Source organism: Oncorhynchus mykiss, chromosome 23, assembly GCF_057628025.1.
Source record: "Oncorhynchus mykiss isolate SJ-2025 chromosome 23, ASM5762802v1, whole genome shotgun sequence".
In the NCBI taxonomy this organism is placed as follows: Eukaryota; Metazoa; Chordata; class Actinopteri; order Salmoniformes; family Salmonidae; genus Oncorhynchus; species Oncorhynchus mykiss.
The window spans coordinates 18,682,222-18,970,579 of record NC_143044.1 but is presented as its reverse complement, the minus strand read 5'-3'; the positions used below and the strand labels follow the sequence as shown (position 1 = coordinate 18,970,579).

Below are 288,358 nucleotides of genomic sequence, written 5' to 3'. Positions count from 1 at the left end.
CATTCAGGGAACGGTAATCAATACATGGACGGAGACCACCGTCCTTTTTTCCATCAAAGAATAAGCTGGATACAGCCGGGGAAGAAGAACAAATGAAACCATTTGAGTGTTTCATCAATGTAGTTCTCCATTGCCTCATTTTCCGGGATAGATGGGGGTAAACACGGCATAATGAATCCCATGCCCAATGGCTACCCGTCCAGGGTGTTAATCCTTAAGGGAGGGGGTGACAGGTGTTAGATCAATATCAAGCTCTTGTACTAGCTGGTGATCGATAAAATTACCTGCTGCTCCCATTACCTGCTGCTCTTAAGCCCTGTATGTACTTAGTAACCCCCATCACGGTTATCAATACTGGGATGGTTGCTTCTGGGACATATTTAGAAATAAGAACACGCCTACCTGCGTGGCAGTGGAGGGTCCCTTCTCATCTCTCTGTGGGGGGCGAACAGGGCAATGGCTGAGTAGATGATATTTTCCTCCACAGTAAGGCAGAGCCCTTCTTGGATCTGCCTTTGACGTTTGATACACGGGAGAGGAGCATAGCCCAACTGCATGGGCTCTGGAAGACTCGGACGGGATGACGGAATCATGGAAAGAGAAGGTTTTGGGTTCCTGGGTGGCAGAGTTCTTCGGCAGTCAGCGATTGATTTAAATCCTGAAGGTCACCTCTACAGGCCAGCTCCGCCTGAAGTTCCTGTTGAGCCCTCTTCGGTAGATGGTAAGTAAAGCAGCCTCACTCCATTGACTCCCTGCAGCCATGTTACGGAACTCGAGGGCATACCCGGCAGCTGAATTGCGTCCTTGTTGAAGTTCTATGAGGAGGTCTCCAATAGGATGACTGGAAGGAGTGTGATTGAATACCTCTGAAGAGGGTGTGGATCCGAGTTCTGTGCTGTTGGCCAATCCAGGGCTTTGCCTGTGAGTAGAGACACAACAAAATCCACCTGGCTCTTGTCGGTGGCGAAGTTAGTGGGGTTGTGCTTAATGTATATCCCTGACATTTCCCAGGTGAACTGTCATATTTTCCAGGCATGGATATGAATGAAGGAGGGCTATGGGTTACGATACCTGGCATCGGAGGAGTAGGGAGAGGCTTGCGGAGAAGATGGCAGATTTCCTCCATACTCTCGTCTTGCTGGGTTAGGCGCTGCTGTAGCTCCGCTGAATACATTCCGTTTTTTTGGGTGAGATATTCTGTAGTGAATACTCAGGGAGAAAAGGGTGTAGATTCTCGCGCAGAGCACGGCAGGTGTTAATTTCATACACAAGTGGGCAAACAGGCAGGTTTATCAAAACTAGGACCGAAGGCTATAACTGGTTCTCACAAATGAGCTAGGAAAAGGCTTAGTAGAGTAAAAACTAACAATACCTCACAAAGGCACAAACAGAATGAAATTAACGAAATAAGGATCTGATGAGACCAGGTGAGTAACTAATACAGGTGAAATCAATGAACAAAAATGAAAGACAGGGCTATGTTCAAGAACACAATGAAGCAGAACACAAGGTTGACAAAGAAAATAAATACAGAACCTTACAACTCTGGAGCAGGTTTTCATCAAGGATCTCTCTGTACTTGCTCCGTTCATCTTTGCCTCGATCCTGACTAGTCTCCCAGTCCCTAATGCTGAAAAACGTCCTGCCACCACCAGGCGTGCTGCCACCACCATGTTTCAACGTAGGGATGGTGCCAGGTTTCCTCCAGAAGTGACGCTTTGCATTCAGTCCAAAGAGTTCAATCTTGGTTTCATCAGACCAGAGAATCTTGTTTCTTAGGTGCCTTTTGGCAAATTCCAAGCACGTTGTCATGTGCCTTTTACTGAAGAGTGGCTTCCGTCTGGCCACTCTACCACAAAGGCCTGATTGGTGGAGTGCTGCAGAGATGGTTGTCCTTCTGGAAGGTCCTCCCATCTCCACAGAGGAACTCTGGAGCTCTGTCAGAGTGACCATCGGGTTCTTGGTCACCTCCCAAATCAAGGACATTTTCCCAGATTACTCAGTTTGGCCTGGCTGCCAGCTCTAGGAAGAGTATTGGTGGTTCCAAACTTCTTCCATTTAAGAATGATGGAGGCCACTGTGTTCTTGGGGAGCTTTAATGCTGCAGACATTTTTGGTACCCTTCCCCAGATCTGTGCCTTCAATCCTGTCTTGGAGATCTACGGACAATTCCTTCGACCTCATGGCTTGGTATTTGCTCTGACATGCACTGTCAACCGTGGGACATTATATAGACAGTTATGTGCCTTTCAAATCACGTCCAATCAATCAATCAATCAAATGTATTTACAAATCCCTTCTTACATCAGCTGATGTCAAAGTGCTGTACAGAAACCCAGCCTAAAACCCCAAACAGCAAGCAATGCAGGTGTAGAAGCACGGTGGCTAGGAAAAACTCAATAGAAAGGCCAGAACCTAGGAAGAAACCTAGAGAGGAACCAGCCTATGAGGGGTGGCCAGTCCTGGTGGAGATTATAACAGAACATGGCCAAGATGTTAAAATGTTTATAGATGACCAGCAGAGTCAAATAATAATAATCAAAGTGGTTGTAGAGGGTGCAACAGGTCAGCATCTCAGGAGTAAATGTCAGTTGGCTTTTCATAGCCAATCATTCTGAGTATCTCTACCCCTCCTGTTGTAGAGAGTTGAAAACAGCAGGTCTGGGATAGGTAGCACGTCTGGTGAACAGGTCCCTGGTTCCATAGCTGCAGGCAGAACAGTTGTAGCTGGAGCAGCAGGTGGACTGGGGACAGCAAGGAGTCATCAGGCCAGGTAGTCCTGAGGACAGGGCCAAACAGGCAGGATATAACCCCACCCACTTTGCGAAAGCACAGCCCCCACACCACCAGAGGGATATCTCCAACCACCAGCTTACCATCCTGAGAAAAGGCCGAGTATAGCCCACGAAGATCTCACCCATGGCACAACCCAACGGGGGGCGCCAACCCGGACAGGAAGATCACCTCAGTGACTCAACCAACGCAAGTGACGCACCCCTCATAGGGATGGCATGGAGCACCAATAAGAGCACCAATAAGCCAGTGACTCAACCCCTGTAATAGGGTTTGAGGCAGAGAATCCCAGTGGAGAGAGTGGAACCGGCCAGGCAGAGACAGCAAGGGCGGTTCGTTACTCCAGTGCCTTTGAATTTACCACAGGTCTCCAATCGTTGTAGAATCATCTTAAGGTGTCACGATTCTTCAAAATCGAACCCAGAAGCAGACCAGGACAAGGAGAGTAGGAAAAAGGTGAGTATTTATTTACAAGTGAATGTGAATGGGTAGATATATCCAGGTGGTGTAGCGGGTAGCGGTGGTGAGTTGATGGGAGTAAATAGGTGGATCCAATGGGGAAGCGGAATCCTCTGACGATCAGGCGGGAATGGGGTAAATGATCCGGGTGAGTAACTGAAGACAGAACAAACAGAGGTAAGTTCAAGGCAAGCAATACGTAACAAACAACAAAACAAATTCTATCCAACTTGAGGCTGATACTCTGGCACAACATACTGTTCATGGCTAACGATCCGGCAGGGAATGGATGTCAGGTCAGAGCTTTTGAAGGGGAGAGGTGATGATCAGGACAGGTGTGCAGATTACTGATGGGATACAGGTGCGGGTGAACATCGATCTCCCAACAAGCTAATTCGCCCGGCAACCAGACAGGGTGCGTTCCAGGACACCGGAAACACACTCCAGGACAGAAACACAGGCAAACACAGACTCAGGAAGCGGGATTCGTGACATAAGGAGGATCAATGGAAAACAGGATGCACCTGAGCTCAATTTAGAGTCTCGTAGCAAAGGGTCTGAATACTTATGTAAATGTTTTATTTTTATTTCTAAAATACAGTTTTCACTTTGTCATTATGGGGTATTGTGTGTAGATTGATGAGGAAAAAATGTATTTAATCAATTTTAGAGTAAGGCTGTAACGTAACAAAATGTAGAAAAAGCCAATACTTTCCGAATGCACTGTACCCTCAAATTAAACCTGACAGTCCGCACTTTAAGCTTCTAGTCATTGTATCATTGAAAATTCAAAGCATTGGATTACTGAACCAAAACAAAAAAAAAATCACTGTCCCAATACTTTTGGAGCTCACTGTATATGGGTGGCTGCAGGGGTGGATACATACACACTCCTAGGACTCCTTATTCAGGATCGGTGTCCCTTCCACGGGACGGTTGAGCTAACGTAGGCTAATGCGATTAGCATGAGGTTGTAAGTAACAAGAAAATGTCCCAAGACATAGACATATCTGATATTCTTGTCAATTTAACTGCGCTGTCCAATTTACAGTAGCTAGTGCAGTGAAAGAATACCACGCTACTGTTTGAAGAGAGCGCACAATTTTGAACATGAAAAGTTATTAATAGACAAATTAGGCCTATTTGGGCAGTCTTGATACAACATTTTGAACAGAAATGCAATGGTTCATTTGATCAGTCTAAAACTTTTCACATACACTGCTGACATCTAGTGACCAAAATCTAAATTGCAGCTGAGCTGGAATAATAGATTATGGCCTTTCTCTTGCATTTAAAAAATGATGGTACAAAAAAATACAAAAAACGGTTGTTTTTTTCTATGTATTATCTTTTACCGGATTTATTGTGTTATATTCTCCTACATTCCTTTCACATTTCCACAAACATCAAAGTGTTTAATTTCAAATGGTACCACGAATATGCATATCCTTGCGTCAGGGCCTGAGTTACGTGTAGTTAGATATGGGTATGTAATTCTTGGCAAAAATTGAAAAAAAGGGGTGGATCCTTAAGAGGTTTTAAGGTCAGGGTGCTAAGCTGACACGGTTTGTCTTTCCCCTCTCTACAGTGACGTTGATAGGGTCGTCTACCCCTCACGCGGCCATTACATTCTCACGACCACACTAAACACTTCCCACATCGACTCGACTGTGGAAGTGTCCAGCTGGTAGACATTTATTACACAGCTTATAGCTGAGTCCCACTGACTTTCTGCAGTGTTGACACGGCAAAGCACAGGACACTTCCTTGACAACTTGGGTCAGCCCTTTATCAGAGCCCCACTCTTTTCCACCCAGACCTCTGCTAAGCTTTTTCCCAGTCTTTCTTTCTCGTTAGTGCTAGCTGTGCTTCTATTCCGGTCAGCCGTAGTGGACAGCACTAGCTCAGCAATACTGCAGGTTAGGTTGGAGGAAATGTTCAGGCGGCAAGATAGTTTATGGTTATAAATGCTTATTGTTCCCTCGAGTAAGGTATTTTACTTGGAATGGCCTCAGTGGTGGATATGTCCAGTAATAGAAAGAAGAAGGGTGTAAAATGCGAACCATGTAAGTGGCCTAGGGTAAAGGCAAGTGTAGAAATATAGAGAGACTGGGTGAGTGAGTCTTTGTGAAAGAAATCAATAGGGTCCGTCTTCTCTAATGGAGCACAGATGAGAGAGGGCAAATTGTTAATTTCTGTTAGCCCCAATAAAATATACAACCATATTAGTATATAAAAAATATGTATTTCTACCAGAAATAAGCTGCTGTCTAATGACTCATTTTGTAGTCCTTTAAAGGTGACTAGTGGAAAGAATTTGGGCAGTGACCACCATACACACTCTTTCCTGTTATGGAAACCAACTTTACAAATGTCTAAAGGCTTTATCCTCCTCTGGGCAGGAGATTTGATGCCTTCCCTCCACTCTCTTTGTGAGACCCCTTTTTCCCATGAATCCCAGACAATGTCTGTCTGTCTGTCTGTCTGTTGATAATATAATGGCGCTGGAGGAGATGGCTGCCGTTTTACAGGTTCTAACCAATTGTGCTATTTTGTGTGTATTTGCATTATTTGTAACTTATTTTGTACATAATTTGTCTCCACCATCCCTTAAGACTGAAAAGAGCTTCAGCATATCAGAACAGCAACTATTCACCTCACACTTTTCTTTAACGAGTAGGACGCAAAGGATTTACTGCTGATACCAGACCAGGCCCAAATCTTCGTCATTCTTATGAAGAAGAGACGCAGGGAACGCAGGTATGGGTGTCTTGTGAGAATTTATCTCCGAATGGGTAACCCGCCTCAACCATCCATCCTATTGGCAAACATTCAATCATTGGGGAATAGACTGGATGAGATCCGTTCAAGACTAACCTAACTGTAATATCTTATGTTTCACCGAGTCGTGGCTGAATGACAATATGGATAATATACAGTTGGCTGTATTTTCCGTGCATCGGCAAGACACAACAGCTGCCTACGGTAAGATGAGGGGTGTTCTTCAAGGGAAGCAACACTGAAGCATACATGAGAGCACCAGTTGTTCCAGATGACTGTCTGATCGCGGTGTTTGATGTGAGAAAAACCTTTAAACAGGTCAATATTCACAAGGCCGCAGAGCCAGACAGACTAACAGGATGTGTACTCAAAGCATGCACTAACCAACTGGCAACTGTCTTCACAGACATTTTCAACCTGTCCCTGACCAAGTCTGTCATACCAACATGTTTCAAACAGACCACCATAGTCCCTGTGCCCAAGAACGCCAAGGTAACCTGCCTAATTGACTTCGGACCCGTAGCACAAATGTCTGCCGTGAAGTGCTTTGAAAGGTTGGTCACATCAACACTATCATGCCAGAAAGCCTAGACATACCGCCCCAACAGATCCACAGAAGACGCAATCTGTATTGCACTTCACACTGCATTTCCCACCTGGACAAAAGGAACACCTACGTGAGAATGCTGTTCATTGACTACAACTCAGCATTCAACACCATAGTGCCCTCAAAGCTCATCACTAAGCTAAGGACCCTGAGACTAAACACCTCCCTCTGCAACTGGATCCTGGACTTCCTGACAGGCCGTCCCCAGGTGGGAAGAGTAGGCAACAACACAACTGCCATGCTGATCCTCAATACAGGGACCACTCAGGGATGCGTGCTTAGTCCCCTCCTGTACTCCCTTGCTTGGCCACCCATGACTGCATGGCCAAGCAAGACTCCAACACCCTTATTAAGTTTGCCAACAACACAACCGTGGTAGGCCTGATCACTGAGAACGATGAGACAGCCTATATGAAGGAGGTCAGGAACCTGGCAGTGTCATGCCAGGACAACAACCTCTCCCTCTACATGATCAAGACAATGGTGATGATCGAGGACTACAAGAAAAGGAGGGCCGAGCACACCCCCATTCTCATCAACGGGCCTGTAGTGGAGCAGGTTGAGAGCTTAAAGTTCCTTGGTGTCCACATCACCGACAAACTATCATGGTCCAAACAATCCAAGACAGTCGTGAAGAGGGCACGACATGCCTGTTCCCTCTCAGGAGACTGAAAAGATTTGGCTTCGGTCCTCAAATCTTCAAAAAGTTCTACAGCTGCACCGTCGAGAGCATCCTCACTGGTTGCATCACCCCCTGGTATGGCAACTGTTCAGCCTCTGACCGCAAGGTGCTACAGAGGGTAGTGCGTACGGCCCAGTATGTCACTGGGGCCAAGCTTCCTGCCATCCAGGACCTCTATACCAGGCGGTGTCAGAGGAAGGCCATAAAAATTGCCAAAGACTTCAACCACCCTAGTCATGGACTGTTCTCTCTGCTACTGCATGGCAAGCGATACTGGAGTGCAGCTTCTACCCCCAAGCCATAAGACTTCTGAACAGCTATTCAAATGGCTACCTGGACTATTTCCATTGGCCCCCTTTTTTATTTTCTTTAATGCTGCTGCTACTCGCTGTTCATTATTTATGCATACTCACTTTACCCCTACCTACATGTACATATTACCTCAATAACCTTGACTAACCTGTATCCCCGCACATTGACTCGGTACCAGTACCCCTTGCTATTTAGCCTCATTATTGTTATTTTATTGTTACTCTTATTTTTTTTACGTTTGTTTATTTAGTGAATATTTTCTAAACTCTTATTTTTCTTAAAACAGCATTGTTGGTTAAGGGCTTGAAAATAAGAATTTGTACCTGTTGTATTCGGCGCATGTGACAAACAAAATGTGATTTATTTTGAATTCATAGCGCTCTAGAACCCAGCCGGCCTGCTGGATACCCGTCTCCATGGAGACAAGGGTGGGAAGGAGAGTGATGATGTTGCGTAGAACAGCACAGCAGCCTGCCTGTGTCTGAATGAACTGTGTTGTTGTGTGATTGCTTCGCGTCTTGCTCAAAGAGGGCCATGTAATTGGCCCATGGCTGACTAGCACCATACAGTATGTGAGCCATGTCAATCCACACACAATTGCTTGACTTGTTAATGTTTAATTTTGAAAACTGGATAATTTTGTGAGCAGGGCAGAAATTGTGTCAGTGCAGAAATGACATGCATGAAGCATCACTAATTTTGAAAGCTTATTCTGTATTTTTCTTCAATCTGAGATCTCAATGCACCAAAGAAAACATGATTGATCATCTGTGTCTTGACAGTCCTACCCTGAAGGATAGCTGTCAACACAGCACACGCAGTATTCATTTTAGTACCAGCTCTGCCGCTGTCATATTAGACAGTGATGACACACAGACACGGTGTCTGCAGCAGTAAGTACCAGAATACAAAGCCCAGCCATTATTTGGATGATTATGCTCTTCTGCCTTAGTTCCTATAATACACTCTGGCCATCAAACACAATGCAGATGAGTCTGTTTCCTTTTCTGTGACAAAGACAAAGATTTTATAACGACCTGAAATTGTTGTCATTGGTGACCTATCCTCAACCCAGCCAACCAAAATGAGGCACTGGATACCATGGCGACAGTGGCTCTGTGCGTAGAGAGGTGATAATGGAGATTTTAGAGGTGGGGAGAGGGGGGTTCCGAGGAATTGCCACACTGTCAGTGGTGTCACACGGTCTGAGGGGTTTCTGAAAGGACTAAAGGGGGGAAAACGTCCACTGATCAGAAATGAGCCAACCAAATGTCTGAGTAACAGCAATATTATGTTTTTAATAATGGCAGATGTATAAAGGCATTTAATGTAGCCTCTTCTGTACCATTTGTCCTATTGTCAAAATATGTATTGAATTGTGTTAGCCTCTCAGGTATAGGGCCTAAATCATTTCAATATAATTTTAAGACTAGCCAAACCAGCGTAATGTAATTTTTGGCCAATCATGCTGCCAGTCAGGCAACAGATGCTGGAATTTGTTGTGGATGATATTTGAAGTGTTCGATGCTGCTGAAGAGACAAGACTGGAATGATGTGCTGTGATTGCTGAGGTTTATCTTAGTCACTCTCCTCTCAGTGGCTCTCATTGCTGTGCTGGATTCTTTCTGTTTGAACACAACTTATTTATGACGACCACTGTCTTCACCATCCCCAGTGCCCCACATGCTATTTCATGCAATGGCACAATTAGGCACTAGGAAACAATAAAAGTATCAAATAAAAACATAACACCTTGGTTAACGCCTAACACGAGTGGCTGGTATCCAATATACTTCAACAATAAAATGCTTGTTAGACCATTTTGGAATTATTATTATTTATTTTTGGAGGATGGTAATTATCACAGTTCAGTTATTATTCTCTTCCATAGCTTTATAATAAAAAAAACTCTAACACATGAAACAGTTCAAACCAAGAGAAAAGTTTCAAAACAATACAAACATACAGTGCCTTGCGAAAGTATTTGGCCCCCTTGAACTTTGCGACCTTTTGCCACATTTCAGGCTTCAAAAATAAAGATATAAAACTGTATTTTTTTGTGAAGAATCAACAACAAGTGGGACACAATCATGAAGTGGAACGACATTTATTGGATATTTCAAACTTTTTTAACATATCAAAAACTGAAAAATTGGGCGTGCAAAATTATTCAGCCCCTTTACTTTCAGTGCAGCAAACTCTCTCCAGAAGTTCAGTGAGGATCTCTGAATGATCCAATGTTGACCTACATGACTAATGATGATAAATACAATCCACCTGTGTGTAATCAAGTCTCCGTATAAATGCACCTGCACTGTGATAGTCTCAGAGGTCCGTTAAAAGCGCAGAGAGCATCATGAAGAACAAGGAACACACCAGGCAGGTCCGAGATACTGTTGTGAAGAAGTATAATATCCTCTTATGGCTGCGATCCCCGTACAGGGATCAACATCAGGGGACATTTCAGAGTGACTAACTAAAAATACAATGTCGTAACATTAAACATTCTTGAAAATGCAAGTGTCTTACATCCTTCAAAAGATTAGAATCTTGGTAATCAAACTACGTTTTCCGATTTAAAATAGCCATTACAGAGAACAAATGCCATGCTTTTGTTTGAGAAGAGCGATCATCAAAAACAAACATTTTCCGCCATGACAGTTTTGTCACATTCCCATCTGAAGGTAAAATTATGACTTACATTCTGATATCTTGCTCTTATTTCTCTCCCGGAGGGTCCCAGTGATCAAATGAAGTGCCGTTTTCTTTGATAAAATCAATTTTTATAGCCTAAAACTAAACATTTTGTAAACCGCTTGTGTCGTGAATTCCATCTCTACTTTTGACGGAGCATTCAACGTAATTACACACACTAAACAATTGTTAATCTAGTCATAGTTGGTTTCAGTGCAATCCTCTGGATGTTTGCAACACAGCCAAACTTGATAGTTTTTTTTGCGGGGAGTATTGACCTGAAGTGAACTGATTTGAAGACAATAAGCAATCACTTCATTGAGCACCAATAATATTAGCGAAGCTTTGTTGATTGACTGTATTTCTGCCCAATGACCACTGATCTTCTTGAAATCTAACTGGGTAGATAGCCAATGAGCTGAGGTAAATGCCAGTATGTGATGGTTATGGGTTGGACCACCATCCCTTGTTTGTAAACGCACACGTAACGAACTTCATTCTCGCCATTGACCATCAGAGTAGTTGCAGTCACGCTTGTTACACACAGCAGTGTTTTGGAAAGTAGTATAATGCCGTTTTATGAAATATAATTATTATTATTTTATTTTTTGCAAAAAAATAAATACATATATATTTTTGCATTTTACAATGAAATGTGTGATGAAATGTGTAAAGTACACATAGACTATAGTGTGTGTGTGTGTATCTATGTGTACGACCCATAACTTGTGTGTGTGTGTGTTGTTTGTTTGTTGGTGTGTGTGTGTGTGTGTGTGTGTGTTTGTTGGTTTGTTTGGGTGTGTGTGTGTGTATATATATATGTTTTATTCAAATGGCATGGAGTAGAACAGCAAACACACACATGGCCACTGCGCCTGCTACTCCTCTCCATTTCCATATGAAATAGCCATTGGGTGCTGTTGGGGGAGGGCAGGCCCACAACAATGGCCGGAGTTGAATGGAACAGCACTTCACCTTAGTGACTGTTCCCTCTGTCCTATACAATACATATCTGTTTATTTTATGTAATGATAAAAGGCTCATACAATACAAATATTTTTAAAATGTTTTCTTTCACAGTGATAGCGACTCCGACTGGGAGCCCCCGGTGCCAAGCTGCCCGCTCTACCTCTGCCCCTTCTACACCTGCCTCCAGTGGTGTTCATATGCCACAGTTCATTACTGCAGGCATGACTGTGACTCGGGGCCAAAAGGGCACAGCATGGATGTGTCGTTGTGTTCTGTGTCGCATGAAGTCCCCCATCACCTGCACCACTTGTTCAGTTTGCCTCTGCATCAGAAAGAGACTGCTATGGGACATGGCACAGGAGGCAAAATATTGTGTAGAGGACCAAAGGGTCTACCTCTGTTTTTTTTAAATATTTTTTTAATAATATTTTAAAAAACATTTTTATAAAAAAATATTGTGTGTTAGAATTGCTTTTTTATATGTTGTATTTAGTTATTTGCACTGTTGTATATAGTTATAGGTCATTTCACCAATTTGGCACATTGGGTACATTTGGGCAACTTTTGTGGGACACCTGTGTGACTTCATGCTAAATGTCATGTAGCTCACCCATTCCTGAAGTTATCAGTCTGAAACATTGCACACCTACAGTTGCCCTCTTGTGTTATCCATTAAAATTATCTCCAGCACCCTATCTGACTGTGTGGCGTTTCTAGTACATGTGAAAGATGATGCTGCAACAATAAAAAAACAGAAAACGTATGCTCTTTCTTTCTCTTTTCTTCCACCAGATATACTGTGTTATATTCTTCTACATTCAATCAACATTTCCACAAACTTCAGAATGTTTCCATTCAAATGATACCAAGAATATGCATATCCTTGCCTCTGGGGCTGAGCTACAGGCAGTTAGATTAGGGTATGTCTTCAGGCGGAAATTGAGAACAAGGGATGCAGCCATAATAAGTTAAAGTGACTTGTGATACATTTATTACATACATTTTTCCATTATTAAAGTGACTGGAGTTGAGTCAGTATGTTGGCAGCAGCCACTCAATGTTAGTGATGGCAGTTTAACAGTCTGATGGCCTTGAGATAGAAGCTGTTTTTCAATCTCTCGTTCCCTGCTTTGATGCACTTGTACTGACCTAGCCTTTTGGATGATAGCAGGGTTAACAGGCAGTGGCTCGGATGATTGTTGTCCTTGATGATATTTTAGGCCTTTCTGTGACATCGGGTGGTGTAGGTGTCCTGGAGGGCAGGTAGTTTGCCCCCGGTGATACGTTGTGCAGACCTCACTACCCTCTGGAGAGCCTTACGGTTATGGGTGGAGCAGTTGCCGTACCAGGTGGTGATACAGCCCGAAAGGATGCTCTCGATTGTGCATCTGTAAAAGTTTGTGACTGTTTTTGGTGACGAGCCGAATTTCTTCAGCCTCCTGAGGTTGAAGAGGTGCTATTGCGCCTTCTTCACCACACTGTCTGTGTGGTTGGACCATTTCAGTTTGTCCGTGATGTGTACGCCAATGGAACTTAAACCTTACTACCCTCTACACAACTGTCCCGTTGATGTGGATAGGGTGGTGCTCCCTCTGCTGTTTCCTGAAGTCCACGATCATCTCCTTTGTTATGTTGACATTGAGTGTGAGGTTATTTTCCTGACACCACACTCCGAGGGCCCTCACCTCCTCCCCGTAGGCCGTCTCGTCGTTGTTGGTAATCAAGCCTACCACTGTAGTGTTGTCTGCAAACTTGATGATTGAGTTGCAGGCATGGCCACACAGTCGTGGGTGAACAGGGAGTACAGAAGAGGGCTCAGAACGCACCCTTGAGGGGCCCCGGTGTTGAGGATCAGCGGGCTGGAGATGTTGTTATCTTGGTGTTACCTATGGTGTTAAATGCTGAGCTGTAGTTGATGAACATCATTCTCACATAGGTATTACTCTTGTCCAGATGGGTTAAGGCAGTGTACAGTGTGATTGCGATTGCGTCGTCTGTGGACGAGGAGGTTAGAATAACAATGATCTAGGGTTTTGCCAACCCTGGTTGCGCAATCAATATGCTGATAGAATTTAGGGAGCCTTGTTTTCAGATTAGCCTTGTTAAAATCCCCAGCATTAATAAATGCAGCCTCAGAATATGGGGTTTCCAGTTTACATAGAGTCAAATGAAGTACGTTCAGGGCCATCGATGTGTCTGCTTGGGATATGTGGCTGTGATTATAATCGAAGAGAATTCTCTAGGTAGATAATGCGGTCGGCATTTGATTGTGAGGAATTCTAAGTCAGGTGAACAGAAGGACTTGAGTTCCTGTATGTTGCTATGATCACACCACGTCTTGTTAATCATAAGCCAGGACCAAGCAGAACCTCCAACGAAGGTCAACGGTCCAGAACCTCTAGCGAGGGTCAACGGTCAGGAGCTTCCAGGAAAGGCGCCCAGTCCAGCTCCAGGGCAGGAGCCTTCCTTTGCGCCAGTGGCCAGTCGAGGCATGGTGTCCAGTCCAGCTCCAAGTGCCGGAGCCTTCCTCAGCACTGGTATCCAGACCAGGCACGGCCACCAGCCGAGCTCCAAGGCGGGAGCCTTCCTCTGCGCCGGTGCCCAGTCCAGGCACGGCGGCCAGCCCGGGTCCATGGTTGGATCCTCGGGATGAGCGGGTACTTCGCCCTGGACCGGAGCCGCCACCGACGCTAGATGCCCACCCGGACCCTCCCCTATAGAGTCAGTTTTTGCGGCTGGTGTCCGCACCTTTGGGGGGGTACAATCAAGCCCTGACCATAGAGAGCCTTTTTATTCTCTATTTTGGTTAGGTCGGGGTGTGACTAGGGTGGGTAATCTAGGTTGTTTATTTGTATTTTGGCCTGGTATGGTTCCCAATCAGAGGCAGCTGTTTTTCATTGTCTCTGATTAGTGCGTTTCATTCTATAAACATGTGGAACCCATATCACTCTACGCTTTGGTCCGAATGTTATTTCAACAATCGTGACACCTGTCAGCAATGGGTGTGGCTGAAATAGTCGAATCCACTAATTTGAAATGGTGTCTACATACTTTTGTATATATAGTGTGAATGATATGTAGTGTGATGAATGCATCGTCAACTGTGTGAAGTGGATCTGCCTGTTTTCCTACGGATGTAGCGTTTAGGAAATATGTCTCAGCGCCGTCAATACTTTCAGAAAATCAGTAAACCTTCTCACCCTAACAGCATTTGTCTTTTCAATTGTCAGACAGTAGGTACATCCTAGTTAGATTTATCATAATGGTCTCTGCGTTGCCAGTTCAATTTGCACCTTTTTGGCATCTCAATGATTTGTATCTGGAATAGGAACATGGGGATTATTGTATCTTTCTGTTTCTTATGTGTCAAGAGATATTCAATAGAGTTGTTTCTCTCCCACAACTGGGAGTTACTTATATGCCAAAATCCAGGAAATTACCTTTTTGACTAATTTCTCCCTTTGTTTATGGAAATTCAGCACATGTTCTCCAGGCCTGCTCTAGTCCCCTCAGCTGCTGCCATTTTGGGAGGGCAGTGAGGCAGACAGTCCTATGCTGTTCCTTTTGGCATCTCTGACACTGGGAGACTGAAGAGTACAGTCAGTGTGGTGCTGGACATTGCTGAGTCAGCTGGGTGCGCTGCTTGCCTGTTCCCAGATCTGTTTGGGTGGTTTAGCCAATTCCTATGGTCATTGTCATACCAGCTTTCCAAGCATGACTATGACTGTTGGAGTTTTCAATACAGCACAATCAGATCTGGCACCAGGATAGTGCAAGGACACTGACATATCAATATCACATAGTCCGTCAGAAACATTCAGCACTTAGACAGTGCAGCACTGTGTATGGATGTTAGTATGTTGTGAAAACTGTACCAGATCTAGCCATATACTGGTACCAGGCTTAAAATGAAATGAGAATCCATTTTGAAGGCTACTAAGGAAAGCAGATCTTTCTGCATGCTGAACATAATTACTCATGACTGTCCTATGGGGAAATACAAGAAAATCAATGATACCTTCGTCATGTTTTGCCTAGTGGTTAGAGTGTTGGACTAGTAACCGAAGGGTTGCAAGATCAAATCTCCAAGGTAAAAATCTGTCGTTCTGCCCCTGAACAAGGCAGTTAACTCACTGTTCCTAGGCTGTCATTGAAAGTAAGAATTTGTTCTTAACTGACTTGCCTTGTAAAATGAAAAAAAATATGTTTGCTTGTTGTAACCCTATTGATTCATACAGAGTGAGGAACCTACGTATGAGCAAGCCTACAATAGTCAGAACAATGACATACATACATACATAAGCAATAAGGCCCGAGAGGGTGTGGTATATGGTCAATATATCACGGCTAAGGACACAGCCCATATCCATGGACTATCGGCCATATATCACAAACCCTGGAGGTTATTATGAACTGGTGACCAACGTAATTACAGCAGTAAAAACAAATGTTTGTCATACCCATGGTATAGGGTCTGATATTTCACGGCTTTCAGCCAATCAGCATTCAAGGCTTGAGCCACCCAGTTTCTAAAACAATATAGATCATCTTGTCAAGATGAATAACAAAGCTGGAGAGTTTTATGGGTTCATATTTATTGGCTTTCACGTTGGAATTACTTTCATGAGCAGATATGTCATCTTATCACTGACTATAAATGTTACCGAACAGATTCTTAATACCAACAGGAATTGTGTGGAGGATTTTGGCAAAGTACCAAAGCTCAGCAGAAGCCAAGTATGGTGAGAACTGGAGATGTTTGTGTTCGTACCTTGACCCTTGTATGTATGCATATACTTGTTTATGTGTGTGTGTGTGTGTGTGTGTGTGTGTGTGTGTGTGTGTGTGTGTGTGTGTGTGTGTGTATTGATCTGCATGCTTTTGTGTGTTTTTCTCAATTATGTAAGTTACTGTTTGATTAATGTTGACCCTTGTCAGTCTTTTGTGCCTTGCAGGCTAGGAGGGAACTTAAAACAAAACAATAGTTGGTGAAGCCTCCTTTGTGAGCATGCCAGAAACGTAGTTGTGGGTTACCATATTGTTAATCAACCAAGCTTAAGCAAATGCATTCTGACTTATTATAACATCTCAAGTGGATATCAGTTTCCTCATCTCCTCTCTGCCTATTATGTAGCTCATCTTGTAGCTTGAATGAGTGTGTATGTAATTCATCCAGTGTCGTTGAGAGCTGAGCTAATGGCCCTCAGTGTGTTCCTCTAACAGTCTGTAACCGTACCTCTTTATCAGCAGGGAAACACTTGTCCAGGAGTGACCTCCTTAGTGGGAAAAGTAGGTCTGAGTTTAACCTGCCTTGTGTTAGACTCTCAGCGGACCTTGACAGAGGCTAAATTAACTCCTCCACTGTACAGAGGGCTAGCAGCTAATAAAGTTGCATGAAAGATAGTGGGAGAGAGATAGGCTATACCTCTCTGGAGGAGCTGAGGAGGTGTGGAGGGGTTGGGGTCTGTGTGGGGAGGGGGGTGTGGGGGTGTCTACCTGTCCTCGTTTTATTAGACTCTCTACATCTGGAAAACGTTCTGCTCGCTATCTGAGCAGCTGAACCATTTCCAGGGTTTCCAAGGGAAGTCCCATCAGATTTGACGTTGCCCTACACACATGGACCTTTATTATCTTGATCAAGGACCTTTTACAAGATTTAATTCACACGTTGACTTCCCTTAAGTTTTAAGACTGCACTAAAGAAACACAAGGTCTTAGATCAGTATGTGCACCATGTCAAATCTTGAAGACTTGCCATCTCATCAATACAGTAAATACCTTATGTACTGCCAAGGAGTCATCCGTAAATAACAGGACACGTCACTGCCAAACTGCAGATACAAGGGTTAATGAATTAGTGCCAATGAAGATGTACCAGAGGTGCCAATGTGTGAGGCTCTCAGTACAGCTTTATGGGTCTTTTAAAAGGGTGGTTTTTAACACATTTTGTTACGAAGCCATACTGCTTATGACGCCACTCAAGATGCAGTGGTTGCAGTGGCCTTTAGAGAGACAGCAGCTGTTGAAGTGTCAGTGTTAGCATAGAAAAACGGTAGTGGCTAAACAAAATTCCCCAACTGAGTAAGAAGAATCCCTTGCTGTCACTCACAAATATGGATTTCAGATAAACTAATATGAGATTCATGTTTTGTTGTTGATTGTGCACTGACATCCTCATTTACTTCAGGTTAGGTGAGGTGATTCATTTGAGATGGTTTCATGGGGAGAATGCAGTTAAGATGATTGATGTCTAGTGAGGGCTTTGATTGAATTGAGCCCCCTCAGTCAGTGTTGACTCTAGGCGCTGAAACCCCCTAGCAAGCTGTCTGTCTGTCAGCACCAACGCCATTACAGTAACTCTTTGTCTTTATCAGAACTACAGTATATGAGTCTTGTGTTTTGGTGCGTGGGAAAGACTGCATATTATATTTTAGCATTGAAGTGAATGAAAACTACAATGGCCTATATGCTCAGACATGTAGGGAGGATGTTTTGTTTGTGTGATGGCACACAATGATCAGTAGAGGGCAGACAGGAGAGTCAGTGTGAGAGATAGCAAACGCATAGAAGTGAGGGCACTCCCTCACGTCCACAACCAGCAGCAGTATCATCATCTTACTGAGTATATCTATATTAATACTGTGAACAATTATAGATATTTTTTAACATTAAACAATATTTGAATGTCATAATCCCCTTTAATTTGTGTCACATCATACAATCCTCATGTAAATGGCACCTAAATCATATACTGTTTGCTAAACTTCCAAGATGAATATTTCCATATAGAGAATGTACCATGTAGTTGGGATAATCTTCTTCCTTTCGAGCATAGAAGAGTCCATTTATACTGGAGGAAGTCGTTTAGAGACGGGCTACTCTGTCTGTGCGTAGATGAGTCTCCCTCTCTGTCTCTCTGTGTTGTTTTCTAGCCTGCTAATGCCACATTATCTGAAGGTGCTACGCTGATTACGCCACGCCAAGCTTTCACAGGATTACTGCGGTGGGGGGAAAAAATCCCCCCTTTGAAATGGAAAAGAACATCCAAAATGAAAAACCACAAAAACTGTAGTGAGTGGCTACAGGTTTAGGTCAACTGCCAGATGCATAGTAAACATTCATCTTCTGCCAGTAAAATAAGATTTGTTTTAAGAACCGGACGTTACCCAATAAGAATATTAACTGGCAAAATCAATAACCCTTCCTCGATCTCCCTAGACTTAGTAAGAGAGGCCATGCCCTTTGACATTAAAACAGTGACAGAGGTAAAATGATCGTCCAAAACACAGTGTAACCCAGCCCCTTTCCTAATTCTGTCCCCGTCTGTCTCCCTTTCCACTGAGTGTAGGTCTGCCACAATCTGGATAGCTAGCTCTGTATCTCCGCTCTCTCTCACTGGAAACACGTGGTTTGAGGGGCAAGGTGGAGAGGGAGCGTAATGGTGGTGCTGGTGGCTGTTTGTTTGGGATATTGCTGAGGGATGGTAGCTCAGTTTTGGCACACTTCCCTCTGCTGGTGTAATGTTTGTGATAGGGGAGCATGGCTGGTGGATGACAGGGGAGACTGTAGTTGATAGTCCCAACCCAGAATAAAGAACATGCTGTTTACTGTCCACTGAAGGAGAACAAGCTCTCTCTCTCTCTCTCTCTCTCTCTTTCTCTCCTCCCTCCCTTTTCTGTCTCACTCTGTCACTTTCATTCTCTGAGACTGTGTGTATTTTTCTTTCCTTCCCACACTTTCTCTCCTCTCATCACTCTCTTAATTTCTCAGTCTGTGTAACCTGGGGCTTTGTTCAAATATTGCTTCCTTGAGGTTAAGAGGGTGTGGCCCCTCGTTCTTTTTCTTCCTCTATTTCTATCTCTTTGTCTGTCTCTATTGTTGTATGAACATTGCCTCCTGTGGTCTGAGAGAGGGTGGGCTCTTTCGCTCTCCTCAGTAAAGCTGATCTTGCTGGCACAGGGTGCGGGGAGACTTGCTTTTCTGGAAGGACCTGATGCATCATGCTAATGATCCGCTCCTCACTCCTCTCTCTCCAGCCTGCCAGAGGAGCAGGGGTCTCATTTGATGTCGCCGCCTCATCCGGGAACAACAAAAGCAGCTTTTACCGCGCAGGAAGCACCCAACGTTGGAGTCAACCATCCACTGATGATTTGGCTCTCTGTGTTCTATGTCTAGCTCTGTTTAGGTCTCTTTCCTCTCTCTCTCACTGTTCTCTTTCTGTATCTGTTTGGATCACGCCCCCTCTTCTCTCTCACTTTTGCATGCTCTCTGTCTCTCACTAACTCCTTATCATTCATTCACTCACTCACTCACTCACTCACTCACTCACTCACTCACTCACCCTCTCTTTCTCTCTCTCTCTCTCTCTCGCTTCATCAGTTTCTGCATCAGCTTGTCAGGCTAGAAGGGAGTTATATGCCGCTGAGTCTACTGTCAGGTAGGCAACACTAGATCCTCCAACCCACAGGATTATTCACATTTTCTTTCGGTCTTCCTTCCTCAGCATCTTCTTACTCTTCTTCTCCCTCCTCCTCATCCTCCTCCTGCCTTCTTTCTCTCTCCTACTTCCACACCCTGCCTCTGAGTGTGTTGGAGATCGGCACCATTCGTGTGGTAAAGCAGTGGGAGTGGACCTCAGCGTGTGTATGAGTGTGTATGTAAGTACTCTTGTGTGTGTGTGAGAGTACTCTTGTGTGTGTGTGAGAGCGAGGGAGCATCAGCCTCTCCAGTCCTCCACACTCTCTCCGTGGAACATCCCTTCTTAAATGGACTTTTATATGGGTTTGAGACTTTATCACCACTGAAAGCAATGCCACTGCCGAAGCTCTACATGTTGGAATAATATATAGCTCAGGAAAGTCCCAAGATGAGTGAGGAAGCTAAGGAAAAAAGCACTGGAAAACCAGCACATCGCAAGAAGAAAGGAAAAAAGGTATGTGAAGGAAAAACCTTTTGGCTGTCTTTGTAAAAGCTTTGAATGTTGTGTTTGTATTGCTGTGGTTGGTTTACATACATTACTCCCACAAGTTGTGTGTCTATGATCTATAGACTAAGTATAAAGAGATCATTGTGTTACGTTTCATAAATAAACAAGCCTCAAGGAGGACGGTGTGAGTGCCTGCGCTCGTATTCCTGCGTGTTTACTTTGGTTTAGCATCTTGTTTCTTCAATGCAGAGATAATGTTCATGAATCTAAACACAACATTCATCAACAAAACATTTTGTACAGAGCAGTTCTGCATATTTGTTTCTATGTGTGCATATTTGTTGTGGTATGAGTATTTGACTCACCTCGAATGCAAAGTCATCAGAACAGATACTGTCACAAAACACTTTTTGGGACCACTTGTTGTTCTGGTATTTCCACTGCACCTGATTGGCTAAAGCAACTAGATGATTACCTAAGCAGGCACTCTAGGGGTGAAGGGGCAGCCTCAGGGTTAGTGTGGGGGCAGCATCTGTTGTTGTTTCCCTACATCACCATCATTGTGAGTCCACAGCTGTACTTCTCTGATGTTGTCCTCCTCCTGTCCCCAGGGGCTGTGATCAAGCCTTTTAATTAAAGGTGTTCTTAGGCGCAGCACAGTGTTTATGTCATGGAAGGCTAAATGGTTTTGTGTGTGCGTGTGCGTGTGTTTGTGCATGTGTGTGTGTGTGTGTGTGTGTGTGTGTGTGTGTGTGTGTGTATATACCTGCATGCATGCTTGTGTGTGCCTTTGCATTTTCACTAAGTGCTGTTGTGCTTCGCTCTGCTCCTGTGGCCATGTTGTTTTGTCAATGGGGTAAACCCATGATAAATGGGATTCAGCAGGTTCCACTGATCCCTATGGGGCAGGACTCAGAGGGAAGGCCTGGGTCCGGTACGTGAGGCAAGAGACTGAAGACCGGGATAGGGGAAATGCTAAAGGATTAGGGAAGCTTTGGGTATGGCTTTGAACAGGGTACCAGGCAGAGTTATCAGTTTGGGATAATTGTTTCGCTATGAATCTATTGACAGGGTCAGGGCCATGGCTGATGTTGGGATTAAGCGATTCCTTGTTGCCACTGATGTCCCTTTGTGTTTGATATGAGACCTGATATCACTGGACTTTGGTTTAATCATACTTCAACCTGTTGTTTTGTATTCCCAAAAGTAATGTAGCCACATGGGAACACAAATTAAATATTACTGGCATTTTTCTTTGTCCCTCTAGTAAGCTCAAATCTATTGGAAATCCATTTTGGTTACACACACACACACACACACACACACACACACACACACACACACACACACACACACACACACACACACACACACACACACACACACACACACACACATTCATTAATATACCACAAAACTTTCAAGCAAAGGAACGGGTAGTTTTCATGCCTAAGTTACTCTGGCCAGGTATTTGTTTAGTTTCACATTCGCATTAATGTACTGTAATGTATAGTAAAACATGTTAATCATCACAGGAAATACTGATGCTCTAAGGCTAGGAAAGTCCTTTACCTCTTGGCAACTATGCATGTCAGTAGCGCTTTGGAGAATGCAAGCACCTCCCCTACTGCATCTAACCAGACACTTCACTCTCAATGTTTCCTACGGTACAAGCAAACACCCAGTATAGCATTGATAACATCAGGACCTAAAGCTAGAAGATTGTCAAGATTAGTCACCTCACACCTCACGATCCACAAATAGGAACCATTGGGAGGATAATCAGAACTACTGGTGAATGATCTCTGATGAGTGAATTGAATTGACTAGTGATGATACCCGAAAATACATTCTCTACTATATGCATACAAATGTGTTTCCGGTGTTGGTATGTTTATGTGTGCTTGTGTGATTATGTGTGCCTGTATGTGTGTGTGTGTGTGTGTGTATGTGTGTGCATGTGTGTGTGAGTGTGTGTGTGTGCCTGCGTGTGAGAGAGTGTCAGTGTGAGCGTCAGATAAACATGCCAGATGTGTTAATGATTGTAGCCATGGCAACTACTTTTCTGTTCCGAGGACGAGGGATATTGAGGGCGAGAGTGAGCGAGGGAGAGTGAGAAGAGGGGGCTGGAGTTCTAGTCAACCCTGTGGCAATCAGGCCAAATATATACACCGAACAAAAATATAAACGCAACATGTAAAGTGTTGGTCCCATGTTTCATGAGCTGAAGTAAAATATCCCAGACAAATTTGTTTACATCCCTGTTATTGAACATTTTTCCTTTGTCAAGATAATCCAGCCGCCTGCCTCCCAAGTGGCGCAGCAGTCTAAGGCACTGCATCACAGTGCTTGAGGCGTCATTACAGACCGGGGTTCGATCCAGGACTGTGTTGCAGCTGGCTATGAGAAGGCACTTAATTGGCCCAACGTCATCTGGGTTAAGGGAGGGTTTGGCCGGACAGGATGTCCTTGTCCCATTGCGTTCTAGTGACTACTGTGGCAGGCCGGGAGCATGAACACTGACACGGTCCCCAGTTGTACAGTGTTTCCTCCTACACATTGTGCGGCTGGCTTCCCGGTTAAAAACAATGTGGCAAGAAACAGTGCGGCTTGGTAGGGTCGTGTTTTTCGGAGGACGCATGGCTCTCGACCTTCGCCTCTCCCAAGTCCGTGCTGAAGTTGCAGCAATGGGACAAAACTGTAACTACCAATTGGGGAGAAAAAGGTGTAAAAAGTAAAAAATCCAATAAAATAATTAATCCACCTGACAGTTGTGGCATATCAAGAAGCTGCTTAAACTGCATGAGCAATAAACAGGTGCACCCTGTGCTGGGGACAATAAAATGCCACTCTAAAATGTGCAGTTTTGTCACACAACACAATGCCACAGATGTCTAAAGTTTTGAGGGATCGTGCAATTGGCATGCTGACTGTAGCCATGTTCACCAGAGCTGTTGACAGAAAATGTAATGTTAATTTCTCCACCAACATTGTTTTATAGAATTTGGCAGTACGTCCAACCGGCCTCACAACCGCAGACCACGTGTATTGCGTCATGTTGTGAACAGAGTGCCTCATGGTGGTGGACAACGAACACAATTGCATTTTATTGATGGCAATTTGAATACACAGAAATACCTTGAAGAGATCCTGAGGCCCATTGTGAGGCTCATTTTTTTAAGGTATCTGTGACCAACAGATGCATATCTGTTTTCCCAGTCATGGAAAATCCATATATTAGGGCCTAATAAATGTATTTAATTTGACTGATTTCCTCATATGAACGAGAACTCAGTAAGATCTTTGATCTTTGTTGCATGTGTGCTTACATTTTTGTTCAGTACATTTCATGAGACTGCTGATGGAAATACTCAAGGATACAATAAAGTATCTTTTGAGCAAAGGCTTCTGAACTATGGCGATTATATGACAATGTCATAAATCAAACTGAAATGTATTTTGTGTCTGAGTATCTGTGTGCAGCTTCAGAGGACAATGCCTGGCATTCTTATCAAACAAATTATGTAGGGTCCTTGAGAGAATTTTGGTATACAGTAAAATAATGTGATTGATAGATGAAGATTACTAATATGATACTCCTTTCTTCTTTCAGCATCTAGTCATAATTTATACATGCAGGTGAAGGATACACATACAGCTGTGATGTTTCTGATCAAGATACATTCCCTCTCATTAGAGGACAGTGTGGACCTCCTGTCCTGTTACCTCACATTACAAGTGGGGACAACAGGTCAGGTGTCTGCCTCCATTGTCATGGCAATGACCCAACTGTGTGATGATAAACGTCTGTATCAGACTGGGCGTCGTCCATGGTGGGAGAGAGGGGGAGCAGGGGCGAGGAGAGGGAAGGAGGGCGAAGGGTGGTCAGGTTACTGTCTCAGTCGGTTTCCTGTGCCTTTCCCTTCAAAGACAGGTCTGTAGATGACGAGAGAAGAGAACTTTCTTAACCCCTGCTGTATGACTCACATGACATCAGTGTTTACTGAGACTCATAAAGGCCATCATCCACTGTGTGATTGGTTGTTATTGTCTGACTTCGACATAGGCAGTGACACTCGGAATGGTGTTTATCTATGACACAAAATTATCTAATTTTGTGAGGTCGAAGGTGAGGCATTGGTTTATTTAGGATTGAGAAATATTGAGGAGTGTAGCAGTAAAAAGTCACTGAAATAATATTGGGGACTGGACACAGTCATGGAATTTCTCTGTAGAGTTCTGTCATTTGTTTCTTCCATCTTTTGTTTTAAATGATGCCCCAATGTCTTCCTCCGTAGCCGTGGGACTGATATTGCAGCGCTCTGGTCTTTGTCTTGTGAAATAATTCAGTCACTAGCTAAGAGCCTTGTGTTTAGAGGATTGGTGATACACATGTAAGCTCTTTCGTGATGTAGCTTTCAAAGAAGACTCACACATCAGAGCATTGGCATTAACATCCCGGCCTTTCTGAAAGCGCTGACAGAATTCTCCCATGCAATACATTGGAGAACCAGTCTGTGTTTTGTTTTCTAGATTAAGTTAACGGACCTGGGACAGAGTATATCCTTAAGAGGAATAGGTTTACGCTTTAGATTAGAAAGTATATCAAGAGAAAATCAGGATGTGTGTGTCTATGTATGTTTGACAGAGAGAGATAGAGTAGACCAGACCAATGACAGATAAGAGACGAGAAGATGGTGTGTGCATACTGTGACATACCGAGGTATCAAATTAAGACATGGGGAATTTTTTTATGTGTAATGGTGGATAGGTTCTACTAAGATAACATATGGCATATTTTAAGATGGTCATATCAAAGATATCTTAGGTATTAGATTTTTTAGGTATCCCTAAATAAGTCAACTCATAACTTGCAGCTGATTGTTGACACATCAACCAGGATTAGGGGCCAGGGCAATTTGTGACTGTTGATGTTTTGGTAATCAGGGGCTGTGTTGGAGGGGGAGTGGTTTCTCCTCCTAGGCAATCAGCAATTAGTACTGGGTGGTGTGCTCTTACCTCTGCTAGGCAATTAGCAATTAGTGTTAGTATTTCAGTCTCTCCTATTTTCACAGCAGTGGTCTTGTTGCCAAAACTAAAAACCAATTTATGCTTTATCCGAAAATGTGGTCTGTGGCGCCATATAGAGGGTGTGACGCAATTGCGGAGCCTCCGGAGGCACGCAGAGACCAAAATGAGCTTCGTACCGCATTTCCGTGCACCTCCCAAATTTTGTAACAATGAGGAGGGCTCCATATAGATCCGCATTGACATGATTGGTTGACGGTAGGTGGGGGCAGGAGCTCCAGTATAAAAACAAGCTCACTTCCTTCACAACAGCTCTGCTATGCGAAGTGCAAGAAGTAAATGCTGTATGGCCACTGCAGAAGTCGGATTTACCATGCAGAGCCTTTAAGACAGTTCTGTCGAGTTGTTCGGGCAGAGTTAGAGGAAGGAAAGACAGGAAGAATCCACACCATACTCACTTGAGTATTTTACCTAGATATTTCTCAGATCAGTTTGCTCTTTTGTAGATTTGTTAACTATGTGTGTGTTTTCTATACTATGTGTGTGTTTTCTATACTTGTTCACTCCTCTCCCTGTAGGCTTTACAGATGCTCCCCACCCCTTGGCCGCAACTCTTCTAAATTTAGTGTACCCTGCCCGCACAACCCATGTGGAATTCCTGGTGCCCTTCAGTCCCTAGACTTTTTGGCCCTGACAGAGACATTAATAACCGCAGAGAACAGTGCTACTCCACCTGCACTCTCTTCACTAAAGAGGCAACTGGGCAAAAATGAATGAAAACTAAACTTCCACAGGACCTATCATTCTTTCACTTCCTCCCCTCTACCTTCTCTTCCTTTGTATCTGCTGCTAAAGCCACTTTTTATCACTCTAAATTTCAAGCTTCTGCCTCTAACCCTAGGAAACTTTCCCACCTTCTTCTCCCTCCTTAATCCTACACCCCCTCACTCTCTGCAGATGACATTGTCAACCACTTTGAAAAGAAGGTTGACAACATCCGCTACTAATTTTCTCAAGCTTATTAAATCTACTGGTCCCACTCACAGAGAACTACCCTACGCCATGGCCTCTTTCTCCCCTCTCCCTTTAGATGTAACCCTGCAACTAGTGAGTTCTGGCCACCCGACAACCTGCTCGCTCGGTTCCATCCCCTCCTCCCTTCTCCAGACAGTCTCTGGAGACCTTCTCCCATTCCTCACTTTCCTCATCAACTCATACCTGACCACTGGCTGTGTCCCATCTGACTTCAAATTGGCCAGAGTCGCTCCCCTCTGACTTCAAATTGGCCAGAGTCGCTCCCCTCTTCTAGAAACGAACACTTGACCCCGCTGACGTCAAAAACCCAGAACTGTATCCCTCCTTTCTTTCCCAACCTCTTGAGCGTGCTATCTGACCAACTCTATCTCTCTCTGAACAATCTTCTTGACCATAACCAGCCAGGCTTCAAGATGGGTCACTCAACCGAGACTCCTCTTTTCTTTATCACTGAGGCTGTCTGGACTGCCAAAGCTGACTCTCTCTCCTCTGTTCTCATCCTCCTGTATCTATCTGCTGCATTTAACAGATATCCTCTCCACCCTCTCAGAGTTGGGGGTCTCTGCACGCTCTTGGATTGCCTCCTTTGTGGCAGGCCACTCCTACCAGGTGACGTTGAGAGGATCTGTGTCTGCATCACGTTCTCTAAATACTGTTGTCCTCCAGGGGTCGGTTCCAGGTCCTCTTCATACACTAAGTCACACATATCCTCACATGGTCTTTCCTATCATTGCTATGCAGATGACCCTCAACTACTTTTCTCCTTCCCCCTTCTGACTCCTAGGTGGCGACACGCATCTCTGTGTGTCTGGCAGATATCTCAGCTCGGATGTTGGCCCACCACATCAAGCTCAACTAGACGGAGCTGCTTGCCCACTCCAAGATCTCTCTATCATGGTTGACAACTCCACGGTGTCCCCCTCCCAGAGTGCAAAAAACATTGGCGTGACCCTGAGCAACAACATGTCGTTCTCTGCAAACATCAAAGCAGTGACTCGCTCCTGCAGGTTCATGGTCTACAACAGAGTATTACACAGGAAGCAGCGCAGGTCCTAATCCAGGGACTTGTCATCTCCCGTCTGGACTACTGCAACTCGCTGTTGGCTGGGCTCCCGCTTGTGTCATCAAACCCTTGCAACTTATTCAGAATGTCGCAGCCCACCTGGTGTTCAACCTTCCCATGTTCATCCATGTCACCCCACTCTTCCGCACACTCCACTAGCTTCCAGTTGAAGCCCAAACTCGTTCCTGGGGCCATCGCTGGGAGCATGTTTAGCTTTTTGCCCTATCACTACACAGCTGAATCAAATTACCAACTCATCATCAAGCTTTGATTATTTGAGTCAGCCGTGTAGTGCTAGGGCGGGTAGCAGGACCGAGTTTGGGAAACCCTACACTACAAGACCATGGTACGGAGCAGCAAGAGGAACTTCCCCTCCTACCTTCCGACTATGCTCAAACCCTACATCCCAACCTGAGCACTCTGTTCTGCCACCTCTTGTTGTCCCACCTAGCTATCTTAAGAATAATGCACGAAATGTAAGTCGCACTGGATAAGATAGTTTGCTAAATGATTCAAATGTAAATGTGTCCATCCACGCTGCCTAGAGTGAGTGAAAATGCGCCTAGGTGATAAAATGTCACTCCCTTATGTTATACATTTTACCAAGACAATATCCAAAAAGTCAGATTACGTAACCTAATACAGCCAATAATAAACACGGAGCACTTAACAGAGCTTGCTTTTGAGGATTTTACACGTTGTGGTGGTCATCTGCAAAGTTGTTTCCGTGGGTTGCAAAAGCCTAATTAACATGGCACAAACTGAATTAAATGCTCAGTGCTCAGTGTTGACATTTCACAGAGAGAAATCTTCTAAAAATAACAGTTTTTTTTAGCATTATCAAAAGCATATACTAAAATATGAAAATACTGCATGTCATGCCTGCTCCCGCTGCCCCTCTCTGGCGCTCAAGGACACCAGGGGACCCATCATTACGCACACCTGTCACCATCATTATGCACTTCTGCGCAATATTGGACTCACCTGAACTTCATTACTTTGTTGATTGCCCCTCTATATCTGTCTGCTCCTCAATTTGTTCCCACTTGTCAGCATTATTGTCATTATGTTTTCCCTGTCCAGATGCTGTCCTTGTTTGTTTTTTGTCGATTTTATTAAATGTTCACTCCCTGTACTTGCTTCTCGACTCCCAGTGTCTGCCCTTACAGAATTTTGACATCACTATGTGAAGCATCAGGGAGTTTTTAGTATTTTGGTTGGTTGGTGATTGGGAACTGGGGGTGCCTCAGCTGGCTCGTCGGGCTTTCACACCTTAGCTGGCTCGAGAGGTTTCCTCACCTTGGTTGGCTCGGCAGGCTCCCATCCCACGTCATGCCTCAGCCGGCTCGTCGGGCTCCCAAGCCTCAGCCAGCTCATCAGGTTCCCATCCCACTTCATGCCTCAGCCGGCTCGTCAGGCTCCCACGCCTCAGCCAGCTCATCAGGCTCCCATCCCACGTCATGCCTCAGCCGGATGATTGGGATCCCACGCCTCAGCCGGCTCATCTGGCTTTCACGCCTCACCTGGCCCTGGTGGGATGCCGGGTGTCACCCCTAGAGGGGGGGGGGGTCGCTCCCCCTCTCTGGCACTTGAGGATGCCAGGCGGCCCGTCATTACGCACACCTGTCACCATCATTATGCGTATCTGCGCAATACTGGACTCACTTGAACTCCATTTCTTTGTTGATTGCCCCTCTATACCTGTCTACTCCTCAGTTTGTTCCCCATGTCAGCATTATTGTCGTTATGTTTTCTCTGTCCAGATGCTGTCCTTGTTTGTTTCTTGTCGGTTTTATTAAATGTTCACTCCCTGTACTTGTTTCTCGTCTCTCAGCGTCTGTCCTTACAATGTCTCAAAATCTATCTTAATTCCGATATTGTTTTATGTCCTCTGGATTCAAGAAGAAAGATTAGTTCAACTTCAGCTTGTCAGTTAGCCTTAATTCTCTCATGTATCTGGAAAATAGTCAGCTTATTTACCACTTTTTACCACTTTTTTCCCTCTGGCCTCTTGATTTAGTCACCCTAATTTTGGGCATCCTACCAGGGTAAAAACTCCAATACATTTTGAACAGATTATGATAGAGACATTAGGTCTGGTCCATTGGTTTACTTAGAGTACCTACACAATTACAGTGCATTCAGAAAATATTAACAACCCCTTGACTTTTTACAAATTTTGTTGTGTTACAGCCTGAATTTAAAATAGATCAGGGTTTTCAGGTTTTTTTTCTCACTAGCCTACACACAATACACCATAACATTTGCTTCACTGACATAATAAGATGACTCTATTCTGTGTGCATTAATGGTGTTTAACCTGGCTGGCATGAAAATTAACCACAGGAAAAGTGTCCTCCATTCGCTATTTAAGTGCATAGATGACATGTATTTATTTCCCTTGCCACGAGACAGGTGCATGATAATGGTCCATTCAAATAAAACAAATTTCACACAATATTATTTAGTATATGGAAAGACAAGATTAAATTAGGAATAGTCTGATGGGTGACAATATTAGCCTATCACTTGTGAGTGATGTATTATCACTTGGGAATGCTGCCCAGCATATGCAGTAAGGCAAGAAACAGTGCATGCCTTTTTGTGTGTTTTTCGTATCATAGTCGCACACTTCATGTAGCCTAGCTCATGCGCATATTTGTTTTGGTAAGGTTTGTATCACAACTAAAGTGGCCAAATAACTTCTTAAAATTAATCACATTCATCCTTTACAACCGGTGTAGAGACTAACCGGCAGACATAGTGTGAGTTTCAAGTTTAGGAAAGATAATTTTCAATATAAAAAGGCATCCTTTGAAATAAAGCAATCATGCATAATCGCATTTGCGGTGACTTCTGAGAACAGTGTTTTCCTGCTAATTGATTGTATTTTGTAACATTTGCGCTTATATTCTACTGCCGTGTGCACAATGCTGCACTTATAATGTGAAGAAAATGCCTAATATTTCTTTCTTGCACAGAAGGACAAGTTGACCAATAGAATAGGTTAACTTTTGTACTATGGGGGATAGTAGATTGACATAGGCTAGTGCTTTTGCTGTTCGCTAGACCTACTCATCTTATTGGCTGACAAAAAGTATGCTCTGCCCAAGGGCACAATGGCCACTTTGGCCGCAAAAGGCATGCATTTTTGAGAGACTGATGAAGTGGGTGCAACCTCCACAAGAAAGAAAGCAGTGCCTTTCATGTCTTTCATGTGACTTTTTTAAAACCATCATTAGTCGCATCATGCAGCCTTAGAATGTAATAAAAATCCAAACATGTATCCCAATGGTTGTATCACTAAAGTTCCATAAATAACTATAAATGTAGCATATAGGAGGACATGTTTCTTTGTTCTGCTCAACACAGAATAGCCACATGTGCACACTCCCTTGGAAATCGTTTGGAGAAAATATCCTTTCTATTTTATTCAGCTATGTTCAATTGTATTCTTTATAAAATAATGCCACGGAATTCTAAGCAAAACTTGTCTGCTAAATGAACTAGTGTAGCCCACAGCCATATTACATAGCTAGATCAGGGCCTAACATAAGGAAAATCTGAGTATGCTATTCTGTTCTTCTGAAATAGACTACATTTTCTTCATATCATGTTTCTTTAGACCTGACTAAAATAAATAATGGATTTATTGTGATGGTGTAGGCTATATTAAATGGATTTATTAGACTTTTTAAAATGTAAATGTTCCAAATGTCTGCATCAGTGGCTTGTAGGTTATAGGTGGAAGCCAGGAGATGGTAAATGTGTTTATGTTAATTAATGGTCAATTAACGTGATACCAGTAGCTATGTGCTTGACAATCACCGGCTGACAAAATGTAATGACCGCCACAGCCCTAAGCATGGTGAAGTTATTAATTACACTTTGGCTGGTGTATCAATACTCCCAGTCACTACAAAGATACAGGTCTCCTTCCTAACTGATTTGCCTGAGAGGAAGGAATCCACTCAGGGATTTCACCATGAGGCCAATGGTGACTTTAAAACAGTTACAGAGTTTAATGTCTGTGAGAAAACTGAGGATGGATCAACAACATTGTAGTTACTGCACAATACTAACCTAATTGACAGAGTGAAAAAAAGGAAGCATGTACAGAATACAAATATCAAAAAACATGCCTGTTTGTAACAAGACACTAAAGTAATGCTACAAAAAATGTAGGAAAGCAGTGAACTTTTTGTCCTGAATACAAAATGTTATGTTTGGGGCAAATCCAGTACAACACATTGCTGAGTACCACTCTCCATATTTTCAAGCATAGTGGTGGCTGCATCAAGCTATGGGTATGCTTGTAATTGTTAAGGCCTGGGGAGTTTTTTAGGATAAAAAATAAACGTAAAGGAGCCAGGCACAGGCAAAAATCCTAGAGGAAATCCAGGTTCACTCTGCTTTCTACCAGATACTGTGTCACACTCTGACCATTATTTGCGTTGTTTGTTTCTAATGTTTTGTTTGGTCAGGGTGTGTTATGAGTGGGCATTCTATGTTGCATGTTTAGTTAGTCTGTTTCTATGTGTTTTGGCCTGATATGGTTCTCAATCAGTGGCAGGTGTTTGTCGTTGTCTCTGATTGGGAACCATATTTAGGTAGCCTGTTTTGTATTGTGGTTCGTGGGTTATTGTCTATGTGATGTTGCATGTTAGCACTCAGTTTCTTTAGCGGTCACGTTCGTCTTGTTAGTTTGTTTGTTTTGTTGTAGTGTACTTCGTGTTTTTTCGTCCAGTCATTAAAGTATGCATTCACACCACACTGCGCTTTGGTCTCCTCAATACGACGATCGTGACAGAATAACCCACCAACAATGGACCAAGCAGCGTGGTAACGGCCAGCAGCGGCAAAGAACGCAGGACTCATGGACTTGGGAGGAGATTCTGGACGGCGAAGGACCCTGGGCACAGCCAGGGGAATATTGCCACCCCAAAGCAGAGCTGGAGGCAGTGAAAGCAGAGAGGCGCCGGTATGAGGAGGCAGCACGACAGCGTGGCTGGAAGCCCGAGAGGCAGCCCCAAAAATGTATTGGGGGGGGGCACACAGGGAGTGTGGCGAAGCCAGGTAGGAGACCTGCGCCAACTTCCTGTGCTTACCGGAGAGAGAGAGAAACCGGGCAGGCACCGTGTTATGCGGTGGAGCGCACTGTGTTCCCGGTGCCTGTGCATAGCCCGGTTCGGTACATTCCAGCTCCTCGTATCGGCCGGGATAGAGTGGGCGTCGAGCCAGGTGCCATGAAGCCGGCTCTACGCATCTGGTCTCCAGTGCGTCTCCTCGGGCCGGCATACATGGTACCAGCCTTACGCATGGTGTCCCCGGTTCGCCAGCACAGCCCAGTGAGGGCTATTCCACCTCGCCGCACTTGCTTGGCTACGGGGAGCATTCAACCAGGTAAGGTTGGGCAGGCTCGGTGCTCAAGATCTTCAGTGCGCCTTCACGGTCCGGTCTATCCGGTACCACCTCCACGCACCAGCCCTCCGGTGGCAGCCCCCCGCATCAGGCTTTCTCTCCGTCTCATCCCTACAGGTGCTCCCGCCTGCCAGCACTGCCAGAGCCTTCCTCCTGTCCTGAGCCGCCAGAGTCTCCCGTCTGTCCTGAGCCGCCAGAGTCTCCCGTCTGTCCTGAGCCGCCAGAGTCTCCCGTCTGTCCTGAGCCGCCAGAGTCTCCCGTCTGTCCTGAGCCGCCAGAGTCTCCCGTCTGTCCTGAGCCGCCAGAGTCTCCCGTCTGTCTTGTGCCGCTAGAGTCTCCTGTCTGTCCTGAGCTGCAGAGTCTCCCGTCTGTCCCGAGCTGTCAGAGCCGCCAGTCTGTCCTGAGCCGTCAGTCAGCCAGGAGCTGCCAGAGCCGCCAGTCAGCCAGGAGCCGCCAGAGCCGCCAGTCAGCCAGGAGCCGCCAGAGCCGCCAGTCAGCCAGGAGCCGCCAGTCAGCCAGGAGCCGCCAGAGCCGCCAGTCAGCCAGGAGCCGCCAGAGCCGTCAGCCAGCCAGGACCTGCCAGAGCCGTCAGCCAGCCAGGAGCTGCCAGAGCCGTCAACCAGCCAGGAGCTGCCAGAGCCATCAGCCAGCCAGGAGCTGCCAGAGCCGTCAACCAGCCAGGAGTTGCCAGAGCCGTCAGCCGGCCAGGAGCTGCCAGAGCCGTCAGCCAGCCAGGAGCTGCCCCTCAGTCCAGAGGCGATCCTCAGTCTAGTGGGGCCTTTAATTAGGGTCTTTGACCCAAGGTCGGAGGTGAGGGTCGCCACTCTAAAGAGGCCCTTGAAGAGGGAAATGACTATGGTGGAGTGGGGTCCACGTCCCGCGCCAGAGCCGCCACCGCGGCCAGATGCCCTCCCAGACCCTCCCCTATAGGTTTAGGTTTTGCGTCTTGGGGGGGGGGGGGGGGGGGGGGGGTTGGTACTGTCACACTCTGACCATTATTTGCGTGGTTTGTTTCTGTTTTGTTTTTTCAGGGTGTGATATGAGTGGGCATTCTATGTTGCATGTCTAGTTAGTCTGTTTCTATGTGTTTTGGCCTGATATGGTTCTCAATCAGTGGCAGGTGTTTGTCGTTGTCTGATTGGGAACCATATTTAGGTAGCCTGTTTTGTATTGTGGTTGGTGGGTTATTGTGTATGTGATGTTGTATGTTAGCACTCAGTTTCTTTAGCGGTCACGTTCATCTTGTTAGTTTGTTTGTTTTGTTTTAGTGTACTTCGTGTTTTTTCGTCCGTTCATTAAAGTATGCATTCACACCACACTGCGCTTTGGTCTCCTCAATACGACGATCGTGACACACTGGGAGATGAATTCACCTTTCAGCATGACAACAACCCTAAACACAAGACCAAATCTACACTGGCGTTGCTTACCAAGAAGACAGTGATTGTTCTGCGTTCCGAGTGGCAAAGTTACAGTTTTGACTTAAATCTGCTTGAAAATCTAGGGCAAGACCTGAAAATGGCTGTCAAGCAATGATCAAGAGCCAATTTGACAGAGCTTGAAGAATTTTGAAAATAATAATATGGCAAATGTTGCACAATACAGGTGCGGAAAGCTCTTACCCAGAAAGATTGCTACCAAAGGTGCTTCTACAAAGTATTGACTCAGGCTTGTGGATACTTATGTAAATGAGATATTTCACTTTGTTTTTATGGGGTATTTTGTGTAGATGGGTGAGAAACAAAAGTCAATTTAATCAATTTTCAGTTGAGGCTTTAACACAACAACATGTGGAGCAGGTCAAGGGGTATGAATATTTTCTGAAGGAACTTTAATATATTATTTTACCCATTGGTCAAAAATGTGTTTTTTATTGTCTTATTATAATAATACTATAGGGTGGACAATCTGTAGACCATCTACAGATGGACTATCCAAATATATTGTGACCCATTGTAATTAGCCAGCCGATTTGTAACTTTTCAAGCTAACGTTAACTACATTAGGTTATGTTAGCTACAGCCTACCAGACTGTATCTAACCGTCAACTTTGCTAAATCTTTCCGTGACTTCATGATCAACAAATAAATATATTGGAGCTAGGCATAAACATGGTCCTTGTCTTGTTGTTATTGTCGGTGTGTTTAGAAGTAGGCTACAACTTCTACTGTAATTTTCTGTATTATGGAGGCTTAGTTGATTGCTCATGCATTGTTCAGGGGATGGTGTGGGTGACTGACTGGTGTCTTTTGGGGGTGGGTATTGTGTGCAAAGGTTAGTGTTCATGATCTATTGACATGAGGGGATGGGGGTTATAGTACCTTGTTTGAGCGTGTATTGATGGGGACAAAGTAGTAATCACAGACTACTGTGTCCTACAGTAATCCTGCTGCTGCTAATGACAGTGACCTTGACACCAGCTTTAGTAGTACAGAGCCGGAAGACCCTTTGGTTGAAAGTTTAGCTCAAGCTAAACATCATTTAACTAGGAAACAAGCCAGGACAGCAAAAGGTATTTATAAAAGTGAAATACCCTCTTGAAAAAATAAAATCACAAGCTAAGTGCTCCTCAAACCTTTCACACCCTTGCAGTCAATTATTTTGCATGTAGGAGGGGGGCTGTTAGTATATTCTTCTCGCCTATTCATTCAATTGTTGGCAGTGCTTGCCTACTCAAGACAATACACTACTTTCTACAAGTCAAGCCCCCTTCAAACTTTTCAAACATTTGATAACAGCTCACCTCAATGCCCCATCATTGACTCTGAGTGTAACAAAACACATACCATCTACTGTACCCTTTTTTGTTGACAGAGTAACATGGTTTCTTGTATTGTTACACATCCTCATGATCAAATCCAATCAAATGTATTTATAAAGCCCTTCTTACATCAGCTGATATCTCAAAGTGTACAGAAACCCAGCCTAAAACCCCAAACAGCAAGCAATGCAAGGTGTAGAAGCAGTCTTTATGTTTTACACATCCTCATGATCGGTCTTCATGTCTTTCCAGGAGACTTGCAGTACAAACAAATCTTCTGAGGTCAAAGCAGTAGGTGATGAAGGAAGTGTATGAGCCTCGAACCCACCAATTCAGGGAGAGGCTTGTCCACCTGACTGTGGAGTGCAGAAAGGACAAGACAGTTGTTTACAAGGAGCCAGAGTCACAGCTCCCAAAACCCAACATCGCTACAGCGCCAAAGCCTGCTAAACCAGCTGCTATTAACATTAATATAAGACGAGGTTCACCAGCTGAAGAACATTCTGGAATATTATATATATATATACCGGACTCCGGACTCAGATATACAGTATATGTTTTTGTATTGTTTTGTATGGTTAGGTATTATTGCACTGTTGGAGCTAGAAACATAAGCTTTTCTCTGCACCTGCGATAACATCTGAAAAATAAGTGTACGCGAGTCATTTTCCCTGGCTTTGTAAAGACTCCACCCTGATGGGATCCCTACTTCCTTGTCCAGTTGTGTAACTTTTAAAATATTTTCGAGAGTCATCAACTTCTTTGTTTCCAAGCAATATTGTCTTAGAGAAAGACATGGGCGATTGTTGTGTACTGTCTGTATATGTAGAAAATAAGACATCTTAGACAACACTTTATCTAGCTTGCTACAACACAGGTATAGTTACTCAAAGACTAATATGAGTCATAAAGCCAAGGTCATTCCTTTACTCTTCATCATCAAAACATTTCTCCAGTTTTACACGTAATGAGATACACTGAGGCTCCCTTGGATGTTTAGCTAGCTAGCTATAACGTTAGACTACAGTATATTTTAGGTATAGCAAAACTTGGATAGCTTGCCTTGCAGTGGTATTAGCAAGCCCCGTTATGTCCGAATTGATCACGAAATTGTACTGAACAACACTGCCTTGTATAAAAAGATAGCTTACATTGTAAGCTAGCTATGACAGCAAAACTAATTATTTATCATTTGCCCTCCCATTCCAGGTGGTCTAGGCTGCCACAGCCAGTTGATCTAGACAGGGCTCTCCAACCCTGTTCCTGATGAGCTACTCTCCTGTAGGATTTTACTAGTTCACCTGATTCTAATAATTAGCTGGTTGATAAACTGAAGCAAGCTAGTTACAACTGGGGTTAAAGCAAAAATCTACAGGAGGGTAGCTCTCCAGGAACAGGGGTTGGAGAGCCCTGATCTAGTATGTTCTAAAGAGCCAGCCTTCGAGGGTGGGAACACAACTGGACAAGGAAGTAGGGATCCCATCAGGGTGGAGTCTTTACAAAGCCAGGGAAAATGACTCAACCTAGATATCGTGCAATGTCCTGGCAAATAGGAATATCGTCCAATGGCTCTATTGAACAAGGACCAACATACTTGCTGCTAGTGTGATCCAATCGTTGAAACAAAGGCTACAATAATTGTTGCAAAACATGACTCCGTACAATTTTAGATCAGACAGCAGGCTCAATCAACCAAAGAAGTCATTGGTAGAACTCTCCTGGCACGAAAATTCTAAATTACCGCTATAGTGCATAATTATGTCTGGAACACCTCATCACTCAGAATTATGTAGGGAGACTGGAAAAACACCCCAAGTAGTGTCTATAAGTGAAGTTTCTCTTTAAGCTCACGGGTGTGGCATGACAATAATACACCCCCATCCTTAAACATTCGAACACACGCGTCTTCCTCTGGGATCTTCCTGGTGCTCCTCCAGACAGGGGCTGTCGTCACAGGGCCCGAGCACAGCTGCATGCCCTGGGGAGAGGGCAGAGGGATCAGTCTGTCAGGAGAAAACCAGACACAAATGAACTGTCTCCCACACAGCGAGAGAAAGAGATAGAGGGCAGAGCATAGAGACAGAGATAGATAGAAAGCACAGAACATGGAGAGAGAGGAAACGGCAAGAACATGAAAGAGTGAGAGGAGAGTGTAGAGGGAGAGACTGAGCAAATGACAGTGAAGAGAGAGAGTGTATTTACAGCAGCAAACGGGCACTAAATCAACTTCACAGTGTGTGGGTCTGTTGCCATGGTTTTGGAATCATTTCTCTAGAGCGAGGTAGGGGGGCTTAAATACTCTGAACCCCACCCAATGGCATTGGTGACATTTTCCGCTGGTGATGTAAACCAATCCCAGAGGAGCAGAATGGCTTTTTTTCTTCTCCTGCGCCCCAGGCCTTCAGGGCAGGAAGTGAGTTTGAGGAGTTCTGGCTGGTAGCTGTAGAAACCAAACCACTGGACCAGTAATATGACTATTGTCAAACACAAACAAACGCACAATCATAGGTACCCAACGCATACTGTACAGTATCAGATCTAATAAACCAATGCCAGGAACAGGTGTCCTTCACCCACAACAGTCTACCTTTTTAACCTTCTCTCTGTTCTCTTCTCCATCACTGCTGCAGGACAATTTGGAAAAATGTCACGCTTTAGTGAGTTTCATATTCAGTGCTTGAAATAGTGAATGTACCAGCTTGTACTCAGCTCAGTACAAACCTGTGTCTCTCTGTTCCTCTCTATGCACGATCACGAAACATTAATGCTGAGTCAATGCATAACCTTAAATGTTGCTGAATGCTTTCCAAATCCGAGGGCCACGAGGCAACTAAAAGGCCCACATTTCAACCTGTGCTGGCTCAGGCTTGGATGTCTTTGAGCCTATTCCAGAGAGCTCTTTATGTGTTCCATTGGCAGTGTTGCTGAATCTCTGGCTTGCATCTCCCAGAGCAAAAAAATGTATTTATGTTCAATGTCTCGCTTCTTGTTTACCCTGCCTGCCACCACATCGACTCCAAAGAACTGTCAGTCCTGGTCTGAGTCACCAGGACGTGAAAACCCTTTTATCAAGTCTGAGATCTTCTTTAAGCTCTCCTGAGTGTCACCATGGCAACTGTAAAAGCTCTATACCAAAAGACATTCATCCAATTCTGTACATTGAAGAATTTCAGCTTCAGAATGATTTAGCAGGAGGCATTGTCTATCATGATAGCAGTCGATCCATATTATTTTATATTGTATAATTGTTTCCAATCTCAAAACACAATGCCTCCTCCTTTGGGAAAGATCACATTTGGCTAATACAAGAGTAATATAGGAATGAAGGAAGGGAAGGAAGGGAAGGAAGGACAGAAAGAGAGAGAGACAGGCATACAGACAGAGAGAAAGAGAGAGACAAACAGGAAGGGGATAGGGAGAGAACATCTTAAAAAGAAAGGGATGTTGTCAAAAAGAGAGAAAGGAAGTTGAGAGAATATGAGATCAGAAGCTTACAAAATACAGAATTAACTGCTAACGACACAGTAATGTCACAATATTCATAGTGACTTTTTAAAGATTAGCCTTTTTTCAATTTTCATCTGATACAATTTTCAGATTCAAGGAGCCTAACAAATGGTGTTGTTATTGCAGACTGGCAGTAGTGACGCTGATTATGATATTTGGATCTCTCTTTGGAAAACTGAATAGAACAGGAGAGGAGTCGCCCTTTTATGGTGTTATTGCGTAATCTAAATGAGCGTTTTGCAGAGCCATATTGAGACTTCACCGAGTCACTGACTTTATATACTGTGTTTGGCATTGAGTTCACAGACACACACACTCTCACTCATACTTCACAATTATTTTCACCTCACAATTCATAATAGAGTGTCTGTGTCTGTGCTCGTGTGAGAGAGACAGAGAATGACAGAGACAGAAAAGATCCTAACATGATATCTATTAAATGACAATGGGGAGAACAAGTCTTTGATACGCTGACGATTTTGCAGGTTTTCCTACTTACAAAGCATGTAGAGGTCTGTAATTTTTTATCATAGGTACACTTCAACTGTGAGAGACGGAATCAAAAACAAATATCCAGAAAATCACATTGTATGATTTTTAAGTAATTCATTTGTATTTTATTGCATGAAATAAGTATTTGATCACCTACCAACCAGTATGAATTCTGGCTCGCACAGACCTGTTAGTGTTTCTTTAAGAAGCCCTCCTGTTCTCCACTCATTACCTGTATTAACTGCACCTGTTTGAACTCGTTACCTGTATAAAATAAACCTGTCCACACACTCAATCAAACAGACTCCAACGTCTCCACAATGGCCAAGAGCAGAGCAGGACAGAGGAGCCTCTTAAAGAAGAAGTTACAGGTCTGTGAGAGTCAGAAATCTTGCTTGTTTGTAGGTGACCAAATACTTATTTTCCACCAAAATTTGCAAATAAATTCATTAAAAATCCTACAATGTGATTTTCTGGATTTTTTTTCATAGTTGAAGTGTACCTATGATGTAAATTGCAGGCCTCTCTCATACTTTTAAGTGGGAGAACTTACACAATTGGTGGCTGACTAAATACTTTTTTGCCCCACTGTAAATTGAGCCAGTCATCTCAGACCCGCCCTGGCACAGTACCTGGACTTCACCCCCACGCCGATGACCTCCGATCTCCAGAAACTTGGCTGACCTCTGAGTAATTGGACTTCATGGAGGCGCCCGAGGAGACATTGTTTATGAAGGTGTGGTACCTTGGGAAAGACTGAGGAGACCAACACTATAAAGCCAGGTGGGAGATTGCTGGAGAGCACGGAAATCTGCTGGACGATGACAACTGGTGAAACCACACATGAAAGACAATCATGTTGAGTGAACAATTATCTTCACCTCATGATTCATGATAGTGTGTTTGTGTGTCTGTCTAGAAACATTAAAATATGTTATTTCCTTAATAAAGATGCATTTCTTCATCCCTGTTATTCTTTAATATTCTTTAAAAGGAAATGGATATTCGGCCGGCAGATCCAAAAATGTACTTACATAATAGAGAGGGTTGGAGGAATGAGAAACAGGATGAGAGAGAAAGTGACTTCTCTGGTAAGCAGAAGTGATACAGATAGAAAATTAGAAATAAGAATGAAAGGTAGCGGATTAGGGTGAATACACTGATCTACACCCACTCTGTGCTGACATGCTTTTAGCATATACAGATGTAGGATCTTAATTTGAGCTACAACATGAAAATAATCCTGCAGACGACAGGAATTTTGAATTATTATGTGGATTATAATGATTGGACATTTTTCATTAGGGCAAATCAAGTCTGACATTTTAAATTGGAACGTACAAACTTTAGAAGCCTTTTCAAATCTTGAAGTTTGCATTTCCTGGTGGGCAGAACATTTCTCAGTAACAAGAGTGATCAAATTAAGATGCTTCATCTGTCGATTTGATTCACCAGATTTTCCTTTGAACCTGGGATAGTCCCTTCCCCACACCATTGGCTTTAATGAGGAGCCCAGAGAATGGTTGTGCTTATTCTGTAATTTCCCTTCTACTTCCCTCTTTCCTCAGCGAACAAATTTGAGCTGGTATTGCTTCTGTAAAAGTGCTTGGCAAAAACGTACCATTACGCATCTGTTTAACACATAAAGAAACATGCTATACTGAACTAAAGCCATCAGCTCAATCACAGAATAGGAACGTTTCTGAGTACTTCTCCCTCAGTTTATTCTAGACAAGCCTGTTTTGTGTGACAAAACATGTTATTTGTAGAGGAGTGAGGCGAGGTTGTCTGGGTGTGAAATTACTGCTGGAATAGAAGGCTGGGCCAGGGATGGCTGTAGAGGGATAGTTTGGTAGTTAGTTGTTGTGGTCAGTGACACTATTCTGGAGCATGTGGTCAATAGTTGTGACAACCTCCCACCGAAATACTTATCTCGATACCCCAGAGAGAAAATCAACGGTAGGTGTAAGCGTGTGTGTGCTTGCATGTGAGTGTGCATGTGGTGAGCTTGCATGTGTGAGTGCATGAGTGTTGTATGTGTGTGTTTGTTTGCTATTGAAACTACTCAGAAAACGGGCGTCATCTCTCAAGAGGACTGACGTGTGTGAGGGTGTCATTTCTCTATGTGTGTGTGGGTGTCAGAGAGACAGCAAAAGGGAGCACGCCATAGATCTATCCTATTTTACAAATAATATGGATGCATGTTGGCATGTTTTGTTGGTGTGTGCGTGTTCACTACATCTGTGAGCTTATAGACCAAAGATAGTTTCATCTCTGTATTACCACACATACATAGCAGGGAAGGGTGCTGGCAGGTGAGTATTAACCCGGCCAACCCCTCAGCCAGACACTAATTGAACACAAGGAGCCAGGCTGTAGCCCGAGCAATTCGAGCAGCCTTTTGTAGCACGTTGCACTAATAAAGGGTCCTGAGCTGTGCCTCGCACACATAGACGGTGAGAATTCATTCTCTCTGACACTTAATGATATGTGATTAATGTGAGTGGAGAGAACAGGGAGGGAGGGTTGGAGGAAATATCAGAAAGGTCTGGCGATGATGTAATGGAGTCACAAGAGCAGCTGGGGGGGGGGACTGGCAGAGAAGGGAGGTTCTTATCCATTTGTGTCATGAATGATCACAGCAGATATCAGCAGCAGCTCAATTTAGCCCAGCCACGCTTAGCTCAGTCTCCAGTTTGGGGATAGAAAGATAACTTTCCCCCTCACAACACTGATCTAAGGTTGTCTCTTCATGGGATTGGGATTTGGGTAGGGTTAACTGATCCTCTTTCTGCATTAGACAGGTAACCTTTACCCTAAGGCAGAGGCTGTCCCTTTCCACGGGCAGGCCGGAGGGAGATCCTGGTGGGGCCAGTTTAAGAACCTGGCAGAATTCCTGCTCCAGATCTGATGGGTGGCTCTCCAGACTCTGGGCAGAGGCAGGGTCACTGGAATAAAAATAAGTGACCAGTCTCTCAGTGGATGTGTAACGGGTGTAAAAGTCTGAGTGGGAACATGGGGAGAGGTCTTTGCATTTAGGAGACACTCTTGCCTAGTGTGATATACAATAATACATGCATTCATGGAGGAGACAACACATGGCTTAATAATTACCATCTTCGATATAACGCAGAGGAAACACAGTGGACATTTCTGACCTCTGGAATTAGCACATCAACAAGGTGTTACATAAAGCCATGTGGGAAGATGTGATCAACTCTAAGTCAGTCCACATTATGAAATACAGTAATTTCAGCTAGGAGCTGAGTACAATGCTGTAGCAGAACAAAGACAAAAATACAATTTTGCTCAAGTTGAAAGGGACTGTGTCATTAATCCTAAAAGACATCTCATATTCCAGTCTCTCCAGCATCACAGAGAGAGAGACAGCGTAAAAAGGACAGCCGTCTCTCATTATAGCTTTGATTGATAATATATCTGCTGAAATGATGATGACCTGGGATTTGTCTCTGTGTGGATATGATAGGATAACCTTTAATGTCCCAAGGGGAAAACTGTCTTAGACAGTACTGCTGTATGCAAAATAGACACTGTCAAACAGACCCAACATAATACATGCATTGCATGTTACCCTTATGATCATACACTTCTCATATAGCCACATACATAATACTTAGCATATTCCCTTATTCTGTTAGTGGCGTACTAACACAGCTCAACTTTATTTATTGCTGTTTAGGTATTTGTTGAACATGGGAATGAAGGTGTGCTTATACCTGTTCAGCTTACATGTAAGGACCCTATAGCGTCCGCCTGAGGGGAGGAGGGACCCTACAGCGTCCACCTGAGGGGAGGAGGGACCCTACAGCGTCCACCTGAGGGGAGGAGGGACCCTACAGCGTCCACCTGAGGGGAGGAGGGACCATACAGCGTCTGCCTGAGGGGAGGAGGGACCCTACAGAGTTCGCCTGAGGGGAGGAGGGACCCTACAGCGTCCGCCTGAGGGGAGGAGGGACCATACAGCGTCCGCCTGAGCTGTGTTCGAATACTCATACTAACCACACTAATTGTACTATTTGTGACGTGAATTGAGTATATAGTATGCTTGTTGGTCATAGTTCCAAAAGTTCCATGATGTCGTACTAAATTCGCCAAAATACAAAATATACAAGCATTGTACACTAGGGCCCATAATGCAATTCTTCAGAAAATGGGCATGGCTTCAGATTTGAAGAAAATGGCGAAACATATGCAGCCGAAGTCCGACAAGAGCGAATACAAATTCATTGAACTAATGAATGACAACTGTTAAGAAAATGTTGAGCAATAGTAATAACTTTTCAAATAAGTTAAGTTACACATTATGTTGACAGACAATTTGTTAGCTACGCTATCCATACAATCCGCATAGCATTACAGCAGTATGTAACGGTATTTTAGCTAGTTACCTAACGTTAGTTGGATACTAATACATCGAACATGCCAGGCAGTATATAAACTATCTGTTATCTAACTAACTAACCAACGTTTATTGACTTGATTATTCACATCATTCTTAGCTAAGTGGTTATGCGTTTCAATGGATGTTGTTCATGGCTATCTACTCCAATTTCAGAGCATTCTCGCACACTGTTGAATATGGCCGGTGTCCGTAAACATCTGAAAAAAAAGTATAATAAATTGCTGCCAGCAGCACAGTCACCAACGCTCTGGATAACATGAAAACAGTCTAACCAGCTCTGCTATGGCGAGTAAAATAATTAGAGTGTGGTATTCTCTCATTTGTGTCTGCAAGTAGCAAGCCAACGTTAGCCAGTTAGCTTGGGTGCTTGACTGCTGTTGAATGCTAGGATCAATCCTACTCCTCGGCCAGAGCATCCAGTGTGCACTCTGAACACTCCGAGAGCGAAATGCTCTGAATTTACAATCTGACAACGCTCTGGATTTACGAACGCCCAGAGCGCACTCTGGCATTGCAGATTGAATTTACGAACACACCTGAAATCGTAAAATGTTTAGCTAGTCATATGTTATGCTAACAAGCTAGCAATAGTATATAGTATGTAGTATAAACTCATTAAGTATGTTGTATACAGTATGTTAGTATGGGTATTCAAATACAGCCCCGGTTTGCACTGCCAACTGGGAGATGGAGTGTGGAAGTGTATCCATGTTCTCAGAATGTTCAGATAACGTTAAGAAACAACATTCTTCTGTGGGGTTTTCAGTACTTCAGCATAACATTTTCTGAAGGTTTCCTCATGGTTCTGAGAACGTTAAGAAAACTTTCCACAAAAAAACAAGAAAACTTTTGTAGTGTTCAGAGAACGTTCTAAGAATGTTATTTACAAACATATACATTCCCTTCTCAGCGTCAACAAAACCTTCTCTAGCCTGTTGATGCCAGGAGTTCCTCTAGAGGAACACACCCCCCCCCCCCCCGTTCAGCTCAAACCGTGGCGCATGGAACGCAAAAATATTCTTAGAAATATTTAACCTCCACACATTAACAAGTCCAATAGCTCAAATGAAAGATAAACACCTTGTTCATCTACCCAGCATGTCAGATTTTTTAAATGTTTTACGGCGAAAACACACCACACATTTATATTAGACCACCACCGAAACCAAGACAAGCGGCAGCCATTTTGTCCCAGAAAATATAAAATTATAAAAGCAGGATTAAAAAATAAATCGCTCACTAACCTTTTGAAAATCTTCATCAGATGACAGTGATAGGACATGTTACACAGTACTTTTTTTTTTTTCAATAATATGCCATATATATCCATAAATGTCCATTTACAATGTACTCATGTTCAGAAATTACTCAAAAATGCCCGCAGGAAATCTAGGTAGCTCGGCAAGATAACGTAAATAGACATCATAAACTTTGGCTAAATATACATGTTCTACATATAGTTAGAAAGATACACTGCTTCTTTATGCAACCGCTGTGTTAGATTTATTTTTAACGTTACAGAAATCGCACACTATTCCATATGCTGAGACAGCGCTCAGTTCCAAGCTACATTTCCACGTAATGTTGGAGTCAACAGAAACACAGATTTAAGCATAAATATTCCCTTACCTTCGATGGTCTTCGTTCAGAATGTTCTGGAAGGGTTCATACTTACCCAATACATCGTTTGGTTTCAAGTCTTGCGTCTTTGTATTAGCTACTGCTAATAACATCAGCTGAAATGCACCCAAAACGTCCTCTGGTCAGGAAACGTTGCGCATCAAAACTTCAAAATTACATATTATATGTCGACTAAACAGGTCAAACTAAGTGCAGAAGCAAGCTTTATGATGTTTTTAACACACAAAACAAATTTCAATTCAACCGGGCATCGTTTGCTCTTCCCAGGAGTGCTGGAACAAAGGAATGGCTGTGACCAATTTGCGCCCTAACGCACAGGTTTTTTTCTCGCGACACTTACTCAAATCACTCCCATAGGGCCAATTCTCGCGCAATTTGAACGATTGAACGCTCTAAAGAAAGAGGACATCTAGTGGAAGAGATGGAAAGTGTCCCCAGATCCATAAGTGGTCGGGAAGGGTGGGGGCCATGACGTCAAAGTTGCTCCAACTTTCATGGCCACAAAAACTAGTTTGGAAGAATGCATGCCCTGTGAGTTCTGCTATACTTACAGACATAATTCCAACGGTTTTAGAAGCTTTAGAGTGTTTTCTATCCAATAATTATTATTATATGCATATATTAGCAATTTTTGATAATTTTTTTTTCAGTTTACTAGGGGTACCCAATTTCTCCAAAGGGGGCGTAAATCTGCCATGCCCTCAAAAGGCTAGCCTGTATCTTGTTAAGTGTATTCAGGTGTGTTGGACACACCCACTAATTGGCCACACCTGATCTTAATGACTGCTTCTTTCCTTTGAAAGGGGGGTCTGTTTGAAGATAAAAAAATTAACAGCTTTGTATGAGTAAAGAAGCATGGCATGCTAGCGCCATGCTGGTGCTGCAGTGAACTAATTCCATTGGCAGAGAACAGAAGATCCTAGGTTAAGGTATCATTGATGCTGTGGCACAATAAAAAAAATATATATGTATAATAATTCCTAAGCAACTTAATTTACATGTGTCCTAGCTGTGCTTGGAGTTCACCTAAGCTAGCAGTGGTATTGAAAGATCTGATACATGTTCTCAGAACATTTTCTTTCTCTTGAACTACAATGTTGGTTAAGGGCTTGTAAGTAATAATTTCACTGTAAAGTCTACACTTGTATTCAGGCGCATGTAACAAAGTTTGATTTGATTTGAATCTAACAGATCACTTGAAGGAACCAAATCCATTATCAGATCACCAAAGACCGTCTCCCCTAAATTGACACATCAATCAACCTCATCCTGTCTCAGAGACACACAAGAACCACCTTATTCACTAGGGAGAACTATTTCCTGGAAACCACCGCCTAGTTTGGCAAGGAATGTTTCCTCCGAGTTCCCACACAAATCATCCTCCTCCCATGGCTTGGATAAATTGGTTTATGGATATAATAGCAGTAATTGGTGGTTTTGCAAGCCAAGTCACAGCTGTGATTAGCTAAAAACCTAATTGTTATTGATGGGGCTTCGTCCTGTGAATTGGTAACGTTATGAGTGTTCTCCTTAGGAGATGGGGCTGATACTGAGACAGCCAGAGAGGAAATTTAGTTAGCATGAATTCCGCTCACTTTAAAATCAGTTTTAAGTTTGGTTTATGCAAAGAACCTATGCAAGACCGAAATATCATCATATCCTCATAATCTTCAGACAATAAAATATCCCTTAAATGCACGTGTCAAACTCCATTCCATGGAGGGCCAAGTGTCTTCCGGTTGTTCGCCCCACCCTTGTACTTGATTGACGAATTAAGGTCCCTAATCAGTAAGTAACTCCCTTCACCTGGTTGTCTAGGTCTTATTGAAAGGAAAAAGGAAAAAACCTGCAGACACTCAGCCCTCCGTGGAATGAGTTTGACACCCCTGCTTAAAAGGATGTGTTGTGGCTATTACATAATGCTATCTAAACTCTTCCATCAGTCTGTTTTGGAGGGGATATACTCTGGTCTCTCAAAGGATAAAAAGAGGAGAGCAGATTCAGTTTCTATAGTTGGGATTTACTTTATTAATCTGCCTATAATGTTAGCTAATTGGAGCTGTCGAGCTGCTGCTAATTTTAAGTATGGAATGCTGTCTGAAGAGCCGAACAAATCTCAGCTTTTCTAGGGATGATTAGGTCCTGTTTGAATGTGCTGCTGAGTATCAGTAGATCACACAAACACTCATTGTGGATAAAGGCAACCCCAGAATGAGTCTGACAAAAAATGTGATAGATCATCATAGAATTTGATTTCTTCAAACAAATTCTTAGAGTTGACTCTGTCAAAAGGGAAATAAAAATTTATGGAAAAGAATGCCTTTACAAATATTGTCAAATCTCATCTTAAACTCCTTCACACCATATATTCCTGGCTTTTCACTGAATAGCGTAAAAACAATTATCTAAACCCATACCCTCACTTACTGTGTGGTAAAATAAGGGGACATGTGTATCATATCTTAAACATGGGAATTCTACAGAAGTAGTGTAAATGGCTGTCCCACCCCCATTAAACAATGAAAAATTATATTTTACATTTCCAAACTTAGGACATTTGTTCTAATTCAGTCCAAGGCAATAACAAACATTAACTACATTAATGTTGCATTAATATAGTACAAAGTCATTGTTTATACACCTATTTATATTGAGAGGTGGCTGTCCCAAACCCTCCCAACTAAACTTCATGTTTAAAAATAAAGCAATTCATGATTTTTGTAATTTTTTCAGAAATATTATTTCAGTAGAACATATTGAGTTGTTCTATTATCACATTTAAAGATACTGATCAAATTATTAGTTGTTTTTAAACATCTTTCTCTGAAAAACGCTGTCCCCACTTTTGATGTCACTACATAAACACACACTTTAGTGCTCCCAAGTGGTGCAGCGGTCTAAGGCACTGCATCACAGTGCTTGAGGTGTAACTACAGATCTGGGTTCGATCCCGGGCTGTGTAGCAGCCGGATGCGACCGGGAGACCCATGAGGTAGCCCAGCATCGTTAGGGCAGTGTTTTGCCGGCCGGTATGTCCCATAGCAATCTAGCGACTCCTGTGGCGGGCTGGGCGCATGCACGCTGACATGGTCTCCAGTTGTATGGTGCTTCCTCTGACACATTGGTGCGGCTGGCTTCCGGGTTAAGTGAGCAGTGTGTCAAGAAGCAATGTGGCTTGGCATGGTCATGTGATATGCAATGTCTAAATCTGGCTTCTCTATGGCTCTCTGCATAATCAATCATCAGGTGGGGACCCACAGCCCATCTCAGTATGGAGTGCATTGTATTATACTGGATTGGAACTATGCACCTCGTTCCAACCATGATAAAGTTGGGAGAGAACATCCAATTCTGGTGCAGCACATGCAGCCCACAAAGTTACAAGTATAGGATAGTGAATTGTATTTTAATTTTGAAATATAATAGTGCCTATTTCTAGAATTAGTAGGCTGACCATATATACACTATCTATACAAAAGTATGTGGACATCAAATTCGTGGATACGACAATTTCAGCCACACCCGTTGCTGACACGTGTATAAAATTGAGCACACAGCTAGACGCGCATTCGGTCCTTATAGCATGGGCTATGCTGCAGCAAATGTAGGACCTACCTAGGGTAGGTCTGTAACGGCGTTCTTCGTTTGTTGAAAGAGAGGCGGACCAAAGCGCAGCGTGGTGGTTGTTCATTGTATTTATTGACGACACTATACATGAACAAACTAACGGAAAAAAACAAGAAACGTGAGAACTCAAAACAGCCCTGTCTGGTACAAAAACAGGAACAATCACCCACAAACAAACAGTGAAACCCAGGCTACCTAAGTATGATTCTCAATCAGAGACAACTAATGACACCTGCCTCTGATTGAGAACCATACTAGGCCGAAAACATAGAACTGACCCAAAACATAGAAAAACGAACATAGACTGCCCACCCAACTCACGCCCTGACCATACTAAATAAATACAAAAAACAAAGGAAATAGAGGTCAGAACGTGACAGTACCCCCCCCCAAAGGTGCGGACTCCGGCCGCAAAACCTTGACCTATAGGGGAGGGTCTGGGTGGGCGTCTGTCCGCGGTGGCGGCTCTGGCGCGGGACGCGGACCCCACTTCGCCATTGTCCTAGTCCGCCTTATTGTCCGCCTCCGTGGCTTACTCACCCTGCCCACCCCTCTCAATGACCCCACTGGACAGAGGGGCTGCTTGGGACAGAGGGGCAGCTGCTCGGGACAGAGGGGCAGCTGCCCGGGACAGAGGGGCAGCTGCCCGGGACAGAGGGACGGCAGCTGCTCGGGACAGAGGGACGGCAGCTCGGGACAGAGGGGCGGCAGCAGCTTGGGACAGAGGGGCGACAGCTGCTCTGGACAGAGGGGCAGCTGCTCGGGCGGCCCCTGGCTGACTGACGGCACTGGCGGCCCCTGGCTTACTGGCGGCACTGGCGGCCCCTGGCTTACTGGCGGCCCCTGGCTGACTGGCGGCCCCTGGCTGACTGGCGGCACTGGCGGCCCCTGGCTGACTGGCGGCACTGGCGGCCCCTGGCTGACTGGCGGCACTGGCGGCCCCTGGCTGACTGGCGGCACTGGCGGCCCCTGGCTGACTGGCGGCACTGGCGGCCCCTGGCTGACTGGCGGCACTGGCGGCCCCTGGCTGACTGGCGGCACTGGCGGCCCCTGGCTGACTGGCGGCACTGGCGGCCCCTGGCTGACGGGCGGCACTGGCGGCCCCTGGCTGACGGGCGGCACTGGCGGCTCCTGGCAGACGGGCGGCACTGGCGGCGCTGGGCAGACGGGCGGCACTGGCGGCGCTGGGCAGACGGGCGGCGTTGGCGGCGCTGGGCAGACGGGCGGCGTTGGCGGCGCTGGGCAGACGGGCGGCGTTGGCGGCGCTGGGCAGACGGGCGGCGTTGGCGGCGCTGGGCAGACGGGCGGCGTTGGCGGCGCTGGGCAGACGGGCGGCGTTGGCGGCGCTGGGCAGACGGGAAGCTCAGCTGGCGCTGGGCAGACGGGAAGCTCCGGCAACGCTGGAGAAAAGGAAGGCCCTGGTAGCGCCGGAGAGGCGGGATACTCCGGCAGCGGCGCCGGACAGGCGGGAGGCTCCGGCAGCGGCGCCGGACTGGCGGGAGGCTCCGGCAGCGGCGCCGGACAGGCGGGAGGCTCCGGCAGCGGCGCCGGACAGGCGGGAGGCTCCGGCAGCGGCGCCGGACAGGCGGGAGGCTCCGGCAGCGGCGCCGGACAGGCGGGAGGCTCCGGCAGCGGCGCCGGACAGGCGGGAGGCTCCGGCAGCGGCGCCGGACAGGCGGGAGGCTCCGGCAGAGGCGCCGGACAGGCGGGAGGCTCCGGCAGAGGCGCCGGACAGGCGGGAGGCTCCTGCAGAGGCGCCGGACAGGCGGGAGGCTCCGGCAGATGCACCGGACAGGCGGGAGGCTCCGGCAGCGGCGCCGGACAGGCGGGAGGCTCCGGCAGAGGCGCCGGACAGGCGGGAGGCTCCGGCAGAGGCGCCGGACAGGCGGGAGGCTCCGGCAGCGCTGGAGAGGAGGAAGGCTCTGGTAGCGCCGGAGAGGCGGGAGACTCCGGCAGCGCTGGAGAGGAGGAAGGCTCTGGACGGATGGGCCGGAGAGACAGCCTGGTACGGGGAGCTGCCACCGGAGGGCTGGGGTGTGGAGGTGGTGACGGATAGACCGGGCCGTGCAGGCGCACTGGAGCTCTTGAGCACCGAGCCTGCCCAACCTTACCCGGTTGAATGGTCCCGGTCGCCCTGCCAGTGCGGCGAGGTGGAATAGCCCGCACTGGGCTATGCAGGCGAACCGGGGACACCGTGCGCAAGGCTGGTGCCATGTAAGCCGGCCCAAGGAGACGCACTGGAGACCAGATGCGTAGAGCCGGCTTCATGGCACTTGGCTCGATGCCCACTCTAGCCCGGCCGATACGCGGAGCTGGAATGTACCGCACCGGGCTGTGCACCCGCACTGGGGACACCGTGCGCTCCACAGCATAACACGGTGCCTGCCCGGTCTCTCTAGCCCCCCGGTAACCACAGGAAGTTGGCTCAGGTCTCCTACCTGGCGTAGCCATACTCCCTGTTAGCCCCCCCCCAAGAAATTTTTGGGGCTGACTCCCGGGCTTCCATCCACGACGCCGCGCTGCCTCCTCATACCAGCGCCTCTCCGCTTTCGCCGCCTCCCGTTCTTCCTTGGGGCGGCGATACTCTCCTGGCTGAGCCCAAGGTCCTTTACCGTCTAGTTCGTCCTCCCATGTCCAATCCTCCTCGCGCTGCTCCTGCTGCTGCTTTCTCCTTTGCCCATTACCACACCGCTTGGTCCTGTTGTGGTGGGTGATTCTGTAACGGCGTTCTTCGTTTGTTGAAAGAGAGGCGGACCAAAGCGCAGCGTGGTGGTTGTTCATTGTATTTATTGACGACACTATACATGAACAAACTAACGGAAAAAAACAAGAAACGTGAGAACTCAAAACAGCCCTGTCTGGTACAAAAACAGGAACAATCACCCACAAACAAACAGTGAAACCCAGGCTACCTAAGTATGATTCTCAATCAGAGACAACTAATGACACCTGCCTCTGATTGAGAACCATACTAGGCCGAAAACATAGAACTGACCCAAAACATAGAAAAACGAACATAGACTGCCCACCCAACTCACGCCCTGACCATACTAAATAAATACAAAAAACAAAGGAAATAGAGGTCAGAACGTGACAAGGTCCTACATAATTCTAGAAATAGGCACTATTATATTTCAAAATTAAAATACAATTCACTCTTGTCAGGTGGATGGATTATCTTTGCAAAGGAGAAATGCTCACTAACATGGATGTAAACAAATTTGTGAACAAGACTTTAGAAAAATACATTTTTTGTGCCTATGGAACATTTCTGGAACATTTTCTTTTATTTCAGCACATGAAACATGAGCATGTTGCATTTATATTTTTGTTCAGTATATATTGTGCGTAATGTGTATATATCATAGGCCTATATTTATTGGATAATGGCACAATCATTTGGGCTTGGGCTTATAAAATGTATTTAATGTATGGCTCATTAGACTCAGGTAGAATTAGGTTTGAATTTTCGATCAAATCGCAAAGGCTTTTGAATTACACTTCTGGTTTTGGCAGGGAAATACCTGGTTACCTGGGAGAAAAGTGATTTATGTAACCCCCACCCCCAAACTACTTCCTGCAGCTATGGGCACCTTCAGACCTTTGAGCAAGAACAGTGCTATGCCATGATCAGGACAGCGCAGAGATTTAGCACGGATGCTGGGATTTTTGGGGGGGTTACACACGGCTATATTGGTCCATGAATACAGGACTAGTAAAGGCCTAGTGCACTACTTTTGTGAAAAAAATATTTTAAAATATATATTTTTGTTAATACATTTTTCAGGGGGTGCTACAGCACCCTCAGTACCCCTACTTCACACGGCTATGACACTGCCAACTCCCGTCCCTGGATTGAGTTACGTTTTCTGGAGGCATATCTGGCACTGTCCTGATCATTGCATAGCCCCTTTCCAATTAGAGAGAGAAGTAATGGACATTTAGTTGGATTCTTATGGCTATGTGTAGTCATGTCAGGGAAATACAGGTAAATAATAATTTATCATGCCAGCCAGTGTATCTGTCTTTGTGTCTCAGACAGTCTCAGACTGTAGTTCCAACATGAATGTCTGTAGTTGCAGAATGCCAAACACACTGGAAAAACTCTGTTTGGCTTCAAGACTAAGAATAAGAACATACTTTAAAAATCCTGTAATCACAGGGGATTAAAAAGACTGGCAGCCGATTCAAATGCACTATAAATGTCACCCTTGTGTCTGAGCGTGTGCAAACAATAGGAGCAGGAATCAAGTATTTAATTTGGTAGGCCAGACTAATAATGTGCGCCAAACACACGAGTGTGAAAGACGCTTGGATTATTTTTTTCTCTCTCTCACAGTAGGCTACACGTCTGTCTTCTATTTGCGGCTCTGTGCCTGTACTTCTCTGTCAATTGTCTAGGAGACCGCACGAGGCTGAGCTCTTGACCCCAGCAAACAAAAGCAAGCAGTGCAGTTGATGTAAGCTACAGGCCTAACCACAACAACTGTGTATTAATTCACAGCAACACATTGGTGCATGGATTCAGCTGTTTTACTATTTCTCAACATCCCTTTTAGTAGATGAAGGGAAGGTAAACGAATGTTGTCATATCAAAGGTCCAATGCAGACGTTTTTATCTCAATATCAAATCATTTCTGGGTAACAATTAAGTACCTTACTGTGATCGTTTCATTTCAAATAGTAGTAAAAATGTTCTTGTTAGCAAAGAGCAATTTCTCAAACAAGACTTTTGCAAGGACTGTCTAGGGGAAACTTAACATTAGCTGTTTTAAGATTAAGGTCACTTTACTGGTCAGTTGGACACAAGGTCCAACTGAAATTTGCCATCCACTTTTAACCCAACCCCTCTGAAAGACAAACATACCGTTTTTTGGGGGGAGAGGTACAGGGGGCAGCCACACTGGGCACCCAGGGAGCTATTGTTGTGGGGGGTTAAGTGCCTTGCTCAAAGGCACAACAGCAGGCAATCCCATCAAGGATTTGATACAGCAACCTTCCAGTTACCAGCTCACTTTCCCATCAGACCCAGGATTCGAACTGGCAACCTTTCAGTTGCTGGCTTGTCTCTCTAACCGCTAGGCTACCTGCCGCCTAGAGGAATTCTCTTTCATATTGGTCTGTTAACTATTGGCAGAAAGGTTTAGAACTCATTATTTTTGGTCGATTAACTCAGTTACCGCCTGGTGGTGGCACCAGGCAGGTCATAACTCCATCTCACCAAAACAGTCTGAAATTTGTCGGTCTTTTCAAATAGCTCTTACACTAAAAGGGCATTATCATAATTTTCACAATTTCACAGTATTATTCCAACCTCATAGAGTGGAAAGACATAGAAAACACTAGAAAATCTCATTTTTGACTGCACTGGGTCTAATGTATACCCCTACCTCCTTCATTCATACAATGGCGCTGACCCACTCTGTTGTCTCACGGGTTGCGTCCTCCTTTCAGGGTGAAGCTCATTTGTTGATCTCCTAACCCGATTAGCCGTTGGGTGATTAACTCACTGTAACCCTTCTGTCACTTGTTGCTAAAGTGTGTTAACAGCCTGTACACTCTCTCCTGGTAAACACAACCACACTTTCCCTTGTCAGTGTGTCCACTAGTCTACTCTCATGCTTGCCTCACCCCTCTCCCATCTGATGACGTAGACTGACACTTGACCTCCATTGACTCAAAGATGAAAAGAGGGGTAATATGGGTAAGTCATAACTAATTATTTGTAGCTCTAACTATTCTACTATCCATTGGTCATTTATATTTATTTCAGTCTCTTGGCAAGCCATTGCAGTCTCCTTCCATCTCTAAAGGATGGAGTGTGGGTGATTGACTCTAGAGTCAGGGAAAGGAGTAGTCAATGTCAGGGTGTTGAGGTTGACTCAGGAGAGAGAAAATCTGCTTTTGCCAATGCCAATACTTGAGTGTAGGCCTTACAGGTTAGGCTATTGTTCTGATTGTAGCCTAGTACCATACAAACGTTGGTGTTTCATTTCTGCTCTGATGTGTCTGATACTGTTGTAGGGGAATGTTAAAAATTAATCTTATTTTTTCAGATTCTATTCCGAACAGAAAGTCTCCCTATGTGATGTTAGTTTATCTATAGGCCAAAATCAATGGTGTGGTGGAGGAAACAATAAGATTCCTCTGTGGGTCCGAGTTTGAGTGCTCACCTTTGACCTCTTAGCTTTTCATTTTCCCTCTGGCTGAGTAGCAATGACAGTATGAGGTCAGTGGAGAAGGTGAAGGTACAGCCAGGACGGGGGTGAGGTTATGGGGACTTAAGAGTGATACACGCATCGGTGCCCAAATGTTATCTTAGCGTTGAGGTGGAGATGACAGCTCTTGTGTGGGGGGATGGGAGGAGGGAGAATGAGAGAGAGGTCTTATCCCCCCCCCCTCGCAGAATGACTGCACTGACATTTGAGGAAATGTCTACTGATTTGAGGCTGGAGTCGCAGCATTTGACAGGAGTAAAAGAGGATGGAGGATGGAGTGAGGGAAAGGAGGGGATGAGGAAGGGTGTTGCTTATCAGCTTTGCCCTGGATCTCATCTCAGAGCTATAAGGCTTGTAGGGAACAGTGATAAGTGCTCTTCTCTTTATCTCTCTCTCTCTCACTCTCTCTCTGGGATATTGTGTTTCAGATATGGAGAAGATGATTGGATCTCATTTATGCATGACTTGGTTTAGTGTTGTTGCTGTGAAATGCATCAATCACAAATTGTTAATGTACTGATGTTTACTTAAGGTCCGATTTCAGATCCATATAATATGATAAAACATTATGCATATGTACTTTTATTAATGTTATTTGTTTATTTAATGCCAAGGCTTGAAAAGTGATAAGATCATTGTATTGACTAAAGTTCAATAGCAATAGGTTTATTGTAGACCTCATACAATAAGCTAGGCTGAATTGCAGCCATTTCTGCAGATCTCATGTCTAGCACTCCTCACTGTGTTTTTCTTGATTAAGGAAAGTCGTCTGTGTGGAGATCCATAATTAGTTACCAAAGTGCTGGGAGTTGATCATTTCCAATCAGCAGACTCCCTGATTAGTGGACTTGTTTATCAGTTTTCAGTCGTCAAGGACCCGGATAGTCAGGTAACGATTGGTGTTACAATTCATACAATGGTAAACCATTAATTCTAATTATAGCTGTGCTGATTGATGCATGATTACTGTTCCTCTCCACAAGTGCATAACCCTATATTCATTATAATAGACCTCTATTTTTGATGCAAGGTCTTGTTAGGTATGCATCTAACCAATGAGGCTAAAAGAAGCCGTGCTTGTTTTGATCAGGCAGTGAAGATGTTAACACACACCCTTGCATGACTTTGCCATACAGCTGGATTAACTTTTCAAACTGTAATTGACATGATTAACTGTTACAATTTTGTGATATTCTCATTTGTCCTCTATTAAGTATATGGGTATGAAGCAGGAAGAGGCCTAATGGATCCGTATTAGCTACAGATTTATATGCATTAATTCAGTTTTTGTGGATTACAGCCGTATCCGTAACTGACATTAATTGGCTATGGCATTTCCCCCTCATCTGAATAGTGTTGATTGACACATGCACACAGTCTAATGTGTGTGTGTGTGTGTGTGTGTGTGTGTGTGTGTGTGTGTGTGTGTGTGTTATACACAGTGCATTCTGAAAGTATTCAGACCCCTTGCCTTTTTCCACATTTAGTTAGGTTACCGCCTTACTCTAAAATGGATTACAGCTATTTTCAGTTCTCTCCAGAGATTATTGTCTTGGCTGTGTGCTTAGGGATGTTGTTGGAAGGTGAACCTTCGCCCCAGTCTGAGGTCCTGAGTGCTCTGGAGAAGGTGTTCATCAAGGATCTCTCTGTATTTTGCTCTGTTCACCTTTCCCTCAATCCTGACTAGTCTCCCAGTCCCTGCCTCTGAAAAACATCCCCACAGCATGATACTGCCACCACCATGCTTCATTGTAGGGATGGTGCCAGGTTTCCTCCAGACGTGACGCTTGGCATTCAGGCCTAAGAGTTCAATCTTGGTTTCATCAGACCAGAGAATCTTGTTTCTCATGGTCTGAGAGTCCTTTAGGTGCCTTTTGGCAAACTCCAAGTTGGCTGTCATGTGCCTTTTACTGAGGAGTGGCTTCCATCTGGCCACTCCACCATAAAGTCGTGATTGGTGAAATGCTGCAGAGATGGTTGTCCTTCTGGAAGGTTTTCCTATCTCCACAGAAGAACACTGGCCCTTCTCCCCGATTGCTCAGTTTGGCTGAGAGGCCAGCTCTAGGAAGAACCACCAAACCACCAAACTTCTTCCATTTAAGACTGATGGAGGCCACTGTGTTCTTGGGGACCTTCAATACTGCAGAAATGTTTTGGTACGCTTCCCTAAATCTGTGCCTCGACACAATCCTGTCTCGGAGCTCTACGGACAATTCCTTCAACCTTATGGCTTGGTTTTTTCTCTGACATGCACTGTCAACTGTGGGACCTTATATAGACAATCAATTGAATTTACCACAGGTGGACTCCAATCAAGTTGTAAAAACATCTCAAGAATAATCAATGGAAACAGGATGCACCTGAGCTCAATTTTGAGTCTCATAGCAAAGTGTCTGAATACTTACTGTATGTAAAGAAGACATTCATTTACGTACATATATATACAGTTGAAGTTGGAAGTTTACATACACCTTAGCCAAATACATTTAAACTCAGTTTTTCACAATTCCTGACATTTAATCCTAGTAAAAATTCCCTGTCTTAGGTCAATTAGGATCACCACTTTATTTTCAGTATGTGAAATGTCAGAATAATAGTAGAGACAATTATTTATTTCAGCATTCATTTCTTTCGTCACTTTCCCACTGGGTCAGAAAATGACATAAACTCAATTAGTATTTGGTAGCATTGCCTTTAAATTGTTTAAATTGGGTCAAACGTTTCGGGTAGCCTTCCACAAGCTTCCCACAGTAAGTTGGGTGAATTTTGGCCCATTCCTCCTGACAGAGCTGGTGTAACTGAGTCAGGTTTGTAGGCCTCCTTGCTTGCACACGCATTTTCAGTTCTGCCCTCAAATCTTCTATAGGATTGAGGTCAGGGCTTTGTGATGGCCACTCCAATACCTTGACTTTGTTATCCTTAAGCCATTTTGCCACAACTTTGGAAGTATGCTTCGGTCATTGTCCATTTGGAAGACCCATTTGGAACCAAGCTTTAACTTCCTGACTGATATCTTGAGATGTTGCTTCAATTTATCCACACACTTTTCCTGCCTCATGATGCCATCTAGTTTGTGAAGTGCACCAGTCCCTCCTGCAGCAAAGCACCCCCACAACATGATGCTGCCACCCCCATGCTTCCCCCTTTTCCCTCCAAACATAACGATGATCATTATGGCCAAACAGTTCTATGTTTGTTTCATGAGACCAGAGGACATTTCTCCAAAAAGTACGATCTTTTCCCCCATGTGCAGTTGCAAACCATAGTCTGACTTTTTTATGACGGTTTTGGAGCAGTTGCTTCTTCCTTGCTGAGTGGCCTTTCAGGTTATGTCAATATAGGATTCATTTTACTGTGGATACAGATACTTTTGTACCTGTTTCCTCCAGCATCCACACAAGGTCCTTTGCTGTTGTTCTGGGATTGATTTGCACTTCTCGCACCACAGTACGTTTATCTCTAGGAGACAGAACAGTCTCCTTCCTGAGCAGTATATATATATATATTTTAACCTATTTTGGCTTTGTCATGATGGCGTACTGTGTGCAGATTGATGAGGAATTATTTTTATTTATTCCATTTGAGGGATTAAATTGAATTGGGATGATTTCTCACCTGCCTGTATTATGCGAGTAACATTAGTCTTAGTGACCGTGTGGACACTTATGCTAAACCTTGCTGGCTACTGTAAGTATGTTTGAGGCAGTACATAACTAGTTTCTGTTGTTGACAATGACAAACTATGCTCTCTCACTGCTCTTTACACTTTCATTTGATCTTATTAAGTTTCTTAATCAAAGACAATCGCTGTTAAAAGCGCAGTATTTTTATTTATTTATTTTTACTACCAATAAAGTGATCTTAGCCCACATTGCAGTTTGGCCGCATTTAGGTCATTTCGGATACTAATGTTACTCGGTCTAATCCCAGAGCACTTACTCCTTCCGGGATGGCAAAAGCTCTCTCTACATTTACGACCCAAATAGGTTGTGTTGATCCATGGCGCTTCCTCCACCCTGTTAGAAAGGACCTCCTACTTTTCAAGCCTACCTACGCATAGACTACTTTTTTTTAGATAGAGCCCTTCTCCCCTTAGTTGAAACTGCAGAATATTCTGCTATAGTAATTTTGGACCATTCTGTCAGGCTTCGAAGAGTGATGTGTGTGGAGTCAGGCGCAGAGAGCAGAGGATTCGGAAACACCATTTATTCTGGAACAATCACCGCAAACAAAAGAGGGTAACGCCGAACACAGGCGTCAAACACTCCAAAATGTACAACACCGGTACATACGCTGTACAGCGGAAATAAATAACAGGACACTCCTGAACCAAAAACAGCAAACAAGCCCGCACAAACACAGGCGGGCTAACTGAACTTAAATAACCCCAACCCAAAACCCCAAACAAGGATCAGGTGAAACCAATTAGACCAAACAAAACGAAAAGGGGAAAAGGGATCGGTAGCAGCTAGTAGACCGGTGACGAACTCCTAGCGCCACCCGAACGGGAAGGGGGGCCACCTTCGGTGATAGTCGTGACACATTCCCCCCTCATTCTGGTCTTAGCTCTTACTCCGAATGCAAAACAACTGTTGAATTGGAGATTTAACATAGCCCTATTGTCTAACAAATAATTCTGTGACTTTATTTCAACCAACGTAGATGTATTAATTCAAACAAATAAAAATGATGACACCTCCAGCTTTCTTCTTTGGGAGACGTTCAAAGCTGTATTACAATGCCCATTATGTCAAATAAAGACAACTGAAAAGTCAAGAACTTTTGGACTCAATCCTGGCAACAGACCGGCAATATTCAACTTCACCATCTCCTGAATTATATGCAGAGAGGCGGAAACTTCAAACTCATTTTAACCTGTCTACGATATTGGTTCCCAATTGGGAATCAACCCTCCCACGTTCAGCTGAAACGGTGGCGCATGGAACGCAAAAATATTCTTAAAAATATTTAACCTTCACACATTAACAAGTCCAATAGCTCAAATGAAAGATAAACACCTTGTTCATCTAGCCAGCAAGTCAGATTTCTAAAATGTTTTACGGCGAAAACATAGCACATATATATGTAAAACCACCACCAGACACAGCTCATTTGAATAGCCAAAACATGCAATCAACAAAACGCAGGATTAAAAAATAAATCGTTCACTAACCTTTTGAAAATCTTCATCAGATGACAGTAATATGACATGTTACACAGTACATCTTTTTTTTTTTCAATAATATGCCATTTATATCCATAAATGTCCATTTACAGTGAGTTCACGTTCAGAAATTACTCAAAAATGCCCGCAGGAAATCTAGGTAGCGCGGCAAGATAACGTAAATAGACATCATAAACTTTGACTAAATATACATGTTCTACATATAGTTAGAAAGATACACTGCTTCTTTATGCAACCGCTTTGTTAGATTTATTTTTAACGTTACAGAAATCGCACACTATTCAATATGCTGAGACGGCGCTCAGTTCCAAGCTACATTTCTACGTAATGTTGGAGTCAACAGAAACACAGATTTAAGCATAAATATTCCCTTACCTTCGATGGTCTTCGTTCAGAATGTTCTGGAAGGCTTCATACTTACCCAATACATCGTTTGGTTTCAAGTCTTGCGTCTTTGTATTAGCTACTGCTAATAACATCAGCTGAAATGCACCCAAAACGTCCTCTGGTCCGGAAAAGTTGCGCATCAAAACTTCAAAATTACATATTATATGTCGACTAAACAGGTCAAACTAAGTGCAGAAGCAAGCTTTATGATGTTTTAGACACGCAAAACAAACTTCAATTCAATCGGCCATCGTCTGCCCTTCTCTTGAGTGCTGGAACAAAGGAATGGCTGGGACCAATTCGCGCCCCTACGCACAGCCTATTTTCTCGTGGCACGCACTAATTTCACTCCCATAGGGTCAATTCTCGCGGGATTTGAACGATTCAAAGCTCTACTGAAAGAGGACATCTAGCGGAAGAGATATAAAGGTAACTGGTTGGGAAGGGTGGGGGCCATGACGTCAAAGTTGCTCCAACTTTCATTGCCACAAAAACTAGTTTGGAAGAATGCCTGCCCTGTGAGTTCTGCTATACTTACAGACATAATTCCAACGGTTTTAGAATCTTTAGAGTGTTTTCTATCCAATAATAATTTTTATTTGCACATATTAGCAATTTTTGACAGATTTTTTTTTCAGTTTACTAGGGGTACCCAATCTCTCCAAAGGGGGCATATGTCCGCCATATCCTTAACAGGTTTTAATCTGCTTTCCACTGATAAAGCAGAGTTTCTGTTGCAACAAACAAAGGGGACATACTACGAATATGGTGACAAGGCCAGCCGCCTTTTGGCACACCAACTTAATAAGACAACTTTTTAGATAACTTGGATATTCCATCCATTGATATGAACATGAGTAAAGTTCTGGACAACCCTCTGCATCTAGATGAGATAACAAAGGGTCTAAAATTAATGCGAAGTGGCAAGTCCCCAAGCACCGATGGCTTCCTCGTCGATTTTTATTTAAAAAAATCTCTCTCCCCCAACGACAACTCAAATCTCCATCTCACTTATACTCAAGAATTATAAATATCCGGCAGAATGTGGTGGATATCGGCCTATTTCACTTTTGAACGCTGATGTTAAACTATTAGCTAAGGTTCTAGCATGTCGGTTGAAACCCTGCCTTCAGGATGCCATCTGATGATCAAACGGGTTTTGTCAAAGGTCGACAACTGTTTTCCAATGTACGCCGTCTTTTGAACATTATATTCTCTCCTTCTGTCTCTCCAGACCCTGAAATTGTTGTTTCTCTTGATGCGGAGAAGGCTTTTTACCGGGTGGAGTGGGATTATTTAGTTCAGATTTTGGGAAGATTTGGTTCAATTTCATCTCATGGATACATCTGCTCTATTCTGCTCCTACGGCTAGCGTACACTCCAGAGGGACCCGTCAAGGGTGTCCTATGTCCCCACTCCTTTATGCACTTGTGATCGAACCACTTTCCTTGGCCTTAAAATTATCATCATGATTCACTGGAATCCACCGAGCTGGTGAAGAACACAGTGTCACTGTAGGCAGATTATCTACTATACATCACTAACCCTGTGAACTCTGTTGATAATATACTGCATATTTTAAACACATTTGGATCATTCTCAGGTTACAAATTGAACATTTAGAAATGTGAATGTTTTCCGATCAACTCCGCTGCCAAGCAAATGTTCCCTGGATCCCTGCGTTTCCATCTGTCACTCTCTGGTTTTTCCTATTTAGGTGTGAATATAACACATTGTCTGGCTACCCTCCATAAAACTAACTTTGCAAGTCTAGTCACACTAGTTAAAGCAGACTTACAGCGCTGGGATAGTCTTCCTCTCTCCTTAGCTGTCAGAATCCAATCTGTTAAAATGAACATTTCCCTAGGTTTCTATACCCTTTTCAGTGTCTTCCGATCTTTCTTCTATTTTTTTTTTACCAAGTTGGATAGGCTCATCAGTCATTTTATCTGGGACCTAGGATACGTAGAGCAATACTTCAAAGAAGGAGACAAGATGAAGGATTGGCACTTCCAAATGTACTGCTTTACTATTGGGCAGCCAATATTACAAATATTAAGGTATGGTGCTCATTAGAAGCACATTCCTGCCAATCATCCTCCCTTTCTGCTCTTATTTGTGCCCCACTGTCCTTGTGTACTTCAAAGTTTACTGGAAACCCTATTGTGCGCTCTACTTTGAAGATCTGGAGACAATTTCGTCAACATTTTAGACTTTCTTCCCCTTCTCTTCTCAGCCCTATCTGTAACAACCACCTATTGTCACGAGATACTAGGAGTGGTGGGTGGAATCAGGCGCAGAGAGCAGGGTTCAGTAGAGTGTCAATTTATTCTCCGGTGCACAAAAACGGTCAATTGACCAGCCCAAAACACAGGACCAAAATAGTCCGGAGAATACATACACGAAAACCACCAAACACAGAGTAACAAAAACAATCCCGCACAAAACAACGGCGGGACAACCTACTATATATAAGGACGCTAATTAAACTAAAATACACACATGTGAAACTAATAAGACAAAACCAACAGACAAACGAAAAAGGGATCGGTAGTGGCTAGTAGGACGGTGACGACGACCGCCGAGCACCGCCCGAACAGGCAGGGGAGCCAACTTCGGTGGAAGTCGTGACACCTATTTGTACCCTCCAAACTCCACCAGGCTTTTGTTTTGTGGCAAGAGAGAGGTTTGGTATGTTTCAAAGACTTATTTGTAGATGGGAAGTTTTCCAGTTTTAATTGTCTCGGAAACAAATTATAATCTTGCTCATTCGAATCTTTTCTGCTATTTTCATGCATGCAACTGTGTTCCCTCTCATTTTCCCACCTTTCCTCAACTACCTCCCAAGACGTTGCTAGAATATGTTTTGTCCCTGCCGTGGATTCGGGAAGGTCTGATTCCTAGATTATATGACATTATGCTTTCCTTGGAACCCTCTCCAATAAACAAAATCAAGACAGACTGGGGTAGTGAACTTGACCTTCCAGAAGACTGGTGGGAGGAGGCCCTTCTTAGGGTTAACTCCACATTCTCTTGTGTTCGGTTAAGTTTCATTCAGTTCAAGGTCTTGCACAGAATTCACTACACCAAAGAAAAACGTAGTAAATTCCTCCCAGACACAAATGACGTGATAGATGTTAAATCACTCCGGCAGACCACACCAATATGTTTTATTAATGTTCTAAGCTGTCTGAGTATTGGTCATCCTTTGTTAATACTCTCTCTAAAATTGTAGATATTGACCTGCAGCCTTGTCTTTTGATAGCTATATTAAATATTTAATATAGCTATCAAAGGAGTTCCATCTTTGTTGCCTAGTCTCACTAAAAGTATAGCAGACGTTGTAGCGTTTGCTTCCCTCATAGCCCGCCGGCAGATCTGGTTTAATTGGAAATCTTCCAAACCTCCCACTGTATCATCCTCGTTGAAACATTTCATGTCTTTTCTACACTTACAAAAAAATGTATACACTTTGAGAGGTTGTACTGAAAACTTTTCTTGAGATGGCAGCCTTTAATTTTCTTTTTTGAACAGTTGCCTTCTATTTATCAGGAGTAAGAATTTTGGCCAACAGGGGATATACGAGGGTGTGAGAGGGAAGGGATATTATGTTGTGATATTTTTGATTTATTTTTGTGTATGTGTTTATGCACAGTGCCAGTCAAAAGTTTTGACACACCTACTCATTCCAGGGTTTTTCTTTATTTGGACTATTTTCTACATTTTAGAATAATAGTAAATACATAAAAACTATGACATAACACATATGGAATCATGTAGTAACTAAAAAAGTGTTAAACACATTTTTTTATATTTTATATTTTTCAAAGTAGCCACCTTTGCCTTGATGACAACAGCTTTGCGCACTCTTGGCATTCTCTCAACCAGCTTCAAGAGGTAGTCACCTGGAATGCGAGCGGGAGGGAGAGAGGCTCCCCGAGGTCTCTTGACTTGTCACCACTCTGTGATCCCATTGTGATGGGAAACTGAACTCCAGATATTCCACTGGCCACTGGCTTAAACAAGCTTATAAGAGTAATAGATTTGGTAAGAGTACACTTGCACTAATTCATGCACATGCGCTCACACATTTTCACAAATACACACTCTCACAAACTAAATGTCTGCAATCATGCACAAACACTGGCATAAACGTGAATACATTAATTTGTCAAATAAGCACACTTTCAAACACACATTTAGGCACACACACCATTCCTAACTCGTACAAATGAAGAGTCCCATTCAGAAGCAGAGAGATGATTGGCACAAAGAAAGCATTACACCAGCAGAAAAAGGCATATGGCATTGCGACCCACTGATGGGCACACACATATGGTGCTAGTGACTTGTGCTATGCACAGTACGCAAAGAGGAAGGTGCTATGCTCTGCTTATGTTTGATGTGCCTCCAAAACTCAGTGCAGCGTGGCTAAAGTCTGCACCATTTTGCATTATGTCATGTAGCTACCAACTTCAGTTATCAATTCAAAATGAATGCATTTGCATAGCATGTGGCATCCTCCCCATTGCAATAAACTGTTCCCTACAGTGTGACTGTTTCCAAAGGCCTGTCTGAACAACAGTATTCTACTGTATGAATTGATTGTCTGAAACATTTTCCGTATACTCAAAATAAATATTTTCCTGAATAGTATTTGCATAACAGATGCATTGCTGATTGTTGAAGAATGCTAGCTGTACTTCTACAGCAACTTGACGGATAGACTGGACTGGGCTCAGTTTTAATATGGATTCCACACAGTGGACCTGAGGTGGTAATGGATGGATGGACTGGACTGGGCTCAGTTTTAATATGGATTCCAGACAGTGGAGCTGAGGTGGTAATGACCAAATTGGGCTTGGATTGTCATGGCAATCATTGTTTGCCTACTGCTCCTTTTTGAAGAGGTTCTGGAGTACCCTGGTGACAGTGCCTGGTCCCCGCTGTGACTCTGATGTTTTGTGACTGTTTGTTTGGTGACTGTTGTCATACTGTAGAGACCAGTCGCCATGGAGAAATGCTCTCCGAGAGGTACCTGAGTGTAGGGGTAAACAGCTCTCCCCTGGGGTGTTGGTCAGGGTCGTGAGTGGATGGAGTGATGGGGTTGTGACCCACCTCCCTTCTGGCCTACACTGCTGACTGTACTCTAACCACTGTACCCTTCAACATGCCCATCGCACCCCTCACACCCCTGTGGCCATTTGATCCACATTCAGCTTGCCTGAGCTCACTCCCCCCCCTCTCTCTCTCTCTCTCTCTCTCTCTCTCTCTCTCTCTCTCTCTCTCTCTCTCTCTCTCTCCATCCTTTATCTATTAAATAACCTCAGCTCCTTGCCTGACAGCTTCTGTCATTTTGTTTTTCTGACTCCAGTTTAAAAACAATCAGACAATCCTCTTTATGATCATCATTAGGATGTGACTTCTGTGGTAATGACTTGTGTTTTAATGCACCCTGATGTTTTCCCATCAGAATGATCTCATCCTGTTCTGAGAGCCTGTCCTAGACAGTTGGCTATCATTCAATTGGACCCAACACATTACTTCTGTGCCTTATGGAAATAAATTGTGTAGACGTGTAGATGAAGTGCAGTTGACTACCGCTCTCTCTCAGCCTTTTTCATGGCGTCTCATGTTTTATTCATTCAGATGTTTGAGAGATTATAGCCAGACTCTTTTGAAATGATCCATGGTAACGGACCTCTGTTTTATTGCAGTAGGAATCTTTAAATAAACCTGTGTGGAATCATACATTTTTTAAACCTAGTATTTGAAGTTCAGAGAAATGCTCTATAGTTACTAATCAACTGAAGCTGAGTGCTTGTTTCATCTCATTGATCTAACAGTGCTGAGCTGAGGTCCAGGTATTAGATATTCAGGTATACTATTTCTCTTAGAGCAACCACCAATGTTTACATTTGATAATTATCTTGAATTATCCCTTGGGATAATTAGGCTATACAATACTTATTTAGTTCTGATCCTGGATGCTGACAGTCTAGTGTAGGTTGGACCTCAGCTAAGCACTGCTATTTCCGCTTACACCTTTAACCACACTGACCTGAATGTCAGACTGTCATTGTCACTGACAAACAGAATGGATCCTCCCTCTCTGAGGAGCTGACTACAGTGGCCGTGTGTATACTGTGTAACTGCCCCTCTGTGGGGAAACCTGGGAAATACATTTTGGTCTGATTTCAAAGGGAGCAATTGTGACACACATTTAGGTAGGTTACTGGCTTTTAACTGGGTTAAATTTCAATTGCATTATTCATGTACGCCTTTCCAAATGGAGACATTACAGTAAGATGTATAAAACTAAGAATGGCCTCCAGGAGATGTTGAGTGGACCCTGACCTATATCTAGTTCCAGATGACCACAGTGGAAGTGTTAATCATGGGAAAACCCTCAGCAAGGAGATTGCCTGAATGTTTCTACATAATTTATACAACACAACTGCAATTGTTGCACCAGAGTTTGGGCTGACTGAAAATTGATTAGCCTAGATTTTGACCCCCCCCCCCCCCCCCCCCCTCCCTCTCGCTGTCTCTTTTTCTTTGCTCCCTTCATCTTCATCAGCCTCTTATTTTTGTCTCCTTTATTTTCAGGTTTTTTAAAAATTATCTTATGTCTTTCCCTGTCATTCGCTGAGCCTTTTTTCTTTCTCATGCTTTCTTTTCTTTTTCCACCAATCTGAAAAGCCATTCAGGTCCGAATGGTTAAATGTGTAAGTGGATCTTGGTCCAAGCTAACTAACCTTTCACCTTCAAACTCTTTCCCTCGACTGCAGCTTTACTCTGTGGCTGGTGGTCCATTCATACCAGAGCTATAATTATAGCATACCTGAGTTGCATTTGGTTGTGTGCAGCCAACAGTTGAATCTGTTAGCCAAACTAATTAATGAAAGAGTTCTGTAGAGAAGCCCAATCCAAGGAGTATTATAAACATTTTATCGTACTTTAATCAAAATTACTGAGTGTGTAGAACTTCAATGCTTTCCTGGATATCAAAGGCAAAAACATCATCTGTCAGCAGTGACTGTAGCCTACATACTGAGAACATTTACGATTTGCCAGCCTGTTTGCACCATTAACCACTAGAGGGACTCAGAGAATAGACAAAGAACAAAAAGTACCTTGTTTCAAAGAGAGCACAATTTGCTGTTTCCCTCGTTATGTAGTTGAGAAAAGTCAGTGACCACAAAGAATAGTGAGTCACATTTATTTTTTTTTTTGCCATTTCACTTATTAGGGGTTCACAGCAAAAGCAGTTTTTCCTTGACATGGTCAAATAACTCAAGCAGAGAGTTCTATACTTTTTTTCTAATTTGGCACACAAACTAGAGGCCATGAATAACTTGGTAAAAAAGAATGTCCCTGATTGGCCTATGGTGGTGCTGTTATAAGCAGTCTCTCTTAAACCTTCATATCCACTACCCCATTTGACTTCAAGGCATGAAACTTTATATACTGAACAAAAATGTAAACGCAACATGCAACAATTTCAACGATTTTACTGAGTTACAGTTCATATAAGGAAATTATTCAATTGAAATAAATTCGTTAAGCTCTAATCTATGGATTTCACTTGACTGGGCAGGGGCGCATCCATGTGTGGGCCTGGGAGGGCATAGGCCCACCCACTGGGGAGCCAGGCCCAGCCAATAAGTTTTTCCCCACAAAAAGGATTTATTACAGACAGAAATACTCCTCAGTTTCATCAGCAGTCCAGGTGGCTGGTCTCAGACGATCCCGCAGGTGAAGAAGACGGATGTGGAGGTCCTGGGCTGATGTGGTTACATGTGGTCTGTAGTTGTGAGGCCTGTTGGACGTACTGCCAAGTTCTCTAAAATGACTCTGGAGGTGGTTTATAGTAGAGAAATTAACATAAAATGATCTGGCAACAGCTCTGGTAGACATACCTGCAGTCAGCATGCCAATTGCGCACTCCTTTAAAACCTGAGACATCTGTGGCATTGTGTTGTGTGGCAAACTGCACATTTTAGAGTGGCCTTTTATTGTCCCCAGCACAAGGTGCACCAGTGTAATGATCATGCTATTTGATCAGCTTCTTGATATGCCACATCTGCCAGGTGGATGGATTATCTTGGCAAAGGAGAGATGCTCACTAACAGAGATGTAAACAAATTTGTGCAACATTTGAGAGAAATGCGTTTTTTTGTGCATATTGAACATTCCTGGGATATTTTATTTCAGCTCAAGAAACATGGGACCAACCCTTTACATGTTGCATTTATATGTTTGTTCAGTGTACAGTATATATCCTCCATCTTAGGAATTTTTGAAAACCTTTGAAAAAATATTCTCATGAACTATAATGAGACGGGCCAAATACATTTTATGCTTGTTTCAAGGCAAGCAACACTGAAACATGCATGAGAGCACCAGCTGTTCCGAACGTCTGTGTGATCACGCTCTCTGTAGCCGATGTGAGTAAGACTTTTCAACAGGTCAGAATTCACAAGACCGCGGGGACAGACAGATTACCAGGATGTGTACTCAGAGCATGTAAATACCTACATGTTTCAAAGCAGACCACCATAGACCACCATAGTTCCTGTTCCTGTTCCAATTCGCATACCGCCCAAACATATCCACAGATGACGCAATCTTAATTGCAGTCCACACTGCTCTTTCCCCCCTGGACAAAAGGAACACCTACTGTATGTAAGAATGCTGTTCATTGACTACAGCTCAGTGTTCAACACCACAGTGCCCACAAAGCTCATCACCAAGCTAAGGACCCTGGGACTAAAGACCTCCCTTTCCAACTGGATCCTGGACTTTCTGACGGGCCGCCCCCCAGGTGGTAAAGGTAGGCAACAACACATCTGCCATGCTGTTCCTCAACACGGGGGCCCCTCAAAGGATTGTGCATAGTCCCCTCCTGTACTCCTTGTTCACCCACAACTGCGTGGTCAAGTACGACTCCAACACCATCATTAAGTTTGCTGATGACACAACGGTGGTAGGCCTGATCACCGACAACGATAAGACAGCCTGTAAGGCGGAGATCAGAGACCTGGCCATGTGGTGCCAGGACAACAACCTCTCCCTCAACGTGAGCAAGACAAAGGAGCTGATCGTGGACTACAGGAAAAGGAGGGCCGAACACGTCCCCACTCACATTGACGGAGCTGTAGTGGTGCAGATTGAAAGCTTCAAGTTCCTCGATGTCCACATCACCAACAAACTAGTATGGTCCAAACACACCAAGACAGTCGTGAAGAGGGCACAACAGAGCTTATTCCTCCTCAGGAGACTGAAAAGATTCGACATGGGTCCCCAGATCCTCAAAAGGTTCTACAGCTGCACCATTGAGAGCATCCTGACCGGTTGTATCACCGCCTGGTATGGCTCAGTGCATCACTGGGGCCAAGCTTTCTGCCATCCAGGACTTCTATGCTAGCTGGTGTCAGTTGAAGGCTCAAAAAATTGTCAAAGACTACAGCCACCCAAGTCGTAGACTGTTTTCTCTGCTACTGCACGGCAAGCAGTACCGGAGCGCCAAGTCTAGGTGCTGCTCGCTGTTTATTATCTATACATAGTCACTTTACCCCTATCTACATGTACATATTACCTAAATTACCTCGACTAACCTGTACCCCCACACATTAACTCGGTACCGGTAACCCCTGTAAATAGCCTCGTTATTGTTATTTTATTGTGTAACTTCATTACGTCAGTCTTTAACCTTTTACTGTAGTGGGCTAACTCAGGGTCACACAGAATGTTTCTTGGCAGTCTTAAAAAATCTACTTTGACAGAAAAGTATACACCTCACCAAAAAAAAGTATACACTTCACCAAAAAAAAGTATACACTTCACCAAAAAAAAGTATACACCTCACCAAAAAAAAGTATACACCTCACCAAAAAAAAGTATACACCTCACCAAAAAAAGGTACCTCACCAAAAAAAGGTATACACCTCACCAAAAAAAGGTATACACATGGTTATGGGCTTAAAAAAGAAGATACTTGTATCATATCAGATGTAGAGATGACATTTTTTTTGTTTGCATCCCAACATTACACTTTATTAACATCACAGAAGACTGAAATATAACAAAACCGTTTGACACAGAAACATCGGATTTCTTGTTTTGAGATTTTTGTTGTTGTTGCTGCATTCAAATATGGCCACACTGTACCTATAGATGCATGTTAGCACATATGCTAATGGTAAAAATACTTTCATAATCTTCTTCTCATGAACCATGAATCAGATTGACTCCAGATTTGGTAGATAGACTCAATAAATTAGCCTCTAATGAATTTGAGAATGATTACCTGCATTCAAAAACAACCAACCTACAGCACTAGACATAGAGGCACTAGACATGTGTAGCGTAGAGGTTAAAAGCGTTGGGCCAGTAACCGAAAGGTTGCTGGTTTGAATCCCCAAGCCGACTACGTGAAAAAGCTGTAGATGTGTCCTTGAGCAAAGCACTTAACCCTAATTGTGCCAGTAAATCGCTCTGGAATATAGTGTCTGCTAAATGACTAAAATGTGGACTAAACTTCACTTGGGTCATCTTTGTGGTATTGAGAGATAAATATGGTAATGCTTTCACTGATCACACACAGTATAAAGGAAGATAGTTCCTACATGACAGATGCTTGCTTTGATATCCAAATGATCTTGTGTCCTTTCCGTGAACCCTGTTCATTCCTGCTTGCAGCTATATATTTCTTATTACAATTGAATGGAATGATTGAAATGAATCAAACTTTTAGTGTGTTTAATTTTCAATGAATTCTGAAATGTATGGCAATATTCAAGTGCACTTTAAGAGCACTTTCAGTTTAATTTGGTGAGTATCTGAGGAATAGCCTTACACCTTACATTGTTGTCCTTGAGAAACAGAGTTGTTGTGGACACGCAGGTTGTACAATAGAGTTCCCACAATACTGACATAATGATTTCCTTCCAAAGACAAAGGAAACTTGTCATAGTAAAGGGCCCATTGTGCAGGTGTAAGCGACTCCGGTATCTTCCTCTAGGTTTTTGCTGTGAGAGTTCTGGCATTTGACCAGGGAACCTTTGCTTCTTTCCCTCAATTAGACCTTGTGAACATATTCAGTGTCAGAAACAAACTTTATGCCTCTTTGAATGCTGTCATCACCACCTTCTATTTAGAGAATGTCTCTTAACCTCACTTTGACCTACTTCAGCCTGTAACGGATGCACAGCGTTGCTGCCTTTGTCTGAGGCTGTGTGCTCGGTGTCACTAGTACAAAATGTTGTGGCTGTGGAGGTCCAAAGGTCAATAAGACTGAACACAGGGAACAGGGAACGCTTCTGTTACACCCAGGGGAGCAATCACACGCATTCATGGTGAACAAAAAAATAAGAGAGACAGCAAGCTAGGGACTAAATACAGCTGTCACTCTTCGAGGTACATGTTTCAGTAAGAGTAGATCATTTTTTAAGATTGCCTTTACATCAAATGAACGTTCTCTGAGATATTTAGCTGTTAGTAAGTTGTCGTTAACGTGGCAAGACATGGCATACCCTAATCGATTTGCACACAGCCGCAAGTAGCCTATTTCCTCTATTGTTGTTGAGTCGTTTACTGTCCTATTAAAACTCTTCAGTTCAGTAGCTGTATTGATATGGCTTGTTGCCTAGAGTGAAGGTGAAATGGGTCTATTAAAAGTCCATCACTGGAATCAACCCAGCTCTGCCCAAGGTTGTTTTAGTCTGGACAGTAGACACATTTAGTCTGATGCCAGCTATAAGCTATTGGGACTATTGGAGCCCTTCTATGTGACTTTGACCACTGAATATGGGTCTGTCTAATGGTTATGGATGTTGTATTCACTTAGCAAGCATTTCTCAATATTCATCTTTACAATGATAAGCTGTTACATGACATACTGAAAGGCTATATATTACAACATACGAGTACAAATTATATTTATGTCTCATATATCATTCCAGCACAAGCGTTTCATTGTATGGATGATCTTTTCTTATCCATTGGGAAACATTTCCTTTTCTCTCTGTCTCTCTGCATGCTTCTCATTGAGAAAGGATTTTTAGGAATGGTGGTTGGTTTTCTTGTGATTTCCTACATGCAACCCCCAACTGGTGTTGTTACATTTCTGTGCTCCTCAACCACCAGCCACCCCAAGCAACACCATTGGTCCTCGCCTAGCAACAACATGATAATGTGGCATAATGTGACACCCCCTGATGTATGATGGGGAGCTAGGGCCCCGCCCCTGAAGCTGGTGTCTGCGTCGCTATAAAAAAGAGAAAGGGATAAAAGAAATAGAGAAAAGGGATTTCACGCTCATATCGTTACATGGCTGGTGTCCGGAGAATAAACCTGTTATGTGTCCCTTGTGTGTGTGGCAGCCCTCTTCCTGACAAGAAAGAGGGATGATTATTTTCTCTCTTTTCTACTCTTCCTCTCAAATACACATACGGTCACACACACACAAAAGCAAAGGCAGAAACAGCCAGGCATGCGCCGGTGAAGGACCGGGGCGCAAGCGCTCAGGTGTTGAAGCAAAGCCAGAGAAAACAAAGATGGCCGTTCCCTTTTCCACGTTGCCATGTTTGACGTGAGCAGTGGACCTGAATGACATTGTAAATAACATGTTTCTGTACTTTCTCTCCCAGTCTGCTCTGGATATCATCCTCCTTTCTCTCCCTTCCTCCCTCTTCCTCTGTCTCTCTTTTCAACAAAGAGCCATTATGTTTGGTGAAACAAAAGGTCCCCTGATCCCATTTCACCCCCCATCAAAATGTCACTGGCCTCAGATGGCATAATGACCACTGTGTGGGGACAAAGAATCTCAGTTATTTTATCAGCACATTTGAAGAACTGGTATAGGGGGGGAAAGGAAACCAGCTTTCATTCATTTGTTTTCTCTCGGCATAAGCATTAGTATGTCGGTGATTAGGACCTTTTCTCCTTTCTGTCTGATAATATGTGACCCAATAAAAGTGATTGTTGTCATTCTTAAAAAGACACAGACCTCAGTTAGTATTCCAAAGCTATACAATCAGCCATCTTTTGTACAATAATAGAGTTAAATAAAAAAAAAAGTCTCAGCTCTGAACATGATTGGATAGGTCTTTTACTTCCTCCCCCTCCTACCACCGGGCGTGTGCGTGTGCATGTGTGTGTGTGTGTGTGTGTGTGTGTGTGTGTGTGTGGGACAGAAAATTACCATCAGGGCCATCCCACCTCCCCCTCCATCCCACCTCCCCCTCCATCCTCTACACTGTCTCCCCTATCCCATCTCTCACTTGGGCACTTCCAGCTAGTGGGTTGGGGGAAGTACACACACACTCACAGCCGTACACACACCCGCACTCTCCCTCACATTCCCCGTCCCTGCCTACCCCAGCTGGCTCCCTCACACTCCATTCAGTCACTCACTCACACTCTCTCTCTCACACACACACACACACACACACACACACACACACACACACAGATCCACGCGGAGCACCGACCCAGGTGCCGCCATGGACCAAGAGGGGAACGTGAAGAGGACAGCTAGAAACAGAGGGTGGTTACCGTAGTAACTGGATCTCTCCTCTTCACCTCTGTGCCTGGTGATGCTGTCTCTCCATCTGGCTTCTCTTCTCTCGCTTCTAGATACACTACCTCTACACTGATAGTGGATGACACAGAAACAGGAGGGGCTGGTTTCTCATCTTTTCACCCTAACTGAGAAGGGAACCTTATTCTCCGACACTCTCCTTGTCAGGACGGAACCCTACACTTTTTCCCTTTCCTTATCTTTTTCTCTGAGATCGTTGGCTTCCACTTCCCTGGGATTTCTAACGTTTTTATTCCGCCATGGCTCACGCAGCCTCCGCATTGAAGAAGAACCGGGACGTGGATGTCAATGCTATCGAGGATGAGAAAGAAAAGAAAAGGAGAATTAAGAAACTTGCGTCCCGGGAACAAAAGAGAAAGGTACTATCCCTGGAGCGAGACTCCCGGCTCAGCCACATCCCCATTGTGTTTATATGGGCAGCACACACACACACACACACATGCAGCATGTGTGTGTTTGAGTGTGTGCTCGAGTGCGTGTAACCTTGTTGAATTTCACCTGTTAGTAAAGTATCTGCCTGGGCCTTCGTGGTGCGCAGTGATAAGGTCACATTTGGAATTTCTAACAGCATTGTCTGATTTACAGCATAAGCACGGGGCTCCCCTAAATACTACAACATCACCACCACTGCCTTACTCCAAAATCAGCATCTCTTAGTGTGCTGATTCAAAAAACCTTGATCTTACAGCTTTTAAAGAGGACAGGGGGTATTCCACTGATCCAAACTATTCCAGGTTCCTTAGTGATTGAAAGAGTTCTGCACTGTTCTTGGCATGTGGTTGTGTTGTTGTCCAGTTGAGAGCACCTGTGTAAGGCTGGATGGCTGCACAGGCGTCCATGTATAATGCATATTGATGTCATTTATTGATGACAAAGCGTTTCGTATGATGGAGGAGGATCCACGTGTTTTAATGCTTGTTATTTTACCTGCTGCATGCACATCACTGTGGTGTTGCTGGACAAAGAGCTCGAGTTCATAAATAGCGAGAACCCGTCGTGGGTAAAGCCTCCACTGCTTGATATTGACTGGATGCAATTATTTCACCCATGAGATCTATTCAATAAGGCTGACATTTATTGTCAATGGTCTGTCGGTTTAAATTATGGCCCATAGATAATGTTATTGGACCCCAGCATAAACAATTATTTTTTAAAACATTTTTTACAGTTCTGAAAATATTATTTATTTAACAAAAACCTTTTAGGTGACTGACTGAACTTCTTTAATTGTGTACATTATCATTGTGTACATAATCTTTGCGCGTGTGTTCGAGAGTGTGTTTGTTCCTGATGTCCGCGGGAGACATTATTATCGTTATTATAAAGACTCATATTTCATGTGAGGCTGAGGGAGCTCTTCTTTATTTATTGATTGGTGCAAGTTTGGCAGGCTCCACTCTGATAATCCGTTTCCCCTTTCCCTTCGTCCTGTCCTCATGCTTCGTTCCCCCTCTTTCTCTCTGTGACTTTCTCTCTCTCTTTAACTCTCTCTCTCTCTCTTTAACTTTCTCTCTCTCTTTAACTCTCTCTCTCTCTTTCCTCTCAATGTCTTTTTCTCTTTCATATACACAAACAAATGCATAAAATGCATAACAAATGCAACACCTAATTTGCTCCTTTTGTTGATAAGCGGAAATGGAAATGTGTTTAATGCACACACACCACATGCCTGATAACAAACACACAGAACCCTCAAACATTTCCTTTTTCATTTTTTTTTACACTACTGCATTAGCCTAGTTGTTTTTTGCTTCAGAACATCCAGAACATCCAGTCTATCTCCTATCCTGTTTTTATTCTACGTTATGGGCTTGGCTGAGCTTAGACTGTTGTTTACAGTATTCCTGTCTGGTGGGCCTCCGATGGGAGAGAGAAAGAGAAGGATAGAGAGGGGAGAGATAAAAAGACAAGGAGTGAGAGAGAGAAAGGAGAGAGAGGAGGAGAAAAAGAAGTTGAGAGAGAGAGAGAGAAGTTGCTGACTGAGGAGCCTGCCTCTCTTATCAGCCTTCACTCAGTGTTGTATGGGCCTAATGGAGTGGAGGTGTTGGTTGGATTGTTTTTGGCAGAGGAGACCACTAACCTTCCTCACCGCCGAAGGATATGCTGTGCATGGGGGTATCGCAGCCTGCCAGTGAATGAGATACATCCTACTGACACAGACACAGTGAGGGGGAACATGGTAGAGGTCAGGCAAATCAAGCCCAGACCTTATACTAGAAGCAAAGGAGGGGGAGGGAGGGGTCATTGTTACCTTATCACACAGTTATCATACCCCCTTTACTTACAATGTTATTATCGCAGAGATTCTCTTAGAGCTCGGTTATAGAAACAGTAGTAAGAAGAGACTCCTGTAGGTGTTAGAGAGGAAAAGGAGACCTAGGAGGAAGCAGCCTTTAGGGATGATGGGAGACACTCATCTTCCTCTTACCAGACTGAGCACGTGTAGCTCACAAAATGGGAGTCTCCCCCACCCTCTCTCTTCTCTGTCTATCTCTCTCTCTCTCTTTCTCTGTCTACCCCCCCCTCTCTCTCTCTCTCTCTCTCTCTCTCTCTGTTTCTCTATCTCTCTCTCTCTCTCTCTGTTTCTCTGTCTACCTCTCTCTCTCTTTCTCTCTTTCTCTGTCTACCTCTCTCTTCTCTGTCTACTTCTCTCTCTCGCTCTCTTTCTCTGTCTACCTCTCTCTCTTCTGTCTGTCTTCCTCTCTCTCTCTTTCTCCATCTACCTCTCTCTCTCTCTCTCTCTCTTCTCTGCCTACCTCACTCTCTCTCTTTCTCTGTCTACCTCTCTTTCTTTCTCTCCTTCTCTCTCTCTCTCTCTCTCTCTCTCTCTCTCTCTCTCTCTCTCCCTCTCTCTCTCTCTCTCTCTCTATCCCTCTCTTATTCTCAGTCCTTTCCCTCCGTTTTGGGGCAAGCAAAACGAGCAGTCATTCCTCTGTCAGGCAAAACGAGCAGTCGTTCCTGTCTTTCCCTCCTCCCCATCCCCCCTACCCGTCCATAAAGATGGAGGTTAATGAATTCTGCACTCATGCATACCTAAGCTAATTGGATTGGCATTAGGAACACCACCCAGTATTACACAATTGTCACCAAGATGGCTGCCGGGAAGTGTGAGTTTAAAAATCCTGCCAAATGCCGGGTCGTAATTGTTACATAGCAGTGCTGCATGATTTAATCTACCTGATGGTAACATCACAGATTTTGTTGTCAGGCCACATGTTGAAGTGTTATGATGTAGGCTCTACCACTTTCTTCTACTCAGAAACGTGAATTAATGATAATTATCATCCTAATCCGAAATATATGATTGCTGTAAGAGGATTCAGATTCAGACTGATTTAGGAACAGTCCTTATCTAACACAAGAGATACAGTATGTGTAGAGAGAGAATGATCCTTTCTTAACCCGCTAAAGGATAATTGCTGTGTGTGTTGCGGCTGATCCAGGACCAGTCCCAGGGGTGCAGTTGCGACCTAGAGAAAGCACTCATCAGTCAAATGGGCAGGCCACTCATCAAACTAAATGCTAAACTGCTAAATTGAAACCCTCTGCCCAGCTTTGCTTTTCAGGAACATCTACGCTGCTAGTGTAGTTTAATAATTCTGGTTAAAAACGAAGTAAACACTATTTGATCTGACCATTGATTGCTTTTGTTCAGTTGCATTCAATACGCTGGCACCTACAAAGTCTTAAGCCATTGATTTCTGGCGAACAGTAGACTGTTACACATAGTTCTCAACCCTTCAATCTACAGTATACTGCCCTATTCTGAATGGCTACCCAAGTCATCTCTATGGTACACCATAACCCATGTCATCTCTATGGTACACCATAACCCATGTAATCTCTATGGTACACCATAACCCATGTCATCTCTATGGTACACCATAACCCATGTAATCTCTATGGTACACCATAACCCATGTCATCTCTATGGTACACTAGAGATTGTAAGTGACTGGAAATAGTGGAATAGAACACAGAGGGTTCTACTTCAAAAATATTAGGCTCCAGTGTAGCTTTCATGTTATTGTCAAAATCCACCATGTTCTGGGTGTCATCTCAGAGCTGGACAGTGTGAGACAGAGAGAGAGAGAGAGAGATGTTAGGCCTTAAGGTCATTTGAAGGTGAGTGGCGTCCTCTTCTCTTCTCCCAGCTCAGTGGTAGTCCTGTAGTCTGTTGCTGCTCTTTCTCATAGAGGCAGTCTCTGTCTCCGAGGCTGTATTGAGCATTAGCCTAGATGCTTATGCAATGTGTATAAACTCTGAGTCTCTCAGTTTGGTGTGTTGGGTAGCAGACTTTGATTGTACATGAGAGTTTTAATGCCAAGATTTATCTTGTATTATTCTCTAGTAATTTATTAAGACATATCAGCATGCCATTTTCCCTCTTGGTCAAATTCACAGAGAATAGCATAGTCTTTTCATTCTTAGCCTACATAGCAACAGAATAGCATAGTCTTTTCATTCTTAGCCTACATGGTAACAGCTAAGCATTATTACATTATAAATGCAATATGTGCATTAGAAATTCCACTTACTATAAACATTTAAGGACAGGCAGTATGGTTAGAGCCTTTTAAGGAAATATCATTATAGCCTTGCTTTGAAGCCATTGCTGCTCTACATACAATCCTGTAGGCGACTGTAGAATCAATCCTAAGGCATGAGATGATGTGTTTATAGAACTCAGAGAGAGCGAGAGACAGAGAGAGAAAGAGAAAAGAGGGAGAGGAGAGAAAGTTGGAGGGAGGCCTGGCTCCTATTATTTATGCTGTTTAATGAAGTGCTCAGGGTTGGGGATGACATGGGCAAGAAAGGAGGAGAGGAGAAAGGGGGGATGGTGGAGGAGAAGAGAAGGCAGGACAGGAGACGATCTGGAAAGGTGAAAAGGAGGGGAAAGAAGGAGAGGTAAGGACGGGTGCGGTAGTGAACTAAGGAGAGGAGAGAATGGGATAAAGGAAAGATTAGAACTGACTAGAAATGGGTAGTGAAGAGCTAAAGGAAAGCATTAGGAATAGGCTGCTGAAGTGCCATGGGGATGCTGTGCATTTGATGAGTTGAGCTCCCACCCCCACACAATACACACACACATTAATGCAGTGATGAGTCCCCATCTTTCATCAACAGTAGCTAAAAGCTAAAGCCCACCTCCTCCCCCACAGCCTGCCTGCGCTTCCCAGGATGGCCCCTCAAACCCCCCTTCTCCACTCGCCCCTCAAACGCCCCCAATAGGATTGTCCCCCATATGCACTCACTCATACACACACAGAAGTATAGTTAAACACGTCCACCCCCCCCCCCCCCCCCCCACACACACACACACACACACACACACACACACACACACACACACACACACACACACACACACACACACACACACACACACACACACACACACACACACACACACCAGCCAGTTGGGGCCAACCACCAACCATAGCAGCAGGAGATGTGCACTGGAGTGTGTGTTGTACAGCCTCCCTTTCTTCCCCCTGCCCGGCATCGTCACACTCATTAATCCCCCGCTGTGTATCAAGGCCAGGCCTCCTCCATCAGGCTCTTAACCCCCCGTCCCCCGTCCCCGTCTTCATCCCGTCCCTGTCCCCGTCTCCCCCAAGAACACACATAGCCTCGACCATGCTCCCCATTCCCCTCGCTCTCCAGCAGAACCCTTCCTCTCTATTGTGTGTAATGGAGAGTGTGTGTCTGTTATTGGCTTCTTAATTGATCTGTGTCATCCCACGAGGTGGAGGGAATAAATACAATATTTTTAACTAAACATCTCTACTAGAGCCATGCATGATAATGACAAAAATCTCAAAGGATATGCACTATCTTTTGTGTCACTTGAACAATGTTTAGATTCTAGGCCTATATTTGATTTTTTGAACTTTTATTAAGACCCTGGTTCTACCACCCACTCTGGCCATCCTTGGTCCCCAGAAATAGGCCTCTCTTTGTGGGCAGAGTCAGCCAGTCGAAGCCTAGCTCTGTGTCCCGGCGGGCTGGAAATGGGCTGTGTTGTGTGCAGATCGATGACAATCACAGAGCAGACACTCCTCCATGGTCAGCTCTCTCAGAGACACAGATTGATGATTAAAGACATAGATTGATGATTAGAGAAAAATGCATTCTGTCTCTCCAGCTACCCCCTTATTTACCCCCACGTGTTGGTGTCACACAACAGTCAGTATGTCTCACATAAATGGCATCCAGTGTTTCAGCATTTATTTGGTTAGTCTTTGTTCTATTTTAAACATGGAAAGCTTGTTTTTCTATTTGGTTCTGTGATCCTAGTTCTTCCTAGTACTTGACAGCTCTTAAAGTCCATCCATATAGATGTTTCATTTTTTATATATTTGTACCACCTTATTCACCGGTCCTTGACAAATCATGTGAAATAGAGAGCTGGGTCCATTCTACCTGCTCCATATCTATGGTGCCTTCCTCTATACCAGACTGACGGAATTGATTGGACATTTTTGGACTATATGATTACCTGGTTTTGAATGTTCTGAGAGAATGAGTGGCATAGAGTGTGAATACTCTTTGTCTCAGACACAAACTGCTGTATCACTGCATGGACAAAAGCTTTGTTTTGTCTACAACGACCCCTTTGGAAAGGAATAATGTTTTCTCTTGGATGCAATTGAGCATGAAATGAACAGAGTCTTTGTTGCGGGGTAATTTGATTCTGCATGGAAATGTTAACATTTCTAGAATGTGTGTCACATGAGAGTACAGTGAAAGGAGGAGAAACAGAAAAGCAGTGGATAACACTGCCCACTAAACTATCTTGTGCTGTTCTGTGCTGCAGTGGCAATTTTAGCATGTATATCTTGGTGGGGCAAAACATAAATAAAAGTGGAATTGTCATGTATTGTCATGTTGTGTCTTGTTTCTGTCCTTTCCTTTCACCCTGTCTCCCTCTGCTGGTCGTACTAGGTTACCGTTTCTGTCCCTCTTTCCCCCAGCTGTTCCTTGTCTTCTCTGACTACCTCATTCACCCCTTTTCCCACCTGTTCCCTTTTTCCCTCTGATTAGGTCCCTATATCTCTCTCTGTTTCTGCTCCTGTCTTTGTCGGATTCTCGTTTGTGTTTCTCATGCCTGAACCAGACTATCGTCGTGTTTGCTGCAACCTTGTCCTGTCCTGTCGGAATCTGCCTGTTCATCTAACCTTGTCCTGTCCTGTCGGAATCTGCCTGTCCATCTGAGCCTACGTGTGTTCATCATTAAAGAAACTCTGTTTGTTAATTCGCTTTTGGGTCCTCATTCACGCACCTGACAGAAGAATCCGACCAAGAATGGACCCAGCGACTTCGGATCCTCTCCACTCAGCCATCGAGATCCAGGGAGCGATGCTAGGCAGACACGAGCAGGAATTGTCTGCTGCTCGACATGCCGTTGAGACCCTGGCCACCCAAGTCTCCAACCTCACAGAACAGGTTCACCATCTCCGCCTCGATCCACCGGCCACTTCCAGGGCTTTCGAATCTCCGGAGCCCAGAATCAATAACCCGCCGTGTTACTCTGGGGAGCCCACTGAATGCCGCTCGTTCCTCACCCAGTGTGATATTGTGTTTTCTCTCCAGCCCAACACTTACGCCAGGAGCACTGCTCGTGTCGCCTACGTCATATCTCTCCTTACTGGACGGGCTCGTGAGTGGGGCACGGCAATCTGGGAGGCAAGGGCTGAGTGTACTAACCAGTATCAGGACTTTAAGGAGGAGATGATACGGGTTTTTGATCGATCTGTTTTTGGGGAGGAGGCTTCCAGGGCCCTGTCTTCCCTATGTCAAGGTAATCGATCCATAACAGACTACTCTATTGAGTTTCGCACTCTTGCTGCCTCCAGTGGCTGGAACGAGCCGGCTTTGCTCGCTCGTTTTCTGGAGGGTCTCCGCGCAGAGGTAAAGGATGAGATTCTCTCCCGGGAGGTTCCTTCCAGCGTGGATTCCTTGATTGAACTCGCTATTCGCATTGAGTGACGGGTTGATCTTCGTCACCGAGCTCGTGGAAAGGAGCTCGCGTTCTCCGTTGCCCCCCTCTCCGCATCACTACCATCTTCCTCTGCCGGCTCGGGAGCTGAGCCTATGCAGCTGGGAGGTATCCGCATCTCGACTAAGGAGAGGGAACGGAGAATCACCAACCGCCTCTGTCTCTATTGCGGTTCTGCTGGTCATTTTGTCACTTCATGTCCAGTAAAAGCCAGAGCTCATCAGTAAGCGGAGGGCTACTGGTGAGCGCTACTACTCCTGTCTCTCCTTCAAGATCCTGCACTACCTTGTCGGTCCATCTACGCTGGACCGGTTCGTCAGCTTCCTGCAGTGCCTTAATAGACTCTGGGGCGGAGGGCTGTTTTATGGACGAGACCTGGGCTCGGGAACATGACATTCCTCTCAGACAGTTAAGGGAGCCCACGGCCTTGTTCGCCCTGGATGGTAGTCCTCTCCCCAGGATTCAGCGTGAGACGCTACCTTTAACCCTCACTGTTTCTGGTAATCATAGCGAAACCATTTCTTTTTTAATTTTTCGTTCACCTTTTACACCTGTTGTTTTGGGCCATCCCTGGCTAGTTTGTCATAATCCTTCCATTAATTGGTCTAGTAATTCTATCCTCTCCTGGAACGTCTCTTGTCATGTGAAATGTTTAATGTCTGCTATCCCTCCTGTTTCCTCTGTCTCTTCTTCACAGGAGGATCCTGGTGATTTGACAGGGGTGCCGGAGGAATATCACGATCTGCGCACGGTGTTCAGTCGGTCCAGGGCCACCTCTCTTCCTCCACACCGGTCGTATGATTGTAGTATTGATCTCCTTCCGGGAACCACTCCCCCCCGGGGTAGACTATACTCTCTGTCGGCTCCCGAACGTAAGGCTCTCGAAGATTATTTGTCTGTAGCTCTTGACGCCGGTACCATAGTCCCCTCCTCCTCTCCCGCCGGAGCGGGGGTTTTTTTTGTCAAGAAGAAGGACGGGTCTCTGCGCCCCTGCATAGATTATCGAGGGCTGAATGACATAACAGTGAAGAATCGTTATCCGCTTCCTCTTATGTCTTCAGCCTTCGAGATCCTGCAGGGAGCCAGGTTTTTCACTAAGTTGGACCTTCGTAACGCTTACCATCTCGTGCGCATCAGGGAGGGGGACGAGTGGAAGACGGCGTTTAACACTCCGTTAGGGCACTTTGAATACCGGGTTCTTCCTTTCGGCCTCGCTAACGCTCCAGCTGTCTTTCAGGCATTAGTCAATGATGTCCTGAGAGACATGCTGAACATCTTTGTTTTCGTTTACCTTGACGATATCCTGATTTTTTCACCGTCACTCCAGATTCATGTTCAGCACGTTCGACGTGTCCTCCAGCGCCTTTTAGAGAATTGTCTTTTTGTGAAGGCTGAGAAGTGCACTTTTCATGCCTCCTCCGTCACATTTCTCGGTTCTGTTATTTCCGCTGAAGGCATTAAGATGGATCCCGCTAAGGTCCAAGCTGTCATTGATTGGCCCGTCCCTAAGTCACGCGTCGAGCTGCAGCGCTTTCTCGGCTTCGCGAACTTCTATCGTCATTTCATCCGTAATTTCGGTCAGGTGGCAGCTCCTCTCACAGCCCTTACTTCTGTCAAGACGTGCTTTAAGTGGTCCGTTTCCGCCCAGGGAGCTTTTGATCTCCTCAAGAATCGTTTTACATCCGCTCCTATCCTTGTTACACCTGACGTCTCTAGACAGTTCGTTGTCGAGGTTGACGCGTCAGAGGTGGGCGTGGGAGCCATTCTTTCTCAGCGCTCCCCCTCTGAAGACAAGGTCCACCCATGCGCGTATTTTTCTCATCGCCTGTCGCCGTCGGAACGTAACTATGATGTGGGAAACCGCGAACTGCTCGCCATCCGGTTAGCCCTAGGCGAATGGCGACAGTGGTTGGAGGGGGCGACCGTTCCTTTTGTCGTTTGGACTGACCATAGGAACCTTGAGTACATCCGTTCTGCCAAACGACTTAATGCGCGTCAGGCGCGTTGGGCGCTGTTTTTCGCTCGTTTCGAGTTCGTGATTTCTTATCGTCCGGGCTCTAAGAACACCAAGCCTGATGCTTTATCTCGTCTCTTCAGTTCTTCAGTAGCCTCCACTGACCCCGAGGGGATTCTCCCTGAGGGGCGTGTTGTCGGGTTGACTGTCTGGGGAATTGAGAGGCAGGTAAAGCAAGCGCTCACTCACACTCCGTCGCCGCGCGCTTGTCCTAGGAACCTTCTTTTCGTTCCCGTTCCTACTCGTCTGGCCGTTCTTCAGTGGGCTCACTCTGCCAAGTTAGCCGGCCACCCTGGCGTTCGGGGTACGCTTGCTTCCATTCGCCAGCGTTTTTGGTGGCCCACCCGGGAGCATGACACGCGTCGTTTCGTGGCTGCTTGTTCGGTCTGCGCGCAGACTAAGTCCGGTAACTCCCCTCCTGCTGGCCGTCTCAGGCCGCTTCCCATTCCCTCTCGACCGTGGTCTCACATCGCCTTAGATTTTGTCACCGGACTGCCTTCGTCAGCGGGGAAGACTGTTATTCTTACGGTTGTCGATAGGTTCTCTAAGGCGGCTCATTTCATTCCCCTTGCTAAGCTTCCTTCTGCTAAAGAGACGGCACAAATCATCATCGAGAATGTTTTCAGAATTCATGGCCTTCCGTCAGACGTCGTTTCGGACAGAGGTCCGCAATTCACGTCTCAATTTTGGAGGGAGTTTTGCCGTTTGATTGGGGCTTCCGTCAGTCTCTCTTCCGGCTTTCACCCCCAGTCTAACGGTCAAGCAGAACGGGCCAATCAGACTATTGGTCGCATCTTACGCAGTCTTTCTTTTCGCAACCCTGCGTCTTGGTCAGAACAGCTCCCCTGGGCAGAATACGCCCACAACTCGCTTCCTTCGTCTGCGACCGGGCTATCTCCTTTTCAGAGTAGCCTCGGGTACCAGCCTCCGCTGTTCTCATCTCAGTTCGCCGAGTCCAGCGTCCCCTCCGCTCAGGCTTTTGTCCAACGTTGCGAGCGCACCTGGAAGAGGGTCAGGTCTGCACTTTGCCGTTATAGGACGCAGACTGTGAGGGCTGCTAATAAGCGTAGAACTAAGAGTCCTAGATATTGTCGCGGTCAGAGAGTTTGGCTCTCCACTCAGAACCTTCCCCTTAAGACGGCTTCTCGCAAGTTGACCCCGCGGTTCATTGGTCCGTTCCGTATTTCTCGGGTCATTAATCCTGTCGCAGTTCGACTTCTTCTTCCGCGATACCTTCGTCGCGTCCACCCGGTCTTCCATGTCTCCTGTATCAAGCCCGTTCTTCGCGCCCCCGCTCGTCTTCCCCCCCCCCCCATCCTTGTCGAGGGCGCACCCATCTACATGCGTCCTCGGGGCCGTGGTCACCAGTACCTCGTAGATTGGGAGGGGTACGGTCCTGAGGAGAGGAGTTGGGTTCCCTCTCGGGACGTGCTGGACCGTGCGCTGATCGAGGATTTCCTCCGTTGCCGCCAGGTTTCCTCCTCGAGTGCGCCAGGAGGCGCTCGGTGAGTGGGGGGGTACTGTCATGTATTGTTGTGTCTTGTTTCTGTCCTTTCCTTTCACCCTGTCTCCCTCTGCTGGTCGTACTAGGTTACCGTTTCTGTCCCTCTTTCCCCCAGCTGTTCCTTGTCTTCTCTGACTACCTCATTCACCCCTTTTCCCACCTGTTCCCTTTTTCCCTCTGATTAGGTCCCTATATCTCTCTCTGTTTCTGCTCCTGTCTTTGTCGGATTCTCGTTTGTGTTTCTCATGCCTGAACCAGACTATCGTCGTGTTTGCTGCAACCTTGTCCTGTCCTGTCGGAATCTGCCTGTTCATCTAACCTTGTCCTGTCCTGTCGGAATCTGCCTGTCCATCTGAGCCTACGTGTGTTCATCATTAAAGAAACTCTGTTTGTTAATTCGCTTTTGGGTCCTCATTCACGCACCTGACAGGAATGCATGGAAGCAAAGCCACTACACAACACAACACTAAACAATTCATTAATTGCACTATAACGGTGACAAACGATGCCCAAAAACTGTTAAGGCCTACATAAAGCTGTCCCAACAGCTGTCCCAACGTTAGTCAATATTTTTTATTTTTATTTTTTTATTTCACCTTTATTTAACCAGGTAGGCTAGTTGAGAACAAGTTCTCATTTGCAACTGCGACCTGGCCAAGATAAAGCATAGCAGTATGAGCAGACAACACAGAGTTACACATGGAGTAAACAATTAACAAGTCAATAACACAGTAGAAAACAAAGGGGGAGTCTATATACAATGTGTGCAAAAGGCATGAGGTAGGCGAATAATTACAATTTTGCAGATTAACACTGGAGTGATAAATGATCAGATGGTCATGTACAGGTAGAGATATTGGTGTGCAAAAGAGCAGAAAAGTAAATAAATAAATAAAAACAGTATGGGGATGAGGTAGGTGAAAATGGGTGGGCTATTTACCAATAGACTATGTACAGCTGCAGCGATCGGTTAGCTGCTCAGATAGCTGATGTTTGAAGTTGGTGAGGGAGATAAAAGTCTCCAACTTCAGCGATTTTTGCAATTTTTGCAATATAACTATTTGTTCAGCACTTTTGAAATGTGCGCTGACAGAATTCAGAACATGGGCCGTTCTTACAGTGCTCTCCCTGCACACCAAGTTAGAACCGTAGCATAAATAAAGGGGGTAAATAGACAGACAATGAAAGCTCTTACAATATTCGATGATTACATTCCTCTAAAACAGGTTATAGGCTACAGTAAAACAGTCAGAACAGTAGGCAAAATTAAGAAATAGACGTGGACTACTAACATCTTACTACACAACATACACTTAGTATTAGTTTCTTAGCTACAGTGTACATATCTCCATGGCATATTACATAATTTATGAAGCAGCATACAATACATTTTGGACTCACATTGGCTAACTTAAACAGAAAGGTGGCGTGGCTGTCCTCCGAGTTAACAGTTGTTTTGAGCGCGGCACAAAAAATGCTTAATTGACATTATGGCCAATGTTGAATGTTTATCATTTTAAACTTGGAAAAGGAGCCCCTTAATCCCAGATTTGGGACTACACAGCCACTGTCACTGATTCCTTCCAAACCACTCGTTGAATTTGCGATTTCCAACTTGTGTAATGTTTATACCCAATGGCCGATGAGCACCGATACGTTTTGTCTATAATCTCTTTTCATTATTACTCTTCATATGACAAGAATTAAAAAGGATTTGCCAGTAGATTGTCGACTTGATTCATGATGATGACTGCTTCTCTAGATTGTTAGCTAAGATTGTGAAAGTATGATGTTGACATGATCAGTCCAATCAAAGCTACTGTAGATATAACATGATTTGACGTCATTTTATCTGTGGCCAATGACCTTGAGCCTTCTTGAATGGGCACTTCTATGGCAGCAGCCGAAGGGCTAGAATTTTCAGAGGTCTGCTCTTACACTTGGCAGTGACGTAAAGTCCCCATGAGTGACAGAACACTGAGCCATTCACGGCACACCGCTCCGTATTTTCTGCTGGCTTGCCCCACCACCACAGAGAGCAAAGAGCTCGGCTGAAACACCTGCCTTTTGGAGCTGCCTTACTCAAGAAAACAATAAAGAGATGCAGCTTTATTAACTCAATGATGTATATTCTTTTTTTACATTGTTTGCAAACTGATGTGTGACATGTATTAATGCCAAAACAACACACTATTTTGATAAGAAATGTGCGGGTCGCCACTGCTGTGCTGTAGTGCATTTGGCTATTGGCAGAGAGTAAAAGGTTTAGTATGGCTTCAAGGTGGGAATGGTATTACCATTGTTGTGTATAAATTATGCATCCTTATGTCATACCTGTATTTCCGCATAATGAGCCTGTGGTCACTGCAGTGTGTGATGCCTTATTATACACACACACACACACACACACACACACACACACACACACACACACACACACACACACACACACACACACACACACACACACACACACACACACACACACACAGTACGATGTATCATAGTACAATGCCCAGTGCCATTGAACACATTCACACAGAGTCCCAGCCCAGCTCCAGCCTCACCAGCTGTGTTGCATACTCACACGTGCTGGAACAGCATCTGCCTGAGACAAAGACAGAGAAAGCAAAGCACTCATGCTTATTAATGGTTGATGCTGAATTATTTAATACAGGCACTTTCAAAACATGCTACAGAGCCTCTTGTCAACAGTCAGCGATTATTGTTTGATGGTGTTTAAGAGGTGCAGGTCACAGTCAGCAAAAAACACACTGAAATCGATGTAAGAAATTACTGTACAGAATTTTCTCTGGAAAGTAATGACAGTTATTGAGTATGTACATTTACTAAAAGGAGTGGTATAGGTTCAACTTTATTTAAATGTTTTATTACAGTCGTTCAAAACAAACTGCCTGTGTAGACTGGTTCTATGGTCTCGATAGGTTTGACGGATGTTTGGTTCCCTTGGCTGTACAATTACCAGAATTTATGTTTGTCTTTGAGTTCAATTGCCCTCTGAGGTCACTGGCCTGTGTTAGGAATCAATCAATGAGAGCAAGGGCAAGAGTGTGGAAAGAGGGAGAGGAGCATGAAGGAAAAGACTTGGCAAGAGAAAGGAGAGAAATGGAGAAATAGATAGTATAAGGAACGACAGAGAGAGGATCAAATCAAATCAAAATGTATTGATCACTCATATGTGTTTAGCAGATGTTATTGCGGGTGTAGCGAAATGCTTATGGAAATAATACATAAAAAAAAAAAATCCTGCAACATTTCCTAAGAGCTAGAAGCGAGGCAGCCCTCTCTGTCGGTACCAAAGGAGATGGATAAAAGGAGAGAAAACCAGGTTGAGAGAAGGAGAAGGCGAAGGGAGAGAAAGAAATAGTATACTGGTAGGCTTTATTGAAATAAATGAGAGAGAAAGAGAGGAGAGAGGGATGGGGGAGTGAAGGCCTTCCACACACACTGGAGAGTAGCTACAGTAGCCACACACACTGGAGAGATGAGAGTGATTGGTCTCAGCAGAGATACTGATGATGATGAGGAGGAGGAGGAGGGAGACTCATTTCTCTCTGGACAGTACACCACAATATCTACTTGGCAAAACAGCTATTTCTTAATCCTGCTGCTACTCTACAATTCCACAAATACAGCAAAACATGTCCATCCACATAACTCAGTAAAATGCACACTTGTCAATTCCTCATTGAACAGGGCACTTTTGTTATGATCTTTGATTTCTATTATGATCACATACATGTAACTGCCAACATAAAGGAAACACTTGAGTAAATGAGGGATACAAAGTATATTGAAAGCAGGTGCTTCGACCCAGTTGTGATTTTCAGAGTTAATAAAGCAATTAAGATCCCTAATGCTTAGGGTCATGTATAAAAACACCCAGTTGCCCATTACTTTGGCTACCATGGCTAGAAGAAGAGATCTCCGTGACTCTGAAAGAGGGGGCTAGATTGAGCATAGGGGGTTTAAAGGGTTTGTGTGTGTGTATGGGTGTGTCTCAGTCACCAGTTCTCAACCCAATTGAACTCTTACTGGAGATTCTGGAACAGCGCCTGAGACAGCGTTTTCCACCACCATCAACAAAACACCAAATTATGGAATTATCTCGTGGAAGAATGGTGTCACATCCCTCCAATAGACTTCCATGACACTTGTAGAATCTATTCCAAGGTGTATTGAAGCTGTTCTGGTGACTCATGGTGGCCCAACGTCATATGTATACACTTTATGTTGGTGTTCCATTAATTTTGTTCATACTGACAAAGAAGAAATCCCTTACAAAAAAGATTGCAGTTTTGAAACTGCAGTAAAAGTGCAGTAACTACAGTCGACTGGGGTATTCAGGACGCAGCAATTGCAGAATAACTGCAGGGTACTGCATTTGAACCTCATTTATACTGCACTCTGAGTGCAGTTCAGTGGAGGCTGCTGATGGGAGTACGGCTCATAATAATGCCCAGAATGGATTCACTCCATTCCAGCCATTATACTCCATTCCAGCCATTGTTATGTTCTGCCCTCCCCTCAGCATCCTTACACTGCAAAATTACTGCAGTAAAAAATACTATGCATACTGCAGTTATGCTGCACTCTAACTGCAAAAAAGGGATGTAACATTATCCCTGTTAATAGTATGATTATTGCAGAGCACCCTGCCCCAGACGGTCTTGATGTTCATTTTTTTAGCTCACAAACTACATAACTTTGTTGTGGTGATTTATTTGATTCGTTCTTGTCTCTCACTTTTGTCTCACATGATCTATTCAGCTCTCCAGTGTCCTGCTCCCAGATATCAACCAAGTTCTGTTCACTAAGCATGGGCTGATTCACTCCCCTGAGAGGATAACCATCCTACTGCAGTTTTATCCAGCCCTACTGTCTCTATTTAGATATTGGGACCACATATGCATTTGCCTTTTGCCTTTGTGGATTTTGTCTTACACAGTCTGGTGCATTTTAGAGTTGAAGAACACCCGCTATGGATACACATGCTTGCTTGAGCATCTTTATTCATTATTGTCTCTCACTTTTGTCTCCCATGATCTATTCACCAAGTCCTGCAGTTTGAACTAGCCCTGCTGTCAATATCTTGACATTGAGACCACATATGCATTTGCCTGTTGTCTTTTCTGTGTGGGTTTTGTCTTATACATTCTAGTGAATTCTAGAGTTTGAGAAAATCACCAACAGATAGACATGCTTGTTTGAGCATTTTGAAGACTCAATTCAATGTAGAATTAGTTTGACAGGTGACAAACAGATGATGTTACTATTGTAACATGCAGTGGTGATAATTCTATTGTCCCCGTCAGGAGCCAAGGCTTTTGCCATAGATGGAGTTCTTGTCTCTGGACCACACAAACTGTATATTGTATTCTGCAAAGGCACTTGTCTCTCTCTACATCAGTCAGCTATATTGGTGACCAGGGTGGGATCCTTTCGTTACGCCTATGGGGCCTGGGCACACAAATGCTCCTAGAGAGAAGGGGGAATATTGAAGCATGCGTTGATGACAGTTTTACCGTCTCCATCAGAGGCCCAGTGTCAAGGTATGCGTGAACGGCTGTAGGAAGTCAGGTGCAGGAGAGCAGATATTTGGTAGCAAAATGGAGCCTTTCATTTGGCGAACCAACAGCACACGGCACAAACTAACATGAAATACAAATACAGGTTGAACATAACCCAGCGCAAGCAGTCTAACGTGCGCATATATGAAAACAGATAAACAATTCCACACAAAGACATGGGGGAAACAGAGGGTTAAATACACAACACATAATGAGGGAAATGAGAACCAGGTGTGTGGGAAAACGAGACAAAACAAATGGAAAATGAAAAATGGATCGGACACCGCCCGAACAAGCAGAGGCATTGACTTCAGCAGAAGTCATGACACCCAGGCTTTTGGCATAGATGGTATGCCTCTCATTTCTGAACTGAAACATAGTAAAATTATGCCTTCAACAGCACTTGATATGCATTGATTGGTAGGTTACACCATACCCAGCTAGCAAAGAGAAATCGGCCCAGAAGCGGCCCTATTCCGGTGACTCATGGTGGCAGATATTTGGTAGCAAAATGGAGCCTTTCATTTGGCGAACCAACAGCACACGGCACAAACTAACATGAAATACAAATACAGGTTGAACATAACCCAGCGCAAGCAGTCTAACGTGCGCATATATGAAAACAGATAAACAATTCCACACAAAGACATGGGGGAAACAGAGGGTTAAATACACAACACATAATGAGGGAAATGAGAACCAGGTGTGTGGGAAAACGAGACAAAACAAATGGAAAATGAAAAATGGATCGGACACCGCCCGAACAAGCAGAGGCATTGACTTCAGCAGAAGTCATGACACCCAGGCTTTTGGCATAGATGGTATGCCTCTCATTTCTGAACTGAAACATAGTAAAATTATGCCTTCAACAGCACTTGATATGCATTGATTGGTAGGTTACACCATACCCAGCTAGCAAAGAGAAATCGGCCCAGAAGCGGCCCTATTCCGGGGGGCCGGAATTTATTGAATCAGCCCGGAATCGTGCGTCGGACTCGGCCCGGAATCAAAATGACTGTCTGCCCACAATCGGCCTAAGTACATCGGGCTGTTTCCGTCTACCGGAAGTCAGCCGACATTGCCGGCATCTTACCAGAATCCCTGCAGAAGCGGCCATATGCAAATTTAAATAAAGGTATAAAAAATTACCCGACTGGGTAATTTTAAATATTAATATAATTATTTTATGCATAGAAATGATACCCATCCACAAAAAAATGTCTAATGTTATTTATAAAAAAATGTATCCCCTTTTTGCCATATCGTCTTGTCCCATCGCTGCTCCTCCCTTATGGCCTCTGGAGAGGCGAAGGTCGAGAGCTATGCGTCCTCCGAAACACAACCCCGCACAGCCGCACTGCTTCTTGACACAATGCACGCCTAACCTGGAAGCCAGCCGTACACCTGGTGACCGTGTCTGCGTGCATGCACCTGGCCTGCCACAGGAGTCACTACAGCGCGATGGGACAAGGACATCCCAGCGGCCAAACCCTCACCTAACCCGGATGACGCTGGGCCAATTGTCCGTCGCCTCATGGATCTCCCGGTCGCGGCCGGCACGGGTATCAAACCAGCATCTGTAGCAACAAAGTTTTTACAGCGAAGCAGTGCCTTAGACAGCTGCACAACTCGGGAGGCCCCAACCATAAAGTGTTGAATGCTTATCAATTGCCTTGCAGAAAGTAACAAAATACTAAAATACTACTTAAACAAGAATTTTATTTAAATGTTAATTACACTTTTTGATCACAGAAACAATGAGAAAATATGGGAAAATAAATAAATAATGACATTTTCATTATATACAGTGGGGCAAAAAAGTATTTAATCAGCCACCAATTGTGCAAGATCTCCCACTTAAAAAGCTGAGAGAGGCCTGTAATTTTCATCATAGGTACACTTCAACTATGACAGACAAAATGAGATAAAAAAAATCCAGAAAATCACATTGTAGGATTTGTAATGAATTTATTTGCAAATTATGGTGGAAAAAAATGATTTAGTCAATAACAAAAGTTTATCTCAATACTTTGTTATATACCCTTTGTTGGCAATGACAGAGGTCAAACGTTTTCTGTAAGTCTTCACAAGGTTTTCACACACTGTTGCTGGTATTTTGGCCCATTCCTCCATGCAGATCTCCTCTAGAGCAGTGATGTTTTGGGGCTGTTGCTGGGCAACACGGACTTTCAACTCCCTCCAAAGATTTTCTATGGGGTTGAGATCTGGAGACTGGCTAGGCCACTCCAGGACCTTGAAATGCTTCTTACGAAGCTACTCCTTCGTTGCCGGGCGGTGTGTTTGGGATCATTGTCATGCTGAAAGTCCCAGCCACATTTCATCTTCAATGCCCTTGCTGATGGAAGGAGGTTTTCAATCAAAATCTCACGATACATGGCCCCATTCATTCTTTCCTTTACACGGATCAGTCATCCTGGTCCCTTTGCAGAAAAACAGCCCCAAAGCATGATGTTTCCACCCCCATGCTTCACGGTAGGTATGATGTTCTTTGGATGCAACTCTGCATTCTTTGTCCTCCAAACACGACAAGTTGAGTTTTTACCAAAAAGTTATATTTTGGTTTCATCTGACCATATGACATTCTCCCAATCTTCTTCTGGATCATCCAAATGCTCTCTAGCAAACTTCAGACGGGCCTGGACATGTACTGGCTTAAGCAGGGGGACACGTCTGGCACTGCAGGATTTGAGTCCCTGGCGGCGTAGTGTGTTACTGATGGTAGGCTTTGTTACTTTGGTCCCAGCTCTCTGCAGGTCAGAACCGTGTGATCATTTTGACCCCATGGGGTGAGATCTTGCGTGGAGCCCCAGATCAAGGGAGATTATCAGTGGTCTTGTATGTCTTCCATTTCCTAATAATTGCTCCCACAGTTGATTTCTTCAAACCAAGCTGCTTACCTATTGCAGATTCAGTCTTCCCAGCCTGGTGCAGGTCTACAATTTTGTTTCTGGTGTCCTTTGACAGCTCTTTGGTCTTGGCCATAGTGGAGTTTGGAGTGTGACTGTTTGAGGTTGTGGACAGGTGTCTTTTATACAGATAACAAGTTCAAACAAGTGCCATTAATACAGGTGACGAGTGGAGGACAGAGGAGCCTCTTAAAGAAGAAGTTACAGGTCTGTGAGAGCCAGAAATCTTGCTTGTTTGTAGGTGACCAAATACTTATTTTCCACCATAATTTGCAAATAAATTCATTAAAAATCCTACAATGTGATTTTCTGTAATCATCTGCCAGAGAGTAGCATAATTTTGCACGCCCAATTTTTTAGTTTTTGATTTGTTAAAAAAGTTTGAAATATCCAATAAATGTCGTTCCACTTCATGATTGTGTCCCACTTGTTGTTGATTCTTCACAAAAAAATACAGTTTTATATCTTTATGTTTGAAGCCTGAAATGTGGCAAAAGGTCGCAAAGTTCAAGGGGGCCGAATACTTTCGCAAAGCACTGTATTTGAGATTGTACTGTTGTGGGTGTGATATTGCATTGTGACTACTACAGCTAAGCTCTCCCATCATCAATATACAGGTGGCCTATATTGAGTGACACCCTGCTGTGAGAGAAACAACAGTATGCTTGGCTAACATCAATACTACTGTAAGTGTGGATGTAGTTTATTCAGTGTGACAGTGAGATATGAGTCAAGGCGTTAGTGCTGACTCTCTCCATGTCAGCTGTCAGCCATCTTGAGAGTGTGAAGGCTCTTGACAAGTAAATGGCTGGGCCAGTAGCACATTGGAGATGCATGGGGGGGGCTGCTGTGTTTATTGCCTGCGGTGCCTTGCAAAAGTATTCATCCCCCTTGCCGTTTTTCCAATATTGTTGCATTGCAATTTAAATGGATTTTTATTTGGATTTCATGTAATGGACATACACAAAATAGTGAAATGAAAAAAATAAGTTGTTTAAAAAAAATGTAAACGAAAAAGTGGTGCGTGCATAAAGTTGAAGTCGGAAGTTTACATACACTTAGGTTGGAGTCATTAACTTGTTTTTCAACCACTCCACAATTTTCTTGTTAACAAACTATAGTTTTGGCAAGTTGGTTAGGACATCTACTTTGTGCATGTCCTTTTTCCAACAATGGTTTACAGACAGATTATTTAACTTATAATTCATTGTATCACAATTCCAGTGGGTCAGAAGTTTACATACACTAAGTTGACTGTGCCTTTAAACAGCTTGGACAATTCCAGAAAATTATGTCATGGAGACCTCAGAAAAAAATAGTAGACCTCCACAAGTCTGGTTCGTCCTTGGAAGCAATTTCCAAATGCCTGAAGGTACCACGTTCATCTGTACAAACAATAGCACACAAGTATAAACACCATGGGACCACGCAGCCATCATACCGCTGTTGAAGGAATTCTAAATTCCTCTGTTTTAATTCCCAATCAAAATTAAACACTCAGTCAATGCATTCGAAGGGTTTGTAAGACCCTTATTTTATAAGAATGGACAGAGCCCCGGTCTTAAAAGTCAGGTAACAGCGTTTAATTCAAGAGAGTACTACCTTCATACACATTTTACCACAGGTTATAAACTGAAAATGACGTCAGCGTTTTCTAAATGTTCCGTCTCTTCTTGACACTGGTAGAGAGGCCCTATAGTTCGAGCCTTCCCTCCTCGCCTAAAGCCAAGGTCAATCAGTGTAGATAAGCATTCTAGACAGTCTGGAGATAGTCCGTCCCTGCCATCTGGAGATAGTTCATTAATTTGTACAAAGGAACAGACCGTCATTGTTCCAACTTTTGCCCACGTTCACCCACCTCCGGTTTTCTTGTGTAGATAAGCATTCTAGACAGTCTGATTAATTTGTACCAATGAACAGACTGTCATTGTTACTAAACTCCTGACCACATTCACTTCAGTACTGGGATCAGATAAGAAAATTCATACATATACAGTAATATTTTGTATTTTGATTAGTACATATACAGTACCATAATTGTATTCCTATTAGTACATCCTGATTGAAATGTATACATAATTAGTCATTATAGATAAAAATTCCCTTAACAACCGCTCAGGAAGGAGATGCGTTCTGTCTCCTAGAGATGAACATACTTTGGTGCAAAAAGTTTAAATCAAACCCAGAACAACAGCAAAGGACCTTGTGAAGATGTTGGAGGAAACAGGTACAAAAGTATCTACATCCACAGTAAAATGAGTCCAATATCAATGTAACCTGAAAGGCCGCTCAGCACTGAAGAAGCCACTGCTCCAAAACCACCATAAAAAAGCCAGACTATGGTTTGCAACTGCACATGGGGACAAAGATCCTACATTTTAGAGAAATGTCCTCTGGTCTGATGAAACAAAAATAGAACTGTTTGGCCATAGTGACCATCGTTATCTTTGGAAGAAAAGGGGAGAGGCTTGCAAGCAGAAGGACACCATCCCAACATTGAAGCACAGGGGTGGCAGCATCATGTTGTGGAGGTGCTTTGCTGCAGGAGGGACTGATGCGCTTCACAAAATATATGGCATCATGAGGATGGAAAAATACGTGGATATATTGAAGCAACATCTCAAGACATCAGTCAGGAAGTTAAAGCTTGGTCGCAAATGGGTCTTCCAAATGGACAATGACCCCAAGCGTACTTCCAAAGTTGTGGTAAAATGGCTTAAGGACAACAAAGTCAAGGTATTGGAGTGGCTATCACAAAGCTGTGACCTTAATTCTATAGAAAATGTGTGGGCAGAACTGAAAAAGCGTGTGCAAGCAAGGAGGCCTACCAACCTGACTCAGTTACACGAGCTCTGTCTGGAGGAATGGGCCAAAATTGACCCAACTTATTGTGGGAAGCTTGTGGAAGGCTACCCGAAACGTTTGACCCAAGTTAAACAATGTAAAGGCAAAGCTACCAAATACTAATTGAGTGTATGTAAACTTCTGACCCACTGGGAATGTGATGAAAGAAATAAAAGCTGAAATAAATAATTCTCTCTACTTTTATTCTAACATTTCACATTCTTAAAATAAAGTGGTGATCGTAACTGACCTCAGACAGGGAATCTTTACTAGGATTAAAGGTCAGGAATTGTGAAAAACTGAGTTTAAATGTATTTGGCTAAGGTGTATGTAAACTGTTGACTTCAACTGTATATATTCACCCCATTTGCTATGAAGCCCCTAAATAAGATAAGATGCAACAAATTACCTTCAGAGTCACATAATTAGTTAAATATAGTCCACCTGTGTGCAATCTAAGTGTCATATGATCTGTCACATGATTTCAGTATATATACACCTGTTCTGAAAGGCCCCAAAGTCTGCGACACCACTAATCAAGGAGCACCACCAAGCAAGTGGCACCATGAAGACCAAGGTGCTCTCCAAACAGGTCAGGGACAAAGTTGTTGGAGAAGTACAGATCAGGGTTGGGTTCTAAAAAAATATCCCAAACTTTGATCATCCCACGGAGCACCATTAAATACATTATTACATTTTTTTAAGAATATGGCACCACAACAAACCTGCCAAGAGAAGGCCACCCACCAAAACTCATGGACCAGGCAAGGAGGGCATTAATCAAAGAGGCAACAAAGAAACCAACGATAACCCTGAAGGAGCAGCAAAGCTCCACAGCGGAGATTGGAGTATCTGTCCATAGGACCACTTTAAGCCCTACACTCCAAAGAGTTGAGTGTAACGGAAGAGTGCCCAGAAAAAAGTCATTGCTTAAAGAAAAAATTATCAAACATGTTTGGTGTTCACCAACAGGCATGTGGGAGACTCCCCAAACATATGGAAGAAGGTACTCTGGTCAGATGAGACTAAAATTGAGCTATTTGGCCATCAAGGAAAACGCTATGTCTGGCGCAAACACAACACTTCTCATCACCCCAATAATACCATCTCCACAGTGAAACATGGTGGTGGCAGCATCACGCTGTGGGGATGTTTTTCATCGGCAGGGACTGGGAAACTGGTCAGAATTGAAGGAATGATGAATGGCGCTAAATACAGGGAAATTCTTGAGGGAAACCTGTTTCAATCTTCCAGAGATTTGAGACTGGGACAGAGGTTCACCTTCCAACAGGACTGCTAAAGCAAATATTTTGCATCTTCCAAGTAGTAGGCATGTTGTGTAAATCAAATGATACAAACACCCCCAAAAATCAATTTTAATTCCAGGTTGTAAGGCAACAAAATAGGGAAATTGCCAAAGGGGGTGAATACTTTTGCAAGCCACTGTATAGGAGGCATTTGAAGGTGAGCAGAGATAGCGGTGGGGTAGAAAAAAAAATGTGACCTGACAATTTGAGTGTCTGTTTATGCTAACAGTGGCATTTGTAAAAATGTATGCTCTTTGTAATTCATTTTTTGAATGATATGGATAGATTTGGTGAGCAGACCGATAGACATTACGTAACAAAGATTCCTGACGTCAAAAGATAAACTTAATGTGCTCCAAATGTACCATTGCATCCATGCTTGACTGGTTGGTGGTTGTAATTAATGTGAGGCAGTGTGTCTCATTATAGGTCATTACACTTCCCTCTTAGCTCTGACCTTGACGGTGTAACATGGCGTAGTAGACAGAACAGACACTATAGGTGCACATACAGTGCCTTGAGAGAATATTAATACCCATTGACTTATTCCACATTTATAGAAAATGAAACACATAAATATCTCATTTACGTACAGTACCAGTCAAAAGTTTGGACACACCTACTCATTCCAGTTTTTAATTATTTTTTAAAATTATTTTCTACATTGTAGAATGATAGTGAAGACATAAAAACGATGAAATAACAAATATGGAATCATGTAGTAACCAAAAAAGTGTTAAACAAATCTAAATATATTTTATATTTGAGATTCTTCAAAGTAGCCACCCTTTGCCCTACTGGCAAAGAGGGAGGGAGTCACCTGGAATGCATTTCAATTAGCAGGTGTGCCTTTTTAGTTAATTTGTGGAATGTCTTTCCTTCATATTGCGTCTGAGCCAATCAGTTGTGTTGTGACAAGGTAAGGGTGGTATACAGAAGATAGCCCTATTTTGCAAAAGACCAAGTACATATTATTGCTTATTTCAGCTTTTCTTATGTTTTATGTGATGCCATTTGTCCCATTCCAACCATGAATATGAGCCGTCCTTCCCTCAGCAGCCTCCTGTGGTGGAGTGTGTGGAGGATGTTACTCAGTCTCGTAGACATACTCACAGGACTGATCTCTACTCTTGATGAAGGAAGGTACCTTCTGCTCCAATATCATACCATGCTGTTAGAGACAAGCAAGTGGCTTACATCATCTAGCTAAAACCATCATTAGGCATAGCCTACTCAGCAGCATGTAAGTCTCAGCTTAAAGGGATTAAAGGGAAAATTCACTCAAAAACAACTTTTGGTAATTTTTCATTATTCCACTGTTGATAAAGCTCATTTGGAGAAACATTGAACTCAAAGTGTACACAGATTAAAGCACATTTGGAGAAACATTGAACTCAAAGTGTACACAGATTAAGCAGGTGGATGAGGCCAGCAGAGAGAGATAGAGCATTAAGAATGTGAGACAGGAGGATTCATCCTAACCAGGGCTTTTTCCATTGAAGCTGCTGGGCTGTGACTGTGCGGCTGTGTCAGGTGCTGTTCATCTCATTGGGTTTCTTTAAAAGACAGGATTATCGTTTTGGTGCATTGTCCTGTTCAACATGTCAGAGTGTGGCTTAGTTGCCCCTTGACCTGTCAACCTAAATAATTGATTATTTAGCTATGATGAGACATCACTGTTACCATAATGGAGAGTGACTGTAGCTATCGAGGTTGTGGAGGCAAGCAGCCATTTAAGGTCTTCTCACACATAAGCAATGTAAGACCGTTCCAATCATCCTCAAAATAGCATAGGAATTGATCAAATTGATAGCTCATGGTACACATATTTGTTATTTGGACAATGCTGATGAAATCCCTTAAAACGTATTGTTGGTCATGAAACTGCCCTACCCTAATTGAAGGCATGATGTTATTACAAGCTTTGTGCCTCACACATCGAATAGCTTATTATATTCTGTAGCCTAGGGGCTAACTGTTACAGACAGCCATTATCATACTTGAGCTGCTTTTTGTTGATGTTCGGGTTGCTAAAGCAGCCAGAACCCAATTTCTGTCCCAGGTGAATAAAAAAGGCTGATAACCTAGCCTATGTAAGGTTATGAGGGCTGATAGCTGTCACCCACTTCCCCTGAAAAACAGTTTGCCCTACAACCAAATCTGTCGAATGAAAAGATTTTGCAAAAACAATCAGATTTTGACAGAAATATGGCTGAGACGCAAAGTACAGAAATGGATTAATACTGCCATTGAGAAAATCCTAAATAAATCGAGACATGATCTCTTTCAATGACAGTCTTGCAAAAAGAAGCATTCTTGCATTCTTACTACCCGCTATTCAAAGTGCTCTGAACCAGTTAAGCGAATCGTTCACAAAAATTGGCACATTCTAAGATCCGATGACAGTATCGGTCATGTGTTGGTCGCATTCTCGAGGGGCAGAAATCTCAGAGATCAGTTGGTAAACTCTGATTTACCACCCCAAAATAGCCCTGCACAGCATCTATTTGCGCCCCTGCCAGATGGAAACTACAAGTGTAATGGCTGTGCTCAACGCAATGGCACTTACAAATGTTTGATCCTTCAAACACCCCCAAACAGGGAAACAAATCCCAATCAAAGGTGTTATAATGTGCTCCACTAAGGCAGTTATTTATCTTATAACTTGGCCTTGTGGTAAAAATGTATGTGGGTAAAATAAAGCGCAAATTAAAAGTATGAATCTTGTATGCAAAAACTCGAAGTACCCAGTTGTGGCCCACTTTTTGGAAGCGAACCACTCGATTTCGTCCCTACGTTATATCGGCATCAAACATGTTAGGAGATGGGGTGACCCTGACAATTTATTGTTAAAATGAGAGGCTGCCTGGATCTGTAATTTAAAGACCCTTGCTCCCTTCCTTCTCAAAGTAGACTTTGATCTGAAGAGATTCTTGTTATTATTGTGATTTTGCTGTTCATTGAAAATGTTTGTAGGCCTCTGTAGCCAAATTGTATCTATGATCGTATGCCTTCCATATGTCGTGACTTTACTTTCATTAATCTGATGGCTGATGTTAATTTAATCCAGTTAAACTATGTTTAATTGTTACCCAATTAAATTAATCATGTAACAATTAACTCATTAGGAATTTGGCCACCACGGAAGAGGCTGTTTAAAGAGTAAGCATCTCCCAAATTAAACTCTGTAAGGTCTTTACCTATAACATCCATAAAACAGTCAACATATTGTGGCAGACCAGGGGGTTTGGTCAAAACATTTACCCAGATCAGACACGGACAGAGTAGGATTAGCTCGGATTCAAGGTAAAATAAAGCGCAAATTAAAAGTATGATTTTGTTTTTTGCACCATTAGGTGCAAAAACTCGACATACCCAGTTGCGGACCACTTTTTGGAAGCGAACCACTCGATTTCGTCCCTACGTTATATCGGCAACGAACACGTTACCCTCCCTAGAAGATGGGGTGACCTTGACCATGAATTGTTAAAATGAGAGGCTGCCTGGATTTTTAATTTAAAGACCCTTGCTCCCTTCCGTGTTTATTTGAATAACAAACCAAAATAAAATATTAGGTCTTCCCATGAGACCCTCGCCGGGATACCGTCTTCTGGGCTCCAGGTGTTGCTGTATCCTGTGGGGAACAAAAAACGGAACTCCCTCCTTTTACCTCTGGAACCATTCCCAACTATACGAGAGTAAACTCTCTTCCCCTAGTCCCTTCTACCATGTGCTGCCCTTCTGGAGGCTTTATGGGACCCATCCAGCTGGTAAGCAATCAGCCCTTGATTACTCACCAACCACAATCAGCCCCAATTAGTCCTGGCCGGAGAGCCCGTCGAGACCTGGCAAGTGCAGCAGAGGGAGCCATCACCTCGTGATGTATACTCCGTCTGTCACCAGGCCTCGACGAGTCTCCCCCTGGTGGCTGACCTGATGATGCCCCCACCTAGCTCTGTCAGAGAGGGGACTGTCATCAGTGCGATGTATCTCTCCCTTCTCGATATGGCATCCGCGTTTCCTTGCTTCGCCCCTGACCTGTGCACAACAGAAAAAGAGAAGAGTTGAAGAGACAAGAACCACCTGGTGACCCGATCGTTTGCGTCCCTTCCCCTGGCCATCCAGACCAGGGGAGCTTGGTCAGTGGCCAGGGTGAAGTGGGTACCTAACAGATAATACTTGAGTGTGTCTAACGCCCACTTCACCGCTAGACACTCTTTCTCAACAATAGAGTATTTTTTCACACTGGGTATCAGCTTTCGGCTGATGTACATAATGGGGTGCTCCTCCCCATCGTGTATCTGGGACAGAACGGCCCCTAGCCCCATGTCACATGCATTAGTCTGGACCAACATAGGCACCTGGAAATCGGACGTTACAGGAATCGGATGGGAGACAGCGCTTCCTTCAGGCGCCTGAACTCCGCTTCTGTCTCGTCCGTCCATTTCACTGTTTTCGGGAGGCAAGCCCTGGTTAGATCGGCGAGGGGGGAAGCTATAGCCGCAAAGTTGGGAATAAACTGGCTATAGTATCCTGCCAGTCCCAGGAAGGACTTGACCTGTGTCTTGGTGCATGTAACGGGCCAGTGTGAACCTTCCTCTTCTGGGGCTTGACATTCCCCTGTCCGAACAAATACCCCAGGTACTCCACCTCCTCGAACCCTAGTTTGCATTTCTTGGGGTTCACTGTAAACCCGGCTTGTCTGAGCGTGTCTAGCACTGCCTGGAGGCACGTCAGGTGCTCTTTCCAACCTTGGCTGTGGATGATGATATCATCCAAATAGGCGTACTGCTGGTGGGGTCGAAGTACTTTGTCCATCAGGTGCTGGAATGTGGGCGGGGCTCCGTGGAGACCGAACGGGAGCACCCGGTACTGATATAATCCATCTGGTGTCAAAAACGCTGTCTTCTCCCTGAGGAGGCTTCAAACGGTACCTGCCAATATCCCTTGGTCAGGTCAAGGGTGCTGATGTACCTGGCTTTTCCCAATCGGTCGATGAGCTCGTCCACCCTCCTCATGGGGTAGGCGTGGAACAAGCTGATGTTGTTCACACCCCGGAAATCATTACAAAAGCGCAGGCTACCGTCCAGTTTGGGCACCAACATGATGGGAATGCACCATGCACTCATGAACTCTTCAATGACCCCAATCCTCAGCATAGCTTCCACTTCCTGCTTCACGGCCTTCCTTCGGGCTTCAACACCCTGTCTCCCACCTGGAATTCTCGGGGCTGGGTTCCCCGGGGTACACAGCGGTGGAGCTGTCCGGCTCCCACTCAGCAGGGCCTGAGTGTTCTGATGCATCTCCACTGTTTCCAGGAGGCCCTCCAAGATCTGGGGCGTGCATAGACTCGCTGCCCTCATCATGTCGTGGAGTAGTGCATGTAAGAAGTGATCCAGGAACACTTTGTCTAGGATGGAGATTGTGGATACGTCGGTTAGGAGCCATGCCCTGGTGACGCGCAGTAGGTCGCTCATCTGGGCTCGGGGGGATGTGTCAGTTACGAACCTCCAGTTGTGGAACAGTTGAGCCCGATGGGCCAGGCTGTACCCGTGGCGGCTGAGTATCTCCCGTTTGAGTCCGTCGTAGTTAGCCGCCTGTTCGTTATTCAGGTCCCAATATGCCTTTTGGGCATTCCCAGAGAGGAACGGGGCCAGCAGTCTTGCCCACTTCAGCCTAGGCCATCCTTCCCATTGTGCTGTCCGTTCAAATGTACAGAGTTATGTTTCTATGTCGTCATCTTCCGTTAGCTTGATTAAAAACTGGTTTGGATGTGATTCAGTAGAAGCGCCTCCTTGTAGCTTTTTGATTTCATCAACGAGGCGGACGTTTTGTAGCCGCTGTTCCTCCAGCATTCGTTCCTGAACCGCTTGTTGTGATTGTTATGCCCGGACGAACTGAGCTATCAACTCGTCAATGCTGATGCTGTGTAAACGTCAACCCTGATCTGACCACGTTATCAGATTGCCCACATTCTCCACTACTTGTGGCAGACCAGGGGGTTTGGTCAAAACGTTTACACAGATCAGACACAGACAGAGTAGGATTAGCTTGAATAACAAACCAAAAGAAAAGAATAGGTCTCCCCCATGAGACCTGACCTGGTTTCCCCCTCACCCTTGAAACCTGATTGCCACCAACCACAATCAGGCCCAATTAGTCCTGTTTGTAGAGCCCGTCGAGACCTGGCACGTCCAGTAGAGGGAGCCATCGCCTCGTGATGTATACTCGGTCTGTCACCAGGCCTTGACGAGTCTCCCCCTGGTGGCTGACTTGTGGACTCCACAATATTAATCATAAACACTTCATATCATATCATATCATCATTCTGAACAGTCATAACCTCATGCATCTGCAAAAACTACAGAGTTGCTCATAATTCAGTACTACACAAATGAGTTTAATGATTTATTTACTAGCTAACTAAAATGAGAAAACAGGATAACATAGACACATAATACATGAGAAGAAAGTCCCTAGCAGACAGACAATATGACGGCTTATTACACAGAGATTGAGAGGGGGAAAAAAAGTGACAGAGAAAGATGGACACTTATCGTGGACATATTCAAGAACTATTCTCATATTAATCATATACTTTACACACGAACCACCACCAATTTGGAGTAAGAAATCATGAATGTACAGTTGAAGTCAGAAGTTTACATACTATCACGCCCTGGCCTTAGTTATCTTTGTTTTCTTTATTATTTTGGTTAGGCCAGGGTGTGACATGGGTGATTTTATGTGTTTTGTCTTGTCTAGGGTTTTTTTTGTAGATTTATGGGGTTGTGTTCAGTTTAGGTGTCTAGGTAAGTCTATGGTTGCCTAGATTGGTTCTCAATCAGAGGCAGGTGTTTATTGTTGTCTCTGATTGGGAACCATATTTAGGCAGCCATATTCTTTGGGTATTTTGTGGGTGATTGTTTCCTGTCTTTGTGTTTTATGCACCAGTTAGGACTGTTTCGGTTTTCACGTTTATTATTTTGTATTCTGTTCATGTTTAGTTCTCTTATTAAAAAAAACATGAACTATAACCACGCTGCCATTTGGTCCGCCTCTCCTTCCCAGGAAGAAAATCGTGACACATACACTTAGGTTGGAGTCATTAAAACAAATTGTTCAACAAACAAATTTCTTGTTAACAAACTATAGTTTTGACAAGTCGGTTAGGACATCTACTTTGTGCATGACACAAGTATTTTTCCAACAATTGTTTACACACAGATTATTTAACTTATAACTCACTGCATCACAATTCCAGTGGGTCAGAAGTTTACATACACTAAGTTGACTTTAAACAGCTTGGAATATTCCAGAAAATTATGTCATGGCTTTAGAAGTGGCAGGAAAATTACATGGATATATTGAAGCAACATCTCAAGACATCAGTCAGGAAGTTAAAGCTTGGTCGCAAATGGGTCTTCCAAATGGACATTGACACTAAATATACTTACAAAGTTGTGGCAAAATGGCTTAGTGACCACAAATTCAAAGTATTGGAGTGGCCTTCATAAAGCCCTGACCTCAAGCCTATAGAAGATTTGTGGGCAGAACAGAAAAAGCGTGAGCGAGCAAGGAGGCCTACAAACCTCACTCAGTTACTCCTGCTCTGTCAGGAGGAATGGGTCAAAATTCACCCAACTTATTGTGGGATGCTTTTGGAAGGCTACCTGAAACGTTTGACCCAAGTTAAACAATTTAAAGTCAATGCTACCAAATACTAATTGAATGTATGTAAACTTCTGACCCACTGGGAATGTGATGAAATAAATAAAAGCTGAAATAAATTATTTTCTCTACTATTATTCTGACATTTCACATTCTTAAAATAAAGTGGTGATCCAAACTGACCTAAGACAGGGAATTTTTACTATGATTAAATGTCAGGAATTGTGAAAAACTGAGTTTAAATGTATTTGGCTAAGCTGTATGTAAACTTCCGACATCAACTGTATTTACTTGTGAGTGTCCTTGTTCGCTGTCTATCTCTATCGGATCGAGGCCTTCTTAGGAAGGAGGTTGGTTGGCCTTTCACAGGCACGCTTGTAAGGGTCCGAACCTCCCTCTTCTACTGTTGTTCACTCTGGAATCCAGCCAGTCATGTTGACGATTCCCATTGGTGATGATTCTCTCAGAATACGGTGATTTGAGGCTCGTAGTAGCATGGGATGGTTTGAAGCATAGTAGAATGGTCCCTCTCTGATTCACTTTCCTCAGTATCTGACTTAGGACAGCTAATCAACTGTAGCAGTGATTGTCAGAGAGGGGAGTTTGTCGCTTCTTCCTCCTCGTGTTGACAGTCAAGATTTAAATCACTTTAGTTGTGGGCTGCAGCTCCCTGTCTTTCCTGGTCTAAAGAGAGGTGAGTCTATTTCTTCACCTCGTGTTGAGGTTCAAAGTTCCAACCAATTTCAAGCATGTAGATACCGCTCCACGCTTTTCTGGTCTAATGTTAATTTCTTTACCAAGGCTTTTCATGCACTCTGGCCAAAGGGGACGGCTCACCGACCTCACTCTGGGCTTGGCTACTTACATATGCACAGTTTATAGGAGATAGATTATCTTATACCTCCTAAAAGCACATTCCTGTCTTAACCAAAATATGTTCATAATTGTTCATATTATACGCACAACGTATTGAATGGAAACTTGACAGATAAAGATAAAGTTACAGTATTTAATCCAAAATGGTAACCTGTATTTCATTCCTTTGGTTGATGCTAAAGGGGGAGAAAGAGCCCACCTTCTCCTTAATTTACAACGGGGTGTGGAGGTGTCAAAAAACTCACACCAGTTCCCTCCTCCCTCTGCGGGTGAGTGGAGGTTGTAATTGTCAACCATTGCCAAGTTGATCTGACCCATTGTGATCCTTACAGGACAGTCATGACACATTGCTGTTTTGTATATGTTCTATTTATATCTGTAATTAACCAATGATATCAAGCCACACCCAGCCATGATTACAGACACCTGTAAGTGTCCTTTTACACTATATAATCTCGTGACCCGCAGTGTTTGTCATCTTACCCTGATGAAGACAGCTTGTCTCTCGAAACGTTAGTTATTAGGTTATTAAATTATTGCATCTGAGCTCCTAGTGTGCAGCTCTCCTAGCCAGCACCTCGCTTAAACAGGTGTGTGTTTTCTTTCGCCTCCAGATTAACCTAGCCTATGTATTCATGAAAGTGAGAAATACATTGTCATGTAACGCAACCTATATGGAAGGTGTGAAGGATGAAGTCCTTGTGACCAGTTTACAGGAATAGATGGATAAGGTTAATAAGATAGAGGTCTCTCTGCAGATGAAATCCTATGACTAGTGATGTCCGGGCCGCCGACAACCTGTCCACTCGACCCCATCCCTTCCTCCCTTCTCGAGACCATCTCTGGGTACCTTCTCCCATTCCTCACTTCCCTCATCAACTCATCCCTTTGACTGTGTCCCCTTTGACTTAAAAATGGCCCTTCCCCTTCTCAAGAAACCAAAACCCAACACTTATAACATAAAAAACTACAGACCGTTATCCCTTCTTTCTTTTCTTTCACAAACTCTCTCGTTATCTCTCTCAGAACGATCTTCTTGACCCTAACCAGTCAGGCTTCAAGACGGGTCAATCAACCTAGACTGTTCTTCTCTGTGTCATGGAGGCTCTCCACACTGCCAAAGCTGACTCTGTCATGACACATATTTAGAAATGTTTTGACATATATTATTGTATTTTATGGCTGGTTTTGACACATAAAAGTGTGAAAACCCCCAAAACCTACCACACAAGGCAAAACATTCCATTACCCCATAGACTACATGTCAACGGTATATTTATGTTCTATAAATGTATATATATATATATATATGTTTTTTTATTTATTTTTTATTTATTTTTTATTTCCAATTTTCAGTGTCCTAAAGTATATGTTCGTAGTCCAAGTAAAGTGGCACTGGATGGTCAGAATGTTTCATGACAGTGTCATGAAGTGTATTTTCTACAAGGTATTTAAAAAAAAAAAGGGATTTAAAAAACAAAGTTTCAATGGAAAGGAAACTTCTTGGCAGGGAAAAAAAAAAAAAACTCATTTGAATCTTATGTAGGTGTCATAACCAGCCATAAAAAAACTCAATGTACAGTGCCTTGCGAAAGTATTCGGCCCCCTTGAACTTTGCGACCTTTTGCCACATTTCAGGCTTCAAACATAAAGATATAAAACTGTATTTTTTTGTGAAGAATCAACAACAAGTGGGACGCAATCATGAAGTGGAACGACATTTATTGGATATTTCAAACTTTTTTAACAAATCAAAAACTGAAAAATTGGGCGTGCAAAATTATTCAGCCCCCTTAAGTTAATACTTTGTAGCGCCACCTTTTGCTGCGATTACAGCTGTAAGTCGCTTGGGGTATGTCTCTATCAGTTTTGCACATCGAGAGACTGACATTTTTTCCCATTCCTCCTTGCAAAACAGCTCGAGCTCAGTGAGGTTGGATGGAGAGCATTTGTGAACAGCACTTTTCAGTTCTTTCCACAGATTCTCGATTGGATTAAGGTCTGAACTTTGACTTGGCCATTCTAACACCTGGATATGTTTATTTTTGAACCATTCCATTGTAGATTTTGCTTTATGTTTTGGATCATTGTCTTGTTGGAAGACAAATCTCCGTCCCAGTCTCAGGTCTTTTGCAGACTCCATCAGGTTTTCTTCCAGAATGGTCCTGTATTTGGCTCCATCCATCTTCCCATCAATTTTAACCATCTTCCCTGTCCCTGCTGAAGAAAAGCAGGCCCAAACCATGATGCTGCCACCACCATGTTTGACAGTGGGGATGGTGTGTTCAGCTGTGTTGCTTTTACGCCAAACATAACGTTTTGCATTGTTGCCAAAAAGTTCAATTTTGGTTTCATCTGACCAGAGCACCTTCTTCCACATGTTTGGTGTGTCTCCCAGGTGGCTTGTGGCAAACTTTAAATGACACTTTTTATGGATATCTTTAAGAAATGGCTTTCTTCTTGCCACTCTTCCATAAAGGCCAGATTTGTGCAATATACGACTGATTGTTGTCCTATGGACAGAGTCTCCCACCTCAGCTGTAGATCTCTGCAGTTCATCCAGAGTGATCATGGGCCTCTTGGCTGCATCTCTGATCAGTCTTCTCCTTGTATGAGCTGAAAGTTTAGAGGGACGGCCAGGTCCTGGTAGATTTGCAGTGGTCTGATACTCCTTCCATTTCAATATTATCGCTTGCACAGTGCTCCTTGGGATGTTTAAAGCTTGGGAAATCTTTTTGTATCCAAATCCGGCTTTAAACTTCTTCACAACAGTATCTCGGACCTGCCTGGTGTGTTCCTTGTTCTTCATGATGCTCTCTGCGCTTTTAACGGACCTCTGAGACTATCACAGTGCAGGTGCATTTATACGGAGACTTGATTACACACAGGTGGATTGTATTTATCATCATTAGTCATTTAGGTCAACATTGGATCATTCAGAGATCCTCACTGAACTTCTGGAGAGAGTTTGCTGCACTGAAAGTAATGGGGCTGAATAATTTTGCACGCCCAATTTTTCAGTTTTTGATTTGTTAAAAAAGTTTGAAATATCCAATAAATGTCGTTCCACTTCATGATTGTGTCCCACTTGTTGTTGATTCTTCACAAAAAAATACAGTTTTATATATCTTTATGTTTGAAGCCTGAAATGTGGCAAAAGGTCGCAAAGTTCAAGGGGGCCGAATACTTTTGCAAGGCACTGTATGTCACAAGAGTTGGAAATAAATGGGTCAAGACCAAATTTGAAAATTGACTAATAAATTCAATAAATCCATCAATAAATATGGTGTAATAATGGATGATGATATGGTTATCCTGTCTCTTTATGACAGTAGGGTTAGTGAGATAGAGACAAGGCAGATCAACTGTGGTGCTGTTGTTGTGGTGAGTGGGTTCAAAGGGGGACAGATGGCTCACGGTCCGCTCTCATCTGCTGCTTTATCCGTGCCAAAGTTCAGGGAAAAACACTTACACACACTCCACTTCATTCGCTTTCACTGATCCACATAAACAGATTTCCACACAGTCGCTGACACGATGTGCGAAGATTAACAAGTCGATGTCGAAAGTAAGAGGGTTTTTGTTAGTGGAGTTTCAATGTTTCTATTCCGCTATTATAACATTTATTAAGCAGTAATTGTACTCAAGGTAAAAGGCCTCAGTGTGTACCTAGATCATTAGACTGTCAAAATATCAGTCCTGCTTATCTATTTGTCACGCCCTGACCTTAGTTATCTTTGTTTTCTTTATTATTTTGGTTAGGTCAGGGTGTGACGAGGGTGGTACTGTATGTGTGTTTTTGTCTTGTCTAGGGTTTTTTGTATATCTATGGGGTTTTGGGTATTGTCTAGGTAAATGTAGGTCTATGGTGGCCTGAATTGGTTCCCAATCAGAGACAGCTGTTTATCGTTGTCTCTGATTGGGGATCCTATTTAGATTGCCATATTCCATTTCGGTTTTGTGGGTTATTGTCTATGTGTAGTTGCATGTCAGCACTCGGTTTAGCATAGCGGCACGGTCGTTTTGTTAGTTTAAGTATTTTTATCACACTGCGCCTTGGTCTCGTCATTACGACCGTGACACTATTTATCTACTCTAATCTATAAAAAGGAGCATTCTGTTGGTGCTGTCTCACAAGGGACTGCTGCTTCGCAACTCCTGACAGTCTCAGACTAGACACAACTCTGAATGCTCGCTCACGGTGGCGTCAAGAAGCATGTGATGTTCATTGACGTTGTCACCATTTCAGTTACTTTTCTTTCCCTTCATTTCATGCTGTTGGATTCAACCAGTGAAGAACCTTCATTTTTTTTTATTTTTCCCAGATGACCGATAATCTGCAACATCGCACAACACAATAGCAAATTTCTCCATGATCCTTTCTCCTTAGCGGAGATGTGATCTTTTCAGGCTGTAAAGTTGTCTAAGTTCCTTTCATCCCTGTTTCCGAATTGAATTCAAACAGAAAAAGTTTCATCCTCTGCTGTAGCGTCGTAGACAGATGTTATGCTTGATGTAAGATTGACCTTAAAACCTTTTAATGCAGTGTACTTAATTATGGTCACACAGAGTGTTTCTTGTTAGTCTTAAACAAATCTATACTCTACAAAATTATAAACGCAACATGTAAGGTGTTGGTCCCATGTTTCATCAGCTGAAACAAAAGATCCCAGAAATTTGCACAAAAGCTTATTTCTCTCAAATGTTGTGCACAAATTTGTTTACATCCCTGTGCGCATTTCTCCTTTGCCAAGATAATGTGTGGCATATCAAAAAGCTGATTAAACAGCATGATCATTAAACAGATGCACCTTGTACTGGGGACAATAAAAGGCCACTTAAAATGTGCGGTTTTGTCATACAACACAATGCCACAGATGTCTCAAGTTTTGAGGGAGCATGCAATTGGGATGCTGACAGAATTTAATGTTAATTTCTCTACCAAAAAAGCCTCCAACTTCGTTTTAGAGAATTTGTCCAACCAGCCTCATAACCGCAGACCACGTGTAACCATGCCAGCCCAGGACCTCCACATCTGGCTTTATCTCCTGCGGGATCGTCTAAGACCAGCCACCCAGACAGCTGATGAAACTGAGGAGTATTTCTGTCTGTAGTAAAGCCCTTTTGTGGGGAAAACTCATTCTGATGGCTGCGCCCATGCCCAGTAATGTGAAATCCATAGATTAAGGCCTAGTGAATTTATTTCCTTAACTCAGTCCTTCATTTCGTTAACTCAGTTAAATTGTTGAAATTGTTCGCGTTTTGCTTTTATATTTCTGTTCAGTATACTTTGAAACAAAAGTATACAACACACATATGGTTAAGCGCTTAACAAAGAAGACACCTGTACCATGTCAGATATAGAGTTGAACGGTATTACATTTTGAGTTTGCATCCAATATTACACTTTATATCACAGAAGACTGAAATATAACAAAACTATTTGACATAGAAATACAGAATTTGCGTCGTTTTTTTTTTAAATAATGAAAAATCTTAACGTTCTACCCATGAAAGGTGATTTGGTCATTTGACCGCATTAAAAGATTACTGTATGATTCAGCTCGTCCGTTTCCAAGTTAGATTTTCTCAATTAAATCCAGCCAGAAAGGAGCTTTTTCATTGGCTAGGGTCTCAGAGGATAGGTGATTAGCATCAGACAGACCCTCTCCAACAGAAGATTATAGGAGAGTGTTGCACAGTAAGTCTGAAAGCCTTGGGCCTTAGTCTACTCTGTATGTAGTAAGGTTAGTGCTCTTATAGAGTCTCATGTATCAGAGAGGAGAGTAAAATCTGTATTCTACGTCAACTCTAAAACCCATTCTTCATTGGCAATGCCAAGAAGTAGGCTAGATGGTCTGTTGTTTGACAGAGACAAAAGAGAGAGACTGAGACAGAGATGGAGACATACAGTCATCGGTTGGATAAAGAGTTCAGTGGATCCCGGTTGCTCTGCTCTCTCTCACACACATTTTCTCTCTGATCCAGTTCAAATGACCTGTGTAGAGACTTTTGCCTCTGAGATTGGAGTTCCTGGTGATCAGTTAGCAGACAGACGAGAGACCGACAGACACTGGAGTCAACACCTTTTTGGCACCTTGACTCACTTTACCTTCAGACAGTATCTAGTGTGTTGAATACTTACAGGAATTATGGTCTAACTCACACTAAGACTCAGTTCAATCTGCTGCCACGTGTAGCTGTCATGTATTGTCATGTTGTGTCTTTCTGTCCTTTCCTTTCACCCTGTCTCCCTCTGCTGGTCGTATTAGGTTACCTTTTCTCCCCCGCTTTCCCCCAGCTGTTCCTTGTCTCCTCTTGACTACCTCGTCACCCCTTCTCCCACCTGTTCCCCTTTTCCCTCTGATTAGTCCCCTATATCTCTCTCTGTTTTTGTTCCTGTCCTTGTCGGATTCTTGTTTGTTGTGTTTCATGCCTGAGCCAGACTATCGTCATGTTTGCTGTAACCTTGTCCTGTCCTGTCGGAATCTGCCGGTCTATCTGAGCCTACCTATGTTTGGTTATTAAAGAAGCTCTGTTTAAGTTAGTTCGCTTTTGGGTCCTCATTCACTCACCGTAACAGTAGCTGGGGAGTGCAGCCAGAGAGTTATCATATGGAGGCTAGCTACTGTACTGTATGTTATTGCACCTGATCCAGCTGGCCTAGCCTGACCTCTGCCTCCCCACAACATATTGACAGACTTTGAACATCACTCTCTGCCACAAACATAATTAACACTGATCCGCCTAAAGTTTCCATATGAATACTACAGAGGAAGGACTGCTATTACTGTACCTTTACTGTCTTAGAACTGAGGAGTGAAACGTAAGAAAAACTTTGTGTCTGTGAGCGTTTTGGCCTTATCAACTCCAGGCGGTCTCATCTGTGTTGAAGAGTGAATCACTAAACTCTTCATCTCCCTGACAGCTTTTTGTGTGTGTGTGTGTGTGTGTGTGTGTGTGTGTGTGTGTGTGTGTGTGTGTGTGTGTGTGTGTGTGTGTGTGTGTCTGTGTCTGTGTCTGTGTCTCTTGTGTCCACCCCCTCTCCTATCCCCTCCATAACCTCCCCTTCATCATTGTGGGCTGTGCCCCATCGGAGAGGCAGCAGTCTGGGACAGAGAGTACTGTGATGGCCCTGGAGAGAGATCTAGGTGTGCGTGCAGGGAGGGTGCGGACGTTAGTTAAGGCATCATCTGGAGTTGGGCACATCCCTGACACACCACTTTACTTCCAATTGGGACAGCCAATCAGCTATAAGATGAGTAGCAGGGTGTATCTAGGCTTGTGGCAGAGCTGTATGGCCATGTCATCTGCTGTGTTCTTGTTATGCCATACATATATGGCATCGAGTGACAAATGGCTTGGCAAACGCACAGTACAGATCTGAGACCAGGTATATCTGTGATCTTGGTTGAAGTTGCCCGTACACACAGATACATACATATATAAGGTCAGTTTAGCATTTCCCCCAATGGTTAACGTGGATTTGTGAAGTGTAACCTGATCCTATATATCTCTCTCTCTATATATATATATATATATATATATAGGATCAGGTTACACTTCACAAATCCCCTTTAACCATTGGGGGAAATGCTAAACTGACCTTAGATCTTCAATCAATCAATCAAATTTATTTTATATAGCCCTTCGTACATCAGCTGATATCTCAAAGTGCTGTACAGAAACCCAGCCTAAAACCCCAAACAGCAAGCAATGCAGGTGAAGAAGCACGGTGGCTAGGAAAAACTCCCTAGAAAGGCCAAAACCTAGGAAGAAACCTAGAGAGGAACCAGGCTATGTGGGGTGGCCAGTCCTCTTCTGGCTGTGCCGGGTGGAGATTATAACAAAACATGGTCAAGATGTTCAAATGTTCATAAATGACCAGCATGGTCGAATAATAATAAGGCAGAATAGTTGAAACTGGAGCAGCAGCACAGTCAGGTGGACTGGGGACAGCAAGGAGCCATCATGTCAGGCACTCCCGGGGCATGGTCCCAGGGCTCAGGTCCTCCGAGAGAGAGAAAGAAAGAGAGAATTAGAGAGAGCATATGTGGGATGGCCAGTCCTCTTCTGGCTGTGCCGGGTGGAGATTATAACAGAACATGGCCAAGATGTTCAAATGTTCATAAATGATCAGCATGGTTGAATAATAATAAGGCAGAACAGTTGAAACTGGAGCAGCAGCACAGCCAGGTGGACTGGGGACAGCAAGGAGTCATCATGTCAGGTAGTCCTGGGGCATGGTCCTAGGGCTCAGGTCCTCCGAGAGAGAGAAAGAGAGAAGGAGAGAATTAGAGAACGCACACTTAGATTCACACAGGACACCGAATAGGACAGGAGAAGTACTCCAGATATAACAAACTGACCCTAGCCCCCCGACACATAAACTACTGCAGCATAAATACTGGAGGCTGAGACAGGAGGGGTCAGGAGACACTGTGGCCCACTCCGAGGACACCCCCGGACAGGGCCAAACAGGAAGGATATAACCCCACCCACTTTGCCAAAGCACAGCCCCCACACCACTAGAGGGATATCTTCAACCACCAACATACCATCCTGAGACAAGGCTGAGTATAGCCCACAAAGACCTCCGCCACGGCACAACTTAAGGGGGGGGGGGGGGGGCGCCAACCCAGACAGGATGACCACGTCAGTGACTCAACCCACTCAGGTGACGCACCCCCTCCAGGGACGGCATGAGAGAGCCCCAGTAAAGCCAGTGACTCAGCCCCTGTAATAGGGTTAGAGGCAGAGAATCCCAGTGGAAAGAGGGGAACCGGCCAGGCAGAGACAGCAAGGGTGGTTCGTTGCTCCAGAGCCTTTCCGTTCACCCTCCCACTCCTGGGCCAGACTACACTCAATCATATGACCCACTGAAGAGATGAGTCTTCAGTATTGACTTAAAGGTTGAGATCGAGTTTGCGTCTCTGACATGGGTAGGCAGACCGTTCCATAAAAATGGAGCTCTATAGGAGAAAGCCCTGCCTCCAGCTGTTTGCTTAAAAATTCTAGGGACAATTAGGAGGCCTGCGTCTTGTGACCGTAGCGTACGTGTAGGTATGTATGGCAGGACCAAATCAGAGAGATAGATAGGAGCAAGCCCATGTAATGCTTTGTAGGTTAGCAGTAAAACCTTGAAATCAGCCCTTGCTTTGACAGGAAGCCAGTGTAGAGAGGCTAGCACTGGAGTAATATGATCAAATTTTTTGGTTCTAGTCAGGATCCTAGCAGCCGTATTTAGCACTAACTGAAGTTTATTTAGTGCTTTATCCGGGTAGCCGGAAAGTAGAGCATTGCAGTAGTCTAACCTGGAAGTGACAAAAGCATGGTTTAATTTTTCTGCATCATTTTTGGACAGAAAGTTCCTGATTTTTGCAATGTTACGTAGATGGAAAAAAGCTGTCCTTGAAATGGTCTTGATATGTTCTTCAAAAGAGAGATCAGGGTCCAGAGTAACGCCGAGGTCCTTCACAGTTTTATTTGAGACGACTGTACAACCATTAAGATTAATTGTCAGATTCAACAGAAGATCTCTTTGTTTCTTGGGACCTAGAACAAGCATCTCTGTTTTGTCCGAGTTTAAAAGTAGAAAGTTTGCAGCCATCCACTTCCTTATGTCTGAAACACATTCTTCTAGCAAGGGCAATTTTGGGGCTTCACCATGTTTAATTGAAATGTACAGCTGTGTGTCATCCGCATAGCAGTGAAAGTTAACATTATGTTTTCGAATAACATCCCCAAGAGGTAAAATATAGAGTGAAAACAATAGTGGTCCTAAAACGGAACCTTGAGGAACACCGAAATTTACAGTTGATTTGTCAGAGGACAGACCATTCACAGAGACAAACTGATATCTTTCCGACAGATAAGATCTAAACCAGGCCAGAACTTGTCCGTGTAGACCAATTTGGGTTTCCAATCTCTCCAAAAGAATGTGGTGATCGATGGTATCAAAAGCAGCACTAAGGTCTAGGAGCACGAGGACAGATGCAGAGCCTCGGTCCGATGCCATTAAAATGTCATTTACCACCTTCACAAGTGCCGTCTCAGTGCTATGATGGGGTCTAAAACCAGACTGAAGCATTTCGTATACATTGTTTGTCTTCAGGAAGGCAGTGAGTTGTTGCGCAACAGCCTTTTCTAAAATTTTTGAGAGGAATGGAAGATTCGATATAGGCCGATAGTTTTTTATATTTTCTGGGTCAAGGTTTGGCTTTTTCAAGAGAGGCTTTATTACTGCCACTTTTAGTGAGTTTGGTACACATCCGGTGGATAGAGAGCCGTTTATTATGTTCAACATAGGAGGGCCAAGCACAGGAAGCAGCTCTTTCAGTAGTTTAGTTGGAATAGGGTCCAGTATGCAGCTTGAAGGTTTAGAGGCCATGATTATTTTCATCATTGTGTCAAGAGATATAGTACTAAAACACTTGAGTGTCTCTCTTGATCCTAGGTCCTGGCAGAGTTGTGCAGACTCAGGACAACTGAGCTTTGAAGGAATACGCAGATTTAAGGAAGAGTCCGTAATTTGCTTTCTAATAATCATAATCTTTTCCTCAAAGAAGTTCATGAATTTATCACTGCTAAAGTGAAAGTCATCCTCTCTTGGGGAATGCTGCTTTTTAGTTAGCTTTGCGACAGTATCAAAAAGGAATTTCGGATTGTTCTTATTTTCCTCAATTAAGTTAGAAAAATAGGATGATCGAGCAGCAGTAAGGGCTCTTCGGTACTGCACAGTACTGTCTTTCCAAGCTAGTCGGAAGACTTCCAGTTTGGTGTGTCGCCATTTCCGTTCCAATTTTCTGGAAGCTTGCTTCAGAGCTCGGGTATTTTCTGTGTACCAGGGAGCTAGTTTCTTATGAGAAATGTTTTTAGTTTTTAGGGGTGCAACTGCATCTAGGGTATTGCGCAAGGTTAAGTTGAGTTCCTCAGTTAGGTGGTTAACTGATTTTTGTCCTCTGGCGTCCTTGGGTAGACAGAGGGAATCTGGAAGGACATCAAGGAATCTTTGTGTTGTCTGTGAATTTATAGCACGACTTTTGATGATCCTTGGTTGGGGTCTGAGCAGATTATTTGTTGCAATTGCAAACGTAATAAAATGGTGGTCCGATAGTCCAGGATTATGAGGAAAAACATTAAGATCCACAACATTTATTCCATGGGACAAAACTAGGTCCAGCGTATGACTGTGACAGTGAGTGGGTCCAGAGACATGTTGGACAAAACCCACTGAGTCGATGATGGCTCCGAAAGCCTTTTGGAGTGGGTCTGTGGACTTTTCCATGTGAATATTAAAGTCACCAAAGATTAGAATATTATCCGCTATGACTACAAGGTCCGATAGGAATTCAGGGAACTCAGTGAGGAACGCTGTATATGGCCCAGGAGGCCTGTAAACAGTAGCTATAAAAAGTAATTGAGTAGGCTGCATAGATTTCATGACTAGAAGCTCAAAAGACGAAAACGTCATTTTTTTTTTTGTAAATTGAAATTTGCTATCGTAAATGTTAGCAACACCTCCGCCTTTGCGGGATGCACGGGGGATATGGTCACTAGTGTAGCCAGGAGGTGAGGCCTCATTTAACACAGTAAATTCATCAGGCTTAAGCCATGTTTCAGTCAGGCCAATCACATCAAGATTATGATCAGTGATTAGTTCATTGACTATAATTGCCTTTGAAGTAAGGGATCTAACATTAAGTAGCCCTATTTTGAGATGTGAGGTATCATGATCTCTTTCAATAATGACAGGAATGGAGGTGGTCTTTATCCTAGTGAGATTGCTAAAGCGAACACCGCCATGTTTAGTTTTGCCCAACCTAGGTCGAGGCACAGACACGGTCTCAATGGTGATAGCTGAGCTGACTACACTGACTGTGCTAGTGGCAGACTCCACTATGCTGGCAGGCTGGCTAACAGCGTGCTGCCTGGCCTGCACCCTATTTCATTGTGGAGCTAGAGGAGTTAGAGCCCTGTCTATGTTGGTAGATAAAATGAGAGCACCCCTCCAGCTAGGATGGAGTCCGTCACTCCTCAGCAGGTCCTGTTGAGGGTGAGTCCCAGAAAGAGGGCCAATTATCTACAAATTCTATCTTTTGGGAGGGGCAGAAAACAGTTTTCAACCAGCGATTGAGTTGTGAGACTCTGCTGTAGAGCTCATCACTCCCCCTAACTGGGAGGGGGCCAGAGACAATTACTCGATGCCGACACATCTTTCTAGCTGATTTACACGCAGAAGCTATGTTGCGCTTGGTGATCTCTGACTGTTTCATCCTAACATCGTTGGTGCCGACGTGGATAACAATATCTCTATACTCTCTACACTCGCCAGTTTTAGCTTTAGCCAGCACCATCTTCAGATTAGCCTTAACGTCGGTAGCCCTGCCCCCCGGTAAACAGTGTATGATCGCTGGATGATTCTCAAGTCTAATACTGCGGGTAATGGAGTCGCCAATGACTAGAGTTTTCAATTTGTCAGAGCTAATGGTGGGAAGCTTCGGCGTCTCAGACCCCGTAACGGGAGGAGTAAAGACCAGAGAAGACTCGGCCTCTGACTCCGACCCGCTGCTTAATGGGGAAAACCGGTTGAAAGTTTCTGTCGGCTGAATGAGCGACACCGGTTGAGCGTTCCTACAGCATTTCCTTCCAGAAACCGTGAGAAAGTTGTCCGGCTGCGGGGACTGTGCCAGGGGATTTATACTACTATCTGTACTTACTGGTGGCACAGACGCTGTTTCATCCTTTCCTACACTGAAATTACCCTTGCCTAGCGATTGCGTCTGAAGCTGGGCTTGTAGCACAGCTATCCTCGCCGTAAGGCGAGTACAGCGACTGCAATTAGAAGGCATCATGTTAATGTTACTACTTAGCTTCGGCTGTTGGAGGTCCTGACGAACCGTGTCCAGATAAAGCGTCCGGAGTGAAAAAGTTGAGTAGGAAAAAACAAAAATATAAACGGTAATTAAAAAGTAAAAACCGTAAATTTGGTAGCAAAACAGGTTGGCAACAAAACGCACAGCAACTCAAAAACAAGTCTGCAAGTCGTGACCGGAGTCGTCTTCCAACTCCTATCTCTGCTGCCCAGAACTAGAGCCTCTGCATTTGGAAAGAAAGTCAGTGAACCATAGTGCTCCACCTAGGCTAAGGAAGTGCTGCTACAATATGGCTCTGCTCTGCACTAACACGGAAGCTTATAGGAAATCCCGCTATGCCCTCTGACAAATCATCAAACAGGCAAAGTGTCAATACAGGACTAAGATTGAATCATACTACACCGGCTCCGACGCTAGTCGGAAGTGGCAGGACTTGCAAATCATTACAGACTACAAAGGGAAGCACAGCCGAGAGCTGCCCAGTGACACAAGCCTACCAAATGAGCGAAATAACTTCTGCGCTTGCTTCGAGGCAAATAACACTGAAACATGCATGAGAGCACCAGCTGTTCCAGACGACTGTGTGATCACGCTCTCCACAGCTGATGTGAGTAAGACCTTTAAACAGGTCAACATTCACAAGGCCGCAGGGCCAGACTAATTACCAGGACATGTACTGCGAGCATGCGCTGACCAACTGGCAAGTGTCTTCACTGACATTTTCAACCTCTCCTGTCTGAGTATGTAATAGCAACATGTTTTAAGCAGACCACCATGGTCCCTTTGCCCAGGAACACCAAGGTAACCTGCCTAAATGACTACCGACCCGTAGCATTCAAAACCATAGTGCCCTCAAAGCTCATCAATAAGCTAAGGACCCTGGGACTAAACACCTCCCTCTGCAACTGGATCCTGGACTTCCTGACAGGCAGCCCCCAGGTGGTGAGGGTAGGTAACAACACTTCCCCCACGCTGATCCTCAACACAGGGGCCCCTCAGGGGTGCATGCTCAGTCCCCTCCGGTACTCCCTGTTCACTCATGACTGTATGGCCAGGCATAACTCCAACACCATCATTAAGTTTGCCGATGACACAACAGTGGTAGGCCTGATCACCGACAACAACGAGACAGCCTATAGGGAGGAGGTCAGAGATCTGGCCGTGTGGTGCCAGGACAACAACCTCTCCCTCAACATGATTAAGACAAAGGAGATGATTGTGGACTACAGGAAAAGGAGGACCGAGCACGCCCCCATAGGGTAGTGTGTATGGCCCAGTACATCACTGGGTCCAAGCTTCCTGTCATCCAGGACCTCTATACCAGGCGGTGTCAGAAGAAGGCCCTAAAAATTGTCAAAGACTCCAGCCACCCTAGTCATAGACAGTTCTCTCTGCTACTCCACGGCAAGCGGTACTGGAGTCTAGGTCCAAGAGACTTCTAAACATGTCCGACCCCCAAGCCATAAGACTTCTGAACATCTAATCAAATGGCTACCCAGACTATTTGCATTCCCCCCCCCCCCCCCCTTTACGCCGCTGCTACTCTCTGTTATTATCTATGCATAGTCACTTTAATAACTCTAGCTACATGTGCATATTACCTCAACTAACCGGTGCTCCCACACATTGACTCTGTACCCTGTATATAGACTCTCTATTTTTACTTTACTGCTGCATTTAACTACTTGTTACATTCATTTCTTATTCTTATTCATATTTTTTAAACTGTATTGTTGGTTAGGGGCTTGTAAGTAAGCATTTGACTGTAAGGTCTACCTACACCTGTTGTATTCGGAGCATGTGTCTAATAAAATGTATTTGATTTATTCAGCCTTGATTATTAGTGTAGAAGTGAGTATATGAAAGCACCTGGAAGACTGTCTTCTTGCTGTGGAACAACTACCATTGAGAGATATTACAGTCCCCCAACTGTATTCTTGTTTTGGTATAGCACTATATATGCAAGGGGTGCATGACTGGCTGCATGGAAGTCAGGTGCAGGAGAGCAGAACTGGGTAATAACCGGAGCAGTTTAATATGCAAAACCAACGGCACCCAGAACAACAAATATGGATACAAATAACCCGTCGCGAACCAGTCAGAGTGCACAAACACTTTACAACAAACAATTTCACACACAGACATGGGGGGAACAGAGGGGTAAATACACAACAAGTAATGAGGGAATGTAAACCAGGTGTGTGGGAAAACAAGACAAAACAAATGGAAAATTAAAGGTGGATCGGCGATGGCTAGAAGACCGGTGACGTCGACCTCACCCAAGGGTGAACAGTAGTGTAGAGAGCCAATGGGGGTAAGGGCAGAGAAGGGAGATGATGTGCGATTCATTGACGTGTGTAATGGGAAAAAAGCAGTGGGCAGCTGCAGCTATGTAATATCAGAAGAGCTCTGTCTTTTTCACTGTCTCCTCTCACTCTCTCTCTCCCACACACACTCACAGACACATGCTCATGTATGCTCCCTACTCACCCAAGATTGGATGTAATTATTGTGGCTCCTTTCATCTTCATTTTAAGTAGTGTACCAAACCTTCCTGGTTTTACCATGTTATTGTCACAGCTAGCCCATGTGTTGACCTCCTCTAAAAAGGTATTGAAAGAGAGTGGTTTTGTGTTTATAACTTGTTAATACAAGAGGCACAAGTTCTCATGCATGACTGTGTGTTTGGCCCCTAGGAAGTATCATCCATGGGAACATCAGACCTAGTAGGAGCAGTGCACAGCATCTGTGTTACTACCGCACAGTGTCTGGCTGTTATTATGTTATGTTAATGGTGGCATTGTCATGGATCCTCCACTAGAGTCCTGTGTTCCTCCACTCAGCACATACACTGCCGTGAGGGTCTCTGCACAGAATGTGATGATGTCACTGGATTCCTACCATACCATACCACAATTCTAGACTATCTTCTCTCTCTTTCTCTCCTTCCCCAATGACAATGGTCCAAAAATACGGACCATCCATTCTCAGTTTTCTCTCTTTCCTTCTCTCTCTGTCTGAATCTGTGTAAAGCTACATAGTGAGTGATGTGTGTAGGTTTGAAATATTCAGAGTTAGATTTTTCTAGGAAATCCAATATGACAACCAGATCCCCCCCCCCATGTCAGTGGATTCCCCTTCTACTCACACTCAGCCTGCAGGTGTATTGACAGTAGAATGGGTCCCCCTGTCTGAAGGTTTTCTCATGGTCCAGCCTATTATTCTCCTTCCCTCTCGTTTGCCCTCTGTTGCTTTGCGTCCCCCCATCTCTCTCTCTCTCTTCTCTCTCTCTTCTCTCTCTCTCTCTCTCTCTCTCTCTCTCTCTCTCTCTCTCTCTCTCTCTCTCCCCTTTTCACCCACATCTCTGATGTTTTCACGTCCCAGGTGACTTAGTGTTGTTGTGCCCTTGAGCTAGATCTCTGCAGTACATATCTTGCTCCTTTGGTGGCTTTTCTACACAAGTGCTCCACATGGTTTTCCTCCTGGACGGCTTCTACATTTTTACATGTAGATGTTATGTTTTATCTTATAGCCTTAGACTATCCTATCATGTTCTATAACTTGGTTTCATGTTTGTTTAGCCAAGGGGTAAAGCGATCCCTGAGGAAACTGACTTTCTGGAAGATCGTACTGGTAGAGCCTTTATTAAGCGAATGTGCTTTTGCTGTGAGATTCATTTCATGTCAACTCATTTGGAACACTCATGGTTTGTCTGGTCTCAGAAGACCCATGCTGAGCTGATACTAAGAGCTGTACAATACCAAGAAAACAGTATTTTCTTCTTAGCTCTGCATGCTGTTATACAGTGCATGCTCTCAATTCGCTCTGAAGGCAGACCCTCTTCAGTCATTTGTTATCTGGGTTCAACACACCAAAGGCCACCAGTTAATAAAACATTTGTTTTTTAAAGGCAATGTTCTGTTTTAGGCCTTTGATAGCCTTTAAAAAGGGGTGTGCGTCATGTGATTTTATTGATCATTATTGCATGATTTTCTATGTAATTTGATCAGACAGGCTACAGTACATTGAAATCATATGACATGATACTTCATGTTGTCTTCAAGGCTCCTGTGCAGAGTTGATTCGCTTGTGTAATGGTTGTTGATGTACAGTGTGTGAGTGTGTGTGTGAGAATTTTTTGCAAGTGGGCTTGACTCTCTTCCTCCTCCACTGTAACCTCACGTGTTGCCATGGTAACAGCCCGTTCCAAAGCGGATGCTGTTCCTGGGAAGGACCTGTGATCTACCAGTCACGTGTTCCAGCTGACTGTTCCATGGCACATCACGGTGCGTCACTCACTCCATTGTGTGCTTTTGAAGTAGACATTGTACTTACCCAGAATGCAAGGGAGGCTATTCCTCTGGAGCTGTGACAGCCAATGACAACCCAGCTTGGATGTGTGTGTGTGTGTGTGTGTGTGTGTGTGTGTGTGTGTGTGTGTGTGTGTGTGTGTGTGTGTGTGTGCGTGTGTGCGTGCGTGTCTTGTCTGCAGAGTTGGCAGAACAAAGACTTGCTGGCCTATAAATAGTTGCCTCTTGTCTCATGTTGATGAACTGCGTTTGTCGTATCTCCAAATACCAGGGGCAGTCCAACAAAATCATATTTGAGAGAAGATCAAGCTATTTTGAAAAAAAGGGGTACATTTCCCAATCTTGGAGCTTTGCACTTATACATAGCAATACAATAGTGATGACTTACAGAAAAAAATAATGTTAAAGAATCACTGTTTTCAGGATGAATATTGAGGCGTCAGTGTCTATAATATGGTGACGGGGGAGGGCGTGTACAAAGCCGTCCGAAAGGGATAGAGATCAACTGGGGGGGTTCATGCCAGATAGTGGGACCCAGGCTGTCTCCTGTCTGATCTATGTGGGGCGTGTGTTAAGGGGGTGGATGTGGGAGGGGGAAAGTCCCCTTAATCCCTCCTCAAACTGTCCCCATTGACTAGTTGTGCCCCCCGAAATAGCGTCTGGCGGCATTGTTGTGCCCTGCAGGTCCCCACCAGCCCTCCACCTCCCTGTTGTTTGGATAGGAAGCCCCCTTATACACACACATACACACATGCGCACACACACAAACACACACGTGCATGCATGCAAACAAACACCACGCACACACACACACTCTTTTTGTGGGGGAAAAGAGCTGATAAGCAGGATGACAATAAATAGCCTCGTGCTGGCAGTGGCAGAGGGAGGGAGAGAAAACGACAGAGTGAGGAGAGTGGGTTGACAGGGTTGACCCCTTTTAGCAAAAGTATTTGTTTCAGCTGCTATTTTCAGTGTCCCCCTCCCTCCCTATCCTTGGATATCACGATTACATTTACCCCCCCCCCTCCCCCCTCTGAGAGAGCGTTAGAGTAAGAGACGGGGGAGGAAGTTCTATCTACTAGTATGGTAAGTCAGGGTGTTCTCCCTGTCCTAGACCCTGCCATTTCTAGGGAACTTTCTGAGTGAGATCTGGGAGATCTGGGATGACATAAAGAGTGGGCAAGAGGGAGGGAGAGGGAGAAAAGGATTTGGCATGTGTCATTTTGTATGTCGGAGACAGACAAACACTTACAGAGGGGATTGTTAACTTCTCTTGGAAGGTTAGATACAGAAGCTAACCTATCTTCCTCTTTACCTCTCTGCCTCCATCCCTTCATTGCGTGGATCATCAAGGAAGCGTTATTTTGGGTGTCCTGCTCGGTTGGGATTTGTTCTTTTTTTGCCTTGGTCACCTGACATAATGGCATCTTGCTCTTCCCTGTCCCTCTCCCTGTGCTGTGCTGTGTACTGAGCGTGGTTCTGCTTGGAACAGAGCTAATTGAGAGCTCAGGTTTCACTCCTGAACTGCAGAGAGAGAGGGGGAAACATGGCTGTGGAAGAGGCAGCAGACTTCCTGACAATAGTAAGTGTTCCCTGGAATTGTTTCCATTTTTGTATCACTACTGCCTTGTGAGGAGTTGTGAAAGGGGATTGTGGTGAGGAGTTAGTATGATAGTTCGATTTGATCATCACTCAGAGGTCACCAGTCTCTATAGTATAGCCTTGTGGTGCAGCGTAGTGCATGGACGCAGGATGGTTACGGGACACAAACACGTAGCTATCTGTGTTGGAGAGGCTGGTTCTCCTACTACAGAGGACATTTTGTTTGTTTGGCATAAGGGCATAAGTGAATAACACTGGTGGCATCATGGGCTTTGTAATTTCCAGTTTGTGTTTGCACTAGAGCGAACTATCTAAAGGATGCTCTTTGTCAGGGATCCAGTGCAAACCAGCTGACCTTGACAGGTAATGTGATAAGGGAAAATCAGATGTGCAGCGTAGAGCATCCTGCTGCTTGCATAGGGAATTTCTTAAGACTTTGTGGATGGCTTGAATTTGGTGAAGAATCTCTCCACTGATAATTGTCCTCTGATCTGCTATACGTGTGCGTGCGCGTGTGCATGTGCTGGCTTCCGGGTTAAGTGGGCGGGTGTTAAGAAGCGTGATTTGAAGGGTCATGTTTCGGAGGACGCATGACTCAACCTTCACCTCCCGAGCCCCGTTGGGAAGTTGCAGCGATAAGACAAGATCTAAATTTGGGATAAAAAGGGGGTGAAATACAACAGCAATATAGTGCCTTCGGAAAGTATTCAGACCCCTTGACTTTTTCTACATTTTGTTACGTTACAGTCTTATTATTTTCTTAGAAAAAAAAGAAACGTCCCTATTTCAGTACCCTGTCTTTCAAAGATAATTTGTAAAAATACAAATAACTTCACAGATCTTCATTGTAAAGGGTTTAAACACTTTTTCTCAGGCTTCTTCAATGAACCACAAACAATGAATGAACATTCACCTGTGGAACGGACATTAAGACACTAACAGCTTACAGACGGTAGGCAATTAAGGTCACAGTTATGAAAACGTAGGACACTAAAGAAGCCTTTCTACTGACTCTGAAAACACCAAAAGAAAGATACCCAGGGTCACTTCTCATCTGCGTGAACGTGCCTTAGGCACACTGCAAGGAGGCATGAGGACTGCAAATGTGGCCAGGGCAATAAATTGCAATGTCCGTACTGTGAGAAGCCTAAGATAGAGCTACAGGGAGACAGGACGGACAGCTGATCGTCCTCGCAGTAGCAGACCACATGTAACAACACCTGCACAGGATCGGTACATCCGAACAGCACATCTGTGGGACAGGTACAGGATGGTACAGGATGGCAACCCAACTACCCAACAATCCCTCCATCAGTGCTCAGACTGTCCGCAATAGGCTGAGAGAGGCTGGACTGAGGGCTTGTAGGCCTGTTGTAAGCAGGTCCTCATCAGACATCACCGGCAACAACGTCACCTATGGGCACAATGTCACGTTCTGACCTTTATTTCCTTTGTTTTGTATTTATTTAGTATGGTCAGGGCGTGAGTTGGGTGGGCAGTCTATGTTTGTTTTTTCTATGTTTTGGGGCATTTCTATGTTTCGGCCTAGTATGGTTCTCAATCAGAGGCAGGTGTCATTAGTTGTCTCTGATTGAGAATCATACTTAGGTAGCCTGGGTTGCACTGTTTGTTTGTGGGTGATTGTCTATGTTGATGGCTTGTTTCAGCGCAGCTCGCATTAGCTTCACGGTTGTTATTTTGTTTACTGGTTTTGTATAGTTTTCAGTGTTCAGTACTTTCTTGATTAAAGATTTACCATGGACACTTACCATGCCGCATATTGGTCCTCTGATCCTTTTCGCCTCTCCTCTTCAGATGAAGAGGAGGACGACCGTGACACACAAACCCACTGTCACTGGACCAGACAGGACTGGCAAAAGGTGCTCTTCACTGAGGAGTCACAGTTTTGTCTCACCAGGGGTGATGGTCGGATTCGTGTTTATCATCGAAGGAATGAGCGTTACACCGAGGCCTGTACTCTGGAGCGGAATCGATTTGGAGGTGAAGGGTCCGTCATGGTCTGGGGCGGTGTGTCACAGCATCATCGGACTGAGCTTCTTGTCATTGCAGGCAATCTCAATGCTGTGCGTTACAGGGAAGACATCCTCCCCCCTCATGTGTTACCCTTCCTGCAGACTCCTCCTGACATGACCCTCCATCATGACAATGCCACTAGCCATACTGCTCATTCTGTGTGTGATTTTCTGCAAGACAGGAATGTCAGTGTTCTGCTATGGCCAGCGAAGAGATCTCAATCCCATTGAGCACGTCTGGGACCTGTTGGATCAGAGGGTGGGGGCTAGGGCCATTCCCCCCAGAAATGTCCGGGAATTTGCAGGTGCCTTGGTGGAAGAATGGGGTAACATCTCACAGCAAGAACTGGCAAATCTGGTGCAGTCCATGAGGAGGAGATGCACTGCAGTACTTAATGCAGCTCGTGGCCACACCAGATACTGACTGTTACTTTTGATTTTGACCCCCCCCCCACCTTTGTTCAGGGACACATTATTCAACATAATAGTCTGTGGAACTTGTTCAGTTCATGTCTCAGTTGTTTGAATCTTATACAAATATTTGCACATGTTAAGTTTGCTGAAAATAAACGCAGTTGACAGTGAGAGGATGTTTCATTTTTTGCTGAGTTTACACACAATACCACATAATGACAAAGCAAAACACAGGTTTTAATTTTTTGCAAATGTATATATACTTTTTTAAATACCTGATTTACATAAGTATCCAGACCCTTTGCTATGAGACTCGAAGTTGAGCTCAGGTGCATCCTGTTTCCATTGATAATCCTTAAGATTTTTCTACAACTTAATTGGAGTCCACCTGTGGTAAATTCAATTGATTGGACATGATTTTGAAAGGCACACACCTGTCTATACAAGGTCCCACTGGAACCGTCCGTAGAGCTCCGAGACAGGATTGTGTTACGGCACAGATCAGGGGAAGGGTATCAAAACATTTCTGCAGCATTGAAAGTCCCCAAGAACACAGTGGCCTCCATCATTCTTGAATGGTAGAAGTTGGGAACCTTCAAGACTCTTCCTAGAGCTGGCCGCCCGGCCAAACTGAGCAAACAGGGGAGAAGGGCCTTGGTCAGGGAGGTGACCAACAACCCGATCGTCACTCTGACAGAGATCCAGAGTTCCTCTGTGGAGATGGGAGAGCCTTCCAGAAGGACAACCATCTCTGCAGCACTCCACCAATCAGCCCTTTATGGTAGAGTGGCCAGACGGAATCCACTCCTCAGTAAAAGGCATATGACAGCCCGCTTGTAGTTTTCCAAAAGGCACCTAAAGACTCTCAGACCATGAGAAACAAGATCCTCTGGTCTGATGAAACCAAGATTGAACTCTTTGGCCTGAATGCCAACCGTCACATCTGGAGGAAACCTGGCACCATTCCTACGGTGAAACATGGTGGTGGCACCATCATGCTGTGGGGATGTTTTTCAGCGGCAGGGACTGGGAGTCAAGTCAGGATAGAGGCAAAGATGAACAGAGCAAAGTACGAAGAGATCCTTGATGAAAACCTGCTCCAGGGCGCTCAGGACCTCAGACTGGGGTGAAGGTTCACCTTCCAATAGAACAATGACCCTGAGCACACAGCCAAGCCAATGCAGGAGTGGCTTTGAGACAAGTCTCTGAATGTCATTGAGTGGCCCAGCCAGATCCCGGGCTTTAACCCAATCGAACATCTCTGGAGAGACCTAAAAATAACTGTGCCCCAACGCTCCCCATCCAACCTGACAGAGCTAGAGAGGATCTGCAGAGAAGCTTGTGGCGTCATACCCAAGAAGACTGAATGCTGTTATTGCTGCCAAAGGTGCTTCAACAAAGTACTGAGTAAAGGATCTGAATACTTATGTAAATGTCATATATATTTTTTCATAAATTAGCTAAAATTTCTAAAAACCTGTTTTTGCTTTGTCATTATGGGGTATCGTGTTTAGATTGGTGAGGGGGAAAAACTATTTGATCAATTTTAGAATAAGGCTGTAACGTCACAAAATGTGAAAAAAGTCAAGGGGTCTGAATACTTTCTGAAGGCACTATATATAGTTGTAGCCTATATTAGAGCTGAGAGAACAGCATGTGCAAGTACCAGTGTTTTTGTTGTATTTTTCGAGAATCCTTCTTAGGTTAGAACCAGAAAGATGCTCTCGCTAGCCACATTTTCAGCCAATCACATGTCGTCTAACTTTGTGACTCAGAGATAGGGACGGAAGTCCACAAAGAGATGTGTAGCGTAGCTATTTAGATCAATATTATTGAAGGAAGCTAATTCATTTATTTCAATTGACTGATTTCCTTATATGAACTTCAACTCAGTAAAATCTTTGAAATTGTTGTATTTATGTTGCATTTATATTTTTGTTCAGTACACATGTGGTATAATCTCTCATTTCCCTTCCATCCTTTACACTTCAACATTATATATACTGTAGGCCGGATTTTCTGTTTTGTCCATTTTTTTTCATGGTATTAACCATTATCAACCATTATTAACCAAAATGACTGTGAGCATGACCTATGGGGATGATTTGCTAACGGTAAATAGAAGTGCTTACGATCCTGCTGTCAATACTTTCCCATTATAAGCCATTAACTATTCTAGTACTGGTCCACATCTACTGTACACCAATGGCCCTTTGAGAAAAACATAATTTGCAATGATATCTGTCTAACTAGTAGCTCCACAATGAATGCACCAACCTGTCAATAGTGTTGTTTTTCCCCAATGGAAAGTGCGTGTCTGTGTGGTGGTTGGATGCTTTTTGGCACCAATCGGCATTCTCAGCTCATGTGGCCCTAGGCTGTGTTTTTGTATCGATGGAGGCCAGGGGATAAATGAGACAATGATGCGGGTTCTGGGCTCAAACTGAGCTAACCAGCAGCCTGGAGCACAGACATCAACATGCCGTGTGTGTGAGTGCGAGTGTATTTATATGTAGAATATAGAAGATACGTGTGTGTGTGGGTGGGTGGATGCTTTGCAGTGCCTCTGTGTGGGTATGTCTGTGTTTTTGTTCTACTACCTACTTGTCACATTGACATCATGTGGGGGATATTGCAAAGAAAATCACTCCACACAAAACAGTAACCCCCGGACTCAATGATGTCATAAGTGATATCTGGGCCAAACACTAATTCAACAAAACTCTTTGCAGCGCTACTCTGCCTCAATATTAGATTGTCATTTTTATATCAGCTTAACAGAAAATGTGCCACATGTTTTCTGTTGAGATGCTGTTGGCCTAAGTGGAGCTGTATAATAATTCAGACTGAATTAGTAAATAAGTGCTTTCTCTTTAACAGGGAATCAGTCGTCAGTCAGAGCGACGGAGCCTCAGTCCCTTTAACTATCTAACAGTAGATTAATGCTATTCCTTCAGGCTTAGCCTACTCTTTAATGGCCTAATTTCTTTGAACTTCTGATCTGCAAAGTTTAATCATATTTTCAAAGCTAATCTCTCTCCATCCTCTGTAATGCCTTACACACAAAGACGATTTTCTCTCTCCGACTTGAATGCGATGGGATGGTATTTGAAATGGCGGTCACCCGTGTCACTAGTCATTTGCCTGTGATGGAGAGACTGGTTTTAAAAGACTGTTGCCTCGTAGCTTTATATACTGTACTGTAGTCTGGCCAATTCTGTGTTGAGCCAGGGCCACTTGGGTCACTGAACTCAGTGTGACTTCATATTGAACGTCTTATCTTTGGAGGCCTCTACTCCAACTGCCTTGACAGTGCATCCCCTTTAGATACGCTGGAGCAGAATGTCGAAGAACATGGGGAATCTGGGTGATTCCTTTATGATGAATGATAGACATGCAAATCACCTGAAGTAAAAACTCCACAGGATCACTCCACCGTTGTCTTGGTGAGAGTGGTGACAGTGGTGAAAGTTATTGCTTAGCTTGGGAAATAAAGGTCAGACAAACATGAGTCAGTTATGTAGGCTTGAATGGGAGGGCTCTTCAATGAAAGTTGTACTTCAGAGGAGCACTAGCACTGTATCCACGATACCACCATCCGTGATCCTCTACTTTGTATGTTGACATGGGTTGAGGCATAAATGGATGTTTGGTTGTCTGACTGTCAACAGCAATGAGACACCATAACGCTAAGTGGCCTCACATGTTGATGGCAGAGGTCTGAGTTAAGAGTCAAGCATCTGACACTGACCAAACCTCAGAGCCAGTAGCCACTTTATCATAGACTTTTCTCAAAGATCCTTGACAGTCACCTACAGCATGCGCTTGTTATGTAACCACCACACACTGTGGGAAAGTGTGTCTGCTTGTGCGTTTGCGCTAGAAAAACGCCCGAATAATAGACCTATGACACTTGTCCTCATGTTTTGTTATGAGGATTTCTACAAATCATTGAGATAATGTGTTGTCTCTAACTGAGAAAATAAGAATTGGAAGAAGGGTGCTAGGAGTAATTTATTAATGACACGGTCTGGAATGGATTTTGTTCTGAAATGAGGGAAGGAGTCTGCCAACTAGCTGAGTCTGGAGAGGAGCCAGCAGTACTAACTGTTCACAGTGAAGGACAGGGGTTACCAGTGTTCTAGGTCAAGGAGGAGTTGTCCTAAGCTTTGTATTAGAGAGATATACCTTTAGAGGCATTCGAGTCATCGGATGGAAAGTTCTCACCTGTTTTGAAATTACCCCTCCTCAGATTCACATTGCTATTGAGAATCACTGCCTCAATGTGCCAAACAATGCCCTTTAGCTATGTTAATATTCATAGTTACAGCACTACGATTTTATTACAGAAAATGCCCAGGTGTTTAAATGAGAAACATAATGGCATTTGTCCATATATACTGTTACATTAGTCTCTTCAAAGACCAAAGCAATGAAATTGCACTAATAGTTCACTGCCACTGTTCTGCCATAGAGGCTTGTGTTTGGAAAAGGAAACAGGCATTTATGTATCCTATGATACTAAGATCTTTGGTAATGTGTTGTTCTCCCACACACTCTTCTGACATTGCTCCCACAGTCCACTCTGAGTCCCTATCACTGGAGCAATCTGGAAGAATGTCTTGTTCATTTGTCAAGCCATCAGAGCTATTCCTGGAAAAGTATGGGGGTGGGGGATAGGTTGTGGCACTCATGTTGTTTGGGTCTGCCAGTTTACTGTAAGTGTCTCTGGAAACGGGCTAAATTTAGAAGGTCTGGGCATTGGTTAATTCAGGGGAATTTTGCCTCTGAGACCATTTTATGTAGCAGACTATCTCAACTGCATGCTCCGAGGGCATGTGTACTGGTGCTGGGTTTTGGAAATCGACTTCATACAATTACAGCAAGCAAAGGTGCAGACTTTGCTATGTGTCTGTTTCTGTTGTGTAATGTCCCAGACACAAACAGAACAATCTGACGTGAGCTGGCAAGACAGACACGCACACATAAGCACACTCATACATACACAGACACATGCATGCACAGACACAGACACACATACCCGTCCGTCCACACACAAACAATTGTTACATGGGCAAACCCCAAAATGGCTTGTGTCATCATTTTTTTTGGTTCACAAAGCCGTCTCTATCTTAAAATAAAGAAGAGCAAAGCAGAAAGGAGGGATAATACAGTACATTCTCTGTTTCTAGAAGAGGAGGACTGAGAGAGTTGTCTCCTGAGAATGTATTTTCTTATCTTTACTGTTAGAGAGAGGTCTCTGTATTGACAATCAGGACCACCCACCCTTGTCTTACTCTGGAGTCGTGAGATATTTGGGTTTGTCGCTGCTGGCATCTTAAAATAACGAAGAGCAAGAGGAGTCCTGGGATCTGATACGAAGAAAGGATGACGTAGAAGGCCAGTTTGTTGGGATAATAGCTCAGTTTGTTTGGCTGGATCTTTGGGATGTGTTATTTCTGTCCACCGTTACTCTACTTTGCAATACAGTTCAAATGTAGCTATGGTTCTACACAAAACAAAATACCTTTGGGTTTTTGGGATTTGAGAAAGACATGACTCTGGTACAGTATCTGAGATGTTTGGTTTGTGTGTAATGCGTGTGTTTACGTGTGTGTGTGCTTGCGTGTGTGTGTGTTTACATGTGTGTGTGTGTGTGTGTGTGTGTGTGTGTGTGTGTGTGTGTGTGTGTGTGTGTGTGTGTGTGTGTGTGTGTGTGTGTGTGTGTGTGTGTGCGTGTGTGTGTGTGTGTGTGTGTGTGTGTGTGTGTGTGTGTGTGTGTGTGTGTGTGTGTGTGTGTGTGTGTGACTGTTTATCGCAGTGACTCCCTGAGAACGTGAACCGGTGTTTTCATTCTAGCCCTCTGCTGTTGAGCAGTAGACACGTCTGTATAGCATGTGGACTGTATTTGACCTATATTTCTCTCTCTCTCCATCCTTAGTCGGACAGCAATGCCAGTTACCTGCGAGCAGCGCGGGCTGGGAACCTTGAAAAGGCCCTGGACTACCTGAAGTCTGGGGTGGAAATCAACATCTGCAACCAGGTGGGTGGCTTAATATCTGCTGCTCAGTTCATTCATTTTGTACACAAAACATTACTTTAATGTAACTGAAACGATATGCATCAAATACATTTAATCCTGTGGCTGTGTGATAATTGTGTGACATTCATTTAACAAGGCCACAACACAAATCACTAATTTCAATGGACTTGAAAGGCATAGCAGCTCCTCATCTGAATAATCTCACGCCACGTGTACAATCTGTCTGTTTTACAGAGAATATATGGGTGCCATAGATGTATATAAACACTTTCTGTCATTTCTTTCAGAATGGATTGAACGCTCTTCATCTGGCCTCTAAGGAGGGTCATGTGGAGGTGGTGGCTGAGCTGCTGAAGCTAGAAGCCAATGTGGACGCAGCAACCAAGGTTAGTCCAACTCTGCATCTATTACTGCTTTGTTGCTGTCGGCCAACACTGTAGGGCCACATGTAGCAGAGGTGGTTTAGTGAACCACACAATCCGGCGCCGACAGAGATGGCCGCCTCGCTTCGCGTTCCTAGGAAACTATGCAGTTTTTTGTTTTTTTACGTGTTATTTCTTACATTAGTACCCCAGGTCATCTTAGGTTTCATTACATACAGTCGAGAAGAACTACTGAATATAAGATCAGCATCAACTCACCATCAGTACGACCAAGAATATGTTTTTCGCGACGCGGATCCTGTGTTCTGCCTTACAAACAGGACAACGGAGTGGATCCTATGCAGCGACCCAAAAAAACGACTCCGAAAGAGAGGGAAACGAGGCGGTCTTCTGGTCAGACTCCGGAGACGGGCACAGCGCGCACCACTCCCTAGCATTCTTCTTGCCAATGTCCAGTCTCTTGACAACAAGGTTGATGAAATCCGAGCAAGGGTAGCATTCCAGAGGGACATCAGAGACTGTAACGTTCTTTGCTTCACGGAAACGTGGCTTACTGGAGAGACGCTATCCGAAGCGGTGCAGCCAACAGGTTTCTCCACGCATCGCGCAGACAGGAAAAAACATCTTTCTGGTAAAAAGAGGGGCGGGGGCGTATGCCTTATGACTAACGTGACATGGTGCGATGAAAGAAACATACAGGAACTCAAATCCTTCTGTTCACCTGATTTAGAATTCCTCACAATCAAATGTAGACCGCATTATCTACCAAGAGAATTCTCTTCGATTATAATCACAGCCGTATATATCCCCCCCCAAGCAGACACATCGATGGCTCTGAACGAACTTTATTTAACTCTCTGCAAACTGGAAACAATTTATCCGGAGGCTGCATTCATTGTAGCTGGGGATTTTAACAAGGCTAATCTGAAAACAAGACTCCCCAAATTTTATCAGCATATCGATTGCGCAACCAGGGGAGGAAAGACCTTGGACCATTGTTACTCTAACTTCCGCGACGCATATAAGGCCCTGCCCCGCCCCCCTTTCGGAAAAGCTGACCACGACTCCATTTTGTTGATCCCTGCCTACAGACAGAAACTAAAACAAGAGGCTCCCACGCTGAGGTCTGTCCAACGCTGGTCCGACCAAGCTGACTCCACACTCCAAGACTGCTTCCATCACGTGGACTGGGAGATGTTTCGTATTGCGTCAGATAACAACATTGACGAATACGCTGATTCGGTGTGCGAGTTCATTAGAACGTGCGTTGAAGATGTCGTTCCCATAGCAACGATTAAAACATTCCCTAACCAGAAACCGTGGATTGATGGCAGCATTCGTGTGAAACTGAAAGCGCGAACCACTGCTTTTAATCAGGGCAAGGTGTCTGGTAACATGACCGAATACAAACAGTGCAGCTATTCCCTCCGCAAGGCTATCAAACAAGCTAAGCGCCAGTACAGAGACAAAGTAGAATCTCAATTCAACGGCTCAGACACAAGAGGCATGTGGCAGGGTCTACAGTCAATCACGGACTACAGGAAGAAACCCAGCCCAGTCACGGACCAGGATGTCTTGCTCCCAGGCAGACTAAATAACTTTTTTGCCCGCTTTGAGGACAATACAGTGCCACTGACACGGCCTGCAACGAAAACATGCGGTCTCTCCTTCACTGCAGCCGAGGTGAGTAAGACATTTAAACGTGTTAACCCTCGCAAGGCTGCAGGCCCAGATGGCATCCCCAGCCGCGCCCTCAGAGCATGCGCAGACCAGCTGGCCGGTGTGTTTACGGACATATTCAATCAATCCCTATACCAGTCTGCTGTTCCCACATGCTTCAAGAGGGCCACCATTGTTCCTGTTCCCAAGAAAGCTAAGGTAACTGAGCTAAATGACTACCGCCCCGTAGCACTCACATCCGTCATCATGAAGTGCTTTGAGAGACTAGTCAAGGACCATATCACCTCCACCCTACCTGACACCCTAGACCCACTCCAATTTGCTTACCGCCCAAATAGGTCCACAGACGATGCAATCTCAACCACACTGCACACTGCCCTAACCCATCTGGACAAGAGAAATACCTATGTGAGAATGCTGTTCATCGACTACAGCTCGGCATTCAACACCATAGTACCCTCCAAGCTCGTCATCAAGCTCGAGACCCTGGGTCTCGACCCCGCCCTGTGCAACTGGGTACTGGACTTCCTGACGGGCCGCCCCCAGGTGGTGAGGGTAGGCAACAACATCTCCTCCCCGCTGATCCTCAACACTGGGGCCCCACAAGGTTGCGTTCTGAGCCCTCTCCTGTACTCCCTGTTCACCCACGACTGCGTGGCCACGCACGCCTCCAACTCAATCATCAAGTTTGCGGACGACACAACAGTGGTAGGCTTGATTACCAACAACGATGAGACGGCCTACAGGGAGGAGGTGAGGGCCCTCGGAGTGTGGTGTCAGGAAAACAACCTCACACTCAACGTCAACAAAACTAAGGAGATGATTGTGGACTTCAGGAAACAGCAGAGGGAACACCCCCCTATCCACATCGATGGAACAGTAGTGGAGAGGGTAGCAAGTTTTAAGTTCCTCGGCATACACATCACAGACAAACTGAATTGGTCCACTCACACAGACAGCATCGTGAAGAAGGCGCAGCAGCGCCTCTTCAACCTCAGGAGGCTGAAGAAATTTGGCTTGTCACCAAAAGCACTCACAAACTTCTACAGATGCACAATCGAGAGCATCCTGGCGGGCTGTATCACCGCCTGGTATGGCAACTGCACCGCCCTCAACCGTAAGGCTCTCCAGAGGGTAGTGAGGTCTGCACAACGCATCACCGGGGGCAAACTACCTGCCCTCCAGGACACCTACACCACCCGATGTCACAGGAAGGCCATAAAGATCATCAAGGACATCAACCACCCGAGCCACTGCCTGTTCACCCCGCTATCATCCAGAAGGCGAGGTCAGTACAGGTGCATCAAAGCTGGGACCGAGAGACTGAAAAACAGCTTCTATCTCAAGGCCATCAGACTGTTAAACAGCCACCACTAACACTGAGTGGCTGCTGCCAACACACTGACACTGACTCAACTCCAGCCACTTTAATAATGGGAATTGATGGGAAATTATGTAAATATATCACTAGCCACTTTAAACAATGCTACCTTATATAAATGTTACTTACCCTACATTATTCATCTCATATGCATACGTATATACTGTACTCTATATCATCGACGGTATCCTTATGTAATACATGTATCACTAGCCACTTTATACTATACTATGCCACTTTGTTTACATACTCATCTCATTTGTACATACTGTACCCGATACCATCTACTGTATCTTGCCTATGCTGCTCTGTACCATCACTCATTCATATATCCTTATGTACATATTCTTTACCCCCTTACACTGTGTACAAGACAGTAGTTTTGGAATTGTTAGTTAGATTACTTGTTATTACTGCATTGTCGGAACTAGAAGCACAAGCATTTCGCTACACTCGCATTAACATCTGCTAACCATGTGTATGTGACAAATAAAATTTGATTTGATTTGATTTGATTTGTATGCATGATGAATAGCATTTGCCTGAGACCTGAAGACTTGTGTTAGCTCCTAGGGCTGATATTCAGTGGACTTAGCTTTGAGGTGTGCAGATGACACAGGTTCTGGACCCAGTCGGTCACAAGCATAACATGAGCCGAGCATTCAGTGGTTAGCATTGGTGTGGCCAGCAGCATGTCCATGTTTGTTCATAGACAGACTTGGAGACTGTGGCTACCATTAGTGTTCCCTCTCTCCCATTGAAAGCAGACACAGGTTATATATAAACACTGAGCACTATGAAAAATACAACACTAAGGACAGTCTTCAAACTACTCAAACACTGAGCAGAGACTAGGAACTCTCACAAAAGCGGTTGTCTTTACCAGCTGTTGTCTTTATCCATAGGTCAAACATGCTCACCTCCTCATGTTCAGTACTGTACTCTATGTGAGTTATGTTGATATTGTGCAACAGTGTTGCTGACATCAGAGACTCCATCACGTGGATGCTCGGGGGTCAACACACCGCTCAGAACCCGCTTGCAGTTTATTAAAAACTACACCGGTTTTATTTATGGTGGTGGTACGAGGGCCGCTTGTTTATGTGTTGGACGTGGTACATCGGAAGTGACACATCAATGGCAGCCAGGGCCAGAGGGAGGCCAAAGCGAGAATGCCAGCGCTACAAAGGCATAACTGAGGTTTGGCAAGGCGGTGCAGGGAATGGTACACTGGGACAGGTGGGGGAGAGATTAACTGGCATGCCGCTCATTCTCCTCTCTAATGCAGAAAGGAAACACCGCTCTTCACATAGCCTCCCTGGCCGGCCAAACGGAAGTGGTGAAAGAGCTGGTCACCAATGGAGCCAATGTCAACGCACAGTCTCAGGTAGGATATCCATAACACACACACACATAACTCAGGTCAGAGATACAGAACATATCAGAACACACCATTAAACACACATTCAAACGACAAGGAGTCTGTATAGGACTCACACTGTATTCCACGATGTGAAGCTTTTAACATATAAACATTACCATATAATTATCATTGAAACATCCACACAATCATATCTTTATATATCTGTTCACCACTTGAAAATCATTCATTTGAGAGATCTGCCAGATCAGCGGTATTAGTCTGTCAGGGTCTGTCAGGGTTGTAGTCTGTCAGAATATACTCTCTAGGATTGTGCTGTCCATGCGTTTCACAGGGGGAAATATCCTTTCATCAAAAATCCCAATCTTGCCCCGTTGAGACATTCCTCAGATCAATAGCAATAAACTGGGCTGACAAAGATCACCGGAATGTTTCACTCCACCAAAGAGTGCTTTTCTTCCACTGCACACTATGATAATGGAAGTTGTGTAATATACTTTGTATAGTACTGTATGAATTGTCTGAGCTGTGGAATGATAAAGTATAATATATTTGTTTGTCTGTCATAAGATAGGCTACTCTGTGTGCTTTGGGATTGATTGTTGAGTTTCCTGTTGGTCCTTTCTTGTAGAATGGCTTCACCCCACTGTACATGGCTGCCCAGGAGAACCATCTGGAGGTGGTACGCTTCCTCCTGGGACACAACTCCAGCCAGAGTATGGCCACCGAGGTGTGTGTCCCCACCCACCCTTCCTGTTATGTTGTTCACTGCTCTCCTCCCCCTCTCTCTCCCTGCCTCCATATAACCTCCAGCTCTGCATGCTTACCTCCATCCTCTCCCCCACACCTCTTTTACTCTCTCTATACATCCCCTCTTTCTTTCTCTATTTCCATCTCCCTCTTTCTCTCTGTTACTACCTCTCTCTCTTTCACTCACTCGCTCCCATTCTCGCTCTATTGCTCTCTCTCTTTCTCACTCACTCGCTCTCTCTCTCTCTCTCTCTCTCTCTCTCTCTCTCTCTCTCTCTCTCTCTGTGGTGGATTCAGGGACTCCAGCAGGCAGCGCCTCAATTGATTGGTAGTGTATAGTAGAGCTGAATGACCTTGAGCAGGCCAGAGATAAGGTCCCTTATACCCATCAGCCTCTATGGTCTGGTTTACACTGAGAGCTGCCTGCTGCTGGAGCCAGGATCTGCTGCCTGTAAGGAAACGCCACCAGTACAACCAGTTAAAACCACTGGTCCAGTCCACAAAACCTGTCCATGAGAACCCCCCCCCCCCCCCACACACACACACACACACACACACACACACACACACACTGTAAAGGGGAATTATGTAAGGGAAAAGACGTGGGAGAGAAATGCTCTATACTGTGTTATGTAATGTATACAGTTTATCCTCCTGCACTCTGTCAGATGTACTGTATATAGAGTGAAATGTGAAGTATCTGTTTGATGTTTGACGAAGTGCAATAGATTTGGGGATTTTAGGCAAGTAAGATATTTGGTTAGACTTGGTTAGAATATACTAAAGATTAATTATTTAAATTGATTTCATGACGTCATCTATCCGACATTTGATACATGTGGACATGTAGCATTGTGTCCTTAGTAACACAGTTTTATAGTCCCAGGTGGCCCAGCATTGCTGTGGAAATGTGGGATGTCTATGTCACTCACTTCCCCTACCCCTCTAAGTTTCCCCCTGCCTCCCTCTAACAGGACGGGTTCACTCCTCTGGCGGTGGCCCTGCAGCAGGGGCATGACCAGGTGGTGTCTCTGCTCCTGGAGAATGACACCAAGGGCAAGGTGCGTCTGCCCGCCCTGCACATCGCCGCCCGCAAGGACGACACCAAGGCTGCAGCGTTACTTCTCCAGAACGACCACAATGCAGATGTCGAGTCCAAGGTGACCACTACACTACATTTCTGCTAATGTTATCTTTCTCCCTTTGCTTCTCACCTCTGTCTTTCTGGCTCTTTTCCCATATGAGTAGGTTCATCCATTTTAATCTATTTAAAAAAAAAAGAAAGTTTTTCTTTGTTGTTTATTTAGTTGTTTTGTTATGTTTATTTTCTTTGAGGTTTTGTGTAGGTGCATATGTAATAATGCATGACATTATTCTGAGTCAGACAATACAGAGAGGAGAGAAAGAATAACGCAGATAGATATAAAGAGATATGGCTGATGCTGTACCGTGACCTTATATCTCGTGGAACAATTTAACCACAACTGACAGTTTGGTTTGGAATTTAGCAACTTTTAATCTTAACATCAGCGGGGCAGTTTCTGTATTGTAAAGTTGAGTGATTCACAACTTCTCTGGCCAACTAAAGACCTACTCGAGTAACTCCACCTATAATCTCTCCTTGTTGTGTGATGATGTGTGCACACTAACCACCAATTCTCTCCTCTCTTGGCCGGTCTTGTGCCCTCTCCCCTAGATGATGGTGAATAGAACGACAGAGGTATATCTGTACATTGTACAGTACTTACTCTATCCATTGCAGCCCCCCCAAAAAAACAGAAACAACCCCCTATACCATATACTAGTGTTGCTGCAGCCCCATATCTCCCCTCTCTTTCAGTTTTTTTTTGCCTTTTCCCCATTGCTTCATTCATGTAGTGTGTCTCTTATTACTGATAGAAAGAGAGCAATCGTTCTGTAATAATGCAGCATGTCTTACTAATACTGATGTGGACTGTGGATACCTGTAGCTGGAGGCAAGAAGGGTTCCAAGTGTTCTATGGGTTCCAAGGATTCCACGAGTTCCAAGGTTTCCACGGGTCCCAAGCTTTCTTTCCAAGGATTCCATGGGTTCCAATGTTTCCATAGGTTTCAAGGTTTCCACAGATTCCATGGGTTCCAAAGTTACCATGGGTCCCAAGGATTCCATGGGTTCCAAGGTTTCCATGGGTTTCAAGGATTCTATGGGTTCCAAAGGTTACCATGGGTCCCAAGGATTCCATGGGTTCCAAGGATTCCATGGGTTCCAAGGTTTCCATGGGTTTCAAGGATTCTATGAGTTCCATGGGTTCCAAGGAATCTATGGGTTCCAAGGTTTCCATGGGTTTCAAGGATTGTATGGATTCCAAGGTTTTAATAGGTACCAAGGTAGATATCCTGCCATAACATTGTTAATGATAAATCACTTTATGGCTCAAGACAGACAAGTCTTACTGTTTAGCAGACTGTACTTTTACTATAATCTGGCCTTTTAGATTTAAGGAACCCAGCCTCCCAGCAGCAGAGAAATGGTCTACTAGTCTGTTTATTAGACTGCATTTAGATATTAATTTCCCAACCCCAGCCCCTTTAGGCTTGTGCATGGGACATTAGTTACGTCTGTTAGTGCTGTTTCCAGAGTAAAAACAGAAGGACCTCACCCCACCAAAAACAATGGCAGAGCAGGCTGCCCTCTCAGAATGCCTGTTTTGGTCAGCATGGCTACCAGGCTGGTGGATATGGCTAGTATCTTTACTTGGCTCTGTATATGTTGCATGATAGTAGATGCTAAAAGCATTGCCAATAAATAGTTTGGGTAGTTCCTTATAATATGTTTTAAACTTAATGGAACCATCTGTGTCCCATGGTGAATGTCAGATATATTACATTTATGATTAAGTGTTTAATGCAAAAATATCTCTTATTTGAATGAAACCTCAAGCTGATTTGTTTATTCTTAGAACAGAAATAGAAGAGTGTATAATGCTCACAACTTAATGGTTTATGTGCTGGAAGCTTGGTCAACCACCTGCCTTGTATTGGTTTATTGGCTAATTGAAATGGGGATCTCTGTAAATTGACAGCTTTATCTAATTTGATCTCTCTGATTGGATACCTTTAGCTGAGATGTGCCATTTCCCTTATATTCCTCTTGCTTGGAATGCTGCTTCCCTCTAAGCCATGGTTTCATTAGGAAGCCCCCAGTGAATTAAATAGGTTACATTCACATGTGAAGACACCATCTATTTATGATACATGGGGTCAACAGGCTGGTGTAATGCTACATAAACTACAGTCTGTAACTGCAGACTTTATGTCCCTATGTCTATCCTTATTGTGTGGTAGTTAATGTGTTACGGTCCAGTATAAAACTGTTGTAAGGTTGAAATAATCATGAAAGCTCATGATCACTTTGAATGGTATGACATATGAACATCAACATACCATTCACACTCGGGTTTTCAAAACAAAGACTTGCTCTGCCACAGTGAGAAAAGTCATGTTTGATTGTTTATGTGTACAGTAGTAGCCCGTATACTTATTAGAGTATAGACAATGTGAGAGACTAATATCAAACCCTTGGTTGTCTCTGACTCCTGTGTCGTTGTTGTGTGCTCTGCTCTCCTGCTCCCTCAGAGCGGCTTCACTCCTCTCCACATCGCTGCTCACTATGGCAACATTAACGTGGCCACGCTTCTGCTGAACCGAGGGGCCGCTGTGGACTTCATGGCCAGGGTAAGGCTGCTCTGCCCTCTGCTGGACAGGAGGAGCTACTAGCCACACTCCACTACACTCTATGGAAAATTACACACGACAGACTGCATCCTCTTTGCATCATATAGTGCTTCAAATCACCCCACCCTCCCACTGCCAATATACTGTACTCAGATCATACAATGATAGTGTCAAAATCATAACAACACATATCAAGGAATGTAACAACAGACCGCCTATTTGCGTCAACATTAGAGCTTAGCCTAATGGGTAACAATGATAGCTTGTAATTATATGAAATGGCAGCGTCAAGCTGTAGTGTTTGTGTTTCTGTTGGAAGTCGACAGTAATGAATGATTCGCTCCACAGTAAATTACACAAAAGATGGAGTATAATACTCAATAATGAACAGCTTTCCACCCACTTAGTTAAACATACCACATGTGATATTCAGAATACTTTGAATATCAGTTTGTCAAATTGTTGTTTGTTTCTCAAATGATGTTTTTGTAACAATATAAGGCTGGCGTCTTTCCCTTGCTGGAGTCAGATGCTGTTTAGGTTTATTAGTATTGCCATATGGACAACATCCAGATAATATTCACAGCTCTGTACTGTGTGGCTCACTCCGACCTCCTCTCTCTGTTCTAACAGAATGACATCACACCTCTCCATGTGGCATCTAAAAGAGGAAATAGTAACATGGTCAAACTGCTGTTGGACAGAGGCTCCAAAATAGATGGCAAGACCAAGGTGAGTGCCTTCACAGAATTAAATAGAACATTGTTCATATATATATATATATATATATATATATATATACAGTACCAGTAAAGGTTTGGATACCTACTCATTCAAGGGTTTTTCTTTATTTGGACTATTTTCTACATCATAGAATAATACTGAAGACATCAAAGCTATGGAATAACACATATGAACACATGGAGTCGTGTAGTAACCAAAAAAGTGTTAAAAATCAAAATATATTTTATATTTGAGATTCTTCAAAGTAGCCATCCTTTACCTTGATGACAGCTTTGAACACTTTTGGCATTCTCTCAACCAGCTTAATGAGGTAGTCAACTGGAATGCATTTAATTTAACAGGTGTGCTTTATTAAAAGTTAATTTGTGGAATTTCTTTCCTTCTTAATGAGCTTGAGCCAATCAGTTGTGTTGTGACAAGGTAGAGTTGGTATACAGAATATAGCCCTATTTTGTAAAAGACCAAGTCCATATTATGGCAAGAACAGCTCAAATAAGCAAAGAGAAACAACAGTCCATCATTACTTGAAGACATGACGGTCAGTCAATCAGGAACATTTCTAGAACTTTAAAAGTTTATTCAAGTGCAGTTGCAAAAAACCATTGAGCTCTATGATGAAACTGGCTCTCATGAGGACCGCCACAGGAAAGGAAGTTACCTCTGCTGCAAAGGATAAGTTCATTGAAGTTACCAGCCTCAGAAATTGTAGCCCAAATAAATGCTTCACAGTGTTGAAGTAACAGACACATCTCAACATCAACTGTTCAGAGGAGACTGTGTGAATCAGGCCTTCATGGTTGAATTGCTGCGAAGAAAGGACACCAATAAGAAGAAGAGACTTGCTTTGACCAAGAAACACGAGCAGTGGACATTAAACCGGTGGAAATCTGTCCTTTGGTCGGATGAGTCCAAATTTGAGATTTTTGGTTCCAACCATCTTGTCTTTGTGATATGCAGAGTCAGTGAATGGAAGATCTCTGCATGTGTGGTTCCCACTGTGAAACATGGAGGATGAGGTGTGATGTTGACACTGTCTGTGATTTATTTAGAATTCAAGGCATACTTAACCAGCATGGCTACCACAACATTCTGCAGCGATACGCCATCCCATCTGGTTTGGGCTTAGTGGGACTATCATTTGTTATTCAACAGGACAATGACCCAACACACATCCAGGCTGTGTAAGGGCTATTTGACCAAGAAGGAGAGTGATGGAGTGCTGCATCAGATGACCTGGCCTCCACAATCACCCTACCTCAACCCAATTGAGATGGTTTGGGATGAGTTGGACTGCAGAGTGAAGGAAAAGCAGCCAACAAGTGCTCAGCATATGTGGGAACTCCTTCAAGACAGGTTGAGAGAATGCCAAGAGTGTGCAAAGCTGTCATCAAGGCGAAGGGTGGCTACTTTGAAGAATCTCAAATATAACATATTCGTTTATTTGTTTAACACTCTTTTGGTGATTATATGATTCCATATGTGTTATTTCATAGTGTTGATGTCTTTCACTATTATTCTACAATGAAGAAAACAGTAAAAAAATAAAGAAAAACCCTTGAATGAGTAAGTGTGTCCAAACTTTTGACTGGTACTGTATATGCCTAACATGCCTAGCATGCAGCACTTTGTCATTGATGACAGCTCATGTTATATTTTTTTAACCCTGTTCTATTACAGTATGTATGCACTCACTTACATATTATCAAGACTTGTTTTTTTCAGAATTTCAGTCTATAGTGGGCTGAATGTTTCATGACCTTCCACTCTGTGGTCCTATTGACCGTGTTGTTGTGTGTAGGACGGACTGACACCTCTTCACTGTGGAGCGAGGAGCGGTCATGAACAAGTGGTTGAGATTCTGCTGGACCGCGGAGCACCCATTCTGTCCAAGACAAAGGTAACACCTGCTCCTATCGTATACTTTGTTGCTCAAATTATAATACTTGCATCTAACTTGTAAAACACATGTTCATCCATGTAACTTTCAAGGCGCATTGATCTAAAATTGTTTGCAAATGTCTCCTACCATTGATAGAATTGTGATTGTCACAAAACTTTTCTATAATGTTCCATTTTAAACCACTACAGATCATTGATATAACATTATGTCTGTAACACTTCTAGAACGGGCTGTCCCCTTTGCACATGGCCACTCAGGGCGACCACATCAACTGTGTCCAGCTACTCCTCCAGAATGACGTCCCTGTCGATGATGTCACCAATGACTACCTGACAGCGCTACACGTGGCTGCCCACTGTGGACACTACAAAGTGGCCAAGCTCATAGTGGACAAGAAAGCCAACCCAAACGCTAAAGCACTGGTGAGAAAGAGGGATAGATGGTTGGGCTGCATGTGTAAGAAGAGGGAGAGATTTTCAGGGTGTACAACTTCAGGTTTCAAATGCAAATGCTGTGGGTACAAACAACCTTTCATAGCAGCATTTCCGTGCACACAGAACCCTGAACCTGCGACCTGAGGGCGGGAGCTCAAATGAGTTGTGGAGAGGGTGGGACGGATTTTTCATGTCACTCTGCTGACTACTCTTGTGTAATGTTCTGGTAGTTGTTTCTGTTTGTGTCCTGTTTGCGGTGATGATGAGAGGAAAATCTCAATTGCAAGTGACAACGAGATAGAGTGAGGATGGGGGAATAGGAAAGGGAAAGACAGTGAGATGGAGTTATGACTTCGTTACACTTTGGCGCCCTGGGTGGGGTCGGCAACTGTCTTTTTCTTTAGCCAGTCTCATTTCCTGATTGCACAGTAACTTCCCCTTTCCATACTGATAAAAGTAATCAGAGACAATACACGCCCATCCCTCAGTTATGTGCCATTCACAACAACACAGTAGGTTGAGCTCTCATAAAGCTCTCGTATAGATAGATGTTTCTGTGTGTGTTTGTGTTTGAGAGTGCACATATGTGTGTGTGCCTGTGTTCTGAGAGAAAAGACTGATTTGGGACACATCACTGAGTAAGTTGTTATACTTTGTGGTGACTGAAACCGTGGTTGTGGTGACTCTGAGGTTTACTGGCAAGGAGAAACTGTGGATAATTGTTACACGACTGTGGCATAAAACTCCGGTAAGGTTTACAACAGGAGCTTACTCTCTCACATGTTTAAACTATTACATAAAAATGAGGGGTAAATACCTGAGGAGTTGAGTAGTTTCTGTTTATAGACTTGGTTTTGTGGTATTCTGTTTCTAGAACGGCTTCACCCCGCTTCACATCGCCTGCAAGAAGAACCGCGTCAAAGTGATGGAGCTGCTGCTGAAACACGGCGCATCGATCCAAGCTGTGACCGAGGTACGCTAGGGTTAGAAGGCTGGGCTCGGCCGGGGGTAACACACAGGGCGTTAGGGGTAGGAGGACAGACTGGGTTGGGAACTTCAAAGATCTTAGACAAATTAATAATTTTGTTTAGGTACAGTTGAAAATAATTAATGTGAGCATTTATCTTACTATAAGACAGAAGTGTCAAACTCATTTTGCCTCGTGGACTGCATTTGGTCTTCAACGAGGTCTGTAGGGCCGCACTGAAAATGTGTTATATTTCCTTGGTGTCAAAATTTGCTAAAAAATAGTCCCTTATCCATCGTTTTGGGAATATTCCATGCTCCCTGAATGTCTAGGTTTCATTTCAGTGATTATTAGCAAGCTGGACACAGTAAAGAAACTGTTTGAATGTAGGTCCATTATCATTTCTACACAGTTTCGATGTTGGGACATATGTTTGACACCCCTGTTAGAATGTATACAGTACAGTTGAACCCATGCTATTGGTTGGTAACTATCATTGTGATTTGCTTGCAGTCTGGACTTACTCCTATCCACGTGGCAGCCTTCATGGGACATGATAACATTGTCAACTCTCTGACACATCATGGAGCTTCACCCAACACCACCAACGTGGTGGGTGTCACACTACACTCAGCTCTTCAGAAATTCAACATAAAATGATAAGCTAGTCAAAAATGAGTAACACATACTATGCAGATTACCAATGTCTGTCTGTCTGTCTGTCTGTCTGTCTGTCTGTCTGTCTGTCTGTCTGTCTGTCTGTCTGTCTGTCTGTTCCAGAGGGGTGAGACAGCACTGCACATGGCAGCACGGGCGGGTCAGGCGGACGTGGTGCGATACCTGCTGCAGAATGGAGCTAATGTGGAGACCAAGGCCAAGGTGTGCAGGGGTCAGGGAGCCCTCCACACACACCTTCGTTGTCTAACTGGGTTGAGAACCAATGTGGTGTCACTTTTTTGCACATTGTGAAGAGAATGGACAGAATATAATAGTATTTGTCTCCCCCAGGACGACCAGACGGCGCTGCACATCTCTAGCCGGCTGGGGAAGGCTGACATCGTCCAGCAGCTGCTGCAGCGGGGGGCTTCTGCCAATGCTGCCACCACGTCAGGCTACACACCCCTCCACCTGGCTGCCCGCGAGGGCCACGAGGACGTAGCCGCCATGCTGCTGGACCAGGGTGCATCGCTCTCAGCCTCCACTAAGGTCTGTGTGATTGGCTTAGGGTCCAAACAGAAAACTAAAAGCAAGTACTCACAAATAACAGTTCAACCATGGTCGTTGTGGTTTAGTCAGTTGATGATCAGCAGGGTCAGGCTAAGGACAGTGTGGATTGAACATTTCTACCATTGATTGGAGAACTATAGCCCTTTTGAAGACACTTTTCCTTATCACTGGTGTTTCTTTTTCATTTCCTAAACGTTATCAGGATGAAAATGACATGGAAGCTATTTTCCTTACGCTTTTACTCATGTAATTGAGCTATGATCTTCTTGAAGGTCAAATAAGACCTTGGGGAATTGGTGCATTTGTACGTGATTTTGTGCCTCTGTCTCTCTTCTCTATCTATCTATCTATCTATCTATCTATATATCTATCTATCTATCTATCTATCTATCTATCTATCTATCCATCTATCCATCTATCCATCTATCCATCTATCCATCTATCTATCTATCTATCTATCTATCTATCTATCTATATCTGAGGGATTGTACCTTAGATACCGTATCTGTCCAGAGGCATGACGTCAAATCATAGTGGGACCAGTTGATTGGCTGTGCTGACTAAACCAGTGACTGCAGAGGGCGCCAAACCTGCCAAACCAAACACACATTCATTTTGTTTTAACAATAATACCATTTAATGTTTTATTTATTGATTTAACCTTATTTACAATGACGACCAACAATAAGTATAATTCCTTTGGAGATGTTAGAAAATAGAGAACAGCACCTGAAGAAAAATAGGCCCTGACGACATCACAATCGCATGGCAATTTTGAGTGTGTATTACAACATTAGGAAAAATTAGGCCAAACGTTGCTGTGTGTGATATGGGAGTTATCTGTAGGAGTTCCACATTCCTCTGGAAAATATGACCTAATTTCTTAAAATACCCTCCCTAACACAGAGGGACTTCGCCAAGATGAACATGATCACATTATACGCTATCCTTTTATAGATGACGAATAGGATATGAAAAACAGACCCAGTGACATCATTTCTCAGGTTATCACAACGCACTGAGCAAGCCAAACACCTTTCCCACCCACCATACTTCCTTTCACATGGCAATGAATCGAAAGTGAACGAGACCCTGCTATAAGGTTATTTAACAGTATGCCGTTGCAGTGTCCCCCGTCTGTTGCTGTTTGCAACATTGCAGAACATTGCACATCTTGAATGCACTTCAGCTCTCCTGTTTAACAGACAGTGCTGTCAGTTAGGTTGTCAGAGCAGGTCGGTTCTCCCTGGCTGTCTCATGTTGATGCTGTGTCTCCTGATGTCTTCTACAGAAAGGGTTCAGTCCTCTTCACGTGGCAGCCAAGTATGGGAAGATGGAAGTGGCCAGCCTGCTTCTTCAGAAGAGAGCAGCTCCAGATGCAGCTGGAAAGGTAGGATATGGGAAGAGAGCAACTCTTGAAATACAATAACGTTCACTTGGCCGTAGAATTGGAATGGCTTCTAGTTCTATGGGATTGGTTGTGGTGTTTGAGAGCAATATAATTCATTCTAATAGAGTGAGTGAGATAGTAGAGGTCCACTCTCCTCTCGCCTCTGTTGGAATGGATGTCATACGACATCCTGTAGGACTTTGGTCTCCTACCATGGTATTACCCGCGTCTCTCTGAAAAGTAGCAGAACCCTACTGAAGATAGACTGTAGGAGCTGCAGGGCGGCTGAGGGAAATCATGACTTCTCCCAAGACGGCACAGCAAACAGATGCTTGTCCATCCATCTGAAAGTGCTAAATATAAAAGCAAGCAGGTATCATAAGGAAGATGGAGTCTCCTAAAATAACTTTGTTTGTGGTTTGTGGTTTAACAGTGTTTGGTGGTGTCATGCTTAAACAAGTTCCCATCTAATGGTGTATCCACACCAAAATAATATGCAGCCTGTCACGCACACACAATACCATAATTTGGTTTCCTGGGTGAGTGTATATCACTGGAAATATATTTCCTGCTGGATATATTTCTGTAGAAATATTCTTTATTTTGCTAGTTGTGTGGATGCACTGTCAGTGGGTTTCATTCAGCTTTGTGTGCTCATTGGTGTCACGCTAAAACAGGTCCCCGTCTGAAGTGGGTTCCATCAGCTCCATGGCTTTTCCGTCTGTTCTGATTATGTTCTGGCTTCCCCCCTGCTGGTGCTTTGATGTTTGTGCTCCTTCTAATGTCGTGTTGCATGTGTGTGTGTTTTAGAGTGGGCTAACTCCACTGCATGTAGCTGCTCACTACGATAATCAGAGAGTGGCTCTACTGCTTCTGGATCAGGGAGCATCTCCCCACGCCTCCGCCAAGGTACTTCACTCAAACACACAATGTCATACACAGTCAGCATAATGGGACTAGTACCATACTGATTTGGATTCATTGATCTGATTACAGTTTTTTTTTTTGCGCTTTGGTACAATTTTCAGAAGTATCTGGTGAATTTTCTAAACTCTTAGTACAAAACTACAAACTGGTAACACTTGCAACACAGCCAGTCTCGCATTCAACACCTTTCATTCTGTATTCATTTTGTTTGTAGACATCATGCACCACACAATCATTGATCTAAAATATACCTTTAATCACCAAAATACAGCATATATTCTCAATTTAGTTATTTTAACAAGCAGTTAATCCAATAGCAACAAATGCAACATATTGTACAGTCTCAACGTCAACAGTGAAGAGGCGACTCCGGGCTGCCTTCTAGGCAGCAAAAAAAAAAAAAAAAAAAGCCATATCTCTGTCCAGTGTCTATGTTCTTTTGCCCATCTAAATCTTTTATTTTTATTGGCCAGTCTGAGATATGGCTTTTTCTTTGCAACTTTGCTTAGAAGGCCAGCATCCTGTTGTCACCTCTTCACTGTTGACGTTGAGACTGGTGTTTTGCGGGTACTATTTAATGAAGCTGCCAGTTGAGGACTTGTGAGGCGTCTGTTTCTCAAACTAGACACTTTAATGTACTTGTCCTCTTGATCAGTTGCTCAGGGGCCTCCCACTCCTCCTTCTATTCTGGTTAGAGCCAGTTTGCACTGTTCTGTGAAGGGAGTAGTACACAGCATTGTACCAGATCTTCAGTGTCTTGGCAATTTCTCACATGGAATAGCCTTCATTTCTCAGAACAGGAATACACTGACGAGATTCAGAGGAAAGGTCTTTGTTTCTGGCCGTTTTGAGCCTGTAATTGAACCCACAAATGCTGATGCTCCAGATACTCTACTAGTCTAAAGAAGGCCAGTTTTATTGCAGTTTTATTGCAGTTTTCAGCTGTGCTAACATAATTGCAAAAGGGTTTTCTAATGATCAATTAGCCTTTTAAAATGATAAACTTGTATTAGCTAACACAACTTGCCATTGGGACACAGGAGTGATGGTTGCTGATAATGGGCCTCTGTACACCTATGTAGATATTCCATAAAAAATCTGCCGTTTCCAGCTACAATTGTCATTTACAACATTAATAATGTCTACACTGTATTTCTGATCAATTTGATGTTATTTTAATGGACAGAAAATGAGCTTTTCTTTAAAAAGAAGAGGACATTTCTAAGTCCCTGTCACGCCCTGACCTTAGAAATATTATTTATTATTTACCTTATTTATTCTCTATGTTTGGTTAGGTCAGGGTGTGACTCTGGTGGGAGAATCTATGTTTTCTATTTCTTTGTTGTTGTTGCCTAGTGTGGTTCCCAATCAGAGGCAGCTGTCTATTGTTGTCTCTGATTGGTGATCATATATAAGTTGCATTTTCCGTTTGGGTTTTGTGGGGTGTTGTTTTCCGTTTAGTATCTGTGCCTGACGGAACTGTTCACTTTCGTTTTTGTATTCGTTATTTTTGTTTGAGTGATTCTTGACAATAAAGATCATGAACACTTTCCAAGCTGCGCTTTGGTCCACTCTTCCTTACGTCGACGAGCGTTACAGAACACCCCACCAAAAAAGGACCAAGCAGCGTGGCCAGGAGGAGTGGGGATCCTGGGCCCGGGAGAAAAGGGAGTGGAGGACATCCTGGACCTGGGAAGAGGTAATGGCAGGGGACAAGACCCTGCCATGGAAGCAGGCGGAGGCAGTGAAAGAGGAACGGTGACGATACGAGGAGTCAAGGCAACGACGGAAGCACGAGAGGCATCCCCCCCCAAAAAAATTTGGGGGGGCACACAGGGAGATTGGCGGAGGTAGGGTTTAGACCTGAGCCAACTCCCCGTGCTTACCGTGGGCACCGTGTTATGCAGTGATGCGCACGGTATCTCCAGTATGCATTCAGAGCCCGGTGTGCTCTGTTCCAGCTCCCTGCACTTGCCATGCTATAGGGGGGATTCAGCCAGGACCCGTTGTGCCAGCTCTGCGCTCCAGAACCCCAGTGCGCCTACACAGCCCAGCATATCCTGCGCCGGCTCTACGCACTATGCCTCCAGTGCGCCTTCATAGCCCTGTGCGTCCCGTGCCAGCGCTCCACACTCACCGAGCTGGAGTGGGTATCCAGCCAGGATGTGTTGTGGCAGCTCCCTGTACCAGGCTTCCAGTACGTCTCCTCAGTCCTGTGAGATCTGTTCCGGCTCCACGTACGATGCCTCCAGTGATGATCCGTGGCACGAAGCCTCCAAATCAAATCAAATCAAATCAAATGTATTTATATAGCCCTTCGTACATCAGCTGATATCTCAAAGTGCTGTACAGAAACCCAGCCTAAAACCCCAAACAGCAAGCAATGCAGGTGTAGAAGCACGGTGGCTAGGAAAAACTCCCTAGAAAGGCCAAAACCTAGGAAGAAACCTAGAGAGGAACCAGGCTATGTGGGGTGACCAGTCCTCTTCTGGCTGTGCCGGGTGGAGATTATAACAAAACATGGTCAAGATGTTCAAATGTTCATAAATGACCAGCATGGTCGAATAATAATAAGGCAGAACAGTTGAAACTCGAGCAGCAGCACAGCCAGGTGGACTGGGGACAGCAAGGAGTCATCATGTCAGGTATTCCTGGGGCATGGTCCTAGGGCTCAGGTCCTCAGAGAGAGAGAAATAAAGAGAGAATTAGAGAGAGCATATGTGGGATGGCCAGTCCTCTTCTGGCTGTGCCGGGTGGAGATTATAACAGAACATGGCCAAGATGTTCAAATGTTCATAAATGACCAGCATGGTCGAATAATAGTAAGGCAGAACAGTTGAAACTGGAGCAGCAGCACAGCCAGGTGGACTGGGGACAGCAAGGAGTCATCATGTCAGGTAGTCCTGGGGCATGGTCCTAGGGCTCAGGTCCTCCGAGAGAGAGAAAGAGAGAAGGAAAGAATTAGAGAACGCACACTTAGATTCACACAGGACACCGAATAGGACAGGAGAAGTACTCCAGATATAACAAACTGACCCTAGTCCCCCGACACATAAACTACTGCAGCATAAATACTGGAGGCTGAGACAGGAGGGGTCAGGAGACACAGTCTCCAGTGATGATCCATGGCCCGAAGCCTCCAGTGATTATCCATGGCACGAAGCCTCCAGTGATGATCCATGGCACGAAGCCTCCAGTGATGATCCATGGCACGAAACCTCCAGTGATGATCCATGGCACGAAGCCTCCAGTGATAATCCATGGCACAAAGCCTCCAGTGACGATCCGTGTCCTGGAGCCTGCAGTGATGATCCATGGCATGAAGCCTCCAGTGATGATCCATGGCATGAAGCCTCCAGTGATGATCCATGGCACGAAGCCTCCAGTGATGATCCATGGCATGAAGCCTCCAGTGATGATCCATGGCACTGAGCCTTCTGCGAGGGTTCCAAGTCCAGAGCCTTCAGCGAGGGTTCCCAGTCCAGAGCCTCCGGCGATGATCTACGGTCTGGAGGTCCGGAGTCTCCAGTGGCGGTCCGGAGTCTCCAGTGGCGGTCCGGAGTCTCCAGCGACGGTCCGCAGTCCAGAGTCTCCAGCGACGGTCCGCAGTCCAGAGTCTCCAGCGATGGTCCGCAGTCCCGAGCCTCCGGCAGCAGTCTGCAGTCCCGAGCCTCCGGCAGCAGTCTGCAGTCCCGAGCCGCCAGCGGCGGTCTGCAGTCCAGAGCCTCCGGCGATGATCTACGGTCTGGAGGTTCCGGCGGTGATCCCGGCACCGGAGGCTTAGGTCAGGGTGGTTAGGTTTGGTTAGGTCAGGGTGTGACTCGGGTGGGAGAATCTATGTTTTCTATTCCTTTGTTGTTTTTGCCTGGTGTGGTTCCCAATCAGAGGCAGCTGTCTATCGTTGTCTCTGATTGGGGATCACATATAAGTTGTCATTTTCCGTTTGGGTTTTGTGGGGTGTTGTTTTCCGTTTAGTATCTGTGCCTGACGGAACTGTTCGCTTTCGTTTTTGTATTCGTTATTTTTGTTTGAGTGATTCTTGACAATAAAGATCATGAACACTTTCCAAGCTGCGCTTTGGTCCACTCTTCCTTACGACGACGAGCGTTAAAACTTTTGAACGGGTAGTGTATGTCTCGATTGAAATCATTGCATGCTTAATCTATGGCCTGAAGGAGGGTGGTACACTCGTGGGGAAGGCAATCATACATCTTCCAGCTGTATTGTAATCGTGTATTGTATTCTACTTATGTATTGTAGTGCTCCCACTAGGGTCACATACCAAAATGTGTGGACTGTTGACACTTTGGATAAAAGTCTGCTAAGTAATTGGAATATATTACGTTATTACAGTACTGAATTCTAGTGCAACCTCATTTTGGATAGATGTTTACTGTATAGGGGATGCATTTCTTTCTTGTTTTGGACTTTCAGGATTATTTGCGTTTTGGTATTGATATTGTATTACTGCATTGTAGGAGCTAGAAACGTATTTCGCTGCACCTGCTGTAACATCAGCTAATTTGTGTACGCGACCAATACACTTCCACTTGATTTGTGACTGAAGTAAAATCATAATAGTTACTGTACCTAAGGTTTAAGTGATCATCAATTAAGAGCAGTAGGATTAAGTAATGGGAACGTGTATTTTTAATGAAAGTGAAGAGAATCATATCAAAAGTAATGAAACATTGCATTACGAAGGCAAAGACTTGATATGAACCTGTATTGAAATGTGGAACATGTATTTGTAGATGAAACACTGATTAAGTTTGGTGAAAAAGTGACTGATTTTGTCGGTTTGACTTAGTCAATTGAAAATGTGCTAAGAGTTTTGAAACAACTGTCTTTTTGATGATGTGTTTGAGTTTTGTAATACGAGTTGTGAAATGCACCACAGACTGTAAAGCAGGCATAATGCAGATGCTTGACCTTTTGGTCCACAGTATTGGTTTGTTGTCTCTTGTCCTTGACCTGTCTTGTCTTTGACATTGTCTTTGAGAGTTAGGTTTAATCTTTGGATTGGCTTAACTTTAAAGACATCTAGTAGCTGAAATAGTACACTTCAGTAAAAATGTACATCATGCTACAAACTGATGTGTTTTATTAACCAATGATGATGTGAATAGGAGAGGATAGGAGTGACTTAACTTCCAGTGCCGTCTTTCAAAGAGCAACCATGGATGATATAGGCTAGTAAATGTGCTATTGTGTGATAGGATTGAGTGCAAAGTTGACTGCTTCATTTTGCTTGTTTGTCAAGACTGTCACAGGCTTCTGTGTGGTCCCATAGAAAAGCATGGTAACTAAGTTATTGCTGTTGTTGAACCGCATAACAGTTAGACAAAGCTCTTCGTGTGCCAGAGTGGACCATGCCCAGTGACTTAGGGTCACCTTTTGGTTGGCTTGTGGTTGTACAGGCCCTGCTGTAGTGTTGGAAATTATGCTCAGGCTATCCACCCACATCCAATAAAACTGTATTGGATGAAGGAAGCCTTGTAAAACAAGGCCTTGTAAAACAACTCTCTTTCTATTCACACCCCTTGACTTTTTCCACTTTTTTTGTGTTAAAAAGTGGGATTAAAATGGATTTAATTGTCTTTTTTTGTCAACAATATACACAAAATACATTAATGTAAAAGTGGAAGAAACATGGATGGAAAATAAAACACTAATATATCTTGATTAAGTAAATATTCAACCCCCTGTGTCAATACATGTGTCAATACATGTTAAAATCACATTTTGCAGTGATTACAGCTGTGAGTCTTTCTGGGTAACTCTCTAAGAGCTTTGCACACTTGGATTATACAATATTTGCACATTATTCTTTTAAAAAATCATTTAAGCTCTGTCAAGTTGGTTGTCGATCATTGCTAGACAGCCATTTTCAAGTCTTGCTATAGATTTCCAAGCCTATTTAAATCAAAACGGTAACTAGGCCACTCAGGAACATTCAGTGGTATTCTTGGTAACATTCTTGGTAAGCAACTCCAGTGTATATTTGGCATTGTGTTTTAGGTAATTGTCCTGTTAATAGGTGAATTTGTCTCCCAGTGTCTGTTGGAAAGCAAACTGAACCAAGTTTTCCTCTAAGATTTTGCCTGTGCTTAGCTCTATTCCGTTTCTTCTATCCCCTCAAAAAACTCCCTTGCCAAGGATAAGCATACCCATAACATGATGCAGCCACCACTATGCTTGAAAATATGAAGAGTGGTACTTTGTGATGTGTTGTGTTGGATTTCCCCCAAACATAACGCTTTGTATTCAGGACAAAAAGTTAATTTCTTTACCACATTTTTTGAAGTATTACTTTAGTGCCTTATTGCAAACAGGCTGCATGTTTTGGAATATTTGTTTTCTGTACAGGCTTCCTCCTTTTCACTCTGTCATTTATGTGTATTTTGGAGTAACTACAATGTTGTTGAATCATCCTCACTTATGTCCTATCACAGCCATCAAACTATGTAACTGAATTAAAATCACCAAGGCCTCATGGTGAAATCCCTGAACGATTTCCTTCCTCTCTGGCAACTGAGTTAAGAAGGGCCCCTGTATCTTTGTCGTGACTGGGTGTAATAATACACCATCCAAAGTGCAATTCATAACTGCACCATGCTCAAAGGGATATTCAATGTTTGCTTTTTTACCCATCTACCCAATAGGTGCCCTTCTTTGCAAACCATTGGAAAAGTCTCCCTGGACTTTGTGGTTGAATCTGTGCTTGAAATTCACTGCTTGACTGAGGGACCTTACAAATAATTGCATATGTGGGGTACAGAGATGGGGTAAACACTATGATTGCCCACGGAGTGAGTCCATGCAATTTATTTTGTGACTTGTTAAGCACATTTTTACTCCTGAACTTATTTAGGTTTGCCACAACAAAATGGTTGAACTCAAGACATTTCAGTCTTTTATTTTTTATTAATTTGTAAACATTGTAAACAATTTGTCAAATAATTCCACTTACGGGGTATTGTGTGTAGATCAGTGACACAAAATCTAAATTTAAATCATTCAAAATTCAGGCTCACAAAAAACAAAATGTGGAAAAAGTAGGCACTGTAAATCTGTGTTAACAAGCTTCAGTCAGTGTCTCTTGTCTAATTTCAGTGTTTTGGAAATGAACTAAATCTTCTCTTGGAGGCTCAGGTTTGGCTTGGTGAGATTATAAGAGTTATAAGTCACATGACAGAAAACAGTTGATGTGTTTCTCAGCTGCCTGCCCTTCTGGCTTCAGTCACAGCAGAAACACACGCACACAGACAGACAGACAAAGACAGATAGACAGACAGAGAGATGGAAAACTGTAAAATTATACAGTCTGAAAATCTTTGCCAATGACCCAAAACAGTCGTAGAATACAAAAAACAAATCTGATTTAATACATGTCGTACTGTGATATGATATGCTTGTTATCATGGTATGAACTAATATTACTGCCTTGCACTGAGTTACCTTATTTATTACAGTGGGGCAAAAAAGTATTTAGTCAGCCACCAATTGTGCAAGTTCTCCCACTTAAAAAGATGAGAGAGGCCTGTAATTTTCATCATAGGTACACTTCAACTATGACAGACAAAATTTGGAGAAAAAAAATCAGAAAATCACATTTGTAGGATTTTTTATGAATTTATTTGCAAATTATGGTGGAAAATAAGTATTTGGTCACCTACAAACAAGCAAGATTTCTGGGTTTCACAGACCTGTAACTTATTTTTTAAGAGGCTCCTCTGTCCTCCACTCGTTACCTGCATTAATGGCACCTGTTTGAACTTGTTATCTGTATAAAAGACACCTGTCCACAACCTCAAACAGTCACACTCCAAACTCCACTATGGCCAAGACCAAAGAGCTGTCAAAGGACACCAGAAACAAAATTGTAGACCTGCACCAGGCTGGGAAGACTGAATCTGCAATAGGTAAGCAGCTTGGTTTGAAGAAATCAACTGTGGGAGCAATTCTTAGGAAATGGAAGACATACAAATCAAATCAAATCAAATGTATTTATATAGTCCTTCCTACATCAGCTGATATCTCAAAGTGCTGTACAGAAACCCAGCCTAAAACCCCAAACAGCAAGCAATGCAGGTGTAGAAGCACGGTGGCTAGGAAAAACTCCCTAGAAAGGCCAAAACCTAGGAAGAAACCTAGAGAGGAACCAGGCTATGTGGGGTGGCCAGTCCTCTTCTGGCTGTGCTGGGTGGAGATTATAACAGAACATGGCCAAGATGTTCAAATGTTCATAAATGACCAGCATGGTCGGATAATAATAAGGCAGAACAGTTGAAACTGGAGCAGCAGCACAGTCAGGTGGACTGGGGACAGCAAGGAGTCATCATGTCAGGTATTCCTGGGGCATGGTCCTAGGGCTCAGGTCCTCCGAGAGAGAGAAAGAAAGAGAGAATTAGAGAGAGCATATGTGGGATGGCCAGTCCTCTTTTGGCTGTGCCGGGTGGAGATTATAACAGAACATGGCCAAGATGTTCAAATGTTCATAAATTACCAGCATGGTCGAATAATAATAAGGCAGAACAGTTGAAACTGGAGCAGCAGCACGGCCAGGTGGACTGGGGACAGCAAGGAGTCATCATGTCAGGTAGTCCTGGGGCATGGTCCTAGGGCTCAGGTCCTCGAGAGAGAGAGAAAGAAAGAGAGAAGGAGAGAATTAGAGAACGCACACTTAGATTCACACAGGACACCGAATAGGACAGGAGAAGTACTCCAGATATAACAAACTGACCCTAGCCCCCCGACACATAAACTACTGCAGCATAAATACTGGAGGCTGAGACAGGATGGGTCAGGAGACACTGATAATCTCCCTCGATCTGGGGCTCCACGCAAGATCTCACCCCGTGGGGTCAAAATGATCACAAGAACGGTGAGCAAAAATCCCAGAACACACGGGGGGACCTAGTGAATGACCTGCAGAGAGCTGGGACCAAAGTAACAAAGCCTACCATCAGTAACACACTATACCGCCAGGGACTCAAATCCTGCAGTGCCAGACGTGTCCCCCTGCTTAAGCCAGTACATGTCCAGGCCCGCCGGAAGTTTGCTAGAGAGCATTTGGATGATCCAGAAGAAGATTGGGAGAATGTCATATGGTCAGATGAAACCAAAATATAACTTTTTGGTAAAAACTCAACTCGTTGTGTTTGAAGGACAAAGAATGCTGAGTTGCATCCAAAGAACACCATACCTACTGTGAAGCATAGGGGTGGAAACATCATGCTTTGGGGTTGTTTTTCTGCAAAGGGACCAGGACGACTGATCCGTGTAAAGGAAAGAATGAATGAGGCAATGTATCATGAGATTTTGAGTGAAAACCTCCTTCCATCAGCAAGGGCATTGAAGATGAAACGTGGCTGGGTCTGTCAGCATGACAATGATCCCAAACACACCGCCTGGGCAACGAAGGAGTGGCTTCGTAAGAAGCATTTCAAGGTCCTGGAGTGGCCTAGCCAGTCTCCAGATCTCAACCCCATAGAAAATCGTTGGAGGGAGTTGAAAGTCCATGTTGCCCAGCAACAGCCGCAAAACATCACTGCTCTAGAGGAGATCTGCATGGAGGAATGGGCCAAAATACCAGCAACAGTGTGTGAAAACCTTGTGAAGACTTACAGAAAACATTTGACCTCTGTCATTGTCAACAAAGGGTAAATAACAAAGTATTGCGATAAACTTTCGTTATTGACCAAATACTTATTTTCCATAATTTTTCTCATTTTGTCTGTCATAGTTGAAGTGTACCTATGATGAAAATTACAGGCCTCTCTCATCTTTTTAAGTGGGAGAACTTGCACAATTGGTGGCTGACTAAATACTTTTTTGCCACACTGTATATGACAGTTGAAGTAGGTGTCAAGAGCTTGTGTCACTTTTTCACATCTGCCTACTGCCTCCACCCATGGTCTCAACTCTGTCTGCATTACACCCCCCCCACCACCCTGCACTCCTTGGACTTTTTATGGCGTTAAAGCCTCCCTGTAATGTCATACCAACAGTGGAGCTCCTCTAGCTGTCCTCTCCAGGGAAACCCTTTGGGAATGTTGGGATGGATCCGGCTTTAACATCCAGCCAAATACTCTCTTTCTGCCTGCCTGGCTCTATTGTTATTTAGTAGTGTGTGTCTAGTGAAGGGAGAAGAGGGTGAAACAGGTTGTTTCTGTTAACATCATCCTGGTGCTTGAAATTTGTCTGACAAGACTATTTAAATTAAATCAATAAAACTAACGATATCCCTAGGCTAAACAAGGCCTTAAATTAAATCTTGCACCTAGCTAAGATTATGGAATGTTTAATGTACTGTGTGTTATCATCTCTTTATCTAGAACCCTAATGAGGACCCATGCAGATAAATATTTGGAAAAATAATAGAAGAGAGTAGAATAGAGCAGGGGGCATAAATACACTGTAATTTTAACTTAAGAACTGCAAATGACACGATCTGCCCCATGGCAAAATGTGTAGAATTGCAAGAAAATAGCTTAAAAACTGTTAAATGCCCCAAGGCAAAGTGTTGTCTCTGATGGCAAGCGGGCCTTTAAAATCTTATTTGACAGGGCCTGAGCCTTGATTTCTCTGGTCATGCACTGCAGAAGTCATAGTAAAATGCTTGTATGCTATTTACATCGCACTCTAAAGTAGGAGTTGTTTTCTGATATTATGAGGGGGTCCCTGATGAATTTGCTATCACAAAAGGGGTCCCGATGCTAAAAGCTAAAAAGTACCCTGGAATAGAGTACACTCAGAGAGTGCTGAATACCTTTCCCCTGTGTCTCTTCTTCTTAGAATGGCTACACACCCCTCCACATAGCTGCCAAGAAGAACCAGATGGACATAGGGACCACGCTACTGGAATACGGGGCGGACACCAACGCTGTGACCCGCCAGGGCATCAGTCCTGTTCACCTGGCTGCACAGGAGGGCAGTGTGGACCTGGTCTCTCTGCTCCTCTCCAAGAACGCCAATGTCAACATGGGCAACAAGGTAACACACACACTGTGTATACACAGACAGACAGACAGACATACAAAGCACACATACAGCACACTATACTACATTCACGTAAACACACACACACACACACACACAACAAACACACACTCTCACCTGGCCTCACAGGATGGTAACTTATGTGGAAATTACATTTCAACACTCATAGACCTCAAGACCCATCAGTACCTTGGACACACAGACACTCATACTTTACACTACTGTTCAGATACACACATGCACAACAAGATGGCACCGACAAACATGGTCGCCCTGTTTCTAGCTCCTAACTAACTTTGCTGTATATTTTTTTTACAATATTTGCTCAAAACGTTTCTTGAATTATTACCGACAGCTGAATTTGTTTTGTTGATATTACTGTATATTGGCAGTCACTCACCAGGATTTCGACCAGAAATGTTAATTCCCTGAATTGGATTCTTTGTTTGAACTTCCTGAGGCAATTCTGTTAATCCTGAGGGCTGCTCCAAGTCGCTATCACCTGAGAAGAGAAACATATAGTAGGCTCTTAGTCAGAGTAGGCTCTTAGTCAGGAGGTGTGCATACCATCCAGCGCTTCCGAGTATATTACTCGCTAATGTTCAGTCCCTGGACAATAAAGTAGACAAGCTCAGGACGAGGATCTCCTTCCAGGCAGACACCAGGAACTGTAACATACTCTGTTTTACTGAATCATGTCGATCTCCGGATATACTGTCTCCATCCATTCAGCCAGCGGGGTTCTCCGTCCATCGCACGGACAGGAGGTTGGAGGTGTATGTTTCACGTTTAACTACTCATGGTGTGATTGTGGTAAAGTACAGAAACTCAAGTCCCTTTGTTCTCCCGATCTGGAATACCTCACCATCAAATGCCGAACGAATTACCCCCCGAGATAATATTCCACTCAAGGAACTACACTGGACTTTGTGAAAACTGGAAACCGTATATCCTGAGGCTACATTTATTGTACATGGGGACATTAATAAAGGAAATCAAGAAAACGCTACCAAAGTTTTATCAACCCATCTAGTGTGCTACTCGCTCATCGAGCACTCTTGACCATTGGTACTCCCCCGCCCGCCCTTTGGCAATACAGATCACGCCTCCATTTTGCTCCTCCCCTCCTATAGGCAGAAACTTAAACAGGAAATACTTGTGTTAAGGACTGACCAATCCAAATTTGCAGCATTTGCGCAAAACTGAAAGTGTGAACCACCACATTTAACCACGGTAAGGTGACTGGGAACATAATCTGTACAAACAGACTAGCTATGCCCTCCGCAAGGTAATGAAAAAGACAAAACGACAGTATAGGGACAAAGTGGAGTTGCAATTCAACGGCTCAGACATTAGATGTATGTGCCAGACAATCACGGGTTATAAAGAAAAAGCCAGCCACGTCGCAGACACTGATGTCTTGCTCCCGGACAAGCTAAACAAACACCTTCTTCACCGCTTTGAGGAAAACACAGAACCGCCAACTCAGGCGGATGCCGCTCAGATGGACTGTGAGCTCTCGTTCTCCGTGGCTGACGTGAGCAAGGCATTTAAGCATGTTTATTCACGTATTCCAAGCCACATCCTCAGAGCATGTGCAGACCAGCTGGCTGGAGTGTTTACGGACATATTCAATCTATCCCAGTCTGTTATTCCCACTTGCTTCAAGATGTCCACCATTGTTCTTGTATCAAAGAAAGCAAAGGTAACTGAACTAAATAACTTTCACCCTGTAGCACTCACTTCTGTCATCATGAAGTGCTTTCATGAGGATCATATCACCTCCACCTTCCCCAACACCGTAGACCCACTACAATTTGCATACCGCCCCAACAGATCCACGGATGACACAATCGCCTTCGCACTGTACACTGCCCTCTGCCCTATCTCATCTGGACAAGAGGAATACCGACTACAGCTCAGCCTTCAACACCATAGTGCCCTCCAAGCTCATCACTAAGCTCGGGGCCATGGGTCTGAACCCCGCACTGTGAAACTGGGTCCTGGAATACCTGAGGAGCCGACCCGAGCTGGTGAAGGTAGGCAACAACACCCCCACCACATTTAACCTCAACATGGCCCCACTGTGTGGCCCACGCATGTCTACCATGCAATCATCAAGTTTGCTGACGACACAACAGTGGTAGGCCTGATTACAAACAATGACGAGACGGCCTACACGGAGGAGGTGAAGGCCCTGACGGAGTGGTGCCAGGAAATATAACGTATTCCTCAACATCAACAAAATGAAGGAGCTGCCTGCCCTCCAGAACTTCTACATCATCTGGTGTCACAGGAAGGCCAAGAAGATCATCAAGGAACTCAGCCACCCAAGCCAGGGCCTGTTCACCCCGATACCATCTACAAGGCAGAGACAGTAAAGGTGCATCAAAGCTGGGACAGAGAGACTGAAAAACAACATCTCCAGGCCATCAGAATGTTAAACAGTCACCACTAGTCAGCCTCTGCCCAGTACATTGCCCTGAACTTAGTCAGTGTTACTAGCCAGCTACAACCCGGTACTCTGACCTGAACCTTAGAGACTGAAGCCCTATGTACATAGTCATTGAACACAGGTCACTTTAATTATGTTTACATACTGTTTTACCCACTTTATATATATTTTTTTCTAGTCAAGGCTCATCCTATATAACTACTATATTTCTTCATTTCTTTCTTTTTGGGGGATTTGTGTGTATTGGGAAAGGGAAAGGGGGATACCTAGTCAGTTGTACAACTGAATGCCTTCAACTGAAATGTGTCTTCCGCATTTAACCCAACATTTAACCCAATCAGAGAGGTGCGGTTAGGTATTACTGTGCTGTTGGATTTAGAAACATAAGCATTTCACTGCACCTGCGATAAGATCGGCAGAATATGTGTACACGACCAATAAAATTAGATTTTTTATATGATTTGACAACCACAGACACGTGTAACCAAAGGCACATACACAGACATACCAGGGTCAGGCTTTTCTGGGGTTGATTTAAGCCCGCTAATATTAGCCGAGAGGGCCTGTGTCATCGTAATGAGCACTAGTTGAAGGCAGATTAACACCTCTCAGTACAGCACCATCATTAGCGTAGTGGATCAAATCAAATGTTATTCGTCACATGCGCCAAATGCAACAGGTGGAGTAGACCCTACAGTGAAATGCTTACTTACAAGCCCATAACCAACAATGCAGTTTTAAGAATATAGAGTTAAGAAAAGATTTACTAAATAAACTAAAGTAAAACAAATAAAAGTTACACAATAAAATAACAATATCGAGGCTATATACAGGGGGTACCGGTACCGAATGCGGAGATACAGGTTAGTTGAGGTAATTTGTACATGTAGGCAGGATTAGACCACAGCTGAGTCTCCATTTTCACTGATGCTTTTCACTGAGTTCAAAAGCAGCCGCAGGATTAAAAAGTGTTTTCAAAACAACCTCCTTGCTAGCTAACGTCCTATCCCTGTTACTTTTTTAAAACGTGGATGAATAAAGTGCCCTTGCTTTCATAAAAATGTGATCCCCCCCCCCACCACGGAAAAGGCATTCTAACCGTGTGTGTGTTTATGGCCGCATGCGTGTCTCTTTCAGAGCGGCCTCACACCCCTCCACTTGGCAGCGCAGGAGGACAAAGTCAACGTGGCAGAAGTCCTGCTCAACCAGGGGGCGGACATCGACCCCGAGACAAAGGTGAGGGTCACGCTGTTTTTACGGCAACCACGGGGAACAGACTGTACAGACTATCACAGTGAAAGACTGTGGGACAAAGAGATGCCCTTGATTTCAACTCTCCTCTGTCAATCATAGACCAGGCGTTATAGATGGTTACTTCATGTGTTTAGAATAGTGCATTACTTAAGTGATAAAAAATAATCACCAGCCCACACACACACACATCTTTCTGCAGCACTGTGTTCTCAGATGTGCCATGAATAAATTATATTTGGACACCTGAGTGACAGGTGTTTGTGTCTGTACATGCGGGCACTACCAGTAACCTCCCCTGCTTCATGCAGTTGACCGCCCATTGTCAACCTCCCCCATAGCAGGAACACAGACAGAGGCCTGCAGCAGCTCAAGGTTACACAGCACAAGGTTACACACTGTGTTTGTGCTGACAGCACACAGGTATAGAGCCAAGGCTGTTCATCCATTCATCTTTTCTATCAGGTGTTTCTAATAGAGAAGTGTTATTAAGTTCTTGATGGATAATAGTAATTTTGTGTCACACTTGGGTAAAGTTAATGTTAGGTACGTCCTATTCACACAAGGGCTGTGCCGTCAGAGGATGAGAAGTAACAAGCTCACACCTTCCTTCCTTCGTCTCTGTCGTTCCCCCTCTCTCTGTCCCTTTCCCTTGGGTAAAACAGATGGGATACACTCCGCTGCATGTGGCTTGTCACTATGGCAACGTCAAGATGGCAAACTTCCTCATACAGAACCAGGCCAGAGTTGATGGCAAAACAAAGGTAAGCAACTGAAGATCTCTCCCATGTGGTGTTCGTTTGAGCTTATTTACTTTTGTCAGGTTGTGTGTGTGTGTGTTATTTCACCTCCCTAACACTCTCTTTGTTTTGGTCCCACTCTCTCTCTCCCTCCCTCCCTCCCTTGCTGCCCCACTGTTTGTATTAATATTTTCTCCTTCTCGTTTTTCTCTTTGCATTCCCCTTTCCTCACTCCCCTCAATTTTTCCCCCATCTCATTCTTTCTCTCACTATCATCCCTCTCGCCATCCCTCCCTTTCTCTCTGTCCGCAGAACGGCTACACTCCCCTCCACCAGGCGGCGCAGCAGGGTCACACCCACATCATCAACCTGCTGCTGCAGCACGGAGCCTCGGCCAATCAGCTGACCGTGGTGAGCGAGGCACCATAGGAAAACCTGCTGTCTCAGCGGCTCTCTGACAGAAGCCCCAGTCAGCAGGGATGCACAGAGACAAATAGAGCAGAAGGACACGTACAATAGTATACTGTACATACATTGTATACCGTACATATATGCACATACACAACACTAATGTGTCCACAAAAACAAAGTAAAAACACACACATATTACAACCTCCTATCCTTTACACCTCCAATTCTTCTCCTCCTCTTTACAGAACGGGAACACAGCCTTGTCCATTGCCCGTCGCCTTGGTTACATCTCAGTGGTGGACACTCTCATGCCGCTGACTGATGAGAATCTGACCTCTGTGGTAAGACGCCAAGTCTGTCTCTTTGTCAGTTTGTCTTTGTTGGTCTGTATGTTTAACTTTCTGTAAGTTTGTTTGTCTCTCTGTTTTCATTTGGACCAGTGGGGCCTAGCCCCATTGTTATCGCTTGCCTTTGTCCAGTGAATATTGCTTCTGGCACTCAATTTGACTGTAAATCTCAATTGGTGTCTTGTACTCATTGATGAGTCTACTCACCTGGCATAAACACAGGCCTTTATCTGATAGTAATTGAGCAAGTAGACACAGCAGCAGTGGAAGACTTGAGTTGTGTTCCTTTGCTGTACTGGTCAGGTACAGATTACGCATTATGCGTACCTAAACACTAGTCCAGTTATCACACGTGAGACCCCTTGCAGTGCGTACTGTAACGTGCTGATCTCTCTCTGTGTTAATGTGTTATGGTAATGAAAAGCAAATATCGATTTGCATTCCTAGTGTATGTAAAACAAATGAAAATCCAGACTAGTGGTCTGTCTCTGTGTACAGTATTTGTTACAGTCATCTGACCATGTGCTTGGAGTTCACTAACCTTATGTGTTCATCTGTGTGTGTGGTGATCTGTAAGTACAGAATAAATTCATAAACATTTGTTCATTCCTCTGATGAAATTGGGCTGAATCCTAACACAAGGTCTGAAAATACTGTACAACTCAAACCTTGAAATCACTGGATGAGTTACTAATGTGTATCTCAAAATAGTACTTGGCCCTGAAACAGTACACAAGAGTAACTGCATGTGATTCCACAAATTCTCTCGCACATGTTTAATAGTGACCTGTATGAAAGGGCCAGATTGAATCTCCTGGTGTTCCTCAAATAGCCCCTGAGACCTGATCTGTCCATGTGTCAGGAGGGATTTATTAATAGTGACACCCAGGGCCAAGCAGAGGTCACTGGATACAGTAGCATTCATCTACATTACTCATGTCTCACTCTTTCCTCTTTTATCACCAGACTACGACAGAAAAACACAAAATGAACGTCCCCGAGACCATGAACGAGTTTCTGGACATGTCTGAAGATGAAGGTATATGTGTATATGTGATGATGTGACTGTTTCAAAATGTCCCTTATAACCTAAGCCGTGCCTTCCCCCATGAGCTGACAGTGAAATAATGTGTTTGGATCCTCGCCAGTTAGGGTTGATCTGTGTCTTGTGTATTCAAAGCATGTGTGGATGCATCTCATATTTGTGAAAGTGTGCCATTTGACGTGTCTTATTAACCTCCGATTTACTGTATGTATTCAAATCACACAGTTAAGGCTAATGTGCCGGAAATTCTCAATGAGGACTGTATTTCAGATGTTGACGAAGGTATTTGCCCCATTTTTCTACGCAGTAGTTTTATGTATGTTTTACTCTTTTCACGTAAACCCATTCCTTCACCTGCGCCTCACCCGTTGGACACCAAACCAACTCACCACATTGCTGATACATTGCTTCACTAACTATCTGCTGTTGCTTGAGGTTTGCCTGGCTATCTGGAACGTAATAGCCAGAACACACCTCTTTCTCTCTGCTTACTTTCACTGAAATCCAGCTTTCTCTTAGTATCTTGTTTGAGCTATGTATCCGCAGTTGATGTCACGGGCTGAATCATTGTCTACAAGTGTAAATCAGCAGGGAAAGTAAACACTGGACACAAATTAAGTTTGTGTGTGAGCTTTTGGACTTTTCTTTTGCTTGCTATTAGATATGTTAGGTGTGACCTATCTGCAGTCATTCTAGTTACACTGCATGTAGCTAAGTATTCGGGCTCTAGAGCAATTTGCTATAAAGGATAGGCCTTCCTTCTGTAAAGCTGAATTAACTTGTGTCTTCTCCCACATTCGTTATGGGTCATTTAACTTTGTTGCCAAAATACCATGCATGGTAGTTACATGGTATTTCAATATATTTGGTAACAATACAATCATTATTATACATTACTTGCAACTACACAGAAACTGTACATGCAACAACTGAACTAGTAAAGTGTGTGGGACAAATCAAGTGTTGTTACATGTTAGCTGATCTCAAGTTGCATTTTTATGCTGAGTGGATGGATGAATACCAATGTATCGGTAGTTGGTAAGACAAAACTTAATATCATAGAACTGCCCATTTCAGTTATCACCAAGTGTCTGGGAAGCAATATACGGTCTCCACTGTAAAATGGATGAGTTTTTCCATGGAGTGTTGCAGAGGAAACTGTAGAGAGGGGTGTCGGGTTTCTGTGTCAGATGATACTGCTCGACTCAACAAGTTCCACACACTCACCTGGCGACTGATCAGAGGTGGTGCTTACTATGTCTACACTGGGGCTGATAAACACACACTGCAATGTTTACGGCTCTCAGTGATCAGGTTATCCTCATAGTTTACTACGTTGCTAAATGGCCTTAAGTGTAAGACCGACCAAGGCAGCTATGTTGAAAAGTCTTAGTGAAAAATGGCGTCACATCGGGCCATACATTACACCAGCAATCCTAGACAGTCAGTCCACAGTGCATGCTTTAGTCTGGACAGAAAAGGTTTACATCTCTCCAAATCTCTTTATCTGGGGGGCAATCTAATTGGCCATGACAGGTCACTCCTGTCCTGTTGTAATCAGAGTGGCACGCTGATTCCATTACCCACTCCTTAGATCATGTCTAAAGTCCTCACAGCATTCTTCTGGGATCAGTGTCCACAGCACAGGCCCTAGGTAGAAAATAACAATATATATATATATAGTACCAGTCAAAAGTTTGGACACACCTACTCATTCAAGGGTTTTTCTTTATTTTTTACTAATAACACCAAGAGTGTGCAAAGCTGTCATCAAGGCAAAGGGGGGCTACTTTGAAGAATCTCAAATATAGAATATATTTTGATTTCGTCTAACACTTTTTTTGTTACTATACATGATTCCATATGTGTTATTTCATAGTTTTGATGTCTTCACTATTATTCTACGATGTAGAAAATAGTAAAAATAAAATAAAGAAAAACCCTTGAGTGAGTAGGTGTGTCCAAACCTTTGACTGTATATATATATATATATATTATATATTACTTATTTTCAGCCTAGTATAACCACAGGATATACATCTATATGAGTTTAAAAGTGGTCACCAGTCATAATTGTTGCCTAATTCTCCCTAACACCCAAACTACAAAACTTTGTGAATTTAGAGGAGTAATAACTTGAAGTGTAGGCTACTTTGAGATGCAAAAAGACGCACCAATTATCAGTTTTGGTCCACCCATTTGGAATGCAGCCAGATTTCCACCGTCCACCCCCTCCTCAGGAAAACAAATCCAGGAGGGGTTCCAGTGGGTTGTCCTTCAAAGCCTTTTTCTCCCTCCAGTCTCACCAAACTGAGTTTATCCCTGTCCTAAAATAAGTACCTCTCTATCCCTCTGCCGCTGTGTTTTTGGTGCCATTCAGCCTGCACATTGACGGAGATGCTAGCTTATCCGGACGGATGGACTTGATCTCCAAATCCAATGAGATGAGCTTTCACTGAGCCGAATGGATGCATTAGCAAAGCAAACTCTCTTGTTCCGAACTTAAATGGCTTCCACTTTTACTTTTTCGCTCAGGGATTTACTCTACCGGGAAAAGTCTGCATAGTTTGAATTTTGTTTGCAGCACGAAACGGAAGAGCAGCGGCAGAGGTGCAGTCCGCCCCTACACTAGCAACAACCGCATCAGTTACAATAAGTAGGCTTTCGGGTAGTAGTCCTTTGCTGGAAGGATAGCCAAACCTGACAGTTTTTTTCAGCTGCAACCACATGACTGCATGGGATTTATTTTCTACCTCATTCGTCTCTCTCTGGATTTATTGGGGGAAGTTATTCTGTTCTGCGGATAATTGGAATATTAAGACCAACACGGGAATCTAATAAGAGTGGTGACAGACATGGCAGTTTTTCTATGTAAGTCATAAAGGCTAGGCTGTAGTTTATGGAGAGCTGCTGTCGAATGGGTTTTACACAGGGAATTGGTGCATAAGGCCATTTCGTAATTGTGTAGCAGAATGCAGCACTATTCCGTTGAATATTGTAGGCTACAGGGTAGCTGAGGCGGGAGCCGTGTGAGAGAGAGCAAGCTGGGAGAGGGAGAAGAGAATTGTTCATGCTGGCTTGGCTTGCTATGACGTTATAGTCTTGAGTAGTCCACTGCATTAGCTTTGAAAAACGTACTCACGTTTGATGTTATACAGTCAGTGAGCGAATGGGACCGTATTTGAATCAAATGTAGCAAAGAGCTGTAGCGACATTGCAGCCCATCTGAGCAAGAGTGCGGCAGAGGCAGGACTGCTGGGGGGAGGGGCTGCGGTGGAAGAGTGAAGTGTTTGTTGCAGGCTGGAGTCCGGGAGAAGGGGATAGATTGTCGCTACAAGGACTGCCGTCTTTTATTTCTCTTTGATAATCGAGTTGCTCTCGCGGATTGAGTTCTGCTAGCGTTTAACCCTCTCGCTTTATGGCTTGAGTGTCAATACAAACTGCGTTTGGTTTTATTGGACAGGAGAGCTATGCTGCAAGTAGCTTTTCTCTATCTCCAAGCTAATGGACTTTGTTAGCCTGTGAATAGATTGTCATGGATTTATTACTATTGTCATTAATTTCAAGTATCCTAGAGCTAAGTAGCTGTTATTTAGTTTCACTCTAGCCCAATGTGTAGCCCACCAACTGAGCATAGGGCCTAGTAGACGTACTGGTCCACTAGTTATCAGACTGACACTGATAAATTATTCAAGGCCTCTTATAAAGCTGTGGTAGGGTTTTTCTAGGAGTACCACAACGCTCTTTTACCGGATTGCCTTTGAAATATTGATGAGGGACTTTTCCACCAGGTGAGGATGCAATGACCGGAGACACTGACAAATATCTGCGGCCCCAGGACCTCAAGGAGCTGGGGGACGACTCTCTCCCGCAGGAGGGCTACATGGGGTTCAGCATAGGAGTCCGCTCAGCAAGGTATGTGACCCTATTATGACATTATATGCTCTTGATTGTGATGTCATGTTTGGCATTGCTACTGTGTTTGTTCATTCTATACACACCGGTTTAAGATGTGCTGGTGTGTTGATGATGCTGTACATATGGGAGCAGTGAAATTCAAAGAAGTAGTGGTCATCTAAGTTTTCTTCATATTGACATATGTTATGAAGATGTAATAAATATGTAATACTGCTGGTTCAGCATGACATCATGATTCAGTATTGTTCATTTTTTTTACGGGGCATAGCATGACTATTGTTCACCGTCACTGTACACTTATACTGTACAGTGCATTGGGAAAGTATTCAGACCCCTTGACTTTTGCCACATTTCGATATGTTTCAGCCTCATTCTAAAATTGATTAAATTGTTTTTCCTCATCAATCTACACACTACCCCATAATTTTCATCAAGGATCTCTCTGTACTTTGCTCCGTTCATCTTTCCTGACTAGTCTCCCAGTCCCTGCTGCTGAAAAACATCCCCACAGCATGATGCTGCCACCTCCATGCTTCACCGTAGGGATGGTGCTAGGTTTCCGCCAGACATGACGCTTGACATTCAGGCCAAAGAGTCCAATCTTGGTTTCATCAGACCAGAGAATCTTGTTTCTTATGGTCTGAGAATCCTTTAGGTGCCCTTTGGCAAATTCCAAGCTGGCTGTCATGTACCTTTTACTGGGGAGGGGCTTCCGTCTGGCCACTCTACCATATAGGCCTGATTGGTGGAGTGCTGCAGAGATGGTTGTCCTTCTGGGAGATTTTCCTATCTCCACAGAGGAACTCTGGAGCTCTGTCAAGAGTGACCATTGAGTTCTTGGTCATCTCCCTGACCAAGGCCCTTCTCCCTCGATTGCTCAGTTTGGCCGTGCGGCCAGCTCTAGGGAGAGTCTTGGTGGTTCCAAACTTCTTCTATTTAAGAATGATGGAGGCCACTGTGTTCTTTGGGACCTTCAATGCTGCATAAATGTTTTGGTACCCTTCCCAGAACTGTGCCTTGACCCAATTGTGTCTCGGAGCTCTACAGACAATTGCTTCGACCTCATGGCTTCGTTTTTGCTCTGACATGCACTGTCAACTGTGGGAATTTTATATAGACAGGCGTGTACCTTTCCAAATCATGTCCAATAAATTGAATTTACCGCAGGTGTACTCTAATCAAGTTGTAGAAAGCATGCACTTGAGCTCAATTTTGAGTCTCATAGGAAAGGGTCTGAATACTTATGTAAATAAGGTATTTCTGTTTTTATTTGTAATACATTTTCTCTTTGTCATTATGGGGTATTGTGTGTAGATTGATGAGGATTTGTATTTATTTAACCCATTTTAAAATAAGGCTGTAACGTAAATAAAATGTGGAAAAAGTCAAGGGGTCTGAATACTTTCCAAATGCGCTGTACATTCTGCCTTTGGTCAGATATGTATACATTATTTCCCAGTACAGTATTCAAAGAGAGGATAACTAGCTGTAGGCTAAGAGTTGAGTGCCCAGCAGAAAACTGGCAAGTTTGGCTGAAGATACATCACCACATTAGATGAGTATTGTGTATCCCACAGCTCATCATTGGCCATCTATTGTGGTGCCCCTGACAGCTGGCAAATGCATAGTGATGCTTGACTGACTAAAAACAACAACAGTGCCAGCCTGTCAGGAAGCAGCACACTGTGGAACAAAACAGCCCAGAAAACAGAACCACTGTTTCACTCATCATGAAATAAGTGTTCAATCAGCTTTTAAGCAACAATGGATGATGTGAGATTTTTATCATGCTTATCACATCATGTCACAAAGTCATTATGAGGCGTGACCTCACTTCAGCTCTTCCTTGTTTGATCAATCAAGGCAAGGGGTTTGAATTGGGCTTTGTCATTTTTATAGTCTCTAGAGAAGTGTTCGAAAGTTCAAAGGTTACAGTGATGACTGTTCAAATCAAGTGCTTTCTCTCATAAGGTATTGCATCTAGTGTATAAACTATGCCACCATTTACTATCCTGTATATTGTGCTATGAGAAACTTCTGTTATTTTAATTGCAGAGTAAACCGGTTGAATATGTGTGGTGAAAAGATATCCCTGGCATGACTTTGCCATGCTGGACATGTTATGCTTTATTATTTCAGTCAGTTATTGTATTGATTGATTAATGTACTGTGCTGAGCAGCTGCTTTCTTTTCCCCTTACCTTTCTGTTTATGACGTCGGCCTTGCGTGGTTTGCTCTTGGACTCTCTACACACACACACACACACACGCGCGCACACACACAGAGAGAGAGAGACTATGAGCCCAGGCTTGGAGCATGCCCCATGCAAAAGCAGAGCATCGATGTCACATGAAAATAAAAACACAGCACCTCTGCTTTGACGTTTTAAAATGCTTTGCTTTTCACCACTCTACATTTCTTTTCCTTTTTTTCTTTCTTGCACTCTGTCTGTTTCTCACTCTAGCCCTAGGATCAGGTAAGAGCAGAAAGCACATTTCACAAAACACATTTCTCTCCCCTGACCCATCCTCATTGTGACTTCATGAACCATTGTCATTCTTTGTGTGGTATATTTACACCGTTTATTAGTGACTTATTATTTGGAAAACATATTTTGAGCTCACTAATATTTTCCATTGACACGTTCACCTTGTTTTCTCATCAGTATATAGAAGCCCCTCATCATTTGCAAATAAATAAACCATATTTAACACATGTTATGAATAGAGTAGACATGAGAAAATGAAAGCGACAATTATATGTTGTGACTTAATAACGACATTGTTTTAAATGTATTAACCCAACTTGTTGTATAGTGGTGTGGTTCGAGGTGACACGTAATTACCCTTTAGATTTATTTTTAAGGTGCCACTTTGTGTAACTTCCAGGGATCAGTATGTTTCAGTCAATTTTCAATCAATTGGGAGATATTTTAATCCTAAAAATGACCTATTGCTTTAAAATGACTTACTCTAGAATGCAGAGATGGAAACCTCAAGGCCAAAGAATGGCTTGTTATCTAAAAATCCCACATTGACCTATCTGACGAATACCATACCAATAGCAGGCACACACACACAAACTCACACACAAACACAGATGCATATTTTGCCTTGGAACTATATAATGAATGACAGCATAATGATGATCGAGCAACGATAGCAATGATCCGCACAACCAAGTCGTTGAGCTGACTTAGATAAGCAAATATTCACTTTCTTTCTAGATCAAATAACACGGTCTCATCTTAAAATGTGGAGAGAGAGAGTGAGAGTGAAAACGAGAGGATGAGCGAAAGCAGAGAGAGAAATGTGCAATGCAGTGTTCAGAATAGCAACGAGGGAAGGGGTGCGGGACAGAGGCAGATTGATCAAGGCCACTCAGAGGCATGAAATGGTGCATAAAGACGCCGGAAGGAGAAAGTGAGGGAGTAAAAGAAAGGAAGGGAGAAGGCTTCCACTAAGTGAAAATGTCATTGTAAACAACTCTGTACAAATAAAACAAAATGGAATTGAATTGGCGAGAGAAAGATTGGGGGGAAGGAGGAAAGAGAGAGGAAGGAAAGCTGTGAAGAGGAAACACAGGCAGCACCACAGAGAGAGTAGGCCAGGGGTTCCCAAACGTTTCTGGCCTGCGACCCCAGTTTAATAAAAAACTTTTTTTTAAAAAGTGTGACCCCACCTTGTAAAGAAAGTGATGTAAGCAATTTGTTTTTTAAATAAGGCTTTGACATTCTGTTACAAAATCAGTCTCAGGCCAGTATCTTAAAGAAGTGTGGGTTGAAGTGACTGAAATGCATCAGAAAGGTACTGGGAAGTCCATTGATAATGTTGTTTTCCCCCCAGTTTGATTTAGTGCCTAGTCTTGTCCACTCTGTTCTATTTAGTCAACAAACAGAAACCGCTCTGTTTATTACAACCGCTTATAGCTGCTACCAGAGGTTACTGACGTAACGGTTAGGCTCTATGAACTAAGCACCCCAAAAAAATCTGTGTTTACCTCGCGACCCCGTTTTCGAATCAGGCGACCCCCACATGAGGCCGTGACCCCGAGTTTGGGAAACACTGGAGTAGGCAAAGCAGATTTGTGATGCCAGTCCATTCAGGCAGTGGAGTTGCTTAGAAACTTCAGCTGCAGTGCTGAATAAAGGACTTCTCTCTGTGCTGAATAGCATGCCCAATCAAACACTCTGCAGTTTTTCTCTCCCTCTCTCTACGCACACACACACACACACACGGGCACACACACCCATACACAATACAGTGCAGCCCTACACTTTTGACTAGGTTATACACACACTTCTTCTGAGAAGACAGCTCTAGAAGTGTGTGTGTATACTCACAAACAGTGTAGGGCTGCACTGATTAAAACAGACAAGTAAGAAGATTGGCTTTTTCTCACAAAGGGGAGCAGCCTATTGCATTCAGACAGTGTGTCTTCATCTGCAACACCAGGCAAACATCGACAACACAGCGAGCAAGACTGAGAGGACCATCATCTCTGTAGCGCCCAAACTAACACACATCCAAGTCATCTGAGAAATGAAAGACACAGAACTTTGCCCATCGTACAACAAATGTTTAATTGAATTAGCTACATTATTTTAACTGAATACAAATGAGGACACTTCAAAGTAGTTCAAGAGTATTTTTAGGAACCGTTATAACTAAATATTTATTTAATAAACATAAAGAATCCCGATGTTTTAGTGACGGAATGGAATTCCTCAATGTTAGGTCCGTACTCTATGTACTGTAGTGTAGTTAACAACATTCTTTGTTGGTTAGTAGATGAAATTGATTCTCCTCCCAGTGTCCTCTCTGAAACATCTACAGTAGTCAGACTGTATTTGACCTCACGTCAGTGTTCATGATACACAAATACAACTCCTTTATCTCTCTCCTTCTCTCCCTCTGTCTTTCTGTCTCTCTCTCTCTCACTCTCTCTCTCTCTCTCTCTCTCAGTAAAAACTGACTGACCTCCCTCTCATTTCCATCTCTGAATAGCTCCTATCTACCTAGCTATCCCCTACTGTGGGACTCTAATCTTGCTCCACTATATACAGTACATTGTACAGTGCCATTCAGTTCCCTGGAGGTTGCATGTAGTAATGGATTTTTTGTATTTTCTTTTACTTTTGCTTTTTTTTTGGTTTGGGCCTGCTGTTCATTGTCACCCGCTGTGTTGCGTGGTAACATTTAAACACCCCAGCCTCCGCTCCTTCAGTTCGGATAGGTCCAACACCCTCAACCGCAGCTCCTATGCACGGGACAGCATGACGATAGAGGAGATCCTCGCCCCGACCAAGGACACAGTACGTCCTCCTAACTTCCTCACACCACCTTTTCCTTTACCCCTTTCTTGTCTCTATCCTCTTTCTGTGGTCACACTCTCGGTGTCGCTCTCTTCCTCCTCTCTTCTCCTTGTTATGTTTTTGTCAAGGGCATTGTGTGACACGATACTTTTTTGAATGTCAACTCTGAGATGGGGTCAGTGATGGATTTAGCCTCCCCCATGGTCACATTTGATTTCCAATTGCCTATTTCGGGCTTTTTATTTAGTTTCGTTTATGTTTGGCACTTACAGTCCTGAGGCTGTGTAGGGCAATTTCTGTAAGAGCTTATTCAAACTTCGCTGTGGCCTCCTTAAGGTTTCCAGCTGCCTTGGGAAATCCACACTGCAGTGGTTGTCCTAAAACAAGTTTTGGTGATCACAATGCAGGATCTAAAAAATGAACTTTAGCCTGATGTACTGTAAACAATATTTGCAACCTCACTGAAATCACGTTCGACAAACAAATGTGGGTCAAAGGGCAGCCAGGATTTAGAATGCATGTAAAATCTTGTTCTCTCATATTGTTCAAAAATAGTTGTTAAAACTGATTAAACAGATGTGTCCTGTGCTTTTTCAACGGCTTGAGACGTCATGCTCTGTAGGTGATCTGTTTCATATGATCACATGTATCATTCTTGGGATGTGGTGATGTTTGTGGCACTATCACATCTACTTATCACGAATAAGGGTGCCTTTGTGATAGTATCACTCTTTGCTAAAGCAGAAATCTTGTGGGAAAGGCCACTGCAGCCTCTTCTCACTGTATGAGTTGTTGTATGACTAGGGACTGGTAGAAAAATCTCCAGGCTCTTCAACTGTTGTTCCTCGAGAGGAGTCCCCTTTGTGATTTCTCATCTGCCTCTTTTTCCTCTAAAGCTTCAGAGTGTCTGTAAAGACCTTTCCTACTTGGTTGACCCTCTCAATAAGGTATATGATGTCAATAGATGGTCTCCTCACTCTGCTCACTCTCCATGACCATCTCTCTGGCTCCATTCGTGTTTGTTTGAGCTCTGAAATTCCCATTCCGTTCATTGGTCCTCATCTCAGTGAGGTAAATAGTTATTTATTTCCCCATGCGACATCTGGTCACTGTAAACTCCCATTTTTTTTCTTTCATTTTTATACAAACAAATGATTGTTTCAGTTGGAAGTGTGCCACTTTTTGTGGTTCAAATGGTTAATCATATTCAGCATGTTTCATTGAGGTGATATTGAATGTTTTAGATGACAGAAACATGTTTCAGTGAGACACTGTATGTGTCCTGTTAGATCATTTGTCTGTTGGGGTAAGAGGTCATATTCTCTTATTGTGTGTTAGGAATGCAGAAGGTCAGAAGATCAGTGAGGGTCACCGTCAGGTTAGGTCACAAACCATTAAGTCTCCTCCCGAACTCACCTGTTGACCCTCCCCCTGCATCTTCCACAGCACCTGGCTGTAACCCGGGACTACGATGCAGAGTGCCTGAGGCGCTACAGCTGGACCCCAGACACCATGGACCACAGCAACACTGTGTCCAGCCCCATTCACTCAGGGTAAGAACCAGCCATCTCCCAGCCAGGCTGACACAAAGCCACAGCTGCTGTAACTCTAGCCATGTCAGACAGGGGCTACTGCTAATCCAGACACAGGAGAATGTTACTCTACATACTCCATTTTATCAGTCCAAGAAAGACCCAGCCAGCAGTTGTCTGCAGTGACACACTGTTTGGAGTTTTTCCCTTTCTGTAGTCTCTTGTGCAATTTCAATTTGCTGAGCCGCGGTGATGAATAGTTTGAGGGAAGTCACCCTCACATACAGTAGATAATGGACTTGCGCTGTAGACTACATGATTTAGTCTTATTGGAAATGCTCGAGAGTCCAATGTCCTGGGCCGAGTACAGATGGAAGATATTTTGTGTTTTGTCAGGTCTCATTGTACTGGGGTTTCTGGCCCTTTCAATGCCCTACATTTTTCCAGATCTCCTGTATTTCAGACCCTCTCTATTATTTCTGTACCATCTTTTTATTATTTTTTTGACTGACACGGTGAAATGCGTCAGACCCTAAAAAACTAAATTGATTGTGCTGTATTACTAAATCGAGTTTTTTGCCTCCTGCATTGTTTTGGTCTTTATTTTGCAGCTTGTCCTCCCCGCTCCCTCAGTATGACTCCAGGTGATGATTGTGTCTGGTGATGTCACAGTGATGTCACAGTTTCCACTACTTCCTCTTTCCTCTTTTGTTTCTGTGCTTGTGTCATCTGTGTGGTCTGGTCTCTCATCTACACTGTGTAGCTGTAGTGCGAGTGATGTGTTTACGATTTTCTCACTAAGGTGCCATCTCACAGTGCATATATGGATAAAGCCCCTCAAAAATATCTATGAGCAGGTCTGCAAAAGTGCACACAAAGACAAATTAATGGAAAAAATGTTTTGTCTGCATGTGTAATTACAGCCTATGTGGACAGTCAAATACAGAACATCGTGTATGGTTTTAGTTCAAACATGTAACAACTCAGCTGTCTCAGATCAGTCATGCCGAATGAAAATGTAGTGTAAGGTTTTATGGCTTTAGGTAAATAGCGATATGACATAGATGCAGAAAGTAAACAGAATGGTGGATCAATTTCCACAACAACTAAGAGCGTTGAAGTGCGAGGCTGGACTTCTCAGCAGTTCTGTTGCCCTGGCTACCACGCTGTGAACAACGTGAAGGGAACCCGTGCACATGCACCGATACTGTGTGTGACTGTGTGAGAGCGAAGTCTGGCATCTCGCTCATCACAATATCTGCGGTGCTGCTCGTGGCAACGTCATTTCACTGAGTCTACCTTTAACAGCTGGCATACTATATGAGGCATTTCAATTTAAACATACCCTTGTTCGTTCTACGAATAGCTTAATACTACTGGTGACAGTTTCCACAATTAATGGGATGCAAAACTGCATTTATTAGGCGGAAGTTGACACGTCACGTATTCAACACATTCATTTGTGATTTAATTGAGTTTCTACTCGGGGGTGAAACATTTGTGAAGGTGTTTAATATAGATCACTGCTTCAGAGTAATGGATCTTGGCAGGAAACTCACCTTTTCCCTATTATATCACCTCTTGAGTTCTTTAAAGTTTCAGTGTCTTTAGGTCACATTGTTAAGTGTCAGAGGTGAGACCTGCCAAGTTTGAGAACTCGAAGCACCATCTCCTCTCCCTCTCCCTCTGTCTGTCTCTCTCTCTCTCTCTCTCTTCTCTCTTTCTCTAGTATTTTCTTTCCATTCTCTCTCTCTTTTCGGAGTGCTTGGGTGTACGGTGGTCACAGCATGGGATTCGTCCGTCTCACGTGTCAGTGGTTATGGCTTCTCTCTCTCTCTCTTCCCTTCTTCACCGTTCCTGGTCTAATATTTGTATTTCTGCACGCCGGCAGATTCCTGGTTAGCTTCATGGTGGATGCTCGTGGGGGGTCCATGAGAGGAAGCCGAAGCAACGGCATGCGTATCATCATCCCGCCCCGGAAGTGCACGGCTCCCACCCGCATCACCTGCCGCCTGGCCAAGAGGCACAAGCTGGCCTACCCCCCGCCCATGGTGGAGGGAGAGGGCCTGGTCAGCCGGCTGGTTGAGGTCGGTCCTGCAGGAGCCCAGTTTCTGGGGTAGGTTTTCTCTTAGCTCTATAGCAATGTTTCTTAATCCTTGTTGCACATTCTAGTTTTTGCCTTAGAACTACACAGCTGATTCAAATATCAAAGCTTGATGATGAGTTGATCTTTTAAGGGATTAAGAAACATTGCTCTATACCATTTTTGCTATTTGAATGTAAAGATCCACCTTTTTGTCTCTAAGGGGGCTCTGAACAATCTCTGGGTGTTCTGTTCCATTCCAGCCCTGTAATCGTGGAGATTCCTCATTTTGGCTCCATGAGGGGGAAGGAGAGGGAGCTGATCGTACTCAGGAGCGACAATGGTGACACATGGAAGGAACACCAGTACGACTGCCATCCAAGTGACATCACAGACATTCTGAATGGGATGGACGAAGGTACTGTATGTTACACAGAGCATGACATCTGCATTGATGCTTTGTTTGTTGTCTGTGTTCTATTTTCTGTGTTTTGGATAGTTTTTATTAATATATATACTTTTTTTATTGCACAGTGGTTGTGAGAAAAGCGCTTTACCACAAATGTATTATTATTATTATTACAGGTCAACATTGCTAATGTAATTGAATACCTTCTCTGACATTTGCACATACATAACATATCTTCTTTTGGCTCAAATCCTATTAACGGGATCGATTTGACAACAGCCAGTGAAATTGCAAGGCGCCAAATCCAAACAAATTCCTCACACATTCAAGTATTACACGCCATTTTAAAGATAAACTTCTTGTTAATCCAACCACAGTGTCCGATTTCAAAAAGGCTTTACGGCGAAAGCATTATGATTATGTTGGGTCAGTGCCTAGTCACAAAAAAACACAGCCATTTTCCAGCCAAAGAGAGGAGTCACAAAAAGCAGAAATAGAGATAAATTAATCACTAACCTTTGATGATCTTCATCAGATGGCACTCATAGGACTTCATGTTACACAATACATGTAGGTTTTGTTCGATAAAGTTCATATTCATATCCAAAAATCTCAGTTTACATTGGCGTGTTATGTTCAGTAATGTTTTGCCTCCAAAACATCTGGCGAATTTGCAGAGAGCCACATCAATTTACAGAAATACTCATCATCATCTTTGATGAAAGATACAAGTGTTATACATAGGATTAGAGATAAACTGCAACCACTGTGTCAGATTTCAAAAAAGCTTTACGGCGAAAGCACACCATGCGATAATCTGAGTACAGCGCTCAGCCACAAAAACAAACCATACAGATACCCGCCAAGTTGTGGAGTCAACAAAAGTCAGAAATAGCATTATAAATATTGACTTACCTTTGATGATCTTCATCAGAATGCACTCCCAGGAATCCCAGTTCCACAATAAATGTTTGTTTTGTTCGATAAAGTCCATTTATGTCCAAATACCTCCTTTTTGTTTGCGTGTTTAGTCCACTAATCCAAATGCACAAAGCGCGGGCACTATGTCCAGACGAAAAGTTTGTAGAAACATGTCAAACGATGTATATAATCAATCTTTAGGATGTTTTTATCATAAATCTTCAATAATATTCCAACTGGACAATTCTGTTGTCATTAGAAAGGAAAGGGAACGACCGTCGCACTCACGGCCACGCGTAAGACTAAACTAAATTATTTCAGCCTGACCAATTGTTGAAACAGCTCTTATTCGCTCCCCTTTCACAATAGAAGCCTGAAACAACTTTCTAAAGACTGTTGACAGCTACTGGAAGCCTTAGGAAGTGCAGTCTGACCCCATTTACACTAGATATTGGGTAGGTAATCACTTGAAAAACTACAAACCTCAGATTTCCCACTTCCGGGTTGGATTTTTCTCAGGTTTTTGCTATACTCACATACATTATTTTAACAGTTTTGGAAACTTTAGAGTGTTTTCAAATGTATATTATAGCTTCTGGGCCTGAGTAACAGGCAGTTTACTTTGGGCACGCTTTCATCCGGACGTGAAAATACTGCCCCCTTGCATAAGAGGATATTGAATATCCTTTATCCATCTATATTTGTTAATGTGTTCTCCAACAGAACTGGACAGCAATGCTGAGCTGGAGAAGAAGCGTATTTGTCGGATCATCACCAGGGACTTCCCCCAGTACTTTGCGGTGGTGTCCAGGATCAAGCAGGAGAGTAACCACATGGGTCCAGAGGGTGGGACGCTGACCAGCCAGACAGTGCCCATGGTCCAGGCTTCGTTCCCACAGGGGGCACTCACCAAGAAGATACGCGTTGGCCTGCAGGTCTGAAAGCCAAGTCAATCAGTTAGCTGTATTGTTTAGGATCTCCACTAGTCTCTGTTTTGCTCTAAGCTTTGAGTCTAATTTCCCAACTTTTGAGCTAAGAGCATTGTTTTGATTGATGATGAGTTGGCTATCTTCATCCAATTGATATTTATTTTAACATCACTTTTTAAAAGATAATGGCTTTTGTCATGTGTTGTGCTAATGTGAACAAATGAGAGAACATTGATTCACCTCTTTCATCCGTCCTCCCCTCCCCCTCCCTGCAGGCTCAGCCCGTCCCAGACGACATGGTGAGGAATCTTCTCGGCAACAGGGCCACCTTCAGCCCTATAGTTACCGTGGAGCCCAGGAGGAGGAAGTTCCACAAGCCCATTACCATGACGATCCCTGTTCCGCCCCGATCTGCAGAAGGCCACCCCAGTGGACACAGGGGGGACTCCACCCCCTGCCTGCGCCTCCTCTGCAGCATCACAGGCAAGTTCTTCAGGATGTTCTGAACAACCTTTGTGGCTGAGAACATACCTCTATTGAAATTGATTCAGACCTTCAATGATAACAAGGTTCACTCCTACTTGGAGGACAGGGTGGAAGGACAGGGTTTGTAGTAGGTGGATGAAAGGTTAACCAGGGATGGGGATTTGTCTTTTCTCGTGGTTTTCCATCCAGGTGGAACATCTCCTGCCCAGTGGGAGGACATCACAGGGACCACTCCCCTGTCCTTTGTCACAGACTGTGTTTCCTTCACCACAAATGTGTCGGCCAGGTAAGGCCATGCTCTCTCATATGCTCACAACCAGTCAACTGCAACATTTTCTCAACGCCCCAACTCTAAAAACAAAATGTTCTCTCTGCTGTCAAGGTGGAGGAATTCAATTAGCTGTTAGCGCCCATTGCTATATCAATGGTGTGATGAGCTAATGCTTCGGATTTTGGAGATCATTAACAGCCAAATGGACGTTCTTTAAATCCCTGCTATGTAAACAAAGCTGATTTCCGCAAACAATTTGTCTCTGCTAAAACGAGTTTTGTTTAGCTAATAATATAAATACATTACTTCAATCTACCTTTTCAACAACATCCAAATCGAAATAGCAAAGAAAACGTGTAAACTGCACGTTAACCTACCTTTCAGATCGCAATGTGAGCTCCTATGCAGCAAATATTATTTCATTCATGTGAAAATCAGTTCAATTCATACACTGGCTCGTCTGGCTGGCGTGTGTTTATTTTGAGCTTCCCTTGTCTTGTCTTACGCTAAAGTATGCTATTAGTCCTATTGTGATTGTTTTCCTCCACCACATGGCATAGCTCAGAACTACAGTAGTACACTTGTGGTTGAATATAATGCAGGACACGACAGACAGTTGTATAATGTTGAACTCACAAATAACAAAAAGGGGATTTACAACAATTAATTAATTAAATGAACACCCTGTGAAACCCAACTTGGCAATATTTAAGATTGCAATATGAAAACATTCCCCTTTTTGTTGAACAGGTGTGCCATTTGATATGCCCACGTGGAAGTTATAGACTGGAATACACGAGTATAGGCTAACATCAACACATAAACAATAAAATACAATTTAGTTGAGAAACAGAAGTATGAATGACAAGTAAAGTACATAGTAGGAGAGAGGGGGATCCTCAGAGTCTTGGCAGAACTAGGGTGTGGGGGATTTTTTTTGTATCTCTGTTCTAGCGTGTAGGATAAAGAGGAGGTGGGTGCTACGGGTGGTTCTGCCTGTCACTTTCCTTCAACAGGCAGTCAGTCTCAGAAGGGAGAGACTGAGTGTTTGCAGTGCTAGTGTATGTGGTTTCGATGTGTATCTTACTGTGCCCAGGATGATATGGCAAGCACAGTTTCTTAGCAGATTAGATTGAACAATTTGACAATAACAGTAGTTTTAGGTCAGTCGTAGCCAACGGGTCGATCGCGGTCGATCTCCAAGGCATTCCTGATCGACATTTATGTAAAAACATTTATGTAAAAAAACTACGATAAAGCCTTGCATTCCTATTTGTTTTGCGCTGTTGGCAGGTGGTACATTTGATTCCGGGAAGGCAAAGTGTTCCCATGTTTCATGTGTCTGAAGGTAGAACTCCGCCTACCCGGCAGACCCAGAGAGCAAATCAAGTGCACCTATAAGCCTAAAGCTGGCCAGTCAAGTAGCTTAGATCGCCATGTCTACACAGTTTTCATGATCTATAGACTATAAAAAGAAGCCTTGAACGCACAGCGAAGTTTATTCTGTGAGATTACAAAACTTTTAAAACCATGACTAGAGAAACTCAACAAATACAGCAAAGAGCTGGATGTTTTTATGAGTAACTTCATGTTTAAGTTGTTATTCGGCACTGTCAACACTTTAATAAGCCATAAATGTGCATTCCCCCTAGTTGCATTCTCGCTACTACCAGCACTGCTACTGCAATGAATGAATATAGCAAAGTTGCGTTATTATTAGTGGCTTGTCCTTTTTAATATCAAGGAATATTGAACTTTCTCTGGTCATAGGAGTAACATGAATTGGTGCATGAGGCAAAAATACAGTGCGACTTCAGTTTCGCCATCAGCTGGAAGACTGTGTCCCCTTTTCTCAGCAGAGGGACGGTGAGTCGGGTGATAGACAGCCTCACCGCTGCTACCTCCCTCCCCTCAGACTGACCATCAGATGCAGGCCATCAGTCCAGAAAAAAATATGAATTATTAAGCTGTGCATGAAAAGTAATACAACAAATGATCAATTACCAGTGTGATTATATACCTACAATTGTAAAATATAATTTGAAAATGGTGTGAGAAGAACAACATTGGCAGGGCAATTCAAGCATGGACTAATATATTGGGCTTATAGCCTACTGCACAAACCTCATTGCTACATAACTGTTTTTTAATTGGTTAATGTTGCATAGGCTTACGCTTAAGTCATGTTCAACAAAAATCTGAGCGGTAGATCTCAGCTTGCATTTTGACTAACAAAGTGATCTTGACTCAGAAAAGGTTGGTGACTACTTCTGTAGATAATGTAAGAAAAGAGGCATCATGGAGGGTGGGTGGTCATGGAGGACATCAGGTGGATCAAGGTGTGGGGAAGGTATACGGCAGGCTGCTCAGGGCATGGCAGAACCCCTAGATCCTGGACTACAGGAGCAGAGTGAAAGAGGAGGAGACCAAGGAGTAGAAGGTTGCATGAAGAAAAAAGGTTACAGGTGAACACAATGAACACAATGTTTTGGAACATTCAGATAGAAATATGTTATGTAGAACAAACATGATTCTCTGACATGTCGAACATCCAGTCCTTGGAGGCAGTAGTACACTCACATACTCTGGGTTACAGTAGCTCAATATTTTGGGTCTCAGGTATTCCGGTACAGGTGGATCCTTGAAGACCACTATTCTGCACTAAGCAGAACTCGAAACACCAAAATCAATATTTTCCGGTAGTGCTCCCGGTCCCTTGATTAAGTAAAGATACAACACACCATGTAATGTTTCAAACCATCTCAAGATGTGTTTCAAACCATTTCATTTTAACAGTGTAGACTGAGAACAGCTCGATGGAAGCAACATTTTGTACAAACCCACCGTGACTAATTTACCGACCTGTGTCTGTGCCTGTTTTGCTACACTTTTACCACGGAGGGTATATCCGTGGACGGTTCTGAAAATAAATGCGTTGTTTGCATCACCGAGTGGTGGCCAGGAAATAATGAAATACAACTGTTAGATGGTACCATCCTCCAAATCAAAACCAAACATGGATGGAGTTTTAGATAGAAAAGGATACCTGTTTGAGAAGTGTTTGTTTCTTGAGGAGGGGTCCAACTGACTGTCTTGAAGTCGGAGGGAAAGCAGCCAGTGGTCAGACATAGGAGGGATGAGGTGGGCAGGTTGTTGGACAATCAGACGTAACTAGACAGGATGTCGTCTGAAGGAAGAGGAGAGAATGAGCAACAGGATGAGGAGAAGGAAGGCACAGACTTTCACGTCGCCTAGCTGAGTTCTGCTAGGAGCAAGCCCGACCCTAATATGCAGACGCCATAAGAAGACACAGGGAGAGAAAGCCATTTGGACTATTTCAATGTTTCCCCTTGTTTGTCACTCAGCATTTACTGATTGACGTGACTAAAGTTGCACTCACTGCAGTGATTGTAGGGATTCCAGTGGAATGGCTCTTTTAAAAAAGGACGGTAAACATTATCAAGGCACAAGGCGAGACCCAAATGCAGACACAGGAGGCAGATGGTTGAGGTCCTATAATGTTTATTAATCCAAAGGGGTAGGCAAGAGAATGGTCGTGGACAGGCAAAAAGGTCAAAACCAGATCAGAGTCTAGGAGGTACAGAGTAGCAGGAAACACAGGGATAAATACACTGGGGAAAACAAGCGAGACAATAACGAGAACAGGTGAAACTGATCAGGGTGTGACAAACATACTGCTTATAAGTGAGACGTTATGCTAATAAGACATTATATAATCAGATAATTAATTGTGCACTAAATATCTGGTTGTCTTACCTCCTTTTGAAAGCTTAGCTTGCGTTGCTGGTGCTGCTGGGAGGAAGTTGGCAGCTTGGTATGGAACAAGAAAAACAAAGGGTAAACTACATATAATGAATGTGGTAATTCAGCAAGAAGTCTATTAATTTACACAAACACATTAGTATCAAATAGGCACTTTAAAAAAAAAAAAAATTTAAATTTTTTTTCCCCTTTTTCTCCCCAGTTTCGTGGTATCCAATTATTTTAGTAGCTACTATCTTGTCTCATCGCTACAACTCCCGTATGGGCTTGGGAGAGACGAAGGTTGAAAGTCATGCATCCTCCGATACACAACCCAACCAAGCCGCACTGCTTCTTAACACAGCGCCATCCAACCCGGAAGCCATCCGCACCAATGTGTCGGAGGAAACACCATGCACCTGGCAACCTTGGTTAGCGCGCACTGCGCCCGGGCCGCCACAGGAGTCGCTGGTGCACGATGAGACAAGGATTTCCCTACCGGCCAAACCCTCCCTAACCCGGATGACGCTAGGCCAATTGTGCATCGCCCCACGGACCTCCCGGTCGCGGCCGGTTACGACAGAGCCTGGTCGCAAACCCAGAGTCTCTGGTGGCACAGCTGGCGCTGCAGTACAGCGCCCTTAACCACTGCGCCACCCGGGAGGCCTCCAAATAGGCACTGTTATTGCTACAATAACCTTGCTGCAACAGGATATCCTATGATCTACTATTACAGGTCTTTCTCCTTTTGCATTTCCCTGGTATAGACCACAGCATGTCCTATACTTCTAGATAGGGTTGCACATTTTAGGGAATATTCAGAGGTGGAAACTTTCTGTGGGAATTAACAAGAATATATGGGAATTAACAGAAATATATGCAAATTAATATTAATAAAATGTAAATGTAGATGTTTTTTGCATTGGATATATTTACCATATCATATGGAGACAGAAACATAAACCTTTTACCTTATCATAATTGCAAATGATTAAATCCTTCCAATATATAAAAAAACGTGTTACGAATTGAACTTTAATTAAATGAGTTGACTCTTCACATGGGATGATTTCACTGAACAACAAAAGAAAGGGAATATTGAATGATCCCCAATGATCCATCGCATCTCCCAAAAACTTCTTCAACATACATCTGTAAAATGATAGTCTAGAAACTAAAGCTTTGGTTGTCTTCCTCTCAGGCTTCCATGTCTTCTCCCTGGACCTGCTCAATGTCCATCTCTTGAACATCAGACTCTGAGGCATTATCTTCACTGTCACTTTCCAACCTTGTTGAGGATGGCTCGTTGTCAGGCTCAAAAAGCCTCAAATTTGCCCAGATCGACACCAATTTTTCAACCCTTGTATTGGTCAGCCTGTTGCGTGCTTTGGTGTGTGTTCCCAAACAAGGAACAGTTGCGCTCTGAGGTGGCTGATGTTGGAGGGATTTGGAGGATGATGGAGGCAACAGGGGAAAGAGCCTCAGATCCACAATGTCCCTTCCACCAGGTGGCTGATGTGATATGTTGGCACCACTGCCATATTGCATCTCCATCCCAAAGACCTTGCTTGGTAGTGTACTTTGCCAGTCTGCCTAGAACCTTGCCCTCATGCAGGCCAAGGTGGCGAGACATGGTAGTGATGACACCAGAGGCCTTGTTGATCTCTGCACCAGACAGGATGCTCTTGCCAGCATACTTGGGGTCCAACATGTACGTGGCGGTGTGTATGGGCTTCAGGCAAAAGTCTTCACATTTTTTGGTGTATTTCAGAACTGCAGTTTCCTCTGCTTGGAGCAACAGGGAAGTGGGCAGGGAAGTACAGATTTCTTCTCTTATATCCGCAAGCAGAGTCTGAACATCAGACAGGATGGCGTTGCCTCCCTCAATCCGTGCAATGGCTACTGCTATAGGTTCCAGGAGTTTCAGGCTGCTTACCACTCTCTCCCAAAATACATAATCTAGGAGGATCCTCTTGATGGGGCTGTCCATATCGGCAGACTGTGATATGGCCATTTCTTGGAGCGACTCCTTCCCCTCCAGGAGACTGTCAAACATGATGACAACACCACCCCAACGGGTGTTGATGGGCAGCTTCAATGTGGTGCTCTTATTCTTCTCACTTTGCTTGGTGAGGTAGATTGCTGCTATAACTTGATGACCCTTCACATACCTAACCATTTCCTTGGCTCTCTTGTAGAGTGTATCTATTGTTTTCAGTTTCATGATGTCTTTGAGGAGCAGATTCAATGCATGAGCAGCACAGCCAATGGGTGTGATGTTGAGGGTAGGACTCCTCCACTTCAGACCAAGCAGCCTTCATGTTCGCAGTACTGTCTGTCACCAGTGCAAATACCTTCTGTGGTCCAAGGTCATTGATGACTGCCTTCAGCTCATCTGCAATCTGTTGTCCCTTGTGTCTGTGCTCTTGAAGAATAATGGTTTAAGGGTGGAGATGATGTAGTTAATTATTCCTTGCCCATGAACATTTGACCACCCACCAGAGATGATTGCAATACAGTCTGCTTTCTCTATGATTTGATTGACCTTCACTTGACCTCTGAACTCTGCATCAAGCAAATTAGTAGATAACGCATGTCTGGTTGGAGGGGTGTATGCTGGGCGAAGAACATTCAGAAATCTCTTCCAATATACCTTGCCTGTGAGCATCAGAGGTGAACCAGTTGAACACACAGCTCGAGCAAGACATTCATCAGCATTTCTCTGACTACGTTCCTCCATTGAGTCAAAAAAACATCTGATTCCAGGAGGACCATGACCTGTTGCTATCGATAAGGTGTCTGATTCGTCATTTTCACCTCGAATAGAAGTAGAGGGACTTTAGTCAGAGGTTGCTTGTTGTGAGCGCTGAGGGAACTTGGCCAGATGATTCTGCATCTTTGTTGCATTCTTCACTCATGATTTGGCACAGTATTTGCAAATGTACACAGCTTTTTCATCAACATTAGCTTCAGTGAAATGTCTCCTCACATAAGATAGTGCCCGTGGCATTTTCCTGTAAAGATTAGAAAAAAATGAGTAAAAAAACAACAAATACAATTCCATGTACAGATAAATAGTTAAGCAGTTAGATTAAACAACTCTGTTGTAAGATACATGTTTTAAAATGAAACATGTATGAAAACAGGTGAATTAACACTCCTCAGATAGCAGGCTCAAGCAAGCTAAAACCCACATGGTAGCAAATACTAACTATCAGAAATTGTTAACAAGTTAGAAATGATTTAAACACACTTTGCTGTAGGTTACTATTTACTAGTTTAGTTAAACTTACCAGGAAGTGTGTAGTCCGTGGCTCAGACAGTGTAGTAGTGTGGGCTCAATAGCATCTCATTGGTGTGCAAGATCTTGAGAATCAGCTGTACATGTGATGGAAGAATGCACTGTGCATGCAGAGGGTTGGAATTCCATTGAATTGGGGATAGTTTAACCAAAAAATGCCACAAGACCTAGAATTTCCTTATGTGTATCCCACAACAAAGGTTCACTGTTAGAAGCTAACCTTTGTGATGAATTTAAGCAGAATTACCAACATTACCGGGCTTAACTTCCCATCGAAAATTTACGGAACAATTCCGGAGATTTCCCGGAAAGTTTCCAACCCTTTGCAACCCTACTTATAGATATAGTCCGAAACCAGCGTCTCTAATGGTACCCAGTTATAATCTGATCACTCATGACCAGAAGATTGACTAATAGAGTTCACCTTTTGTTACAGCTGATATAGCACTTGTCATAGGCTACTTAGTGCAAGAGATAACTATTTAAATCAACTGATTATCTACAAACACAAATAATAGAATAAAAAAAACAAAGCTTAGCTAGTTAGCTGGCTAGCTAAATAAAGATATTGGGAAAAATTGTGTTAATTCACACTAGTGTTTGCATCCATCGTTTGCAGCTTCCATGCTTGCTTGCAGCATTCTCATGTTAGCTAAATCAAGGTTTTCAAACAAGTAAACACCATGTTTTGTACTTTATCCACTAATAATCGGTGAGATTTAAAGATAAAACAACTCGTAAATAACATGTAACATCACATTTTCCCCTGTCTTTTGACTGCATGCGCCCCTCTCTCCGTGCCCTCAGAACATAGCAACCAGCATAGCAATGAAGGCTATATATTTTTTTCTTTCATTATGTTACCAAGGCAGAATTTGACAAGTTCTAGCAACTGCCCAGCAACGGACGCTAACAGCTAATCGATTTCCAGTATGATGCAGGGGTGGACACTATTTGGCATGACAGGCCCCCCAACAAATGTCACTTAGGGCCCAGAAAAGGCTAGGTTCTGACTGCATGAATGGGTATGGATGTGGGTACAGTATTCACACACTTGACTTATTCCACATCTTGTTGGCTAACTCAGTTGCTTGAGAGGAAAGAAACCGCTCAGGGATTTCACCATGAGGCTAATAGTGACTTTAAAACATTTTATTTGCTGTGATTGGAGAAAACTGAGGATGGATCAACAACATTATAGTTACTCCATAATACTAACCTGGATGACAGTGTGAAAAGCCTGTACATAATACAAATATTCCAAAATATGCATCCTGTTTGCAATAAGGCACTAAGGTAAAACTGAAAAAAATGTGGCAAAGAAATACATTTTATACCCTGATTACAAAGCGTTATGTTTGGGACAAATCCAACACAGCACATCACTGAGTACCACTCTTCATATTTTTGAGCATGGTAGTGGCTCCATCATGTTATGAGTATGCTATCGGCAAGGACTAGGGAGTTTTTTTAGGATAAAAAGAAACAGAATAGAACTAAGCACAGGCAAAATCATAGAGGGAAACCTGGTTCAGTCTGCTTTCCAACAGACACTGGGAGACAAATTCACCTTTCAGCAGGACAATAACCTAAAACACAAGGCCAATTATACACTGGATTTTCTTACCAAGACGTCATTGAATGTTCCTCATTGGCCTAGTTACAGTTTTGACTTAAATCGTCTGGAAAAACTATGGCATGACTTGAAAATGGCTGTCTAGCAATGATTAACAACAAATGTTAAGGGCTTGAATAATTTGCTAATATAGTACAATCCATGTGTGCAAAGCACTTACCCAGAATGACTCATAGCTATAATCACTGCCAAAGGTGATTCTAACATGTATTGACTCAGGGTGTGATTACTTATTTAAATTAGATACACTATATATACGAAAGTATGTGGACAACCCTTCAAATTAGTGGATTTGGCTATTTCAGCCACAACTGTTGCTTACAGGTGTGTAAAATCGAGCACACAGCCATGCAATCTCCATAGATAAACGTTGACAGTAGAGTGGCCTTACAGTAGAGCTCAGTGACTTTCAACTTGGCACCGTCTTAGGACGCCAACTTCCCAACAAGTCAGTTCATCAAATTTCTTCCCTGCTAGAGCTGCCATGGTCAACAGTAAGTGCTGTTATTGTGGAGTGGAAACGTCTTGGAGCAACAACGGCTCAGCCGTGAAGTGGTAGGCCGAGTGCTGAAGTGCTTAGAACGTAAAAATCTTCTGTCCTCGGTTGCAACACTCACTACCGAGTTCCAAACTGCCTCTGAAAGCAACGTCAGCTGGAGTGATTAAAAGCTCGCCGCCATTGGACTCTGGAGCAGTGGAAACGCGTTCTGGCAGTCATCTGGCAGTCCGACGGACAAATCAGGGTTTGGCAGATGCCAGGAGAATGCTCCCTGCCCGATTGCGTAGTGCCAACTGTAAAGTTAGGTGGAGGAGGAATAATGGTCTGGGGCTGTTTTTCATGTTTCGGGCTAGGCCCCTTGGTTCAAGTGAAGGGAAATCTTAATGCTACAGCATACGGTGACATTCTAGAATATTCTATGCTTCCAACTTTGTGGCAACGGTTTGGGGAAGGCACTTTACTTTTTCAGCATGACAATGCCCCTGTGCACAAAGCGAGGTCCATACAGAAATGGTTTGTCGAGATCGTTGTGTAAGAACTTGCACCTGCAAGTTCTACACAGAGCCCTGACCTCAACCCCATCGAACACCTTTGGGATGAATTGGAACACTGACTGTGAGCCAGGCCTAATCGCCCAACATCAGTGCCGATCTCACTAATGCTTTTGTTTCTGAATGGAAGAGAGTCCCCGCAGCAATGTTCCGACATCTAGTGGAAAGCCTTCCCTGAAGAGTGGAGACTGTTTTAGCAGCAAACGGGGGACCAACTCCATATTAATGCCAATGATTTTGGAATGGGATGTTCGACGAGCAGGTGTCCACATGCTTTTGGTCATGTAGTTTATTTCTTTATTTAATTTTCAATACATTTGCAAAAATCTCTTAAAACATGTTTTCACTGTCATTATATGGTAGTGTGTGTAGATGGTTGAAAAAAAAAAATTTAATACATTTTGAATTCAGGCTGTAACAAAATGTGGAATAAGTCAAGGTTTTTATATGCTATTTAGTTTCCCGCAACGGCTCTAGGGGGTTGTAAGCTACAATGAGGCCTCTGTATGGAAACTGTAGCCACCTGCTCATTGGTAAATCCAACCCTAATCCTGGAGAGCTACCCTCCTGTAGAGGGTTGGAGAGCCCTGATTTCGATCAGTGGTTATCAAAAAAGCTTTATCAAGCTTTTGTATGCATTATAATGTTCATGGCCCCCTCAACCAAGCTCTTGCCAAAAAGACTCTGTGGTTGGCTTCAACATACGTATTAAGCTTTACTCACCATCTCCGTTTTTCCTTACCTCCAGATTCTGGCTTACAGACTGTCACCAGACTCCTGAGACGGTCAGTCTGGCCTCTCAGCTATACCGGGAGCTGATCTGTGTGCCATACCTGGCCAAGTTTGTGGTGTTTGCCAAGATGAACGATCCTGTGGAGTCACGCCTCCGCTGCTTCTGCATGACGGACGACAAGGTGGACAAGACTCTGGAACAACAGGAGAACTTTGAAGAGGTGGCCAGGAGCAAGGACATTGAGGTGGGTATTATTTGCACCCACACACTCATGCGCACACACACAAAATATGCTGACACAGGTAGACACAAGCACAGATACATGGTTTATCTGAATTGACATGCTCTTGTTGATAATGATTTTTACAGGTCTTGGAGGGCAAGCCTATCCATGTGGATTGCTATGGCAACTTATCTCCTCTTACCAAGAGTGGGCAGCAGCTGATCTTCAACTTCTTCTCTTTCAAAGAGAACCGGCTTCCTTTCAATGTGAAGGTAGCGTCACATTTTCATCCCCCTCTTATATGTAATAAGGTCACACTTTTCTATTATAGTGGTATGCGAGGATGATCGTCCTTCAAACTTGCCGACATGTTGTAAGCTCTAATTCTCATTTCCTTTTTTTGGCACGTATGCCTTTTTTGAGCACCAAGAAAGGAATGTCATTATACTCTTATTTTATATATATTTTTTTTTATTGTACATGCTTTTTTTGCTCCTTTAGGTCAGAGACATGGGCCAAGAACCATGCGGTCGACTCTCATTCTTGAGAGAGCCAAAAACCACTAAAGGTCTTCCACAGACTGCTGTATGTAATTTGAATATCACACTGCCAACTCATAAGAAGGTAGGCTGGATATGTGAATGATGTTTCCTCTGGGCCATATCATGTCATCCTCATGTAAATTAATGGAAGGACAAAGTACAGTAACAGCAGCAATTCCAGAGTGGAGGTTGTCCTCCATTTGGTTAGAATGCCTGCTGCTTGTGTCTTTTATCTGTATTTTTGCCAATGCCAATTATATGCCCCCACAAAACACACATTCAGTCATACACATTATATTACTAATTTACCTCTCCCAACGTGTGGAAGAGTAATAGGGCTAAGTTATGGTGGCGTTTCTCTTTTTGTTTCTCTGTGCAGTGTTCAAAAACTCTGAATTACGTTGCTGTTTTTTTTGCTGCTTTTCTGGGTCTTTGGTGGCCTGTGGACTAGTTAATTCCATGGCCTTTTCCATGCCAATATGGTTTGCTGCTCTCAGCTGCTTCATTCTCATTTCCTGATGTTTATTTCCACCCACACCTATTATAAACCACCCGCTGTCCATTGTGTCATCTTTCCCCTTGTCTGCAATGCATCTTGGGAACCACCAGGACATGATGGAGTCTGATCCTGATGATGAGGTAAATACATGATTGCTCATCGCATGAACTGCTTTGTTGTTTTTTTCGTTGCTTTATTATTGTGAACGCTAGCATCGATAATGTATATGAATGTGTGGTGATTATCGTTATCTGATTAATGATGTATACGAGGCTTTTGCAGCAGATCAGGTCTTTGTCATTGGTGAGAAGTCAAGTGACTTTGTGCAATGCATGAATGACAGTTCAATTCAACTGGTTTTATTATTATTGTCCTCGTCCCAAGCAAAGAGGAGCAATTTGTGTACCACACCCTGGCTTCTTTTCCATATCGTTCTTTCCATATGTTCAGTAGGCTAGTAGAAAACACCATCCCTCCACACTATTTTAAGCTATAGAATGATATAGATGTGCATTTGGGTGGCAGATAGAAGTGGATAAACTGCTCCATAGTGCATAGTACTCCAGCTTAATTGTGGTTTCAGCCATCTTCTGTGCATGCTTTGGAAACACCTACAAGACCAATGAGTTATTTGTTGCATGAGGAAAACTCAATATAGCCTAGTCAGCAGAAGATGACAAGAATGTTGAATGGTTTATAGCTACATCTCAGTGTTTTCCTTCATTTACATTAAGTCTCATGATCTCAAAAGAACATTCATCCTCCTCTTTAGATTATTTATTTGAAAGATCAGCAGCATTTGTAGTGTCAGCTTGTTGACATCTCAATGGACTCCTCCAAATCTTAGAATCACATATTGCATGTGTTTCTTCAAAATGAGATTGATTAATGCACTTGAAATCGCGCCACCAAGGTCACTCTCAATCTGTCCAATCGGAGGAAAGCATGGATCTCTTAGTCAATCGCTTGCAGTGCCTACTACCTCAACAACATGGACTCCCACACTGCAAAATGCATCATTTCGATTTGATTTCAAAATCACAAAATGGGAGAAATTCTGTCCGTAATGTCAAAAAAGGGAATATACATTTTTGGCATTTAAATCCAATCTTTATTTTATGTTAAAAGATATTTTGTTGTTTTTGTTGTTGCAGACTGAAAAACCAGACCGACGTCATACCTTTGCCTCCTTAGCTTTGCGTAAGCGCTACAGCTATCTGACCGACCCTGCAGCGAGTGAGTTTAACATCTTCACTTTCATAAATCCTCAGTTCATACAAAATATCAATAACGTTATTCAACTTCATATGCAGTGTACGATATTACCTTTATGATATATTCATATATCAATAGTGTAGAATTATGAGCACTTTCCATACTGTCATCATACACGTCATGATTCATATCCATCCCGGACAACCCTTGCTTGGTGTCTTATGCACTGAAAAAAAATATAAATGCAACATGTAAAGTGTTGGTCTCATGTTTCATGAGCTGAAATATAAAAAAAAAATCCCTGAAATGTTCCATACGCACAAAAGCTTATTTCTCTCAAATGTTGTGCACAAGTTTGTTTACGTCCCTGTTAGTGAGCATTTCTCCTTTGCCAAGATAATCCATCCACCTGACAGGAGTGGCATATCAAGAAGCTGATTAAACGGCACGATCATTACATAGGTGCACCTTGTGCTGGGAACAATAAAAGGCCACTTTAAAATGTGCAGTTTTGTCACACAACACAATGCTACAGATGTCTCAAGTTTTGAGGGAGCGTGTAATTGGCATGCTGACTGCAGGAATGTCCACCAGAGCTGTTGCCAGAGAATTTAATGTTCATTTCTTTACTATAAGCTGCCTCCAACGTCGTTTTAAAGAATTTGGCAGTGTGTCCGTCCGGCCTCACAACCGCAGACCACGTGTAACCACGCCAGCCCAGGACCTCCACATCTGGCTTCTCAAATAGTGTGATCGTCTGAGGGGCGGTGGGGGGTTGTACTGAGGAGTATTTTTGTCTGTAATAAAGCCCTTTTGTGGTGAAAAATGAATTCTGATTTGCTGGGCTTGGCTCCCTAGTGGGTGGGTCTGGCTGCCAAGTATGTGGGCCTATGCCCGCCAAGGCCCACCCATGAACGAAACCCTGCCCCGTCATGTAAAATCCATAGATTAGGGCCTAATTTATTTATTTCAATTGACTGATTTTCTTATGTAAACTGTAACTCAGTAAAATCTTTGAAATTGTTTCATGTTGCATTTATATTTTTGTTTAGTATACTTTGCAGACCCTCTCCATTTTGTGAAATATATTTTCCTTGTTTTTGTATCATAACATTTTTGTGAAAACTACTGGCATTGCAACATCCAAATGTCAAATATAATTATTATCTTGTAGCGTTTTCATTCTTTTGAAGAACACCTCACTTTTATTGGCTTAGTGATTGTTCAGGGCATTAATTTCTTGTGAACCAATCAATAAGTGAACCCTTGAGACAATTATTGCACTAATAATATACTAAAAGGATTGTGGGGTCATTTTTGGCATTGGAAACATATGACCATGGTGTGCACCAAACATATAAAAGGCACTGCAGCAAAATGGCAAACAGACAAAGCACATCAATGGTTAATAGAATGGTTGTGTTGTTGTCTTGGTATGTTTGAAATGGTTTCTTCTTCACTGTTATGTCAAGCATTTTGTTGCCACGTATGCTTCATTGTGTGTTATCTTGCATCTGTTCTATTTTGTGACAGATCATTGACCTTAAACAATCACTTTTCACCATATCTTTGTTTAGATAGTAATTGACATTTTATAAATTATATTATTCTTACTGCTTTGATTAATATTGGCCTTACTGACTCCAACTTTCTCTCTCTGGTTTCTCTGTTTTTATTATTTCAATTATTTTCCGTTGAATTTATGTTAAATCTTTGGTTTGGTTATTCAAGAAACAACTGATCGGAGCTCGCCGAGAACACAGCCTACTGGCTACACTCACAAACCTGTCTTTTCAACGAGATCTTATCAGGCGTGGTCGGCTGTTCCTGTCTCCGTCCCTGGCCAAGCCAAGTCTGGATTCGGTTCCCACTCCAGTTCATCGTCCAACACGCCCACTGCCTCTCCACTGAAGTCTGTGTGGTCCATCACCTCAGCGTCCCCCATCAAGTCCAACATAGGCGGCTCACCGGCCCATTCCATCAAGTCAGTCAGCGACATAGCTTCCCCCATCAGGTCGTACAGGACCATTTCATCCCCAATAAAGACTGTAGTTCAGCAGGCCCAGTACCCAGTTCAGGTTACCCCCAGTCTCCAGTCATCGCCAGTCAGAAGCATTCCAGACCATGTTTCCATCAAGGGACTGGCAGCATTGTCTACTAGAACCTCTCCTATCACCACTGGTGGAGGGTGTCTGCTAGAAAGGTCATCAATCACTATGACGCCACCTGCTTCCCCTAAATCCTCACTGAACATGTACAGTTCAACTCTTCCATTCAAGGGTGTCATTGTGGGCACTGGCACAACAACATCGTCCTCTCCTATAAAAACTGTTCCTGGCCTCTCCTCTGTCCGGTCCAGTGCAGACCCCTCAAGCCCCTCAAGGAGTCTCTTTTCCTCCCTCTCATCACCAATTAAATCCAACACTCCTCCTAGTGCTGCAGCTCTGATCAATGGAACAGTATCCCCTACAAAGTACCGCTCCTCCTCCCCCACGTCCCTACTCTCCAGCAGCTTACAGGGGAGGATACAGGCAACCACCAATGCAGCAACAACAAGCGTAAATGCAGCCTTTGACGAGGTTGAAAAAACGTTCAATTCCTGCTCTGCCTCTGGATATGGCACTCTCAAGTCCATGTCCTCCTCAGCGTCATCCTCTTACCAGTCCATAAGATCCTCAGCCTCTAGTTCCCTATATGCCTCTTTACGGTCCCCACTAAACCCACCAAGCCCAATGACTGTCCCAGTGTATTCAATTATAAATGTTTTGCCAGAACCCCAATTTAAAAAGCTCCCTGAGGTGTCAAAGTCAGCTGCTGCCCTCTTGTCCCCTCGAAAAACTATGCCTGCTGAGACAAACTCTCAAGCCCAGTCTTCCTTTGCCAGAACTCTGTCACCTGTCAAATCCCCCTTATTCATGTCCCCGGCTGCCCTAAAATCCACCACCTCATCCCCGCTGTCCTCCAGCCAAGAGATACTGAAGGACGTGGCAGAAATGAAAGAGGACTTGATACGGATGTCTAACATCTTGCAAACAGAACCAAGTTCAGCCTCCAAAGGTTTCCAGTCTGACTTCCCCAAAGAGGCTAGAATGGAGGACGAGGAGCCTTACAGAATTGTAGAGAAAGTGAAACAGGACCTGGTCAAAGTTAGTGAGATACTAACCAAGGATACGGCAAAGATTAACAAGACAGCTTTTAAAACAAATACAACAGACGAGGTACAGTTCTCTAAACAAGTGCCAGTGGATCCCCAGCAAAGCAACTGGAGTTATCCACCAAGATATGAGACAGTGGTCCCTCAAATCAAAACTAAGACTATACCAGACAGAGATTTCAATCTATCGAAGGTAGTAGACTACTTGACAAATGACATTGGCAGTAGCTCTATCTCAAAAATTGCAGATGTAAAGCATAGATCTGATGAGGTTAGACGAGAAGGAGAGGAGAAACAGAAACGTATGCTTAAACCTGAGCACAAGCTGAAAATGCCACCCGCAAACATGCGGTCCTCTGCCTCAGAAAAGGAGCTCTGTAAACTAGCAGATGTGCTATTTGGGCCTGATGCCATGTTAGAATCTCCAGATGACATCGCACATGACCAGGACAAGAGTCCCCTCTCAGACAGTGGCTTTGAGACAAGGAGTGAAAGGACGCCATCTGCCCCACAGAGTGCAGAAGGCATGGGACCCAAGACGCTTTTCCAGGATATTCCACCAGTAATCACGGAGACAAGGACTGAGGTTGTTCATGTTATTAGGAGCTATGAGTCTCCTGAAGATAACAAGCAACCAATGATGGAGGATACAAGGGAGGTTAGATACATTGATGCTGAGCCCAAAGGGCTGAATGCATCCAATGTGGACCAAACAAAATCATTTCAGATGAAAATCAGCCCGGACGATGACTCGATGGGCAAGGGCATGCGAGTTAAGGAAGAGACCCACATCACAACTACCACCCGAATGGTGTACCACAAACCCCAGAGTAAAGAGAATACATCAGAGAGGATTGAAGAATCAATGTCAGTGCATGATATCATGAAAGCTTTCCAGTCCGGCAGGGATCCCTCCAGAGAACTTGCTGGACTGTTTGAGCACAAGGCCGGCAACGATGACACATCACAGAGAGTTCTTGAAGATATCAGCTCAAAACCCAAAGTTGAAAGAATAATTGAAGTTCACATTGAAAAGGGCAACAAAACTGAACCAACTGAGGTCATCATCCGGGAGACAAAAAATCGCCCAGAGAAGGAGATGTACTTCTACCAAGGGAACAGTGGAATGTCACGACAGGGAGAGGAGGAGCCTGAAGAATCGCTCCCCTGTTACCTAGAGTCTTCCAGAGTAAACACGCCCATGACACAGGAAGATGATAGTCATCCAAGCTCTGAACAGCTCATGGCAGACGACTCGTACAAAACCCTAAAGCTACTCAGCCAGCACTCTGTGGAATATAATGATGATGAATCATCAGAACTCAGAGGAGAGTCTTACAACTTTGCCGACAAAATGCTTCTCTCTGAGAAACCAGACTCGTCTCACTCTGACACTGAGGAGTATTTAAGGGACAGGTCTCGTTTTCAATCCCCAGATAGGAGTTGTTATAGTCAGGGAAGGTCTAGTGGATCAAGGCAAGAATATATTTTGAAGTCATCAAACACAGACAAATCAGGTCAAATTGCCAATGTAGACGATAACTTTGACAAACTAACACTGTTGCAGTATTCCTCAGAACCTGGCAGCCCAAAGCACTCTGTTTGGATGCGTGTCACTGATGACAGACAGAGCAAGAATAGAGAAAAGCTGATATATGAAGACAGAGTAGACAGAACTGTTAAGGAAGCAGAGGAAAAGCTTAGCGAAGTCTCTCAGTTTTTTCGTGATAAGACAGAGAAACTGAACGATGAGCTTTCTTCCCCTGAGAAGAAGTCCCGTAGGTCCGACTTTAGGGAAACACGATCAGGACCTAGCTCTACGCACAGCAGTCCTGAAAGATCAGCATACAGGAATGGGGGCAGTGGTGAAGAATGTAGAGACCGTTTCAGAGACAGGTTTGGCTCCAATGATAGAAAATGTGCTAGTTTACCAAGCAGCCCAGAGAGGAGAGTGCTGCTACAATATAAGGATGACAATAGAAAACCAGGGGATGGCATCTCACAGGGACATGTGGGTGATGCCTCTAAACCTTTTCAAATGTCATCCTCCAAAGTCAGCGCTGTTAGGCTACATTTTGAACAAGAGGCTCAAAAGCAAGATACGGGTCCACAATGGGGACACACGTCAAATCCCCCAGTAAGAAAACTCCTGGAAAGTAAGCTGCCTGTGTATCAAGTTTTTGCAGGCTCAAATATCCCCAAATCACCAGACAGTCCAGGATGTACAAGGAAGGTTCTAGAAAGTGAGGTAAGAGGATCTAGTGGACCAAGCCCCAGTGCTAATAGGTATATTTACTCATCTCCTAAACACGGCACAAACGGAAATGAACAGGAAGAAAAAAAGTCCTTCAAAACTTGGGAATGTCATGGAAATGGAAACTATCAACCCCAAGTGTCAATTCACAAAGACCACAATTCACAAAGAGAACAGCAGGGTTTTAGAGATGGAATAGCCAAAAAAGATGAGACAACCAAGAAAATAATTTACACAGAGCTTGTGGTCCGAGAAAACCCAAATAGTACCGGTGGTCTAAAAAAAAACTCGGAATCGCAAATTCCTGTTAGAATGCCATCTAGTTTCTCAGAAAATCATCAATCCACTTCATTAAAATTTGATACCTCTGTTAAACTGTGTGAAAGGCCAGGGTTACAAATACCTACTTTAGCTAGAAATAGGTTACACAGCGGCTCTGAATCCAGAAAATCCACAAACGGCTCATCAGTAGAAACATCATCTGATTCTTTTGATAGTAGTCAGTCAACTGTAGTGTGTAATGGTATAGATAGCGATCAAGTAGGGTACTTGGAAAACATTGTTATTGAGGGTTTCAAAGACATCAAACCTTTGCCAGTTTATGTTAGCATCCAAGTGGGCAAGAAATACGAAAAAGAAACAGCTGAGCAGCTGGGAACATACAAAAAGATAGTGAGTCACGAGAGCCGAACAGTGCATGAGACACGGGGAGCGCGTTACACCATTAAACAAAAACAGACCCCATCTCCTCAAGGCAGCCCAGAGGATGACACTCTAGAGCAAGTTACTCTCATGGACAGCTCTGGCAAAAGTCCTGTTACTCCTGAGACACCAAGTTCTGAGGAGGTGAGCCTTGCCTCCAGAACGCCAGATTCCGTAATTGGATACATGCCCGGAATGCCCACTCCAATAGCAGAGGAGTCTGAAGAAGACGAAGGAAAGACCTTCGTCTACAAGGAGTCTCTGCCAAAGAAAACCAAGCCTGCCTCATCAGAACCCTCCAACCGAAATCAGGAAACACTGAAACGACACAAAGAGAAAAGAGTCGCTTACATTGAGTTTCCCCCCCCTCCGCCTTTAGAGGCAGAGCATTCTGACCCTGATAAGAGGGGATCTTGTGCCTCTTCAGAGGCTGAGACAGAGATGATGGAGGTGAACCTCCAAGAGGAGCATGATCGGCACCTCCTTGCAGAGCCCATCATCAGGGTTCAACCTCCCTCTCCAGTTCCACCTGGAGCAGACGACAGTGACTCTAGCGACGATGAGTCTGTCTTCCATCCCATTCCCAACAAAAAGTACACCTTCAAGATGAAGGAGAAGGAGGAAGGAGAGAAGCGTCTAAAACCCCAAAAGCCTGAGAGGAACGGAAACAACAAGGAGTCAGGCACGAATGGCGTTGAAAAAGAAGAGGATGTAGACTTAGAGAAAAATGGCAACGACCAGTCAATCACAGACTGCTCCATAGCCACAACTGCTGAGTTCTCTCATGACACAGATGCCACTGAAATAGACTCTCTCGATGGCTATGACCTTCAAGATGAGGATGATGGATTGAGTGAACAAGACCCTAAAACATCAAGCCTGTCCAATGACGGCAAGACATGTGATCGTTCCTTTAGTCAATCAAAGCTTGAAGTCATAGAGGAGGAGAAAACGCCAAGTGAGGATGGAGGGGATAATGGGAAAGCAAACTCAGACCAAAACACCGGAGATGAAAAAGACTACACTCTTGAGGGAAGACATCCAGATAGACAGGGTGATAGACAAGACTTTGCAGATAACTATTTCCGTTGTCAACTCGAAGAGGAGTTAAACTCTACCTTCAAAACAGTCGCCACGAAAGGCTTAGACTTTGACCCCTGGTCAAGCAAAGGAGGAGAAGGAGAAGGAGTTTTTGATGCCAAAGCGAGAGAAGAAGATCCCAAGCCTTTTGGTTTGTCTGTGGAGGACAAATCGCAAGCCACCACTCCAGACACTACCCCTGCTAGAACCCCGACTGATGAAAGCACACCGACTAGCGAGCCTAACCCTTTCCCCTTCCATGAGGGGAAGATGTTTGAGATGACGCGCAGTGGTGCAATTGACATGAGCAAGCGGGACTTTGTTGAAGAGAGACTTCAATTTTTCCAGATTGGTGAGCATTCCTCTGATGGGAAATCAGGGGACAAGGGGAGAGGGGGCAAGAGTCCAGGGGTAGTTACCTCTCAGTCAAAAACAGGGGAGAGGGGTGAGGGGGTGAAGTTAGAGACTGCCACAGAAAGCAGCACATCAGCAAAGTGCAGCCCTGCACAGACTGGCACTGACACTGGCTGTACCGATGCGCCTTCTGGTGACACAGTAGCCGAGACCACGTCCTCATTCACGATTACGGCCTCTAAAGTTGACCCCAAATTACGCACCCCCATTAAGATGGGAATAGCCATTACAGTGAAAAAAGACTCGGGGGATCACACAGATTATAAGGCAGAGATGTCAGAAAGTCAGATGCCAGAATACATTAGCTTGGAAAACCAGTCACTGGGGAGTCAGTTTAGCGGATACAGAGACCCAAAGCTGTCAGAAAGAAGAGATTACCCTGCAGAGAACTGCAATAACAACAATAACCTTGAGTCCTCTAGCGTCCAGGCAAACTATATACAATGTGGCAGTGTGGTGTTTAATTTGCAGTCGTCTTCTGAACCCACCCTTCAGAAAGCCAGTAGGATTGAAGCTTTGTTCTGTAGAGACTCTCTAGAAGTAGAAGAAAACAGTGTTCAGGCTGAACAAAGACAAAGTGAAGCCATCAAGGAAGCTGAGGCGAAGCAGCAAAAGTCGAGGCTGCCTGTCAAAGCGCCAGGGTGGTCGTTCCATACACAAGGCACAGCAATAGGGAAGCAAAAACCCAAACAGGTTGTCAAGGCTGAGGTGAGGAGAAGAGCAGAGCCTGTCATTGCCAAAGTAGAGCCCAGGTCTAGAATCCCAATCAAAGATATTAAAAAGAGCAGCACACCCAGCTCCCCAATATCAGTGCAGGTAACAACTCAGTCTAGCAGGGAAAGAGTAGCTATACAGTTTCCCTCCAGGTTGCCCATCAAAGACAGGTCTCAGGTTAGCTCGTCAGGTGAGACGAGTAGGGAGAACGCCAGCGAGGTTTGTAAACGCACCATCGAGTACTTTAAGGGCATTAGCGGGGAGACGCTAAAGCTGGCCAACCGCCTATCAGACGACGAGAAAAAGACACAGGGAGAACAGTCCGAGGAAGACAGCACCTCCAGGAGCACCTCTCTGTCGGACCCCTCTCAGCCCTCCCGCTCGTCGAGGTCTGGTAGAGGCTCGAGAGCTGAGGCCGGGGCCTTGTCCGTAAGGGCAAAGGTCGACAGGGCCTCCGGCAGTGAGAGGAGCAGGAGGAGTAGGCGGACTGGTGGGAAGGAGGGCAGTCAGGTTGCGGGGCCTCGGGCGCCCCCCGTCGCGGAGATCAAGCCTAGTTTGTAAAACTTTCACACTTGTTAAAACCTTAGTTGCATGAAGTCGTTGTGATTGATTGCCTGTGGCGTGTTTATTCTCTTCAAACAGTAGCTGTCATTCTGTCATCGTCATCTATGTACTGTGTACTGTACTTGTCCTTGTCAGACTCTCCTCCTCCCCTCAACCCCTTAGTTGTCAGATACCTCAGCATGCCAGAGTAGTGACTGGTGCACTGGCACAGCCAGTCTCCTGTTGACGGCTACTGAGTCTGTCTATCTGTCTGTCTGTGCAGGGTGGCTACTGAAAACAGCAGTTCTAGTTTATTCTATTTCATGGTCAAGTTGTGTCTCTGAGCTAATTAGCCTTAGCAAAAACAGAAAGGTTGTCCGCATGTGTGCTGTGTAGTCCCATTTAAGAACTATGAATCCACCCTAGAGTTCCTACGAGTACATGACTCTTTTGACCCATTTTACATTATTTTGTTTGTATGGTTCTTATGATAGTTACTGCCTGCTTAGAGGATACATATTCACAAACATTCACAGAGCACCTGTGTCCAAATAACACACTGTAGTCCATCATATAGTGTCTATTCTGCCTTTTCTTGCCATTCAGGAAACTAAATCTGAAGTGCTGTCAGCCTAAACAAGCCATTGAATAATAAAATGCACATTTACAGTAAACCTGTTGATTCAATATGTATATATCAAACACAGAGGAGAGGCTGCAAAACACTCAGTCTGCTTTTATATAATTTGGAAAATACCACACTTGGCCAGAAAAGGAAAGAGTCCTCTGTACTCCTATTTCAGTCAATAGAAAAGGTACTGAACAGTGTTGATTATTTAGATTATCTCTGCCCTTTAGGTCCTCAGAGTCCCTGTGAGCGAACAGACCTGCGGATGGCCATTGTGGCCGACCACCTGGGACTTAGCTGGACTGGTAAGGAAATACTGCTCCCTGGTCCCAGTACCATCTGTCTTCATGGCTCTCTCTTCTTCTGCTTTCCCCTCTCTCAAGAAAACAACATAGATATTACTGTGAGGAAACAGTGCCCTCTACAGAGTGATGCTCTTCTTACACTGCAGCTCTACATACTCATGCATGTGCAGAAATGGATGCCTTGAACTGATGCAGTGTTCATTTCGTCAACAAAAATATTGACCTAAAATATTTGTAAAACACATTTTTCGGTGGTATTTGATGAGACTATAATTTACTAAATAGATCCACAAAAAACTATAACTAAATGAAAATTATTTTTCATTTCAGTTGACTAAAACGAGACGAGACAAAATTATCTCTGTGACTAAAATCTCACTTCTAAGTGGACTGGACAAGAGTTTTTGGAGTGATTAAGAGCTTTTCAGTAATAAGGAGAATTAATATTAACAGCACAGATATGCAGCGCAAGTTCTGTTCAGCAGTGGGAAGGACGAGCCGCACCCGGTACATACAGCCTACATCATCTGCTGAGCTGAGGGGTAGCAAGTGATGAGTGTGGGCAGACTTCGGCCCGGCTGTTCCGCCTCCGATTATACACATCACGAAGGAGACTCTTTTGCTTCCCTGTAGCTAACCAATCACCACCAGCCTTCTCAGCCTGGTCTCAGACTAAACGTAACATAGTAAATGTCAGTCCGGGACACTCAAATTAGTATGATATGTTATGTGTGGTCAGGGTTGGGGAGAAACAGATTACATGTAAGTGATTACAGAAAACCGTTAACTGTCATCCGTTATGTTACCAGCTAAAATATTGTAGTCAGATTACAGATACTTTTGCAAACCTAGATGGTTATTTTGAAGATTACTCTTAAATTCAGAAAGGATGTTTGCGGGAAAACACTTTGACACGTCTCTGTTTTCTCAATGGCATTCAAATTAACAATGAAAAAGGTGCAAGTTTAAGTTTGTTCCATCTGAGCGAGTCTGACAAGTCAGAGACCACTATGATGACACACCAAATAGGTTTGATGGATCGCGGGGAAAGAACAATAATAGGCTTTTGTAGGCTACAGTCCAAGCTATGTCTTCCAATGGTGCGACTTCTGTCGGCATCCAAAGATTATCCAACTTAAATAAACCCTTGGAGGAAAGGATGACAGTAGTGGTGTAGTCTATGGCGATACAGATATCACTTATTATTGATATCTACATAGCACATTGATGTGAATCGCATTGCTGCTCTCTCATTTAGCTATTTGTGCCTTACGGAATGTGGTTGTTGTGGATGGCTGTTCACAAATCTAAATGTGTATTTGAACCCAATAATGGTTGAATTCAAGAAGTTTAAGCTGCCTACTGTATCAATCATTGTTTTGAAACCAGTGGACAGCCAGTGAAAAATGTGCTCTTGCAAAACTGCATAGTGCAGATCCCAGCCTATGGAATAAAAGTGGGGATTTTATTGCTCAATCTAATTCATACTGATAAAAATGTATAAATCCATAGGCCTAATGGACACATGCTCAAACTCGTACACTTTTGATAGACAATCCATTTTTGGACATAAATTATATATACAGTACCAGTCAAAAGTTTGGACACACCTACTCATTCCAGGGTTATCACTCATCCCTCTGGAACTTTCATTACACACACCTGTCCCCTATTCCCACTGATTAGTGCTTATAAGTGTGCCTTTTGATTTCCATTGGGCTGTCGATTATTGTTACAATGTCCGTTGGTGCGTGTGAGTACATGTTTTGGGCTTTCATGCCCTTGTGGATTGCGCAGATGATTACGGGTCTCCTCCCATGTGTTAATCATCGTGCGTGTGTTATTTATTCAAGGTACTCCTCGCTCTTTTTGTTTGGGTTTCAACCCTGTGTTTTTATAGTGTTTGTTTGGTCTTCGTCCCCGGTCCTTTACACGGCACGCCATAATTTGGGTACAATTAAAAAAAAACTTTTACACATTCCTATGTCTGTCTCCCGATCCTTCATGCCAACGTGACAGACCCCTAGACTTTTTCCACGTTTTGGATAAAGTACTGAGTTAAGTGTCTGTATACTTATGTAAATGTGATATTTAAGTTTTTTATTTTGAATACATTAGCAAAACTGTCTAAACTTTTATACATTTTTTGCTAATTAATAAAAATAAAAAAAAAACAGAAATGTTACGTTTACTCAAGTATTCAGACCATTTACTCAGTACTTTGTTGAAGCACCTTTGGCAACAATTACAGCCTTGATGCATCTTGGGTATGACAGTACAAGCTTGGCAAGCCTGTATTTGCTGAGTTTCTCCCATTCTTCTCTGCAGATCCTCTCAAGCTCTGTCAGGTTGGATGGGGAGCATTGCTGCAAAGATATTTATAGGTCTCTCCAGAGTTGTTCAATCAGGTTTAATTCCGGGCTCTGGTTGGGCTTCTCAAGGACATTCAAAGACTTGTCCCAAAGCCACTCCTGCGTTGTCTTGGCTGTGTGCTTAGGGTCGTTGTCCTGTTGGTAGGTGAACCTTCGCCCTAGTCTGAGGTCCTGAGCACTCTCTCTCTGTACTTTGCTCTGTTCGTCTTTGCCTCAATCCTGACTAGTCTCCCAGTCCCTGCCGCTGAAAAACATCCCCGCAGAATGATTCTGCTACCACCATGCTTTACCGTAGGGACGGTGCCAGGTTTCTTTCAGACGTGACGCTTGGCATTCAGGCCAAAGAGTTCAATATTGGTTTCCTCAGACCAGAGAATCTTGTTTCTGATGGTCTGAGATTCTTGAGGTGCCTTTTGGCAAACTCCAAGCTGACTGTCATGTAACTTTTACTGTAGAGTGGCTTTCGTCTTGACACTACCATAAAGGCCTGATTGGTAGAGAGCTGCAGAAATGGTTGTCCTGCTGGAAGATTCTCCCATCTTCACAGAGGAACTTTAAAGCTCTGTCAGAGTGACCATCAGGTTCTTGGTCACCTCCCTGACCAAGGCCCTTCTCCCCCGATTGCCCAGTTTGGCCAGGTAGCCAGCTCAAGGAAGAGTCTTGGCAGCATTTATTTTTCAACTCAAATTAATGACCCCAATCAGTACTCCATGACAACAAAATCAGAAACAGAGTGGGGTTGGCTAAATCCATAGTTTTGGGGTTATTTGGCTAATCTCTACTTCCATATTTCAAAGTCCTATTCTTGAAGATCAAGAGGTATAACATTTATTGGAATGACTGGAATTCTGATAGACTTTGGTTTTTAATGTAAAGGTTTAATTTAATCCTATTATTATATGTAGTAGAAAGCGATGGGTTAGAAGAAACCTACATAACCAACCCATAAAGTAACATTTAACATCCATATACGGCCAGCTATGTAAACTTTAACATTGATATATCCTGCAATATATGTAGTTAAATTGGTAACATACATTTGTGTCTTCTAATGCCTTTTAAGGGGAAAATAATCTAAAAGTAACTGAATATAATCAGATTACTTTACTGAGTTTGGGTAACTTTTGGATTACCCTAACTTTGGACAGGTAACTAGCAACTGTAACAGATTACATTTAGAAAGTAAGCTACCCAACCCTGTGTTTGGTATGGTTACATAAGACAGATGGTTACTTATGGGTCGTTGGTCAGGGTGGGTGGGCGTATAACGCAAACGTCTAGTAACCCAGAGGTTGTGAATTTGAATCTCATCAGGGACAAGTTTAGCTAATTAGCAACTTTTCTATGACTTACTACTTTTTTATCTACTTAGCATATTTGCAAACCCTTCCACTAACCCTTTAAAACCTCTTCAGTCTACCCCCTCCTTTTTCGAACATTCTGTTAAAAATCGCGCAACATTTCAGCGTCCTGCTACTCATGCCAGGAATATAGTATATGCATATGATTAGTATGTGTGGATAGAAAACACTCTGAAGTTTCTAAAACTGGTTAAATAATGTCTGTGACTATAACAGAACGTAAACAGCAAACGAAATCCCCAGAAAAACCTGGTCACAAAAACCACAGAAAAGTATTAATCCGCCAGTCTCTGAGTTGTTTATGGCAAGCAAAAAATATATAGCAGGGAGCTTGCAGTTCCTACAACTTCCACACGATGTAGCCAAAAACGTCATTTTCATTGACAAAAATCCTTTGTGGAATGACAAATAGATCCAGCATACAGGAATCGATTTTTGAGAGAGAGAAAAAGGACATCGTTTTCTTGAGTAGCTGCTATTGAATACAGATCGCCCAGTGATCAATTTGATCGCTTATTAACGTTTACAAATACCTAAAGTTGGGTTACAAAAGTAGGTTGAAGTGTTTTGTCAAAGAATATAGGCAACTTATATAATTTTTAAAAATGACGTTGCGTGTTGGAAGAGAGCTTTTTTCCTTAACCAGACAGGCTATACAAATGGATATTTTGGGCATACATGGACGGATTTAATCGGAAAAATACCCAATTGTGATGTTTATGGAACATATAGGAGTGCCAACAAAGAATATCATCAAAGGTAATGAATGTTTTATATTTTATTTCTGCGTTTTGTGTAGCGCCGACTACGCTAATTATTTTGTTTACGTCCCCTTCAGGTATTTTGGGGTGTTGCATGCTATCAGATAATAGCTTCTCATGCTTTCGCCGAAAAGCATTTTAAAAATCTGACTTGTTGGCTAGATTCACAACGAGTGTAGCTTAAATTCAATACCCTGTATGTGTGTTTTAATGAACGTTTGAGTTTTAACGAGTACATTTAGCATTTGCATTTCCAGGTGCCTAGTTGAGACGTCTGCGTCTCAAGTAGGATCAACAGGTTTTAACCAAACTCCTAAACTTAACCTTAACCATAACCCCTAGCCTAGCTAACGTTAGCCACCTAGCTAGACTTCGTAAAATACCATACGTTTAGCAAATTCGTAACATAGTACGTTTTGCAAATTAGTAAAATATTGCACGTCTTGTAAATTCGTAACATATAATGCAAATTGTAATTCGTAACATGTCATACGAACTTGGTGATGTACATCCACAAATGAATACATCCCATATGAAATGTAACATATCATACTAAATCGAGTGTCCCGGATTTACATACAGAATAATACGAGATGCTCTGAGACCAGTTTGGCCTTCTAGTTAGCTACCCTTTGCCTGGTTAAGAAACACAAGCTGCTTTCCCGAAATTAAAAACAATAGCAGCATTGAGTTGTTTGAATTTGTAGTCTCGCTCAACCTTCCCACTGGGGTGGCAGGTAGCCTAGTGGTTTGACTGTTGGGCCAGTAACCGAAAGGTTGCTGGGTTGAATCCCTGAACTGACAAGGAAAAAATATTTTGTTCTGCCCCTGAACAAGGCAGTTAACCCACTGTTCCCTGGTAGGCTGTCATTATAAATAAGAATTTGTTCTTAACTAATTTGCCTAGTTAAATAAAGGTTAAAAAAATAATTCAATCCCACTGTCCCCACTGCATTTCATAGCCAATATCTGTAGCCAAGTCTCCCTCTTTTCCTCAATGAAAATGGCTTGATTCAAGCATTACCTCTCAAAAGATAAGACCCGTAATAGTGGCGCTAATTTCCTTTCTTTCTATTGTGCATTGGCGGGCAGCATTTTACATCGCAGGCTGTTCTAAAACTAGGTTACTTGTAGACCGGACCGTTTACCATTTGTTTAGGCTACACCTTGTTCAGTCATGTTACCTCATTAAAATCCTGGCGCGTGTTCAGCAGCACACAACATTTTGAAAAGGTCAGATAGTATATTTCTATGTAGAACAAACATGCCTCTGACATGTTGAATAAGGAATAATGTCAGCTCTATTCATGGAATTTCTAACTGTAACGTTTGAGAATGTTTTGCAGCTGAACGTGGCCCTGGTAACATTACTAGTAGCCTATATGCAAAGTAACATTTGGTAAATCTCATCAGGGACAAGGGACATCAAAAGAAAGGAAAAGGGACATCAAACTATTTATTGACAACATTCCTCTTGCCAATACTCTACATCTGACTGGGTGAATTTTGAGTTAATGTGGACCTAGTGACTCAGACTTGAGCACTTGGACCAGGACTCGAGCACAGGGGCCTTAGGACTTGATTCAGACTCGACTACATCACTGTACGAAACTGTCATTAGCTCCCATTCAAAATCATTAGCCCTCGTTCTACTTTTGGACATCAATGTGGCTGCGACGTCTGTGGAACGTTGATAACAATGACAATGATGCGACCGAGTAACAGGTGCAACCCATACAGTGGCTTGCGAAAGTATTCACCCCCCTTGGCATTTTTCTATTTTGTTGCTTTACAACCTGGAATTAAAATAGATTTTTTTGTATCATTTGATTTACACAACATGCCTACCACTTTGAAGATACAAAATATATTTTATTGTGAAACAAACTAGAAATAAGCCAAAGAAAACAGAACTTGAGCGTGCATAACTATTCACCCCCCAAAGTCAATACTTTGGGGCCACCTTTTGCAGAAATTACAACTGCAAGTCTCTTGGGTATGTCTCTATAAGCTTGGCACATCTAGCCACTGGGATTTTTGCCTATTCTTCAAGAGAAAACTGCTCCAGCTCCTTCAAGTTGGATGGGTTCCGCTGGTGTACAGTAATCTTTAAGTCATGCCACAGATTCTCAATTGGATTGATGTCTGGGCTTTGACTAGGCCAATCCACGACATTTACATTTTTGCCCTTAAACCGCTCATTGCCCTGTTGGAAGGTGAACCTCTGTCCCAGTCTCAAATCTCTGGAAGACTGAAACAGGTTTCCCTCAAGAATTTCCCTGTATTTAGCGCCATCCATCCTTCCTTCAATTCTGACCAGCTTCCCAGTCCCTGCCAATGAAAAACATCCCCACATGATGCTGCCACCACCATGCTTCACTGTGGAGATGGTATTCATTTTTTTCTTTTTTTACCCCATTTTCTCCCCAATTTCGTGTTATCCAATTGTTTAGTAGCTACTATCTTGTCTCATTGCTACAACTCCCGTACGGGCTCGGGAGAGACGAAGGTTAAAATTCCTCCGATACACAACCCAACCAAGCCGCATTGCTTCTTAACACAGCGCGCATCCAACCCGGAAGCCAGCCGCACCAATGTGTCGGAGGAAACACCATGCACCTGGCAACCTTGGTTAGCGCGCACTGCGCCCGGCCCGCCACAGGAGTCGCTGGTGCAAAGGGTGTGAGTACATATGCATGCACCACTTTTCCGTTTGAATTATTATTATACATTTTTGAAACAATTCATTTTTTCCATTTCACTTCACCAATTTGGACTATTTTGTGTTTGTCCATTACATGAAATCCAAATACAAATCTATTTAAATTACAGGTTGTAATGCTTCGCCAAAACCTTGCACCACCTGGTGATTGTGTTTCTCTTTCTCTCCCTCTCTGCATTTGTATGTGTGTGTTTGTTTTGTATGTGATTTGTTTTGTATGTGATTTGCAGTATCTATGTGGGCTGAATTAGGAATTTAAATGGCCAGATCATTATTATATGTTGTTATATGTGTTTGTCATATTTCTACTTTTGGGAAGAGAATAGGATGTTATGCAGAAAAACATGTTGGTAGGACAAGGATATATATGTACACTGAGTACACCAAACATTAGGGTCAGCCATAGTGGTATGGTGCACCTGGAGCAAAGTAGGCTTAAGTGCCGTGCTCAAGAGCAGGTGTTCTTAATGTTTTGTATACTCAAGTGTATGTTTGTGCACATGTCAGTGACTTATGTTTACTATAGGTTAATGACGCAATACAAATGTGATGTGACTAAAATGAAAGGGCATTTAGATGACTAAAATGGCCTACTGTTTTCGTCATTTTGAAAGCAACCAAATAATTATTAAAATTACAACAAATATTTCCTACAGTCAAATGACCAAATCGCCCTCTAGTGGCCCCATGGGTGGAATGTTTATAATAAAAAAATATAATACATATTTTTTAATAAAGAATATTTTTCTTAATTTCATAATTCATAAACATGATTTTTTAAATGCAGAAAATCCAGTTTCCATGTCAATGCTTTTTTAAAATTTATATTTCAGTCTTTGATGTATATAAAGTGTAATATTGGGATGCAAACAAAAAATGGAATACATTTCAACTATATCTGACATGGTATAGGTAGGTGTCTTCTTTTTTAAAGTCCTTAACCATGTGTGTGAGTTGTATACTTTTGTTTCAAAGTGATTTGTTTAAGACTACCAAGAAACACTCTGTTACCCTGATTTAGCCCACTGCAGTAAAAAAATGTATGATATTTGAGTCAAAATGACTAAGACTAGACTAAATCCTAAAACTGAACTGTTGTGATGTAATGTATTTTTGGATGCGTTTGCAGAGCTGGCTCGGGAAATGAACTTTTCTGTCGACGAGATCAACCACATCCGAGTGGAGAACCCCAACTCCCTGACAGCGCAGAGCTTCATGCTGCTAAAGAAATGGGTCAGCCGGGACGGTAAAAACGCAACGAGTGAGTGTCTCTCCTTCTCCCAAATATATTTCTACCCACTATGGCTTTCTTTTCTATCACATCTCGCGATTATGATTATGTACTAGTGGGCGGCAGGGTAGCCTAATGGTTACAAGTTCAAATCCCCAAGCTGACAAAGTACAAATCTGTCGTTCTGCCCTGAACAGGCAGTTAACCCACTGTTCCTAGGCCGTCATTGAAAATAGGAATTTGTTCTTAACTGACTTGCCTAGTTAAATAAGGTAAAATAAATACTACAGAGTACCTCGCTACTGTATTTTTCCATGTCCATAAAAAGGGCCTCTCATCCCTCTCTCCTTCTGAACTCCCTGTCTTGCTCCTACTAAGGACATAATGTTTAGTACAGGAAAATATAATTTGGCCCAGTCTCCTTGTAGAAGAGAAGAATACGGCAAACCTTTTTTCACCTTCACACACTGCAGTGTGATTGTAAACTATTTACCTTGCAAGAGTTATGACAATGACAACATCTGGGTTAAGGAACAGTGCATGTTGTTCAGACAACTGTCATATTGTACAACAAACAGTGTCTTGTCTTTGTTGGACTGACTTTCTATGGTCTGTTTTCCTTACAGCGGATGCCTTAACTGGAGTGCTGACCAAAGTCAATCGGATGGATATTGTGACTTTACTGGAGGGGCCGATATTTGACTATGGTAACATTTCAGGCACGAGAAGTTTTGCCGATGATAACGCTGTTTACCTGGATCAGGCTGATGGTAAAGTTTAGCTCCATCTAGCTGACCTCTTACCTCTCCTGCTACCTCTTTTGTTTTTGCCTTACAACTGTAGCAAAAATAAGAACAAATTGCCTGGCTCTACTATTGAATGCAATTTGACTATGGAGACTACAGTACCCTTATCTTAGACAGGCTGATGTCTGACCCTTCACTTTCTGCTTTTATTTGTCCGTTTCGGTCTAACCATTTTCTGACACTCAAATGAGTGTGAGGAAATGTCAGCATGCAGAGTCCCATGGGTTCACTTTTAACTTAGTCAATTCAGGAAATGTATTTTAATTCACTTTCTGAAATGTTTGGGTTCCTATTAAATTGACACCAGCCAACCCTGATGATGAGAATAGCATGTTAAGCCCAAAGATTTTCTAGAGAGGTCTTGATTGACATGACCTTTAATATTATTTAAGCCCTCCTAAAATCTAATTGCATTTGTGCTCCAAGGGTTTTGTAAGATGAATTGATGACAAACACTAAAACTATCCATAATGCTAACCAGTTGCATGCTGTAACACACTGCTTTCACCTGATTACCTTGTACCTTCAACAGGGCACTACTGTATAAACCCCTTTGTTCCCTAATGCATGGAGTAGCCATAGACTCAACAGACAGTCTGTTGTACTTTGTTCATCTATAGCTCTAGATCTGTCTAGTTCTCTAGTCTACCTCCAGTTCCTCTGAGCCCTCCCCGGATAGAATGACAGAGCTTCGTCCTCTGTGAAACCAGACTACCTTCCTCTTCTTACGCGCTCGTCCATCTCCCCAAACCCAAACCCCAGGGCAGCTTATAACAGCTCCTAACGGCTTATTAAGAGTATAGTGCCGTCATCTCTGCACTTCCCCATCCCCTTCCCTGCCACCTCATCAAAATCATCTCTGTCTTCTCATTCATCCCTGTCTTGTCTTGCTAATATGTGTTTGTATTTTGTTAGCTTTTTTTGTGTGTCTTTTGTTTCTCTTTTATCGTCGTGTGTCCTCACCAGTAGCATGCTTTGTTGTTCATGAGAGCGCCTCCACCTCTGCAATTCCAGTGTCGCCCTCGGTTAAGAATCATTCCCTAAACCCTGATTCATTTTTGGTCTTACAGACCTCCACACCTCTCTCCCTTACTATTCCCACACTGCTGATCCCCAAGTTATGAATCCTCTGTCTCACTCATGGGCCTCACACCTTTACCCCCATCCCCACCACCCAATCCAGCTCCCTCTCCTCTTCCATGTCTCCTTCTCATCCCCCAGTCACCAAGTCTTCAACCCACTGGGGACCCCAGTCAACCCACACACCTGTCCTCTACTCCCATGCCCCAGCTCTCTCCCTCATCCCTTCCAAGTATCTCCCTCAATACTCAGTTTTCGAGTCCTCAGGCTCAACCCACTGGGGAACCCAGTCAGCCTACACCCCTCTCCTCTTCTCCCATACCCCAGCTGACTACTTCATCTCCTCCTCAGTCACCAAGTCTTAAACCCACAGGGATGCCAAAGTCCTCTCTTCTTCTCCCACCCCCCAGCTGTCTCCCTCTGTGACCCTATGCCAGTCCCACAGTCTTGAATCCTTAGAAACCCCATTTCCCACTTTGTCCCACCCTGTCCTCCCCCTAATATCACCTGCAGGGTCTCACTGCCCTAGTCCTGACCCTTCCCCCCCTCTCATCCGTTCCCTGCCCCCCTGTCCTGCGTGTCAATATCCCTGTGTCCCCCATACGTTCTCCTTCTGCACCTCCCTCTTGGGTTCACATTGACCCCTCTACCCTAGAAATCTTCATCTAAGCCCCCTCCTATTGTCTTTCGTCTTTTCTGTGTGAGCATGGCTAAACACCCGCTCAACTGTTAACTAATAAAATCCACATATGGACATTTCTACCATTCCTTACTAATTTCTGTTTTGTTTTCTTATCCCATCTCAATGGCTGCATATGAACCCATCCCTTTAAAGAACAAAACTATCTTGTCATAAAACTGTTAAAAGCTGTGACAGACATAAGTATTTATTGTTTTTGTCGGTGTAAGTATAATTTGTTTTATACCATTTTTATGTTGTGTTTCTCTAAGGTAGTTCTCAAGTGAATCAAAAGTGCTGCATATTGTGCTGATGATTCAGGACACCAGTGTCCCCTCTGAGGGTCACCATAATTAGTGGGTGTTTTGTTGCATGCTCTATAGCCAGTCTCTGTTCCATTGTCCATGTCACTCAGTCCATGTGGTGTGTGGTTTATGTGGGATTCCTTGTGTCATGTGCGTCCATGTGAGTATATCATCTCCCAACAGATTATCACTGCATCCTAGCGCAGCTGCAGTCCCCAGCCCAACTGCACTCTGACCCTTCCTTCACAGAGCTCTACTCTGAACCCCCTACCCTCACCATTGACCCCGAACCTTCCCCTGTCCAGCTCAAGCCAGACCCTCCTATCTTCATCCTCACCCAGTCCGAGTCCTGGGCCGACCACATGGAGCCTGACTCCTCCACTAGGAGCCCTTCTAGACCCTATGAGCTGTCCCTGTACATTCCCACCCTTGACTTTGATCCCACCGCTACCACCAACACAGGAATGGCTGAAGGTGACCAGGTGCTGATAGTGGAAGAAGAGAAAAAGGAAGTGGACATAAGCCTCCAACAGATGTCATTCGCTTCCCCTGAACAGTGTGAAGTAGAAAAAGAGGTCAAAAAGCAAGTCTCCTTCTTCTCATCATCTTTGTCCTCCCCATCATCGCCTTGGCAAGCACAGCAGGACAGCAGACAGGCAGGGGCTGAGGAGGTCGTGAAGGGAGATGGTGAGGAAGTGGTAGAGGCAGGTGAGATGGTGGAAAACGGGGATAAAGTGGTAGAAGAGGGGGACAATAAGATGGTCTTGGAGGGGGGTAAGGAGCGAGAGAATGGGGCTGAGGTGGCGGAAGAGGGGGCTAAGGTGGTGAAAGAGGGGGATAATAAGATGGTGTTGGAGGGGGGTAAGGAGCCAGAGAATGGGGCTGAGGCGTTGGGGGAGCAGGGAGTGTCTGGTTCCACTGAGGAAAAGGATGGAGATGAAAATGAGATGACAGAAGACAAGTTGAAGTCGCTGTTGGAGGATATTCATTTGGAGGAAGGCTCAGAGGAAGAGGAGGGCGAGGAAATGACGGAGGCCAAGGTTCAGGAGATTCTCAGTCAGGTGAAGCAGGCAGAAAAAGACATGTGTTCACTTCCAGGTTGGCACAGTGAGACATTCAGCGTCAACGTGGAGCCGCCCACACCCGGCCGCAGTGTGAGCTCAGACCTGCTAGACCGCCAGGAAAATAGGTACACAAAAACATATATTCCATCACTGCTATGGATTAAGGATAAATACACTTTCGTGTACATCTACATCTGGGATTCAATATTTTCGCCTCAGTCTTTTGGTCTTTTTTCATAATCTGCCTTCATCACAAACTATTTGATCAATACATTTGATACCAACCCCATCCTATTCTCAATATTGATCTTTATCTTAGTCAATGTTCTCTGAATTGTAATCCTTAACTATTAATCCGAGTTTCAATCTAAGTCTCAACCTTACTCTTTCTCCCAATCTCTCCCCACAGCCAGGAGAACTCCAGTGACTCCGCCACCTCTTCCTCTAGAGGGGAGCCAGGGAGGTCCAGGCACAATGGCGATCACACGGAGCTACCACCTCATGACGGGTCACTTCCTCTATCGCAGGACTCAGCCAACAGAAGAGCTGGACATGGGAAGGAAGAAGGCGTACTTGTGTCTGAGAAGAAAGTCCAGGTAATTGCAATGTCTATGCAAGATAATGTACTGTAACTGTTTTTGTACAATGTGTGTCTGCTACAGTGAATACGGCTCATCGGGTACATCACTGTTGTTTCTTTTTCACAGTGACACGAACTGGATGTCCATTCTTTTAAATCAACTGGTTGACTGTAAATTTAACTTCACCCTTGTTTCCAGATGTGCCATTGTTTATTGTTGCTGATGTCAGAAGAACCTTGGGATTGTGTGACGCTAACAAATTCTCTCTCGCCTGCTTTTTTGTGTGTTTTCTATATCCCCTTCTCACTGTCTGTAATGTTGCTTTACCTGCACTCTTCAGCAGCGTTTTAGTGAGTCTGGCACTGATGAGGAACAAACCGTCACCACCAGGGTGTTTCGGCGCCGGGTCATTCTTAAGGTACCCTGCTGAGACTGGGTGAAGGTTTGGTTTAGGTTTGGCTATAGATGGTTAACCTAGCTTTGCCTCTGGTGTGCAGTGGACTGGTGTGGCTCGCTTAACTGACAACTATCAGTGGGAGAAAAAGGAAACTTCAGAAATGTTTGTTTGAAGTGTGTGTGTGTGTGTGTGTGCGCGCGCGAGTGTGTCCTGGCCTGGTAACCTGCTTTCATGTTTTCAATCAAGGATAATTTTGTGTCTCACTGTTGCCTCTGTGATGCCATTTAAAGGGACATGCCACATTCATTTTGTTATCGTTTCAATCAACAACTCTTGGGGAATTCTAAAATATTCTGTCTCTAGAGGTTTGCTTGCAGTTTGATGGTGCTGTTGCTGCAGAGTGTGTTAGTGGTTTGCTGTTACACTGGCTGAAGTGAATTTGGACCAGTTCTGATTGTAGTCCTAACCATGAGCACTTACAGGGAGAACAGGCAAAGAATATTCCAGGCGAATCAGTGACAGAAGAACAGTTTACCGATGAAGACGGTAACATCATCACTAGAAAAGTAACTATCTGCCTCTGCCCTCGTCCTAAAAATACACCTCTGAATTATCATACCCACCTTCTCAAAGCATCCTCGAAACTCTCCTCCCAAAACATCCTAAACCCTATCCACTTGTGTTTGTGTGTGTATCCCGGCCATACCCTCTCCATCTTGACCATGATCATTATCTCCTCCCCTTTTCCCAGGTCATCAGAAAAGTCATCAGGCGGGTGTCCATGCCTGACGACCAGGGCGGGGACAGGGGAAGGTGGGACCGAGGAGACCTCTGGCCTTGCCCTTTCTCACTGGAGGAGGAGCTAGAGGTTGGCATGACGACAGAATAGGCCGCATAGAGGGTTGCCCCAAGGGGGTTCTGGGGTTCTGAGCCTGAACAGAAAACGGGTGGGGACCTTAACTCAGGATGTGGTCGTGGGATTCGACATTTGAGTTCTGCTGCTATTGAATTTAAACACACACTATGCCTTTTAGAATTTTGTGTGATTTCACTTCACGGTATCTTGCTATCTGCGTATGTGTGTGATGCAAACATTTGCCTCTGTGGTCTGGTTTACTGCTTTCAGGTTGATGGTTTCAGGTTGCTAATATTAAATAATCTCACATGTTGCTTATCTCTGGTCTAGCTCCACTCGGGTTGCGGTTTTCAGGTTGCTGTGTTGGGTTACTGCTTGCCAGGATGGCTCTCAGGATGTGGGGTTTTGAAATTGGCCTCATCTCACTTGTGTGTGTGTGTGTGTGTGTGTGTGTGTGTGTGTGTGTGTGTGTGTGTGTGTGTGTGTGTGTGTGTGTGTGTGTGTTGCAGCAAGGAGATGGAGCTAAAAGCAGGAGGAAGGAGGAGAGGTTGGGAGAAAAGAAGCTTCACTCGTAGGGCTAGCTGTGCTCCACCAGGTACTTTGCCAAATAGAGTGCTTTACCCCACCACTTCTCTAATAAACTCATTCATTTCTATCCCCTGTCACTGTTCAGTGGTGTGCTCAATATTTTCTGTTCCATTCCATATACATGTTTAAACTTGGTGCGGCTCTGCTCCATTTCACTATACTGTACTTGTTCTCTTCTGCAATGTTGTCCACTGTACTCTCCTGTCCTGATGATTCACGTATTTCATTCTACTCCAAGCAGACCTTTATGTTTCAAACTGAAAGCCTGACTCTTGTCTGTTTTGATTCTGGTTACATCAGCTGTGTGGTTGGGTGACTAGTCACAAAGGGACCATGGATAATGCTCAAAACACACCTCAGCATATATTGTCACACAGACACTCTCTGTCTGTCTCTCTCTATCCACTAAATCCCCGCAAAGGCCAGCTCATAGACAGTACTATCGTGTGGGAATTGCATCAAAGAGAGGTCGCTATCTGATTGGTTACTGTTAATCCCTGAAAGGTGTTGCTAGCTATATGCATCAGTGAAATATTCCGTTTAAGCAAACCTGAATAAAAAAAGAGTAGTGGCACTCTCATGATCTCTGGCTCAGCTGGTGGTTTCCATGACAACCAGGGTGACCATGACAACCCATGGCCCAACAGACTTCTTGATGCTCTCTAGCGTCATCGAGGGAATGATTGCTCCAGTAAATGTGTGGGTAGCTAGCAAAATGGAACATAAAATTCAGATGCTATGATGTAGTGGTATTACATCTATCAAGTAATCAGAATTAGTAATAACTAAGGGACTCAACGTCAACAGCTGCCTAAAATAATAATTGTTCTTATTTTTCAGGTGTGCAGGAATTATTCTCATCGGTTTCCACGGCAGAAAGTTACACACAACTAGCAACTAAAGGAAAATAGGACATTTCAGCCAATACTTCCAACGTGTGGTTTTCAAGCGTGAAGAACTTGACCCGTCTGATTTTAGCATGAGCATGAAAAACTCACTCCCTGTCAATTGAGGGATCTGGAAGGTTCTCACCATGGAATCTGAATTCTAATTGTACAGCTCTCACTTCCTGTGGTCTATGGACCAGAAGAATTATGCTTCCTGTTTGTGATTCGTAATGTGCCATTGGTGTCATGAGAGCTTTTGAGGAGCATTGTGGTGACACTGAAAAAGGACTCCATTACAGAAAAACTACAAGTGGTCATGAGAAAAAAACATTGGTGTCTTGAGAGCTTTTGAGGATCATTGTGGTGAGACCGAAAAAGGACTCCATTACAGGAAAACCACAGGTGCAACTGAACATACACTTCCCTGTGACCAAAGATGGCACAAAAGCTCAATTCTAGTAGTAGGAGAAAGAAACTCAACAAAATTACACAAAAACAAGAGGATCACGTCTGATCCACCTCCAACACTCGCCTTATATTTTTTTTCTTGGACCCATAAATGTCAGGTTGTAAATTGCTGGGGTTTTTGTTTTCCTTTATAAACCTGAAAATAACAATACTTTTTTCTGTATAGAAATTACAATCTGTACAATTCTAAAATGATCAGTTACAAGATGATAATGCAGAGGAGAGAACTTTACAAGTGCTTTCAACATGATTATCAAAATGGTTCCACTTTTTTTGGAAGATTTGAGTGAACTTCACATGTTGTATAATGAATTATTATAGCAGGTATAACATTTGTATATGAAAAAAGCTGGTTTGATTTTAACAGAGGAAATTTCCAGAAAATCTTCTGCAAATTTCAGTGATTCCCAAAATGGGGATGTATCTAATTCTGCAAAAACAGTCTTTCAGAGTACTCATATTTTCATGCATGCCTTTCACATTATTTTAAGTAAAATTTGTACAAGTTTGAAAACACTGTATTAAAATTAGAATTAAAACCCTTTATCTGTGTACAACTATAGCCTTAACATTTGTCACCAGTTTTATATTTGAAATTAGAAAAAAAAATAAAAACCATAAGTGTTTTTTTGTCTCGGACGAGGAACAGTATGAAGAAAGTTTGTTCTATAGCTTCTTGAGGATTACCGTTTGTCTATGTACAACTGAAGGGCGGCTTCTGCAGGGTTTATCATAAATGCTATGAGAAAGGAGTAATCGGAATGTATATGCTAGAAGACTGTCTCGCTGTAAAATTATAAATGTATTGTGTGTATTGGCTATAAGGTGTAGAGGTCGCTGTACGCTGTAAGACTGTTTGTAATCATTTTAGCAGTGTGTCAATTGGTTTTATAAAGGCTGCTGTGGTTTTAAAGACGAGGGTTTGGGGTTTTTGTGAAGTATTTCCTTAAGTTTAATCTACTCACATAAAGACACACAAGGCATTCTTTGATTGTAACTCTTGATAGCATATGTATGACAAAAACACTGGATGGTCAAAACGATTATTTAAGCATAAAATACATTGTGTTGAACTCTGAAATTGTGTGATCTTTTTAGGCTTGAGAATCTGTATGCAGTGTCTAACTAGCATTGTTTTGATAGCTCATTGGCGATTACTTTGCATTAGATCTTCTCTTTGTATTGGTTAGACTAGAGGCCCATGTAGTTCAAGTGTGGTGTTATTCTGGTGTGAAGGCTCAGACTTAGTGTGATGATGTTTATGCTGTGGACATGACAACCATGTAAAGGACTTCATTTCTTTTGACAAGTGAAGCAATTTAGGGTATTGTATCATATATCCTATCTTACATGTCAATCAGGGGGTAGAGGGTAATTTGATATGGTTGAACTATCAATTTTGTCAATTTTGTTTGATATGTGTTTTCAACTGAGCAAATTTTTTCGATGTACAATTCTTACTAACAGAGTGAAGCCATTGAAATGTAACTATTCTAGCACTTTGGTTATTCAAAGTCTTCTTTTAGAGGCTATAGAAGCAATGACGCCACCACAGTGTTTCAAGCGTCTTAAAAAAATGTAATTTAAAAACAAAAGAAATAAAAAAGCATTGGTTTTGAAATATTTTGTTTCTGTTTTATCTTTGTGTTTATGTGATGTCGAATCTATTATGTTTGTAAGAAATTCCAATGGGTTGTGAAATGTTTAGGCTAAGAAAAAAAAGAGGTTGGTAGATATGTAATGTAATGAATGATTGATTGAATAATTAGCCAGACAAAGAAGAGGTAGTAACAAAATAAAATGTTCAAGAAATGAAATATTCTATAAAGTGTATTTCTAAGCACTTTCAATATAACATCACAGTAAGCGGCAGGTAGCCTAGTGGTTAGAGTGTTGGGCCAGTAACCGAAAGGTTGCTAGATCAAATCCCCGAGCTGAGGAGGTAAACATCTGTCATTCTTCCCCTGAACAAGGCAGTTAACCCACTGTTCCTAGGCTGTCATTGTAAATAAGATTATGTTCTTAATTAACTTGCCTAGTAAAATAAAGGTTAAAAAACACATGCTTTTAGTACATTTATTATACTTTTGAATGAGTTAAATGCAAAAAATATATACAAAATCAGTAGCTAAGCCAGAGATGAACACATCTTTGACATAAACTGTCATACCTTGGCATGTTGGGGTGTGTTCTCAGTTCTACAGTCTTTTCAGATCTACAAAACCCAAGAAGCCATCAAGAAGTGTCAATAGGGACACCTGGACTGCTTCCTGATTCTCCACCCTTTTCCAGAAGTGTCAGATGCACATTCCCTGTCATGGATTTAAAGGAATTGGTGTAAGCATTGGCTGGAGGGAGTTTCCCCCATTGATAAATCCATGCGATCAAGTGTCGCAGTGCACACTTGTGGAGAATCAAGACGAGGAGTTGATTTCAAATTTGGTCACAGACATACAGTACCAGTCAAAGGTTTGGACACACCTACTCATTCAAGGGTTTTTCTTACATTTTTACTATTTTCTACACAAAATTATATTGTTCATGCACTGCAAATGTCCATTAGACTACTGTTGGATAAAGCAAAAGATGAACAGCTTTGCCCTCCTTTTATTTATATTTAACTAGGCAAGTCAGTTAAGAACAAATTCTTATTTACAATGATGGCCTACCCCAGCCAAACCCTAATGACGCTGGGCCAATTGTGCGCCGCCCTATGGAACTCCCAATCACAGCCGGTTGTGATACAGCCTGGAATTGAACCAGGGACTGTAGTGATGCCGCTAGCACAGAGATGCAGTGCCTTAGACCACTACACCACTCAGAAGCCAAAAACTTCCTCAGTAATATTGTCCACTTAATTGCAATATACTACTCGTTTACTTTCTATATGTTATTTTCTGTTTCATATGGCATCGATAAACATTGGCACAAAATAGGACACCACTTGACAGAGCTATCTCCACAAGGTGGCGCTATTTTAACACGCGTGTGGTTGAAACAGAGCAAGGTCACGTCACACCGAATTTTCATAGGCTGCTGCCGGGTTGTCACTAGAAATCACAGCCACAAAGTCAAACATGGAAACAGCATCTTGCTTTTTGGTCTTAATTTGAGGTTAGGTTAAGGCATAAGGCTAGCAGTGTGGTTAGGGTTAAGTTTACGTTTAAAATACGACTTTAAGAATATACATTGTAGAAATAGGCGGGCTTTAGCCATAATGATGACTTTGTGACTGTGGCAATTAGTGAAGACCCTGCTGCTGCCCCACAAACACTGCAGCTGCAGTATCGTCTCCTCCACCGTACTGTCTGTCGCACACATAGCCATGGCGGACAGTGCAAGCGAGAGCGACACGGACGGAGCAGGGAGTAGCTCGGCTACACCGATGTCATCATCCGCCTCAAATTTGACCAAGCCGGGGGTAGTCATTTCACAGTTTCGATTAGAGGAGTTAACTAACCGATTAGCCTCACTACAACAGGAGAACAAAGTTCTTAAAATTGAGCTGGAGACGTTCAAACTCAAGTGTAAGGCACTACAGGGGGAGAATCGGGACCTGCGTAAAGCTAGCGTCACCATTGTGAGTAACTGGTGGTTTTTGTTGGTTAGCCTAGCTAGCTACATAAAAAAAAATCGCCTAACGTTATACACGCACGTTAAACATACGAAATTGCAACCAGGTTAGCCAACTAACGTTAGCTAGCTACCTACCTAGTAGCGAAATAAAGACAACGTAGTTATGCTTGTTAAGAGGCTAGCTAGATAACTTAGCTAGTTTAGTGAGCTAGCATAGCTAGTTGGTTAGCTTGGTAACCCGTTTTGTTTGTGATAACTAACGTAGTTTATTAGCTTGCTAGCCAATGTCCTGTTGTTAATTTGCAAACACCAATCCATTTGACAAATGGTGACAAAGAAGTTGACGTTTGTATCGAACTTACGTTAGAATGTTAGCTGTGTCATCTAAACTAGCCAACTAGTCCGCTATTATGAGGGTTTGGGTTCTCATCGTTATTTATTTTTGTGCTTAACGTTACATATACCCCTTGGCACAAACGTTGAATTTATAATAAATCATAACCTAGCTAGTCCAACAACACCTAGTATGCCTGTTTAAGCATCAGTAGACTGACATGGATTTGATTTCCTCTCTCCTCGTTCCCCTGTTATGTGCCTCCACCACCCCTGTCTCTGCTTTCCTCGCCATGACATGTTTTATAGGTAGTTCCTCAACGTCAGTCACTCATTCAGTTAGTGCAATAGGCTACTTCTTGAGTCATTGATATGGGGGGTGGACTAACGGCTTCCCCTCTAGCTGACAGACCTTTAATGCAGCAAATTTGCACAGTGCTATTCCTTGTTTTTGTTAAGATACTACTGCGCCAATTAGAAAGCCATCAGCTTTATGAATCCCATATTTTAGCGGAATGCAGCTGTGAGCTGAGCAGTGTGGTAGAAGCTGACATTCGATTGGCAAAAACAAATCACTTCATATGTTGCCATTGTTACCCAGTGCAAAAAATGTTAAGCATCCCATAACACATTTATGACATGTATTCAGGTATTCGGTGAGCCATTTTGTTGTGAATGCTGCACTGAAATTTTTGGTACATTTTGTCCTCTGTGCCTGCAGCAAGCCAGGGCTGAGCAAGAGGAGGAATTCATCAGCAACACTCTGTTCAAGAAGATCCAGGCCCTGCAGAAAGAGAAGGAGACCCTCGCCGTTAACTATGAGAAAGAGGAGGAATTTCTCACGAATGAACTGTCAAGAAAACTCATGCAAGTGAGTGACATCTGGAAAATAACTGACCCTGGGGCATTTAACTTATGCCAAGTATTTGTCGCAATGTCAACCTAAGGTTGTGTGTTTGAGTCAAGAACCAACAGCATTGGTTCTTGACTCAAGTTATTTTATTAACTGACCTCATCACTACTCTAAATGACTTGACTGACTACTCCTATTCCTGGTTTAGGCTATTTGGTCTCTTTTGCAACTGACCCATATTTTGCCTCGGCTCCATTACTAATATGAGCTATTGACCTTTGTTGTACTGACTAATGGTTTGATGTACAAAGAAGCATGAATCTCACTGGACCACTTGTGTGTTTTACCAAACCCAGGTTAAAGGTCAGACAGTCTAGAGGCTCTTGTTATCTGGCCTGTTTCATAACATAAAACAGGACCACTTCCATTCCTATACTTTAGTGTCGACGGACGCTCCTTAGCACATGTTCCCCTCACCAAGTGTCGTCATAAAACATGGACTTGTCTAACATACTTTTCCCCATGAATTTCATGTCAGTGGCCTGCACCAGGCTAGAACAACAATGCTAATGTGGATTTGAACTAGCAACCCTGTTCTAACACACCCCAGGCTTCAACAGTAAATAGTGGTTCATAGTATTAGTATTTTCAGTGGTATAGGGTACTACTACTACTATAAGGACAGGGCTGCCTCTATACCAGGAGTGGGCAATCATTTTGGGAAGAGGGACACAGGGATTTCGAAATTCAACGGAGGGCCACACCGATTTTTCTTTGACTAATTTGATAGTCAATCTATTTGCGGGCCAGAGAGAGGGCAGTTATTTGAAAATAGATAGGTCAATTATAATTTGTACATACAGTACCAGTCAAAAGTTTGGACACACCTACTCATTCAAGGGTTTTTCTACATTGTATAGCATAATTGGCTAGCAGCATACCACTCTACATCCCACCGCTGGCTTGTTTCTGACGCTAAGCAGGGTTGGTCCCTGGATGGAAGATCAGATGTTGCTGTAAGTTGTGTTGGAGGGACAGTAGGAGGCACCCTTTCCACTTGTCTAAAAAAAAAATATCCCAATTCCCCAGGACAGTGATATGGGACATTGCCCTGTGTAGGGTGCCGTCTTTCGGAATGGAAGTTAAACGGGTGTCCTGATTCTGTGGTCACTAAAGGGCTCATGGTACTTATCGTTAACCCTGGTGTCCTGGCAAAGTTCCCAATCTGGCCCTCATACCATCATGGTCACCTAATCCTCCCCAGTTTACAATTGGCTCATTCATTCCCCCCTCCTCTCCCCTGTAACTATTCCCCAGGTCGTTGCTGTAAATGAGAATGTGTTCTCAGGTAACTTACCGGGTTACATAAAAAAGAATAGTGCAGACATCAACTATGAAATAGCACATATGGAATCATGTAGTAACCAAAAGGTGTTAAACAATTCAAAATATATTTGAGATTCTTCAAAGCTACCCTTTGCCTTGATGACAGTTTTGCACTCTTGGCATTCTCTCAACCAGCTCCATGAGGAATGCTTGAAGGATTTCCCACATGCTGAGCACTTGTTGGCTGCTTTTCCTTCACTCTGTGGTCCAGCTCATCCGAAACCATCTCAATTGGGTTGAGGTCAGGTGATTGTGGAGGCCAGGTCATCTGATGCAGCACTCCATCACTCTCCTTCTTGGTCAAATAGCCCTTACACAGCCTGGATGTGTGTTGGGTCATTGTCCAGTTGAAAAACAAATGATAGTCCCACCAAGCGCAAACTAGATAGGGGTGTGTTTCGCTGCAGAGTGCTGTGGTAGCCATGCCGGTTAAGTGTGCCTTGAATTCTAAATAAATCACAGACAATGTCACCAGCAAAGCACCCCCATACCATAACACCACCACCTCCATGCTTCACCGCTGGAACCACATGTACAGAGATCATCTATTCACCTACTGTGTCTCAAAAAGACACGGCCGTTGGAACCAAAAATCTCCAATTTAGACTCATCAGACCAAAGGACAGATTTCCACCGGTCTAATGTCCATTGCTCGTGTTTCTTCGCCCAAGCAAGTCTCTTCTTATTGGTGTCCTTTTAGTGGTGGTTTCTTTGCAGCAATTCAACCATGAATGCCTGATTCACACAGTCTCCTCTGAACAGTTGATGTTGAGATGTGTCTGTTACTTTTTATTTGGGCAGCAATCTGAGGTGCAGTTAACTAATGAACTGATCCTCTGCAGCAGAGGTAACTATGGGTCTTCCTTTCCTGTGGCGGTCCTCATGAGAGCCAGTTTCATCATAGCACATGACGGTTCTAGCGACTGCACTTGAAGAAACTTTCAGCGGGTGTGAGTGGGTGTGTCAACTTTTGACTGGTACTGTACTTTGTATCTCATTTTACACTTTAAAGTGTCACCCAGAGTGGATTTTTGAAGTCCCGTGCGGGCCACATTTAATCGGCTTGGCGGGCTGTATGCGGCCTCAGTTTGCCCACCCCCTAGCATAACCCCTACATCAGTGGTTCTCAAATGTCTCCTCTGGGACACATTCTGTTTATTTGAACTATTCCAGAGCTAGCACACCTGATTCAACTTGCCAACTAATTATCAAGCCCATGACTAGGTGAATCAGGTGAGCTAGTTCAGGGCTACAACAAAATTGTGAAACGTCTGGGGGTCCCCATTGAGAGGTTTGAGAGCCACTGCCCTAGAAATCAAATCAAATGTATTTATATAGCCCTTCGTACATCAGCTGATATCTCAAAGTGCTGTACAGAAACCCAGCCTAAAACCCCAAACAGCAAGCAATGCAGGTGTAGAAGCACGGTGGCTAGGAAAAACTCCATAGAAAGGCCAAAACCTAGGAAGAAACCTAGAGAGGAACCAGGCTATGAGGGGTGGCCAGTCCTCTTCTGGCTGTGCCGGGTGGAGATTATAACAACATGGCCAAGATGTTCAAATGTTCATAAATGACCAGCAGGGTCAAATAATAATAATCACAGTAGTTGTCGAGGGTGCAGCAAGCCAGCACCTCAGGAGTAAATGTCAGTTGGCGTTTCATAGCCAATCATTAAGAGTATCTCTACCACTACTGCTGTCTCTAGAGAGTTGAAAACAGCAGGTCTGGGACAGGTAGCACGTCCGGTGAACAGGTCAGGATTCCATAGCCGCAGAACAGTTGAAACTGGAGCAGCAGCACGGCCAGGTGGACTGGGGACAGAAAGGAGTCATCATGCCAGGTAGTCCTGAGGCATGGTCCTAGGGCCCAGGTCCTCAGAGAGAGAGAAAGAGAGAATTAGAGAGAGCATACTTAAATTCACACAGGACACCGGATAAGACAGGAGAAGTACTCCAGATATAACAAACTGACCCTAGCCCCCCCGACACAAACTACTGCAGCATAAATACTGGAGGCTGAGACAGGAGGGGTCAGGAGACACTGGCCCCATCCGATGATACCCCCAGACAGGGCCAAACAGGAAGGATATAACCCCACCCACTTTGCCAACGCACAGCCCCCACACCACTAGAGGGATATCTTCAACCACCAACTCACCATCCTGAGACAAGGCTGAAGATATAGCCCAAAAAGATCTCCGCCACGGCACAACCCAAGGGGGGGCGCCAACTAGAGGTCGACCGATTATGATTTTTCAACGCCGATACCGATTATTGGAGGACAATAAAAAGGCGATACCGATCAATCTGCCAATTTTTTTATTTTTTATTTTTTTTTATTATTTATTTTTAAATGTGTATATATGTATATATACACACATTTTTGTAATAATGACAATTGCAACAATACTGAATGAACAATGAACACTTTTATTTTAACTTAATATAATACATATGGGCTTTTGGAGGGGTGTTCTTAAGGTGATTCCACAGGTTGGTGGTATTTTTTGATTTAGCCGTTTCTGACCCCATGCTTACATCTTTATCACAAATAAGACACCTTGCTTTCCCTGGTGCCAATTCTATGTAATAGTCCCACACTGGTGCTCTGCTTTTCTCTGCCATCTGTAAAACACACACAGCTCTGAAGTGACAATGATACTGAAGAGTCTGCTTAGGAGACAAATACTCTCAACTGTTTGAATAAAAATAGTTTAAGTTACCTGTGATGAATGTTGAAAACAAAAACTGTAATTTCTATATGCAGGAAATCCTATTTTAATAATGGACATGGTAAGAATTGACTACCAAAGTGCGAGTCATAATTCCCATGACACCTTCTAGCAAAATCTGAAAAGCGGTTCCTTCATTCATTTATTCCATAGGATATTTTTAGATTCACTTAAAATAAGGTCTGTGTTTCGTGTAGGCTTTCACCACCGTGCCAATTTTATAACTGTGTAGATATTCATAGGACAAGGTAACTGATCAATATTGGCTAAATATAAGCGAAGATAAAAAAAATTGTAGAGTGGATTTCTGAAAATATTTTGAAAAACGTTACCTTATTCTAGTGAGATTTACACGGGTATCAAAACGCCCAGGCGGTTTAAGCACGAAACACAGACCTTATTTGAAGTAGATCATGACATTCTCTGTGGAAGACATGAACAGAGGTGGTTTAAGCCTGTACGAAACACCGACCTTATTTGAAGTAGATCAAGACATTCTGTATGGAAGACATGAACGGTAAAATAACAAAGGAACCCCTTTCAAGTTCTGCCGCAAGTTATTCGAGGAATTATAACGCGTCGACTATTTCTCTCTAAACCATATACCTTTGACTATTACGAGCCTGCTGCTGCCTACCACCCCTCAGTCAGACTGCTCTGTCAAATATCAAATCATAGACTTAACTATAATAAACACACAGAAATATGAGCCTTAGGTCAAATCCGGAAACTATCACCTCGAAAACAAAACGTTTATTCCGTTCCGTATTTTATCTAACGGGTGGCATCCATGAGTTTAAATATTCCTGTTACATTGCACAACCTTCAATGTTATGTCATAATTACGTAACATTCTGGCAAATTAGTTTGCAAAGAGCCAGGTGGCCCAAACTGTTGCATATACCCTGACTCTGCGTGCAATGAACGCAAGAGAAGTGACACAATTTCACGTGGTTAATATTGCCTGCTAACCTGGATTTGTTTTAGCTAAATATGCAGGTTTAAAAAATATATACTTGTGTATTGATTTTAAGAAAGGCATTGATGTTTATGGTTAAGTACACATTGGTGCAACGATAGTCGTTGATTGCTTTTTATAAGATAAGTTTAATGCTAGCTAGCAACTTACCTTGGCTTACTGCATTCGCATAACAAACGGGCTCCTCGTGAGGCAGGTGGTTAGAGCGTTTAGTTAACTGTAAGATTGGATTGGATCCCCCGAGCTGACATGGTAAAAATCTGCCGTTCTGCCTCGTTCCTAGGCCGTCATTGAAAATAAGAATGTTCTTAACTGACTTGCCTAGTTAAATAAAGATTAAATAAAGGTGTAAAAAAAAAAATGACCTGATGATTGGTCGGTATTCGTTAGATATTTGCGAATTGGCCCTAATAAATATATCTACATAATCCATCACACAATCGTCTTATTTTTAACTAGTTATGAGCCACACCCTTTTTATTGGTAGACTGCCAAAGGTGGTTACTTTGGCTGCTTTGGGCTATATCTAGCTGTACCATCGCCATTTCACAAGACATTCTTCACCAGATCACAATCAGAGACAAGCAGTACCAACCCTTTACCATCTCTATAACACGGACCAATCAACATGTAGCCACAGTGCTCTAATGCCAATCTTTTCAGTGGTTGCAATTACTTGCATTGATTTCTCCTCCCCTTTTCCTCCCACAGTTACAACATGAGAAGGCTGAGTTGGAACAGCACTTGGAACAGGAGCAGGAGTTCCAGGTCAACAAACTGATGAAGAAGATCAAGAAAATGGAGAACGACACAATATCAAAGCAGCTCACCTTGGAGCAGGTATAGTGACACTATAATGACACCACAGGCAGCTGGTGGCACTTTAATTGAGGAGTACGTGCTCATAGTGTTTGGAAATGAATGAATGAAATGGAATGGTTTTAAAGGCATCAACACACAATAGTTTCCATGGTTTTGATACCATTCCAGTCACCTCATTCCAGCCGTTTGTCTGAGCCGTCCTCCCCTCACCAGCCTCCTGTGAATGACGCCATGCGCAATGACATCGTCTTGGTGCAGCTGAGTCTATTCTATGAGGACAAACTTAAAACATCACGTCAGCACTGCCACTTAAGAGAAAGTGCCATTACCGTGCTGGGGATGTATATGTTTTTTTGTGTGTGGGTGTGCATTTCTTTGTGCAAGATGTTCTGAAACTGAATCTCTTTTCTGTGTTCCCTTTCTTTCCAGCTAAGGCGCGAGAAGATTGACCTCGAAAACACATTAGAGCAAGAACAAGAAGCTCTTGTCAATAGACTGTGGAAGCGCATGGACAAATTGGAGGCAGAGAAAAGGTAAGATTTTATTATGTAACCGTATATTCTTTAGGTGTAGAGTAGTATGTGCACATCTAGAGAAACCTCGGTGCTGGATTCAGTGAATGGTTGAAAGTAAACAAAATTAACCTTCATATTACTGTTGTATGCTCTTCAGTGATGATCTTTTATTAGGAAAGTAGTAATAATATATCGAATGGTTCTCTCCATCTTCCCTTACTGGCGGATCTGTTAACTTTGACAGAATCCTCCAGGAGAAGTTGGACCAGCCTGTGTCTGCTCCTCCCTCTCCCAGGGATGTTTCCATGGAGATCGACTCTCCGGAGAACATGATGCGGCATATCCGCTTCCTGAAGGACGAGGTGGAGAGACTGAAGAAGAGCCTCCGTACCACCGAGCTGCAGCGTGAGTGTCAAAGGCCGATGGTTAACGGTGAACTCATCATGACGTGACCTAGTTTTGTAGAAATCATAAAAATTCGTAAAAGCTTTGGTGCTCAAGAAGATCTACAGTCAGTTATTTTCATTTTGTTCACTGATTGTTTCACGTGATCTTAGAACACCAGTGGTAGGTCACCGTAGAGTACTCCTCTTTTTACAGATACATGTCTATCATGTGTTTGAAAGGTCCATACACTTTAATTTAATTCAATTTGGGAACGATTAGTTCTACCACTCAAACAGATGTGGACACACTAGGGCTGACCCCATTTAGTCGACTGGTCAATTGTTTGGTTGATAGGCTGTTTGTTGACCGAGATTTCTTTAGTCGAGCAGTATCAGTCAAATAAATAATAATTGTATACAAGACACCTGTCTGATTTCGCGCCTGTCGGAGTGGACTGATCCATCGTGGAGGCCGTAGGGATGGCACAGTCCATCAGTCTTAAGAAGTGTGCTGCAGAAATTGTATGTGGTGGTTATATTATGTAAGAACAATGGTGCCACACAAATAAAAAATTATATAATTTTTAAAAAATGCGCTTTCTCCCACATTGGGTAGTGGTCGCTGTCTGCGATTCTGAAACGGTGTTGAATTGGCGCCTTTTCCTAGACCATGTTGCTATGTGCATAATAACCAAAGTAACCAGCATATTGGTGTTGAGAACAATGCGGCAGCAGCATAGTTAGGAGACGAGAAAACAGCCCTTGCCTTGATTGTCTAAGAAAAGTGAGGAGAGACGAAACCCCAACTTAATTAGGTCTATAATCAACTGTTAAATGTGCCTGGCTTTATAACTCATCCATATACAGTACCAGTCAACAGTTTACAGTACCAGTCAACAGACACACCTACTCATTCAAGGGTTTTTCTTAATTTTTTACTATTTTCTACATCGTAGAATAATAGTGAAGACATCAAAACTATGAAATAACACATATGGAATCATGTAGTAACCAAAATAGTGTTAAACAAATATATTTTAGATTCTTCAAAGTAGGCACCCTTTGCCTTGATGACATCTTTGCACACTCTCACAAAAACACGGCGGTTGGAACAAAAATCTAAAATTTGGACTCATCAGACCAAAGGACAGATTAATGCCATTGCTCATGTTTCTTGGCCCAAGCAAGTCTCCTCTTCTTATTGATGCCCTTGAGTAGTGGTTTCTTTGCAGCAATTCGACCTTGAAAGCCTGATTCATGCAGTCTCCTCGGAACAGTTAGTGTTGAGATGTCTGTTACTTGAATTCTGAAGCATTTATTTGGGCTGCTTCTGAGGTGCTGTTTAACTTATCCTCTGCAGCAGAGGTACATCTGGGTCTTCCTTTCCTCTGGCGGTCCTCATGAGAGCCAGTTTCATCATGGTGATTGATGGTTTTTGCGACTGCACTTGAAGAAACTTTCAAAGTTCTTGAAATTTTACCTATTGACTGACCTTCATGTCTTAAAGTAATGCTTTGCTTATTTGAGCTGTTCTTGCTATAATATGGACTTGGTATTTTACCAAATAGGGCTATCTTCTGTATACCACCACTGCCTTGTCACAATACAACTGATTGGCTCAAACACATTAAGAAGGAAATAAATTCCACAAATGACCTTTTAACAAGGCACACCTGTTAATTGAAATTCATTCAAGGTGGTTTATGAAGCTGGGCGAGAAAATACCAAGAGTGTGCAAAGCTGTCATCAAGCAAAAGGGTGGCTACTTTGAAGAATCTCAAAGCTAAAATATATTTTGATTTGTTTAACACTTTTTTGATTCCCACATGATTTCATAGTTTGTCTTCACTATTATTCTACAGTGTAGAAAATAGCAAAAAAATTAAGAAAATCCCTGTAATGAGTAGGTGTCCAAACTTAACTGGTACTGTGTATCTACAGAAATGAGAGAGATCCTGCTTCTGTTGCCTGATTAAACACTCAATAGCCTACTGATTCCGTGAGCACCAAGCCTCACGCAACAATTTCACAAATTCAGCTGTTTTTAATCTTTGCTATGTTGTAATAAAGGCTTTACACTTATTTTTTAGACCATGGTATTATTTATAATTTATTGAGTCTTTACAGTTTTCCAAATTGTCAAATTATATTTATAATAATAATAATAATAACCATCTTTCTATGATCTCCTTGTTATTGTCATTATTATTATTATTATTATTATTATTATTATTATCATAATAAAAAGTAATGTCATCATCATTAGTAGGCTAAGTATAGCATCCTTGTATAACCAGTATGCCTAAGAGCGCATCCTCTTTGGTCTTAATACTATAACTTACTTAGGCCTGTATTTCAATACTTATATAGGTTACTGTATCAATCAATAATTTATTTATTTTTAAAATAACAAAGCGACCATTGAATAATTAACGTTAACAATAAATAGGCCTAAACTGTTTCGTTTAGAAAATTGCATTCACGAATGAATGCGACTGTTTTTAGTCTTTACTGTAATAAAGGATTTACAAAAAAAACTAAACAAATGTTACAACAGACTCTGGTACGCTTATAATGTGTTGTTTACATTGTTCCAAACATATTTTTCTTTGTAATCTAACAGCACACATAATATGCACGCAAAGCTTGCGCCATACCTTTTTCTTGATCTCCTGTATTTTCGACAACTAGTCAAATTTATTCCACACATCAGACTTCCCCTTTACCTCCTGCGCAACCATTAAACATTCCCCCGTTTCAAGTTATTTTTCATGTCCTCTGCATCCATTTTGTTGTCACGTGTTCAGAGTTTGCTATAACCAATTTATTTGTGATAATGATATGCTATAGGTCAGGCCCTATTGGTCACGTGCATGTGATGCATACATGTGTCACGTTAAGAGAGCAAGGGTTTAGGGAGTAGGGAATGTTTTTCCTAAACAAATTAGGTCATTCTTTAACATAACTATTCAGTCAGAATTGGCTGTAATTATGTTGCAACTTCAGTAACGCGGACAGCGCTATACACACAGTTGATGTTCTGTGATGGTTGCTGCAGCCACTAGAGGGAGTCGTCAGACCAATCTTTTGTTTGGTCTAAAGCCTTCTTGGACTAGGGCTGTGGCAAAACTAATACTAAGAAGCTGATGAAATCATGGGCTTTGTTACCTCATAACCCTTTTTGTCATTAGAGACCATAAGTGACCTATTTCACCTATGGGGCTAGTGTTACTTTGAAACATGACGACCACAGTGTATTTGGGTGCAATAGCTGCTATACTATAGCAATAAAAAGCACATAAAAAAACACCAATGAAAGGCTAAGGAAAACAACTATTGAAGTGGTGCATTATAGAAAAGTACTTTTGGTAAGCACATTAATTATAATATTGTCTAAAATATTTTGCGTCTTTGCTCTCTCAGAACAATACATTGTTGTGAAATGACTCATTTCTGTGTAATGATGATGCATTTGGTTTTTAATGAAACTTTATTTGTCTGTCCCCTCCCAGACACAGAGAAGCGGGCCCAGTACATTGAGGAGGAGCGGCACATGCGTGAGGAGAACATCCGTCTGCAGAGGAAGCTGCAGAGAGAGATGGAGCGCCGCGAGGCCCTGTGTAGACAGCTGTCTGAGAGCGAGTCCAGTCTGGAGATGGATGACGAGAGGTAGACATGAAACAGCAACCCATTAAACACTCTATTCCAACTTCACCATCTCCAACCTATGTTTAAGTTCTATTCTGCGGTCAGCCATGCATAGCCAAAAGTCAAATAAGCAACCCCACATTCTCACTTCCTCAATGTCACACTTGATACTCCAATGCTAGTACTTTCCGTTTCAGACAGCGAATCATTGCTCAAGGGATTGGGAGTGATATTTGGAGACATAAAATGATTGTCTAAACTGCTCTTTTCCTCCCTCAGGTACTTCAATGAGATGTCAGCTCAAGGCTTGCGAGCACGGACGGTATCCAGTCCCATCCCATACACTCCTTCCCCCAGCTCCAGCCGACCCATATCACCTGGTACGTACAGTACAGGAATACCTTGGCCCACGTCCAACACCTCATAATTACACCCTGTTTTATGAATATCTATTATGTCACTGGTTGAAGGAAGAGAAAGTGCCACATCCATAAAGAGCACCATTCACTCTGACAGAGTTGTTGTATAATATTGTGTGATATGAATAGGTGTATTAGTTTATATTTAGTTACTCATAAAGTCCTATTTTATCTAACGGTGTATCAGGAACTCTCTGTTCCAGTTTGATATATCCTTATTGATAATTGGGTGAATTTAAGGTCACCTTGGTACAAGTCCTGTCTTGGTTGCTACTTGTTTTGAACATTGGGTTAACAGGTATATCAAAACAATAACTCTATTCTTAAATTAGTTCAATTCAATCTTATTTATATCCCTATCCCCAATCCCTAACCACATTTTTCCTTCTGAAAATGTCAGACATCATGTCAAGTTTGACAGATTCTAAAGTTAATACCAATTGAGGGAGAAATGAGTTTGTTTGGGTGACGTCCTTTGCCTGCAGCAAGTTACTTTTGAGTTTTCTTCTTAGCATATCCTGTTATGCAGAAAGAGAGCTCCTGCAACACCCAGGCTCAGTATGCAAGGCACCTCCTTAAAACCATGGTTCATGTTAACAGATCAGATGGAGTTTTTTTTTTTTTTTTGTCCAGGAAATGTTTTCAGGGGTATAATTACAGGTCCAATGCAGCCATTTTTATGTCAGTATCAAAATCATTTCTGGGTAACAATTAAGTACCTTTGTGTTCAATTAAATGGTCAAAAAGATACAAAAATGTTTTCTTAGCAGAGGGCTATTTCTCAAACAATAATTTTGCTAGCACTGTCTAGGAGGGTCTGAGTGTGGAGGGGGATATGGAAAATTAGCTGTTATTGGCAGAGGTTTGGAACTCTTATTGTTCTAACTAATTTTCCACCTGGTGATGTCACCACGGAAAGCCATAACGCCACCCCACCAAAACAAGCTGATTTCAGATGGTGTTTTCAAACTTAAACTAGAAAGGCATTTCACACTATTATTCCAACCTCATAGTGTGGAACTATATGTAAAACACAGGAAATTAAGTATTTGACTGCCCTGGGCCTTTAAGACCATGGAGCTCAAGTTCTAGTGGGCTGCAAGGACTGGTCGGTCTTCAAAACACCTTATTAGAGATTTTTTTTTTCTTTTTTTTTCAGTAATGACATTTTGGTACTTCATGATATTAACTGACTGAAAGGTTACATTGATCTCAAGCAATAATAAATAAGCCCCTGAGGATTAGTCTCTCACCTTGAATCACCCAATTAGGCCTACGTTACAATACTCTTGAGACAAACCACCGCCAATATCCAGTTGTCTATCTCCCATTCTCCAAAGAGCAACATTTTACATTAAAGCTGCTCCAGAGAAGTAAGTGTAAGGATGCTCCCTGGAATGACCAAGAATAGGGTAATAGGGTTAGATAAGACTCCATCATGGTAATTTGTCTGTTTATCTCTGACAGTCTGCAGTGTCAGACAGCTGGAGACATAATGAGCGAGTGTTAGCGGGGGCTGATAGCTCTGCTAGACATGGCCCTAGAAACGCTAAGCAGGCCAGGTTACCAAGCTACACTGTGTTAGGCTTCTGAGGCTAATGACCCAAAGTAGCTGGCTGGGTGATCGCTGTGGCGTGCACCCAATTAGAAGTGTAAGTATAATGCCAGTTGTGGAGACCTAGTGAGTGCAGCAGCCCCAAATGCCTGTGTAATGTATTGATTGAAATGACCATGCTGTAACATGGTCAGCATGTTTCAACCAGCCTTTATGGTGTTTCTCAGTCACATAGAGATCCTTAAACTTACTTTACTCACATTCATACCAGGTACATGCCACAGAAATACAGTTGCAGGCAAATATATTGGCACCTTTGTTTCCCAGTCATCTCTACATGACTGGGAAACATCATAAAGGTTGGTTGAAACATGCTGACCATGTTACAGCATGTTCATTTCAATCAATACATTTCAATCAACACTCCATAACAGTCCAGTGTTTCTTCTTGAACCATTTCAGGGTGCTTTTGGTGTATGCTTGGGGTTGTTGTCATGTTGGAAGACCCACAACCTTCAACAGACACAGTTTTCTGACACTGGGTTGAACATTGCACTCCAAAACACCTTGATAATCTTCTGATTTCATGATGTATTACAACAAATCAACCTAAGAGCATTATCGAACCTCCATGTTTGATTGTAGAGAGGGTCTTTTCTTTGAATGCTTAATTTGGTCATTGGTAAACCTTAATTGATTTATTTCCTTTTTTAAATTTTTTAAATTTTATTTATTTTTTAACCCCTTTTTCCTCCATATGGCCAAAATAAACTCAGCAAAAAAATAAACATCCTCTCACTGGCAACTGCATTTATGTTCAGCAACCTTAACGTGTGTAAATATTTGTATGAACATAAGATTCTACAACTGAGACATAAACTGAACAAGTTCCACAGACTAACAGAAATTGAATAATTTGTCCCTGAACAAAGGGGGGGTCAAAAGTAAGAGTCAGTATCTGGTGTGGCCACCAGCTGCATTAAGTACTGCAGTGCATCTACTCCTTGTGGACTCTTCGCTGGCCATGGCAGAACACTGACATTCCTGTCTTGCAGGAAATCACCCACAGAACGAGCAGTATGGCTGGTGGCATTGTTATGGTGTAGGGTCATGTCAGGATGAGCCTACAGGAAGGGTACCACATGAGGGAGGATGTCTTCCCTGTAACGCACAGCGTTGTGATTGCCTGCAATGACAACAAGCTCAGTCCGATGTTGCTGTGACACACCGCCCCAGACCATGACGGACCCTCCACCTCCAAATGGATCCCGCTCCAGAGTACAGGCCTCGGTGTAACGCTCATTCCTTCGACGATAAGCGCAAATCCGACCATCACCCCTAGTGAGACAAAACCGCAACTCGTCAGGGAAGAGCACTTTTTGCCAGTCCTGTCTGGTCAAGCAACAGTGGGTTTGTGCCCATAGGCGATGTTGTTGCTGGTGATGTCTGGTGAGAACCTGCCTTACAACAGGCCTACAAGCCCTCAGTCCTGCCTCTCTCAGCCTATTGCAGATGGTCTGAGCACTGATGGAGAGATTGTGCATTCCTGGCAGTTGTTGTTGCCATCCTGTACCTGTCCTGCAGGTGTGATGTTCGGATGTACCGATCCTGTGCAGGTGTTGTTACACGTGGTCTGCCACTGCGAGGACGATCAGCTATCCGTCCTGTCTCCATGTAGCGCTGTCTTAAGCGTCTCACAGTACGGACATCGCAATTTATTTCCCTGGCCACATCTGCAGTCTTCATGCCTCCTTGCAGCATGCCTAAGGCACGTTCACACAGATGAGCAGGGACCCTGGGCATCTTTCTTTTGGTGTTTTTCAGTCATTAGAAAGGCCTCTTTAGTGTCCTAAATTTTCATAACTGGGACCTTAATTGCCTACCGGCTGTAAGCTGTTAGTGTCTTAACGACCGTTCCACAGGTGCATGTTCATTAATTGTTTATGGTTCATTGAACAAGCATGGGAAACAGTGTTTAAACCCTTTAACAATGAAGATCTGTGAAGTTATTTGGATTTTTACGAATTATCCTTGAAAGACAGGGTCCTGAAGAAGGGACGCTTATTTTTTTGCTGAGTTTATTATATCAAGGCATTTAAAAAATAAAATAAAAATAATACATTTTAAAAATTGACAATATGACTGTATTTGACAGTATTTTTAGTTTTTGAATAATAAAAGTTCTACATTTGCTTTATGAGTAGTGAGTGATCCTAGGATGGCAACACATACATTCTAAGTGTTTTCAATGATTCTTTCTCCAATCTGATTGTTTTATACTGTTCCATTCAACTTCAACCAAAACAAATTTCAGCACTTTTATAATTTCTGCATTTAAATCCTGGGGAAAATGTTCTGTGGACTAATGAAACAAAATTAGAGCTCTTTGGCAATACAGATCAGCGCTGTGTTTACTGATAACCAAATTAAGTGTTCAATGAAAAGAACACCCTCCCTACAATTAAACATGGGGGAGGTTCGATAATGCTGTGGCCTTGATTTGCTGCCTCTGGTACTGGGAGCCTTGGACGTGTGGAAGACATCCATTAAATCAGCAGATTAGTGTTTTGGAGTGTAATGTTGAGTCTGATGTTTAACCTAGTGTCCAAAAACGGAGTCTCCATTGAAGGTTGTCTGTCTTAGAACAAGACAACCCAAACACACATCAAAAAGGAATGTTTCAATAAGAGGTTCTGGAGTGACCAGCGACGAGTCCAGATCTGAATCACATCCATAACCTACGGCAATAGCTGAAAACAGAAGTTGGAGTGCACCCCTTAATAATTGAAGAATTAGAGAAGTTTGCTGCTGAAAAGTGGGCAAAATTGGCAGTGAAAAGGTGCAACAAGCTCATTGAGTGTCTGCAGTTATCTTGGCCCAAAGGCTGTTCAACCAAGTACAATCTCCGGGGTGTCAATCATTTTGTCCATGCTATTTGTCTAAATAAAGAATGTAAACTTAGGTTTACAAAAATACAATTGGTTCTGCAATGTTGAAAATCAAATAACAAGGTGAGGGGACCAAACATTTTTTTATTTTAAGTTATTTTTTAAGAAATAGGGAATTATTCAACAGAAGTGCAAGGGTGCCAATATATTTGGCTGCAACTGTACATGGAATTCAGAGACATAAAATACATTACAAACTAAATGAGTGTCTTCTTCCAGGTCTGTCATACGGTAGTCACACAGTTGGGTTCACTCCCCCGGCCACTCTGTCCAGAGCCGCCATCTCCCACTTCAACGCCCCAGCCCTGCACATCCACGGAGGATCCTCCCACGGCGTAGCGGTGAGTCTGCTTTACTCCTATCACACCACCAATGGGAATCCGAACTAGCAAGACTAAGCAATATAAGTTGCACCATGAAAAATAATGGGGTTGATGTGTAGATGGATGAATGCCAATTATTCTCTAAAATGGCGCAGACAGCATTCTCAGATGGTACTAACACAAAATGTCCCGGATCTAGATATCATGGGAGTGTTGTCGTGTACATTGATCCTTGCTGAGATGTAGCAATAGTGAAGAATGGATCTCCTACCAATACCATGGAGAAGGGCTGGTGTAAGTGGGCCATTAATCTTTATGGTGTGTATCTAATGAGTATCTAATCTGGGTCACATCTTAATTTGTTTGGTACAGTATAAAGCTCCTGTGTCCGTCATCTTACATGACTAGCCTTGATGGTATTCCACTTATGGTAGTTTTACTTGTGTGTGTTGTTGTTTCCCCCCTCCCATGTTTTCTGAGGAATAAATAAATTGTTGGGCATAAGACTGTAAAAACACTGGGAAATCAGCTCCAAGTTATATTCCCACGCATAAGAGAGTCGCGTGATCATATAGCAAGGTTTGAAATAATTGTTTTAGTCAAATATTATAATATTATATCTGTTTGGGATTATTTGTAATTATGTTCTGGACCCCCGAACATGCGCTCAAGAAAAAAAATGGTCCCCTGCTGAATGTAGTTGGTGATCCCTGGACTATATGAATGTTCTATCAAATGAGGTCTTTTCAATAAACGGGCCAGGAGTCAGTCTGAGCCAGCAGATTTGTATGGTGTGCAGGGTTATTTTCTGTATCAAAAAGGGGCATAGGTGGTGGGCATGGTAATGGGTGAGGTCTGCGCAGCTGAATTTCTCGATGGCGGAGTAGCGAATTGTTTGCATTTAAAGTTAATTTAATGCGATTCTACACATTCTGCCATGAGCTAAGAGAATGTTGACATTTTTAAAGCTAATTTCCTGCAATTCTATGCATTTTACCATGGCTAATTCTGTGTTCTTATGCTCAAACATAATAACAAATCAATACTGCTAAATTCATTGCTTGTGGAATTGAAGAATGCTCTTAATTTAAAAGCTTTTATTTCAGTTCTCACACCATTTGGCACAATCTTGTGGGACCTCCCTGCCTGTGTTTAATTGTCCTCCCAGTGCCTGTTATCAACTCAGGATGTCCTCTCCCAGTGCCATCAGGGTGGTAATGACTGTGGTGGCGGCAGGGATCAGCCCAATCTGACACAGCTCCCTGTGACCTGTGTCTCCCGTTCAACCACTCATTACCACAGGCTTTAGTTAATTCACTTTCCTGTTACCGCTGTTCAGGTCACTCTGTCCCATCATTCATTCCATTGCTGCGCAAAAGGACCTAGGAGCAGCCTAAGGGAATATGGATTAGCCTATTAATTGCAAATGGACACAAAAATATACCCAAGTTCTGAGTAGGAGTCGTGAGTACTGAGTAGAACATTTTATAATTACATCAGTGACTGTCTTCTGCAGACGCCTCCGGCTCCGTGTCAACATCGGCTCGGTTTCCATCTAATTGGCAACCAGATTTTCCTGCAAATATTCAAGAATCTGCATTAAGAAAATCTGCACATTTTCCCACCAGTGGTGTTTCCACCAAATGCATTTGTTGCGGATACAAATCAGTGTGTGATGATGTAGTGCACACACAATTTACTTTTTCGCTTATGTTTTCATGTACAGAATAAAAATCTAAAGTTCAATATGTTTCCATTGCATTTTCAACTCTACCCATAGTTTTGTCACAAAAACTGTTGCGTTAAATATCAAATGTGCTCCCTCTGGTTTTAGCAGGTGCGCTCTAGCCAACAGCTCTCATATACAGCGGGGGTTGGCTAGTCTACATGATGAGATTATTATGGATAACAGCGAGAAAATGTATATTTGTCAAACAACAGTCAATGATCGATCATCGTGTCACCAGAATACGACCCTCAATATTTATTGGAATGGAGCATCAAGATCACTGTGCACTTTCACCGCCCTGTTAATTTAATTTATTTCATCTGTAGCCTAATAAACTGCATGGTTTTCCGAGTTGTAGTGGGAGGACCACACAACATATCATCGTGTGACTCCCAAGTTTACTTTGATATGATGGTTGTTATATCAATATTTGAGCATAACGCCATTTAACGCCATTTCTCGCATAATTCATTTTACAGTCACAAAAAGATCCCACCATGTCAAACAAACCAATTCTGTCGGCATTTATAAAATTGTACCGAAATTCCTGTTTCCATCACAGCTGCCGTGATTAAAAAAAATATATATATACAGTGCCTTGCGAAAGTATTCGGCCCCCTTGAACTTTGCGACCTTTTGTCACATTTCAGGCTTCAAACATAAAGATATAAAACTGTATTTTTTTGTGAAGAATCAACAACAAGTGGGACACAATCATGAAGTGGAACGACATTTATTGGATATTTCAAACTTTTTTAACAAATCAAAAACTGAAAAATTGGGCGTGCAAAATTATTCAGCCCCCTTAAGTTAATACTTTGTAGCGCCACCTTTTGCTGCGATTACAGCTGTAAGTCGCTTGGGGTATGTCTCTATCAGTTTTGCACATCGAGAGACTGAATTTTTTTCCCATTCCTCCTTGCAAAACAGCTCGAGCTCAGTGAGGTTGGATGGAGAGCATTTGTGAACAGCACTTTTCAGTTCTTTCCACAGATTCTCGATTGGATTCAGGTCTGGACTTTGACTTGGCCATTCTAACACCTGGATATGTTTATTTTTGAACCATTCCATTGTAGATTTTGCTTTATGTTTTGGAATATTGTCTTGTTGGAAGACAAATCTCCGTCCCAGTCTCAGGTCTTTTGCAGACTCCATCAGGTTTTCTTCCAGAATGGTCCTGTATTTGGCTCCATCCATCTTCCCATCAATTTTAACCATCTTCCCTGTCCCTGCTGAAGAAAAGCAGGCCCAAGCCATGATGCTGCCACCACCATGTTTGACAGTGGGGATGATGTGTTCAGGGTGATGAGCTGTGTTGCTTTTACGCCAAACATAACGTTTTGCATTGTTGCCAAACAGTTCAATTTTGGTTTCATCTGACCAGAGCACCTTCTTCCACATGTTTGGTGTGTCTCCCAGGTGGCTTGTGGCAAACTTTAAACTACACTTTTTATGGATATCTTTAAGAAATGGCTTTCTTCTTGCCACTCTTCCATAAAGGCCAGATTTGTGCAATATACGACTGATTGTTGTCCTATGGACAGAGTCTCCCACCTCAGCTGTAGATCTCTGCAGTTCATCCAGAGTAATCATGGGCCTCTTGGCTGCATCTCTGATCAGTCTTCTCCTTGTATGAGCTGAAAGTTTAGAGGGACGGCCAGGTCTTGGTAGATTTGCAGTGGTCTGATACTCCTTCCATTTCAATATTATCGCTTGCACAGTGCTCCTTGGGATGTTTAAAGCTTGGTAAATCTTTTTGTATCCAAATCCGGCTTTAAACTTCTTCACAACAGTATCTCGGACCTGCCTGGTGTGTTCCTTGTTCTTCATGATGCTCTCTACGCTTTTAACGGACCTCTGAGACTATCACAGTGCAGGTGCATTTATACGGAGACTTGATTACACACAGGTGGATTGTATTTATCATCATTAGTCATTTAGGTCAACATTGGATCATTCAGAGATCCTCACTGAACTTCTGGAGAGAGTTTGCTGCACTGAAAGTAAAGGGGCTGAATAATTTTGCACGCCCAATTTTTCAGTTTTTGATTTGTTAAAAAAGTTTGAAATATCGAATAAATGTCGTTCCACTTCATGATTGTGTCCCACTTGTTGTTGATTCTTCGCAAAAAAATACAGTTTTATATCTTTATGTTTGAAGCCTGAAATGTGGCAAAAGGTCGCAAAGTTCAAGGGGGCCGAATACTTTCGCAAGGCACTGTGTGTATATATATATATATATATATATATATATATATATATATATATATATATATGGTAGGACTTGCATAAAAACTGAGGATGGAAATGTGGGAGCCTAGTGTCTCTGTACAGTGAAGCCATTCCCTGTGGTTATGGAGACCGGTTAAGTAACATTGATTTCCTGTGTCTGACTGGCTGCTGGGAGAAGTCACAGGAGTTCACCCTCCTTTCATCAGGTACTAGGTGCACCCTCAGGGTTGAAACAGTTCTCAGCTCAGAGATGACTTTGAGCTGAACACTCTGCTTCTTTTCAGTGACTTGCGTTAGCCTTTTTGCAAAAGTGACACAAGCACTCTTTTTGTGTTTCCATGGTAACATTGAGTGTTCCAGAGATGAGCATTACTTTTTTTGTCAGCATGTGCCTCTGAAGTGTGTTGGTTTCTGGGTGGCAGCCGTCATTAGAGATCCTAGAGCTCATCAGTAGTAAGTGGTGGTGACGAGGTGCATCAGGCCAGCCACCCAGATACTCATCAAAGCCAGGGTGTATTCGCCAGCGCTTTGGCACCATCAATATTTGTTTATGACTCGCCAATGCTCACGTAAGAAGGGGAACTGTTTACGGAAAGGTATTTGAAGGTGTTCGATTTAAAATGGAGGCTTTTTGAGAAGGGGTCTTTTTTTGTTGTTGATGAGAATTGATATGACTGAGTGTTTCTTATCGCCCTCTGTCTTCCCTCTTTTCTTCAAAACAGAGGCCCTCCCCGAGAAGAAGCACCAGCCCAGATAAATTCAAACGTCCCACACCGCCGCCCTCCCCCAACACGCACTCAGGGGCGCAGCCTCTGCACCCGCCCCCCCCGCCAGCCCAGCCAATGGTCCAGTCCATGTCCTCTCCTGCAGCTATGTCGCAGCATGCAGCGCATCCCCCCTCCCAGCCTTAACGTGCTATGCCATGCTACACTACTTCGACAACCAGGGAGTTGAAACCCCACAGAGCAAGTTTCTATGAGCCGGCAGAAGACCTGAAGCAACATGGGGCGTTCTAAGGAATTTACTGACTTTAACTGCGCTTCTGGGATTTGTAGGCTGATATCTGTTCACCTTGTCTTGTACATGTTTTTTGCTTGGAACTGTTGACGATTGGAATTATTGTGGCGCTAACAACCAACACGTATGGTAACAATGTCTTGTCATGGTGTTTGTGGGCTGGATGTGTTGGATCCCTTCCATGTCTGCAATACCACATTCCAACAGCAGTAATGTGCACACCCCACCCCCTTGTTCAAAAACAACTTAATCAATTGCATCCCAGTAAGAATTGCTTAAGTCAGTAAGATGTATTGTAAAAGAAATCTCAGCTTTAGGAGTAACCCAGATATAGGGCAATGATGATGGGAGGGAGCTAGCGCAAAGATATGTTGACTTTTTGATTCTGAAAGACACTGCTTGCCACACTGCTCGTAAAAAACACAAAAAAAAACAAAAGGATGGACAGTGGTACATAAACCACAGATAAATGTTGGCTTTTGAGGTATTCAAATGTAGTCTGAGGTGTTCCAATATATATAGTCATGTACTCTTGCGTCTCTTTCTCTCTCTTCCACAGCTCTATCTCTGGTGTGGTTATAAAAGATTTTGTCATCCCTATGGATATTCCTCATCAGACAAAAATGTAATGCTCTTTACACTAAATATACTGATATAACATTCTAAATGAATGGTACTGTTGAATGACATTTCTATGTATGATTAAAAGTTCTTGAGAAGATGACTCTAATTTTAGTGTGTTGTACTTTGTTTTTACAATATGTGGCAACTCTGACTGTTGGTAATGTTTTCAGTTCTACTGGAGGTTGTCATGTGTGAACCAGTGAAAGACTGACAGTGTTTATCCTTCATTCTGCTCTCTTTTTTTATTTGAATACCAGCATTGAATACACACATAACCGTGGCTTATCTGAAGCATGCACTGTTCTGTAAAATCATGTGTTCCAGTCACACTTGTTTTTGGCATAAGCCTGAGCTGAACTTCACACAAGTTACGCAAGATGAACTTTTGGCACTAATAAAGTAATTGACTGGAAATTATATGTTCAAAGGTGTGAATGTGTTATTGTGTCTGTGTAATGTCCTTAATGTCTTGCCCTTTGATTTCCATGATGGTTTCCAGATCAGAGTCCTGATAACACACCCTCACTTACAACATTCCAGTGTTTTCTTGGTGGCAGAGAACCCAGGCAATTAAATCTTACTCTGGCTTCAGCCAAATGCTATCCTACTCTGGCGAGGAACTATGTTATTCCCAATATCAGAACCACTTCACAGGCTGTACAGTAATCCCCTTTTCTCTTAGCCGCTGTGCGTGTGATACTGGCCTCATAAAAATAGCCTTGCCCGGCTTTCTCCTGTTACCCCTTAACACCCTGAATTCATTTTAAGTAGCTCTCTCAATAGCTCACCTCTCGCCCCTGGCTTTGCTCCCATAACCAAACGTCAAGTCCACTTGGTTCACACTGGTTCAAGCCAGTCAGGAGAGCGGCTTTTCATGACTCCACTCACCAGGGAGATCACTGTGATAAACGTTTATAATGTCATTACAATGACCCGAAGAACTGGGTGGGAACTTTCCTACAGAAATATAGGCCTCAGGTCAGGGGTAGACCGGAGACTGACTCACACATTTGGGCCAAAAGAACAACCATTAAAACAATGTATGCGATGGCCATGTTGAAAGAGCTGTTTTCAGATGTGATATGATGGACACCTCTGTGTGTAATTTTTCATCATACAGCATAATGTTGCAGAGCTAAACAACTCAAACTAATCCAAGCAGGAATCCAGATTGGACTCTGAAAGGAGTCATGCTGTGAGACTGTGCCCTTTAATCTGGGGCTCTCGGAACCTGGTGGCAGAGCAAACACGGGCGTTTATTCACCCGTGGGGCGGCTCTGTTTTCAACAACAGACCCTCTCACCCTGATTGGTTTCATGCAACTGAACAGCTGGTTGCTGCTCTTGAGGTCTCTGTTGGTGTGAATGTGGACAGATGATGCTGCGAGACAGGGAAAATATTTAGCCTCCCTAGGTGTCAGCCTTGGACATCTTCCCAGAGTTGCTGGGAGATGTGTGTCAGTATCTTTTCCAACTAAAGTAATGAGGCATACATTTGCTGAAATATCATTCACCACTTCCCCTTTGACTTTTGGAGGGTCATGTCAGCAGCATAGTGGAGTTCTCCATAGCCGGTTTGGTCTAACATTGGTAGGCTATATCATGTCCAGAACAAACACACATACAGTACATTAGGAAAGTATTCAGCCCCCGTGTATTTTTTCCACATTTCGTTATGTTACAGCCTTATTCTAAAATTGATTAAATTGCTTTTTTCCCTCATCAATCTACACACAATACCGCATAATGACAAAGCAAAAACACATTTTTAGACATTTTTGCAAATGTTAAAAAAAATAAAAAACGTCACATTTACTTAAGTATTCAGACCATTTACTCAGTACTTGGTTGAAGCCCCTTTGGCAGCAATTACAGCCTGTAGTCTTCTTGGGTATGACGCTACAAGCTTGGCACACCTGTATTTGGGGAGTTTCTCCCATTCTTCTCTGCAGATCCCCTCAAGCTTTGTCAGGTTGGATGGGGAGCGTCTCTGCACAGCTATTTTCAGGTCTCTCCAGAGATGTTAAATCGGGTTAAAGTCCGGGTTCGTGCTGGGCCACTCAAGGACATTCAGAGACTTGTCCTGCAGCCACTCCTGCATTGTCTTGGCTGTGTGCTTAGGGTTGTTGTCCTGTTGGAAGGTGAACCTTTGCCCCAGTCTGAGGTACTGAGTGCTCTGGAGCAGGTTTTCATCAAGGATCTCTCTACTTGGCTCTGTTCATCTTTCCCTCGATCCTGACTAGTCAGCCAGTCCCTGCAGCTGAAAAACATCCCCACATCCCCAGAACCTCCGTCCCAGTCTCAAATCTCTGGAAGACTGAAACAGGTTTTCCTCAAGAATTTCCCTGTATTTAGCGCCATCCATCATTCCTTCAATTCTGACCAGTTTCCCAGTCCCTGCCGATGAAAAACATCCCCACAGATGGTGTACGTAAACTTCCGACTTCAATTGTATGTTTTATTATAAAATCTTTATTGAACTCATTGATATAGTTTATTAAGTCAGTACAGTTAGCTCTTTCAGGAAACCCTGGTCAGAAGTAACATACATTGCAATACCATAGAAGAATGCAACTGTATTTCACTCTCTGTGGTTCCCTTTCTTTTCAAGAAGGGGATTATGAATTCTAAGTCGTCCTGTAAGATCCCTCAGAGTTTGACTGTGGGAAACTGTATCAAAGTTCCTTGGGAACATTGGGTACCACAGTGTGAAATACCCTGCCTGTCCTTACCTCAGTCCAGGACTCAGAAATAATAAAACCATTTCTCCAAAAGTACAGAACAGAAGGGCATGATCTGTCAGACATGAAAGGCATAGCTCCACTCTTCCCAAATTCCTCATGAGTCAGTACTGTATTAACTATAAATCTGATAAATACAGTTGCTCTATAACACAGAATGGAGCTGTAAACCTACTGGCCTCTGATGTGGTACAATAGTTACACTATTGTGCATTCAGTTCTTAGTGAGCTAAGGAAAGAATGTTCTTTTGAAGGACACAATAAAACATACAGTTGAAGTCGGAAGTTTACGTACACCTTAGCCAAGTACATTTAAAGTCAGTTTTTCACAATTCCTGACATTTAACCCTAGTAAAAATTCCCTGTTTTAGGTCAGTTAGGATCACCACTTTATTTTCAGTATGTGAAATGTCAGAATAATAGTAGAGAGAATGATTTATTTCAGCTTTTATTTTTTTAGCACATTCCCAGTGGGTCAGAAGTTTACATACACTCAATTAGTATTTGGTAGCATTGCCTTTAAATTGTTTAACTTGGGTCAAGTGTTTTGGGTAGTTTCCCACAAGCTTCCCACAATAGGATGGGTAAATGTTGGCCCATTCCTCCTGACAGAGCTGGTGTAACTGAGTCAGGTTTGTTGGCCTCCTTGCTCGCACATGCTTTTTAAGTTCTGCCCTCAAATGTTCTATAGGTTTGAGGTCAGGGCTTTGTGATGGCCACTCCAATACCTTGAATTTGCTATCCTTAAGCCATTTTGCCACAACTTTGGAAGTATGCTTGGGGTCATTGTCCATTTGGAAGACCCCTTTGCGACCAAGCCATCTTTTTGTGAAGTGCACCAGGGTCTCCTGCAGCAAAGCACCCCCACAACATGATGCTGCCACCCCCGTGCTTCACGGTTGGGATGGTGTTCTTCAGCTTGCAAGCCTCCCACTTTTTCCCCCAAACATAACAATGATCATTATGGCCAAACAGTTCTATTTTTGTTTCATCAGACCAGAGGACATTTCTCCAAAAACTACGATCTTTGTCCCCATGTGCAGTTGCAAACCGTAGTCTGGCTTTTTTATGGCAGTTTTGGAGCAGTGGCTTCTTCCTTGCTGAGCGGCCTTTCAGGTTATGTCGATATTGGACTCTTTTTACTGTGGATATAGATACTTTTGTACCTGTTTCCTCCAGCATCTTCACAAGGTCTTTTGCTGTTGTTCTGGGATTGATTCGCACTGTTCTCACCAAAGTATATTCATCTCTAGGAGACAGAACGCGTCTCCTTCTTGAGCGGTATGACGGCTGCGTGGTCCCATGGTGTTTATACTTGCGTACTATTGTTTATACAGATGAACGTGATAACTTCAGGCGTTTGGAAATTGCTCCCAAGTTGTGGAGGTCTACAATATTTTTTCTGAGGTTTTGGCTGATTTATATTAATTTTCCCATGATGTCAAGCAAAGAGGCACAGAGTTTGAAGGTAAGCCTTGAAATACATCCACAGGTACACCTCCAATTGACTCAAATGATGTCAATTAGCCTATCAGAAGCTTCTAAAGACATAATTTTCAGGAATTTTCCAAGCAGTTTAAAGGCACAGTCACCTTAGTGTATGTAAACTTCTGACACACTGGAATTGTGATACAGTGAATTATAGGTGAAATAATCTGTCTGTAAACAATTGTGTAAAAAATGACTTGTGTATTAATTTGTGGATGTCCATCATCCATTTCGTATGATATACTATGAATTGCAATATGTTACAAATTGCAATTCGTACAATTTGTTGCGAATTTGCAAAACTTGTTAGTTAGGGTTAGAGTAAAAGCCTTCAGCACGATAGCTCTCCAGGAACAGGGTTGGAAAGCCTTTGCTATAGTCTATGAGACCAGGCTGAGTAGGCCTATGGCAATATGATGTTGTTAATGTATTACACATAGAAGCTGGATGTGGAGTTGGGCTGGCATGATTACACATGGTCTGCGGTTGTGATGCCGGTTGGACGTACTGCCAAATTCTCTAAAACAACATTGGTGGTGACTTATGGTAGAGAAATGAACATTACATTTTGTGGCAACAGCTCTGGTGGACGTTCCTACAGTCAGCATGCCAATTGCACACTCCCTCAAAACTTGAGACATCTGTACAATTGAGTTGTGTGAAAAAATGCATATTTTAGAGTGGCCTTTTATTGTCCCCAACAATGAGATGATTGTGGACTACAAGAAATGGACGACCGAGCACACCCCATTCTCATCGACAGGGATGTAATGGAGCAGGCTGAGAGCTTCAAGTTCCTTGGTGTCCACATCACCAACAAATTAACATGGTCCAAGCACACCAAGAGAGTCGTGAAGAGGGCACGACAAAACCTTTTCCCCCTCAGGAGACTGAAAAGATTTGGCATGGGTCCTCAGATCCTCAAAAGGTTCTACAGCTGCACCATTGAGAGCATCTGGTTGCATCGCTGCCTGGTATGGCAACTGCTCAGCCTCCGACCGCACGGCCCAATACATCACTAGGGTCAGGCTTCCTCCCATCCAGGACCTCTATACCAGGCGGTGTCAGAGGAAGGCCCTAAAAATTGTTTAAAAAAACTCCAGCCACCCTAGTCATAGACTGTTCTCTCTGCTACCGCACGGCAAGCAGTACCAGAGTGTCAAGTCTAGGTCCAAGAGGCTTCTAAACAGCTTCTTCCCCCAAGCCATAAGACTCCTGAACATCTAATCAAATGGCTACCCAGACTATTTGCATTGCCCCCCTGCTACTCTCTTATTATCTATGCATAGTCACTTTAATAACTCTACCTACATGTACATATTACCTCGACTAACCGGTGCCCCCGCACATTGACTCTGTACCTGTACCCCCTGTATATAGCCTCGCTATTGTTATTTTACTGCTGCTCTTTAATTATTTGTTTCCTTTATTTATTTTTAGGTATTTTTTTTTCAACCTCGTTGTTGGTTAAGGTCTTGTAAGTAAGCATTATACTAAGGTCTACACCTGTTGTATTCTGCGCATGTAACAAATACTATTTGATTTGAACATAAGGTACACCTGTATAATGATAATGCTGTTTAATCAACTTCTTGATTGATATGCCACACCTGTCAGGTGGATGGATTATCTTGGCAAAGGAGAAATGCTCACTAACAGAGATGTAAAGAAATGTGTGCCATTTTGGGGGGGAGAAATAGGCTTTTTGTGCATATGGAACATTTCTGGGATCTTTTATTTCAGCTCATGAAACATGGGACCAACACTTTAAATGTTGCATTTATATTTTTGTTCAGGATAGAATGTGTGAGTGGCAGTTCATCTCAAAGTACATCCCCATCCAACCTGGCCTCAGAGCATTTCGTATTATTCTGTACGTAAATCCGAGACACTCAATTTAGTATGATATGTTACATTTCGTATGGTATGTATTCATTTGTGGACGTCCATCACTCTTTTCGTACATTTCGAATGATATGTTTTGAATTTGCTAAACATACAATATGTTAAGAATTTGCTAAATGTATGTATGATATGTTATGAATTTTCAAAATATGCAATATGTTAAGATTTTGGCAAAAATTTACAATATCTTCCAGATTTTTGTAAAAAGTTGGATATGTTATGAATTCTACTTAGGTAGCTAATGTTGGCTAGCTGGCTAACATTAGCTAGGCTAGGGATTAAGGTTAGGGGAAAGGCTAGCTGAAAGGTTTAAGGTTAGGGTTAGCTAAAAGTGTTAAGGGAAGGGTTAGCTAAAATGCTAAAGTTGTCCTTGGTGAGATTTGAACTTGCAACCTTGGTTACTTGATGTTCACATTATAAGTCCACCCCTCCACCCTGACCAACCACCCTACCTTCGTTTTTGCCTTAAGTAACTTATCATATGTAAACATGTCAAATGTAACCTATCATATTAATTTGAGTGTACCGGATTTAAGTTCACTATGTTACGTCAAGTCTATGAGACCAGGCTTTATCACAATCAGCGGCAACAAGCGCTTCGTGCAAATTGATGTTAGGCTACTTGCCAACAAGTAACCAGTTCTGACTGGACCAGACGCAATATTAACAATGTTCCTGGTAAATATTGCTCAGACTTCACACTCAAGCATCACCGGCAAAATAACCTCCTTCTGCGCTAACTCCGGAGGATCCCTTTTACTTGTCGTTTAGAGTAGGTCTATTATGTGTATATTAAAGTGCATATATAACACTTGTATTCACTGTCAAGAGAAAGGAAACAGCTATTTTTCATTGCGATAACAAATAATTACTCCGTTTAGTTTTTACAAATTCAAAGGTGCTTTTACACTATTTGTGAAGAAACATTCAATCTGATTTGACTTGAAATACTTTGAAGCGCTTTCTGATCATCACAGGTAGGCTAATTACAAATGTTAACTTTTATCATTGATAGCCTATGCATGCAGTTGAATAACATGTCCCCCACCCCACCTATGTCCACTATTATCACGATGCATACAATGTAGCCTATCATTATTGAATTGATGGGGCTATTATCAAATAGAAGAAAACATATCCGTATTCAGTTGCATTTACTCGGTGGCAGTGTGTAGTGTACGCTCTGTAGCTCCACACAGTCGCACATGATGTTCCTCAACGTTGGTAGCGCACAAATCCGGACCAGCGAAAACAGCTTTGAACCGGTTTGGTCTCCGGCAACAAAGCTACAGGCTATAAAACGAATACTGTGCGCGTAGCTAATATGCTGGGGGACCCGGGTCTGCATCACCAGACCTCAGATATAGCCTAGCGGGCGCTCGGCATCCGCCGGTGTTGTCGTATATATATTTTTTCGATTATACATAGTTATTATCGGGATACCAACCATCCTTCATGGCAACTCCCTGTAGGCAAACGCGCACGTATCCTGCAGTTGCATGTTGTTGTGCTTGTGGCTGTTATTTTTTTTATGTTGTTGAGGTAAGTCGCATGTATTTCCTTGTGTTAATAAAATAACAATCGGCTACTATAGTACACAACATTTATAACATAGTAGGGCTATGGCTAAATACAGCGTAATATATATTTGTAGGCTATGCAATGGGCGATTAACTGCCAACGAATATCTCGTAAATGCAAGCAAAAAAACACATTGTTTAATAAAGAAAATAGGTTGCTATGTGTAGTTGGCACGGTGTTCCTCCATATAATGATGTTTATTGGAAATTGATAGATGCACAATGTTTTTTTTTAAAAACAAGGAGATTGAGAGAGAGGATGCTGCAGTAGTGCACCGACAGCTCAATTTGCTCCCTGGCACAAATTATTCATGAAAGATAAAAAAAAACGTTTCCGTCAGCACAGGAAACAGGATGCGCCTCTAAAATATCAATATTTCGTGCCAGAACTTATGTGAAGTAGACAAAAGGCAGGTTAAAGTAGGCAGTCCAGACACCAAACTCCCCTCCTTCAAGGTGTGGTCTGCGAGGGCACAAAACGGGCAGCGCAGGATGGGAAGGTTGCACTCTGTTTAGGAAGTACAGTAACACAGGTGACCTGCCTGGTAGACCAGGCAAGAGCAGCATCAACATCAAGACATGTGTGCATTTGGCATTTATCTACTACTTTAGAACTCAACTTATGACATGTATCTCTTCCTTGATCATGATTCCTGGTTCCAAACTTGCATGTGATTTATTTTGTCTGTATTCTCATGCATTTGGTCAATTGCTTGTCTATTGCGCTTGTTTTTAAAACTTTTTGCTATTTTTCTGTTTTCCCCAGGAACCCTCCCTGTTGAAGTTGTAAGATCCAAGCAGACAGCATGAGTCCTCATACCTCAAAGAAAGCGCTGGATGGAGGTTGGGGATGGGTGGTCATTGTGGCCTGCTTCATGGCCCAGTTCCTGGCCTACGGCTCCCCCCAGTCGGTGGGCGTCCTGTACCCAGAGTGGCTCCACACCTTCCAGGAGGGGAAAGGCATGACGGCATGGGTCGGCTCCTTGGTCTCTGGAGTGGGACTCATAGCCAGTGAGTATTCTCCAAATATCTTTGTTTATTTATTTAGTTACTGTATAGGTAGGTATAGGCTAATGCTATCATCCAAAGACAGAGTTCACTGTGCTTAACTGCAGAATTCGGTATATTATAAAACATAGATTTCTTAACATACATTTATTCAACTCAGCATCTGAACATCTGTTCAAGAATTCCATATTGATTTACTTGGCATGGCTATGACTTGATATGCTTAACATCATGTCAGTGGTTAGACCTGCATTTACTTATCTATGTACTTTACAGTTGCAGCTACATTGTCTCCTTTAGAGTCTCACCTGGTATGCACCTGTTGCTGTTGTATAATTAATGATGTCACTGACAGAGAACCAGACAAAAGAATGGTCCAATGTCTCCATAAACACATACAGTTATGTGGCATTATGGGTGAAGTAACAGACCAGTTTTTATCTAACCAAGTTAGTGGCACATAAGATGGGATAATGAGTATTTTACCTGCTACATATTCACAGTTGTGAAAGTGCAGTGCTGACTTGTCCTAGGTAGATGAAGAAAACTGTGCAATATTGGTGGCACGTTGGTGCTCTTAACACTTAGTTGAGGTTATTGGTTGATAAGTAATTTACATTTATATAATTTAGCAGACGCTCTTATCCAGAGCGACTTACAGGCGCAATAAGGGACTAAGGGCACAGTCAGATTTTTCACCCCACCGACTCAGGGATTTGAACCAGCGACTTATTGTTTACTGGCCCAACACTCTTGAATGCTAGGCTACCTGCCGCCCCACAGTCAGCCCTGTCATACCTGCAGGAGGAGCCCTTACGTAGCTGTGACCATACAGAGGGTGTGTGTGGGAAAGGGAAAATGATAATAGGAAGGATAATAAAGCTTTGAACAGTTTCATTCATTTGGAATGACCAGGGGACACAGGAGGACTCAGTTCACTGCATGTCTGCAAGCTGTATTCAAAGATCAGAGAGATCACGTCTTGGTTTACATTTACCACCAGGCATAGCCTCCCTTCACTTTGTCGCCTTTTCAGAGGTCAGTGAAATGTCATGACTATACAGATTGCTCCCAGTACATGTGTGGGACTTGGCAGCTGGGCTACGCAGCCTTACACCGTGGGCTGTTTTAACTGGTGGTGAAATGGAAAGGAGGTGGAGACAGGGTTCAACAAGATGTGATTGGCTATTCTTTACACACATCCTTGGGTTGTCAGCGGTCTGATCGGTAATTCAATATGTCTCCGCCCAAGTGACATGCATAACAAGAACAGTCACATTTAAGACTCAGGTTTTCATCACCATCTGTCTCCTCTATCCAGAGATTGACTGATTCACTGTACTAAAACAAGTAGTCAATTCAATGTGCATATAGCTTTGGAAACTAAATGGATTGGGCTGCATTTGACTTGGCACAATGCTAGGAAATCATAGCAGTCTTTAATGAGTTGGCAGCAGATTACGGGTTAGTGAGGTGATACCGTCTCAGGCCCGACGCCAGGATAAAGTGACTAAGGGGGCAGTTGAAATCGGTGAGAGGGCAAAACATTTTTACATTGAATTCTGCCTGTATCGAGCTATACCACAAACAAAGTTTGAATGCCAAGACTCAGACCATTGATTGAGTGCTTTTGAAGCGACAGGCTACAGATTTGGTGCCAACCTATCTCTGCCAAGTACCCCTGACTGCAGTGTGTCAAGTACCCCTGACTGCAGTGTGTCAAGTACCCCTGACTGCAGTGTGTCAAGTACCCCTGACTGCAGTGTGTCAAGTACCCCTGACTGCAGTGTGTCAAGTACCCCTGACTGCAGTGTGTCAAGTACCCCTGACTGCAGTGTGTCAAGTACCCCTGACTGCAGTGTGTCAAGTACCCCTGACTGCAGTGTGTCAAGTACCCCTGACTGCTTTGTGTCAAGTACCCCTGACTGCTTTGTGTCAAGTACCCCTGACTGCAGTGTGTCAAGTACCCCTGACTGCTTTGTGTCAAGTACCCCTGACTGCAGTGTGTCAAGTACCCCTGACTGCAGTGTGTCAAGTACCCCTGACTGCAGTGTGTCAAGTACCCCTGACTGCAGTGTGCAGTTCTGGGCTGGGCAGTTAAACATTTGACTCCGCCCACATTTTACCCCACCCACTTTTTTTTTTTTTTTTGTCCATCTGGGGTTTGACAGTCACACACTGAATACAAACATGTTTGTGCAAGGCACACGTTGAATACAAATGCATTTAATTTTTGAAGAAAATTTCGTAAGAAATATTATATGAAGTGATACCAGAACATGTTGTAACACTTTTTGCTTCATGCTATGAGACAAGCCACTGATGTTGTTGCAGTGAACAGACTTGTTATGTCATGTACTGTTAAAATTGTTGATAAATGTTATATTATTTCAATGTGTATACACACACACACACACACACACACACACACACACACAGTTACTACCTATTCTGATTTATAATGCTATTTACTTTCATCATTTGAATGGAGACATACGATACCATATAGACATACTGACAAGCTGAATGTGCTTTGTACATTAAGTTATACCAGCTCCGGTAAAGAGATCAGACTCGGGTGACTTCTACGTCATCTTTACTAAACAACACAATTAACAATTGAAACAATTAACACAGCAGACAAAAACAAGGTTTAACCACTCCTCAAAAATGGCTTGACTCCTGCTCCTCAAGAGGCAAAGACAGTCATTTTCTTGTTGTCAACTGCCTCCACATAGAACATCTCATAATCTCTCTGTAACTGGAACATGAATGGTTTCTTAAGGAGAATATTTTCCTCTTCATCCAAGCCATCGTACAACTGTAGTTCTTTTAAGTGGTCTCCCCCGTCCATCCCAATTACACTAGGGAAGGAAACAGTGCCTTTAAATGTTAAGCGTTCTCACCACCTTGCTGGCTCTAGGGTGTCTCTTAGAAGAACATCTGCTTCCTTGAAAAACAAATATTAATAGTGCCTCATTGGGTGATCAGGACAAATTACACACCACTTTCATGCAAACAAAAGCCACTATTACTAAACGGGTTTTCAGTGATATCTATAACTACTCAACAAGTCATGACAACTATTATATCTTGCCATGCATCAAGCCTTCAGCATCACACACAGTAGACTACATACCCAGTTCACAGCTCCCAGTGTATTTTGTTTTCAGTATCGTCTAGAAAGAAAACAGATTGTGGTCATTAAGTAATGTAAGGGAACACTCATCATATGACACCTACCTGTAGTGCGTTCTGTTTTCGTCGCCTTTTTTGATCTTTCAACCGCTCTTCTTCAGACCTTAGTGGGTGAATGACATACATTCACTATGAAAATATATTCAGGTCAGCCTGGCTATAGTAAAACAAGTGATTTTAAGGATGCAAATTAAACGTTTTTATAATGTTCAAGACTTACGGCATTGGAAAGTCCTGCAGGAGAACTAGGCACCACCATCGCCGAATTTGCTGCATGTTTTCCTTTGAAAAAGAAAATCGGATGGGAATCCCAAAGAATCGTATCTACTAGTGTACTGTAAGTTAAGAGTAGGTTGTTAAGTTTGATAGTTATGATAACAACAATAAATTCATAATAATTCCCCCCCCCCCAGGAATATATTTCAGGATGTAGAAGACCCCCCCCCCCCCCAAGAAGTCAGAGCATGTCACATCAGCGTCCAGCTCTGCAGGAGTTTGATGTATGAATTGTGTATGTAGTGTAAAACTGTAGGAAATAGGTCCAAAAAAGTGTCAAGAATAATAAACAAGAAAACGTATGAGCAATAACAAGTGTGCTTTGCATGCTGCAAGCACAATCAATTGGTACAGTCCAGTGAAATAATTTTAAAGAAATATCTAACATGATCATCATCCACACCAAAAGTCCTCCAAGGTCCAGGGGACAAGATCTTGAGGGGACTGTGTAAGGGCCTCTGGGTGCTCTTGAGGAGCCACTGGACACTGATGCTATGTCAGGTGCTTCAGAAACTGTGATCTGTTGATTATTGTTGCCGTACAGTAGCAACAATGAAAGTGTGTCACATTTCTACAACTGAAGCCACACTTTATGATTGTGAACTCTGAAAGAGAGGAATAACAGTAAAGTAAGTTGCACAATTAAATTCACTGATGTAACTGGGGGGAAAAATAGGGCAAATCAAAAAACGTTAACTTCAAATATATACAAGAAAGAAATAGTACCTCTGTGCCTCACTGAAGCATGACCTTTGTGGTTGTTGACCATATTGTTCAGATATTGTTCAGCCTTATGTGCATTAGGGGCAGTGATGAAGTTGACTGCAGCTGCATTTGCTACATTTTGGGACACTCACCCTCCAATAACACACTAACGTGTCTCTATACATCAAAGAAAGTAAGCATAGACATAAAAGGCATGACAATTAGAAATACATAAAATAAGCAATAGGCATTTAATTTCATTATTGTATATACTACGTGTAGGCTCTGTAGACTCGCTATGTGTAACTTAGGGAATGGCCTTCGGCATCAACGATACACATTTAGCGCCAGCCAGCCAAACACAACAATGCATACATTGAACACAGAAAACCGATGATCAAATCGATTACATAACTGTACGTGTAAACCTAGGCTTACTGCTTAAGTAGGCAAATTTGTCCAAATTCCCTCATTGTATACAATTAGCTAGCTCACGTGCTAATTAACGCTATGCTATCATCGGTGCGGTGGTTGGTTATATAAAAATATACAACTGCACTAGTATAACATGAATATTTGCAAAGTAAATGATGCATAATGACCGTCTAAATTACTTCCATGGTTTACTCCGACCACATTGAGCCCGGCCCGAAACTGCACACTGCAGTCAGGGGCTTCTCATCTCCGTTGCACTGTATCAGCACAATGGACAGCGTCCTACAAACTAAAGCAAGGCTGTTTCGTAATGTAAATGAGCTCCAAGATAGGGTAATTCACATTTTCCAAACAGCTGATATGAATGCTGCCGTGTACACAGCGTTCTTATCAAAATAGTGCAAACTAAATGCTGAAAGTAGTAGCCTAGTTATTCATACATGCAAACAAAACTACTGATTAGTTAGGCTTAGAATACTGACAAACCTGCGAACGAAAGCGGAACATAACAGCGGTACTACCACGTAGGTCTAGTAAACAAAATATTAGATCGATAAAGGCACGACACCATTTATGTTTAGGCTAGTTACATTAACAGTTAACAAACGCAGTAAGCAAAATGTGAATTGAGATCCAAATAACCAAAACAGCCTACAGTGAGATGCAGTGATGCACAGCTATCTTGCCAAACAAATAAGCCTATAGGCCTCGCTTCAAACATGGAAAACCATGGTGCTCATGAGTTAAGCAACACGTTGTGATATGGCACAATACACTTCTGTGGATCAAATTCCAATACATAGTTATATTTACAACCACGAAAACCAATAGGCTGCCAAGAAAACCATAATAAGATGTATATATTTATATGATGAAACACACCGACATGTAGCAATACCCAGGGGCGTCATTTGGGTTATTGTAGTGGAATTATATTGAATTCTGCTTATATCACGCTATACCACAATAAACCTAAAAGTTCAAATGCCGAGACCATTGAGGGCTTTTGACTAAGAACTGACAGGTTGGTGCGAAATCTCCGCTGCGCTCTATCAGCACCATGGACTTTACCCTACACTCAAAAGCAAGGCTGTTAACCTAAACTGGCTAAGGAAGTCATTTTGCCATTCTATACCCTAGGGTTTTGCTGAAATGATGCGACTGGCTATACCACCAATATTTTGCTAAAAAAGCAATCAGCTAGATTGTTTCTTAACTTTTCAGAAGAGTAGCAGCCTCCTTGATGCTCTGTGGAACTTCCTGAATAATCGATCATTCCATTCTCTTCTTGTAAAATCGATCCCCTTAAAACCTCTTAGAGACATGTGAGACGCTAGCCCCACCTAGTCAACAGGAAATGGAAGTGCGCAATGCCAAATGCTAATAGTACTCGATAAAACTCAAACTTTAATTAAAACACACATGCAGGGTACTGAATTAAAGCTACACTCGTTGTGAATCTAGCCAACATGTCAGATTTTTAAAATGCTTTTCGGCAAAAGCATGAGAAGCTATTATCTGATAGCATGCAACACCCCGAAATACCTGAAGGGGACGTAAACAAAATAATTAGCGTAGCCGGCGCTACACAAAACGCAGAAATAAAATATAAAACATTCATTACCTTTGACGAGCTTCTTTGTTGGCACTCCTATATGTCCCATAAACATCACAATTGGGTCTTTTTCCCGATTAAATCCGTCCATGTATACCCAAAATGTAAATTTATATAGCCCGTCTGATCCATCCAAAAGCTCTGTTCCAAAACGCAACGTCATTTTTTAAAATTAAATAAGTTGCCTATATTCTTTGACAAAACACTTCAAACTACTTTTGTAACCCAACTTTAGGTATTTGTAAATGTTAATAATCGATCAAATTGATCACTGGGCGATCTGTATTCAATAGCAGCTACTCTTGAAATCGTGGTACTTTGTCTCTCTCCCATAAATCTCTTCCTGTTTACTGGACGAAAGGAAGGACCTACTTCTCATTCCACAAAGGATTTAAACCAATGAAAATACCAGTACTGGCGACATCGTGTGGAAGTTGTAGGAACTGCAAGCTCACCGTTATCTATTTTTGCTTGCAATAAACAATTCAGAGACTGGCGGATTAATACTTTTTTGTGGTTTTTGTGACCAGGTTTTTCTTGGGATTTCGCTTGCTGTTCACGTTCCGTTATAGTCACAGACATTATTTAACCAGTTTTAGAAACTTCAGAGTGTTTTCTATCCACCCATACTAATCCTATGCATATACTATATTCCTGGCATGAGTAGCAGGACGTTGACATGTTGCACGATTTTTAACAAAATGTTGAAATAATTCAGGGGAGCTTTAAGAGGTTTTAAAATGCCAAGTGGATTATTTGAGCTTTCCTCTGGTATAGCATGCTTCTTCTAAGTGGACGTATAGCTGTGGACGCCCCAAAAGTCAATCCATGAGTCAGTGCAGTAAACACGGTCGGAATAGCGAGACCCAGACAGTCGTTGCGGTATATCGATCAGGGTACATTGTTCCTCATTGGAGCCGGAGCGGGCGATTTCAGTCGGCAAAAACTGGCGAGCGACACTAAACTCAGTTTACACCAAATCTCTTTTACTTAAATCCAGCAGTGGTTTCACCTTTTTCCCATCTAGAAAGTCATAGCTCTCTGGGTCAAGGGGACACCGGGCCGCCACCAGTTGGATGTTGCGTTCGTTGAATCGTTCGTACATTTCACCACTGACAGCATCGAAGAACAGTCTTTTACACTCAGTCTCTTATCCTCAGTCCTGCTGGCCTTCCATACTGTCCACCACTATTGCTGGAGATTTGTACTTACATAACGTTGTCGTAATTGCTTGGAGCTGCCCTGTAGCCTCCATGTCTTACTTCTGTGTTGTACGAACGCGTCCATTCCATGTCAGAGCGGAATTCCACAATGCTGTCACAACTTTTAACAACCACTGACACGGTAGCCAAGGTGTCCCATTCTCATTTAGCTTTGTTTGATTGGGTTTATCCATCGTGGCAGTGGCAGATTAGCTGGTTCGAGCTAGCTAAATAGGCCAAGGATAATAACACTAACGTTACATTTACGGCTAACTAAACTCTGTAGTGGTGAGGCGGAGTTGAGTAACGCAGCTTCAATGGTAAACTTGACCCCGCCCTTATAAAACAAAATAAAATATTACTGGCGAAGGCGTATCACGTTATTCACTTAGATGTTTTTTCCCCGCTTTTTATGGAAACCCAAAGGAGTCATACCTAACCACCCCACTGGCTTTCCATAGCCCCTCTACACACACCGCGGCGCACTCTGTCCATTGTGCTGACACAGCTCAGCGGATATACAGATTTTTCGATAACCTGTCACTCAATCATTTGAACCTTATTGCTATTTTTATATAAGGCCATAAAACTAAAACTGAGTGGGCACACGTTTCAACTGATGGGGCTGAGCCCCCTTTTGCCCCACTGTGGATCTGGGCCCATACGGTCTCTCAAAACTTTACACAAGCCCTTGCTTCTGTTCACTGAAGGATCCTTACCAGACCTATATTTCCATTGTGCCATCAATCAGGATATACAGTGCCTTCAGAAACAATTCACACCTTGACTTTTTATACATTTTGTTGTGTTACAGCCTGAATTTAAAATGAATTACATTTAATGTTTTTCTCACTGGCCTACTCACAATACCCCATAATGCCAAAGTGGAATTATGTTTTTTGACATTTCTACAAATGTATTGAAATGAAAATCTAAAATGTCTCGAGTCAATAAGTATTCAAACCCTTTGTTATGGCAAGCTTAAATAAGTTAAGGAATACAAATGTGCTTAACAACTCGCATAATAAGTTGCATGGACTCACTCTCTGTGCAAAATAGTGTTTAACATGATATTTGAATGACTAGCTCATCTCTGTACCCCACACTGACAATGTTCTGTAAGGTCTCTCAGTTAAAGCAGTGAATGACAAACATCAAACAAATTCAACCACAAAAACCAGGGAGATTTTCAAATGCATTACAAAGAGAACCTGTTGGTAGATTGGTAACAATTTAAAAAAAACAGACATTGAATATCCATTTCAGCATGCTGAAGTTATTAATTACATTTGGATTTTTATTTTATACATTTTTATTTAACCTTTAACTAGGCAAGTCATTTAAAAGAAAAATATAGGACAAAACACACATCACGACAAGAGACACCACAACACTACAGTACATAAAGAGAGACCTAAGACGACAATATAGTATAGCAGCAACACATGACAACACAGCATGGAAGCAACACAACATGACAACAACATGGTAGCAACACAACATAGAAGCAGCACAACATGGTAGCAGCACAAAACATGGTCCAAACATTATTGGGCACAGACAACAGCACAAAGGCAAGAAGATAGAGACAAAAATACATCACTCGAAGCAGCCACAACTGTCAGTGAGAGTGTCCATGATTGAGTCTTTGACAGTGAAAAGAAGGAAGCCTGTACAGAATAAAAATATTCCAAAACATACATCCTGTTTGCAATAAGGCACTAAAGTAAAACTGCAAAAGGCTTCTGCAGTGGCGCAGTGGTCTAAGGCAGATCTCGGTTCTTTACTACAGCTCTGGGTTCGATCCCGTGCTGTGTCGCAGCCGGCCGCAACCAGGAGACCCATGAGGCGGCACACAATTGGCCCAGTGCCGTCTGTGTTAGTGGAGGGTTTAGCCGGCCAGGATGTCCTTGTCCCATCGTGTTTTAGCGACTCTTGTGGCTGGCCGGGCGCATGCATGCTGACACTGTCCCCAGTTGGACGGTGTTTCCTCCGACACATTGGTGCGGTTAAGCGAGCAGTGTGTCAAGAAACACTTCGGCTTGGCAGGGCCATGTTTCGGAGGATGTATGGCTCCCGAGTCCGTACAGGAGTTGCAGCAATGGGACAAGACTGTAACTACCAACTGGATATCACGGAATTGAGAGATAGAACAAATAAATAAAAAAGCAGCAAAAATATGAATTTTATGTTCTGAATAGGGAGCTATGTTTGGGGCAAATCCAACACAACACATCACTGAGTATCACTCTTCATATGTTCAAGCATGGTGGGGGCAGCATCATGCTATGGGTATGCTTGTCATCAGTAAGGACTATGGAGTTTTTTTAATGATAAAAAGAAATGGAATAGAGCTACGCACAGGCAAAATCCTAGATGAAAACCTGGTTCAGTCTGCTTTCCACCAGACACTGGGAGACAAATGTAGCTTTCAGCAGGACAATAACCTAAAACACAAGGACAAATATACACCGGAGTTGCTTACCAAGATGATATTGAATATTCCTGAGTGGCCTAGTTACAGTTTTGACTTAAATCGGCTTGAAAATCTATGGCAATACTTTTTTATTTTTTATTTACCAATGATCAACAACCAACATGACAGAGCTTGAACAATTAAAAAAATAACAATGTGCAAATATTGTAAAATCCAGGTGTGCAAAGCTATTAGAGACTTACCCAGCTGTAATCACTGCCAAACGTGATTTTGACACTTATCTAATCGAGATATAAAAAAAACATAAAAAAAACATTTTTTTACATTTCTTCCAGTTTAACATTTGAATATTTTGTGTAGATCGTTGACAAAAAATGACAAATATATTTTAATCCTACTTTGTAAAACAACAAAATGTGGAAAAAGTAAGGGGGCGTGAATACTTTCTGAAGGCACTGTAAGATATATTTCTGTAACTCGGTGTGCTTTTAAATTCGATATGGTGTGAGGATGATGACGAACGAACATCACAGGCTGCCCTTTTCCCTGACCCTTTACCTCTGCTAAGGTGTCTAATAACTAGCTAGTGCCGCTTAAGGGGACCTCGTTGTAATCATATGAGGAGAACGAATAGGGTCACAAGCACTCTGTACTACATAGGGAGCGATAAGGTTAAAATAATATCAGGGCAGAAAAGGGGACCACGTCACATGGTTAAAGTTGATACATCAGGTTTTCCTGCCATGAAATAGCCCAACATGTACGGTACACCTTGAACGGTATCACTTTCCTTTTTGCTGCTTTTGTATTGTTTAGGAAAGCCATCTGTTGCTAACACCACATGCATCCCGAATGCACCATATTAATTCCATCATGTGTATTTCTTTGTGTCATCATCTCATTTTTGCCACTCCCTAACTCACTGAGTCTATTCAACAATGTACCCTCAACTTTCCCACACACACACACACTGAATTCTCACTTCCTCTCTGCCCTATTTTCTCCCCCAGGTCCTGTCTGCAGTGCCTGTGTGGATAACTTTGGGGCACGCCCTGTGACCATCTTCAGTGGGGTCATGGTGGCAGGGGGCCTGATGCTCAGCGCCTTCGCACCAAACGTCCAGTTCCTCATATTCTCTTACGGGATTGTCGTCGGTAAGTGAGAAGCTCGTGATGGTCTTTTCCTGCTGAAGCAAGTCTGCGGTTTGTGTGATCCAATATTAGATATAGGATTAGCCTTGCAAGTGTGAGAAAAATTATAGGAAGTTGCTTGTTTACTCGGTGGTTTTGTTGGAAGTGAATTGTGTTTTTAACTCATCATTACATTAAACTATTACACAGTTAAGCAATACCACAAGTAAATGATAGATAAGACACATAAGAATTGAATAGGTTCATGTCTATTCAAAATAGGTTCATGACCTTTGCTCCACCACACATGCACTGTGAGGGTATGTGTAGGATGAGGGTATATGTAGGATGTATTCAGAAATATAAAAATAGGGTAGAGTCGGATTGCCATGTGACTGATGCCTCCCCCCAACAGTTTGAATGCACCCATCGCAGCTCATTATCTAACACCCAGTGACAGCTGTGCCATTCTAAGGGGGAAAGAGCCCAATAGACGGCCACTGCCTGTGGCATTGGCCTGAGAGAGGCCATGCATATTTGAAGAAAGGAGTCTATTTTTAGACCATCCCTTAAACTCAACACGTGTGGCTCAATATTCTCTCATCACTTTTCCGCCCAGTCATCCTTTGAGGATCAAATTACCGTTGGGGTGATTTTACACTAAACAAAAGTTATTTGTATGGTGAATATGTAACATATTTATCACAGAACAACATATTTTAAACCTGGTGAATTCACTCTATGTTATTACATGACTAAGATGGCCTTACCCAAGTCCCACAGTTTCACATTAATGTACACAGTTTACTGTGCAAGGCTTTGCTCAGAACATTAAATGTCTTCTTCAACATGGTAAAAAAATAAGGTACTGTAGCTACATGCTCCTCTAAAATGTGCTAATCAAAATACCTCTGTTGTTTTTGTTGTCCACAGGTCTTGGCTGCGGTCTTGTCTATGCTGCCACATTGACCATCACCTGTCAGTACTTTGACAAGAGACGTGGCCTCGCCCTCGGCATAGTCACCACAGGTACTTCAGCCCCCCTCTTCGCTCACTGGGTTCACACCAAGTCTCCATGCTCAGTTCTTTCATGTTTCAGAAGCCGGAAGTCTTGGAATGCCAAGGTAAACATTCTAGTCTAGAAACACTGTAGCCTTGTGATTAGGGAAGTGGACTGGTGACAAGAAGAACACTGGTAATACAACACAGTTCTGGGGCATTCTGTGTTTGTCCCCTTGAGGGAGAGTAGCTTTAGGTAATGATGTCCCACTAAGCAAGGATTTTATTAAATTCATATTAATGAATGTCTAAGGGCTCATTCTTGGAATGCCAACACTAAATTTTTCCCTTCTCTCATTTAGGCACAAGTGTGGGAGGGTTCCTCTATGCCACAGCTCAGAATGAGCTGATTGTTCTCTTTGGCCTGGAAGGCTGTCTGCTGATCATCGGGGCCTTGGCCCTCAACCTCATGGCCTGTGCCGGCTTCATGAGGCCCCTGAACATGCCTGGCTACTACCTCAAACAGAAGGCTGCTCTGGAGCGCACAAAGGAGCAGCCTTTCAAGAAACCGCCTGCTGACGACCTCAAGACCACACCGGGCACTGGCGAGAAAAAGCTACCGGTCAAGGATCACCTGATCACCATCGACGCCAAAGACATCCCCACACCTGACAACAAAAGGGGGTTCATGGCAGGTTTAGCCATTGTGAAAATTATCAAGAAGAAGCGTCAGGCTTACTCAAAGTACATGCACTCCACGGCTGACTTCCTGCATGACAGAAACTTCATGGCCCTCTGCATAGCTATATTCCTGTTCAGCCTAGGAGCCTTCCCCCCGGTCCTCTTCATGGAGGATGTGGCCCAGAGTGAGGGCCTCATCGATGAGGTCAAAATCATCCCCCTGGTCTCTATTGTAGCCATCACTACCGGTGTGGGCAAGCTGACCCTGGGCATGCTAGCAGACATTAGGTGGATCAACAGTGTGTTCCTGTACGCCTTCACCCTGCTGGGGACCGGGACGGCCCTTCTCCTCATCCCCATCTCCAAGAGCTACGTAGGCCTGCAGGTCCTCTCAGCTGTGGTGGGCTTCTTCTCTGGGAACTGGTCCCTAACGTCATATATCACTACCAAGATCGTGGGCCTGGACAAACTGACCCAAGCCCATGGGATCCTCATGTTCTTCGGTGGATTCGGGATCATGCTTGGGCCCCCTGTTGTTGGTAAGAAAGATCCCACTTCTGACACCATTGGTCAACATTGCTGAGTGTGTGTGGTCCACATTTACAGTTTTTAGGTTAGAGCTTGTACAGGTTCATGTTCATGCTTTTACAGAGAATCACTCTTCCATATGTCAAAACATTTTTACAGATGATGTAATCTTAATGCGTGAGTGAGAATGTGGAACTCAGGATGTTGGCCTTTAGCTAGTCTTTTGCTGACTCATATATCGTTGAGAGATTTTGCTGAAATTGTTTTTTTTCTCTCTCTTCTTCCTGTTCCAGGGTGGTTCTTTGACTGGACCCAGTCCTATGACCTGGCCTTCTACTTCAGTGGAGGCTCTGTGCTCCTGGGTGGAGTCACGCTCTTCCTGTGTGCTCTGCCCTGCTGGGACAAAAAGAAGGCTGACATCGACAGGCCCGACATTCAGTACACCACCAACTGTGACAAAGTTGCCTCTGTAGCCTGAACACTAACTTTCACATCGGCCTTGCTCTCCAGTGCTCCCAGCGATTTTTGCTGATAAGCTCTGTACCCTTCAAGAGGTTTCTTTTTCCCTGGTGCCAGATTTCACAGATGTGTACCTGAGAAGAGCTTTGAAGTAGGCCTTTTCTATACATCTTTATTGCGTTTTTACAACTTCTTACATTAAACTACAAAATTTTGAAAGATGCCTATGTTGAACATTTTAATAACGGCCTCATTTTAAGAGGCCTAATTCAACAAAATTGTTTCTCAACAAATTAATGCAATAGATTACGTTTACTTAGAATAAATGCTGTTTTTTTACATTTCTGGATCTTTACTTGGGTCAAATGGAAAAGGCATTTTCCTCTGGTGACCCAGTGGAGAAATACAAACCAACAATGGCCTGTGAAGATGTTGGTTGAAAACACAAAAGGCTGTTCAAATATCTCAGCATATTGAAATGTATAACCATGCAAAATTTAAATTCGAAAGAATTTCCCAGGTATTTACTGGAAAAAAATCCAGGGATTGGAAAAAAACGAGGGAATGCACTTTAATGTACTCTTTTCAATTGTAGCCGCACAAACTTTTTGTTTCTATCTTACCAAAGCACCAGGATGGTGGATGCCTGTCAACACGTTATGCCTGATGAATAAAAGTCTTGCTTTTTAAGTTCATTGGCATTGTACTGTATTTTACTTGTACTGTCCAAACTGTTTTTTTTTTTTTTTAGTTAAGGAGGTACTAAACACCTCACTCTGTCTTGACCGGACTAAGAACTTGCTGAATAATATGCTGTGCAAATACCAGAGACTGTACAGGTATAAGGTCCAGTTCCTTAAACTAGTTTGTTGGTTCTTTGTGGCATGACCCCTTTCCTGCATTTGTTCACCAGGCTGGTCCTATTCATAATGGTTTAATGTGTTTTTTTGCGTCTGTGCATGTTTTTGTACTTTTATTTTTTTTTTGTACTACATTTTGTACGTTCAACTCTTTCAATGTTTGTAAGCAACTTTGTATACAGTATGCACTGAACCAGTCCCAGATATGCATTGTATGTAAAGATGGCATTCATTATTGCCATTATGATTTTATGTTAAGAAATATAATAATTGTGATACCTGCTTTGTTAGTCACTTGAAGATCCCATAAAAAAAAAAAAGTTAAATAAACCACAACATATTTCAGTTTATATTCTTCCTCAAATATAAGACTACTGGGATATTGTTTTATTCTTAGTCAAGCTTCTTTGTAAAAGTATTTACAGGGTTGAAATCTGTGATCTGTGATCCAAAAAGGTTAGAAACAGTAGACCTGTCACTTTATATGATGTTGAACCACTCTGTCTTATTCTTTTTTGTGTCTGGGTTACAGTATTTATGTTTGCAATATTTCGCTCTTTCTATTTTGTTATTTTCAACAAAAAAGTTCCAATAAATGAAATTCAATATTGTGATTGTAGATGTTTTTTAATGCTTGTCTGACTAACATAAAATATGATTCACTGAAGACCTTTCTTCTTGACTTCAGCACATATGGCGAACATTTTGGTGGTATTTAGAGAGTGAGCACATATGTAAACTCTAGAGACTCCTTGGAAAGTTTGACCTAATTCAGTCCTTTGGCAGTGCAAAATCCTCCTAGGGATGGACCGACATGTACAGAATGGTTGCCTTGAGGGAAATGGGGGAGGATCATGCTTTTACATTTCAGTCAAGGGGAGAGTTTAGCCTTTTTTTTCTCAAATCTAGTCCAGGGGAGGGTCATGTAATTTGTAATTAATCAAATGTTTATATTTCTCAGTGTTTTAGAATTAGATGCTTATTAGGCTATATATTGAGGTGTGCCTAATGCCGCTCTGATTCTCCGCTGGGCACGCAATATCAAATCTGCCTATAGGATATTTAATGTGATCTCAATCCAATGATCCATACATAGCCTTGGCTATTTATAGGCTTTAAAGTGCGTGCTCGGAGAAGCACAGAGCAAAATAATATTTCTTGCTGGGATTCTTGCATTACACAGAGCAGTGGCTATTCCAACCCTGAGCCCCGGCCTGCTCTGCTCTTGCTGATCAAAGAACATTTTTGTGTGCTGCCTGACCAATGTCTGTGCTGTGTAGGCCTATGGCGGCAGATCAGGAGGAGAGTCAACAGCTTCTTCCCAAAAATATTTTTTAGGCCTTGTAAAAAAAACTGCACTATCTTGCTCATGGACTAGCCTATAGCATATGTTCTATAGAGCCACACAGTGGTGGTGTCATAATACCCATAAAACCTAGCGGTCAAACAGGGAAATGGTTCCAATCGTTTTTCCACCACTCAAAATAAGGGCTGTGTTTTGTGTAGACTTACCCTGGCGTGACGTTTTGATAACCATGTAAATCTCTCTGGGACAAGGTGACCTTTATCAATATCTTCACCTGTATGGTAGAGAAACAATTGGAACCATTTCCTTGTTTGACCGCTAGGTTTTATGGGTATTATAACTCATTCTGTGGTACTCTATTCAGTATGAGAAGGAGAGGCTAAGATGAAAAGGAGGACCTGATGTCAACTCTGATAGCATGTTACTACTGTAATTGATTTTATTCAAAACAATATGTTTGATTTTATTCAAAACAATATGTTTCTTGCTCATTATGTATTTATCATAGTTATTGAATTTCCAATAATCCAGATTCTAGGGTACTTACATTGTGGTGCTGATACTTGAAGCAGTAGCTGCAGCACAATCAGTCGGAAATGACAGCTCATGGTGCTGAAAGTAGGAATATTTGAGTAGGCATAATTCATTTCAAGCTTCTTCATTTTAATTAGACTACAAACAACAAGGGTGCTTTTTGTTGGAGCCTATTTCTTCCTATTTAATAAAGAAGACGTGGGTCTATATACCTGTTTGACCAAGGCTGAAATACACTGCTCAAAAAAATAAAGGGAACACTTAAACAACACAATGTAACTCCAAGTCAATCACACTTCTGTGAAATCAAACTGTCCACTTAGGAAGCAACACTGATTGACAATACATTGTACATGCTGTTGTGTAAATGGAATAGACAACAGGTGGAAATTATAGGCAATTAGCAAGACACCCCCAATAAAGGAGTGGTTCTGCAGGTGGTGACTACAGACCACTTCTCAGTTCCTATGCTTCCTGGCTGATGTTTTGGCCACTTTTGAATGCTGCCAGTGCTTTCACTCTAGTGGTAGTATGAGACGGAGTCTACAACCCACACAAGTGGCTCAGGTAGTGCAGCTCATCCAGGATGGAACATCAATGCGAGCTGTGTCAAGAAGGGTTGCTGTGTCAGTCAGCGTAGTGTCCAGAGCATGGAGGCACTACCAGGAGACAGACCAGTACATCAGGAGACGTGGAGGAGGCCATAGGAGGGCCACAACCCAGCAGCAGGACCGCTACCTCCACCTTTGTGCAAGGAGGAGCAGGAGGAGCACTGCCAGAGCCCTGCAAAATGACCTCCAGCAGGCCACAAATATGCATGTGTCTGCTCAAACTGTCAGAAACAGACTCCATGAGGGTGGTATGAGGGCCCGACGTCCACAGGTGGGGGTTGTGCTTACAGCCCAACACCATGCAGGACGTTTGGCATTTGCCAGAGAACACCAAGATTGGCAAATTCGCCACTGGCGCCCTGTGCTCTTCACAGATGAAAGCAGGTTCACACTGAGCACATGTGACAGATGTGACAGAGTCTGGAGACACCATGGAGAACATTCTGCTGCCTGCAACATCCTCCAGCATGACCGGTTTGGCGGTGGGTCAGTCATGGTGTGGGGTGGCATTTCTTTGGGGGGCCGCACAGCCCTCCATGTGCTCGCCAGAGGTAGCCTGACTGCCATTAGGTACCGAGATGAGATCCTCAGACCCCTTGTGAGACCATATGCTGGTGCGGTTGGCCCTGGGTTCCTCCTAATGCAAGACAATGTGGCTGGAGTGTGTCAGCAGTTCCTGCAAGAGGAAGGCATTGATGCTATGGACTGGCCCGCCCGTTCCCCAGACCTGAATCCAATTGAGCACATCTGGGACATCATGTCTCGCTCCATCCACCAAAGCCACGTTGCAGCACAGACTGTCCAGGAGTTGGCGGGTGCTTTAGTCCAGGTCTGGGAGGAGATCCCTCAGGAGACCATCCGCCACCTCATCAGGAGCATGCCCAGGCGTTGTAGGGAGGTCATACAGGCACGTGGAGGCCCCACACACTACTGAGCCTAATTTTGACTTGTTTTAAGGAGATTACATCAAAGTTGGATCAGCCTGTAGTGTGGTTTTCCACTTTAATTTTGAGTGTGACTCCAAATCCAGACCTCCATGGGTTGATACATTTTCACTCATGCTGCCAAACATACCCTCGTAAAACTGACCATCCTACCGATCCTCGATTTTGACGATGTCATTTACAAAATAGCCTCCAACACTCTACTCAACAAACTGGATGAAGTATATCACAGTGCCATCCTTTTTGCCACCAAAGCCCCATATACTACCCACCACTGCGACCTTTACGCTCTCGTTGGCTGGCCCTTGCTTCATACTCGTTGCCAAACCCACTGGCTCCAGGTCATCTACAAGTCTCTGCTAGGTAAAGCCCTCCTTATCTCAGCTCACTGGTCACCATAGCAGCACCCACCCGTAGCATGCGCTCCAGCAGGTATATTTCACTGGTCACCCCCTGGAACGAACTGCAAAAATCACTGAAGCTGGAGACTCATATCTCCCTCACTAACTTTAAGCACCAGCTGTCAGAGCAGCTCACAGATCACTGCACCTGTACATAGCCCATCTGTAAATAGCCCATCCAACTACCTCATCCCTATACTGTAGTTATTTATTTATCTTGCTCCTTTGAACCCCAGTATCTCTACTTGCACATTCATCTTTTGCACATCTATCACTCCAGTGTTTAATTGCTATATTGTAATTACTTCGCCACCATGCCTATTTATTGCCTTACCTCCCTTATCTTACCTCATTTGCACACACTGTATATAGACTTTTTCTACTGTTTTATTGACTGTATGTTTGTTTTTTCCATGTGTAACTCTGTGTTGTTGTATGTGTGGAACTGCTTTGCTTTATCTTGGCCAGGTTGCAGTTGTAAATGAGAACTTGTTCTCAACTAGCCTACCTCGTTAAATAAAGGTGAAATAAAACAAATAATAAAAAAATGCAAACAGGGACAATTTTGTTTCAAACAAGACATACTGATCTGGCATTGAAGAAATATGATCAAATGAACACTCCTATTTCTCTGTCCATTTTTAGCCTGTAATTTCGGTCATTTGTGTGGTATTAATAAATATTTTGCTAATATTTAAAATTATGTAGAATTTAGATGAAATATTTGTAAAATACACATTTTCCTCAGACCTGCAAATATGATGATAGATTCATGCAAAGCTTTAGTACATAATTCAATTGTTACTCTTGACCACAATGGTCTGCGAACCCACAACCTTCTATCCCGCAGCCATGTGCTCTATCAAAATCCCTGTGTTTCCATCTAATGTGTGAAGGACAAATAAACACTTGTAAAACTGGCTTTGGTCTGTCCAAGAAGCGAGCAAAATGTGTAGACATGTTCTCTGCTATCCATTTTGTTTTAATTATTATTTTAGATGTAGGAGAGGGTCTTTTTTATTTTTGTTTATTTTTATTATTGAATTTTTTCCGCGTTTTATGTAAACTATATATTTTCATTTCAGAGAGGTTTCATGTAACCCTTATTGTAAATAACGTTCTCTCCCCTACTAAAAATCTTTGCATCTAGTTTTCATCCCAGTGGAAGCAAATTATGTCTACATTGAAACAGAACATAAAATGCACATGGGTGGCAGGCCTATGCAGCTACAGTACGTTTCAGTTTAGGAGAAAACTGACTGCAGTCTGACTGGGTGACACCAGTTCAGTCTTTGGGGTAACCCTTTAGAGACTGAGGGAAGGTTAGCAGCTAATTTGTGGAGTTCTCCACATGCTGCAACACATGGTGGATTTTCTGGATAGAAATGGTAAGGCATCACACTGCTAAACATGTATGTATGTATGTAGCATGCAAACACGCACAAACACAACTTTGTTTGTTTACGGTCCATCCCCTGCCCTTCCTCCAGGTATGCAGCAGAGGTGTCTATTCTGTCTGTCTGGCTCTGTGGTGAGAACCAGATAGCTGAGGTGGTACAGGGAGAGAGGGTGGATCTTGGGGTGGAGGGGGATGTTTCCAGTGTGGCCTCCCTGCTCAACTCTTCTTCAAGGAGCTGAATAGACCAATCATACCAGAGCCTCAGCACAAGGATCTGGTTCTCAGCCTTACAGGTATGGAATTATGCTTTGAAATATGGGCAACAGGGCCATGCACAGATTTTATCACTCAGTTATCAACTGTATATTAAGCCATATACAGTTCCTTCAGAAAGCATTTATACCCCTTGACTTTTTCCACATTTTGTTGTTACAAAGTGGGATTAAAATGTATTTTATTGTCATTTTTTTGTCAACGATCTACACAAAATACTCAAATGTCATAGTGGAAGAAAAATATAGTCAAACATTAAAAAGAAAATGCTATAATATACCTTGATTAGATAAGAATTCAACCCCTTGAGTCAGTTGTTAGAATCACCCTTGGCAGCAATTACAACTGTGAGTCTTTCTAGGTACGTTTCTAAGAGCTTTCCACACCTTGAATTGTAACATTTGCCCATTATTCTTTATAACATTTTTCAAGCTCTGTCAAATTGGTTGTTAATCATTGCTAGATAACCATTTTCATGTCTTGCCGTAGATTTTAAAATAAATGAAAGTCAAAATTGCTACTCAGCCCCTCGGGAACATTCACCGTCTTCTTGCTATCAACTCCAGTGTAGATTTGGCCTTGTGTTTTAAGTTATTGTCCTGCGGAAAGGTGAATTCATCTCCCAGTGTCTGGTGGAAAGCAAACTGAACCAGGCTTTCCTCTAGGATTTTGACTGTGCTTAACTCCATTCGGTTTCTTTTATATCCTGAAACTCCCAAATCATTAACAATTACAAGAATACACATAACACGATGCAACCACAGCTATGCTTGAAAATATAGAGCGTGGTAATCAGTAATGTGTTGCTGTCACGTTCTGACCTCAGTTCTTTTGTTATGTCTTTTATTTGCTATTTCTGTGTTTGCCCTGGTATGGTTCTCAATCAGAGGCAGCTGTCAATCGTTGTCCCTGATTGAGAACCATATTTAGGGAGCCTGTTTTCTATTGTGTTTGGTGGGTGATTATTTTCTGTTGTCTGTTGTGTGTCTGCACCAGCCAGAACTTGTTTTTGGTCGTTTCTCTTTGTAATTTTTGTTATTTCCGTGTTCATTCTAATAAATATGGACACATAGGACGCTGCACCTTGGTCCTCACCTTCTTCCACCAACACCGGCCGTTACAGTTGCATTGGATTTGCCACAAAAAAAATATTTTTATTCAGGACAAAACATTGTTTTGCCATATTTTTTGCAGTATTACTTTCATGCCTTTTTGCGAACAGGATGCATGTTTTTGAATATTTTTATTCAGTACAGGCTTCCTTCTATTCACTCTGTTGACTAGGTTAGTATTGTGGTGCAACTACAATGTTGTTGATCCATCCTCAGTTTTCTCGTATCACAGTCAATAAACCAAAAACATAGCAAAAATCACTGAAGCTGGAGACCCATATCTCCCTCACTAACTTTAAGCACCAGCTGTCAGAGCAGCTCACAGATCACTGCACCTGTACATAGACCATCTGTAAACAGCCCATCCAACTACCTTATCCCCATACTGTATTTATTTATTTATCTTGCTCCTTTGCACCCCAGTATCTCTACTTGCACATTCATCTTTTGCACATCTATCACTCAAGTGTTTAATTGCTATATTGTAATTCCTTCGCCACCATGGCCTATTTATTGCCTTACCTCCCTTATCTTACCTCATTTGCACTCACTGTATATAGACTTTTTCTCTATTGTGTTAATGTTTGTTTATTCCATGTGTAACTCTGTGTTGTTGTTTGTGTCGCACTTTGCACTTTGCATTATCTTGGCCAGGTAGCAGTTGTAAATGAGAACTTGTTGTCAACTAGCCTATCTGGTTAAATAAAGGTGAAATACATTTTTTTTAAATTAAAAAGTCAAACTGTTTTGAAGTCACCATTGGCATGGTGAAATCCCTGAGCGGTTACCTTCCTCTCTGGCAGCTGAGTTAGGAAGGACGCCTGTATCTTTGTAATGAGTGGGTATATTGATACACCATACAAAGTTTAATTAATTAATAACTTCACCATTTTATTGAACTGTTATTTAACTAGGCAAGTCATCATGCTCAAAGGGATATCCAATGTCTGATTTTTAAATATTTTTACCCATCTACCAATAAGTGCCCTTCTTTGTGAGGCATTGGAAAATCTCCCATGTCTTTGTGGTTGAATCTGTGTTTGAAATACACTGCTCGACTGAGGGACTTTACAGATAATTGTATGTGTGGGGTACAGAGACAAAGTAGTCATTCAAAAAGCATGTTAAACACTATTATTGCACACAGTGAGTCCATGAAATTTATTATGTGGCTTATTCCTGAACTTCCTGAACTTATTTTGACTTGCCATAACAAAGGGATTGAATAATTGAATACTTGTGACGTTTCCACTTTTAATTCTTTATTAATTTGTAAAACAAATTCCATATTATGGGGTATACCAGTGACACAAAATCTCAATTGAATCCATTTCAAAATCAGGCTGTAACACAATTTTGGGGGGAAAAAGTCAAGGGGTGTGAATACTTTCTGAAAGCACTGTAGATTGAATCCAGGTTACAGTTTCCATATGAAATGTGTATTTTTGCTAACCTATAGCTGACATAAGGGGTGAGAGGAACAATGTTAATCTATCACAGTGTAAGCTTTGGTTCCCAAAAACTAAAAAAGGTGGTCTCTCACAGCGAATCAAATCACATGCCTGTGGAGAACCTGGCCTCAGTCTTTGGACTCTGTATATTTAAGTGAGTCATTGCCAATGCCAACCCTGTTCATCATATCATAAATCAACCCGGAGACATATTCAGGTCATAGAACTTGGGCAAACTCTACAACGATGAAATTATCAGTCATAATAGCTGTCTTAATAAAAGTGACTTAAACAATGTTACACTGTTTTCGATAGGTTGGCAACCTACACAACTGCAGTCCTAGTTGAGGTAAACATTAGTGTATAACAATTAAACATGACTGCCAGTTCCAATCCTCCCAATTGCGCAATTTGTAACTGGAAGTGTTGTTGGGGAGTTAGAAGAGTTGTGGAGTGGGGCAAAAGGGCAGGACAGGCGGTGGATGACAGAAGTTCTAGTACAGCTGTACCTCTCCTATTTACAGAGCTCTGCCGTCTGTGTAAACAAACATGACCCCGGAGATCTTCCTGTCCTGTCCTGTCTTCCTCTGCCCCGACGCAGTGGAAATACTTATTTATATCAGTTAAAGCCCCCTGCCTTTCCCCCCACTCTCCCCTCCCTTCTCTCCTACGTCTGTCTGAGTACTGGAAATAAGAGGGAAGTGTCTGGACAGCAGAGTTTGTTGTCAAAGTGTACATTTTGCCAAGTAAAATACAATTACAGCTGATTGAAGTGGGGAGGGAAATGAGGAGGAAAGGGAGGTGTGTATAAAGTCCTGGCCAGACATCCTGCGCTGTCTACCTGCCAGGGCGGGACTGTTAAGAAAAAGACAGAGAGAAAGAGCAGGAGAAGAGGAGAGAGCAGGAGCAGTTTAGCGACATGACCTGCACCTGCTTCGACTCAACACAAGCAAACCTTATAAATACCCTAATGTTTCACATTCTCTTCCCACCATTTACCGTTTACTCTTTACAGTGCCGTATGGTACGGTTCCGCTCGTCCAGAGCTCCCCAAACAATACACAAACACATGGTAACAGCAAAATCATTATGAGAAAAACAAAAACACACCGAAATAGAAAATGTTTCCACATAAATGTATGATGATGTTTCTGGCATTCAAGTTCTGGAAAGGTTGGACGAGCTAATCATCTCTGAAATGTAGGGCAAGTGGATGCTATTAAAAGGACTTGTTTTTTGGATATGAAAGGTCACAGTCAGAACTTGGAACTTAGCCGACGTGTATACTGTTTAGCCATCAGCGTACATAGACACACAGGCTTTATTCAAGGTCAATGGAAGGTCATTAGTCAAAACAATAATGGCCCAAGCCGGCTGCCCTGCGGTACACCACACTCAACTGAATTTGCATTAGAAGGGCTTCCATTAATAAAGAAAACCCTATGTGTTCTATTAGATTGATAACTCTCATTCCATGATAAGACAGAGGATGCAAATCCATAACACTTATGTTTTTCAGCAATAGGTTATGATATCAAAAGCTGCGCTGAAGTCTAACAGCTCCCAATCTTCTTATTATCAATTTCTTTCAGCAAATCATCAGTAATTTGTGTTAGTGCCAAGCATGTTGAGTGGTCTTCCCTATAAACATGCTGAAAGTATATTGTTCATTTGTTTTCTGTCAAATAACATTGTAAACTCAGCAAAAAAAAGAAAAGTCCCCTTTTCAGGACCCTGTCTTTCAAAGATGATTCGTAAAAATCCAAATAACTTCACAGATCTTCATTGTAAAGGGTTTAAACACTGTTTCCTATGCTTGTTCAATGAACCATAAACACTTAATGAACATGCACCTGTGGAATGTTCGTTAAGACACTAACAGCTTACAGACGGTTGGCAATTAAGGTCACAGTTATGAAAACTTAGGACACTAAAGAGGCCTTTTGTACTACTCTGAAAAACACCAAAAGAAAGATGCCCAGGGTCCCTGCTCATCTGCGTGAATGTGCCTTAGGCATGCTGCAAGGAGGCATGAGGACTGCAGATGTGGCCAGGGCAATAAATTGCAATGTCTGTACTGTGAGACATTTAAGACAGCACTACAGGGAGACAGGATGGACAGCTGATCGTCCTCACAGTGGCAGACCACGTGTAACAACACCTGCACAGGATCGGTACATCGGTACACAGGTCGCAGCATCATCGGACTGAGATTGTTGAGATTGTTGTCAGGGCTAGGGCCATTCCCCCCAGAAATGTCTTGGAACTTGCAGGTGCCTTGGTGGAAGAATGGGGTAACATCTCATTGCAAGAACGGGCAAATCTGGTGCAGTCCATGAGGAGGAGATGCACTGCAGTACTTCATGCAGCAGATACTGACTGTTACTTTTGATTTTGACCCCACCCCCCTTTGTTCAGGGACACATTATTCCATTTCTGTTAGTCACATGTATGTGGAACTTGTTCAGTTCATGTCGCAGTTGTTGAATCTTGTTATGTTCATACAAATATTTACACATGTTAAGTTTGCTGAAGATAAACGCAGTTGACAGTGAGGTGTTAGGTTCTTATTTTTCAGAGTAAGAACCTAACAAGGAAACTAGAGATGTAACCAAGGACACTAGAGAAGCTTTAAACAAGTTTATTCTTCCTAAAGGTTCTGTACAGCTGAAAACAGAGAGCAAAAGATTTCAGACTTCACAGTTTATACGCATCCTACTTAAGACACTCCCCTTTCTCTCCAATCCTTACATTTTATGGCTCTACAGGAAGCTAATGCAGAGGGTAACAGGATTCCAAACATGTATTACTCTCTTCAGAGAATCTGTCCTCACCTCCTGACCTCAACCCCTCTTTCATCCAATACACAGATGTCCATCTGTCTCCCCTGTATCAACACATCGCTCTCTTCTCCTCTATCAAACACATCCCAAAGCCTTCTTCTTTCTTCTGAGAACCATTAACTTCTAAGATAACCCAGTCTCTTTCATTTCCTTTAATATCTCAATGTTCAAAGTTTCGCCGATTCCAACAGAGGGGACATTTATTTTTTTGCTGAGTTTATTCGGTCGAACACTATATTTTTCAAAAGTTTACTAATCACCGGTAACAGGCAAATTGGTCAGCTGTTTGAACCATTTAAAGGGTACTTTGCTATTCTTGGGTAGTAGAATTACCTTTGCCTCCTTCCAGGCCTGAATGCACACACACTGTCTTCTAGGCTTAAATTGAAGATGTGGCAAATAGGAGTTGCAATGTATTCCGTTACCAACCTAATGAAGTAGTGACGCAGAGTACCGTACTAAACCACAAATTACCTCTAAATCCCGCAGCATAATCTCAAAACTTTTAGTTGAGCAACCACTGTAACAACACAACATGACAACAACATGGCAGCAACACAACATGGCAGCAGCACAACATGGTAGCAGCACAAAACATGGTACAAACATTTTTGGGTACAGACAACAGCACAAAGGCAAGAAGGTAGAGACAACTATGCAACTTGCAAGGCCAGCGTTATTGGTGGGCCTTGGGGGGCCTGGCCTGCCCTACTGTACTTCCTTGCCCGTTCAAATAAAATATTGAAATATTTATAATTTATTTGACCAAGATGCACGCTGACAGAGAGACGCATCATTCTCAGTTAAAGCATCTGAGTGAGTGAAACAGCACCCATCTGGCTCAGTATGTGTAGACCATGTATCTGATGCTGTCTGGACCAAAAGAGTATGGCATGTCATACTATTTCTGTCCAGACAGCATCAGATACAGTTCATGGACTACATACAGAGGGGCGTTGTTTCGTTCGCTCTGATGCTTTCTCCAATGGTATAGTTTCATCAGAGAGGAAGAGGCGAAGCGAGAGGGCTCACTTTCGCCAAAATCTGTCCAGGGTAAGCCCAAATGCTTTTCTATGGGAATAATATGCAGACCTAAGCTCGTCGCCTGCCTTCCCACCTTTGGGACAAAGACTCCCATTGTTAGGGCGGAGACATGAGCATCTTGTCATTATATACAGATCTCTGGTTTCAGCCTCTTGCGAATTGGAAAGGAAAGTTGGCCGGTCCACTGTTAGGATGGTGGATTGCCGTAAAGTAAATTGATGTTTCGCCAGAATTATATAATTACTCCTGTCTAAATAAAATAATTCAAAATACTTTAGCTTATTTAAAAAAAAATAGCCCTCAATTTGGGTAGTGTGCATGGCAATAGGTCTAGCTGATTGAGTTGTGGCTGTCATTGAAAAGTGTCTAAAATATGTGTGAAGATAATGTGTTTTGAGTATAATGTAAAATGTTGCATCAAGGAGAAGGGGAGGTGGGTATGGTGAAGATATGGTGTGTCTCTCTAGAATGCATGCATATGTAGGAAAGTTCCCTTTTTGTCAATGTCTTATTTCTGATCGTCTTAACACATTCTTTCTTCGCAACACACAAGTCAACAAAGTGTTTTTTTAACATCCATTGCGAATGTATTTGAAAAATCTCTCAACACTCCCGGCCTCGATAATCATCAAGCCTCGGTATGAAAGGGCAGAATATCATGATCTGATGATCCCATATATCCAGTGGAAAACGCTTTCTGTCTCGAGCTCACTTTCAGTCTCAGATTTTGTGGGCAAGTTGAACGTACAATTTGTATTGTTCTTTTTTGTAACTGGACAATCTCCTGAATGTTTTTGAATTGGCTTTGAAAAAGGGGATGGTTTATTGTTGACATTGTGTGAAGAAATGTAAACATCACCAGGTTTTCAGCATACTTGTAAAGAACTCCAATCATTCTATTTTTGCCAGTAATGATGGCAAAAACAGGAAACTTTAAGGGCCCGGAATAGGCTAGTTGATACAATGTTGCAAGTTTGTTAGCGACTGCTTCGGACCAGATCCTGTGATGATTTAATACAATGTTGAACTTCACTACCAATAGCTCAAGACAGATAGAAAGGGAGGCAGACAGGCTGAGAAGACATGAATGCGACTGAAAGAACCTGAATTTTTGTCAGGATATTTTCTACAGTTTATATTCATCGGCTTTAGGCCTGTGTATTTTACTTAGTTGATGATGGAAGTTATAGGCCTACTGCCACATTGGCCTACAGGCTATCTCTGAGTTCTACGCTCTCATATATTTAGCCGCCAATGGATCACAGTGTATCAATGTGTCCATATGGCAGAGGCTAGTGCTAATAGTTTAATTTTAACTTTTGTATTTTTATAAAATGACTTCAAATTTGTATGATTAACCACGTGACAACATTATTAGGCTATTGAAATTAAACTGTTCCACAAAATGTGCATATAAAAATAATCATAACGGGCACACAGATTGGTAAAAAATGGTAGCATAAAATGGAAGCTTCCCTAAACTTCAAACTCAGGAGCTGCCTATGATCTTTACAATTACACCCTTTTAAAAAATTGTGGACGTTGCTAGCACCTGCACACATAGGTGGTCCTATGAAAAAAAAATGGGCCCGCCTATGGAAAGCAAATGCCCGTCCAACTGATTTGTTCTGGCGGCGGGTCTGTCCCCTTGTGTTGTTTACAGTGACGAAGTTTACAGTATCGATATTGAATTGCAAAGAGAAGCAAATCACATTTCATAGTAACGGTGTGAATGAAATAGTTGTAAATGACATGCAATCCCTGTTAGAACTCAGTCTTGATTTCCTTTGATCAGCACAGTATTTTACTGAAAACATTTGTATTGACATTATGTCTCCCTCCCCCTGTATAGTGTTCCACCAGAGCCCAGGATGTTGGAGAAGAAGAGCGTGTGTGTGTAATTCCCTGCTGCTCCACCTCCTGAGGTACCAATCTGTCATCTTTATCCGTCCCCCAGATCTCCAACACACCCCTTCCCACCCCTTTCACGTCTGAAATGTGCTGTATATATAAAGCTTGCTTTGATTCCCTTCCCACAGTAATTTGTACTGTGCATCTCTCCCTGGCATCTGAGGATAGGTTTACAGAGGTTCATAATGTCCTGAGGTTTCACTAAATGGACCATGGTCCTGATCCTGAAAATATTATGTAATGTGCTGTAGATGTATTCCATCTGATAGTTCTAATCTAACCTTTATTCACATTCACATGATGTTGTCTTTAAGAAATGAGGATATCCTGCTTCCCTTGACCCCTGTGAGGGGTTTCATGATGCCTTCATTCTACCCCAGTGAATTATTCGCACCCTAAGTAAATACTGTATGAACAAAAAAGGCTGTGAAAAAATGGCATTGTTGTTTATTAGCTTGATCTTACACTAAAAATGTCAACCTTTAATTTAGTTCAAATGTTTTTTTTTAAAGAATGTCATCAAGAAATAATGATTTTATTCAAAAACATTCGTGTCACATTTATTGGCAGCCATAGAAATTCTTATGAACAAAATCAAATTAATGTATTTTAGATTAAGATTTTACTTTCTAAAGTTCATCTGAGTCTTTGGGACCTATTACGTTGTCATCCATTACTTCCTGTTTCACTGGGGTGTACATATGAGGTGACACACAGGCTAAACTCCCTTTGTCATCCATCAACATGGGAAAGGCCAGAGAACACACAAATGAAATGAGACAAAAGGTTGTTGACCTTCACAAATCAGGCAATGGCTATAAAAGGATAGGTCATTTAAGTTGTGTAGCTATCTCCACTTATTAAGAAATGTTAAACAACTGAAGCTGTGATGAACCTTCCTGGAAGAGGACACACTTTTATTTGACCCCAAAGCACAGTGAGAAGGATGGTTCAATTGGCAAAAAATATGCAGAAGTTGGTTACATCTTGGGGTCATCAAGTATCCAAAACTACAATTAGATGCCACCTCCATGCCAACAAGTTATTGGGAAGGGTTGCTAGAAGAAAGCCTCTTCTGTCACCAAACCACGAACATAAGCGCCTTGAGTTTTCTGTCATTGGAACTTTGACTGGAATCAGGTTCTATGGTCTGACGAGACTAAAATATAGCTTATTTGGCAACAAAAACAGAGGTGGGCCATGGTCATGGAGAAAATAACCTAATCCCCACAGTGAAATATGGTGGTGGATCTGTGATGTTGTGGGGCTGTTTTACTTCCAAAGGCCATGGGAACCTTGTTAGGATACATTACATCATGGGCTACATTATCAAGTACTAAGAGATTTTAGGATCAGAAAAACAGTCAGTCTGGTGTGACCACCATTTCCCTCATGCAGTGCGACATCTCCTTCGCATATAGTTGATCAGGCTGTTGATTGTGGCCTGTGGAATGTTGTCCCTCTCCTCTTCAATGGCTGTGTGAAGTTGCTGGATATTGGGGGGAACTGGAACACGCTGTTGTCCATGTCGATCCAGAGCATCCCAAACATGCTCAATGGGTTACATGTTTGGTAAGTATGCAGGCCATGGAAGAACTGGGACATTTATCACTTCAAGGGACTGTGTACAGATCCTTGCGATATGGGGCTGTGCATTATCATGATGAATC

General features: G+C 43.2%; 3 protein-coding genes, 1 long non-coding RNA gene and 1 pseudogene across 58 annotated transcripts; 3 read left to right on the top strand and 2 right to left on the bottom strand.

Moving 5' to 3' along the window:
- Positions 1-74,297: 74,297 nt before the first annotated feature.
- LOC110502535 (ankyrin-3) lies at positions 74,298-225,158 on the top strand. Of its 50 annotated transcripts, none has more exons than XM_036960086.2 (49): positions 74,298-74,976; positions 134,529-134,630; positions 134,918-135,016; positions 139,363-139,461; positions 140,087-140,185; positions 141,180-141,365; positions 141,902-141,925; positions 143,821-143,919; positions 144,553-144,651; positions 146,462-146,560; positions 146,788-146,985; positions 147,872-147,970; positions 148,478-148,576; positions 148,745-148,843; positions 148,973-149,170; positions 150,483-150,581; positions 151,392-151,490; positions 162,309-162,506; positions 166,105-166,203; positions 166,884-166,982; positions 167,271-167,369; positions 167,615-167,710; positions 168,683-168,755; positions 168,987-169,043; positions 172,553-172,676; positions 177,906-177,993; positions 178,890-178,940; positions 179,440-179,546; positions 181,417-181,641; positions 181,872-182,026; positions 183,662-183,873; positions 184,143-184,350; positions 184,543-184,639; positions 195,122-195,350; positions 195,476-195,601; positions 195,831-195,953; positions 196,481-196,510; positions 197,525-197,606; positions 199,317-206,456; positions 207,305-207,379; positions 215,725-215,856; positions 216,453-216,596; positions 218,880-219,885; positions 220,170-220,356; positions 220,682-220,759; positions 221,221-221,304; positions 221,490-221,606; positions 222,104-222,189; positions 223,023-225,158. In XM_036960086.2, exons 1-48 carry the CDS (start codon positions 74,857-74,859, stop codon positions 222,167-222,169), a joined length of 13,524 nt encoding a protein of 4,507 aa, XP_036815981.2. In that variant the 5' UTR covers positions 74,298-74,856; the 3' UTR covers positions 222,170-222,189; positions 223,023-225,158. The 50 variants fall into 50 exon arrangements, with proteins under 50 accessions (XP_036815981.2, XP_090073150.1, XP_090073149.1 ...); XM_090217024.1 differs by having other exon boundaries at positions 177,891-177,993; positions 216,453-216,533; positions 219,795-219,885; positions 220,685-220,759; XM_090217023.1 differs by having other exon boundaries at positions 177,891-177,993; positions 216,453-216,533; positions 219,795-219,885.
- On the bottom strand, positions 160,017-172,012 carry LOC149972532 (uncharacterized). The gene is made up of 3 exons (XR_016490993.1): positions 171,904-172,012; positions 162,913-163,014; positions 160,017-160,143 (listed from the first exon to the last, which is right to left on the bottom strand). It is a non-coding gene; the product is annotated as an uncharacterized LOC149972532 (long non-coding RNA).
- Positions 189,757-190,853, bottom strand: LOC149972531 (uncharacterized; annotated as a pseudogene).
- A 1,367-nt stretch (positions 225,159-226,525) lies between the features above and the next one.
- Positions 226,526-250,030, top strand: LOC110502534 (coiled-coil domain-containing protein 6). Its single transcript, XM_021580616.3, has 9 exons — positions 226,526-227,117; positions 228,168-228,317; positions 234,107-234,235; positions 234,647-234,750; positions 234,977-235,137; positions 238,631-238,787; positions 239,046-239,146; positions 243,908-244,029; positions 248,695-250,030. Exons 1-9 carry the CDS (start codon positions 226,863-226,865, stop codon positions 248,881-248,883), a joined length of 1,368 nt encoding a protein of 455 aa, XP_021436291.2. The 5' UTR covers positions 226,526-226,862; the 3' UTR covers positions 248,884-250,030.
- Positions 250,031-256,394: 6,364 nt separating this feature from the next.
- Positions 256,395-273,473, top strand: LOC110502533 (monocarboxylate transporter 9). 6 transcript variants are annotated; one of them, XM_021580615.3, is made up of 6 exons: positions 256,395-256,518; positions 258,093-258,337; positions 269,213-269,356; positions 270,266-270,361; positions 270,694-271,551; positions 271,834-273,473. In XM_021580615.3, the coding sequence occupies exons 2-6, from the start codon at positions 258,133-258,135 to the stop codon at positions 272,016-272,018; spliced, it is 1,488 nt and encodes a 495-aa protein (XP_021436290.1). In that variant the 5' UTR covers positions 256,395-256,518; positions 258,093-258,132; the 3' UTR covers positions 272,019-273,473. The 6 variants fall into 6 exon arrangements, with proteins under 6 accessions (XP_021436290.1, XP_021436285.1, XP_021436286.1 ...); XM_021580610.3 differs by having other exon boundaries at positions 256,416-256,723; XM_021580611.3 differs by lacking the exon at positions 256,395-256,518 and adding an exon at positions 256,982-257,288.
- The last annotated feature ends 14,885 nt before the right edge of the window (positions 273,474-288,358 follow it).

What these genes read in the sequence shown, in the direction of transcription:
- LOC110502535 (XM_036960083.2), top strand. Translation starts at nt 74,857, where the DNA reads ATGGCTCACGCAGCCTCCGCATTGAAGAAGAACCGGGACGTGGATGTC. An exon ending in ATGTCAACGCACAGTCTCAG is followed by an intron (nt 139,462 to 140,086) that starts GTAGGATATCCA and finishes CCTTTCTTGTAG; the next exon opens with AATGGCTTCACCCCACTGTA. An exon ending in TCCAGCCCCATTCACTCAGG is followed by an intron (nt 179,547 to 181,416) that starts GTAAGAACCAGC and finishes GCACGCCGGCAG; the next exon opens with ATTCCTGGTTAGCTTCATGG.
- LOC110502534 (XM_021580616.3), top strand. Translation starts at nt 226,863, where the DNA reads ATGGCGGACAGTGCAAGCGAGAGCGACACGGACGGAGCAGGGAGTAGC. An exon ending in GTAAAGCTAGCGTCACCATT is followed by an intron (nt 227,118 to 228,167) that starts GTGAGTAACTGG and finishes CTGTGCCTGCAG; the next exon opens with CAAGCCAGGGCTGAGCAAGA. An exon ending in TGTCAAGAAAACTCATGCAA is followed by an intron (nt 228,318 to 234,106) that starts GTGAGTGACATC and finishes TTCCTCCCACAG; the next exon opens with TTACAACATGAGAAGGCTGA.
- LOC110502533 (XM_021580615.3), top strand. Translation starts at nt 258,133, where the DNA reads ATGAGTCCTCATACCTCAAAGAAAGCGCTGGATGGAGGTTGGGGATGG. An exon ending in CTCTTACGGGATTGTCGTCG is followed by an intron (nt 269,357 to 270,265) that starts GTAAGTGAGAAG and finishes TGTTGTCCACAG; the next exon opens with GTCTTGGCTGCGGTCTTGTC. An exon ending in GCTTGGGCCCCCTGTTGTTG is followed by an intron (nt 271,552 to 271,833) that starts GTAAGAAAGATC and finishes TTCCTGTTCCAG; the next exon opens with GGTGGTTCTTTGACTGGACC.